The sequence below is a fragment of the Rousettus aegyptiacus genome, unplaced genomic scaffold (genome assembly GCF_014176215.1).
Source record: "Rousettus aegyptiacus isolate mRouAeg1 unplaced genomic scaffold, mRouAeg1.p scaffold_m13_p_3, whole genome shotgun sequence".
Lineage (NCBI taxonomy): Eukaryota > Metazoa > Chordata > Mammalia > Chiroptera > Pteropodidae > Rousettus > Rousettus aegyptiacus.
Window position 1 is genome coordinate 140992227 of NW_023416306.1, and position 243793 is coordinate 141236019.

General features: G+C 38.4%; 3 protein-coding genes and 4 pseudogenes across 12 annotated transcripts in view; 2 read left to right on the forward strand and 5 right to left on the reverse strand.

The window, feature by feature from the left end:
- The window catches only part of NAA30 (N-alpha-acetyltransferase 30, NatC catalytic subunit), a 16111-nt gene extending 14538 nt beyond the window's left edge, over positions 1 to 1573 (forward strand). Inside the window, exon 6 of the mRNA XM_016156133.2 lies at positions 1464 to 1573. The gene's annotated coding sequence lies outside the window, so the exon portion shown is untranslated. The remainder of the gene's footprint in view (positions 1 to 1463) is intronic.
- A 4056-nt stretch (positions 1574 to 5629) lies between these two features.
- LOC118600675 lies at positions 5630 to 5746 on the forward strand (annotated as a pseudogene).
- Positions 5747 to 13821: 8075 nt separating this feature from the next.
- On the reverse strand, positions 13822 to 13940 carry LOC118601442 (annotated as a pseudogene).
- Positions 13941 to 29869: 15929 nt separating this feature from the next.
- CCDC198 (coiled-coil domain containing 198) lies at positions 29870 to 48594 on the reverse strand. 9 transcript variants are annotated; one of them, XM_016156137.2, is made up of 8 exons: positions 48211 to 48592; positions 45830 to 45912; positions 42504 to 42536; positions 36671 to 36757; positions 35168 to 35269; positions 34227 to 34383; positions 33909 to 33965; positions 29870 to 30323 (listed from the first exon to the last, which is right to left on the reverse strand). In XM_016156137.2, the coding sequence occupies exons 1-8, from the start codon at positions 48431 to 48433 to the stop codon at positions 30088 to 30090; spliced, it is 978 nt and encodes a 325-aa protein (XP_016011623.2). In that variant the 5' UTR covers positions 48434 to 48592; the 3' UTR covers positions 29870 to 30087. The 9 variants fall into 9 exon arrangements, with proteins under 9 accessions (XP_016011623.2, XP_016011625.2, XP_016011624.2 ...); XM_016156139.2 differs by lacking the exon at positions 42504 to 42536 and having other exon boundaries at positions 35168 to 35266; positions 48211 to 48590; XM_016156138.2 differs by lacking the exon at positions 42504 to 42536 and having other exon boundaries at positions 48211 to 48590.
- Positions 48595 to 51213: 2619 nt separating this feature from the next.
- LOC107516411 lies at positions 51214 to 57805 on the reverse strand (annotated as a pseudogene).
- A 13280-nt stretch (positions 57806 to 71085) lies between these two features.
- LOC118600581 lies at positions 71086 to 71204 on the reverse strand (annotated as a pseudogene).
- A 7148-nt stretch (positions 71205 to 78352) lies between these two features.
- On the reverse strand, positions 78353 to 241601 carry SLC35F4 (solute carrier family 35 member F4). 2 transcript variants are annotated; one of them, XM_016156145.2, is made up of 8 exons: positions 241146 to 241520; positions 103073 to 103258; positions 98216 to 98513; positions 93281 to 93500; positions 84777 to 84902; positions 82644 to 82836; positions 80966 to 81055; positions 78353 to 78799 (listed from the first exon to the last, which is right to left on the reverse strand). In XM_016156145.2, exons 1-8 carry the CDS (start codon positions 241246 to 241248, stop codon positions 78558 to 78560), a joined length of 1458 nt encoding a protein of 485 aa, XP_016011631.1. In that variant the 5' UTR covers positions 241249 to 241520; the 3' UTR covers positions 78353 to 78557. The 2 variants fall into 2 exon arrangements, with proteins under 2 accessions (XP_016011631.1, XP_016011633.1); XM_016156147.2 differs by lacking the exon at positions 241146 to 241520 and adding an exon at positions 241535 to 241601 and having other exon boundaries at positions 78357 to 78799.
- Between the last annotated feature and the right edge of the window lie 2192 nt (positions 241602 to 243793).

Sequence of the window (243793 nt, forward strand, 5' to 3'; positions counted from 1 at the left end):
GTTGAATTAAAGGAACGGGATATTCCACTCAGTCTGGAAATGACAAGTCAAGGCCAAAAGCAGGGATAGGAAGAACATTCTTCAGACAAAGGAAACAGCTTATGTGAAAGGTCTAAGGTAGGAAAGATCTCGGTGAATCTAGAAACTGAAAGTTTAGTGTTGATCATGGAGAGCAAGGCAGGTGTCATAAAGCAAAGTTGACCATGTAGGCAGAGGCCATATTGTGATGGGCCTTTAATTTTCTTTAGGATTACCTTTAATGGACTTTATCTTGAGGACAAAAGGGAGTCAGATGGTTTTTAAGCAGGGAATTAACAAGAGCATCAAGCTACTGTGTAGAGAATGAGAGACCTTTTGTGTTAGGAGACTCTTGTATTTCCAGTGAAAGTTGATGGCACCTTGGACTAGAGTGTGGTATCAGTGGGGATAGAAAGAGAAGGATCAATTTGAGAGAGAGTTAAAAGAGAAGATTGAAATACTTAATGTTTGGATCTATATAGAGGGTGCAGAGGAAAGAGGTTTCAAGACGACTTTTAGTTTTCACATTTGAGGCATTAGTGGGATGGAGATCTTGTTACTGATATATGGAATTGTAGAGGAAGAGTTGATCATAAGTTCAGTTGGATATGTAAGTAGCATATGGTAATTTTTAAAAATGCAGATTCTTGGGCCCCACTCCAAACCTACTCAAAAACTGTAGTTTGAACTCAGCAATCTGTTTTAACAAGCCTTCCAGATACACTAAAGTTTGGGTACCTTTGGTCTAGGTTCAGCAAACTTTCTCTGCAAAAGGTGAAATAGTAAATATTTTAGGCTTTGTGTAGCTGCTCAACTCTGCCCCTGTAAATTGAGAAAGCAGCTGTAGACATCATGTAAACAAATAGGCTTGGCTGTGTTCCAATAAAACTTTATTTACAAAAACAAGCAGTGGGCACATTTCACCCAAGGGCCATAGTTTGCAGACTCTGGTTTAGATTCTAGACAAGTATGGTAGTTGTCACCAGAATAAATGATGACAAATTAATGAAAGTATAAGTTGGAGGTCAATCTGAATATTTTCAAATACTGGTTTGTTTTCTTAAACCATTCTTATTGATTTTTTTCTTTTCATCATCTTTTTGTCACACTACTTTTCTCCACAGGGAAATAATTACTCTTTGTTCTTAGTATAAAACATATTCTCATTAGTAAATATCCCAAACATCACAAAAATCAGAACAGAAAATGTCCCCAGTGTTCCTACCCTCCTTACCCCAAAAGACAGTTACTATTAAAATTTTGATGACTATTTTTGTTTTTTTCTGTACATTATTAATGATTGTACCATCAATTTTAAAACAAGTATGGTATGTTTTTCTTAATTATTTGCTCTAATTGTTTATAAGTGATTTGTCAAATTATAAAATTATAAATTAATATCAAATATATAAAATTATAACTTAGTTTTCTCTTATTTTTTGAAGGTTGTTTTGGAAACAGAAATAACGAATAAGTCTGCTTTGAAACTTTATGAAAATCTTGGTTTTGTTCGAGATAAGAGGCTGTTCAGATACTATTTAAATGGAGTTGATGCACTGCGACTTAAATTGTGGCTGCGTTGAGAAACTGACATCAAGGAACAACTTTCCAACCACGCAGAATCGACCTTTGCATGCAATGCAATTTGTACAGAATTGCTTTGCAGGTGGATTTAGTAATTTCCATGCAGTTCTTATCTGTCAGTGTCTCATTGAGTGTCGCACAATATTTGTTGCACTTTGGCATGGCGCATTTGTTCTGAATTAAAAGAGATTGTTTTAAACTTAAAGAGTTCTTTTGGTACCAACAAGATGTGCCAGTTGATAGCCAAGATTTGTTTGTTCATTTGCAAAGTCTGCTGACAATGTTATTTACACAGTGATCATTTTACCACAGAACCAGTAAGTGGAACATGATTTTTGTTCCTTAAAAAAAGCCAATGTAGATTGTAAAAATCTCTAAGTATACTAACATTTCACACGAAACCTGCCATAGTTTTCTGACGGGGGTGGGGGAAAAGCTTCAATTTTAGGTTTTATTTTTTCAATATAAAATTTTCCATTCTTGAATATTGGTATCTCAGTGATTAGTGAATGAAAAAAATGTAGGGTTGGTTGTGTTTTACAGTGAGTAAAGGTAACAATTAAATTGCGTCTGCCAGTACCTGTGTAGATAAGTATATTTGTCTTCATCTCTAGTTTTTGAATGCATGCTACCTTTTCCTTTTCTTTAAGGCCTTTGCAAGCAAACTTTTGTTTTTATTTAAATTCTAAATTTGATAATAAATTATTTCAGATTTTTATAATTTGGATACTTTTTCCAGGTGAGTGACAGAGTGGTTTACTTTAGAAGTCCCTTCTTTCCTTACAGTAAGAAGTTGAATCTACTTGGAAAATCTTTGAGAAATGGCTTAAAAAGAATGAGAAAAGTTGATGGAGCCGGGAATTGCTAGGTTTTGGATGCACTTTTTTTTGAGTGAGGGAATTTTTGGAAAAGAATAGAAAATTAATGTAAATTGGTATGATTTTATTTAATCAAAATTATTGCTAAGCTGTGAAGAACAGCTTTTACAATATAGTCAAACCTTTTTTTTCCCCACTTGATTTGGATTCACATTGCTTTCATTTCTTAAAACGTTTCACTTTTGGTTCTTGGTCTTCGAAATAAATGTCAAGGTGCATTGTATCCATTTTAAACTGATTTTATTTTCTTTCCACTTATTCAAGCAAATTCTTGGTGGGGGGTAGTTTTGCTTAGTTCCTATAAAAACAAAAGGGAGAAATGGAAATTTTTTTTGGAATGAGTTCTTATGGGTTTTCTTATAGCCATCACCATGTTAGTGACATTGTGTTTTGGCCAATCTGTGCAATGTAATACATTTTAAAGTTAATTGCTTTCAATTGAGTCAGGAAGCCCGTGATGGATAATTTATTTAACTTGAAAACCTAGGGTACCCATGAAAAAAAAAGATTCATTTTCTGTGAAAAATGTTTTATAGGAATCTATGTTGTTTTTTCTTTAATTTGGATATGCTTTACTTCTGCTCTAGGATTTGGTTTGAATTTTATTTTATGGCTATAATTACTGTATTTTAAAAACCCTACCTCCATTAACAGTTGGTAAAAGCCCCCTTTCAGGAAAGTTTGTGGTTCTTTATTATTTTTTTTTAAAGGAAAGCTGCTCTTTGCTCAGTGTAATGTCTTGAAAGTGAACATGATAACAAGTACTTTTAAAATAAAGATACATAGATTTGGTGAAAATAAAATCTTCCTGCTGGTGGGATCATTTATAGTTCCTTAGTTTTAAAGAAAACTTTTCTCCATTTTTATATTGCTCTTGAAAGTTTAATGGGCAGAATACTGGTTACATTAAAAATATGGTGACCACAAAAAGGCAGCTTTCCAGCTGACCATTTTGAATATGTTTTCAGTTAAACTTCATTTGGGCTCTAGCATTGAGAGAAACGCCAATCATTGTGACGCTTCTGTTATTTTTAATATGGAGGGAACTGAAATAAAACAGTTCAATACTTAATATTATCAGATTTTATCTCACTGCTTTACATTTGACTTGCCAGTTGTTAGGCGATGATCGTTGATGAACATACATTTGCTTAACTCACTGATGGGGACACGTGCTGGATACATGCTGGATTTTCAGTACAACCATTGTTTTTGGCAGGTTATCAATGAAACCAACACTATTGACCTTTTCTCCCAGAATTGGCCAAGTTTTGCTGAATTGACTGGGTGTTTGTAAATATGACCTTAACCATGTGACTAAAGTCACATGGTTGCCATGTTGTTCAACTGGTATATTTTGAATATCAGTATCTACTGTATATTTTCAATTGGGTATGCAAAAATTGTTTAAGTAGACTAAAATTTTAACCTCTAGCATGATAACCCAGCATCAGAACTGAAGTCTCTATTCTAGTTGAAGGAGCATTAAACATTAATTTACATTTTGATATTGGGCTTTCCTTTTTCTTAAATAACCAAAACAATTCTGTTTAAAATTGATAGAGGGAGTTCACTTGGCTAAAACTGAGCAAAACTGGCGCAACTTTCTTTTAAAGGGGGGCTGCCTCTTTAAGACTGACTGTACTATTCACTGACACTGGTTTGGCAGTTTGTACTGCTGAACATTTTTATACATGCTACCATGAAGCTATATATGTTAGTATTGAAGAAGCTAACGGGTATACTACCATTTTTGATATGCGGGCTGATTATAATTTCCCTTATGTTAAAATGAAACTAAGAGAAGTCCACAGATCAAAAACCAGACAGTAGTTTCTGAAGTTGAAGCCAGCAAAATAAAAAAAAAAAAAATTACTATTAAAACTGGTTTTAATATTTTCTGCCTCTTCCCCAAATTACCCTCCCCACTTGCTTGACAAATCTATGTAAAGGAGTTTGTTTGTCACATGTTTTAACTTTACCTTGCCCTGTGTTTTGGTATTGGCTGATATGTATAAGACTGGATGTGTATATTTATTATGGTGTCTAAAAATCATGAAGTTCATCACTTTCCAGGAGCATAGATAAATGCAAATTGGTAGTGCATCAGAGTTACTTTCCAGTGCACCATGACATCACTAAAATGAGTGCTATAATGTTACAGGGCTTTCAGGTTTGTAGAAACATAACCATAAATTATATTGACGTCAGATATGAGTTGAGTATCTATAAAATATCACGTGTATCTCAAAATATTGGACTGCTGTTTGATGACTGGATATTGCTGCATAATTTTCTTCTAATGTCCCATATCATTTTGGAGAGAGAGATTTAATGGGCTTTGAAATGTGCAAGCTGTCTAAATAAGATGCAGTCAAATAAAGTATGGTTAAGTTGTGTTTGCATTTTTCTTTTAGAAAGAGCTGTGTGCATTTTATAATTGAGTTGTTTTACTAAGGAAAAAAAAAACCCAATCTATCTGTTCCCCACTTCCTGCCTCCCATCCAAGAATTATTTGGAAGAAGTGATATACAATTATTATCTCTACTTTGTGTTCTGACAAAGTAAGTTAGAAAATAACAACATGAACTTGATTTTCCTGAAAGTGTTCAAAGTTAGTCAACTCATGTATCAGATATCAATACAAATGAGAGCATATTAAACCAACTTTTTTTCTGTCCTTGTTCCATAGCAATTCCAAAGACAGTTTTTATTTTAATTTACTATTTTTTCTTTGTACTTGAGTAATGTTTTTTTATTTTTTTTTACCCTTGCTGAGACACCAAAATAGAACATTATATAAAGGGCTTTTTACCCTTCTTGTGAGAAGCTTTAAGCGATATTTATGCATGCTTTCATATTTCAAGATTTATGGATATTAGTGAAAGAGATCTGTTTTAATCATGACTGCTGAATTACTTTCATCATGCATGCCAAATCTTTACTTTTTTCTTTTATAGTTATGTTGTGAAAATATCTGAGTTCATGTTTTACTTGGGCCTTATATGGAAACTTAAATACTTCATAAATTGTCTAAATAAGGACCAGAATGCGATACTGTTCTTTCACACCTATGAACAGAGATCGGCATTAACCTATACCCCAGAGATATAGTGATACTTTTAAACAGCTTTAAAAAATGAACTTGAGTCTATGGCCTTGCCACCCTGAATGTGCCCAATTTCATGTGATCTCAAGCTAAGTAGGGTCGGGCCTGGTTAGTACTTGGATGGGAGACCACCTAGGAATACCAGGTGCTGTAGGCATTAAAAAAAAAAAAAATTAATTTGAAAAGTCTCATGAGCATATGGCACACTGCACTTTCTTCAGATTGGTGCTAATAGCACTTTATGATGATAGAAATAAATGTTCCTTGTGTTCTTCAAAATGCTAGCTCCTTGTCACATGTAGCTACTGAGCCTCAAGAATGGCTAGCATGACAGAAGAACTGAATTTTTACTTTTGCTTAACTGGAATTTAGCCACGTAGTTAGTGGCTACTATATTGAGCAGTATAGCTTTAGATATTTAAGCAGTAATTGAGGAAAGCATTTTTTGAATAGGAGTTTTAAGACCATGCTATCTAATTTATTGAAATAGGAAATACAAGGATCACGGTTAAAAATCACCTCTGAGCAAAAGCATATAGCTGCACTGTCTATGTTGACAATCTGTTAATACAGTATCTGACAGCACCTCTCTCCCTGCCTGTGTTGTGATGTAGCCCTTCTGAGAAAAGTAGCCTTTTCAGTTTTTATTATGTGGAAGTTCTTTGGGTTGCAGTGATGTACAGATTTAAGTGCCAAAAATTGATTTCTAATGAAACTGTCATATCTTTTTAGTGTTAGATCATTTTACATAGTTAAGCCTAATAATTTCTTATTTTAGATGAATTTGAAATCATTTCACCTCTAAATGAGATTGAGCACTTCTCATTACCAGTGATCGGACTGCAACATGGAGGAATGTCATATTTCTATTTTACTCTTTTTTTGTTTTTAATTCTGGAAGATCACTTATGTTGATGTTAAGGCAAGTGTTTTTGAGAGAACCAGATTAATTTGGCTGTGTTCTCTGGCCACGCTGTGTCACCCTTGATTCTAACTGGTCATCTTGTAATGTATTAAAAGGGCAAGAGTGGGGATTGGAAACACCTGGCCAAAGGTACTGTCAGGCTTGGTACAGCCCATTATCGTTGCTGGAGAAAGAGCTCAAAGCACACGTTCTATTGAGAGCAATCAGTGTTTAATCTTCCTATGAAAAAGACCAAGGAATAATGAAGACCACCGAAGTGCCAAAATCTATCTTTTTAAAATATGTATAAACCATGCAGGGATTTTTATGTAAGGTTTTTAAAATGCTAAGGAATAAGCTCATTTTTAGTTATGATGGATTTTCATGACTACCTCTTTGCTGTATGAATATATCTCAATTTTCTAGTACCTCAATTTCCTGAGAATCTATGTACATTTTTGTAAATAAAATAATTTACCATATGCTAGGGGAAGGAGCTGGCTTTTAAATTGTATAAAGACATTTGTTACTGGATTTGTTACATGGTGAATCGATTTGAAATTTATTAACGTTATAGCCTCTATGGTCCCCTCGACTCGGGTTTTGTTTTTTTAGTAAAAATATTTTTATTTAGTGAGATTTATGTTCCAGGAAGTGTGTACCCTCATTTGTTCATTTACAACTGCCAAGATTTGTATGTCTCCTATGTTTTACTTTCATGCCAAAGAAACACCCTTTTCAAAAGCCAGCAGGTTGCACTAACTGGGGGGTGGGGGGAGAAGCTTGCCCCTTAAATAGGCATCTTGAATTTTATTTTCTGGGATTTAAATATTTTCCAGAGGAAAACATCTATAATTGTTTAGTGAAAGCCATTAGGAATAATCTGCAAAAATGCATGTGTCTTTAGGCATGCACTAGTTCCATTAAGGAAACAATATTGACAATTTTAAGGAATTGTGCTGTGTTGCACTTTACAATTGCATGAAACTTTTTAAAGCTAATATAGGATGCAAAATAAATGCTAAATTGTATGTATATTCATGAACTGTTCAGGATTTGATCACTATCATTTTTAGGTCCAGATTCCTATGATAGTACATGGTTATCATTTTAAGGGGGCTGAACCTGCTGCCTTAAAGCTAAACCTGCTGCCTTTAAACTTTGCTACCTCCCTCCCTCCCTCCAATTGTGGTTGTAAACAGCGACTCTGCACAGTCAGTTAGCCTTATAATTGATTTGATTGTGAATGCAAATAAAATAAAATTTGTAAGTCTGCCAAGTATTGACTTAACTAGGTAAATGTAAACTGATTTCAACCTTATTTTTGGCCAAGTCTACCTGATAGTTTATGATAATTTGGAAATGAAGTACATTGATATGGATGTGAGCATTGTGTTTGAGTTATTGTGGGAATAATTATTTTCTTCATATTTGGAACTGATAACATTCAAAGTGTCGATTTCCATCCTGATGATACTGGGCAAGTTTCTGAACCTCTCTGAGCCTTTAGTGACAACTACCTGATAAGCTTATTGTGAAGGATGAAAGATAATCTATGTAAATCACCTTAACAGTGCCTACTAGCCTAGTGCAGAGTAAATAATAAATGATAACTATTAATATATATAATGGTAGTATATAACTTTATATTTTGGCATTGGGTTTTGTAGCACCATTTAAATGGCAAAAGTCATCTAAACATTATATTAGAGCTTATGACAGTAGCCTCGACTGCAAAAGAAAAAATATTGCCATTTTATTGTGGAGAATATTAAAATAGGTAGGCAAAAGTATAATGATCTCTCCATTTACTTAACAAGACCCAACATCCACGGCCGATCTGGCCCCATCCATTCTTCATCACCCTTGTCATATTTTTTCCAAACAAATCCCAGAGATTACATTTTATCTGTAAATATTTTAGTACTTAAATGATAAGGCCTAATTTTTAACAACAAAACCACACCACTGTTACACACAATAATCCTTAATCATATATAACCAGTATTAATGCTCCAGTTTATAATAGCATTGAGATGCTTAAGTGGAGAGTAACTATAATGACTATAGAGGTAGCTACTCTTTCAAAAAGAATAAAAGATTTCTTACAAGAACAGTAGACACCTACATAGGTTAGTTGGGTCGACAGACCAGTGATTAAAGGAAAGAAATAAGTGGAAAAGTAGAAGTAAGGTTGAATGTAGGGGCTGTGTCATGCAATCTCAAGAACACAGTATTTTCCTTTGGACATAAGGCACGTATTTATTGGGGAGAAATGGAGTTGATAGAATCGGTGAAATTGCCAACAGTGACAAATGTCTTTTAGGAGAAGAGGTTGGGTTGAAATATAATCAGCGAAGCATGGCAGAAGAAGTATTGGGTGAGCAGGAGAAAAAAAATAGGTGATTATGTAAGGACACAATTTTAATAGGGATGGTTAAGCAAGTGAAACAGGATTTTCTCTTTTGAAAGAAAACTGGGGAAAGGATAAGGAATACTCTATATTGAAACACCCCAATATTGTGATTTTTTAAAAAAGGATCAATAGAGAAATCATTCAGGATAAATTCATCACAGCCAGTATCTGAATTTATATTTTAAAACAAAACAAAACAAACAAAAAACCCTAAACCACTGGACCAGAGTTGCTAGAAATGCAGAAAATTGGGAAAGGATTTTAGGAGCTTTTTGTATCGCAGCTACACTAAATGTATGTAGAATATAAGCTACAGAATTGTGGTTCTCAAACTAGTGAGTCCAATTTTCTTTTTGTTTAAAAGAGCACCTGAGTGGAGACAGAACACCTGGACATCTTTGTACAACCACTGAACATAGGATCATTGTGGTGTGCCCTGATTACAGGGATGCTTGCAGCTATTGGGATGTGATCTCCCAGCTTTGGGTGGAGAGACCTGTTATTCATATTTTCACTCCATTGCTGGCTGGGCAGGAGAATAATATTAGTAATAAACATCATGCAGTGAGATTACTTTCTTAGTTTTCAAAGCAGTTCCACCGCCTTTTACCGTCTTTAAAAAGATCCTTTGCAATGGAAAGATAAACAAGTACAAAGTGCTTAAATGACACTTCTGTCTAGGGTCAAGCAGCAGTGATGAGACCTGAACCCAGGTCTCCTGAGTCTTCGGGATCCAGTTTTCTTCTCATCATACCCAGTGCTTGATGAAACCCAAAGAGGATAGAGTTCAATATGTTTAATTCTGTTGGATAAAATTAAAACTTTAATGAATCCTACTAAATTATTTAAACAGCCATTTATTCAGCATAAAATTTAAATGCTCTCAAAATGTTTAATAGGTCTAATTTGTAAAATCCATTAAAGCACTTAGGATTAAGTGGTTTTTCTTAACATGTAATTGGTTTCTAATAATTAGGTCTGTAGTATCTTTCAAGGGGACTGAAATTGATTTCTTTAAAGCAGACTTTCCTTATGTATTGTCTCATTTAATGAAAATTGAAGCGAATACTCTTACATAATTCATTTATGTTTAATTTTAAATTTTCTAAATATTGTGGCATATTTTAGTAAACTTTTACTCTGTCAAATATCAAATAAGCCCATAGAAATACTTTAGGGGAACGAAAGTTGTTCATAGGAGAACTACCTTGATTATTAAGTTTAAAGTCTCATTAAAATATGTAAAAATACTTAAAAACACTGTGCAAAATCAGGTCATACTAATATTTTCTTTATAATGCTAAGCTTACAAAATGCAAACATTAATTTTTTGTATGTATATGTGTGTATATCTATAGGTGTGTGTATGTGTATATAAGTATGTAATGTGTGTATAAAGATGTATGTTTTTAATATACGCTTTTCCTAGTGGCAAAGACTAGCTTAAATTAGAGTCTCAGCTGCTGATAACACAATGTTAAATGATTGTGTTGTTTGTAAAGCTGGCTTCAAATAGAGTAGGATGCTAATATGCAAAGCTTGTGCCACTTAAAACACTGGACGGGCCAGGCATCAGACATACAATGAGAGAAAATTTTCGTTATTTTCCTGCTCTTAAAAATGGGATTATCAACATTTGCCCTTCGGAGTGGCAATATGGGTTCCGCTGGAGAGTAAGTCCATGGCAGCAGGGAATTTGTTCCTGGCTGTACTTGTTTACCGCCTGGACCAGTGAACAAAAATTAGGGATTTAACTGAATCAACTACCAGCTTATATATTTGGATGCCTGGGAAGTAGTCAGAATCTTTTTGGTTCCGACTCTGAGCATAACTCCTGGAAAATAGATCTGTGCATCCTCAATGAGAAACCATGCAGCATGAACACCGAGGAAATGGTGGAGTGTTGCTAGCGTCCAAAGAGATGTTTAAATTCCCAACTAGAACATACCATTTAGTCATCTGACCAACATTTATTGAGCATCTGCTAAGTGCCAGACATTGCACCTGGGACTATAGAAGAAAAATTCCACTCCTTTAGCATCATATAGTCTTTGAAATCCAAGAAGCGAAGTCTAGGGAAGGGAAGAGAAAGCACTAACTGAGGCCTATGGGCCCTGGAGTTATCTGTATTCTTAGAGCAGACAGCAGTCCCAAAATTCTAATGGGAAGCTTGGGAACACTTAAATAGCATTTAGATATATGATGAGTCAGTGCTATGGAAGGCAAGTATTGAAAGATTAATTAGGAAGCACGGGAGAAGTCCTCTTCACTGTAAGTTAAGTACTTTAAAACTGGGCAAAACCAGCTGTGGCTGGCTTTTTTTCAGTGGTCTAATTTTCTCTTTCCAGGCCATAAACAGCATTTCGTAGCATCTTTCTGTCCCTCCTCCTAAAAAGAAATTTCTAAAAGGCATTGGTGAGTGCCATAAGTGTGTGTGCATGCATGTGTGTGGGGGAAGTAGCAAAACAAAGTCCCTCTGGAATACTCCTGTCCCTTTCAGGAATGAAGGTAGCAATCTCCCCCACTGCTGGAAGTGCTGCTGGCAGACAGTCCTCAGCTGTCAGCTGCCTTCAGAAGTACCTCACCCAAAGACACTTGCTTTGCCCAAATGTCATGCCCTTCCCAGAGTAGCCCATATTGAAGGCCTGGTTGGTGTGTGGGTGTTTAAGGGTCTAGCTGCCCTTCCCCAGGTCTAAAGGGCCATCTGGTTCCAGAACTCCCTGTGGGATTGGCTGAGTCTTCACGGAGGCTGAATCTTAGCTTCCCTTTTTGCTCAAACCTGCTTCCTAAGAGTGCTTCCTAATAAACTTCCTGCATGCTGGTCTTTATCCCAGAGTCTGCTTCCACATGCAAACATATGGCATGCCTAGAAGGGGCAGAAGAGACTGAGGCCCTTTTCGTGTTTAGCTTCAATACTAGCCATTTTTGTATTTCTTCTCATCAAAGACTGATGGGATATCGGAGGGCTATGGCAAGAAAATCTATTTTTGTATCTGTTTTGCAGCCAGGGTCTAGGTTTAGGGGAAGGGCAATAAAAAGGCTCACCATAATCAAAACCGAGTCTTAGAGTTAAAAGCACTGCTTGGGAGTTAGAAAGATTTGTGTTGAAAATCATGTCTGCGTTTGCCTTTGGATGAGCTATTTAAAGAAATGTAAACCTCAATTTTCTCATCTGGAAAAATGAATAATTAAAGTTACTTCACATATTTGTGGTGGTGATGAAATAGCAGTTGCTGTGACGTGATGTACCAAAATTTATCTTCATTGTCATTACTATTATTTAAAGCATTAGAGCCTATTTCACACAGGGAACCTAAGAGCTTGAAGAGGGCACTGGTGGCACCAATTTGTCCAGCTTTCTGGGGTCTGAGAATACAAGACTAAAACCCAAATATAATAATACATGACTAGTGGCTACCATCTGGGCTAGGAACCCATCCTCTGGTCCTACTGGACCTTAAGTCCTATTACCTTTGAGTCAAATGTGGTTACCAAAGTCTGGCTACCAGGGCCTGGATGATAATATTGTACAACCGCAGGAGTCCTATATACTATGATGACATAGAAAGACAGACTGCATGACCTCATATGTGGAAACTAAACTAGACTTATAGAGGGAGTAGAATGGTGGTTGCCAGAGGCTGAGTGGGTGTGTGTGTGTGTGTGTGTGTGTGTGTGTGTGTGTGTGTAGGAAATGGAAGATGTTAGTCAAAGTACAAAGTTTCAGTTATGCAAGATGAATCATTTCTGGAGATCTAATATGTAGCAATGGGACTATAGTTAACATTTAAAAAATAAAGAAAATAGTAACTATATGAAGAGATGGATATGTTAATTGACTTGATTGCAGTGATCATTTCACTATATATACATATATATATGAAAACATCAAGTTGTACACCTTAAATATATATGATTTTTATTTGTCAACTATACCTCAATAAAACTATTTAAGAGACAGAGAGAGAAGTATTCCTGAGGCCTGCTCTCCATACTCCAGTCTTCATCATCCTTGTCTACTGGCTGATGAGAGACGGGTTCATGAATTCTCAGGCTGGAGCAATTTCTAGCAGACTTCTCTGCTTCTCTGCTTTGCTCATCCTTCTCTCACATGTGCTATGGTAGGGGTCTAGATAAAACAAAATAATTGCAAAAGAAGAGGGGAAAATGCGATAGCCCTACAAGGAAGCAACAATTAAATTTAACCTAAAATATATATAAATGATATATATCATATCCATAGCTACTTGTGACATTACTGATCATAGTGGACACAGAAAAGTTTGCTTTTCATAATTAAAGTCAGTGTCATCCCTATGTCACTTGAGCTCACTTGATTCTGATATCCTTTTACGAAAGAGAAATGAGTAGGATTCCAGCTGATCCTCCAGGAAATATGCCCGGGGATGTGTCGCATTTTAAATATTGTATATTGAAACAGAAAAGAAGTTTGAGAGCTCCTAGGACTGAACTAGAAGGTGAGGATCATGATTTTCTTCTCATTTGGTCCTGGCTCTTGGATGCTCCTACTTAATTTTAGTAGATACTCTTCAGGAATCTCTGTTTGACATATTTAAAATTTAACTGAGGAAGAAAGAATGATGATTGAGTCAAGAGTCTCTAATTAAGAATATAAAGGAAAAGTAATTAAAATTGGAGATGAGTGTTTTTTCACTGTCTTTTGTGAACAACCTCTGCCTCCTGCCCTTTAACTAAAGCAACTAAAGATATTTAAACACTTCTCAGTCTGCCACAGCAGTGAGGCAACCAAAGGCCTTAAACAGTATAATGTGGCCCTCTTTCTTGGGTTTGTATTGAGATAGTTACCTTAAATTGTTTTCCTTTGGACACCTCAGGATTTATTTTTTTTTAACTGAGATAGTATATTTGTTGCCGGATCTTTATTTTTTTACACCTACAGCACCTGGTATTCCTAGGTGGTCTCCCATCCAAGTACTAACCAGGCCCGACCCTGCTTAGCTTTTCAGATCAGCCAAGATCAGGCGTGTGCAGGGTGGCATGGCCATAGACTTTTTGCAGAACTTTGAGCCTAGGTTATTAATATTAGCTGGAGTCCAGAGAGAACCACAGAATGTGGAAGCATAGCACAGTGTCTTCTATAGTGATTAATTAATGCCGAGTTCAAACCCAAACGCAATTGCTTATCAGCTTTGTGATCCTAGAGAGTTAAATCTTTCAGAACATCTGGTTTCCTTATCTGTAAAATGAAAAGAATAATATTGGTCTTTCACAGGGAAATGGAGATGATTAAATAAAACAATGCACATAACATATTTAGGAGACGTCCAGATACAGAGTATTTAGTACATGGGAGTTGCTTGTATTACTAGTAGTAGTGGAAAGCATGACAACTTTCATTTGGCAAAATAGAAAAACGAGAACCCGTTATTTTAGTGTGAAGATCTGAACATTATTTAATTTGTAGGATAAGAATTTGGACAAGAAAATCACACTGGACACGAGATCATCTTTGCCCTGGGTCATAATCCAGAAGGCTGTCAGCAGCGAGTGGTTATCTTACACCCAGCCTGAGATCTGCCGTCTGACAGGGAAGGCTGCATTTCTTCCTGAAGAGTTCTGAGGATCCTGGACACTACCTTGTTCCACCTGGATCGAGTTACTAATGTTCCTTGCAGGACTCTCCTGCTCAAGGACAGAAGCTTACTATTCACTTATTTATGGAAATTAAAGCTTTTCTTTTACATTTAATTCACCTTTCAGAGTTGCCACTTCTTTAAGAAAGGAAATGGGTTGGTATTATTTTTTTTTTTTTAATTAAGCTTCCCATTTAGGAAGATGGGGCGACATCTTTTAAAAACTTTTATTTTGAAATAATTTCAATTTTACAGAAATTTTGCAAAAAATAGTACCGAGAATTCCTATATACATTGGCATTTCCCAACTGCTAATGTAGGAACCCACTCAGAACCCCAGAGTTGGTATAAATATTATCTTAAACTTAAGACATTTGAGAATCAACAGATGCAGAAAGAAGCCTCCTTGGCTCTTCCCTCACCTGACTAAAAGAAGTAATTTCTGGGAAATAAGGCTACCATAAATTCCTTCTTTTAGACAGATCTACTTCCACAAGGAAGAATATGAATAAAACCTACCCCAAATTCTTTCTCAAGGGAAGGTTTATGGCCCTGAAGAAGCCAGAAAGCCATTCATACCTGTGTAGACAGGCATTATCGCTTTTTCATCTCTTGATGGTTATCCTTAAAATCCATTAGAAAACTACTTATTCTTCCCAGAAAAGGTTTTTCTCTGGTCTTCTTTTCCCCTGTTAAATTAGGTATATAAGCCTTTAACTTAATGAAGAGCCAGCTACTTCTTTTGCTGGCTCATGTGTGTATATGAATTAACTGTTTTCTCCTGTTAATCTGTCTTTTGTCAGTTTAATTTGCAGGCTTTAGATAAATAACATAAGAGGATGCAGGACGAGTTTTTCTTCCCCTACGTTAGTTAACATTTTACCACTTTTGCCTTGTTATCCCCTCTCTATATATCTATATTATTTTTTTCTGAACCATTTGAAAGTTATAGACATGATGCCCCATTGCCCCTTAATACTTCAGTGTATATTTTTTTAAAATGAAGACTCTATATCTTACACATCCACTGGAAATTAACGTTGAATATTATTATCTTCTAGTTCCTAGACCTCACTAAAAATTTTCCAATTGTCCCAATAATGACCCAATAAAATCCATTAAAGTTCTGGATCCAGCCTAGGATCATGTGGTACATTTAGTTCTCACTGCTTTTAGTCTCCCTAAGTCCAAAACAGTTTCCCAGTCTCCTTATCTTTCATGATATCGACAGTTTTTAAAATTTACTCTATAAAATGTTTCTCAATGTGGGTGTATCTGACATTTCCTCATGATTAGATTCAGACTTTTTTACATTTCTGGCAGGAATACTACAGAAGTGACATTGTGTAGTGTCAGGAGGCATGTATTTATTTGTCTTGTTATTCTTGACATTCACTTTTCTCACGTGGCTTTGATGTTTTCTGCCTGGTTACTCTATTATAAAGTTAGTAACTATTAAGTACTAATCTGTTAATAAGCAATGACTAAGTATTTTTTGAGAGATGCTTTGAGATTATGTAAATATCCTGCTCCTCATCAGATTTTCATCTATTTGTTTTAAATCCATTGTAGAGTCTTGATTAAATCCATTATTACCATGACAGTTGCCAAATGGTGATTTTCTAATTTCATTATTCCCTCTGTATTTTTTTATTTGGCATGCTCTCATAAGGTAAAGCTTCTTCTTTTCCCTCGCTTCTTTATATATTCATTCATTTATTTGTTTATATACATGTAGGTTCATGGATTTCTATTTTGTTCAATGTGTTATTACCAGTTACTATTATTATTTATTAGCCCCTTCATGCTGGTTCCTATGTCTTTTTGACATGTTCCCATCATTCTTTGAGCACTTCCTTACTTTCTGGTGCAACACGATGTTCCAGGCTCATCTGTCATTTCCCTGCCACAGCCCTGGAATTAGTTATTTCTTTAGAGTCCTAGTTCCTTTTAGAAGAGAACATAATTTAGAAACCATGATCTTGGTGCTCATTGATATTGGTATGTCATTGCTTTTAGTTCTTCTCAGCAGACTAGGAAATATGTATGTACACACACACTCAATTACATATATCCACACATCCATATCAATCAGTCAATCATCTATCATCTATCTACGTTAAAAGACCATAAATTTACAATGATACCTTCAATTTCAATGTAACACCACAGGGTTTATCCTTTCCTCTTTTACTTACTCATAACGCCCTCCCTAGCACTGAAAAACTTGGCTCCCATTAGCCTTAGTATATTTACCTAGTCATTTCTTCCGCGTGTTACCAATGTGCTAACCACACAGACTGCCTCTTTGGCCCCAGCCCCATTGACCATGCTAGCTACGCCAGCCAAAATTTTTACCTTGGCTAAAGGAAATGGAAGGAGAAAATATGGTATATTTTTTCTTTAATGAAGCCTGAAGTAGAAGTTTAACTACTCAGTGTAAGGCAAAGTGTTTTTCCTATTTAAATCAATTTCTGACTTCAAAACAGGCAAGTAAAAATCCAAAGTGAAAGTTCACATTCAGTTGTTACAGCTAGTGATTCACTTAGCAAGTGATTATCTACTATGCTTATTCTTATAATCAGTGACTGATGTAACACCCTATTGAAACCATTAAAGTCAATCATTTTATTGCATAATGGAGAGATCTATCCATCTTAGTGCAGTGAATGTGCTTGATTAATGTAGGTAAAATTCCAAACATCGAATTTTGCCACCAGTTTACATTTCTAGAATTGCATTCATTTTTGATCACAACCAATATTTTGGAATTCAATATTTCAATATACTTAAATGTTGTTTGGCTTGAAGTATTATTTACTCTGTATAGTCCTTGAAGCTGTAATAGTTTGACCAATAATCTTGAGTTTGCTTAACAAGTCCTCTAACACTCATGAGCATCCAAATTCCTGTGGTGCTGGTTGACCGTGCTTACCCATGGGCCCACAGTCAGAGATTCTGATTCAGTAGCTCTGGGCAATGTCTCCATGTTTATGAGATCCACAGCAGGTTCAGAAGCAGATGGCCCAGGAACCGCACTTTGAAAAACACTGGCTTAGCATGTTTTTAGTCAAGTCTTTGAAAGTTCTAGTTTAGAAGTTGTGGTTGATTATTCCTGGTCATATGCAAGGTTGAATTGGTCATTGGGACCTGTCAAAGCTTTCATAATCAAAAAGCAAATCAGTGTGTCGAAACTTGGCTGCCAACACCTGCAATTGCAGGACAAATGTGTCAGTTGTTTATCAACATTTATGTGTCAAGGCTGTGCTAGTGTGTCTGAAAAAGGTGGCAGCAAAGCCGGAATGCTGGTCCGCCAGGCAGAGCTGCAGCAAGCTCTCCCCGAGGATGCCAACGTGACGGGCCAGATCTTCAGGCCTTGGATTTGGCTGGCCGGTATTCTTATTAATTAAGACTGAGAAGCAACTGGAGACAGACTGAGTACACGTGATCCACAATCCCTGGTGCAAGTCTGTTTCCTTTCTTTAGTTTTCCTCATGGAATAGGACAGATGACTGAAAAAATTATATTTTTTAGCAGAAAGAAACCAAACTCTCAACCAGCACTTATTTATGTTGAATTCTTACACAAAGAGTATTATATTCAATCATCATAAATCACCTGGTGGCTAGGTGGCTTTTTTATCACAGTTCCACAGATGAGGAAAGGGAGATGCAGAGAGTGTAAAGTTTGCACGTGATCACACATCTAGTAAGTGGCCATGAAGAGTTTTGACCCTTGGCCTTTTGTCTTTAAATCCAGTGCTTTGTACAATAAACACTATATTGACCAACCTTATGTATTTTGACTTTGTTTTCACTTCTCAAAGGGATGATATTCAGGAAAACTAGGACACTCTCATGAGTGAAAGTAAGCCCAACAATAGGACAAATATACTGGGAGCTTCCATACTAGCAGACCTATTCTTTGGATGTTAAAAAGCAGAATATAGAAATAGGCGTCAGTGATATATGTGAACACAATTTTTTAGACAATTAACGTCTCTGTACTTAATTTACCCTAGGAAAAAAATGAGAGTGATTAGATTGGTTTATTTTGCCTGAGGGTAGGGATCTTCCATAGGTAGGTGGTCTTTTAGAATGAGGATGTACATGGTAACTGGAATATGGTATTTTCCCTGTGTTTAGGATGTGGGAACTTGCTGCCGCCCAGTTACTGGTTTCATTGATTCTTTATATGAAATACATATTTTGTTAAATAGTTTTAGTCAGATTTTATAATCTGTCAAATGCAATGTCAAATACTATCAGGGTTTACCTGTACTGCTGCCAAATTTTGGTTATGCAAATTTAAAGCAAAGACTCTGTTACAAAATGGAAATATTTCACAGAGGTCCTTTTCTTTACATTTGTACAATAAAAAGGACCATATGGGTAATTTCACAATAAGAAAGGACCAGCCTGCCCCCAAAGGATCACTGGAGGGCTCATTCCTTCCAGATCTAAACTGTTACTTTTAATGTCTAACCCCACCATCTTTTCCCCCTTGATTTCAGCCCAGGTACCCATTACAAGAGTAGAGGGCCCCTTGGTCCCTAGACTTCAATGGCAGCACTTGAGTCTGTTGACCCAGAAACATGTATTGACCAATATCTCTCAGCTTGTAAGAGCAAGAACCAGAACTCAAACCAGATCTCCTAGCTTCAGTCCACTTCTCTTTCCTTAGAGACTGGGCAGTGGGTGTGAATGTATATGAGTATAGTGAGTATAGTGGGTAGACGTTTTGACAGGCTGGACAGCAGCTCCTGTTCTCTCCTAAAAGTCTCCCCAGGTTTACTATAAAATATTTAGATCAGTCTTCCTTTGGGACTAGTTCCTAGTCCCTTTTTTGGGCAACCTATAACTCCATCCATCCAGTGATACACTGGCACAGCGGTCCCCAAAACTCGATTCTTTAGGTGGATACTTGTTGGTTTGCAACCACGGGCACTTCCTGGATGAAATCTGGAACCATTCTTCAAACACAGAGGGCAAGAAGAGAATGAAGAAAGAGGCAGATGACTCTATATTGGTTGGTGGCAGATTTCATAAGCCAGGGAACTTATATACAGGCTTGTCTTGGGTGGCTGCAGAGTAGGCAGAATCTTAAAAATTTATACAGAAGCCTTGACTGGGTTTAGTCATGTGGTCACTGCAGATGGTCTCAACAGAACCTTACTTTCTCAAGGCTGTGTCCTTGAATTGGCTCTCACTGTGGGAATAGTGAGCAGGATGTCCCTTCCAAGGACAGGGAATCGGGGAAGGAAACTGATTGTCCGGGTCCAGCTCATGAGGCAACTGGCAGTCATATCCTCTCGTTGACCTCCTCCACAATATTGCAGAAATGATATTAAGATGATGCCTATCATCATATCTAATCCATCACCAAGTCCAGTAATTTTGCTTCTTAAATCTCTCTCACATGGGTCTAATTCTTTCTATCTCCATTGCTATCATTCTAGTGTAAGCCATCATTATCTCCAGTGCAGCCATTGAAAGAATCTCCTAGTCTCCCCTATTTGTGTGCTCTGGTGCCCCCTTTAATTCATTCTTCCCTCTGCATCCCAAAGTCAAGTCCTTCTTACTTGACTGTCCTAGAACAGCCCTCCCTAAATCCTTTTGCCTATATACCATCGACTTGCCATTCAGATCTCAGCACCAGCAAGGGTCACTTCCTTAAGAGGTTTGACTTTGCCTCCCAAGTTCTTGTGTTATTTGTTCTTACAGAAATTTTTTCTTTTACTCCATAGCGTTTATCTCCATCATTAAACACACGTCTGTGTGGCTGTTGGATTAGTGGATGTCTCCTCCACTAGACTGAAAAACCCATGAGGGAAGGGGATACATCTGCATCAGTCTCTCTCTCTCTCCCTTCCCTTCTCTATTTCTCCCTAGTTCTCTTCGGTTCCTACCTCACTTTTTTTCCTATAGGAATTTGATCTCACTGAACAAAGGGTAGAACTATTCTACATTAAAAAGGGAAAATGAAAGTTATTCTCTTGAAGGGCAGGCTTCTGAAGATCTGAGATGTTCTTCTAAAGTCCAAGTTAAAGCAACTCTGCCAGGGCCTCCTACATCCTTTCATGTCTATACTTAATTTCTCTCACTTTTGGGGGGTGGGGGTGGGGAGGATTCTGTTTTTTCATTCTTCCACTTTTATTTATTAAAACTTTTAATAGAAAGTTTTTAAATTACATATCAGAAAATAGTATTATGAACTTTCATGTACTGTCACCCAGCTCTAACAATAACATTTTGCCAAGCCTGTTCCATCTTTCTCCTTCTACTTTTGTTGTTGATCATGGTGAAATAATTTAAAGCCAATGCTGACATCATATTATTTTACTCATAAATAGTTCAGTAATTCTAAGATACAAGGATTTTTAAAAACATAACCCCAAAGCTATTATCATCTCTAATAATTCTTTCATGTAATTTTAATAATACCTAGTTACCCACGCATGTTCAAATCTTCTCCATTGTCTAAAAATTGTCCTACAATTGGTTTGTTTAGGTTATAATCAAACGAGGTCCACATGCTGCATTATTTCCAAAGTCTCTTTTCACCAGTAACTATTTCTTCTCCCATCTTTTAAAATTTCATTTATTTGTTGGAGAAACTGGGTCACTTATTGCATACAATTTCCTATCTTCTAGATTTGGCCAATGGCCTTGTCCAACTTGTTCCTTATTTGCCTTTTAATTCCCTGTATTTCTTACAAACTGGTAGTTAGAGCTCTAGACTCAATTAGATTCAGATATACCTGCTTTGGCAAGAATAAGTCCTAGGTGGTGCTGTGTACTTCTTATTGCATCACATCGGGAGACATGTGATGTCCCATTTTAGTGATGTTAAGATTGATTAGCTGATTAGACTGTTGGGAGACAATTCTCTATGGGGCTTTTGCATTCCTCCATGTTTTGCAAGAAAAGGCTTTAACTGCCCTTTGTCTGCATTATCTTTTCAAGGACGTTTGTGTAGTGAAGCAGTCTTGAAAGAAAGAGATAATGTCTCCTACTGGAGCAAAGGGCAGATAAGCTTAGTAGGCAATGTAAAATATTAGAATTCCATAAACTCGGAGTGCCTTTCCTCTAAATCAACCCACTGCATGTACAGGGTTATCCGATCCTCTTTGTGTCACTCCGTTAAAACTGAGGCTCAGGAACCAGTGTAAAAATGATATTCTAGCTACTGCTATTGCAGTCATGAATAGACTGCCCTTGGTCTCTGTATTAGTCTGGATTCTCTGGAGAAACACACACACACACATAGAGATATACAGAGAGAGAGAGAGAGAGAGAGAGAGAGAGAGAGAGAGAGAGAGAGAGAGAGAAGAGAGAGAGAGCGAGAGAGATTAATTTACCATAAGGAATTGGCTCACGTGATTACAGAGGATGAGAAGGCCAAGATCTGCAGCCAGCAAGCTGGAGACCTGGGAGAACCAATGCTATACATTCCAGTCCAAGTCCAAAGGCCTGAGAAGCAGGAGAGCTAATAGTGTAAGTTTCAGTCAGAGCCCAGGTCTGAAGGCAGAAGACTAATGTCCTAGCTCTCAGACAGGTAGAGAGGAAGAATTCTTTTTTTACTCAGCCTTTATTCTTTTCAGGCCTTTGACTGACTGGATGAGGTCCACCCACATTAGGGCAGGCAATCTGGTTTACTCAGTCTACTGATTCAAATGTTAATCTCATCCAGAAACACCCTCACAGACACACCCAGAAATGTTTAACCAAATATGTGGGCACCCCATGGCCCAGTCATGTTGACACATAAAATAATCATGACAATTCTGACCCGGAATCTGTATCTTCTATCAGCTTCCATGAATTGTGGCAGGTTAATTTGTTAGCTTACAGAATACAATGTCAGATCTTTCACAGCTCTTGGTATATACTTAAATCAAAAATAAAAAGATTGAAAAATGGTCACAGGAATGGGGAGCACGGCACAGGGAATGCAGTTAGCATTAATATACTGGCTAGGAGGAAAACCCGAGGAGAGAAGGAGCAATTAGGAAGATCATTTTATAAACTATGTAAATGTCTAACCAATGTACTGTATACTTGAAACTAATAAAAAATTCAAACAAAATAATAAAAATTAAAATTAAAAATAAAAAGATTGAGTCAGGTGGTGTCAGCCTGACTGAAACCAAAGGAGGAAAACAGGCAGAGAAAGAAATGATGGAGTGAGGTCAGAGTACTAGAAGCCGAGATAGCAGAAAAATATCTTCACTGTTCCCAACGTTTTGCGATTAAAAACAAAAACAAAAAAACCCTAAGCAGTCCATGTAACGAGAATGGCCAGCAGAGGGCCTTCAAATGAACACGAACACTGAACGCTGTTTAAAACTCATGTGGGATATTTGAGCTTTTGGTTCTCTTCTCTATAGAGTTTTTAAAATAAAATTTAAAAAATCCTTCACATTTTACTGGGAAATACTTGCATACATTTAATGTATGTTGCTGGCATCAAATTATGATTATTGGCAATATTTTGAGGAGAACAGATATTTCAGCAAAAGGTCGGTAGATGGCAAACTTCTACAACCCGTAAGCCGAAGAAGGCCTGTAAGGTAGATCCCATTCAAAGAAATACTGCGGGTTCTTGCTACTTCTGGCAGGGAATGGGTGGCGGTTGGTGTGTGTGTGTTATGTTGTAAAACACAATGAATGAAAAATAAGTTCCTTTCCAAAAAATTATGAATACATTTACTAATTAAGCTAAATCAGTATGTATCAACTTCAGTTGGATAATCAGTCTCTCCTGAAGGTCACCTGGGAGTGCCGTGGTTATCTCAACTCCTGTGGGAGGGAGAGAGGGCAAAATAGAAGGTCCCAAAATGCCCCCTTAGATTTCTATAATCTGTGGTTCAAGGTGCTCCATCTAGATCCAAAGTCCTAACTGTCCAGTAAGCCTCCCAATATCTTATTAACTGGAAGTAGATGTAAAGAGTTCCCAAATTTACATGGTAGGAGAAGGCTTGGATTATATTTTTGGAGGAAAAATGGGGGTGGGGGAGTGTTGAAGGATGACAGGAACCTTTGAGCAAGTCTGTTGGAGTCCAAAAAAAAAAAATAAATAGGACCTTGTAAAATCATCTTCTGTTTCTTTACTGAAAACTTGGATTCAATGTTAACATCTTTTTCCATTCCTGGAATTACCAAATTTAGAGTTTATGCTGATAAATTCTGGGGGGAAAATTACTTATTCCTCCATTCTCTTGGAGGGTCCTTTCATGGTAAAAGTCAAATTATTGTTTCCAGATCTAATAAGCACCCTAAGCCTCCTCTCGGTCTCCTCTGTCACTGTCATGTTGCTGTTGGATAGGACCGTGCCATTGCTACACTTTACACGTGCGATGTGTTAGGGAGGTAGCCAGGCACTAAGCATTCATTCGTAGTACACATTCACTGCTTTTAAGTGTCCTTGAATCCCTTCTTTGGGAAGCTGCCCATCTCAATTCTCTGTGATTCTACAAGGCCCTCACCTAGACCTGCCTTCCCAAAGGGTGAGGATGTGATTCAGCATGGACATCAGATCCCTTCCGGAGATTTGATTTTCATGCTGGTGGCGGGGTGCAATATGATCTTCAGTTCTATCTTTGCTAAACTTGAAGGATACATACCTTTGGCCATTAATGGTGATGAGGCCTGTTATATGCTCTGAAGTCTGCTTCGTGAAATAGTAATATGGCCATTCCGGCTTTCTTTTGATTAGTGTTGGATGGTATATCTTTGTTCATCCTATAACTTTTAACCTATTTGTGACATTATATTTAAAGTTTGTTTCTTGTAGATAGTGCAGGGCTAACTCTTGCTCTTTTATCCAGTCTGACCATCTCTGCATTTAAATTGTGGGTTAAATCTACCATCTTGGTATTTGGATCTAGTTTTGCATCTTCTTTTTTGTCCACCCTTTTCTTCTTTTTCTGATTTTTTTTTGGATTATTTTTTATGGTTTAATTTTATCTCTTTTTTGGCTTATTAGCTATTCCGTTTTTGTGTGTGTGTGTGTGTGTGTGGTTGCTCTAGAGTTTACAGTATGTTTCTTTAACATATCACAAACTACCCTTAAGTAATATTATAGTGAGCCCACTATTTATGCTTGAACGTTTGTCTTTCCACACTGGTATATTTATTCTCAGTGGATAAATTCTGAAAAATGGTTTGCAAAAGCTGTTGATTTTAAAAATGTATCTCTTTTATCTAAATATCTAATTTTATTATTAATTCTAAAACTTTTTCAGATTTTGTTGATTTTGTTGAGTGGTTTAGGCATATAATCACATCACCTGTAAATTACGATAAATTTGTTTTCACAGTTCCGTGGTTATGTACTTCTGGGTTTTATTTCATATCTTGTTGAACAAATCAGACTTCTAGACACAATTTTTTTTTAATTTCATTCCTAATTTCAATGAGAATAATACTGCTCATTAACTGATATATATTAAGCAGTTACTATGTTTTCTCAAAACACTATCTTATCTTAACAACACTGTAAGGTAGGCCTCCATTTTACAATGAGAAAACTGTGGCCAGAGAGGTAAAATAACTTACCGAAGATAGGAAGAAGCAGAGGTAGGGTGTGAATTGTGACTCCAGATTGTTGGTCGTTACCTGTAGACAGATGTGCTAGTAAATGTTTAACACCCAGCTCTCTGAAACAAAAGCCCTGATCTGTCACATTTGCCAATTTTTGTGGTGTAAATACTCCCACTGTGTCTGACATGGTATCCTGAACGTGGATTGGGAGGAGATTCTCATTATTCCTCTTGGAAGCTGGAGCTGTCCCCTCCTGCCATTTCCAGCCCACTGCAGCCTTCAGTGTTACAAGGGAGTGGTTTTGTTTAAGATGTCTACTAGTTGATATTCTTTGGTTTTAAGAAACAGAAATCAACTGGAGCTGGCCCAAACAGAAGGTGGACTTTACTATAAGGATATAGTTTCAGAACAAAGGGCAGGAGGGACTTAGGAGGGTTGGAAAGAGGAGCAGATATGCTGCAGGGCTCAGAGGCTCCCTCTTCTCCAATTCTGTTTACTGTAGCTCAGCATTCTTGCATCTCTGGCCCACAGTCAGAATGCTACTACCCAGTGCTCCGGAACATACTTGCTGAGGTTCCTGCCACCAGAAGAAGCTGAGGTCTTCTTTGACTGGTTCAGTTAGGTCAAGGGTCAGCTCCAGGTCAGTCAGCTAGGGCCATGTGAATTTAATGGATCTCTTTGCCTCTTTTTGTGATCATATTTAAGATGTCAGTCTAGACTAGGACCATCCCCTCTGTCTCTGAAATTCTGATACATTTTAAACCAACCTTTGCACTGTGGTCCTCTGGGCTCCTCACCATCTGGGTCCTGATGACCTTTGATATCATCCCTGTCAGTTTTCCCTTTACTCGATTTGCCATTCTAGCCTTCTTGTTGGTCCTTGAATGTTACAAGCGCATCTCACCTCAGGGCCTTTGTATTTGCTCTTTCAGTATCTGGGAAACTTTTTCCATAGGTATTCTCATGGCTTATACCCTCCCTTCATTCAAGTATCTTTGTCAGAGAGTCCTTCTCTGAGCATCCTGTCTAAAACAGTCCATGCCATCTATGCCCACCCTTTTATCTGCTTTTTTCTTCACAATGCTTGATATTATCTGAAATCGTATTATGTATTCAACTATCTACTAATGGCCTCCCCACTAGAATGTAAGCCGTGGGTACAAGGACTTTGTCTTGTTTATAGCTGTATTTTTAGCATCCAGAATAGTACTTGGCATGTTATAGATACTCGAAATCTATTTGTTGAATGCATGATTAAATGAATGAATGAATGAGTTACATTTAAAAAGAAACTTTTAACTATTGACTTTGTTTTCACATGTGTTTTTGTTTATTCTGTACTTGAAGAAAATAGTGTCTCTTTGAAAATGAGACATAATTCAGATTTTTAATGGTCTGACCTTCCTTAATCTACACCTTACAAATTAGTGAGGTTTTACAGTAATATGTGGAAATAGACTTTTGTTGTTCATTTGAGGTAGGAAATAATTGATATGAATTATGATTTGGTGATCAGTATGTTTTCCTGGTTAGAAAGGGAGTGTTGTGAAGAGCTGGCATTTTGTTTTCTGTCTTTAAATGCTCTGTGCAAGCAGAAAACATTATTCATTTGTTTATAAGACTGTGTCACAAATGACTCTTGCAAGAGTCATCTTTAATTAAGCCCAGGTAAAGTAACTCAGAATTATTATCAAAATAGATACATGAGGAAAAATAGCTCTCTTCCTGAAAAAAATGGAGAAAAGTACATTTCTAAAAGTATGCCCCAAAAAGAATATTTCTCTTTCTTCTGAAAAATTCAGAGCAAGAAGAAAAATATTATTTTCGTGAGAGAAAGTATGCATTTGGCCATTCACAAACCCTTTTTCTTTCCAAAGCTGAAGAGATTTTCAGTTGAAGAAAATTGACAACTTTGTCCCCAGGCTGAATTTTATAGTTTTCACCAGCAACAGCTCTTTACTGAGTGAGCCTACGTTGCTCCTGAACAAATTCAAGATTAACTAAAGGATTGGTGTTCTCAGACAATTACCAAAAAATCAAACATTCTTTTACTGTTTTCTATAACTCCAGGCCTTGTGTCCTTCCTTACCTGTGAAAAATTTCCTGAGAAGTTGTTTCTTTTAAAGATAGTAGTTGATATATCTGGTAAAACAGGATGTTCATACTGCCAAAGCAATGGTTTTCAACCTTCACTGCACATCAGATTCGCCTAGGAGCTTAAGAAGACAACATCAACCCAATGCCGGAACTCTATGCCAACCTAGATAAATCAAAAGGTGACTCAATAAATCTTAAGTGTCATTCTTTTTTTTGATCATTCACCGGCCGATTCTAACCTGCGGCCAGAGTTGAGAGCCACTACCCTCTGGCCCTGAACTCCATCCTGGATGGGGTGTCTGGTGGGCTTGCTCACTGATCCTCCTCCCAGGCCAAGTTGTGAAGACATTAAGTTTGTCTTTACTCTTTCTTCTGCCTTTATGTACCCCTCTTCCCATTCCTGGAAAATTCCCCTCCTGATGTATTTCTCAGGCACTCTTATTCTGACCTGTGCCCACAGTAAAGCTATCAGACTCCCCCAAAATTCTTTCTTGCTGAAAAGTAATCCTACAAAGTTCTTACCCTTTCCAGCATAGTATTATCACCCTCCAAAACAAACAAACAATAATGACAAACACAATTCATAATAGAAAAAAAAAATGGAATGCTGCATAATGCAGTTAGGGAATTGGAAGTAAAATAGGGAGAGGAGTAAGTACCCCTGGCTCTTCTCAATTATCTTCTGGTAAGCAGCAGTCTACTCCAAAGGGCAGTTTTGCTGGGTGACTTTGGCAAGTTACTTAATCTCTCTGTGCCTCAGTTTTCTCATCTATAAAATGGGGATGATATTAATACTGACTCATAAAGTTGTCATGAGAATTAAATATGTAAAGCATTTGAAGAGTGCCTCATGTCCAGTAAGCAGTGAATGTACTTTAGTAGTTATTACTAAAAAGTAGTTATTATTTTAAGTCCTTGAATTTCTAATTGGATGAGGGAGAGTTCCACATGGAACAGGCAAATAAACTCAGAAAAAGCATTATGATTGATTTTCTTTTGCAGCTAACACACTCTAATAGTTTCTAAAAAATATTTTGAGCTATGGTATTCTCATTGGTGTACCTACACATCTAGCTCCTATATTCCAAGGCAATGTCTAATTTATGCCATCCGTTTAGATGTATATATTCCAAGAGTGCCTGAAAAAAATTCCCTTTATTTACTGTATAATCAACCTTGTACATCTAAGACTCTTGGGAAATGATGGAAATGATGCACAGCTGGAGGGAAACAAGTGGTTCTCTAATTAACTAAATGCAATACATAAATTAATGAACTCAACAAACATTTAATAATAAACTCTGTGCCAGATGTCATGCTAAGAAATGAGGATACCACAGGGAGGTGATATGGTCCATGCCTTCGTGTCCAGTGAGCTTCTAGAAGATGGTGTTTTTCAAGTCACAGACCAGGTGATGAAGGCATGCTTAGGCTCTGCCATCTTCAGCGTTGGGGATTGACTGCCCCACTTCGTTTTAAGCCTTCCATATGAACAATAATAAATGAGGACATTATGAATATATTGGACTCATTTTTTCTCTTAAGGATATTACTTTTCCAAGAAGGCATACTGGTCAAACCATTATGTATCCCTTCATAGGAAATACGATTTTTACCTACCACAGAAAAAGTAAGACTTACTTCTCACAAGGAACTGGGAGTGATAATACCTAGGGGTGACCTAACTGCCTTCTGTCCTTGGAAGAAACATGAGTGTTTATCCTCTGACACAGCATCTTTTTATCTTCTTAGTGAGTGATATGAATGTACTGAATGTCAAATTCATGGTCCGGGGTGGTAGGGGTGGGGGGAGGGGTCTCTCTCTATTTTCTTCTTTTCGGAAGTTTTCTAAAGGCTTTAGAAGGATGTTTTTGTTTTGCTTTGTTTTAAAAGTTTCAGTAATTCTTAGAAGCTTCTGGATGGCATACAAGTTTATTTTTTTTTTAAGATTATGCTAGAAGTCGAGCCCAAGTTTGCTCTTAAAATTACCTAAAAATCTAATTTTCATAAATGGAGTAATTTTTGACTGAACATTTCTAAGTTTCCTTTTAGTTTTAAAGAGTTCTAAGATTTACATCATACCCTGAGATCATGACATTATTCCACCTCTTCCCTCTAGCCTCTTTGTTGAGATGATAAGCTGCTAACTCACGTGAAAGTGACCCAAGTGAGCTTAGTGTCTAATGTAGCATTATTGTGACTTTCCTTTAAAAACTCATTCGTATTTGTATTAAATCTCCTCTCTCATCTCTGTTTTATAAGAGCTAATTTTCTTTTCAAAGATATGGTATGGCAGCAGATCTCAAAGATAGACCTCACTGTGGAATTTGTGCCCTTTTTCAGTGATTATCATCTGACCTATGACTTGCTTTAACCAACAGAATGTGATGAGAGTGATGCAGAGCCTATTCCAAGACTAGCCTTTAAGAAGACTGGTAGCTTCTGCTTTCTCCTCTTGGAACGTTTGCTTTCAGGAGCCCTGGGCTTATATTTTAAACAATTCTCTGCTGGAGAGACCACTTAGAGAAACCCTGTGAAGGAGCGCTGAGACTGTCTTGCAAGGGTGTGAGGTCCAGCTGTCTCAGTGTCCTGCTCAAGCCTCCAGATGAATCCAGGCCTAGCCACCTTCTGACTTCAGCTACATGAAGGACTTGAAAAGAGACCAGAAGAAGAACCACCAAATGAGGCCAGCAACACACAGAAAAGCGGGACAATAAATGGCTGTTATTTAAGCCCTTATGTTTTAAGGAAGTTAGTTATGCAGCATCGTTAACAAAATATGTCACACCTGTTAAGTGTAGGACTACAAATGAAAAGGAAGTGCACCGGTGTTCTCAGAATAATTTGTATACTAACTGGAAAAATTTTTACAGGAGAGCAAACTTTTGAAACACTCAATATGTGGGTAACTGAATAGCATTCTTATTGTCGATCAAAAAACTCATCAAAAAGTGGGATTCTCTCAGTCTTGGTCCTCACCAATGCCTGTGGTTTTTTCTCAATGTCCCCCAACTCATCTGAGTCAGAGCTAGAACTGCCCCAGAGAAGCTGTCCTCGGGCCTCTTGTTCACGGAACCATGTTTCCATTTTGCCAGTTTTCCGGGGATAGTAGTCATTCATTGTTTGATGTTGCAAAAATTCTGCATTCTGAAAATTTCCTACAAAAAATGAAAAGTTTATTTATTTTTTCCCCTGATGGCGATGTATTTATTTAAGTGTATAGGTTTCTATGAACGCAGAATAATCTGCTTGGTATTAAATATGCACACATATAAAGTATTCCAACTTGGGAAACATTAAAAATATTTCTCCTACTATTTTTTTTTTAATTTAAATCTTCCGAATGTCAGAAGAATAGTACAATGCACACCTGTATACCCCAAGCCATAAATAACAATTTTTTACAATGCTGATACACACACACACACACACACACACACATATAGCTATATATATCACTATTTATGTATAAATAAATAAATAAATATACTTTTCAGCTGAACCATTTGAGAATTAGTTGTAAAGTCACTTCTCTCCAAAATACATCACCACAAATCTAAGAACAAGAGCAGTAAGGAAAAGAGAAGAGAGAAGAAAAGAATAGATTGTTCTTGAATTAAAGGAGACTAAGAAATGAGAAAATAAAATGCAATGCATGATTCTATCCTCGATCAGATTCTAGATCTAAAAAATGAAACACAAAAGCAAACAAAAAGTACCTGTAAAAAGCATTACTGGGACAGCCATGGATATTTGAATATGAACCATATATTAGAAAATAGTATATATAAATGTTAAAATTCTCAAGTGTAATAACTGTATTATACTTATTTAAGTGTAATAATTGTCTTGTGGTCATGCAGGAAAATTGTCCTTGTTCTTAAAGTACAGGTGACCAGAAAAGAGCAAAATTGTGAAAGTGACATTCGAATAATGTATTTAGGGTGACACTTCCTTGAAGTATATGGTTGTTATCACTATAATACATCAGTTCCATCTTTCTTCAATTTTGTCCATATTTCTGTGCATTTATATGGCACTTTACATATTATATGTGCTTTTATGCATATTTAGATTAATTTACATAAACCATGCATGGTATGCAATGCTTTATTCCCATTTTACAGATATGGAAACAGGTTCACAGAGGTTAAATAACTAGAATTTATCTATACTCTATATATAGAATAAACCTACATAGACAAATATATAGCTAATATTTATTGAAAGCCTACTATGTACTGTTCTAGGAACATAGAACATGGAGCTTACATTTAGTTGGGGCTAAAATGAAGAACTTTGATTTCAAGTCCATGGCTTTTTCTACCCACTATATTCAAATCATGGTATTTGGAAAGGGCAGGAGCACCATAAACATGTTAAAACTCATAAAATTGTAAGTCCAAAGAGTGATGTGGAAGTGATATGGAAGTTCTATCATCTATTTATCTATCTATCTATCTATCTATCTATCTATCATCTATCTATCTATCTATCTATCTATCTATCTATCTATCTATCATCTATCTAGTTTATTATATAAATAAATATAAAGTATGGGTGATTTTATTTTAAAGACGCAGCAGAAAACAAAGACTGATTTTTATCTCATAAGAGACCTGAAACTCTCATTCCATCTTCCAAAAGACGGAACAAGAATGGGCAAATATAGCATTAAATAGGAAGAGATGGGTACAGAGAAAGCTTAATTACTAGAACCTGAATACCAGAATGTTCTATGATCTTGGCTACACTCCACATTTAGGAGAAAGCAACGTGAACTTCATTTAGAAGACAAGGAAAGAAATCAAAGATACGATTTGGGAATAAGAAAAAAGGAATGATTGCTTCAGCAGATGTCTACTGCAGTGGTAAAGTCTGTAGGCTTTGCAGAGGGCAGCTTTCTCTTAAAAGATAAGTTGGAGGAATTACAACCTCTACATTTGCGGACTTTCTCAAGGTTGTCCAGGACAGAACTCCTAGTTCCTGGTGTCCTGATGAGGCCGTACAGGGTGTAGATGGGAGAGCACATTTGAGAGTCAGAAGGACCTGGTCTTGAATCCTGGCTTTGTCACATGGGGGCTAATCATAACTTCTACATTACAGGTTGTGTAAGGATTAAAAGCAATAATTTGTGTTAAGAGCAGACCACACGGCTTGCTTATAGTAAGCACTCCAGCTAAGAGCTGGAACAAAATGAAGCGGCTCTAAAAAAGCAGGAGAACAGAGGAAAACCCCACTTCATGGGTCACAGTCTCTCCCGGGCCCTTCCAAATCTGGGGCATCCTCCAAAGACCTCATCAATGTTGGCTTTTTTTGGCATGATCTCAAGCAATGATTGTGTCAACTGTAGCTGAGACACTTTTCTTGGTTTTGCCAATATTTTTTAAATTGTAAAAGTTGTTTCTCTATGTGACTACATAGCATATTTCATTCTGGGACTCTGGAGTACAGGTTAATTAGAGGCCCCCAGTAGATTTTCAATCGTTCCGTCTTTTCTTATTTAGTTAGCTTATTTCTCTCAGCAGGAGCAGGGTCTTTTGCAGCTGATGATTTTGCCATAGAAGCTCAAGACCTCCAGAGGCAAGGCCAGCATTTCCATAGATTTCTTGATCATCAGTCTTGCTGAGGTGGGGATTTGGCCTGCAGCAGAGCAATCAATGAGTATGGACAATACTGTACATTTGCAATGGTAGATTTGCCCTGGGGGGAATCCAAACAGGGAAAATTTAATGGGGCACTAATAGATAGGGCAACTAGCACAGAGGTTATGGACACAAATGTCTATTAGAAATCACAGAGCAATCCAAGGGCACTGAGCTATCTGGCCTGGCTGAAATGTGGGGGCTGAGTGTGAGAGTAGCAGATGAAGCCAGGAAAGTGGGCAGTGGCTAGATCCTAAAGGATCACAGTACCAGGGAAAGGAGTTTAGACTTTGTACTAATGGAGACTCACCGAACATTTTTTTATTTTTATTTTTTAACAAGAAAGCGAGAAGATCTGATCTGTATTTTATTAGTGCAATACTTCTAGTACTTTATTGTGCATGAGAATCACCTTGGGATCTTGACAAAATGCAGGGCCCGATTCGGTAGGTCTGTGGTGGAGCCTGAAATCCCACATTTCTAATAAACTCTCAGGCGATGTAGATGCTGCTGGTTTGTGGATAAATTTTGATTACCGAATAGATCAGTGGTTCTGAAACTTTAGGATCAGGATAACCAGGGTGAGGGTGGAGGAGGCTGTTAAATCCAGATTGCTGGGCTCCACTCCTACAGTTTCTGATTCGGTCACTCTGACTGTGGTCCTAACAAGTTCCCAGGTGATGCTGGTGCTGGTGGTGTGGGGGCCACACTGAGAACACTGAGGTAGAGGGTTGACAGACATGAGGAAGGACTGCAGTCAGAAGGTTGTAGCAATACCCTGGTGTGACATGAGGAATAGGAGAGAGAGGGGAGGTTTCAGTGCTAGATGACATCAACAAGACTTTGCGACTAATCAGATGCAATGAGAGGGAGCATAAGGGTTGCAAAGGCACCAGGTCTCCTGGCAGAGTCACACAGAGCATGGGGGCCGCACCCAGAGTCAGCAGATGAAGCAGGAGCAAGTTTGGAGTGGGTAGTAAAGCTGGATTCAGTTTTAGGCATTGTGAACATGCCGAAGAGAGCTGCAGGGGAAAGGGTGGGGCTTGTGTCTGCACGTGGCGCCAAACTGGCTGATGCCGACATGCCATTTAACATTATCTCCATGCACTGTATCCTCTTTTACCACAAGATGAGGCTCTTTTGCTTTTTCTCCTCCTACAGATGGAGCAAGGATTGCAATAATGCATGTAAAAAGTACAGTAAACCTCTAAAAACAAAGAAACATGACGGCGCTTCTGTCTTTTCTTCCCAGCCATCTGCAATTACATGACAACATGCCCACTATATTCCGGGAAGTAAAATATCGGCAGGAACTTGAGACTATTTGCTGTCTTCCCCCGACACCCAAAGTTTATCTGATGAAGTTTTGAAAACGCTTAAAATATTTTATTTTACTAAAAAAATCACATGACTCACCTGGACTTCGGTTCAAGGTTTCATCAGGCAACAAGGTTAGAAAGTCACCGTCATCATTTTTTGGGATGCTTTGAAGGATTTTCTTGGCTTGATGGTCCCTCAGTTTCTGCTTATTAATTCTTGCCTCCCTGTGACTTTTCTTTAACTCCATTTGGGCCTGAAAATGATCAGCTATAAACAGTTAATGTTCTTCCCCCAGAGCTACTTTCACCAGAATAGGTCAATGGATCAGCCACTTTGCAAGTTGTGCGCTAATCTGTAGACAACTGTGGTCCCCAATCAGAACGGGGCTCTCTTTTTCCTATTAGAAGGTACAGAAATTTTCTTTATGCATCAGTGAGTTAGAAGAAAGGAGAATATGCCCAGTCTCAAAAAGCTGAGGAACTTTGTAAAAACATTTCTCTGTAAGCCAGCTGATATATTTGGAATTGCAGAAGACAGTGACTTTAGGCTTATTCACTGGAGTGAGAAATTTGGAATATGAAAGTTATAGGGAACATTACTGTAAAAGGGTTTGTTACAAGAGATCTTTTTTGTAAGATAAATTCTGTGGCATATATTAGAGATGCTTAGGTATTAAAATAAATAAAGACCAATCACACACACACACACCCTTTTACCTAACCGTGAAAAATGTTCTAACCCCAATTTTCTGCTGGAGTCAGAATGTCATAGAAGCAATGGTTACGAAAAGACTTGTGACACAGGTACATCTTTGTGAGGACTGAGAACAGAGAAAAGACTCAGCAGGGTTGGTAGCAGAAGGGATCTTGCTGCTTCTTCCCAACTCCAGTAGTTTAATCTTCAGCTCCAATGACTAAATTTAAAATGCTAAGTAAAGACCGGAGATGAATCCTCAACTATATTCATGTGCCAGGGCAGTCATTATGTGAAGTGAATTTGGTAAATGTGACACTTTTCTTCTCTCTTCTCATATTTACCTCTTGTCTTTTACGGTTCATTTCCAGCATTTGCATCTTATGTAAATACTGTCTTTTCCCAGAAATGTACATTGGAGTTTGCATCTTCTTTTCCAGTTCCTGCTATGAAAGATGACATACTCGTTAGTATGTGGTAATGAGTTACTGACTCTTAAATCCACAACTTGAAACCCTTTTTAGAACAGCACAGGATCTTAATCATCAAATCGTAACCCACAGAGACTTCTTGTAATGCCAAAGGTGAATCACTTTAGTTCCCCATGAGTCTTTTGTGCAGCTTTCAGTGAATGAAGTAGCAGTTTACAATATATATAATGTAATTTTTAAGGTTCCTGCAGGGTTTTGCAAGCCTTGAATGGAAATATCTTTCCACATCTTGTTTTGACAAGATAACACTTCCCCTGTCAAGAGATGCTTATTACTATCTTCCCAGAAATGTGTTCTGGTTTGATGAGGCTGCCTCTCTTTCCCTGCCTCTTTTACCATTGACTCATTGTCTGGCTATGAAATTAGAGGGGGGCCACTGAATGGGTAAATGGAACCTATTTGTATAGTGTAGGCCCATATACCAAGATAAGCCCTGATATATTACAGCTTAGGACGGATTTGAAGTTGATTATTTGTGACTTTGGTGATCTCCCCCTGGTGCATTGTAAACTTCAGTGGGACAGTGCAGACAGTTATTGAGGGCACCCAAGGGTGAATACACCCTCATTCATCACTTGCTGTGGCCAGGAAAGGGAAGGGATATGGCAGCCAAATGTGTTCGGCGACGTCTTTTTACGCCGCCCTGTCGACAGTGACTGATGTGAGCCTCAGCAAGGGCCTGTCTCCGCAAGCGCTGTAAGCATCACGAACATGGCCTGGAGCACCCAAAAGCACCTGGACATCTTCTACCAAATGAGCCAGTGCATAACAGCATCTAGCTGGCTCCAAGATGAATCAGGAGGGGAATGTGTTAAAAATTTACTCCTATCTCACACTTTGCAGTTCTACACAAGAGGAGTCTTCTTGGCAGAGTGTGACAAGTTTATGAAAGGAAAATGCTCTATATGGAGGCCCCTTTCCAGGATTCCTTTTTGGTGAGCTTGGGGTAAATAAGTCAGGAACAACTTGTAGATATGATTTACCCTGAAAATGGAGAACAAGAGGAAGTTTTAACCCAAGGGTAAGAATGAAAGGGAGGAGTTATGCTGGATTTTTCACAAATTTGAATACTTCTAGAGTCACTAATATCCAAGTAAAATTTCTCTCTCTCATCTGCTTCTCCCTGTTTCACCAGGAAGCAAAGAAACTCTTCAGGTTCACCTGAGAGACAAGAGTAGTTTCCACCTGTATGCAACCCCAGAAGAAAATACATAGCCATGGAAAGTTCTAACTCAGAAGGACTTAATAGCTTGATTTGTCTTTGAAGTCTTCTGTGCAGGGAGTACATGAAAAGGAAGCCCGCCCCTCCCTCCCACCCCCACTTACCCACCCCGTCTGGTTATCACCAGAGTTCACCTTTGCTTTGTGAGTTGTCCTGCCTTCTTGCTGTCTCAGGATCCTTTCAGAAGTCATTACTTGTGGCAGGTCGACAGGTTCAAGCTTCTAGAAGTCCAACATTTAGAGCATTCAGCATTCCTCATGCCATGAGTTAATGAAACAAAAAGTCGGGCATTAAACTATCTTAAAACTTTGCAAAAGCAGTACTTACTCCTAAGAGAAGACAATTTCAGTATCTCTGCATAGGCTTTTCTACCTATGTGATTCTTTTTTGTACTATTGCACTGTTCCCAGTGACTTATTGATCTAAATATTGGTCAGAGTTAAAACTAAGCATCTTTTTCTATCTGCATTGAGGGACTATGTCCAAAGTTATCAATCAATGAGGATCTTAGAATATTAGAGATGAAAGAGGCACCAAGAAGTTACTTTATTTTATTCATCCTTTAACCACCCAGCTGAACTCTTCCAGTCCTTAGGGAGGTGACCTATTTTTAAGATCTCCAGAGAAGCTCCCTCAGCCTCCTTATGAAGCACATTTAAAATGAAAGTGGTGAATAGGATTTTTGCAGGTATGTTAGTTAAGATGAGGTCTGCTAGAGTAGGGGGCCCTTAACTCGATATGTCTGGTGTCCTCATAAAAAGGGGAAATTTATACACAGAGGTGCACACAGGGAGAACACAGTGTGAAGATGAAGGTGAAGATTGGGATAATGCTTCTACAAGCCAAGGAATGCCGAAGATTGCCAGCACATTACCAGAAGCTAAGAGAGAAGCATGGAACAGATTCTTCCTCACAGTCTTCGGGAGAAAGCAACCCCGTCGACACTTTGATTTCAGACTTCTAGCTTCCAAAACTGTGAGACAATATATTTCTGTTGTTTTAAGTCACACAATTTATTATACTTTGTGACTGTATCCTTAGAATACTAATACAAGGGGCCGGGGTGGGGGGAGGGCGGTAAGTAGGCAGTCCGAGAAAGTTTCCTGAGGAAGTAATTCTTCAGCAAAAGTCAGAAGGTTGGGAGTTTTAAGGCCGGTGTTCAGGCAGAGGGAGCCATACGAGCGATGGCCCTGAGGTAGAAGAGAACATGATCTGTTGAAAGACCTGCAGGAAGTCAGTTCAGCAGCTCAAATGAGGCTGGCGAGATAGGTAGGGCCAGCTCATGCTGGGCCTGATGGGGCAGTATAAGGTGTCGGTCTTCTTAAGAGCAACCAGCAGCCGTTGACATATGTTAAGCAAAGTAGTGACATAATTACATTCGCTTTCTAAAAACGATCACTCTAGCCGCAGTGTGGAAACTAAAGAAGACCAATTATGGGGAGAGCAGTTAGGAGGACAATGATGATCGGTCAGGCCACTATATTTTTATAACTGTCTCCATGATCTTACATTTTTCCAGAATGTCATGGAGTTGGAATCATATCATATGTAGTCTTTTCAGATTGGTTTCCTTCACTTAGTAACACGCAGTAAAGTTTCCTCCTGTCTTTTCATGGCTTCATAGCACATTTCCTTTTAATAGTCAATAATATTCCATTGTCTGGATGTCCCACAGTTTATTTCTCCATTTACCTACTAAAGGACTTATTGGTTGCTTCCAAGTTTTGGCAATTATGAATAAAGGTGCTATAAACATCCGTGTGTAAATTTTTGTGTGGATATGAGATTTCAATTCATTTGGGTAAGTACGGTTGCTAGATTATATTCTAAGAGTATGGTTAGTTTTATAAGAAACTACCGAATCGTCTTCTAAAGTGGCTGTACCATTTTGCATTCCCACCAGCAATGTATGAGAGTTCTTGTCTTTCTACATCCTCACCAGCATTTGGCGTCATCAGTGTTCCAGACGCTGGCCATTCTAACTTGCGTGTAGTAGTGTTTCATTGTTGTTTTAATTTGCGCTTCCCTAATGACATGTGATGTTGAACATCTTTTCATATGCTTACTTGCCATCTGTAAATCTTCTCATTCTCTTGACATTGTGTTTCTCAGAAGTTCTTAATTTTAATAAGGTCCAACTTATCAACTGTTTCTTTAGAATATATATATATTTCAAAACTCTCTAAGATATTCTGATGATTTCCTAGGGTGGGATCCACTGGCCTCAACTAAGTAAAGGAACTACATCAAAATAGACTGCCGAGAATTTGTTCATGGAGCATGATTGAAAAACTGAATCTGAAGAAGCCAGCTATTTAAATATTTTAACTAAAATAATCCATCTATAATTTCTTAGGGCTTTGTTTTTCTTTGAAAGTATGAATATATATTCTTCTATTTCAGTGCCACTTTATCTGAATCTGCAGTTCTGATAAGAGTTAAGTTCTAGGTGTCTTTAAGTACTCTACTCACTCTCTCCAGGAAATTGCTTTCTTCCTGGCCTTTGAAAAGAACCTAAGGGTTCACACTATTTCTCCACAAAGGACGCTAGATGGCAGTAACTAACCCTGAAAATAAGATTCTTCTGCTAAATCATTTGCACTTGACCGAGAAGTGCTGAAGAAAAACATTGTTGGAAAATTGGTTTCTCTAAACAAACCAGTCAGATGAAATTGCCTTGCAACCCTGGATTCATATTAATGTTCCTTTTCCTTGCCTAGGAAGTAAGATGCCACACTTCATTATCTTCAGAGAGAATACACTGGAAGGAATTACAGGAGAATTGGTAGAGTGACACCTTTTATTATTTTTTTGTTTCATAAAAAAATGATTACCTAAAGATTTCTGGATAATTTGGCTCCTCAAATAAAACAAATGGTCAGGATAACCAGGTGAAGCATCAAGGAGATTTAGGAAATGAGATTAAATCAAGTATAAGTCACTGAGCTTGATGACAAACACTAACTTGAGATGGTTGCTTCTGTTTACTAGCAAAAGGAGAAAGGGGGGCAGGAGCGAGTCGAAGAAAGTGTGAAACTTGGCACCATGACTTAAGAATGTGTCCTCTACGGTTCTGGGAGGAAAGTAAAGATGTCCAAGACAGCCTTGGAGCAAGAAATCATAAGGCCAAGGAGGAATTTCTGGTCGAGGCATTGCAGTGTGTTCACATTTCAATAACGTTCCTTGTTCCAAATATACAGCAATGAAAAGATAAAACATATAACCAAAAAGACATGCTCAGGCTTTAATGTAAGTATATATATATATCTATATCTCCATGGGCCAGAAAACAGAACAAAAAAACTTGGGGGAAGCCAATCCCTAATGAATTTAGGGCTCCTGGTGGCTGTGAGTTATTTCTGTAGGTTAAATGGGACCTAAAAATGCTCCATAGGAGATGGGAAACTAGAGCCAGGCTCACAGTTTCAACTCAAGGGCTGAGTTATTCTCCACCTCTTTCCCCAGTATAAAAGAAATGAATCAAAATATGAGTTGGAAGACTTGTTTGAGGCATGAATATGAAGAAGCTAAGACTCTATAATAACGAATTTGAAAACTTAGATAAAGTGATAATTTTTTGGAAGAATCTAAATTAGCAAGATTCAATCAGGAAGAAATCAGATACCTAAATCAACTAAGAACCATAAAACAAATTAAGGTAATAGGAAATTTTCTCATTCCCCCAGAAGTTCAGGTGGCCAAAGATGGTTTCGCTGGTTCGTTTTACCAAACTTTTAAGGAGCAGGTAACAGCTATATTATATCAAATGTCTTAGAGAATGGAAAAGGTAATAAACTCACTTTTAAAACTGTGTAATTTTGAGAACAAAACTAGAAGAAGAAGTACAGGGAAATGATAGAATAACTTCACTTATGAAAATAGATACAAAATGCCTAAGCATTTAAAATTCCCCAATGCACTTATTTATGTATCTCACGACCAAGTAGGATTTATGTCAGGAATGCGAGCATGGTTCAACATCATAAAATCTATTTGTGTAATACATCGTATCGACTAGTTAAAAATAAACTTCATAAGATTATTTTAATAGATTATTTAATAGATGGAGGGGGAAAAAATCAATAATATATAACACTCAGCCCTGGGAAAAAAAACTTTTAGCACACTAGGAATAAAGAAAATGTCAATGATTTAATAAACGGCATCGTGCCAGATGTCTCCTATTGGTTTCTCCAGATCCACTTGCCACATGTCTCTACCCTGTTCTCTGATTGTGAGGATGAAGCAGTTTCTCCTGCCTTCTGGCTTCTCACTGGGTTCAGCCACTGAGGAGCCCTGGGAGATGAAAGAGAACGAGGTCAGATATTTCTTCCTGTGGCTCCCTTCCAAGAAGATTATATTGGGTTGGCTGTGTCTCACACTGCTCCTCTCAAAGCAGCTTCCTCTACCTGACTCTCTCCTTCTGGGTTCCAGAAGTCTGTTTTTCCCCAGTCCCTTGGCCTAGAGGTAGTTAATTGCTCCTCAGTTGCCACTGGTGGTTACTGCAGTACCTTCTGTGGTTTCCCTAACCTACACCTCTGTAAAGTTACTTATCAAGAAAATTTCCTTGAATAATCCTAATTTGAGTATGCTGTCTGTTTTCTTTTGGGACTCTGACCGGCCTCTATCAAAATCCAATCACAAATGTACTTTGTTTTAGAACCAGTCTCATTTAGAACCAGTCGTAGATAAAACAAGGATGCCCATTATCACTGCTTGACTTCAACATTACAAGGGAAGTTTTATTCAGTGCAAGAGTCAAGAAAACCAGTACAAGGAATGAAAATTGGGAAGAAAGAGAAAAAATTATTCTTATTTATAGAAGATACTGTCTACATAGGAAGTCTAGAAGAACCTATAGACAGAATTACCAAGTTATTTCAGTAAAATTGTGGGACACAAAATTCAGTATAAAATAATAGTGAGCTTTCGTATTCACCAATAGTAATCATTTAGAAAACTAAATTGGAAAAAATACCTCATTCATAATAGGAGAAAAAAAACCCTATAGATATATTGATGGCCAATTGTATGTATCAACTTGGCTAGGCTACAGTCTCTAATTATTCAAACATAAAGCTAGCTGTTGCTGTGAAATTCTTTTGCAGATGTGGTTTAAGTCCATAATCCGTTGACTTAAAGTAAGGAGGATAATTTTAAACAATTTGGATGTGCCTGATTCAATCAGTTGAAAGGCCTTAAGAGCAAAGCTGAGGCTTTCTTGAAGAAGAAATTCTGCTTGGGGACGGCAGCTTCAACCTACACCCTGCAGCTCCAGCCTGCCCTTCCCCATGGCCAGTCTGTGAGTTTCGGATTTGCCAGCCTCCACAAACACGTACGCCAATTCCTTGCAATATATCTCTTAATATAGACCTCCTTCGACTAGTTCAGTTTCTCTGTTTGAACCCTGACTGATACAGGTACTCAGAAAAAAAGCTTAAAAATAAATTATTCAAGACCCCTGTGGAAATTTTATGATTATTATTAAAAGATCTAAGAGAAAATATAAGTAAATGGAGTTTTATGTCATGTTCATGGTTTAGAAGGCTCAATGTTGTAAACATGGTTAATATTTCCCAAATTAATCTGTTAATATTTTCCAATAGGAAAAAAACAGTGACAAGGTTTTTCATGGAACTTGACAACGAGGTCCAAACTGCATAAAAGTGCAAAGGACTGCAAATAGCAAAGACAATTCTGAAGAAGAATAAAGTGAGGGGTCTTGCCATATTAGATATTAAAACTCAGCCTAAAAGTACATAATTAAGATAGTGTGGAATTCCTGTGGAGACATCAAATAAACTAATGCAACAGAAGAGAGAGCCCAGAAACAGATTCACAAAGCTGGATATATGACAGAAGTAACATTTCAAATCATTGGTCAAAGAATGGATGATTCCATAAAGGGTGCTGTGGCAATAGATTAATAAAATGGAAAAAAAGTAAAATGAGACTCCGACTACATACCTGCACACAGTTGAATTTCAGATGGATTAAGACCTAAATGCAAAACTTAAATATAAATTTTAGAAATAAAGAATATCTCTATGAACTTGGGGAAGAGAAAAATTAACGAGATAAAATACAAAAAATCAAAACATAATGATTAAGAGTGAGAAATTTGACAATAAGGAAGTGGAAGTCTTTGTGTATACGTACACACACACACACACACATGCAAGTGCACGCACAAACATCCCAAATGAAAAAGCAAACCATAGATGGAGAGAAGATATTTGCAACACATATAACTAACAAAGGATTAGACCTAAGATATATAAAAAACTTTCACAAATCACACACACACACACACACAGAAGATAGAAAATGTGCAGAGTTAGAAAAGATAAGGAAAAAGAATGTTTGTGACAAACTGTTTCAAACCAAAAATGACACGATGAAACATCCAAATGGGAACCACCCTCCTTATCAATCACCAGCAGTCTTTATGCTCATCTTTGTCTCCTTTCCATCCATTCATTCAACATTTATTCAACACATACTTATTGAACACCTATTATGTGCCAGGTTCTGTTTTAGACACTTGGATATGTTAGTGAAGACAACAGACCCAAATCCCTGCCTATGTGATTATATTCTACCATTGGAGTTAGGGAGGGGGCGAGGAGGCAGTGAAGAAAATAGCAATGAATGTAGTACATAAGTAAATTGCTTGGTGTGTTAAATGAAAATAAGTGTTTTGGGGAAAAGATAGTGAAAGGTCCTGGCAATCAGGAGTGCCAGGGTGAGGGTTTCAATAGTCAATAGGTTGTCAGGATAAGCCTTATAGGGAAAGTGAGATTTGAGCAAATCTTTGGAGATGAGGGTATTATCTGAGGAGATTGCCTGAGGAAACACTATGTGGTAGGAGTGGGCTGGTAGGTGGGAGCCATCTCCACCTTAAGCTGCACCTGAGATGGTTGGATGAGGGGAACCAGGCCAGAAGGGACAGTGATAATCAACTCTTCAATAAGGGACGGGCAGAGGCTCTCAGATATTGGCAGCTCCAAGACAGAAACCTTAGTTCATGACCTGCTCTTTACTTGAGGAATAGATGTTCAGGAAGTAGAAAGTGCCAAATATGCAACTCAGATTATTTAAGGTACAATTAAATTTGGTTTAATAATTAAAAATACTTTCAGAATTTTCTCTGGCAGAGATTAGGCTATTAATTAGCATGTCATGGGAACCCAGCATTTATTATTCTCTCAAAAACCCATTTGCAGTGGAAAATGTGCTGAGCCTCATTTGTGAAGATAATTATAGTTGATATCTTTGAGAAAGTCTGCCAAGTTCCCAGTGGTTTCCCTTTTCTCTGGGAGCTGCCTTCAGAATCTATGGTAGGGGGGCTTTTCTGCCCACATTTCTACTGCATGAGCATATCCCCTGGTCACAGCTCATTGGACCAGAATTGGATCATGAGCAAAGCTGAGCCAATAAGATCTTTTTTCCCAGGAATTTGAAATTGGAGCCAAGAGGGCCAGGCCAATCTGTCCATTTGGAACTATAGGATGAAAATTCAGGGTGGTCATATTTCACCATTGGTCTTGAGGAGCTGAGAAAGGTGATCTGCAGGGGAAGAGTAAAGGAAATGCATGGAGAAGATCTTAAAGGAGACACAGAGTTATTCTGCCTTTCTGGTCCCAAGGTACAGCTCTTCCCTGAAGTTCAGGTGTCTCCCACCTCTTGGGTTCAATAAAATACTCCAATATAATTCATCATATTGGTTGCTTTGGACTTCCAATACAGTGAGGCCATTTTTTTCTCACGAGGGATAATGGGTTTCATTTTCATTGATTTATAAACTTTTGTGGAGTACATATTAAGTAAACTTTTGTGGAGTACATATAAAGACATAAGACTGAATAAGACATAGTCTTTAGACTCAAATATTTCATTTGTCTTGATTCTTTTTTTAAAAAAAAAGGTTGGTTAGAATGTGGGAGTACAGTCTTTGACTTTAAAATACTGAAGTTTTTTTTTCTGAGCTTCATTGACTTGAGAGAATCAAGGCCTAACTTTAACTTATTTAGGGTCGATAGATGTAAAAAGTACTCTGTAAACTATAGACTGCTATACACTGGTTATGGGAATATCTTCCATTTGAGTAATTCAGCTTAGAGTCTCCACAGGAATGTACATTAAACACAGTCCTTTGAAAGGATGCATTTGATTTAGGAATACAACATGAGTTTTTAAATTGTTCATTTTGGCTAGAGATGTACCCCAAATTTTAAAATTACTTTATTTTTTCATTAATTAAACAATATTTTGAGGTTTCTAATATTTGGAGAAAAGATGCTCTTTTTGTGACCAAAGGATATAATCACATCAGATAATGGTTGTGAGCTTTGGAAGAAAACAGGTCAATAAAAACCAACTGAAACAGAAATAGTACCTAACAAATGAGCTCAAATACCCCTGGGATTGGTCCAGTCATCTGGGTGAATTGTGTAGCAGGTGGGGTTTGGCTCCAATTCCCTTTTCCAAATGTCAGTGAGAGATCTCGCTCACACGAGAGCCCCTAGCCCTCCTTTTAGCTGATACTTATTTTCAAGGACCCGCTCAGATCTCTTTTTCCTTCTAGGATGAGAGTTAGAATTTATAGTTCTCTAGAGATAACTCATTAAATATTTATTAAGGTGAGTGCATTTAAAGCTCTTGCTTTGCTGCCTTGGAATCCAATGTTCTCAATTTCAACAGCTAGTTAACACTTAGAACAATGAAAGATGAAGGACAGAAGGGCCGTAGAGGCCATCTATGCTGACCATTAAGGGCACAGGCTTTGGAGACCCCGTTGATATCTAGCCTCTGCTGACATTGAGCAAGTTACTTAACTCTCTGGACCACATGCCCAAAGCAAAGATAATACTTCCTTTCTCATAGAGGGGTATGAGAATTAAATGAATGACATAGATCGAATTGCCTAGAGTATATCTAACTTGTCATGGGCTGTATTTAAATAATAGTAACTATTGTTATTATTGTTTGCTACAAGGGATTTTCCCATGTCATCCAACTAATAGGTACAAGATTCAGGTTCTTCAAGTCCCATCATAGTTACATCTTCGGTTCTATATTTCCTTCTTTGGGTGGTAGTCTTAAAAGTGACATCATTAGGAAAGAAAATCCTAAAGGAGTATGTTCTTTGCATTGAAAACATTCTCTTGAACAACACTGTCATTCTCATTAGTTTGGTCATTGTCAATATCCCTCTTTTATGATTATAGTTAAAAGGGGATGTTACCATTAAATCCAAGAATTTCTTATGAAGCCTTTTAAATTCATCTTACTTGAAGTCTTCGGGGTGGATGCCTTTTAATAATACTTGTTTCTCCCTGTTCCAGTGGGATGTCAAAATACATAGCTGTGGGCACTTGAAGGATTAGGGGAGAAACAAGAACAAACCATTAAAAACAATTTACTACGAAATCAGGCTAATCATAAGTTACCAGAGTTTGCTAACATAATTTCATATCTTCTTAGTCATATATGTCTAAGCTATGGGGCCCTACATAAATGCAAATGATAAAATATTGGCCTAGACCCAGGATTTAATTTCTGTTTCCATCATTTCCTCACAGATCCATATTTAGAGGAAGATCTGCACAATTAACACTGTATTGATGATAAATGTTATTCAAATATAGGATTTGACTTGAAAAAAATAAACTTATTGATTTGTTTTAATTTCATGAAATCTCTCCCAAATAATATAGGAAATCAGAAATATATATATATATATATATTTTTTTTTAAGAAATGAAATAGTCTCTTTTCAGATGAAATAGGTAGATGGATCGGTATTAGAGAGAGGTGATAAAGAAATGGAGCGTGAGTGTGTAATATGAATATGCAGTACTGAGCACGGTATGCTCCTAATTAAACAGTCCTCCCAACTAGGGAAAGACACTTCCACAAGTTGCCACTATAATACAGCATGGCAACATTCTTTCCCGATAAAACAGCCCAGGGCTAAGCCTTGTTAGGAAACAGAGAAACTCAAGAGATCCATTATGAATTTGATTTTTTTAGCTTGATTGTCCTGGGCCCTTGGGACTGCTACCACGACGAAAGCTGCACAAATAAAGTTCTTGTCCTTTCCTCTGAACTGATCTGCAAGCATTCTGATTTCCAGATTGTTGTGAAGACTATCCTACAGTCCCACTTTGCATTTTAAATGGAAAAATCTCCGGGTAATTATGTATTTCTATCCTTGAGACACTTGAATGACCACCTTAAGTACTTTGCTATGTCCTTACTTTTCAAGAGATGCCTGCATATTGAGCAAGACAGAAACAACATACTTGTTAGATTAAAATTCTAAATACTTTCAGTAAAATTTTCTTCAGCAGCCTGACTACTCCCTATATGTATATTATGACTTGAATGATATCACACCATCATTTTATTTGATTCTCCTGAAATGGCATAGGCTGTGTCAGGCAGTTATTTTCACCCCTAATTTATAGTTGAAGAAAATTGAGGAAGTAAATTGCCCAACATCATACTATTTGGTAGTTAGTGAAGCTGGGGTCAAAGTATGGGCCCCTTGAAAATAGTGATCAGAAGGCTCACCATCCCCTTAATATTTATTTTTATTGTGATTTTTACATCTGTAAAATAAGAACATTTCCTAAATTGGACTTTAATGCATAAGAACCAATTTTTACCATTCAGTTACCAAAATCTTTAACAAGTTTAGATTTTAAAAAAGGAATTCTTTAATGAAACCACAAGTAAAATTCCCATTCATATTCTTAGGAAGTTGAAGAACATAAAAACATAGGTCATATAGAGCCAGCCAAAGGTTGTCGATTACAGAAAGTAGCCATGAAGATCATTCTAGGTAAGATTTATTAGGTATGGAAAGAGAATATAAGGCATTCTGGCCAAGTTGACCAATAATGGAAACTTATTTGTATTATTAATATAGAATGTGAAGAAAAGAGAAAATTACATACATGTATGTGTTTGCATACATTGTATATGTATATTTCTCTTCCCAAGTTAGAATGTCTAATTATCATTGTGGTTGTCATAAACATTTTACATGTCTTGTAAAATATCCTGGAATAACCCATAGCTACTTCAGGCTCAGAGTTTCCTATTATAATGGCAAAAAAAAAATTCTCTTAGTTCTGCAGGTGCCCATGAAAAATATGAGGTTGGGGAGAGGGTGACTCATCCACTCATCCGTAATGCAATAAATCAATTCTATTTGGAATGACCTTCAAATTCACATTAGAATGGACTCCTAAAGTACTGCTTTCAAAACAACAGAGCCTGATGCATTAACCGGTGCTGGGGAGAATGATTTAAATTTAGAATCTAACTGAAACTTATGATAGTCATAATTTATCACACCATTTATATAATTTTAATGGTTTGGCAAAACTAGGTATAAACGTTGAAAGCACTATACAGATTGAAACAAAATGATTTTTTCTTCTCTCATGGAATGGCAAAAAGCCATTTATGCACAGTTTACACACCCATTCTAATGTACCCAGGATACTTAAAATAGACGTTCACCTAACTATCCCATAGAAAAATGTTCCCTTGTGTTTCAGTGATTTAGAAACTTTCTGAGATTATAGAGATAGTCAGGTAACTCTGTCAATCGCTCTCCTTGGCACAAATACACAAATCTCATGCTCAGTTTTATGTTTACCTGTAGAATATCTTCCATACCAGGTCTCCCGTAGAGGTGGCAGCTGCCCTTCCAAAGCTTTATTCAGGTCCTGTGGTCTTGCGAATGAATATGAACTCTTTTCTTCCAGGTTCTGACTGAATGCAAAGTTCACAGGGCCAGCTGAGGGAGACTCTTCCTCTTTGATTTGCAAAGGTGCTACTTTGGTCACCCTAGGGAGACCTTTAGAGTTACTCAGGCCCATTTGACATTAAAGACATTTAAAAGAAAGCCATGAGGGAAGTGGCTTTGGGCCTCTAATGTAGCTTGTTTTAATCAAGGTATTTTAGAAGTTTACCCCTGCTTTACTAAACAGTTGTTTCCTTCATGAAATCTTTGTAGCTCTATTTCACCACACACTAACCCCTCTGGCTACTTCCTGGGAGGCTGGTTTCCATGGAGACTTCCCTTCAACACCCACTTGGCCATTTCAGACTCAAAGAATGCAGTTAAACATTGACTTGGGTATACCAGTTTCTGAAAGACTTGGTGGTAGGAATAGAAACCTCTATTGATCATTAAACAAATCTCTAACACCAGGAAAGCCATTAACAGAGATGGAGAGCAGAGGTTCAGAGAAGTCTTAAACTTGTTTCTCTCATTGCACATACCTTTAAACACCATCTGGAAGAACTACCTACTAAGAATAACTAAACCATCTTTGGACATGAAGGTGATTCAGGACATGGCAAATTTCCCCAAGTGACGGGGAGACCAAGCCCTGTACTGAGAGAAGAATGTCCTTTGGCAGAGAGTGTAGAAACAAATCAACACCCAAGCCCAAGTCAGAGTCAAAAGGACAGTTTATTAGAAAAGAGGTAACACTCCACAGAGTATGGTCTCCTCTCAGGCAGAGAGTGAGGGATAGTGAGAGAGACAGAGTAAAGGCACTCAGAGGGACCCTGAGTATTCGGGGAATTCAGTTTATGTGTCATTCTTTAGTTCCCATTTCCTTTGGTATGGACATACAGTGAGGAAGGGGAAGACTAAGTATCATGAAAAGGTGAGAATGGGTAGAGTGAAAGGCCTGCTGGCAGTTCGCAGCCTTTAATCCATAGGTTGCCTGTGGTTTTAGCCATAGGGAATGACTCTTGGTTCCTAGTTCCCCTTCACAGGTGTGGGGAATGGGCTGTCAGAATCCCAGCAGAAATCTTCCTTGGTTCTGCAGGTGTCCTCCTCACCTGCCCAGCTGCAGGGCTGATCAGCATATTGTCGTCTCTGATTGGGGCTTGATTAACATTTTAATTCTCTTGCCTCCTCCCTACAAAGACCTAATAATCTAGGTCTTTGTTGATCTTTAATTTTAATTGAAGAATTTATCTTCCAAATAGGTAAGGAAACAGCAGAGTAGCTAAAATGATTTGATTTTTCTATCAATAACTTGAATTGCCTTTGAAGGGAATGAATATGTTACTGGAGGGTGGTAAGGAGACAATAGGAATTTTTTTCTGAAGACATGGGCAAAGAGTTCTTGAATAAATTGTTCAAGTAAACCTTGAGTTTTCAAAGATAGCCTATTAACTATGTTAAAAACAAAAACAAACAAAAACAAACAAAAACAAAAAAACAGGAAAAGAAAGCCTAGAAGGAAATGTGCTAAAATGTTGAGTAAGGATTATGAGTGATGATAATTTTTTTTATACTTAGAAACAGAACTAAGTTTCAGCTTCTAATTGTTTATGACCACAGATGATTTATGTTTCCATCGTATCCCGATAGAGAAATTTCAAATAAATTCATTTTTCATTTTTGCAAAATTTATTTGCTAAGAACATGGGTTTGGAAAGTCTTTATTTATTTATTTTTTTTCTTTTTTAACACCTCCAGCACCTGGTATTACTAAGTGGGCTCCCATCCAAGTACTTATCAGGACCGACCCTGCTTAGCTTCCAAGATCAGACAAGATTGGGCATGTTCAGGGTAGCATGGTTGTAGACTAGAAAGTCTTGAGAGTCAATAGAGTTCCCCTAAAAAGATGTTTGAGTTTAATTTTTCCACTTAACTCCCTTACATTTTACACACGATTTTCTCTGTGGCAGACTTGTAAGAAAGAATCATATGTTATCAGTATCGATAAACAAAATTACCTCTGGTAACCAGAGATTATTTAAATTATAAAGATTAAAATACTTGAACAATATCTGGTCAGCTTTATTTTGAAATACAATCAGTGCAAGCATTTTCAAGAGCTGGGAAGGTATTGTACTAACAAATCAACTAGAAATTATACAGGAAACTAGACTTCTTAGATCTGAATCCAGTAAGAAGAATTCAGCTCTTATTTTTGCTTCACTATTATCTGATTTTGAGGGACTTGTATGTGTGGAGAATATATGCCTTTGTAGAGAAAGTTGCTTAGTTGTTGAGGAAATTGTTAAAGAAATGAAGATTACGCTGATTATGCAGTTAGTGTCTCTTTTTATTACTAGCCACTGCCAAGTTTTCTAATTTATGCAGATTACTTAACCATTTCGTGCCTCAATTTCCTCATCTGTCAAATAGGGTTAATAATAGTAACTTATGAGGAATGAATCAATTGATCCCATTTATAGTTCTTAAAATAATACCTGACATACAATAAACTCAAAGTAAACATTGGCCAGCATTCTCCTGCAGAAGTATTGCTACATGTTTACATGTAATAGGACAGTCTTCACTACCCATTGGTGAGAATCTATTAAAATGGCCATATTCCTGTCTAAAGGAGTTTACACTGAGGTATAGAAAGATCAATGAAGAAAGTAAATTAGTTGGGCCTATTTAACAACGGTGCTCAAGGACTATCATTTAAAAAGTGTTCATATGTTGAAAGTATTTTTATTAGAATGATGATGAAAAATAATTTTGATTTCATTAAAAGAAGAAAAGGAGACTTTAACGTCACCTGTAGAATCATATATAAGATATAATTTCTTTTTTTTTTTGATGTAATAAACGTTTGTTTTTCAAAATGTACAGTTGGTAGGACCTGTTGTTCATGCATCTTCAACCAGCAGCTGGGGCATCTCTACCCTTGGTATTTCTGCTATAAATTACTTGAGCTCTGTGCTTTGAAACTAGTTTAATAAGCCCTTTACTAAGGAGCTCCTGAGGGGCTGCCCTGGCCAAGGAACCTCAGTCTCTCAGAGACAACAGCTGGGGTTATGAGCTTTAGTTGGGAACTATAACAGAGTTTGTCATATGTCTGTCAAACAAGACTAGGTTACTAAGCGTGTGCCAGACTTTGCCTTTGGACCACTTGTTCTTTTTGGCCTTGCCCCCAGATTTGTTCACCAGGTCTTTTGTCTTTCTTGGCTGACTTTCCGTCATCTTTCTTCTTCTTGTCATCTTTGGGTGCCAAATGAAGTTCTGAGAGCAGTTGCTACGAGAGCACGCTAAGATGTTGGACAAAAAGGCGAGATATAATTTCTTAATCATAATTTCTAAAAGTTGGAAAACATTAAAAAGTTCTCACCCACCAAAAGCTTGCCCACTCCTCAGACTGTGATACTTTGTAATGATCCCTTTATACATTACTGTGTGTAAAAGATGATAAAATATGATGTTATTTGTAAAAGCTAAAAAGCTGCATTTTTCAGCCAGAAATCTCTGCTTTTGTCTTGATTCACTGCTAACTTGGGCAAAACTGTTAAGGAAGCTTGTTTAGTGGATTTTAATTCTGTAGTAAACTCAATGCACATTCAAAGGAGATATTTGGATTTTCCTGCTCTCTAATAAGAGTTTATGCTTGAATGACAGGGGGCTTGAAGTATAAATTTGGTATGAGAGAGTGGTGAGGTTTCCTCTACATTTCCTTACAACGCTTTACAGACCAATTTACACTACGATATCTCACCAGACACAAAAAGACAAAGCTTCCCCCCTGCCCCCGCCCCATGTGGAAACATTACTCTGTTCATAGGACTGTGGTTTATTAACTCTTAACTTAGTTTTGATGGACTTTCCAGGGTCATCCACACTCTCTTGATAAGATAACGTCTTGGAGATAAGGAGTCTGAGGGGAAGAAAGGTAGATTTTCCTGCAGGTAGCTCACCAGGTACTACATGAATAAAGCAGGTAATGGTGACTGCAGTAGCAGTAGATCCTAAGCGGCTTCAGACCAATGTAAAACAATACAAATACTAAATGGCTGTGTACACTGAGTAGCAAATTTTAAAATTGAAACGTTAACCTAATATTAGAGAAAATTTTCTTTTTTTTTTTAATGGGCTATGAATATATATATTTGGATATTTTATATTAGGCAGATGATGAATACTAGGGTAATTTTCCTTAGAATAGGATGTTGTCGGTTTGGAGTCAGGTTACTTAATTTGCATTTTGATCCTTCAGCATGTGGTTTTCTTGGAAAGGCTTAAGATGGAATTTAAAACAACATGTATATGTTGTTTTCCTTAGGGTTGGATTTAATTTCACACATGGGTTAATTATTATGCATTGACCATTCGGTAAGTGGGGTTTAAATCCTAAGTGTTTACAGGATTTCTAAATTATACTTCTAATAAAGTTACAGCCTTTTCTGTAATTGATCTGTAATGGGTAAGCAACCACTGGAGCCTTTTCAGCAATGTGAATTATGTGTTTGGATGCCAGCTAAGCAGAGCTGATGTATGACCCAAACCTTAATTTTCCTCCCAGTGATTATTTCCCTCTGTATTTATCTATATATTGAGTGTGAAGGTGACAGTGCAACTAGACCTACTTGGTTTGGAAGTGTTGAAGCAAAACAAATGGAAACAATGTGAATTGAAGCTTCTTATAGAAACTGTTAAATAAGATCAGTTGAGTCAACTGTGTATCTTTACATTTTAATTACAATCTGCAAGTACATCATTGAATCGAATGCTAAAACCAAACCATCACATACCTGCTACTCTGAAGACAACCAGCTCGTGAGTTTCTTAAAATACATTGCTAATGGGTTTAACTTAGGCCAAAGAATTTTTATATATTTTATCTCTCATTGGGAGAACATCAACCTGTGATTCTAATGACTGAAGACTATTTCCTTCATTTCCTCTTTTATTCCATTTATTTCCCATGAAATGTAATGCCACTCTCACTGCTCTAGCCCTTTGACAGTTCCTTCCTCCTTCCCTCCCTCCCTCCCTCCCTCTCTCTCTCCTTCCTTCCTTCTTTCCATTCCTTCCTTCCTTCCTTCTTTCCATTCCTTCCTTCCTTCCTTCCTTCCTTCCTTCCTTCCTTCCTTCCTTCCTTCCCTCCCTCCCTCCCTCCCTCTCTTCTTCCTTCCTTCTTTCCATTCTTTCCTTCTTTCCTTCTTCCCTCCCTCCTTTCCTCCCTCCCTCCCTCCTTCCTTCCTTCCTTCCTTCCTTCCTTCCTTCCTTCCTTCCTTCCTTCCTTCCTTTCATCCTTCCTTCTTTCCATCCAACAAGATTACATTTTAATTGTTGTCCATAGATGTTTATCTCAAGAATTTACAATGAAATTTAACCTTTAATACATGGTCCCTGTCTCATCTAAACAGTTACTCAGGATATAGGCCTAAATCAAATAATATGCATTTTTCCCTAAAGCAAAAGACCTACTCTTACTGATGCCCACCAAAACCAAATTTTAAGTCTCCCCTTTTTTAAATTAGAAATTTAAATTGTGGACCTAGAGATGTGAGCTTCTGTATTTTAAGGCTGCATAAGAAGAGGGTAGAGAGGAATATGGTAAACCAGATGTCCCAAAGTTCAGGGTGGGCCAATGTGGCCCAAAGTGAATCTTCAGCTGTTGTCATTGAACTAAATGCTAGCCTGGTGGGTGCTAGTGGCTGAATTCAGAAATCTAGGTTGTCAGTGATATGCTATAAAGTGTATCTACTCCAAGATCTGCCTGAATCAAGATGTCTCCCTGCTTTGGGAAAGTCTGCATTTTGATTTTTTAAAAAAGTGCTTTGAGATGAAACTTAGAGGACACCAAATAAAGAAACCTCTCAAAGATTTCCCTTTCCCTTCATTCCCTCTTTTGTTCCTTTTATTTCCCACCAACTATAGTGCCAAACATCACTGAGATACTACCCTCGCTGCTCTGGCCCTCTGCCTTTGTTTGTCCAGGTGGCCCAGAAAATCCAATCTGGCTCAGGTCACTTGGCAATACAGTGAGGACAGAGGCTTCCTGTTACCTGTAACTGAGTGCCTGCCAGCACAGTCAGGTGACCACTCTGACCTTGTTTATTACTTTCCTTCTGGGTAGAAATTATATGTCCGTGATGACATCCAGTCTTAACTCTATGAGCCCTTTTGGGACTCTGCAGGACAAGTTTCTGCTTTTTACCCATTTTCTTCCTTCCCTTCCCTTCCCTTCCCTTCCCTTCCCTTCCCTTCCCTTCCCTTCCCTTCCCTTCCCTTCCCTTCCCTTCCCTTCCCTTCCCTTCCCTTCCCTTCCCTTCCCTTCCTTCTTTCCTTTCCTTCCTTTCTAATACAAACAGAAAGCAAATCATTATGATCGCTAAACAGAGGCATAGAGTCAAAGGATTTGCTCATTTTAAATTTGCTTCTTTGCTACCAATTAATAGCCTAGTAAAGGACACAGATCTAGGAATATCTTGCTTTAGAACAATAGGCTTAGTCTGTTTTTTTCATCTGCTTCTCATAATTTGGGAAAAATATTGCATAGAAGTGTCAAGGGCTCTCCCAAGGATCTCCCATCATAATACCCACTTGGACCCACACTCTCCCTGAAGCTATTCCCAGAGCAGTGCACAAAGCTTTGCCAGCGATTTGGCTAGCTGTCTAATCTTACTGTTTATCCTTGTCCTGAGTCTCATCAGCATGCTCATGGGCACTGCCACTGAAGCAAGGCAGGGGGCTAAGGATTCTCCTTATTACAGCAGTGCAGCTTTCCACGGGTCTTTTCCAGAACTTCCTCAGTTATCTTGTGGAAAGCAGCTCCCCCGGTGCTGGACTCACAGGCAGCCAGATGCTCCCTCAGTTCTTCATCCCTTCTAGACGTTTCCTGCTATAACTAGCATGATGCCCTCTCCGGGGTTTCACTCTTAGACATCAGACATCTCCAAGCAGAAAGCAGTAATTGTTATGGCATTGTTTGTAGCTACAATGTGTAGGCTCTGTGTAACCAAGGTCTCAGGGGCGGGCGGCGGGGGGACCTCCAGCTTCCTTCCTGTTGCTCCTGGTGGGAAGCAGGGCGGGTAGGCTGCTGTTAAGGAGAGCTGGACACGGCCCACTGTGTCCGGCACTACATGGAGGGTATCTGATATGAATGAGGCACAACACTTACCATTCTCACTGAATGCAAAATCTAGCACGGATGGTGGAAAGGCAAGGAGTGGGGCAGCTCGGATCTCTAGAATGACACTGATAGCTACAATTTAGCAACTATTTCTACGGCTTCCTGCTGCCTTTAGGGTAAAATCCAAACTCATTCCCTTGATGTCTTAGTTTGGGTTTCCTCAGATGAGGCCTCCAGTTTAAGTGATTTATTTGGGAGTTACTCCTAGAAAACACAGATGGCAGGTGGGAAGTAGCTCAGGGAACAGAAAAAAAAGCTAATAAGTGGAGTGTTATCTAGTTTGTTCCACCATGAGAGAGTAGAACTTGATCCTTCTTTGGATTTCTTGGAAACACACCTCAGAGATATCCCACCAGAGGGAGAGCCGGGTTATCTATACCCCATCCTGTCCTTCGCTGGTTGAGAACTGCTTTGGGGAAGGCGGGAGGTGGGCGTCACCTCTGGCCCTTCTGGCCGGCCACACTCTCGAGGGCAGAGCAGGCTGTAGCAGCGAGAGAAACCCTGAGACGGAATGATGAGTGCTGGCAGCCTGGGAGACTAGGCAGGACATCAGCAACATCTGCTAAACATGCTCTTATGGGAACATGGTTCTATAGTGTAGCGGTCAGCACATCTGCTTTACATGCAGAAGGTCCTGGGTTCACGCCCCAGTGGAGCCACAGTCCATGGTCTACGGTCATGCCACACTAAACAAGCCCGATGTCTGATCTCAGAAGCTAAGCAGGGTTAGGCCTGGTTAGTACTTGGATGGGAGACCACTAAGAAGACCAGGTGCTATAGGCATAAATAATAATAAAAAGAAAAAACCATGCTCTTACGTATTCCCATGCAGGCAGGCATCTGGTGACTTTTCCAGCCTTAACTCAGGAACACAGAGCATAGGAAGAGTATTTGTTTTGGGGAGATAATATTTCCAATAGGGTGAGATAGTCATTATTATGTAAAGAAGTCAATAAGTGGTAAGCAGAAGGGCCACATAGCCGAAGCTGTAGGTCATTCCATTGGAACAGTTTAGTTAATAGCAGATCTCTAGTATGATACTAAAAGCTGCCACTTTTGAGTACCCAGTATGCCCATGTGCTGAGCATGGATATTTTCAGTTAATCTTCACAACATCCTTGTGAAGTAGAATGCATTATTCTCTTTTTCAGGTAGGAAATAAGGATGACAGAAATTCAGTAACTGGTCCATATGCTTGTTAGTGGTAGAGACAAGACATAAGCCTCTTTATCTAACTCCAGCCTTTTTTTTTTTTCCACTTGTCATTATATCTCTAAAATGTCAAGAATTTTCATCTAAAGCAATCTCCCCACCTTTTATGTGTCACTAGCTTGTTGAAGAGACTGCAAAATCAGTTGTCTTGTGGATCTGATAGTTTCCTTCTGGTGTCATTGAACTCGTTCCTCCAGCCCCTAAAGGCTTGTTAGGTGCAGGTTGAGTCATTCAGAGACCCTGATTCTAAGCTGGTCCTGCATACGACACACTGCATCCGTGGGGAAGCTGCATGCTCACACTGATCATTGGGTTCGAGAGGTGACAGTGGGTTTCCCTGTCGCAAAACTGCTTTTTTCCCCCTGTGATCAGTAAGTAATCAGTCTATGGGGTGGTATTCTCAATGCCTGTGCTCTTACCCATAATATAATAGAACTATGTCAACCCCAAAGTTTCGAGTTAGATATGGCTGTGCCAAATCTGACCACCACCAAGGTGCTGAGCCTGAACTAACAGAGGAATCTAGACTTCAGCTGTCGCTTAAAGGGAAATGGAGAAGAGGCAGGGTGTGTGCCCCCTTCATATTTCCCTAGACCTGGCCATGGTGCAGGCTTTATGACCTTATCTTTTCAAGTCACAGTCAAACCCTGCAGGCTGCAGAGGCTGAGCACCAAGGTGCTCAGGACAGGAGATGTTAGCACAGAGCCGAGGACACCAGGAGGACTCCCATCTTCTTTCCAAGGTCAGCTAAGTGCTAGGGGTGGCCCCTCCTTTCCTGCACTTGCACAGATTCATTTCGTATGAGTTCTAGCTGCCCACAGGTCCTGCACAGGTAAAGAAACTGTCAGCTTCCACTTCCAAATAAGTCAGATGGTTCTATTATGCAATCAGATCTGGTTTGGGCCTGGAATAGACCCCAAAGCACCAAGTGATTTGATGACATTTCCACATGCTCTATTCTCATTAACACTCTACCTGGCCTGGTGAGCTGTCCTACAATATCCAGATGTGTCCTGGGGGCTGGAACTCTACAGGGGGAGCCCGGGGCTGAATCGCTGCCACTGCCTCCCTGGGGACCCAGAGGCAGACTCCCGTGATGGTGCCTGTCATTTTTGCTGTACCATCACTACATTTCGTTGACAAGCTGGGTCCAGGGAAAAAGTTTATGGGCCTCTCCATTCTGAAAAAGTGAGATACAACCAATAGTAATTGCAGTTTGCCCTAAAGAGCAAACACAGGGTCTTGGAACATGTGAATGCTGGGCTAACCTACCAAGAAGGGATGCTAATATCCTTCCCTTCCCTCTTGCCAGGTCAGCAAAGGACACATGGAAATATCCCTAAGAGGAAAAAGTAGTTGCCCAGACTTTTGGTCACATTTCTGATCTCCCTTTGTTCTTGGAGGGCAAGAAAAAAAGTCTGATTGAAAGAAGCGAGTTTTAAAGAAAGATTTTAAGGCTAAACGAGAAAGTAGAGTGAATAGTGGAAAACTGGCATAGAGACAGTCCTGTGGTCCAGGAGCAGGGAAGTTGGAGTTGGGAAGATTAAGATCCGGGAAGACTGCTTCTGAGTTTGGAGGGGCGTGGCCCAAGGCAACAATGCCAGGGAGTTATATCCAGAGCTGGGGTGTGGCCAGCTTAAAGACACAGTAGGGTTAGGACATGTGGCCATCTAGACACGGGGCTAGGTACTTTAGGCCCCTGGAAGAGAGGAGTAATCCTTATCTGGGGGAGAACTTACAGCTTTCAGTCTTGTCAAATGTTTTATGAAACTTCCATCCTCACAGGGGGCCCAAACCCCTTGAAATTATATTGCTATTCAAAACACTAAATTTTATCTCATTGAATACCATGATTAATGTGATTCTCATCTACTCTTGGTTATTTACAATAATAACAACTAACATGTTATGAGCTCTGACTACGCACTAGACACTCTACAGAACTTCTTACAACAGCACTGTGATAGCAGTTCTATCATTTCACCCCATTTTACCAATGAGGAAACGGGAACTCAGAGAGACTGTCACTTCCCCCGGGAGCCACATAGTATGTGTTCAAGCACTCTGACTAGTTTAGAATCTGTCTCTTATTATGTAGTAAATCATCAGTTTCCGAAGAGTAGTAGCTATACCCTGCCCTCATCATTGTACCATCTCTTACCACTACCCTCTACATACTTAATGCAGAACCTTCCATATATCAGGCCCCTGTAAGTGTTTATTAGAAGAATGGCTATCTCACTGGACTTCTCTTCTCTTTCCCTTTTCCGAGGAAAGAACTCCAATTTTCTAATTAGTACTAGATCTTCAGACTGACATAAAGAAAAACATGTTCTTAAATTCTCATTAAGTTCCTAATGAGTTTTATTATAGGCACAAAGAAGAGAAGCAGTGATCATTTTGGATCTTGCAGATGTTGATCTGTAATTGTCTTTATTGTCACGTACATTGTGAAGACTCAAGTGAAGAATTTTGGGCCTGTCCATTAGAAGAAAATCTTGGATGCCGAAGCTGCTTTTTAAAAGCCAAAAAAGGCATGTTGGGGGAAATGTGTTGTGAGGACTGTGGCATGCCCCTTACCCAGAAAGCTGAGGAACAACTACCCTTCCCATGGCTGGTCTGTGCTGTATCTCTCCTGACTGCTCAGTTGCAAGCTTTTTTCCCACCTCTGGCCCTTTCATCAGACTGCTAATGAGGACACCTGTTTTGGTGAGGTGGTGGCCTCCTCTCTCGGAAGAGGAAGGAGTGCTCCAATATACTTCACAGCCTTTAAATGGAGATGATCTCCAGTTGCTACTGAACTGGATGGACCAGACCATTGGGAAGCCGGCATGGTCTGGAGCTACTCTGTCGTGTGTTTAAACACCCATGATGAGGTGCCATACAGAAGATATAAAAATCAATTGTGTTGCAGCTATAATCGAACTGAGTGAAAACTTTCTACATAGCCAGAAAGACTATCAAATGATGGCTCATGATACCCCTGTGTTAAACAATACTTGGCTGCTTGACTTAGCCCAATTCCAATAGAATGAGAGTTTGGAACACTCCCTAAAAATGACGTTTGATCTCATTCGACCTCATGAGGTACATTTTGTCCTTGGCACTGTGCTGGGTATTGGGATGAAATAGAAGTTATATAGTCCCCATTTCTAAGGAGCTCCTAGATGAATAAATTGAATATCCTGGCATATTGAGAGTTATTATCATAAACACTATTTTTTTTTTCAAAGAATTGAAGCACAATAAATCTATTTAATGTTAAATTATACTAAATTTAAACTTTTCTTTGATTGAGACATCATTTTATACTCTTGAAATACCTTTGCTTTTTAAGTATGAACATCAGATATCCTTGAATAATACAGCAAAAAAATCCGTTATTTGAATTTTCAGATGTCTAGATTCCAGAGAAATAAGTCTATGTTATGCATTTAATCAGCCTCCCTGCCAACCCTCTTCTATTAAATGCCATCCTCCCCGTGGCCTCACATTGTGCCAATTCAATACCACTTCCTTGGCCTCAGGCCAGACCCCATGTAAGTTTTTTTTTTTTAAAAGGCCTAGATAATGTTGTCTAGGTTGGTGGTGTGTCTAATTCTTGGACTAATGACAAACTTTATGGTCTATTTAGCAGAGATTTTGCTTCATCACTTCACCCCTGAAAAGATAAGGTGGTAATAACTAAAAAGTAAAGCCTGTTTAGTCAAAGATAAATTGTTGGCTCAAAATGATGCTTGTTTCCTGGGTGTAGCAAGGAGAAAGTAGGGAGTTCTTGCAACTGATTTGCCTTGGGAATTGCTAAGTTTTTTCTTGTGTGTGTTGATGAAGCTCGATTAGAGACAGAGCTTGAGATACAGCTATTTTTACTGGAATCTGAAGATTGTCTCTTTGGATTTACTTGTCTTGGAGGTAACTAGCCACCTTTAAATGTGGGTACACATCCTCATTTGTAATCTTTATCTTGCATAGCTTTTCTACAGTCTTGAATTTTGTCTGATACCAGGAGAAAAATTATTAATATTAAACTGTATGAGAGAGTAAGATAATAGATTAGTCTCTAGTTCTTTACCGGTAGAATGCAATATTGCATTGTAGGTGGTAGTGGCTTATTTAAAGTCAGGGAATATATCAGATACTCCAAACAAGAGTTAAAATATGATCTCTTCATTGTGACTAATGTTCCCGCATCTGGGAGCATGTTTGCTGGCCGTAATCCAGGTCCGGAGGCTGCTGCTGAATAACTGTGATTGCAATCCACAAATGATTTGGGAAGAGGGGTGTCTGGGCATGTTGGGATTACAATGATTTGTTCTGCTTCTTTTTTGTTTTTTTTCCTGATCAACTTTATTGAAGTATAGTTTACAAACAATAAAATCCATTCTATTTTTTTCATAATATTTTAATTATATATTTTGACAAGTTTAGACAAATGTATGTGCCTTTGTAACTAGCACCTCAATCAATGCACAGAATATTTTGTCTCCTGAAATAGTTCCCTTGTGCCCCATCTTAGTTATTCCTCTCTCCATTCCCCATATCCCTAGCCTCAGGCAACTGCTGATCTGTTTTGTCTCTATAGATTAATTCTTTCTAGAGCTTCATGTAAATAGAATCATATGGTACATACTCTATTGTGTCTGTCTCATAGCTCAGCATAAGGATTTTGCAATTCATCTCTATCGTTGCCTGTCTGTTAAGTGTATTTCTTTTTGATGCTGTCATATTCTATGGTATGACTATATCGCAATTTATTTATCCATTTACCTGTTGACAGGATTGTTTTAGGGTGTTTCCAATCGTTGGCTCTTAAGACTAGGGCTGCTATGAACATTTGTGTACAAGTTTTTGTGTGGACAGCAGTTTCATTTCTCTTGGATAAATGCATAAAAATAGAGCTGCTGAGTCATATGTTGAGTGTATTTAACTTCTTAAGAAGCTGCCAATTGGTTTTCCAAAGTGGTGTACCATTTTACATCCTCACCAACAGTATATGAGAATTTTGGCTGTTCTATAACTTTGACAACATTTGGTATTTTCAATCAGTTAAATTTTAGGCACTCTAGTGGGTGTGTAGTGACACCCTATCATAATTTAAATTTGGATTTCCATTTGTTTTTATGTCTACCTATTTTCTTTGGGGAAATATCCGTTCAAATCTTTTGCTCATTTAAAATCATTACTTTTGTCTATTAAAATTTTTGGTTTCGGTCTTCTATTCTTGAGTTCTAAGCATTCTTTAAGTATTCTGGATAAAAGTCTTTTATCAGATATATGCTTTGCAAATATTTTCTACCAGACTGGGCTTACCTTTACATTTTCTTAAGAGTATCTTTTGTAAAGCAACAATTTTGAAACTTCGATATAGTTTAATCTTTTAAATTTGTTTACGGTTTTTGCTTTTGGTATTCTGAGAAATCTTTGCCTAACTGTACTGCTACCTTTTAAAAAAACAAACTTTTAAAGGGCCACTGAAGGAACCGTTTACACAGGTATGGATAAATTTAAGCACTCAAGATATAACAACACCAGGAAGCCACTACTAGCCCTAGTCCTGATAAATCAAATGAAATTTCTAGAACCTAGGGAGACTTATAGCAATTTGGAAGGTCCACCTGATGGGAGCTGTGGTTTTTGGTAGAATACAGACACTGTGAACCTGTGATCTCGCAGGGAGGGAGTCAGGTGAATAAGTACTTTGATCCTCTTTTCTCTCATCCTTTGAATCTTCTGCCAGTGCTTCCCATTGACCACTCCTGGAAGCTGAATAGTAAGGAAGACCAGCTGAAATAGTCAATAAAAATCAGCCTTTCAAAGCTGACGGTTGGTTCATTGGCACGAAGAACCCCAACTGACTAGAGGAAAATCTCAGCTTTCAATTTAATGGAGCATTGACTGTGTTTATCAGTGGAATCACTTTTCTCTCGGGCAAGATGTGTTACAGAACCATTAAAACTCAAGGTTGCAGCATTAACATAGAGAACCAAAACTCCTTAGGAGTGTTATTAAATCTAACAGAGAGAGGAGCCACTCTTATACTGCCCTCTGCTTCTCAGACATGAGCATTCTACCTATGAGGAGATGACACTGTATATTTGCTTTTGGTTGTGAGAAGGCACCCCACTTGCAGAATTAGACTTTCGCCTTGACTTTCAAAAATCCAACCCTATGGCTATGGAGATACAATTTCTTTCAGAGCAGTCATAGAAGGGTTCCGATAACTCATATTTAAGATATGTGTTAATGATAAATAAATGATGAATAAATAATAAATAATAATAATAAATAAACAATAAATAATAAATAAGATATTTAGCCAGAAATGCAAAGCCCTAAGCCCGTTGATTTTTTCCTTCAATCTCTCCAGTGCATTTAATAGCAACTAATCCCATAGTCAGACTATATATCCACTAAAATGTTCTATAGCAGCAACTGTTTGATCATCCAAAACATTTACCTTCTGCAGGGACGTCACTCCAGGGGACCACAGACAATACAATAGGTAACTTTTTCATCACTATGCCATGAACTGTCTGTGTACCTTTGACTAGTGAAAACATGGCCATTGATGCCTTTAAATTTAGCCAATTAGAGAACCAATTCCAGATTCCCGTCTTCATCCTTCTGTTCTCCTGGGACTACTTCTGATATCTATAATACTTTTGATCGATGTTTAGGCAGGAGAACAGAGTCTCTATGAGAATGAAGGATTTATTATAAGAATTAGACCTATATAATTATGGGAGGAGATATGGAAGTGAAGATCTGGAAGTGGCAGTGCCTCCTAAGATGACAGCCTTTCCAAATTTTATAGCAAGTTACATCCGTCATCCAAAAACATTCTTCATTCCAAATCCTGTCACTGAAGGAAATTGTACTATGTTACTCCTCATTTTGTGGACACAACAAAGTTAAAGACTCTATCAGTGAGATAAAAAGTCATTCCCTTCAACTTGCTACATGTTCTTTAATCTGTTCATTCATTCAACAAATATTTCTTAGGCACCTACTGATCTAGGAGCTGGAAATACATTATTGAACAAAGTAGGCAAAAAATCCATGCCTTGCATTCTAATAAGGGAAGACTATACACTAAGCAATTCAATTGTTACAGTGGGTTGAAAGATGAACGGAAGGAGCTATTGAAAGGGACAAATCTGGGACCCAAAGCCCCCAGATTGGGTGTTTCTGCACTTGGCCTTAAGAGTCTCTCACAGTCTTGCCCAACACTGCCTTGCATACTTTGTCTTTCATGTCTCCCCAACAGTAACCCCTCCTTTTTATCAAATCCTTTCTCTCTCTTCTTTCAACATGCCCTATCTCTCCTGAAAGTTGAGCATCCCCACCTCTGAAGCGGTTTCCATGGGAGCCACTGTAGTACTCCCTGAGGCCTCCCTCTTTGATTCTGAGCTGTGATGCATTCTGAAGCTAAGTATTCGGCCTCATATATTCCTGGCACATCGTCTCCTTCTGCTGCCAAACCCCTTTCACCTCTCTCACTCACATACAACATCGATGGTACAATAACTGCTTCTGATCCTGATTTGCAAATGTACTTTTTCCATGGGGTGAATCTCGAGCAGGGTGAGCAAAATGAAGCAATATCTCAGTTGACAAAAAAAAAAAAAAAAAAAAAATGTCAGGTTATTGGGGCACAGAGAATGTATACAGTTAGGAAATACAAATAAGAATGACAGTCTGAAACAGACTGAGGTGGGGAAGGGCAATGATTTGCAAGTAGAGGTCACATACTTCCCCTTGGAGAAATTAACAGGTCTCATTCCCGACCCCTAACAAGGTAGGAATATTAATCTGCCTTGGAAAGAAAGGATGATTGTCGAAGTGTGGATCAAACACTGTTTTCTGGAGATACTGACGTTTCCCAGTGCCTGGGACAAGGGCAAACTTAGTCATGGTTTCAGAACACAGGTTTTAGAAACCACATTTCCTTATATCTGGGCATCCAAAGGCATGAAAGCAAGGTGTGCTACAAGGTCTAGAGGCAGCACCTGGCCCAAATTCTTGGAAACTGTGCCTTGCAGACTACAGTTGTGCTTTGGATCTCGTCTAACTCTTTTAGTCCGGGTGATGGTGGGCCACATTGCCTAATGAGCATACCAGCATGGGGTGGGTTGTGGAGCTGGGGTGGAGCTGCCCCAGGCCTCATTTACTGTCCACCTCTTCCAGCTCAATCAGTCCTCGGCAGTCACATCACCTGCTCTGGGAGTCTATGAGAAGGCTCCTGGGCAAGGTGGATTAGCTTTCTTTTGCATAATCTCCAGTGTGATTATCATAGTGGAGGCAAATTTCAACTCCAAAGTCAACTCTCAGGAAATCCTCCTGGGAGTCTAAGGGAACAGTGGCAAGTCATAAGTACAGGTTTCTTTTCTATTAATAGTTCCTATTGATATCTGTAGAGTGCTTTCAGCAAGTTGTAAAGTACTGTCATGTTTACAGCCTTTGGAGCGCTTCATAGATGAGAAATAGGCTTAAAGAGGTTACGCAGGAAATATGGAGAGAATTTAAGACTTAGACCCTGATATTCTGACCCCGAAGCCTGTGTTTTCTATACCATTGCACACTACATTTTGCCTAATGGGGCTGAAAAGCATTTGCTACCATTCTTTTCTAAACCTATTATTTTGCCTGAGAGTTTCTTTATAATTCTAATGTTATGGAAATCTTTTTGGGGAATGGTAAGCGGTGGCAAATTTTATTGGGAAAAACACTAGATTAAAACTCATGAACCTCGAATTTAAGTCCCAGCTTGACCACTAGATGGCTGTGTGACTATGAGCCACCTTCCGAACCTCTCTGGCCTTAGATTATATTAAACAAGAAGCTCAGACTGGACAATGTTTGTGCTGTTTTACAGCTTTCAAATTTTCAAGTCAACCCAATCCTACTGGAGAAAACTATGCAGGTGCCTCTGAAGACAGACTCTGAAAAACAAGCTCTAGTTCTGATTGTTCCATTCGGGCTTGAGTCTTATAAAGCCAAAGATTTGGCCTAAGAGTCCTTATCAAGCTTGGATGGCCATAACTTTGTGCCTCTGTTTTAGTTATCTAGTGCTATGTAACCTAAGACTAGTGGCTTAAAACAATAAGGAGTTAGTATTTTTCACCACTCTGTGGGTTGGTGAGCTCAGCTGGGCAATTCTCCTGCTCCCCCTGGGGTCAGTCAAGTGACTGTATTGAGCTGGGTACTTAGTTGAGGCCAAAAAGCCCAAGATGGCCTCACTCACATTTTGGAACCTAGGTTCTGGCTCTAGGTTCTTGGCTCTCCTCAGCCTCTATCTTCAGCAAAATAGCTCTGACTTCTTTTCATGGCGGCTTGGGGCATTGAAGAAGGTGAAAATGCAAGTTACAAACCTTCTTAAGGCTTCAGCCTAAAAATCATACACCATCACTGCTCCCATGTTCTATTAATCAAAGGCAGTCAAGGCCACCTCAGATTCGAGGGAAGGGAAATGGACTCCTCCACCTCTTGATGGAGTAGTGGCAGAGCGCTTTGCAAAAGAATATACGACATGCCATCTTTAGAAACAATCTGCAAGAGGAGGGGAAAAAAACTATCTATGGAGGAACTGGTGATACAGGAAAATAGCCTAAGGCCAGAAGACTCAGGATCCCTGAGTGGGCTCTCTGTCTCAGGGATCTCCTTAGAGAATACCTCAACTCCTGAGAAAACCATGGCCTTCTGGGGGTGCGTTGGTAGAATGAATCGACTGTTACCATTTGCCTGCTTTAAGCTGTCACCGTCACCTCACAAAATCCTTCTCTTCCCTTTATTCCCTGCTCTTCCCTGAACCATTTCCCCACCCTCATCCTCCGCCCTCCTCTAACTGGCTCTTCAAACTCTTGTGCTGGAGTTACAGTAGCCCCCCTTATTCATGGTTTGTCTTTCCATGGTTTCACTTACCCATGGCCGACTGTAGTCTGAAAATATTAAATGGAAAATTACAGAAATAAACAATTCATAAATTTTAAATTGCAAGCCCTTCTGAGTAGCATGATGAAATCTTGTACCTCCCACTCTTTCCTGCCATGGACGCGAATCACCCTTTTATCCAGTGTTTCCACAATGTATATGCTGCCCACCCGCTAGCCTCTTAACAGCCATCTCGGCTATCAGATCAGACTGTCATGCTATCACAGTACTTGTGTTCAAGTAACCCTTATTTTGCTGAGCAGTGCCCCTGAAGTTCAAGAGTAGTGATGCTGGCAATCCAGAGACACCAAGGAGGAGCCATAAAGTGCTTCCTTTAAGTGAAAAGGTGAGAGTTCGCGACTTAATAAGGAAAGAAAAAAATCATATGCTGAGTTTGCTAAGGTCAAAAATAAGAATGAGTCTTCTATCCTTGAATTGTGAAGAAGGAAAAAGAAGTTCATGCTAGTTTTGCTGTCACACCTCAAACTGCAAAATGTTACTGCCACAGTGAGTGATAAGAGCTTAGTCAAGATGGAAAAGACATAAACGTGTGGGTAGAAAACGTGAACAGGGACAATCTGCAAAAGAAAACACATTCTGATTGAGACAACATGTTGTGCCAGGAAGCCTTGAGCCTATACGAAGACCTAGCAAGGGATCCCCTGAAATGAATGACACCAAGCCATTTACTGCAAGTAAAGGATGGTCACACAGATTCAGGAATAGGTCTGGACTGATGTGTTCTGTAGGTCTGTAGCATATATACACTCAAAGTTAAAAATAAATAAAATGAAAATTACCGGAGAGGCTCCATCTGCTGCTGATGAAGCTGCTGCCACATTTCCAGCAAAGCTAAAGAAGTTGATTAGGGTTTAGTACTATCTGGGATTTCAGACATTCACTGGGGGTCTTGGAAGTTATCCCCAGAGGATAAGGTGGGACTACTATACTTGATTTCTCTAGGGAGGGAGAAGTATCTGGTGGAGAGTCCTCATCATTTGCTACTTAAATACATCTGCATATACACACTTGAGGCTGTACCCTTTTATCAACAATTAGAGAGTGTGTAGTCTGGGGACCACAGTTTGGCTGTCACAGGGTTTTTGTTTGTTTGTTTGTTTTGACTTATGTTCTCAATTAGGCTTGCACTCCCCAAATGTGCCATGGGCCCCACAAACACTATTGTTTTATAAGAAGCTGCCCCCCCTTTTCACTTGTTTCTATTATTTGCCAGAACCTTGAGGGCATTTGTGTTCACATCCCTGATCTAGTACATAACCCCAATTTACTGGTAAGAGAGTCAAGTCCCAGAGCGGTGAGGTGATTGACTTCTCTAAATAAAACAAAACAGAAAAACCACTCAACTTCTGCTTTCTCATTTATTATCTTTGTTCATCCTTTCAAAACCCCAATGGGAGTGTTCATAGATGGGGAAATCAATATTTTTTTGTGCTCAAAAAGGCCTAATCCTGGGTCTCTTGGTTTCCCTTCAATACATTTTTCAAAAGAGCATGAGGGCTTGGCCTGGAGCATAAGGAACAAAAAGTATTTGCTGTTTCTCAGGTTAGGCCAGCATTTTCCTGAGATTCTATAGGTTCATCTGGACCTTCCCTGAGCTCAGCCCCTACCTACAGAGCTGATTTCATTTGGCGTTCTTAAGAAACCCTGAGTAAGTGAAGTTGTTTACAGATCCTCATGAATCACTTGTTATCTTAAAACAAATAATAAAAGCAAACATGAAACTCAAGTGAGCAATATCGCTTTGTGCAAACACTGCAGAATATGTCTTTTATTTTGCATTGTGGACTCCTACAAGTAAGGACAGGTCATTCACTTGCTCAGCATCTAGAACAATGAGCAAAAAATAGTAGGTGTTCAATAAATAGTTGAAAGCCTAAGTGGATTTTTTTTTTTTTTTTTTTGACAGTGGGTCGTTCTTTAAGTGAGACTTCTTTGCTTCCTCCATGGATTAGAAAGTATTTAGAGACTGGGTATCCAGGCTTGCCTCTTCTAACTGGCTCTGTAATCTTATGCAAACCTTCCAGAGCCTTTTCTCATCTCTACAATGAGGATAGAGAAGACAATTTCTTGTGTTTTCCCAGGTTCAAACTTCTATAATTCTTTCATATTATGTTGGTTCAGGAAATGGAAGAAAGTACTTCAGTCAAATATTTACTGTTTCCATATTAGTTTCTCAATTTTTTTTTTTTTTTTTTTTTTTTTTTGGATTTTGGAGTTTAAACCCTTCTACTAAAATAATAAGAAGTAATCAGTGATTCTTGAGAGACATGCTTGGGAAGTTACACTTGAGTTGAAGAAATACATTGCCTTATGGAAGCTATTGAGTGTGGGTCCCTGTGGCTCATTTTTATTTTACACAGCCAAATCTTGGAACAAATGAGCATTACGGGGAAAAGAGAGCCAGTATAGCCTGTGTGCTTATAAGTAGGCCAACTACTAAAAATAGTGTTCACTAAATAACTTGCAAAATAGACTGAGAGATTTGTAAACTAAGAGTTAATTATTTCTAAGCTTTTCTAAATTAGGAAGAAAAGACACTTCTTGAATATTTGCTATGAGTGTGAACAGGGACATAATATTTGGCATCTAACTGATACTCAACAAAGCACTGCTGAGTGAGCAATGAATCAATGAATGATCTATGCTGATTTATTCTTCTTTTCTACCTAAACAGAATCAATTGAATTCTCTTTATTCTTTCTCTCTTTTCCTCTCTCTTGGTTTGAAAGTTACATATACTTTTCGTATTCTTATAGTGGTCGCCCTTACTTCTGCTTTCCCCCAGATATAAGAAAATGTTAGACTCCTTAAATTTGATTCCCAGTCCCAAGTCCCCTTCCAAAGAGGCAGCCACTGTTACAATCTTAATATTTTTTTCCTGAGATATAGAGGTAGATTTTCCATGATGCTAATGAAGCTAAATTTCAGGGCCTTTCATTTGCATGCTCCAACATTTTAGTGCATATTTAACTACTGTTAAGTTAATAATGATCTTCCATGAAGAGGTGCAATACACACATAAAGGACTGCATGATTTTTTTTTCCAATTTATATAAACAGAAATCTGGAGAATATGTATGGGAATGTATATTAAGAGTGTATGATTAAGATAGAAGGAATATAAAGTTGCGAAGCCCTAAAAATGGGGCTGAGGGGTGTGTGTGTGTGTGTATGTGTGTGTGTGTGTGCATGTGTGAGAGAGAGAGAGAGAGAGAGAGAGAGAGAGAGAGAGAGAGAGGGAGAGAAGGGACGCAAAAGGAGGAGGAAGGCAGGTGAGGGAGAGATTTTTCTCATCTGTTTATCCTCAAATGGAGACTGTCACTTACAAAGGCCATGGAGATTAGGTGAAACTTTAGAATATAACACAATGCTAGGAAGGAGCTATTCTTAGCAAAATACATTGCAGAAGATGTGCTGGCTGGGGTTTAATCATTAAAACAGAAAAATGCTAGTTGTCTTTCAGACACTTTATCTGAGGGCTTGTCTCCTCTCCTTTACTACGGTGTAGATATGAATCGACCCCTCCTTATTTTACCCATTCAAGGACACCAGACAAAGACACAGAGAAACTTATAACTCACAATGAAGGTGAGACACAGGAAAGGCAGGACCTTGATGAAGGGAAGGAATGTGAAAACGACAGGGGACCTGGGGGTAGTGGGAGAGACAGAGGGTATGAGGAGCGATGCTAAGGGGAATTTTTCGGTGAGAAACCAGTTAACTGGGAGATTCTGTTCAAGAAACTGGACCAAGATCCAGTACCAAGGAGAGAACATTTGGAGACATACTGAACAGTCTAGAGATGTCACCTGTGGGCTCGGCGTGCTTAGGAATTTTTTACTGGCTCAGAAGTAAAGACTAGCAGAATATTCTCAAGATTGTGTGTGCATGCTCCACTGGCAGACAGTAAGACCATTTTGTTTTAGGTTTTAACCACCCCTCCCTTTAATAAAGAGCACAGTGGCAGGGTTATAGTAGAAAAAAGAAAGGACATGTGTCAGTTAAAACAGCCATAGATCTGGAAGATTTTCATTTAATCACACTGCTTCTGGCATTCAGTCCTCTTGATTCTCTGTAGTCCCACCATCAACCACAGCCAGTCAGATTTCATGGATATAAGCAACCAGCTTTGAGCCAATCTTATGATTTATTAACTCACCGTACCTCCTAGCAGTATCATGAAAAATTTGTGTTGCAGTTAACACACAGAGAAAACAATGCCATACCTAAGAGTGACTTTTTGGCCAGTTGGCTATTATTTGATCAATTGACCATGCACCTAGGTTAAAAGATAGTTGATGGTGAAATTAAATTGGAATGTTTCATGAATCGAGGCATTCATATTGAAGAAAAAAATTATTTCACAAACCGCAAGACTACTGTGTAAATGTGTACTTTATTATTATTATTATTATTATTATTATTATTATTATTTTTTATACCTACAGCACCTGGTCTTCCTAGGTGGTCTCCCATCTAAGTACTAAGCAGGCCCAACACTGCTTAGCTTCCAAGATCAGACGGGATCAGGCTTGTTCAGGGTAGCATGGATACAGAAAATGGGTACTTTAAAATGATGCTCTGGGTTCTAGCATAATTTTCAACTTTTCTGTATTTTAATTTTATAAGTGGTATGCCGTTTCAGGGAAATGAGCCTTTACTTCCTTTGCTGGGCACAAAACTTTCCTGGTTTATCTGTAATAGCAGAATCTTGTTCTACTTTCTCATCCAAATAAAAACAAAGACAGTAGAAGAATAATGGTTAGAGGAGAAGCAACCAAAGATATCTGCTTATCTATTAGCCACTTTTTTTTTTTTAATAGGTACTGGCCTTGAAATTCAATGGTCAATGTGATTCACTAATCTGAGAAGAGAAAACAAATGTCTTGACTTTTGTGAAAACCATGTCCTTGCCCAGGATGAAATGGAAAGTTAACTCTAGTGGAAAAACAAACAAACAAACAAATGGGAGACCAGGAGCCACCCTGGGTTCAGGCCAGTGATCTACCACAAGCTAATGTGCAATCTTAGCAGACCACTGTTATGATTTTGTTATTTTTTTCCCTGAGATAAAGAGGTAGATTTTCTATGGTGCTATTGAAGCTGAAGTTCAGGGCCCCTCACTTTCAAGCTTTGATGTTTTAGTACATATTTAACAAGTGTGCCGTTAGTTATTATCCCTGTTCATCTCCCTTGAACAGGCTCAATAGACACATAAGAAAATGCATGATTTTTTTCTAATTTATATAAACAGAAATATGGAGACCACGTTAGAACATATAGATCCATAGGATTAACATTATGAATGTGGACATTTATGTGATTATAGATGTAAAGAGAGAAGATAGGGATGAAGAAGAGATACAGATGTGCCAGGGAGGATCTTGGAAGACTAAGAACTGAGTGATAAAAGCTAACACCATTATTAAGATTATGTAATAACAATGGCATCTTAAAGATAGTGCTCTTTCAAGGTCAGGGATAGAGAGAGCTTTAGAGTCCAGCTCAAATATAATAGATGATGTTAACATTTCCAAGGGAAGAAACCTATCAACCAGAAGAATGATCAACACAAAACAGAAAACATTACACTGATTAGGGATACAGGTTCACATGTAGAGTTACTGAAGGAAAGGGGAAACATTTATATTAAATAAGGGAATTAAACTGGTGTTAGCTGATACAAATAAGGATTCTTAAAGATAAAAATGTAAGTAAAGTTTAAAAACTATAAGTCAAAGTTGGATTTTATAGAAGGTTTTATGAAAGAAGATGAAAACTGAAAATATTTTAACATTAAGATGAGTTAATGCAAATAAAAATTGTAACAAGATAGAATTTTGGTGAGTGTGCCCAGATAAATCACACAACCAATAAGATATAGAAGGTGGAAAATGCCTTATTTCTGCCTTCTTTGGATTTTAAGAGTCGGGTAAGCCATGGACACTGGTGGAGGTAGAGCAGAAGTCTTGATAAAATAAATTCCAGTGTATCACTTTCAGTTACCTAGGTAAATGGAACCCTTAATTATATGATAAGAAGAAAATCCATATGTAAGGGAAGTAATCATGAAGGATTAACTCAGAACTTGTTAGCTTTTCCCTTGAGAAAAAAGGCATTTAGAAGAGATGTGTGCAGCAAAGAATAAGTTCATAAAGAGATTTACTTGCTGGACACTTCTGGGTCCCAGGTGTACCTGTATTGACTATTTTGGTCATAACCGGTGTCTATAAATCGAGCATTGGTAAATCTGTGGTGTCTTCTTGTTAATATCATTAAGTGAGAGGAACTTCAGTTTGGGATTCAGTAGAACATATTCTGCTAGTGGATTGTGTAAATGGCTTGGGATAGGAGCAATTGTAACAGTCAGTTCTTCAGATTCCTCTCTAAACCACCTGCTATTGTCCAGCAAAAATGATCTCATCTTTACAAGGGAGGGAGACTTGAAATGGAAATTAAAAGCAGAAGAGAAGAGTTTGAATCATACATCTGACCCTCCTTGCTTTGATTTCAGGCTCACCAATCAACCTTTTCATTAATGTTCAGCTTCCTAGGTACATTTACCTCTTAAGTAAAAATTGTACTAGCCTTACTAATGTGAGAGTTTTGGTCCATATGACAGCTCAATTTATGACTATTAATGAATACATTTTCTGTTTATAGTCTAGTGGTCATTAGTGTAGTGGTTCTTAAACTTTGGCATGCATGGGAATCATCCGTATCACATGACCATGTTCTTGGTTAATTTCAGGTGGAGCTTATTGAAACTAGATTGCTGGGCAATCCATAATGTGAGCCACAGATGCAAATTTAAAATTTTTTAACTTTCCAGTAGTTTCATTGAAAAAGTAAAAAGAAACAATGTGAAATGAATTTTAGAATATATTTTCTCTAACCCAACATATCCACAGTATTCTCATTTCAATATGTCATGAATATAAAGTGATACATGAAACAGCCTACATTCTTTATTTCATCCTAAGTCTTCAAAATCTGGTGCCGTTGACAGAGCAAATCTCACTTTGGACCAGCCATATTTCAACAGCTACACGTGGCTTGTGGCTAACATATTAAGCAGTGTGGTTTTAGAGCCTCTGGATTCTCCAAATTTAGTCCTCTAGAATAAAGCAGCTAAGTTCACACTACTTTGAAAACTCTGTCAGGGGTTTTGGAAACAACACCTGAAGCCCATTCCTGGAGCCCAGGTTAGAATTCTTGCTCTTAAGATTCCTCAGGCTCACAAAAGGTCTGGTGTTCTTGTCTCCAGCGGACAATGATAAAATAGCCTTTGCTTTTGTGGTGCACATGTGGAGGAACAGCAGCTTATCAGACCTTTAAAACACAGGGCTTCTTCTCTTTCTGCCTCTGTTTTCTTGGCACTAACACCCCAGACCATCACCTCCTGTTCTTACTTCACCTCCAAATGCTACAGGTATGGGGGGAAAAGAAAAAGAAAGAAAAAGAAATAGAATTAATCAAGACTTCAGTTCCAGCCTGCCAGATAAACCAGTATCTCCTATACTAGTTGTTCTTTGTACTTGTGACAAGGGTTTATGGATAAGAAAGAGGATTTGTACTTAAATATCAGAAACATGTTAATGCTCAGCCGATTATACTGTTCACTCTTTTATCGCGTGCATTGTCCTTTCCAAATCATTTGTCCTCTGGTGCGTCTTGACAAAGTGCCTGCACAAAATTAACAGGCGTGCAAAGCCTGGATAAGCAAAATTTATTTGCCTATAATTTGTTTGTGAAGCAATCAGAATGTGGTTGAAGTGATTTTAATTTCAGAGCCCAAGTCGCCCGTCTGTCTTTTTGTCAGGCAATTAGTTCCACTGGCTGGGCAAGAATGCCAGGATACAAAGCGCTGAGGGGAACTGGACAAATGGAAACTATGTACCCTTTTTTGCTTCCTCCAAGTGTTTCTCATGCCAGGCTTTTGTGTCTCTGGTTTATTTGGGGGTAAAATTCCCTACTCGGCACCAGGCTCTGTGACTTTTCTAAGCATAGTACTGTGGATAAGTACTCTGGATAAGGACTTGGAGAAAAGTCAACAGATGAGGAAACCCTAACAGTAGTTAATACTTCCGGAGTATCTGGCCCGGTATTAAACTCCTCTACACATGATTTTATTTAATACGCTAACAACCTCAAATGATAGGTATTAATATCCTCGTTTTACTAATGAAATCAAGGGGTAGAGAGAGGTCAGTAATTAGACAAAGTGTATTTCTAAGAAGTGCAGAGTTGGGGTTGCAACACAGTGCTCATAATCCCGGAACTGTGCTACCCATTCAGTCGCCCACGGAAACCACTGCCTCCTGGACTATGAGGAGGAACCATGTCTGGATAAAGAAAACAGATACCAGAAAGTCTTGGCTTTTTGTACCAAACTTCCCAGAAAGTGCAGATTATCTTGAATTGATGCCCTAACCAGCCTCTTAGGGAAGAAGTGCCTTTTACCAATTTAGTAACCTCAACAAGGTACTTCAATCTATGAGGGCAGGGACTTTGTCAGTATCCTCCAACCCCAACCAAACTTGGCTCAGTGAAGGCGCATCACAGACACAGAGGAGGTACACTCATATATGTTCAGTGACTGACTCCCACGGTGACCATGAAAGGTGGCAAGAAAAGATATTATCTTTATTTATGAAGGAACCATTTGCTATGCATTTTGTGTGTCTTTCCTCACGGTGCAGAGAGGACATTTCCATGGTCGCAGAAAAGTCTGTCAGAGAGTGTTGCTCTAGAGGCCGGCAGAGGCCAGTTGGTGATCACCTAACACAATACCATACCCCAGAGCCAGTAGAACTTAATAATTTTTGAATGAATAAATGAATGAATATCGTAATGAAAGTGTTTTCTTGATATAGACTGAGCTAATTACAGTGATCAGTCAGTCACAGGTTGAATTAGTGCTTTCCAGGGTAGCTGACTCCATTTTTCAAAACGAAGCTTCAAAAAGAGCAAAACAACTCATTTCATAAACATATCAAAACGTGGTTTTAAATGTCATGCTAATAATGGCAAGATGCTGGAGATAGCTAGTCAGTGATTACTGCTATGTAACAGTAATTTATAAACAAGAGAACAACAATACTTGTACCAGAGTGGCATTTAAGTAGTCAAAAGCAACTTGACTTAGGTAATGAATTAATTCATATTTATTAATAACATATTTCATTTATTTTGTACCATTTTTCATGAAGCTTAAATTGTGTCATGGTGATTATTTTTGTTAATCTCATCTCATCTATCTATGCCAGGGGACTGGTATTGCTTTTTCAAAAAGTGACAGAGAAATGAAAAAATGTTAAGGTTTTAAATCACCGTAATGCCCAGCCAACGGGTGTGGTATCCTCAGTTCTCTTCGCTTGCCCTGTGGTGATCTTGCCGACACTTTTGGCAACACTTGAATGAGAAAAAGAATACTAAAACAGGTACCAGAAAAAGCTTGGCTTCTAGTACTAAATTTCTCAGAAAGTGCAGATTATCTTAAATTGATAGATGCCCTAACAAGCCTCTTAGGGAAGAAGCACCTTTTATCAATTTAGTAAGTTGGTATTTTGTGGAAACAGAACAAAGGCTGTGACACATTTAACCTCTTTTGGTCTTTAATCTCATCTGAGACTGCCAGCCCTTAATTAAGGCTGATTTAATATAGTTCGGAGAAGTTGCATATCTCCAGTGTAAAACAACCCATTCATTCATTTACGGAATGTCTATAAGTGCCAGCCACAGTGCTAGTAGAAACACAATGATGAAAGCCTCACAGTCCCTGCTCTCAAGGAGCTTATGGTCTACTGGGAACTCAGACGAGTAGCCTGACAGTTACCATGGAGGGTGACCAGTGCTATACTCAGGGTAAGCAGAGGCTTCTAAAGAAGCCAGATTGCTCAGCTTGGGGAATAAGAAAAGATTTTCTGGGAAGATAAGACAATCCTATCATGAAGCCTAGGTAAGGGTCATCCAAGTGATGAGAGAAGGAAAAAGTACAAGAAAGAGAGCCCATCTTGACCGAAGAACTGCAAGAAGTGTAGACTCACTAAAACATAGAGAAGCCACAGATGGTGGCATGGTGGAATAAAACACTGGAACTGTGCTATAATTTGGTAGTTGATAGCCACATACCACGATTTAAATTTAATTTCAAATTAATTAAAAGTAAAAGTAAGTAAAATTAGAAATGCAGTCTTCAATCGCACTAGCCATACCTAAGGAGCTCAATAGTCACTTGTGGCTACTGCATTGGACAGTGCAGATTTAAGTTATTTCTATCATCACGGAAAGTTCTATTGGACGGTACTTCTTTAGAGGCAGGCATTGAATGACATGTAAAGGTGTTTGGACCTTTTTCTGAGGACAATGAGATGCCACTGAACTGTTTCATACAGGGGAGTAGAATAATTAAATTTATATATTAGAAAAGTCACTCTGAGAGGCATGAAAGAGTTTAGAGAGAGGCAAGACTATGAGTTAGCAAGACCAGCAAAGAGCATATTTCATTAATCAGGGAAAGAGATGAAGGGCCTAGAATAGGTAACCTACCCGGGAAATAGTCAGAGAGTCAATGGGACTTTTAGTTTAGATGTGGAGGATGAGGAAGGTAGAAATTAAGAGTGGTCCCCAGCCTGGGCAGCTGGCAAATATGATGGCACCGATAACCTAGATAGGGAACAAAGGAGAGGGAGGAGTGGGTTTGGGGAGGATAAATTATAAATTCAAGTTTGTTTCTGAATCTGAAGTGAAAAAACGAGACATCCAAGTGAGCTTGCAGAAGGAATTTATTTAGATGGTCAGATCTGAAGTTCAGGCAACAAATCTGGGCTGGAGATAAAGATTTCGAAGCTATCACCACACGAATGACATTTGAAGCCATGGAAGCAAATGAGATCTCTAGGGGAGAGTGTGTGGGGTGTGATGCTAAGAAGGCTAAGGGCTGAACACTGACATGATAAGACCAGCCTAGGAAGAGGAGCCCAGAGAAGCAGCCCCTGAGGGAAAAAGAGAACCAGGAGACTATAATGGGATCTAGGTGAAGAGATTATCAGGAAAAAGGAGTGGTCATCCTGTCAAATGCTGCAGAAAGGACAATAAAGTATGGGTTGGACAGTGTCAATATGGTTTTTTAAGAGAAAGGTCATCGATGAGTTTGGCGGATGTACTTCCTGAGGAATGAAGTGGGCAGAAGGTGGATTTTAGTGGGTCGAAGAGTGACAGCAAATATAAACAACTCTTTCAAAAACTTGGTGGTAAAGGACTTAGAGATGGCTGGTAAGCTGTCCCCTCCATCATCACTGTGCCATTTTCAAATGTCTACCTCACATTAGAGATTTTTGTAAACTCATCCTCTGGGCTATTCTAAGCTCATTGGAAGTACAGATGGAGTCTTCTATATCTTTACATCTCACAGTGCCTAGTGTAGAACTTGCATATAGAAAGAAGGTGCTCTGTTGATACCTTTAATTACTTTCCAGCTTTCAAATTTAAGGTTCTGAGTGGACTTAAATATATATAAAGTGTTTATCCTTTCCATATCTTTTCTTCTTATGCAATTTTCTCTGGCGGAACACAAACGTGTCAATTCTCGGTGAGAAAAAGGTAATGACAAGCCCATAATTTAAAAGAACCTTATGTTTTCAGGAAATTTTGTGCATTAGGGGGAAACAAATCCCTCCAAAACATAAGAAATAGAACAGAGGTGAACGTTTTAATACAAAAATTTTATTATGATTATTTACACCAGTTCCTCGATAAGCATATAAATGTAAACTTTTATTGTTTGCATTATTTCACATATGACTTGTCCAAATTCAGAGTTAATACTGCCATGTGAGTGTAGAGGAAGTGAAAAATTTTATTATATTCACAGAATATACATACATGTGCGTTCAAAATGTGTCCCTCTTTAAGCCAGTGGTATAGACACTGTCCCATTGGCCCTGCTTCTGCTTCGCAGGTGTACACTGGAATCTGTGATGTCCTCCACATGCTCCTCACCCTTCTTTTCCTTCAGGCTGTTGATGAATCTCAGGGTAATCTCATCCCACTCCTCTGGCAATAGCATCAGCAGAAACCCAATGCAGATGATGATGGTAGCAGCCAGGCGGACGACATTGAATATTACCTCCTGCTTCAGGAGATCCACAGCTAGGTAAGAAATATCAGGTGAGTCAGCATCTATGACTGTTTCAAACTTTTTGGGGGGAAAAAATGAACAAAGTCAATGCTATTTCTAGATATTTCAAAAAGTCTCCCTTGTTCTTTCAAGCTCATCTTATCTTTTTCTATACCATTATCTGTGGTGTTCTCTTCACTTGCTTCTCATTCCTTAACTCTAAATCATATTTATCTTTTTCTATACCATTATCTGTGGTGTTCTCTTCACTTGCTTCTCATTCCTTAACTCTAAATCATATTTATCATTCTCATTCCTTAACTCTAAATCATATTGTCATTTGCTTTAATTACCTCTGCAGTTTTATTTCTTAAAACTTTTCCTCTGTGTCCCTTCATGCTTCTTCAGTTTCATTGGACCGTTGAAGATTTTTCAAATGAGCCAATCTTGTTAATGTCTAGGTCTCTATATATGATGTTCTTTTAAAATTTTTAATTGAGGTGGAATCACATAATATAAAATTACCATTTAAAAGTTAATTTGGTGGCATTTAGTATATTCATCATATTGTATGATCATCACCTCTTTCTGATTCCAAAACATCTCCATTACTTTAAAATAAAACCTGCACCCATTAAGCAGTCCTTATTCCCAATCTCTAGTCACTGACCCTAGCAACCACCAATATGCTGTTGTGTCTATGAATTTACCTATTTTGGATATTTCATATAAATGGAGTTACATTATATGCTACCTTCTGTTACTGGCTTCTTTCACTTAGCATAATGTTTTTGAGATTCATCTATGTCGTAGCATGTATTTGTACTTTTCTCCTTTTTATGGCTGAATAATATTTCATTGTATGCATCATAACTTGTTTATCCATTTACCTGTTGATGGACATTTGGGTGTTTCCATCTTTTGTCATTGCAAATAGTGCTGTTATAAACATTCACATACGACAATATTTTTGAGTCCCTTCTTTCAATTGTGAGGGTACGTACATGCTGTTCTTTTTGCATGGAACACCCTTCCCTCCTATTATCCACTTCATCCAGCTAAATCCTCCATTAGAACTCACCATTTAGGCAACTTGCAGGAAGCCTTCATGTTTGCCTCAGAGCATTCTCTCAGAGTATTCATTACGAGACCTTTATTAAAACAATTCTCTTTGTACATTGTATTAACTCAGTTCCTTTTGTCTCCCTCTCTATAATACATAAGTCCCAAAAGCAGGGACTGTGCCTTATCCAGGATCTATCATCAGCGTTATCACAGTTCCTGGTATACATCAAGTGCTCAGAAACTTTTTATTCCATGGACAAATGAATACATTTTCCTGACAACTACATTTCCCCCTGATGTTCCTTTCCTCTGAATATCTTTCAGTCCTTAGAGTCTGTTACACAATTTAACATTTAATGATAAATTACTCTGTAGAGTTGTAAGTTATTTTATGTTTGTTGGTCTTGTTTTCTGAATTCAGGTGTAAGCTTTCCGAAACAATACTATCACTTCTTCTCTGTCACTTCTACATAGCAAGTGTTCAATAAATATTTGCTGATTGTCCCGAGGCAAATAAAGATGGCTACCCAAGGCTTGGAATCATAGAATTTCAAAGTTAGAAGGACTATAGTCATCTAGGTAACACACTTCCATTACTTGTTCCATTGGTAGTTTTTATTAGAAAGATTATTCTGGAAAAAATAACCTCTCCTCCTGTCCCTGAAGTAAATCAAATTGCTTTTTCCTATATCTATTCTAGAGGGCCGTCTGCTCTACCCCTAGGAGAAGCTTCTGCAGCTCCCCATGGATAATCTGATGGGGAGCTAACACCCTGTACATTTCCTACACTTTCATTAGTGACGTTTTCTTGAGAGTCTTGTGCTGGGATGCCTTTTGTTTTCATAGGACTTCCTCTAAAAATACCACAAAATTAGGTTGTCAGGGAGATTACATGAAACCCAAATGATACATTTGGTATTTAATTCTAAAACACAACCAAGTAAAAACAGTGTTTGTAGTTGCAGATTTTAAATCTGTTGCATAGTTATTCTGTTGTTTGCCACCTTCATGATATTTAAAAACATCTTCCCAGGCAGGGGACATAATTCACAATTGCTCAAAGAAAACAACTCAGGACTTAAAACGAACACAGAGAGGAGACTTACTGCGCACATATCAAATTGTATCAGTACCTGCATTTCCGGGAACACTGAGCACTGTCCCAATGGAGATCAGGATTGGGTATGTCAGCACCACGCCAACGTTCACCAGGATGTTGAAGACTGTAAAATGAAGGAGGGTATATAGGATAAAGGGGAATCAATCTGCTGGGTGCTTTCCTTCTTAACATAAAAGAATCAGTGTTTCTGCTAAACATAGCTTCTAAGTTGTCTGCACCTTTGGTCAATTAATTCTCTAATTTTAGAGATGGATGCATACATATCTCATCTGAAATAGTCTTATTCTTTGTTTCTCCTCTGCCACCCTGGCTGCTTGATCTCTTGCTAAGTGGCTGGAAAAGGGTATATCGAGGAAATGCAAAGAGGAGAAATAATTGTTTCACTATGCTCTGATACTCTACCCAGTGGAGTGGCATGACATCCAGTGGAGTGTGGAGACCATGCTGTTCGGTGGAGGACCACAGTGTCAGGCTAGCTTAGGTGGCACTCAGCCTGAGCAGGCTTGCCCAGGAGCATGTATTAGACATGCCAAGGGGAATATGTTGGAGGAGGGCTAGTTCGCAGCAAGCTGGACATCATGTACACAGCTGGGGCCACGAGTCAGTGAAATCTGGGTTATGATTGTTTCCAGTTAGATCGGCTTTGGCCAGGAAATCATATAGGCACGTTTCATTAGGATGTTGGTCTTATGGAAATACTACTATCGATTTCTACTTAACTTAGCAGAAGTTAAGACGGATCATCACCACATACTTTTGGCTTTCAAAAGCAGAATTTAAAAGACCAACAATTAGTGTTTAATCCTTTTCTCGAAGTGTTTTCTGTCTCACTTAAGACCTCCCATTAGGGGCATGGGCCAGAGTAGAAAAAGATGACCCGGTGCGTAGAGAGGAAGAAACAAGAGGCATTTTTCTTTCCTAGAAATTGTAGTGCTGCTTTAGATTATGTTTCGGATTATGTCACCTTGATAAAGGCAATTTATCTGAGGGCTGGCAGACATCTTGCAAGTCAGTCTTGCAGGGAAATGCGGGGTGGACAGGGGGTGGGCTGTCCTTACGTGGTATGAAGAAAGGAGAAGCAGAATGAAAATGATTTGATTCTGAGTAGAGAGACACTGAGTCATTGGGTGGTGATAGTTGTTCAACTGCTTGGCGAGAAAAGAGCAGCCTTTTTATTTTTAGGGCTCCTCTCATATGAAATGATAACAGCAGAGCAGCTTGAAAGTAGGACCCTGGTTTTCCGGGTCCTTTATGACCTGCTTCTCTCCTGAATGTCATCTCCTTCCTTCTTCCCCATTCTTCCGGCACTCACTGCTCCAGCATTTTGTATCACTTGGAGTTCTTTGAATGAAATTTCCACTCTTTCCCTCTGACTGACACACCGTGGCATGCTTGGAACACAATAAAATCATGTAGTACATCATAAAGAATGTAAGAGGCTGCTTGAAGACCAGTGGTGATCAGAGTGGCCTGGACCTCCCTTTCACACTTTATCTCGGGGCACACCCATTGGACAGCTCTGATCGAATCAAGTAATAGCCTGCAATGAACTTTCTAAACATTCAACAACATTAGCCAACTTTAGGTTAGTTTGGGAAAGACAAAAGCACCCAAGGGAATAGTCTAATAAGATAATTTAACTATCCAGGAAAGGTAAAGTGAAATGGAAAGAAAAACTTGGGCTCACTTACCCAACCACAGCCCTGCCATCCCACAGAGACAGCCCCACGGCAGAGCTGCAAAGGAGGACCAGTGCTCCACCTTGGTGAAATACAGGATGACTGGGGTGAAGGAGATGAAGATTAAATTGAAGAAACCCAACGTGGAAACAAAGTGTGCAGCTTCACCAAAGTTGGCACTTCCGAGAAACATCTTAAACAAAACCTGAAATGGGAAAAAGAAAACTTCTCAAGCCACACAGTCGGAGACTAACTGGCTCAGAGTTTATCCTCCATTTCTTCTTACCCAGCTATCTCTATGGCACCAAATTACTTATGGTGTTGAAAACTGTTGTGGTGTTATATACTGTTAAGTGCCACCATCAGTGATGGGTATAGGGTGAATAACAAAAAAAGCAGAGAAGCTCAGAAAAATCTAGGTTAAATGCCATTAATTCTTCCCTTCAAGCATGGGATTTATTTCATTCTTATTTTTACAGATACTGAAAACCAAATTAGACAGAGAGAGCCTGTTATGTTTCTGAGAGAATTTATAAGTGCTTGTCTCTCAGAGCTTAAAATATTTTCACAAATACTGTGTTTATTCTCCAGAATAAAAATTCTTTTTCCTGGATTATAAATCTGTATACAGAGAAAGATGACAAGGAGACATGAATGGCTAACCTAAAGCCACACATCAGGCTGGGAGGAGCCAGGACTCTAGTCCATATTTCTTGGCTTTTTAATCCCTCTGCTTTCTATAAGAATTCTCAAACAATGGAGAATGGAGCAGGTCTTTTCTACAGTACACATATGATTTTGTGCATGTCAGAAAATATTACCGCTCCCAGAATGAATCCATCTGTAACATGGCCAGGGGAATCCTCTCTTATGATAGCCTTCCTGGTCAGATAGCAATTCCAGGTGTTGCTTTTAATTTCAACCAAGCTCATTATTTTTTTCTTCTTTTGAGTGACTTAATCAAGAGAACTTGATCACGTGCTAGTCTTTGGTCACATCAGACACCTCAGTGGAGTCTCAGTTGGGGGCAGGTTAGACACTAATGGCGATTGAGTGAACACTTGTCAAGCTTGTCACACAGCATCAACGGGCCAGGAAATATTAGTATGGAAATAGACTCAGTGTCCTCTGAGCCACAGTACTGGTGAATAATTGGAACAGGCATCTAGGAGAGATGCAAAGGGCATTTTCTGCCTTTCAGAGAAAATTTTCTGATTGAAACTCCAAGAGAGATGAAAGTGGAACAGTTCTTTAGCCATATCTGGAAAGTTGGTTCTGAAAAGTGGAGCTTTGGGGAATAACCTTTGAGATCTGCTCTCTTAGTCCTTGCCTCTGAAGTCAGGGACAATGACTCTGAATAGAATTTGCACTGATGACAGGCAGCTCCAGTAGAGAAAGAATGGTGAGTACGTAGTGCAGACCCAGAGTATCTGTCAGAGAGGAAAAGAGGCTCTTCGTTTTGCTAATAACATAATCTTCTGTGGCTGGGGGTTCATAGGTAGCAAAAGGTAACCTCTCAAATGACAGCTTGTTTATTATTTTAAACATCTCAATGGTAGTTAAAATAATGACTATGGATAGTTCAGTTAAAGAAACTTAAAAAGAGGAGAGTTCTTTCTCAGCCCCTGTTATAACTTGTTGATGATTGGGAGGGGCAGAGCCATGAAGCAAGGGTTTTGGAGTTGGCCAGTCCACATTTAAATCTTGGCTCTATCAATTCCTGGTTGTATGACTTTGAGCAAGTTACTTAATTTTTCAAAACCTCTGTTTCCTCATCTGTCTTTCAAACAATGTTAACACACTCATACAGTATCTGTCTAATAGAAGTTAAACCTTTTTTTTTTTAAATGTATCCTTTCATATCCCAGAGCAAGCAATTGAAGACTTCATAAAAGTTGCTAAATGCTTCCCGAAACCCAGTTACCTCTGAAATCAGGGATAAGTACCTAGGCCTCATAAAGGTGCATTAACATGGGTGAAATTCCTGGCAAGTGCCCAACATGTAATAAGTACTTAATAAATAATACTAATTATTAAATCATCTTTATTTTTTTTTAGCCAAAGTTTTCTTTGTCCTTCCCTACTTTATTACTTAAGTCTAAGCTACAAATGACAATTTACTATATAAGAGAGTGCACGGCATACCTTATATAATGCAGACGTAGAGGCTGAGCCTACTGCAAACGCCACTCCTATGATCGAGTCAGCATGGAAATTATCTGCATAAGCCATCATGACGATGCCCGTAATTGCCATTATTGCGGCAACTATCTGTCGAATAGAATGCAAAGAAATAAAAATAATGATGCCTCCATATCCCTGAATGTGCAATTGAAGACTTCCTGAAAGTTGCTAAATGCTTCCTCAAACCCAGTTACATCACTGTTCAATTGTAGGAACGGTCAGTGTTAACAAGAAATCAGAATGCTCATGGGACAGACAAATAGAGAATATAAAAACTGCTCACATTCTGATTTAATTTTTTAGCTCAACTTCCTAGGGATTTATACCTGTATTGGTGAAGTAAATTTAATAGTAAGTCACTTGTAAGCATTTTCTTCTATCATCTATATTGTATTCTTTTTTCTTCAAATAATTTAGCATATATTTTAATCAGCCCCTTGGATCAGTGCATGATGCTGAAGAACTCCACGTAGCCAAGACTTGATTGGGGAGACATAATAGTAATACAGCTAAGAGGCAAAATTTATGCCAACAGAGGGAAAAGTGAATGATCTCTCATAAAGAGCAAGCTTGTGCTATTACCTGAAATGTCAAATGGAGGCAAGTTCTTCCTTTTGTTTATATGCAAATTAAACCACAGAAAGATAATTTTATTTAATTATTATAGAGCAGTAACCGCATAAAGTGAAATGTTCATAATTCAGTTGAAATCGTAATAGTTTACTATAAATTGATATGATGCTTGGTATATTCAAAACGGGAGTTCACTCCCTTAGTGAAATGCTGGTTTGCTGGTTTCTTTAATTGTCTTGAACTGGTTTCTTTAATTGTCTTGAACTGGTTCTACTTGGAAAACATTTCAAAACTATAGGACACAGTAAAATAACAACCCTGGAATAGGAAGCAATGTGTCATTTTCTTGTGAAATAATCTCCCTGACTTTAAAATCAGGACACAACTTTATGAGAAATTTAAACATGTGGTAATTAATTTTAAGATCAGTTCTGAGTATTCCTAGGTAAATCGATTCCTCTGTAGATAGCTTTTTCACATATAATTGTGTGTGTGTGTGGGGGGGCTTTTAAACATTATTAGTGAATTATTTATTACAACAAATGTAGATCTTTAACATGTAACTGTAGACTTGCCCAAGACCAAAGCAAAGTATGATAGTGATGACATATAACTTAGATGCTGCTACAGCGGTTCTTTTGTTAATGACCACCAAAAGCAAGTGCCCAGTTGGGTTCTGAGCCAGCTCCACACTAAAGTGTCCTTTATGAAAAACAGCAGGAGTACTTGAGAACAGACGCCGACATGTCAGCAGTGAAAAACTGTCTTCATAAAATGTTATCCTGGAGGCTTCTTGATGGGAGGCGTTTCTCTTGCTGAGTGAATATCGTATTCTCTGAAACTGCCAGGAGTGTGTTTCTAGTTAGACTGTGCCTCAAACTATAGGGAATAGAATTTAATACACACACTGTGAGGTGTCAAGGAAATTTTCCAAACGAGAAGTAATAGACTCATAAATAAACATGGTGAGGGGGTTATCTAGACCTGGAAATTCTGTGAGGGCTATCATTTTCTTTGATGTGGGGATTTATAGCACAGTCGGGGGTTCACAAAAATTCTTAGAGCCGTCTGGTTTCGGAGAATGAAAAGGCACAACAGACATTGGCATTTTCTGATGCGTGTTGTGTTTAAATAATGCCCATGGGTTAAAATATTCAGGGGCACAAGAAGATCTCCCTCATAAGGCTGAATTTGTGAGATAATAAATTTGAATTAATATTTGTTTTCTTTTGGCCAAGCATCAGTTGTATTTTCCAGGTCAAATAAACAAGACAGGGTTAATAGAACACACTGCTAATCCTAATGAATTTTAACATGACATGCTGTTTCATATTTAAAATTATTAAAAGTATTTAATAATGTATAATTCTGGGTTTAGGAAATTATGAAAACAAACCAAAAATTAAAACAAGCAAAAAACAAAATCACGGTCTGAAAAGTAATGAATAATTAATACTATTATTCCCAGGATCTGATCCCAGCTGAAAACTCTTCCTTTTCTGCCGTTAGTAGAAATATATACATGTAATATTTCTATCATGTTTTCTCATGATAAGAATTAGATATGGACAAAGATTACATTATTTTATAACAATTCAAAGTTATTACCATGGTGAGCCTCTTTAAAATCTCCATTACATTTTAGAATCAAGTGCTTGTGAAAATATTAGCTTAGACCACTTAAATTGACATATCAATTACAGCAGTGTCTCTTTCAATTGCCTTCATGGAGAGAAGCATTTTTCACTTCAGGGGGTCAGACAACGTTGTTAGTTAAGTTCTCAAAGCATGAAAATGTGAGCATTTGAGATGTTGGAAAAATATTTTTCTCTATGGTATGAACAGTAATTTATAGGTTAATAATTTAGGCTATATAGGTTTCCTGTGGGGAAAGATAAGTTAAATTATTTTCTACATTTTTTATTTAAGTGTCACAAGTATCTGATAGAATAAATTCTCTATGGCTATGTTTTAAGAAATTTCAATATGTTTTTAATCTGCACAGTTGGAACTAAGGGAAGAGATCTTAGTTAACCTAGAAAATGCAGGAAAATGTTGGGCGGAAGCCCCCTTCGGAGTGGTTGTTTGGATGGTCTCAAAGTGGCACTACTCGGCACTTTTAGTTAACTGAAAAATAAATACTCTTCAAATTTCCAGGGAATGAACAACCCAAGCACAGATCTGAGTCACCTGCATTTTCAGAATTAATCAGTCATAAAGGAAGGATTAATAGCCTGTTCTTCTCAATAGTAACACAAAACAACTCTTCTCAGGCTCAGGACACAGGAAATGTGCCTGCAGGAAGCCAGTGCCTTAAATACCCTGTCGGAAGAGCTCATATGTGCACATCCACGTGATGAAACCACAAAAATGCCTCTGAGCACATTAGCCTCCCATGAGGGACTCCTGTGCTGAAAATGCACTATCTCATGGTGCCACCTACTTCGCTTTGGAAAAACATGGCTCTGCTCACAACCTATTTCAGTTCCAGTCCGTAACCAACAAGAGGTGTCTGATTAAGACAGAACACCCACCACTGCCATTACCTGAATCTGTTTTGGGTGAGAATGTAGGCAACTGCAGTGACCATAAAACTGACAATGCCTCAATTTTTAACATTCTAAATCTCTTCGTCCTCTCACATCGAGGTGAACCCATTATCCCAGCATGCCACCTGAGCGACATCACCTCCAGAGACAGCTACCTTCCTCTGCAAACTCAGCCCCCTCTGAAAGCCTCTGCATCAACTTCTTGAGACTGTTCGAGTTGGTTCCTAAAGCCGAACCAAAGAGGACCACAAACGTAAACATTTGGTAGCCTCACTATGCCATATACCTCTTGTGGCCCTGAGTGAAAGCTAGGCTTCCTTTACCTCTCAAAATCTTAGTTTATACAGATAAAGGCTAGAGAAACATCCAGCTTTTGACTATTCTTATTTTCTTGTATCTTCATTCCCTACCCTACTCTCCCAAACCAGAAGGGTCTGGCCCTTTTCTGGCTCTCCATGAGGGTTTCCCATTGACGAAGTAGCTCTTCTAGGGTTCAGGGTATTGAGACAAACCTTTAGTTGCTTCTCTTTTTATTTGTAATCCTAATATCTTTCTTTAATTTGCCTTGTGCTTAACTCTGTTCCTGAAGGTGGATGGGAAGTGGAGGAGCTACACAGCTCACAGTGGACCCTGGAATCCCAAGCCTACAGCAGCCACAGAAGTGTAGGGTCTCAAAGCTACACTGCCAGCAGAGCCGTATACATGTTCATGACTAAAAGTCAGCAGCTGAACGTGGGACACGCATTAATGGCTTAAGCCAATGAGACCTGCACTGATGATTATCCTTATTCTTTCTGAGTATATTTGCAGACAGTCTATTTTCAAGGAGCCAGGCTATACAGAATTCTTGTTTTTCCACATGTTACATGTAAGATCTCATGAAGAAGAACCACATGTTTTCCTCACATCCAATGAAATTGGGCAGGAGCGGAAATGAGAAAATGAAAGAGGTGGCTAGGCAGTCTATAGCTGTCCAGATACTGTATATATGTGAGGGGGAGGAAGGTGGGTCCTTAAGACAGGTCAAACCCAAGGGGTGCAAAGCCTCAAACCAAGATTTCTACCTCCCCATCCTCTGCCACACATACATATCTATTTTTATGAATAAAATCCAACTGAAAATGATCTCAAGGGGAGACCAAGATGGAAAAGAGGAAAAGAAACGCTAAATGAAAGACTGAAGAGTGTGTGTGTGTGTGTGTGTGTGTGTGTGTGTGTGTGTGTAAGGATAGAGTAGACCTATTGACTGAGCCTTGTTGAAGGGGTTACGGATTCCTTGTGAGCATAAAATCAGCTTTCTCCCCTAGCCCCGTATTCCTAAGTTGTCCTCCTGCCAAGAGGGGTATGAAAGGGACCAGTCCCCCTACACATCCTCTACTGCCTCTTCCAGGAACCATTAAGGTTCTGAATAGAGGATTCTGCACCCACCTGAATGAACGGTTACTGTGTAAATGTCAACCGAAGGCAAGATGGAAATAAAATATTGTCTTGACTCTTATCTAAATGTGTAATATTGGCATAAATCAGTAGCTGCTCAGCTCCAGTGTCCTGATTTATGGTGCACTGGAGCCCAATTTTAGTTCAGAGAAGCACAGTTTAAGCAATGAAACATTCACTTTAACTGGAATACTCTAGTCGGTTCTTGGTGGATGTAGGAAAATCTCCAAAAGAGCCACAGTTTGGGAAGTAAACTGCACAGGGACACAATTATAGCTGAAGTGACATCGCTTCATCTCCTAAATCTGCTGAAAGAAAAACTTCAATTAATAATATAAAAAAACAAGGGAGGGAGAAGATCTTAAAGAAAAGGTTTTAATTTTCTAGTCTGACATTTACTTTTCATTGGAGTAAAATAGATACCAGTGACAGAAAAGAAAAGCCCCAGCCAGTGGCTCATTTTCTTTGAGGAAAAACTCTTTTTTTTTTTTTTTTTATTAAGGCAGTTTCTCTGCTTTTCATGAATTTTAAGAACTCTAGCTACATGACATGAGATCATGGAGATGAGAAAATACTCATCTTCAAAGCTGCAAGAACTGGATTCTCACCAATATTTTTGCAAGTAAAAAATGATCTTTTACAGAAGTTTCCTAATTTCCATGGGATAATCATATATCGGCTGTAAACTATTCATTAAAGAGTTTTCTAACACACCAAAGTTTAGCAGCAAATTGGTTGAAATGATTTCATAATAGAAAACTAAATGCACAACAGATTATCTTTCTACCTGTAATTCGATCAACACTCCAAGGAAACAAAATAATAAGTTATTTATAATACAAAATTAGTTTTTATGTAAGCATTGCTAATTCTGGTGAACCCATGCTCCAGATTAATTCATAGTTACTGATATTATAATGTAAAGCATCCTTCCTTCTGTCCATGTGTTATTTTGACATGAAAAATAGAACTAGGAAAGGCCATATATTTATCGTAAATGTAATTATTCTTGATGTAAAGCATATGAGAATTATAATTCAAAAAAGATCTGTTTATAAACTACTGAAGCCTTAGAATGAGTCAGAAATATTAATTTTAATTCGATGACTGAAAGCACCCTTTTAGGTATTTTTTTAAAAGAGTAGTCCAAGTGGGGCAGCATTTATGGATGTATTTATGGATACATCCATAAATACTGGATGTATCCATAAATACATCCAGTATTTATGGATGTAGCCAATAAAAGCTCCATTTATGTTGTCGGTATTCTGTTTGCCTTCCTTTAATTTCTCAAATGACCTAATTATACATGTTCTCAATATGTCTCAGGAGGGAAATTGCTGATACTGTCAAAAGGCAAAATGCTGAGTACGTTTTGGGGCTTCTTATATTCCATGGCCCGATTAAGGGCATCATTAAAGTTATACCTTGACCTTCTTCTGTAACATGGCATTAAACACTACCTAATATCTTACAGGGAGAAGTGAAGCACTTTCTGTCATTTAAAAAGAAAAACATCTGACTTCTACCAGCATGTTTCACATCAATACTTACCATTTGCCATCCATAATGTCTTCCTTTATGTATATAACACTTATTGGCTACTTAACATTTTTCCTATCAGGTCTTATAGATGTATTCATTTCCTGAGGATACTATTACAATGTACCACAAACTTGGTAACTAAAAACAACAGACATTTACTGTCTCACAGTTCTGGAGGCCAGAAGTTTAAGTCCAACCGCTCTAGGAGAGAATACACTCCTTGCTTCTAACAGGTTCTGGTGACTGCCCCAGTTTTCCTGGCCACATCGCTCCTATCTCTGTCTCTGTGGTTACATTGCCTCCTCTTCTTCTGTGTGTCTCTCCTGCGTGTGCCTCTTATAAGGGTACTTGTTATTGGATTTAGAGGCCACCCAGATAATCCAGGGTGACCTTTTCTTTGCAAGATCCTTAAATTATATCTGTAAAGATCATAAGGTCACATCCACATGTTCTAGGGATTAGTTCATGGACACCTTATTGGGAGCACCATTCAATCCTCTACAGATGCCAATTTTAAAATGGCAATGGTTTGGAGCCTCTAGACAGATTTCCTAAATCTGTGATTTAAATATAAGTTACACAGTTGAGTTTTTTTTCTTAAAAGACCTAAGTAAACATTGAACCTCTTTTGGTATGACTTTTTGTGTCAGGAAGTTCCATAGTTAAATGTATTCATTCACTGTAATGCAATTAATTTTCTCACTGGTAAAACTTACAGTGAGTGTATTGATTTTTTTTTTTTTTTTTTTTGGTATTCAGATGCTACTGAAAGAGCAGAAAAGCCTTACATCTCCTCTTTCCCTCTCTTCTGACAAGGCCCTCCAAGTTCTCATGGATCATCCATGGTGGTAGTAAATTGAAAAGAGAAAGGTCTCATTAGCATGAGTTCATTCAAGATATTCTTAAATATCTATTGAGTCCCTACTTTTTTCCCTGAATTATTCTAGGTGTTAGAGATAGATGTAGAGTTGGCTTTATGGACATATGACCTGTGTAGACGCAAAGGCCCCATGATTTAAAGCGTCTCATCCCTGGTTTAATGTTCTGCTGTTACCGTCTTGAAATCATTAATAATTTTTTTGACAGAGGACCTTGTGTTTTCATTTTTCATTAGACCCCACAAATTATGTAGCCTAAATTAAGGTCCCTGCTCTCAAGGTTTTGTCAGGGTACCTGGTGATGGACAACCAGTACTCCACATGTAAAGACATGATGCTAAGCCCTTTGGGTGTCAAATCTAAGATTAGCTAGTGGAGAAAATGGTACCACATCTGAATATATTCTAATGGCATCATAAACTAATTTAGAGTTTCTCATATTATCTATTATTATAGTTTTCTACTTTATGTTCATGTCAAACTTTAGTCTTACACTCAAGCAACATCTCCCAAGATGCAACCAGAATTGCTGATTGGCTATTTAAAAAAAGTTTTCAGGGTTAATGGCTATCATAAACTCTCTATCAAATATAGACAATTATCTCAGCACTTAGGGCGGAAAGAACTCTGGACTCATTGCAACAAGAGCAGTATTTTGACAGCGAAATATGTTTCAAATCCAATCTTTGATATCTCTTTCAGAGAACAATAATTATATGATGCTTATCTTCTAAGAAAAGGTTATTCATTTAGACCTTCTTCTGAAGAATTATTTTCTCAATTTTTTCATCATGGTGACATGCTAGATTATATAAATGTGATCTGACTCCTTAAATTTGCATGGTTTTCAATCAATCAAACCTGGAACAAGCATACAATTTTTTAAAACTCCATGTTATTTCTGAAAGGAATAAACTCAGAACTGAAGTGATTAGTGGCAGTTTAATGCAGTTCAGTTAATTTGTACTCAAAAGCAGTTGTTGCTTTTAGTTCCATTTCCAGATTAGTCATATAGACATACAGCCACTTTAAACAACATTGTGCCATTAACAGTGACTTTAATTACTGTTTGGTAATCTTATCTACTTATACCAGTATTAATGAAATCATCTGTGGAGGTCATCTGTGGGGGGTGGGGAAACAGGAGGGGGTTGATTGAGAAAAAGCAAATCATCATCTTTACTGTGGCTAATTTTCTCAGGCCCTTCTTTCCTGAGGACAGAAGGAGTTGACCATTAATTCTAAATAAAAGAGCTTATTTTCCCTGCTTCTTGTTGAAATCAGTTGACTGCCCAATGGGAATCTCTTTATTCTTTAATGATGTTGTAACTGCCTAAGCATCCTAATGAATATTCAAATTCCAATCTATACTTGGAACCAATGGGAAAGTTTTACAGAAACTTCATGAAACAAAGTAGCTCTTGCGATGCCAAGGAGTTATGACTAAGGGAGGCCTCACACATTGATTCAAGTGTGCTATTACCCTCACTCCCATGAACCTGTCCTTCAGCACAATCCACGACAGCAAGAAGACAAAGGCTTTGTTACAACAGAACAGGGCAGAGACATCCGTGGCTGTCAGCTTCTTTAAAGCCAATAAATACAGGTAGTTCGTCAAAGTCCATAGAATAGAAAAGGGAGCAGTTCTTTTGAGAAAGAGTTTCAATGTCAGACCATCTTCCCCAAAAATCCGACTGCATTCCCTAGAAAAGAAAAAGAGGTTAATAGTCAGATAGTATTTGCGTCACATCTTGTGTTGCCTAACTCCTGACAGCTATTATCAGGCAAGAGCACAAACACCGAAGAGTCATCATTCGTCTGTGGAACATACTAATCCCAGTCCTGCCACCTACAGACCACAAAGGGCTCCACAGAGGTGCAACGGGTTCCATGGCAAAGAGCCTGCATCTCCCCGGGGACAGAGCGAGGCCTCTCCTATCTAGTCATGTTCTCGAGATAACTGGGGCAGCCACTCTGCTGTTGCTGAACATTCTCAGAGAAGCCCAGAGAAATACAGAATTGAGTGGTTGCTGGAATTATTAGCCATTAAAGAGAGAGAAGATTCTTTCCTAATGGGCAAACGCAGCAGGATCAAGATGGCTGCTACTGTGTGATCTGGCTGTAGACAACTTGCAGCCTCACATATCATGTGAAGCCATACACAGCTTGGGATGTTACTATTCTTGACACTATGTCTCTTTTTAATATATCTGCCCAAATGACTAATTTTTTCCCCCCTCTGGCACTTTAAGGCAGAAAAACAAAACAAAACCAAACAAAACAACAACGATGACAACAAAAGAAACCTTCTGTAATAACCCCAAAATAGTAAAAAATAAAATAAAAACAACAAAATATAAATTTGTCATTTACAAACATTGGGCTGTGTTGGAGGAATTATTTTAATTCATTGTGTAAAAATAGTCACTTCAGTTAAATCTTTGATTTGTTTGATTTCTGACTAAATTGGTTATTTAGCCCAAGGGGACATTTTAATCAAAATGTTCAAGCTAATGACACAGATAGGCAATAATAGAAGTGATAGAGTAAGGGCTTATTTGACTATAGACTGAAAATGAACTTGCCACTGAGAGAATTTAGCTTTATTTTTTTCACTCAGCTCGCAAATATCCAGTCACTTATTGGGCAACCATGATGTGCCAAGCATTGTATTTTTGAGAGTGGTATAAAAATCTTGTTCAAAGCAACAAGTTACTAATATTTACATGTTTACGATGAAATCTATTTGCATGGGTCTAGATTGTACTAGTGCTGGTTTCTCTCCCAGCTTTTTTGGAAGAGAAATAATTGTGCCTCAAAGCATTGCAAACCAAGGTAATCAATCTCTAGCCAATGTTTGCCTCACATGAGTGAACCACTTTCCCCACAGGAGGGCCACATGGAAGGAGGGGATGAGAAAGCAGGGAGGCGCCAAGCACAGGCGTATGGCCTTCAGTATCAAGTCTCACAGTCAACGTGGCACCCAAGCAGCCTGGAATGCTGGGAATTGCAGGCCAGTGATTTCGGAATGGTTAAAAATGCAGTGTTCACACATAGAAACTTATGTAGTGGTTTCCTTTTATGTAGACGGCAACCAAAGAGAAGGATTTTTCATAAAATTAAAATGCGGTTTCCCAAAGGTAAATTTTAACTTGGAAGAGACAGAACTTTAGAGAAAGGGTTAAATAACCTAAAAGCAAAGGCTTTGTAAAGGAAGCAGAAATGATGAGCGCTCACACACACAGGGAAATTGGTGGCCTCTCTCAATCCTACAGTCATAGAGATATTTGGAATCAGAGCCACACATAAAACAAACAGCCGTTTTCACATACATCCTGGGCACAAGTTTCATATCCTCTACTTACAAAGGGATCTGCTCCATGAGAGTCTGTCAGGGAGAGCCAGAGTTTAGAGTTGTGGGTTTATCCTGACATCTACAACTACTAAAGGCCTTTTAAAATACACATTTACTAAGGACCACAACAAACTCATTTCTCATTAAAGAATTTCTTTTCTTATTTTGGGTCCTAGCCAGTGATCATTCTTCCTTCCCTGAGCCCCCATCATGCTGGGTTGAGTGTTCTCACACAGAGAGTGTTCTCATGTATGCAAGCGAATGGACAGGGAGAGCCTCCCAGGCAGAGTGCTGCTGAGAGAGAGCACCCCCCACCCGCAACTTCCCCACAGAGACTGTTCTTTTCACCTGGGCCACCCTGTCCTCCAGGTACTGGCTACCTCATTGTTCCACTCTTTTTCCCTTCTCACACTGCCATTTACCACTGCTGTTACAGGAATTAAAAATGCTCTCCATTCAAACGTGAGGTCACATGAGTAGAACCCTATACTATCTAAGCATTAAAGTGCTAAGAAATGCAAATTTTCAAAAAAGAATAGATTTCTATGAAGAAGCAAATCACAGTGGCTCTCGGGAAGATGAGATCAAACTTTCTAAGTAAGAGTAATTGACAGGTGGCAAAAATTTGAAATGAAGCTTGGAAGTTGGGGGACACTGATAATTTAATTATGCTCAACATCATTGTAGCAGTTACTAGTTATTGAACTATTTCTGGATGTTAGATGGCATCTTAACCACATTTCATAGGTACCTGACATAGACCAATATATCTTTGACTCTAGTTTCATGCTTTCTCGAGATTATGTTTTCCTTAAGAAAAAAACCTTATTCAAACTAATATATATATATATATATATGTATGTATACACACATACACACACACATATAAAATATTTTTCTTCTTAAGTTTCAAATTCACCCGAGGCAATTGAATTCTCTTGATAGTATATAAATAGAATGATCAAAGTTATCAAAAACTACTTCCAAATGGACAATTGTTATCATCTAGATTTGATACTTTAATAAAAATTCTTTTGATGTTAGTGATAAGGGAAAAACTAAAAATGCTTTCATATCACTCAGGAGAAAAGAAGAAACTAGGCAGAGGGTCTGGCACTATGGGACAAATTCTGTTTCTAATCTTACACGCTAACTCCGTTTTCCCCTTGTTCTGCCCTGAGAGCTTTGGGGAGTGCCTTCTTGGCAGATGGTGCTAATGAGTCTACAGGGAGAGAAAAAGATCAAGGATCTCAGAATTTCCTGGCAGTGTTAGCTTCTCATGCGAAGGAGCGTCTGGAAAATATTCCCTTCGAAGACAATGCTTTCTGCTTAACAATAAAAGCTCTTTGATTTGGTTTTAGAAAATGGTTCTCTTCACTCTACCCAAACGAAAAGGTGGAGGTGTCATGTCAAATCACAGATTTTACTAAATTCTAAGTTAGTCCATCATGAGAGATGTGGTGAAGATGAAGCTTTTCCCCAAAATATTTCTGTCAGTAGCAGCCCCTTGTAAATGTGTTATCTTAAACAAAACTGCCTTGGCTGGCTCCGAGGTACTGCTTCCCATAGTAAACTCCTGTGTTTTGTATCAGGGTGTGTTATCTAGGCTGTAAGAGCCTTCCAGCAGAACACACCTGCCACGGGTACATGCAGACATTTCAAAGAGGGAGGATTTTAGTCTGATAATCACGTTCCCTGCAATCATTTATTAAATATTGCTATTACAAAAGATCTTATGCCCAAGATCATGTCTATTTCTATGAGAATCAAACACAAAGTATCTTTCACAATCACGAACAGGTAGAAGGCTTCTTCCTTTCCTCCAAACCAGAAAATATTTATCATTTTTAAATTGTTTTCTTTTTCTTTAATTAAAGTTGAATTTTCATGAACACACAAGGAAAATCAGCCCACAGTGTGATTTTTAATATTCCCGGGCCCTTCCAAGCTAATGATAGAAAATGGAAATTGAAGATTCATTCACCCTTCATAGTTTATTAAGTTTTTAAGAATAGTCTTATAATGCACCAATTATAATAGTCATTCCTTCTTTTCCTTAGGGACAGGAGAAAGCAAGAAAGTTTATTTTGGCTCTTGCAAGACAAATATATTGTCTTTTGGCTGAGAGGCAATAAGCGAGTGTGGACAACTATCGCTTTCCCATGCCATCCACTGATGTCCTGACTACTGTGTTTTCTTGGTGATCAGAGTGACTGAATAGGAAGCGATTCCTTAGCTCTGGGCTTTTCTTTTCCAAAAGGCGTCTTTTAGCAAAGAAACTTTGACTCAATGCTGCTTTTGCCTTCCTTGAGTGCTATGCAGGGTTGGATGACATTGGCTTTCCCAGCTTCTAGAGCTCTTGAGGATGGGGCTGCGGAAGCCAGGTTTAGCACAGAGCAACCACTAGAACCATGGTACTACTAGGTTCCTGGCTGGGAAACCAACAGGCAAATCCCCGTGTGCTCCTAGGCAACAAAGAATGGCATCTTTAAAATTATTCCAGGGACAAACTTCCCTTTGCATGAAATCAGGTCATTAAATCTGCTTAGGGACCACAGTGTCCAGAACATTGAGTAAATGTTTTTGTAACAATTAATTTTATTAATACATTTTTTCCCCTTGGCTTGAGATACTGGGTGTTCTTTTAAAACATGACTTTCAGAAATAAATAGATCTGGACTGAAATCTGGGTTCCATTATTTATAAGTGTGTGACCTTGAGTAAGTCATTTAACCTTTCTAAACTTGTTTCCACATGTGTTAAAATAGGGATAATAACACCCCTGTAGAAGGTGGATATTACCACCAACACTGAGTAAATAAGGTAAGATATACAAAAACACCAGCACAGTGCCTGGCATGTTGTAAACCCTCAGTGATATAAATATATTTTTAGGGGAAATGATTCTGTGTCCTAGTGTTCATGTGTTCATCACTGACCCTAGATCCTGTCTCTCCACACTCTCCCAGTCAACTCGGCAGGTATTCCAAAGAGATGAAATCATGCATATTTGCATGGAATTATTTTAAAACATCTCCTATTGGCCATTTACATAAAACATACCTGAATTTTTTCATTGGAGATTGCTTTTCTTGAGCTGTGGCCAGATGACCAGAATAATAGACTGGGAAAAACATAATGTTCCAGTTTGTTGAAAACCAAGTCATGAAAAATGGACAGTAGAAGTTCTTATAAGTAATTTTTACAATCTGTGTGGTTCCAACCCAAGATGATGACACTGACAAGATGATCAAGAGTCCCCAGACAGCCTTCAGAACCATAGATGTGCAGGACAGGCAGCGAGCCTTGATTCTGTTTTCCTGGCTGCTGTTCTCAGGATGCGTCTGTGTTCCATCATCCCCTGAAAACAGGAAAGAAATACAAGGAATCAGGTTATAAAACAGCAATCAAAGAGGCAGACAGCAGAATCACCGGTGGTTTTCTTTTCTATCTTCAGTTGAAGAGACTGATAACTCTGGGTCATTATCTCTTCAGAATCTCTGCTCTGTAAGGTATGGTAGTATCTGGACCTCCAACCAGGCCATGATGATGTTCATGAACTTGGTGGATGCTGTGCTGTTCTCCAGTACACCTTAGCCACTTCCTTGTAAGAACATTACACATTTCAGCCCCAAAGACTTCAGCTTTGGCCACATGACCTGCTTTGTCTAATCAAATGCGAGCAGATGTGAGTATGCCACTTTCCAGCAGAGCTTGAAGAGGCATCACAAGGTCTCACCAGCTCTCTTGCTCTTCCTCTCTGTCACTAGAATGGAAAATCTGAAATACGAGCTGCTCTTTCAGTCTATGTGGAAGAATGAGCAGAACCCAGCCTTGTATCTGCTGACATGAAAAGTGAGAAATAAATACTTGTTGTTCTTTTCCACTGATTTTTTCAACTGCAGCAAAGATGACTTTTAAATTGAAAGCAATGTGTCCCAAGAACAGAGCAGTCCTGACTACACAAAGTCATTTCCCACCTCAGGACAAATTACCATTTAATGTAGTTCTGGGAGCACAACGAGTTCTACTTTGTATTTTTACATCTACTAAAAATATTAGTAGCATTTTTTTTTCATACTAAAATAGTCAAAGCTCTCTAAAAATGACAATCATAAAGGCCTTCTCTCCTGGTAGAAAAACAAGTTCAACACACCAAATTTATGTACCTGTCAGGAAGTTAAGTGGGGGCAGAGGACACCCTGAGTCCCTGTGCTCCCCGAGATCCCAGGTGGTAGAATCTTGGGGGAAGAGAGGCAGAATTGGCTGCAAGATTCTCTTCTGTGTCTTCAGGCATATTCCTTAAGCACAGGGTTTATCTTGGGGTGCGGGGTGGGGTGGTGAAGAAAGTGGTGCCACTGGCCAATTGCAAGTGGTAGTAATGGTTTTCTTACTTTACCTCTCCAGAACCTACCGGCTCTCCCACTGAATGCGTTCCTCCTGTTTAATGAGCCAGGCGTGACTGCCCCACCGGGGTAAATACTTTCCCTCAGCTAAGATTTTCTGATAATTATTTGGGAAAGTGAATTCTTCATTGGGGAATATTAACCAAGTAAGGACGAACACAGCAATTACTTTATAACTTCCAAGGTTTACAAACAGTGCTGAATTCTCAGGGCCTAGGCCTTCAGAAGATGAAGACTGGTATTCTTCTATTCATTCATTCAACCAAATCATATGGTGACTACCAGGAGGTAGGTAGCTAGTTGGGTTCAAAGATGAAAGACTTGAGTTCATGGCCTAGTACAGTGTGATAAGAGCGGCCTATGGCAGATACAAGGCCATAGAGGCAGAAGAGAAGCACTTGTTAAGGGGTGGGATGGGAAATAATCAGGGGAAAATCCATGATGCGTGACATTGAGATGAGTCTGGAAGTATGGGTTGGCCAGCTCTCTTGAAAACAGTTCTGCAAATTCCCGCTATGATCATGTGGTTTATGCAGAGAGTAGAGGGGAAAAACCTAAAATGAAAAAGAGGGTAGAATAAGAGACTCTCACATTGGGAGCCTGGGAAAAGAACAGGAATCTACCCAATTAAATATTATTCCCATTTTATAGGTGAAAAAACTGGGACTTGCTTTAGGATTGCCTAAGGTTGAACACAAGTCAGTATGATCTCAGGGTCCAAGTCTTTTATTCTGAACACTCGTTGTGTCTAGGATTCAGGTTTGAGTGCTCTGTTCAATCACTGAAAGTTTCAGAAATGGTTTGAAGAAAAAGTTCCGTTTCCTGGTGGGAATAGTAGTCTTTCATGAGTTTAAGAGAAGTGACACTTCAGAGAAAGGTGTACTCTACTACACTTCGGATCACATTATTCTCGGGGACTATCTCATAAAGAAAAAAAAGTTCTACAAAGATTCTAAGTATCACTTTGTGCTAACATCTGCCTTCACTGTCACCTTCTTTGAAGATTGCTTCTGTGCTACCACCAAACCATGGATAGTACTTTTGAAGACATCAATAGTCATCTAAATCCTTCTATAGCATTGGCCCATTCTTCTTTTGCTAACTAGATTTAATTGTTGCCACTTCTTTAATTTTACCATCTATAGATACACAGAGAGATTAGGTCTCCAGAGCTCTTTTATTTTTCTGACTATTTTAAACATGATTTTTACAGAAACTGTATCCATTTCTATGAACTTTGGTTGGAGTCATACAAATTAGTGGGAGAGGCTACTAGAATTTGGACCCATGCCTGTTAAGTCCTAGTCCTGTTGTGGTATAGCCCTGAGTACATGTTTAAGTCCAGTCTTAGCTTTTTTATCTGTCAAACAGTGATAATAACTATCTCATAGGATTTGTTTTAAAAATCCTAGGTTAAGCACCATAACATTCATGAAAGCCGAGTGAGCCGCTTTTAAGAATATTCTCCTTTTCTCCTTTTTCTTTAGTGCCCCGGAACATCCTCAAGTGCCTGCTGAATCATCACAGAAAGAGTAAATTATGTCCCATGTGATCTTTAATGATATAGTCTTTGAAATTTGTAATCTCTATATGATAGATAGGGCAAGTCTTTATTAACCAGCTTATTTAATTAACTGAAACATTCTGTTCTGCAGATAACTGGGATAATAGGAATATTACTGTAACTTATTAAAGCCAATTAAAACTTTCTGAAGGTTTAAGATGTCATTTTCTTTAGTTTTTAAAAAGAATTTTAGCCTTGGGGTTCACATCATTTAAAAATATTGTCGCTTTTTGAAAAACATCTTTTCTGATATAAAAATACCTCTTCTCAAATTAGTAGGACCCTAGAAGAAGAGGCTTTCACACCTCCTCTCTATCTTTGTTTACCCCCATCTCTAACTGCATCCCCATCATTGCCATTTCTCTCTCTTTTTTTCTTAGTACTTGCTTTTTTGGATGGAGTATTTTGCTGTTTTTGCTGCTGTTATTGTCTTTAAGAATGCAAGAGATTTTCACATGTCTCTGGCCAAGCTGAGGAAATAAATCAGAGGAGGGATTGAAAATGCAGGTAGAAGAGATGAAAGGAGGTGATCATGGATACAGGAAAATGAGTTAACATCAGAAACGTTAGAAAACACAGGACTCAAAGGTGGTCTCGCAACGATGTCAGTTGGCAAACAAAAGAACAGAGACATTTTGAGGAAGAAAAGAAAGCATCTGATAGCATGTATTTCTTTTGTTCTTTGGGGGAAGGTGCGGTGATGAGAGGAAGGAAGTATGGACTCGGCGCTTGAGAGCATTCTCTGGGGAAGGTAATAAGATGTCCACCATCAAGAAATAACAGAATTGGGCAGCAGGTTACTGGACCCAGCTGCCTTTAACAATGATAGATTTATTGGGAAACTCATGGACATCGTTATGAAATTTATCTAGCAATTCCAGTAATCCAAGTAATGGAGTTGGTGAGCAGTCAAGCAGATAAGAGGAAAAGATAAGATCTTGACTGATCAGGAAATGCTAATTAGGGACGGGAGGAGAGTCCCGAAGGCAGTGTGAAATTGGGAAAACTAGAAGAGCTCCAAGGACTGGCAGTCCTCATAAGGACAAGAGCAGCGTCTGTGACTTTCTTGGAATTTTTATTCTTCTCAGAATAGGCACAAGTGTGTTATTTCTGAACCCCAGGGATGAGATAAAAGATGCTGGCTTTTGACACTTTAAAGATGAGAAAACCAGTTACCTTATAAATGCCATTAGATGCCATTGTTTAACCAGGTGTTAAGCCCTTCAAAAATAGGTTCTGGTATTCAGTTTCCGAGCTACACTATATACCACCGATAGATAATACAAATGTGCTTCTTGATTTATGATCGGGTTATGTCCTGATAAACTCATTGTGAGTTGAAAATAGTGTGTCTAATATACACTTAATATTACACTGTAGGCAGGGGTCCCTGATGATCTGAGGTGGAGCTGAGGTAGTGATGCCAGTGCTGGGGAGCAGCTGCAAATGCAGATGAAGCTTTGCTGGCTTGTTTGCCGTTCACCTCCTGCTGTGCGACCTGGTTCCTAACAGGCCACAAACCAGCACCAGTCAACTGCTAGGCTGCCCCAGGGATTGGGGACCCCTGCAGAGCATCTGTTGTTTATCCTTTTGATCACAGATCTGAATGGAAGCCATAGTGGCTGCCACAGTCCAGCATCATGGGAGAGTGCAATATAGCATATCACTAGCCCAGGAAAAGATCAAAATTTAAAGTATAATTTCCACTGAATATGCATTGCTTTCACACCATTGTGAATCAAAAAATCCTGTCAGACCATCGTTAGCTGGGGACCATCTGTATCTATACATTTCCCTTCTTCCTTCTGCCCCCACTTGATAAACCTTCCTCATACCACTCCTAAGAGTTCATGTACCATTTCTGTGTTCTGTATCAACGGTGAGATCTTTCATGGCCAGTTAGAAGGTTACCTGGATGCACTGTTATTTAAGAGGAGGTCACCAGCATACCTGATCTGTTCTGTCTCTCGACTCTATGTCCACAAACTCCAGAGGATCCTCGGCTCTGAAGTTCAAGAATAGGAGCAGAAGAGTCTTCGGTGACAGAAAGAGGGGACAGCTGTTTACTGATGCCACTGTGTGAACTGGGGCAGTTGGCTCCTGGTTTACATCGAGTAACTGATGACCTGGAGGTACCTGGGAAGAGAGAGTTCACACCAGTTTGAGAACTTCCTGGAGGAAAACCTGGAAACAGATTTTAAATGCTTTTGCAGTAAAATATATGGCAGCCACAATCACAGTCCATATGGAACATCTGTTGAGCTCATTTCTAATTTTGTAAAAGGGGCTCCTAAAAAGAAAATGCTATGTTGTCAACGTCTGTGTCTCTAAGATAAAGGGTCTTTTTAGATATATTCAATAACTAGAAACGAACAACAGAATACGGTGTTTGTGTCGCTACATCTGTTCTGAATTAGAACTGTTACCACTGTCTAATAGTTTGCCTCAAGGAAAGCAAAGTGTTGTGTTATGCTCTCTTCCTCCCTTTCCTTCTCAACGTTGACTGTTGAATTCCTAACTGGTAAAACTCCCAACGGTCTCCTGTCAAATCCACTCTGCACTTTCCATCAGGTTAATCCCTAAAATTCAACTTCATTGTGTCTCCTCAGGCACCTCTGGCCTCTGTCCACAGCTAAAAATGAAAACTCAGCCTTCAGGACCCTCCACAGGCTAAGCCCCTTCCTATCCCGATTACTCCTCCATGACCCCCAACCTGGGGTGGCTTCCCGGGCTGCAACCAGTGCAGTCACTCAGGATGCTGTGCTCAGAAGGATCCGCCCAACCCCCACCACTGCACACGTGTGGGGGAGTGATTCGATCTCATGGTGGGACGGCCAGTGTCTGGGGGGGGGGTGCCTGCACTCACCCAGCAAATATCCCCGTGTTCAAGGGAGCAGCAGACATTAAATAGCAAATTAAAAAACACACACACACACACACACACCATGAAATGTAGAGGCGAGGAGAGAGGGGGAGACATGCATAAGAAAGAAAAAAATTTTCTGCTCTTTCACCAAGGGGGCCTACATTTTCATTTCGTACTGGGGCCTTGGATTACCTTGCCTGCCCTGCCCCAACCTGAATAGTTCATTTCAATGAAGCTGGTTCTGTCCATGTTCTGACACCTTATTCTCAGTGCTGAAAGTTTTTAAGACTTTCATGGGCTTTTCCTCTGCCTGGAACGCTCTAAATAGATCCAAACCCTTGAACACTAAGATTGAGTCCTGATTGGTTCATGTGGTCTTTGCTATCAGATCATATGGATCTATACTTTCTTCGAACTTGTATTGTCTGAGTTTACTCTGGCAGCAGTCATACACCAATAATTAATTTTCTTATGTGTGATGACTTTGACTCTTTGTCTATATAAACTCCTTTCCCACTCCCCATATCAGAGACTGTGTTGTTTCTTCTCTTTCTCCTCCTCCTCCTCCTCTCCCTCCCCCACTCTCCCTCTCTTTCCCTCTCTCCCCATCTCCACTCCCCCACCCACTTTAAATAAACTTTCAAAATTTGGAATTTTATATTTACAGGAAAGTTAAAAAGTCACTTCAGAGAATTCCCATATACCCTTTATCCAGTTTCTTCTAACGTTAACATTTTATGTGCCCCTGGCGCATTTGTCAAAATTAGGAGATTAACATTGGCAATTACTATTCACCACACTTCAAACTTCACTTGGATTTCACTACCGTTATCACTAATGACCTTCTATTCCGGGATCCCTTCCAGGGTACCACGTTACCTTTAGTCATCACGTCTCCCTAGCCGCCTACGGTCTACGACAGTGTTTCAGTCTTTCCTTGTTCCTCATGACCTTGACAGTTTTGAGAAGTGCTGTTGAAGTATTTTGTAGAATGTCCCTCAACTGGGATTTTTCAGATGTTCTTTCTCATAGTTATATTGGGTTTATGCATTTTGGGGAAGAACACCACAGAAGTCAAGTGTCCTTATCACATGATATCAGTTGTTATATGCCACCAATATGACTTATTACTGATGTTAACCTTGCTCACCCGGCCAAAGTAGTGTTTGCCTGGTTTTCTTATTGTCTTTCTCCCCCTTCCATACACTGTTTTTTGGAAACAAGTCACTAAGTCCAGTATACACTCTGGGGTAAGGAATGCAGAAGTATTAAACGTTACCTTCTGGAAGGAGAGTGTCTACATATATTATTTGGAATTCTTCTGAAAAGAAGATTTGTCTCTTTTCTCCCTTTATTCAATCATTTATTTATATCAATGTGAACTCATACATTTATTTTATACTTTGGGTTATGATAAAAATCTTTTCTGTTTATTCCTTTGCTCAAATTATTTTGGCTTTCAACATTGGGAGATTGCCTTCTGAGTTCCTTTGACACGTTCCCATTCTTTTTTTTTTTTTTTTTTTTTTTTTTACCTCTTCCTTACTTTCTGACACTGCAGAATGCTCTGGGCTCATCTTTCATTTTCCCTAGAATCAGTTATCTCTCTGAGGTCCCTGTTTCCTTTAATTGGAGGATGGGCCTTAGAAACCCAGATCTAGTTGTGTATTTATTGTTATTGAAGTACACCTGAATGTAGGTCTTCTCAGTTATTAGAGCTAAGAAATACGTATATATATGCCAATCATGCATTTACATATACCCATAATTATTCCTGTTACCTATATATTCTACACTATTTACATTATCTCTAAGAACTAGGTAAAAGGCTTTATACACACTGTGACCTCAGAATATACCTGTTGACTTTGATGAGGAGCAACTGGAACAGTTAGATGTAGAGTATCAGAATCAATCTGGACACTGATGGACATCAGCTCCAAGACAGATATATTGTTCTGACCACTCTCTGGCATGTTTGTACTTGTTCTTTCTTGTAAATTATGAGTTCCTTTGGTTTCACTGATACAAAGTGGAGAACAGAGGCTGTCATTTCTCTGGGTCATGGAGGCTATGTCTTACTGTGGTGCTTCTGAGATGGCAAAAAGGAGCTAGGAACTGTCAAATGAAAAGTAAAATCTTGAAATAGCCATTACATCTTGGCTTTAATTTGGCTTTGCATACATCATGTTATATACTATGTGAGTTATCACTTGAAGCAATCAAATCACAACCTCAAGAAGCAGTGATGTCCAAAAAAAGAAACTTTGAGTTTCTGAACCATCACCTCCAAGAAGAACCTAGGAGAACAGCAGCATAACAGATACAAGTGTTAATTCCACAGTCTAGATCTCTTTGATAATGACAAAAATATACCATTTTTTTTCCTTTTCTTTCTTTTTCTTTTTGCTCAATCTTGGGAAAAACATAAGTAGAGATATATAAAAATGGAGTTAGCTGTACTATCTATCAGTAAGTGTCTCAAGTCGACTTAATTAAATTTATTATTTAATCTTGAATTTAAAAAAACAAAAAGTCAACAGAAGCATTACATACTGATTATTATGCATAAATTAATGCTATGTTAATGTGGTGATCAAAGTGTCAAAAATATATAAGGTTATTATTTTACATATCCAAAATATTTACTAAAACTTTCACAGCTTTCTGAAAGTCAGTGAACCCTTATTTATTCATGCTCTTCTAGAAGGATTAACACTCAGATACTCTGAGTCATTATTAACTTATCTTTCAAGTATCTTATAATTTATTTTTACATGAGATGTGCCTTCTCATGTTTTCTTAAGTGAATATCGGGTTTCATTTTATAATGATTTGGCAATTATAGGTGGAAAGGGAAAAGTTCAAAAATAAGTTGGATAGCAAGTTGAGATGGGGTCGAGATAAAATATTGGCCATAATTATTAAAACATTGATAAATCAAGTGTAGCTAGCAAGTGTTGGATTTGAAGCCAAACTAGTAATTTCTCTTGCTTCCTCATTTTTATTGAAGCATTATGCCCTGGCTTCTGTACCACCTTATGCAATATAGCTCAAAGCCCATTCAATGCCTGCTGCCAGCTGCCTCCCACCGGTTGATTTGTGGAAAAACCAAAGAGCAGTTGAGTGGAGATATTTAAATCATTGTCCTAAAAAGGTGAACTTTAAACTTTAGAGCCAGGCCCAGAGGACATTCGGGGTTTGGGCCAGGGAACAGTCATCTTCAATCCTGTAAATGAAGACATTGCCCCATGCTATATGGTCTTGTGCCATTTAATTAATAGAAAGTCAGTCCTGACGAAAATAAATACACAGAATGTCACCTGTGATGCAGTCAGGGATTATAAATAAATCATATCTATTTTCTGTGCCACAGTGACTGCCTGGGCATTGCAAATTCAGTTAGTGAGCAGTGCTCAGATTTTAATAGGTATTGAGAGTAAACTATATTAGGAGTGATGGATTAGAAGTCCCTAATTAGTCACACCAGACAGTCCCCCTCTCTCCCTTATAAAGACATTCTTGGTTAGGCGACCCTTTTACTTGTCAAACACATGTTCTGGATTTGTATTCTAAAGAAGAGGTGGGGTCAATATTCATTTATTCTGGCTCCTTTGCCCCAAATAAATTATCATCCTTAATACTTGGTCATTTAGATCATTTCTGGCCTTAAATCTCCCTCCAGTATCATCAGGCTTTATTTCTTCTTCCCTTGACTATGGCCCTAATCACACCAATATTTTATTACGTCTAAAGTCATTTTCTTAATCCAACTGCTTCTTATCTTGCCCATATCCTGTCTCTGAGTACTCAGTCTTGTTACATCTTCTGTCTTCTGTAGAATTAGATTATGGGTTCCCTTGATGATCTCTGCTGAACATTCATAGAAATTTGAAATGGATTTTTAAGTATTCTCAAAGTACCTAAGGAAGAATTTTGAATCTGTTTGGCTGATCCTATATATGAATCAGCAGAAACATTACAAAAATTGCCTTTAAAAAATCTCTGCGCCTAGTTAGCAACTCCCCGAATGTTTTTAACGTGGATACCTTGTCCCTCTGTCCTATTTTTAACTGTACAGCACCCAACTCCATTCTCATTTAGTAGGACAACACCCGTTCCCCACCCCCCCCACACACACACATTATGCATGCCTTGATGAGAAACAGTGCCCTATATCCCACAAAGGAAGCTAAAGGAAACCAAATAATTCTCCCTGCTCCTGACAATAGAGTACAGGCCTGACTTGGTTTCAGCAATAGATCCTCTTCTCCAGAACCTGGGCTCTCAAGGATGCCAAGATTATTGCTAATTCGTGATTAACAGGGTGTCACACGAATAGTGATAGCATCCTGGCAGATTGTCCCAGCTGCTCAGCTATGATGGCCTCTCAGTTTCTGCACATTTTCCAATGTTCTGTTAGTCTCTCTTCCCAAATCTACTCTGTGAGTCTCCAGTTTGTTAATCAGCAATGACCAACTTCTGAGGCTTTCCATCAAGAGTCCTGTCTGATACTGACTTTCCAGGGCCTTCACATGCATCCGACCTCTCAGCTCCCTATTCTTTCCCCTTTCTCACTGATGTCTTCACTCACCACTTTTTCTTTTTTTAGTTTAAAATTTTTTTCAAATCCAGTTGGCATACATATTATATTAGTTTCAGATATACAACATAGTGATTAGACATTTATACAACTTATGAAGTGATCCTTCCCAATAAATCTAGTACCCATCTGACACCGTATATAGTTATTACAAAATATTGACTATATTCCTTACGCCGTACTTTACATCCCCGTGACTTGATATAACTGGCAAGTTGTATTCTTAATCCCGCCACCTTTTTCACTCATATCCCCAAAGCCCTCCCACTTGGCAACCTCACCACTTCTTTTTGGATTGAAGCCACTTCTATGGGGGACAGTCTCTGTTCTCAGAGAGGGGCCCATTGAAAGCATTTAGGAAGATTTACTGCAATTCTTGCCAGCTCTCCTGTAAGAACCTAATGGCATACATTCTTAAAGGGGCATAGCTAACCCTCGCTAAACACCTTGGGGCAAGTTTTCCCCCAGAAGATTTCTGGCTGATTCCCAGGTGAAAGTTGAGAGGGAGAGTCTCTAAGATGTACCAATGTCACTTTCCCTGTGTCACTCCTGCCACTCTGATGCCAAAAGTGAGTGGCATTCATTGGCCATACAGTGGAAAGGCTTGCCCCGATGGTTTTGAAATATTTACTTTAACCCACGAAAACCAAAAGAGATTTAGGATCCACTTTAGAACATTTCCCAAACAGATTAGTTCAATAAGTTGAAGCAAAAATAGATAAGGAAATGCTGTGCTGTACAAAGAAAATAAAACTAGAAGTGCTGTCCTAGTCTGATATAAATCTGTAGTTCAGCTACTCCTAGAGGAGTAAATACACTTTTGGAAGTCATACCTTTGAACACATGCCTTCTTCCGTGAGAAAAGAGAATGGCTTTAAGATTACAGTTTTTATACTGCCATATACACTATTCCTAAAACACATACAAATAATGTAATAGTATTTTTAAATCATATTTTAGATGCAGTGGGTATGTTTATGCTTGAAAGTAGTAATTTTCTTTATTAAAGTATGCAACTGATTCTAATTTATTTTCTAATTCTGTTTTTCATATGTTGAGCTTGTTTCCTGGCATCATCCTGTTTCCTTTTCATTAAGCCTTTGCATTACTTTCTTCTAGTTAAGCCTTTGTCCCTTCTGCCCTCAAAGTCTTGATTTCCTTGAAATTTGAACCAGGGTATTACCCACATATAGGTGTATACACAGGATACTGAGATTCCTGCGTACGCTGCAGCATCTCTACCATCCTCATGCAATGTCTCTATTGCCCTGAAAATCTTAGAAAATATTCCCCACTGACTACAGAAACCCCTTACTTAGAAATTCCTTTCCTGGAATATATTCCCTTCCAAATGGCCCTGGAAAGATTCTTGATTGATGGAGTCAACAAAGCATTGATAAGGCAGATTTATAATTCATTATAGTCAAAAAACAATTCAGGATAAATCGAAAGACCTGTGGCTATTGGTGCAATTCTGTGATAACCCACTAATTAACAAGTTATTGATGCCTACTTTGTGTCTAGCCCTTGGCTAAGTGCAAAGAAGACAAGAAGGCATGATGACTGCCCTCATTTTCTGTGGTCCATTAGGGGGAAAGCCAATTACACAGTAATTTCTATAATAAGAGCTAAATGCCAAATAAGTGGACAAGTCAGCCTTTAGTCAAGGAGCCAACCGACTGCTCAGCCCCTTGCCACTGCCAATGGTATCAAATATCTTCTTGTTTGGGACCTGGCTTTCAAACCATAAGCCTATGGATCAGAATATGTATGCCTTGTTCATGAGCAGAAGAAATAAATGAGCAGTCGAGTATGCCAGGGTACAGCTAATGCTATTAGCATATACATTTGTCACTTGGGAAGCAAGTCAGGAACTGGCAGAGGCAGCTGATTGCTGACTTAAGCTACAATTTAAATAATACTATTTATAAGTTTCTGCCTAGGGGGATACAAAGAAAGTTAAACAACCAGCATCAGGTCATTTTCACAATTATTATGGGTGTCCTTACTTACTAAATCTGTGGGCTGATACATTGCATGAACAGAAACCTACAATGGTTTAAGTCCCAGCTCCATACTCATATAAGACTCTTCCTCTCTTACCTAGATCCTATTCTCCCTTCAACATCTAGCTCTAGGTGTAACACCAACTGTCTGGGCCCATGTCTACTTCCAAGCTTAACCACTGCCACTGAATGGTTTTAAGCAGGGAAATGGAATGATAAGATATGGGTTTTTAGAAGATCACTCTGAAATGTGGAGAATGGATTGACAGGGAGTAAATTAGAGGTAGAATGACTTGTGAAGAGACCGCTGGAGTGGTCTGGAGAAGAGATAAAAGCGGCTTTGAAGAGGTGGTAGCAGTGAGGTCGAAGAGAGGTAGACTTGAGAGCTATTACAGAAGCAGAATCGACATAACTTGATAAATGATTGGATGTAGAAAAATAGTGAAGGTGAAGGAGTCAAGAATAGTATCAGTTTTTGTCCAGGACAATTGAATTGATAAGACCTCATTCACTGAGCTAGAAGAAAGACCTAGTTTTGGGGGAGAGTGATGAATGCAGTCTTAGACATGTTGAGTTGAAGATGCATAAAAGTCATCCAGGGGAAGTTGGATAGAAGGCAGGTGGGCACACAGATCTAAAGTTAAGAAGATACGTGTGAGACAGAAACACAGATTTGAGAGTCATCAGTATATGGACAAGTCATTGAAGCCATAGGAGAGGTTATGGGTTGAACTGTTTTCCCCCAAATTCACGTTGAAGTCCTAACCTGCAGTATGTCAGAATATGACCTTATTTAGAGATAGGATCTTTACAAAGGGTTTTAAATTAAAATGAGGTAATTAGGGTGGACCCTAATCCCATATGACCAGTGTTTTTATAAAAAAAAAGAAAATTTGGACACACACACACACAAGGAAAATATTATGTCAAGATGAAGGCAGATACTGGAGTGATGCTTCTGCAAGCCAAAGAGTGTCAACGAATCACCAGTAACTAGGCAAGAGACAAGAGTCATGAAATAGATTCCCTCTCACAAGCCTCAGAAGGAAGCAACCTTACTGACATGTTGATCTTGGACTTAGAGCCTCCAAAACTATGAGACGATAAATTTCTGTTATTTAAGCCATCAAGTTTGTGGTACTTAGTTACAGCAGACCTAGAAAACTCATACAGGAGGGAATGAGACCATCCAGGGAGAGAACGCAGATTGAGGAATGTGGATAACTTGGGCTCACATTTAAGAAAACCAACAATTAAAGGAATATTAACCTATAAAAATAGCCAAAAAGGTGGAGGGGAAATCCAAGAGGATGTAATAATATGGAAGCCAAAGAAAGAAAGAAAAGAATACCATGGCACAAAATGTGCTTTTGTGACATGGACAGTCATTGTTAACTGTGGAAAATGTACTGTTGGTGGAGAAGTGAGGGCGAAAAGACTGGCATTTATTGAGAAAAGTGTGGGAGGTGAGAAAGCACACATTTGTGTGCTGCGGAAGCGTAGACAGCACACAAATGCAAAGAGAAGAGAATTGTTTTCTGTACAGAGATTTTGAAAACATCAAAATAATGTTACTTTAAAGAGTAGATGACCCATACCAAATCCGTTATGTGGAAAGTGGGGATGGACGCTTATGAAGATGGATGGATGGAAGGAAAAGAACAAGTCTGTCTGTCTTTGTTCACAACATATTGGGGAAAGAGGCTGCAAAACAGGTGAATTATAATTCAACATGGAAGCCCTACTATACTGGAAAATCCTGGGCTTAATGGAAATGAGGATCTGTAGGATGGATGGATGGATGCAAGAAAAGATAGCAGAGCCAGGTAATTCATGGTAGTTTTGTAAGAAGAAAGAAAATCCCTTATTCACAGTGCAAAAGGTTCATAAAAACCATGTATGACTTTGTATTTTAATAGGAGAATATGTAAAATTTTCTTTAAGCTTCCTGAAATCTTCCTACTCAGAATTCAGGGAACCTGATTTAGGATGTTAATCGCCTCTCTGCTCCCATGGTTGTTATAAATGTCCAATTGAAATTCTCTCTATCAAGGTCATTTCTTGGCCAAAGATAAAAAATATGTATTAAAGTTCTGTTCCTTTGGTAAGCAAACAAGAGTAAATATCCCCTGGGAGTACTGTATTCACCAAAGTGAGGCGAATTACAGCAGCTTTGCAAGTGATAGAATGCTTAACGCACTGGTACTGACAATTGAGCATAATATATTCTAAAATTCTTTTGTAGAGACAGCTCTTGCAGTTTGTTAGGCATGCTCTACTCTTGCAATCCTGAATTTATCTAATGAAGCAGAAGATACTTCTGATGTTCACACTGTCTGGAAAATGACTTAAATTTACTACACAGGGCCTGGAATAAGGCAAAAGGTCCTGCTGGCATTACCTTCTCAGTATTCCTTGAATCCATCTCCTCTTGCCATCTTGACCTCTCTAATTCCCTGCATTATACCCTCATTGGCTCTCTATTGCATAACTGATTGTCACATGCTCCCAGCACCCAGGGTCGCACAAGAGGAGCTGCTGTGTGAAAATAGGTTATCTGATATCAGAGAGAAAACTCTGGGTAAACCTTGACCCATACACCTATATCCCAGAGGCTAATTTTCCTGGCAACTATTTGTTTTAGCTAAAGGAGCTCTGGAAAATCTTATTCATTCATTCATCCATCCATTCATTCATAAACAATTACTGAGAGGTCTCCTGTGTGCCAGACATTGAAGTAGGTCATAGAGGCTACAAAGAGGGCAAAGACCAAGTCTGTCAGTTTTGGATGACAGTATATTGGGGCAAAGAAGCTGGCAAACAGGTGAATTACAACCTAATATGGAAAGCACTAACATACGGACAAATCTTGGGCTTAAAGGAAATGAGGATCTGCAGAAACCTGAGTCTGGAATGTATGAGAAATTGTAAGACAGCAGAAGCAGGAACAACACTTCAGGGAAGCCACTTCTTGGGAAACTAGTCAAAATCAACAAGAAAACAGCATGTTTTCTGTGGGGTCAACTGCATCATCTGGATTCAACAATAGTGAAGCTAATTGGTACAGTTTGGGCCACCAAACCAGTGGTTTTCAGCCTTAAAAACTAATCAGCTTCCTTTCTCAAGCCCTATCTCACAGAACCTAAACCTTTGGTTTCTTTCAGCTCACTTTGTCTCAGAAACCATTATTTATTTTTATTAGTATATGAACAAAAGGTTATAGGAGTATGGAAGACTATGCTTTATATGTTCATGTCTCCAACATCAATGTCTAGCACAGGAAACCTGGGCTGCAGGATCTTTCTGTAGAGAATAGATGGATAATGAGTCAGCTTATGTGCTTAATCCTGCATCCAACAAATAGTGAGTACCTACTATGTGCCAGTCACTCTGTGTTAGATGCCAAGCAGAGCTTAACTGATTGACAAAACAGAAAGGGTCTCATCCTTGTGAAGTTTAGAATAAGTGAACAAACACAAACATAAGAATACAGCCTGAGTAAGCAAATATATCAACAAATAATTACAAATGATAACTACTCTGAAGAAAGCAAGAGGGTATGGTCATAGAGAATAATAGAGTGGTGTCTAGGTATATTGTGTAGTCAAGGGCTGTCCCTCTGAAGAGATTAAAGGTAAATGGAGACCTTAGGATGAGAAGACAGACATACAAAAACAGAGGAAAGGGTGATTCAAGAAGCAGGAATAGCATGTGTGAAAATCCTGAGGTGGGAAAGGGTTTGGTGTGTTTTAGAAACTAAATACAGGTCAGAGTAGATGGAGTACAATAGATAAAGGAGAGAAGAGCATAAGATAAGGTTAAAAAGGAGACAGAAGCCAGATCAATTTTGAGGTAGAATATCCAGATACAAATACCTACTGGACAGCTGGACAAATCCGACAAGAGTTTGGATGAGGACGAATTGGTCACACAAAGTTGGAATCGTTAGCATAAATGAGACAGTGGAAGGAAGGACAAGATATTAACTACCTAAATCTATGAACACAGAGTAGATGCCCAGAGGGTGCAAGATGAGCACCTGGGGAATAGTCCTTGGGAACACTTATTAGTAGGCAGTAGAGAAATTCAGGTCAGTAAACAAAACAAAGCAGGAAGAGAGAGGCAGAAACCGAGTCATAGAGGTGAGAATCCAAGAGAAGAAAGTTTCAAAAAGGAGATACCAGTTAACCATTTCAAATACTACCTAGAGGTCGAAGAGATTGAGAGTAGAAGAAATATCCACTGGCTATGGCAATAATGATGTCACAGGTGACTTATGAAAGCAGTTTCAATAGCGAGTAGGGGAAGGAAGTGTAAAGCATAGGAGTGGAGGCAGAGGTTTGAGAAACTGGAAGTTAGACATCATCAGGGGCCAGTGAAAGGTTGTTCAAAACACATGGGATGGTTCTGGCTATGATATAGTAACTCATACTAGCTCTCCCTTCATTACAAATAAAATTGGACAACCCATGTGAGACAACTGTTTTCAGGCGTTGGCCAACAAGTAGTGCAAAATTACAATCTCTAAGAAAGGTCACAAGATCAGCTCCCTGATTTCCAGCTTCTACTTGGAGACAATGTCCTCCCTGTAGTGCAGAAAGCTGAATCTGAGCAGAGCCCAGAGTAGGGGAGGCAGAGATCAAAGTCTGGGGCAACTGAAGTCACTGGAATTCATAGGGCAGTCAGAGAGGAGGGAGCTGGGACTTCTCAGGCTGTTCCAAGCAAGTTACAAATCACTTGCCTTTTTCTCCAGCCATGCCATTGACCACTTCTCCCCATCCTACTCCTGGGCCTTAAACTCATATTTAAGTTTCAAGACTCAGTTCAAGTGTTTCCCATCCTTAAGGACACTCCTTGACCATTTGCCCTCCTCTGTGCAGGCTGCACCTACCTAATTATAGCATATTGTATTATAATTTCTGGTTCACTTAGTTTTCTCCTTGGCTGTTAGCTTCTTAATAGTATGGGCTCTGTCTTGTCCATTTGTGAGTCCCCAGCCCTGGCACTTAGTAACTTTTCATGAGGATTTGTTGAGTTGCCTGGCCTTTAAGGAGAAACTAGGTGTAGCACCTAATTATGCTCTACTATGCTCAATAAATTTAATGTGTATGTTCTATCATCCTCATACATGTTTGAGGAATATTTAATGACTAATTGAATAAATTTACAACTTTAGAAATGCCTTAATTAAGGACAAGAACCAAGTTCTACTTGTTTTGAATTTCTTGTACTTCTATGACAGGATGTTGAGTACACATTAACTATTGAATAAACACTTGCAAAACGGACTGATTAGCAGGAAAGTCGATAAATTCCAGATTAATCAAGAATTTCCTAATAGTTGCATCTTTGGAATGTGAGCATGCAATGGAAACCGCACTGGCAATTACTTTTAGATCTCTCATGAACACTAGGTGCAGTGGACTCGAAGGGACTATCACATTTAAGATCTGACATCAAGGACAGGATTGTTTTTGTGTCCCTGTTTCTGTCTTCTGGGTGGAGACATTAATAGACATGCTGAGTTGGTCTGATCAGCAGGGGCATGGGATAGAATCAGCTTTCCAGGCTTTTTGGCAAATCTTAACAGAGTAATTATATAATTTATTGTGTGTCTGGCTCCATCGGGGGTTTAGATCAAAGTGAAACATCTGAGGCTTGATATTTACAGTCTTGTTTGAGGGGCAAAAGGGGAGTCTGCTTAAGCTTCCTGAGAAAATGGCAGTTAGTGACATTCTCTATATCCTCTTCTCTCCTCATCAATGGACCATGCAGTCACAAGCTCCAAAGTCCCCCTGTCCTCCCAGAGTCTCAGTTGCTCCAGTAAGATTCTGATCTCTTACTAACTTGGAAGAGCATTCACTAAGAGGCATTTCTAATGTAGCTATTGTCTGAGAAAACTTTTTCCCCTCTGAGATTCAGCACGGATTTTTATCTTTTCCCAGAAGCTGCTGACAGCATAGCTTCCAAGGATTTTCTAAGGTCCAGATTGGCTTCCAGCACAGTCTCCTTACAGCACAATTTCTGCACTACAGCACAGTTGAAAGAGCCCAGATTTGGAAGTCAGATGACCTAGGATGGAATGTCAGCTCTGCCTCTCACCAGTGCTTCTGAACAAGTGGTCTTTCCTCTCCAAGCCTCAGTTTCCTCATTGACCAGGAGGAAAGTAATAGGGTTGTTGCAAGGACTAGACACTTTATGGGAAATTTCAATGCAAAAATTAAAGTTTTATGAAGACCTTATGATGCAATACCAACTAGCACTCTGTTTTCAGCTAAGTACAAGTTAAAATCATAGACTCTGCTTGTAAAACCCAAAATGGTTCTTAAAAAGTTATCTTCCCTAAAGATCACCATGACAATTGGGAAATAGTTTTGTTTCTTCTAAGGAAGTGATTCTCAGAATTATACCTAGATATAGGGCAATGCAATTGGAACTTTCCCTGGAGTAAAAGATATAAGTGAGAATGCCTGAAAAAACAAGAAAGAGAAACTGATGTTCTTTTTAAATATGAAAACTGCTCACATTCCGGAGTGTTAAATACTGCTTTAAAGAGTATACTTTCAAGAGAAAATTCCATAGGACTTATGTCAAATTAATAAACTTATGTATTAAGAGCTTTCCAAAACAAAACAACATCATGAAGTCTTAGAATCTCACTTATATGTAGAGGAGGCTAGGGCTGGATTTAGAATTTTGCCTGAAAAGAACATTGTACCAGAAATTAGGATTTCCAGGGCATGGTGGTTGAATACCTCCTGTTTGAGCATCTGACCTTGGATGTTTCTTCTGTCATTCGGTTTCTTGATTTTCTATATGTGAAACTGGGAAATAACTACCATTTCCTCATTTCAATCTGTAGTAATACAGTATAACATAAAATTTACCATGTTAACCATTGTTAAGTGTACAGTTCAGTGGCATTAAGTACATTATTATTGTTGTTCAACTATCGCTATATCCATCTCCATAACTTTTTCATCTTCTCAAACTGTTAACTCTATCCCCTTTCTTTTATTTTAAAAGTATTTATCTTGATCCATTTAGAGCATCAACCAGTGGAGATTTCACACCGTGTACCCCCTGGGGGTGAGACAATAATTCTACAGAATTATGAAGGGGAAATTAAAAACTGCAGATTCCTTAGTTTGATGTCAAATGTGCTACAAGGTTTACATATCAAGCGATGATGATTAAAAGCCCCTTTAAGTTGCCTGCAATGGTGTGAAAGTTTGAACTCTGTGATGCACGTATATATGCACCCTGTAAAAACAGAACAAGAGGATTCTTGCTCCTTTCAGTGGGGGGGGAGGGGAAAGCATTCCCTGAGAAGGCTGACTGAGTTAAGCATCTTGGGAAGATCAGCCTTCCAGGGACTTGGATGAATCAAGCAGACTGACAGCGTCTTCCCGAAAGAGAGCTCCCTATGTGCCATTGCATCCGGAGACTTTCCCAGGCTCCACCTTTCACCTGTCTACTCTCCATTTGCTATTCGTTTTGAAACCCATTCCCTTTACCTGCTTCTTGGACCATCCTTGCCTCCCTCCCTCCCTGCTTCCCTTTGCTGGTGTATTCCAGGTCCCCCTGCCCCTCACTGGCAGCCCCATCCCCATCTTGGATCAGGACGAGGTTCCCTTTTGCTTAATACTGCGTCATTGTAGGTCACCCTCCTCCACTCCTCTCCTGGCCATAGCTGGCTAAGCTTTAACCCCTTTTCTCTCTTCCTTCTATCCCCTCTTTAACTCTGAAACGAAGCCACAGCCATCGCAGTGCACATTATGAAAATGCGGTTTTCTATATTTGGCAAAAACAATGTCAATATTAAATCCGATAATTTGATTGAGACTCAGTTTTCTGATGCTGATTTATAGGTCAGATATCCATTCAGAGAAATCTCATCTTGGAAATATTATCTCATTCTAATTGCAGTGACTCTTAAAAAAAAAAAAAAAAGACAGAGCTACCTAATCGGAGATATCTTTTCTATACAATTGGTCATGCACTTATTCAGCCATTCATTCAACAGACATTTACTCAGTATCCTGAATGTACTAGGTACTATCTTAGGTGCTGGGAAAATAACTGAATAAGAACGTTGCTGTCCTCACAGAGTTTAAAGTCTTTAGGGACACATAGACAAGAACACTGGCAATTGCAATAGTATAGATAAGCAGTATGATAGGAGAGGTAGAGTGGGTCTGTCTGAGCCACCGCAGGGGCATCTAACTAGGCTTGGAGCTCAGACAAGCCTTCTTGGGGAAGCGAAACCTAATGAAGAGCCTAGAGAAGGAGTTAGCCAAGCAATGTGGTAGGGAACCTGAGACACACTGCATGCCATTCAGAGTGTGATAATTTTATTCGTTTTTCAAAAATGAAATGTTTCTGTTATCCAGAAAAGAAAATAAACTCTTGCCTGATGTGTAGGCAACAGAAAGGACTTTAAAGATGCCATCTAAATGCAGTAGAGTCTGCTTGTCCCTTGGAAAATGATGATGCTGTCTTACAATGAGATTTATTTCTTTTTTGCATTTCAGTAATAAAATCATGTCAAGTGAGATCCAAGAGAGGATTTAAAACTAGTCCCACATGTTTCTATCTGACATTTAGAGCTTATTATTAATACACAAGTAAAAGAGATTGATCACTTGTCCAAGATTTTAAAATAAAATGTTAAAAGACTTGGTATATTTGATTTAAAGAATGCAGTCATGTGTAAAGCATCAGTAATGCCTTTATTCTCTACAACTCGCATCTCAACTCAAACATGAAAAGATGTATGTGTTGTCAAGGGCTCTTAACTCATGCTCCAGGGACATCTGGAGACTTCATGAGGCCCCCAAATGTTGAGAAATTATATCTGAAAAGCGTGTGTATGCACAAGTTACTGGGGAGAAGTTCCATAACTTTAATTGGCTACTCAACAAAAAAAAATCTGTATCTCCTAAAGTTCAAGAAACACCACTCTGAAGTATGGCAGTAAGTGTTACAAGGACAATTAGAGCTAAACAGAACTTTAGGATCCTCAAACATGAATTATTTCATTTGTGGATTAAGAAATACGGGTACAATTTTATACTCATATTCGGTCTGAATGTGTTCTTCTGGCAAGAAAATCAGCTTAACATGTGGCAGTAAAGACTTTGGTTAACTTCAAACCACCTTAAGGAAGGAATTCCAAAAAGTAAGGCCTGATAATCAGTAGAGTTGTATTTCTAAAAAAGACTGTAGAACTTTTCTTTTTGAAAAAATTTAAAGAAAAATATGAGGTTTCTGGAAATGTAACCTCATATTCTGGAAATGTAAGATGGGAGGTTCCTGGCTAGAGGATAGGCAGCATGGCAATGCAGGCCTCAAATGCTCCCACTCTCTTTCCTCATCTGTAGTAACGTTCGAGCAGGTATCACAAGCCTAGCCAAAGGCAAATGATACATGGTTTTCAAACACTGCCTTTTATGTGTACAATCAGCAGTTTGAAAAGTAGTGTGCTTGTTTTTCCAGCTTTGCCAACTGGAATTAATGGAAGACTTTAGTCCCCATACTTTGTTTTAGGATGGACTTAAAACCCCATTACTTGGGATTCAAGTATTTTAAGTTTTGTAATCCATTGGACATAGACCAGATTGGAGTTTAGCTCTGTAGTCTCCAAAAAGGTTCTGGCAAATACATTTAGAGGAAAGAAATAAGATTGAAGAAGCATATCTAACCTGCCAGAACCCTTTGCAAGCATTCATCTGCATATCAAATATGAACAATTAATATGCTATCTAGCAGTACCATTTATTCCTTAGATCAGGTCTAAGCATAACTTTGTTAGCTAATTGTTTATTGAATTGTGTCTGCTTGAAAAAATTCAACTACTTTTTAAAAAGGAAGCATTTTTTAGTTAAACCTTTTTACATTTTCTTTACAGCTTAACTGAGCTTTTCGCCTAATTAGTTGGATGCTTATCGTTATTCATCACAGAAATGTGAATGAAATATATAGTCTCTCAGATGAACTCAAGGTGATATAACAGAAATTACCTTACTACTCATTCTCGAATACATCGTTTGTGAAGCAGTTTTTAGTAAAAGCAATTCTAAAATATTCCTTAATTAAACAAAGACTTTATCAGTTTATTGATAAAATCTGATGCCTAAACTAATACAGGTAGTGTTGATAAAGAGGATTTTAATTCTTTTTCTTAAATAAAAAACAGCCTTCAATCTGTTAGTCTATAAGATTCAATATTAGTTAACATCTATGAGTTGAAAGGACTGAGTTTTATCTTAAACAATTAATGTTGTTTTCCCCTTAATTCTTTAGAATTAGACTTAACCCAAGCTCACATGAAATTTCAGTTAGGCCGATAAGATTCTTAATTCAACTATGTAGGAAAATGTACATTTGATTCAATTTTTTTTTTTTTTAGTATACCTTTATTTCTTCAGATGTTGATCTCTAACATAGAAGTCTTACTTTATATACTTTCCTTATCTACTTTGTGCTGCTTCAAGAATAGCAACTGAGTGAATTACTGAGATATTTAGAGAAGTCAAAGACAGACACCTCTGTAATAAAAATGCAAAAATCAAAAGTTCAGTCTCCAAATAAACTGATAACTAAATAATTCAAATCTAAGCAACTTTTTAAAGTTTTCTCTTTGGGGGAATCTCACAAATTTTCCCTCAGGTAAATTTCATCTCCAAACTGCCAATTATATCAGTAAGAACCATATGCAGACAAGACATAATTTCAGCTACATTTCAAGGATTTCTCCAGAGAATAAATGCAGTGATGAGACCCGTGAACATGAGGGAAATAAACCAGCTATGCGAAGAAGGGCAAATGCCGGTTAAACAGCATTTACCATCTGAGAGAGGCACATTTTGTGTAGAGACACGGGAGGACACTAAAAGCACCACTTGTGCAGAATGTTTCCTCATATTTTGAATTGGTTTGTCTTGCTCACAGTGCTTTGTTCTTAGGGTTCAGTTTGAATCTCCTGTTCTCTAGCAAACACTCAGCTGTGGCTGGAACCTAGACGTTGTTCTGGAGATGCTGCTGAAAGCTACAAGGACTGATGTGCTGCTGTTTCCCTGGGAAACCATTTGCCACACATTCAAACAATGTTTGACCTCCACTGAAATTTTTTGCTTAATCGGTTGTTGGGCACAGTGAGAAACTATGACAAATGAAGGGGGAAATCAAGATTGCTTTCCACTTAAAGCGCAGCAGGGTTGCTGAACTGAAGCTTTACTTGTATAAATTATATTCCATATATAAATGTAAATGTAACCGAGGTACACAATATTTCCATGTGCAACTGAAAGGAAGCAAATGCAATACAATCTATGGAAAAACATTGAATCTATTGTGCAAATCGCATGGGAAGACTGTGATGCCAGGTTATGTGTTCTGACTCCACTGAAGGTGATTAATTTGTATAGCACCTACGATATTAAATTGTTTCTATAAATAGAGAAGAAATAGAATTTTCTTATTTAGTGATGACAGAAATTACCACTATATATGCAACAATTTCCTCACGACCAGCAAGTACATAGCAACCACAGAGATCTAGCTGTAGTTTTTGCATTGATGCTCTCAAGGCTCCCTCCCTCTTTCTTGGGTCCCAATCTTGGGCATCCAAGTGCATAGCAACCATAGAGATGTATCCATGGTTGGAGGAAGGAAACTGATGCATCTATAGTGGTAATTTCTGTCATCACCAAATAAGAAAAATCTATTTCTTTTCTATTTATAGAAACATTTTAATATTGAAGATGCTGTACAAATTAATCACCTCCATCAGAGTCAGAATGCATACATACCCTGGCATCAGTCTTCCCACGTGATTTGCACAATAGATTCAACATTTGCCATAGATTTTATTGCATTTGCTTCCTTTCAGTTGCACATGGAAATATCGTGTCTCGGTTACATTTACATTTACATGTATGTGTAATATAATATACATAGGTAATGCTTCAGTTCAGCAACAGTGCTGCACTTTAAAAGAAATCAGAGGGGAAGCCTGCAGAAAGTAAAGAAGAGCAGGCCTCTGGCAGAGCTCTGAAGAATACTTAAAAAAAAAAGTTTTCGTTTGAAATAATTTAAAATTCCCTTCAGAGCCACCAAGGTTGCTGTGTGCATCGATAGTTTGTTCCTTTTTATTGCCGACTAGTATTTGATGATATGAATCTACCCCAGTTGCAACACTAACTTTTAAGGGACTAATAGAAAAAAAGTAGCCCACATATGGGAGTGAGAAAATGAGGCCAGAGAAGAGAGAAGCAGGAAACTTGGGATCCGGAAGTAGAGGAAGAGAGTACTCAGCTGTGTCAATGGCCGCTGAGTGAGATAAGGACAGAAAATTCAGCAGCAACAACCACAACCATAATATGGTAGTGAGCACCCACCATGTGCTGGGAATGTGCCAGGCTCTGAAGGCAAAATGGAAAGTGAAAACGGACCCGGTCCCTGCTCTCGTGAGTCTAGTCAGAGAGATGAAATCAAACAAATAATCTCACTATCAAGATATAAATTGTGATAACTGTGGATGAAAGAAAGGAAATGATGCTGTGAGAATGTTTAGCAGAGGGACCAGGCCTTATCTAGAGTTTATTCGTTCTTTCCTTTCTTCTTTTATTTTTTCATTCATTGTTTAAGACTTATCCTTTGCCTAGTACGTGTTAGCTCTGTGCAAGTAAATGACATGGACAAAATTCCTATCTTTGTGGTGCTTCTGGAGGTGTTGTTTGAACTCAAAGATCCAAATGATTAAAAATAGCGAAGTGGGTGGAGGATGGCTGCTCTACAGAGAGAGAAGCATATGCAAAGATCCTGTGGCAGGGTGCAGCGTAGTGCATTGGAGACTTGAGGAAATTCCCATGTGGCCGAATTCCTGGCTTTTGCAACTGGCAGATAGGACTGAGCATTGAAGGGAGAACAAATAAAGGAGAGGGGAGGACACATCAGGATGTGGAGAAGAGTGGGAGGGAGACTAAGCGATCCATTCTAAGTGTGCTAACTTTGAGAAGTCTATGAGACACCCAAGTGGGGATGTCTGAAGGGCTGCTGGATTGCACAATCTGTTGCTCAGAAGATAGCAGTGAGCTAGAGAAATACATGAATCATCAGTTGAGAGATTTTTTAAATCGCTGCAAGTATGGGTGAGATAAGCTAACACACAGAGAGAGCTACAGGAGGAAACAGTACTGAGTCCCAAGACCTCCACCATTTAGAGATGAGGTTGAAATGGAGCCAGTAAAGGAGACAAATGCTTAATAAACAGGCTTCTGTGAAACTGAAATTCAAAAGGGCCTCAAGGATGGTAGCTGAATATGCTCAATTTGAAATGCCAAAGAAATTATTTTCCAGGAATTACAAATATATTCTTGGAAGCTAATGAGCTGTTTTGATTTCTGAGAACAAATTTAAATAAGTTTGAGAAATTGCGTCAAACAATTTATGCCAGTATATGTAATTACGCCAACACACATCGCACCTAAAAACCACTCACTGCTTCAACGGCATGTGAAAATATTAGCAAAACAAGGGAGAATCAAGCCTTAACTCATAGTTTCCTGGCTATACCGTAAGGTGAAGTAAGACAGCTTTTACTTGCAGCTTTCATTGTTGCTTTGTTGAAGTAGGTTTCACATGCTTTTAACAGATGCTTCAAGAAAATCATGCAGAACTTGCACAGCAAACTTTAATGACTGCTTCACAATTACCAAATTAGACAGCCTGAGACATGAAGGGAGTGGGAATGGACATTTACGGATCTAGGAGAACCAGAAGGAATTAGGCACAGTTTAATTTCCTGCAGAAACCCATCCAAACTTAAACACTTAAACACTAGGCGCAGCCTCCTGGGGGTGGCGGGTGGCGTGGGAACAGCCCGAGAGGAACTGTTTTCTGTGTACTAGATTTACTTACTAAACATGCAGATCTTACTGACGTATTTTGGAAACTTACTCTCTATTCTTTATTGCCGAGGCTCCACTGAAAATACCATTCGTTGCAGTTCTACTCCTCGTGATGTTTATAAAAGATTTGTAGATTGCTTTAATAATTTATGAAGACTGCTCATACACCTCATTTCATGTTACCCCTCTGTTTATCTGTGAGGCACTTACTGTTATTGCTGTGCCATGGCACCCTTGTCCCGTCTTCCCATGGGGGTAGAGGGGAGTGCTTCTCCCTCACTTTAGGCGGAAGGGCATCATGGGGATCACTTGGAGCACTTGGCGTGTGTCCTCTGGAAGGAGCAGGGTTCATAAGAGCTATAGCCCGCATCTTCCCAAGAGAAGTTCAAAGGTGGAATTTTGTGGCTGGAAGTGTCCCTATGTGGCAGGAGAGTATAAAGAGCTGCCCTAGTAGCAAGTAGCCCTTCTTCCAATGTCTGGGCAAAATGATATGGCCTGGTGGTCTTAAAGGGATGCTGCCCAAAATGACTGCCCACAGGGGTGACGTGACCCCAGCAGGGTAGGCACAGGGGAAACCCAGGAACTGAAGGTTCAGTGCATCATAATTGGTCAGTTTTTGTGGGAGAGGCAATTTCTTGGAACTTTTGCTAATTGTCATCACAATTCTAAGAACTGTTATTATCCTGTTTTACAGATAAGGAAACGCAAGCACATATGTAGCTGAATTACCAGCTCAAGTTCTTGAAGCTGGAATGTAAACTGAGGAAGTTTAACTCGAGGGACAGCCTAGTGATTCTATCAGGTCCTTATTTAACTCTCAAACAACCCTATTATTACTCTATAATTATAGTCAGTCAGGTTAATAAGATAGAAAGTGAAAGGTTCTCAGAAACTAATAATATTGTCATAGAGGACAAAAAAATTAACTTTTCCTTTTCTTGATTTTGCACCATCATATGCTAAGGAAAAAGATGTGACACACGTTTATTTCAAGTTATGGAACCATTCAGGCCATACTCCTATCCCCTATTCCCAAAGGCTCATTTGACAAATAGCAGAAATAATTGAAGACAAAATAATGCAAAATGTGCTGCAAAAATATTGAACCTCATGTGTAATCTCTAGCTATAAGCTTCTGATATTTGGTCATAGGTGCTAGGTGAGTAGTAAGAAATGAAGAAATTCTGATCTTACCTGCTATAATAAAAATTTTAATTTATAAAAAATCCTGCAATCTTATGCATATTATATGGAAATACATGCAAATTTATGAATATATAAAAGGAGACCCTCCTGAGGAAGGTTCCAGCCGGGTCTACTGTACTAAAAGAGGGCTCAGTCTTCCAAGCTAATTGATGGAGGTGCTAAAAGTCATCTCTAAAAGGAATTAGACTACACCATTTTACATATTCTAAATTACTATTTTAATAGAATTTAATACAAACGTTATTACAAACTTTTCCTGAGGAGACTAAGGCATGAAGCTGGCTGGTTTGGTGCTTTACAGAGTCAAGTGGGACTAAAGCAAGGGATAGCCTTTCTGGGTGAGAAAGTTTACCGCAAAGTAAGGCAGGCAGCCTGCAGGGGCACATGTTACCCTTGCCTGCCCCAAACCACTTCTTTATGATAAGTGCCTATAATCTTACCACAATGAACTACCTCTCTTCTGTTCTAAATCTATATGGTTTAAGTGAAGCTGGACACCCCTCCCATGCCTTTGAGTCAAGGATGGGCACACAACCAGTGCCGGCCAATCAGTCTATTCCATAACTCAGCCACATAAGACGCAAGACAAACTAATGAAGGCTGTCCCCAGGACTTTTGCCAGTCCTTTTGGGAAAGGTACTCTTTAATAGTCTAAAATACCTAAATTGGTAGAACACAAGCTTAGAGCTGTTGAAGTCATCTTTGCCCTCCCCTTCCCCCGCCCCCCCCCCCACACACACACACAATGAAAAGAGACTGGGGTCATCATTGTTTTGGCACATGTATCAGGCCTTGCCTAAACCCAACACAGCCCCTGGACCTTTCAGTTTCAGAAGCCAATAAATTCTGTTTCTGTTTTGTTTTTCTGAATCCAGTTAGAGTTAGGGATCTGGCACATGTAGATGAAAGGGTCGGGACCATTTCAGTGGCCTTAAGCTGATGACATTTGACCTAATAGCTACTGCCAGCACTTGGAAAACAATTTGAAAACAACTTCATTAGTTAGTTACAGAGAAGATTAAGTCAATTACAGAGTTTGACCTGACAGGGCATATTGAGAGATGCCCCTGAATCACCACACTGACTCTTCCCTACCCAAAATGTAGCCTGCCTCATTAATGACATGAGCTATTCTATCTCTTATTTTTCTCTTATGAAACCATTTTCTCATCCACTTTTATATATGTAAAAGACAGAACACTGAGAAATCCGCATCTTCCCACCTTCATGTTAATAAAGTATCTTCTGTTTGAGATTAGCTTGGATCTATAAAATTTCTTGTTGGTTCATGATTATGCTCAATTCACTATTCACAAAAACACAAGTTTATTTGTTTCATTAGTGTCAGATAAAACTTTGAAATATAATCTTATACTCAAGATCTTATAATTCCATATTTAAATAATTCCAGGAACATTTTTGCCTTCTTGGTGAGAGGCTTGATAATTTGCAAGATGTGTCAGAGGACAAGGGACTGACCTCAATTTGCTGCATAAATGACAATAGCCTAAATCTACTAGCTGATTAGGTCTACTCATTGTGAACCAATTAGTACATTCAATTACTACTAAACTCCTGCCTTATACAACTTGGCCTCCCAGGTGTTCTGGAGTAATGAAGGCAAGAGACAGGCTGATCTACTGAAAAGAACCTTAAGAATCTCTCATGGTGCCCATTGACATCATGGGTATGTGAGGCATCATCTCAAGTCCAGCCTGAAGAAGCAAACTTGTCTTTGAAGCTGTTGAAGATCAGCCCCTTCTTGTACATTAAAAATCTTTTCTCTTTCCTCTCACTACAACCCCCTCCTTTGGCCATAACAACTCATATCTCATAATAAATCATTGAGTCTCTAACTCGGAAAGGTGGGCCCAAGAGGGGAGGGAAGGTTAAAGTTTCTTTGCAAGGGTCGCTTTATCTTCTGATGAGCACTGTAAATGTTCCAGATGGGACCACGTGTTTCCAATGTCTTGACCACATGGTGTTTCCAACATCTTAGCAAATAAAATTCTATGAATCCCACTGAATAAATATGGAAAAGCTAAAGAATCCATCTCTGCTCATCTAAATCCTAATCACAAAAAGAATCAAGCAAAAAAGAAATACATTTCCTTAGAAATGGAAAAGAAATATTAGAAAGCTTCAAGCCAAGAGAACCCATGGACACATGGGGCTCGAACCAATTGCAGATTCAGGTGTTTTCTAACTTTTAAATTGCGGCTCTGAGTAACTCTTCTGTTTTATTTGGGTACTAGTTCTTCACACCCAACAAATTTCAGTAACATCTTCTTTTGACATGTGCCAAATACTGTTTAAGAGAATTAAAAGGATATTTTATTTGCCTCCTTTTTGGTGAGGCATTATTCCTACTATGTGGATGGAAAAACTGAGACCCAGAGAAATTAATCAGAATGACTAAGGTTATACAGCAAGTACAATCATACGGAGCCATGATATATCATTTTGGATAACATATTTCCCATAAATTTGGATCATACTGATTATCTCTATTAAAATAGTCCCTAGAAAAGATAAATATTTTTTTGTTCAGTCCTTAAAAAAACCTCTTGAGACTCAAAAGGTATCAGGTGAAATTTTACAAGTTAGGTTCATATAAAAGTTAGGTTTACATAGACTAGGCTGACGGCAGATAGTTGATATATTGATTCAATTTATGAAATGATGAAAAATGGAAGTTTAGGTGAGCTATGAATTAATTAGTTAATGGGAGCTGACTCTGCACACCAAAATAATGGCTTTCTGTTCTTTTAAAAAATTCATTTTTTCTTGTTAGAGGGCATAATCACAAAAGTGGAAATAAATACAGTGTTATAAAGAAACAGAGAGGAAGCAAAAGTAATTAGTTATACAATTATCTTTGTTATGCAGTTGTGTAAGCCTTTTTATGTTTAATATCAGAAATACCTGTTGCACCTTAGTTATTTACTCAAAAGAAAGATGATCATAGATATGCTAAGTTTTAAAATAGAGACTATTTTAAAAATAATGTCTTGATAAATAATACTGTCTCTCGATTTCACTGAAAATCTTACCAAAGTCAATGGAGATGACCCCAGAATAAGATGCTAGGGACCTGGGCCACCAGGAAAGCCTAATCTACTGGGCCTCAGTTTCCTCATCTTTAAGATGAGCATGTTGGCCTGGATGACCCTAGACAGCAAAAGCCAATGATAAAACAAAACACCTTTCCAAATAAATGTTGGTGAAAGGAATGAACATATTTTTATTATTGCCTTACTTAAAAGCAAATATTAAAATCCCCACACTGTTTATCAAATAGAACTGACCAATCTAAATACTTAATTTGGAGAGTTTGAGAGTCCGTGTTTACACTAAACGTACTCAAATCTGTTCTCTTCTGCGGCTCTGGTATTATGAGTATGAAAAGAAGAGGGGAAATGAGTTATGATATTGAACCAAAGCTGATAGTTCATCTTGCAAAGAATTCTAATCCAGAACAGTTTAATTAAACACTGATTTCCTTTTTTATTCAGTGCTGACACCGCCTCATGGAAGATTCTGCTTGACTGTTTTCTCCAGGCACTTTCCTCTCCACTGAGTAGGCTCTTTAGATTGCAGGCAATCCCTTCAGACTGCTGCAAGCACTGGTCTTCAATATTTTTTTAAAATCTCAAGTACATATTCCCTTGGAAGTTCAATATCACAAAAGTCACAAAGGCCATTTACAAGGATTACTTTCAAAGACCTTTTCTGGTTACTATTAAATAAATTATAGGTTTGGTGTACTAGAGCTTTAGAGAAGAGATAAAAGTAGAACCCCTGCCTTGAAGTGTTTGCAATATCCTGCCAGGTCCAATAAAATAAGGCATAAAAGGGTATTTCAATGTAATAAGAATAGTCAGGTCTCACTGGGGAAAAAATTCACAAGGGAGACTATTTCAAAGAGAGGGCCCAGCAAAACCCAGGCTATTCCCTTTGCTAAAGAACTGAGTAACTAGAGAGAAATGGAGGCCCCAGCACCACTCACTTTGGGCCTGAGGAATCACTGGTCAGCAGGAGGAGATGCCACCAGCTGCACAAGCTGTTGGCTCCATGTCCCGACTTGTCGTGAGGGCAGCTCAGCTCTGGGACTTTGATTTTTTTTTCACTACCACACATTTAGATACAAAACAGAATTGCTGGAAACACAAATTTATTTAGCTTCCTTATCAAGACTATGGCTATATTCTGAAAATGTTGCTCTGCAGTAACATAAGCCAAGAAGCAGATGGTATATGCTGCCACCATGCAAAACAGAGGCCACTCCAAGGGTGACCACCTCATAAGGGCAGGGGCCACTCGTAATTAGTGTATTTGTTTGCTGGGGATACTGTAGCAAAGCACCACAAACAGATTGGCTTAAATAACAGGAATGTATTGTTTCACAGTTTTGGAGGCCAGAAGTCTGAGATCAGGGTGTTGACAGAATCGGTTCCTTCTGAGGGCTGTGAAGAAGAAACTGTTCTATGCTTTTCTAGCCTCTGATAGGCTGCTAGCTATCTCTGATGTTCTTTTAATTGTAGAATCATCACTCGAATGTCTGCCTTCATCTCCACATAGTGTTCTCCTTGTGTGTGTGTGTCCGTGTCCATATTTCCCCTTTTATAAGGGCACCAGTCTTATTGCATTATGAGCCCACCCTACTCCAGCATGACCTCATCTTAACTTATCACATCTGCAGCAACCCAGTTTCCAGATATGGATACCTTCTGAGGTCCTGGGGGTTAGGATTTCAACATATGAGTATTTGGGGGATTAGAGTCAACCCATAACAGGAAACTGTAAAGAAGGGAAGGTTTCTGAGCCTCTAGCATTCTTGCTTATTTAAAGGTCTGCTTATTATGCTTGAATGCCTCCAAACCAGAGGATAATTTAAGTCCTTGATTCTGTACTCTACAGTGGCCCCTACTGCTAAATCAATAGTAGCTGTGATTTTTCAGAGCTTAACTTGAACCGTTCTGGAAATGTCTTTCTCTACTATCCGGAATCAACCCATCAACTCAGTGTGTTGCTATGTCAAGAGCTGTGGAGGAGAAAAAGAGAGACAAGTGTCTGTCCTCATCAAGTGTACTGTGGGGGTAGACTGCTGAAAAAATATAGCAATAAGACATGAGGAGATTTTGCGAACCCCACAACGGTGAGGAGGGTGGGCATTTAGGACTACAATGGAGTGCGAGTGGCCATTCACAAATGCCACCCTCTAAAGCTGGTGCCATGCACAACCACACACTGTGGCTTTGTGCCTACCATCCTCTCCTCTTCACTTTCTAAGTCTTTGTAATACCACTGATCCATCGCAGTTGCTATAGACCAGATGTTTTGTCCCCCCCAAATTCTTATCTTGGAAACTAATCCGCAATGTGACATTATTTGGAGGTGGGGCATTTGAGAGATGCCTAAGTCACAAGGTCGGAGCCCTCATGAATGGATTGGCGCCCTTATGAAAGAGACTCCAGAGAGCGCCTCGCCCTTCCGCCATGTGAGGACACAGCGAGAACACGGCCATCGATGAGGTAGGACGTGGGCCCTCACCAGACGTCGAGTCTGTGGGTGTCTTGATCTTGCACTTTCAGCCTCCAGAACTGTTGAGAAAGAAACTTCTGTTGTTCATAAGCCACCTAGCTTATGATATTCTGTTATAGCAGATTGAAAGGACTAGGACAGCTGTCTTCCTGCCAGTGCCTACACCACAGCTTCCATGACCCACGCTTAGTTCTCGTTGCCAACATATATAGACTTGTACTGTACACCAGCAGTTCTCACCTCAAAGTTGTGTGTCGCAGCTAGTTATCAACAGTGTCGCTTCTCATTTATCACCCATAACAAACTGCCAACTTTTCAAAATGATCATTTTCATAAATTAGTATGATTATTCCTTTAGTGTCACTCCTCTCATTCGTTTACATTCTAATACATGTGATCCCCTAGCCCCCTAATTCATGAAGAGTACCCCTGAGGAATAAAGGAAGAGGGCATTGCTCCACACTGCTGCCAGAATTATTTTCCTAAGGCACAGGGTTGATCCTGTCACTCTCTTGTTCAAGAGTCTTCCAGAATAAATGCATGATGTTTTAGCACAGATTACCCCAGGCTCTGCTCCATCATTTCCCTATCTGCATTTCCAATCTCATCTTCTACTACTCTCTCATCATACTTTGCTTCGTGGCCAAATTGGACTACTGGTGTCATTTTAACTGTTTTTTTTTTTTTTTTAATTTCCATTTCTGTGCCTTATTTTCACTGTTCTTTCTGCTTGATATTTGTCGCTAAATCCTATACAACTCCCCCAATAAGAAATTGTCCTCCTCCAGTTTGGTGCTTCTGCGACATTCCTAGCGTAAATGACAGCATAATTTCATCATGACCTCATTATTCGTGCATCTTGTCTATTAGCATGTTCTGTGAGGGATGTTACCTGCCTGTTTCCTCAAAGCATTGAACACAGAGATTTACATATGGCAGGTGCTTAGTCAAGATTTAATTTCAAAGCCATCAATGAATCAAAAGCTCAAGGTAAAGCACCATCTGAGTCTTTGACTCCAATGGCTTTCCTTTGTTCTCTTGATTTCCTCTCTGCCCAGGTCTTTCCCACAGGAACTCGTTAGCAATTGTGTATTCTTCCTTCTGTCTTTCTCCTTTTGAGTAATGAAAGGAAGAGGGCCATGAGACTCCCAGCACAGCTTTTTAGTCCTTTCCTGGGCTTTGATTTGGTTAGGATGTTGTCTTTGATAGAACGTACTGAATGCAACTCTGCAGCACTGATCCTTCTCATACAGCAATTTAAGCTTTAAGTCAGGACTAAGGGCCATCTCATGCTATGGGTCTGTTTCTTTTTCTCATGAACTTTCTCTGTTAACCCAATATATTGCCATTAGTGATTCTTGTGGGTTTTTTGGTGTGATATAATTTACCTTGCCGCCACAGGCAAAAAGATTGCTAGACTCTGATAATATCATGCATGCATCATTTCTCCCTAAATACAAGATTTTTCTTGGTCCTTTGCTGTGCCACAAATAACATTACATAGGTTCTGTGCACTGTCAAAAGCTTATACTACCAGCTTGGGCTAGATAGATCTTCGCACAGGCTACAGTCCCGACTCAGAAATCAGGGCCTTACTGTGATTTTTTAGCATAATAATATGGTGGACAATTCATTATTCTGGGGAATTTGAGATCTTTAAGTATTATAAAATAATTAGATGAAGAAATATTGGGTTAGAGAGGTATCAAAAGAGAAAGGCTTGAGTTCTGTGTTTGCCCCTAATTTACTATAGATAGCACAGTGTTATAACTTGGGTAAGTTATTGGGTCACTTTGAGGAAGTTACTTAACCTCTCTTAGTCTCAATTATTGTACTTATTGACAGAGCTTTTTTTGAGAATCCAATGAGAATGCATGTAACGCATATTAACAGTGTGCCTGACACATAGTAAGGGCTCAGTAAGAAGTATCTGCTATGATTATGAAAACTCAAGTAAGTTACTTTGTCCTTGGTGACTCCATTCTTTCCCTTCAAACTAGAGATCATAGTTGTCATTTAGTGTCATCTGATAAGAGTGTTTTATTACTTAATACCCATTAAATGCACTAAGAGTTTCAGATGAAAGCCTCTCTATGAAGGGAGAAATTTATACTATTTTTCAGAGAAGCAGATAGCTATGATTTAATATGAAACATTTGTTCTCCTAATACTTCACTAATAGAACAGCTGCCAAATATGTAAGCTTTCTAAATGCTCCAATTCATTATTTTAAGTGCCTTTTCATCAAACAGAAACATCTGTGTTGAAATAACTTTGATTCAGTGCTTGTCACAGCGACAGTAGTCTTCGTCAGGTCTATAATAAATTTCTTTGCATGTCTGCATATATTTGAGATGCTCAACAATTAATTAGAGAGGAAGAGCTTTTTTAGTAAAAATAAAATAGCAAACAGGAAAAGAGGAGCCCTTATCTGTCAGCTTCCAAGCGACTTTCTGACATTTTTGCTTTTTTTTTTTTTTTTTTAAATTTAAGGGCACAACACTGATTTTTTAATTCCAACACCTAATTCTTAAACTGAGATCCAAGTTAAAGCCAAACATATATCTCTTGTTGTCAAGGTTCTTTGGAGAAACGCTAAGGGTCACAAAGCCCGACTCAGTCAGCAATGCTCTGTCGATACGGATGTCATCTGTCTCTATCGCCCCAGCCCCAAATGCAAAGACAGGCAAATGAACCCTAGGATAGTACCTACCACGTAATAAACACTCAATATATATTTCTAGTAAATAAAGGAGCTAATTTCTATCCCTTGTTCCCCGTTTGAGCATTTTAGGACTGTAGATTTAGAAGGAGAGACTTTGAGCAGAAAATGATCAGCAAGACCCAAAGAAAAAAGATAGAGGATAAGACCACTGGACTCCTGGCTTTGATCACCTGGGAAACCAAGAACCTATCGTGCAGGATCTTAAGTCATAAAAATTCAGGGAAGTTTCTTCGGCTTTCTACTTTCTCCAAGTGTGGGCTGGTTCCCTTCAGTAATTAGCAGGGAGACCCTTAAAATTAGAAGTAACAGTATGCCTGGCTTCCAGGAAAGCAAAAGGCGTTGAGACTGGAAACCTCTCCTTTTCCAGTTGGTCATGAGTGGAAAGGAATCCCGAGGTGCAAAGAGGGTGGTGGCAATAATTAAAGGAGGGGAATCAGGCTGAGTACCTGGATCCTGTAGAAAAAAAAAAAAAAAAGGAACACATACAGATAGCCTAAACCAGGTGAGTGTCCCTGGGTCTCAGCAGTTCAGGTGTGTAATTTCCTACAATGAGCCAATCTAGGCTATCCAAGGTCCTCTAAGTGAGCAGCTGTATTAAGTAACAACAGTGGCTAATGAGTACATAGTGCTTCTTATGTGCCAGATGCTATTTATGGGATAGATACTATTAGTATTCCCATTTTACAGATGAGGAAACCAAAGCACAGAGGAGATGTTAAGTGTCCTGTCCAAGGTCTCACGGCTGGTAAACTGTACAGTCAGGATTCAATCCTAGGTGACCTTTCCCAGAGCTCAGGCAGCCACCACATGAATTCTTCCTCTACAAACTGGGGAATATATGGCTGAGGGTATGGACCTTAGCTTTAACAACATTATTTACCTAAATCTAAAAAAAACAAAAACAAAAACCAAAAAACAATTCAATGATGAATTACAATTAATGTCTTAGCTTAATAAACTTATTCCTCTCAAAATAAGAATGAAGTGTTTCGGTAATATAATTACAAAAAAAATTACTTTGAGTGAAGCAGATCTACTCTAAAAACAGAAAAGTAACTCTAAGATGCCTACTGAAGAAGCACAAAGTGGTAAGCTAGTTAGTTTTAAGCATAGCTAAGCAAAATAGTACTTGGGGATTGAATCCCACATTACGGACAGACAGGCCCACCGGAAGTGAGGGGAGCTCTGTGTCTCTGCTTAGCTATGCTAATGTGCAAATGCCCAGAAAAGACTTTTTGGTTTGGTTTGCATATCTGTTTGTAAGGGATAACCAAATATGTTTGAGCATCCTAGAAAAATAAGGCTCAATTAGAAGGAATGGGTGTGGCTAAAAAGGGTAGGTGAAGCTGGTGAATGTTTGTGGGCCACCATCTTCGGGCATGCATATGTGTGCACATATAACTGCTCCACGCTGTTACAGGGGTGTGTAAACAAAACATCTAACAGCACTTTCTGGACTAGATTCAGAAGCATCACAATTAGCAAAAAAGTTAGGCTCTTGACCAGCTCCTGCTGGGTCTACATTTACAATTCACAGCTGTCCTGACACCTGCACCAGTCATAATTTGTGAAGCAATCCATCAGCAGCTACATGGTCCATTGTGGAAGCCAGCCTCCCAGATGGTCCCCTGTCTCCTGGTGTTCACACCCTCAGTAAGCCCCCTCCCACAAAGAACTAGAGTTGGTCTGTGTGACCAATAGAATATGGTGGAAATGATGACATGTCACTTTTGAAATTAGGTGATAAATGACATTGTCCTTGTTGCTCATTCTCTTTATCAGATAATTCTCTCTGGAGAATAAGCCAGATGCCATATTGTAAGCAACTCTGAGAAGAGGCCCAAGTAGCAAGAAACTGAAACTTCCTGCCAACATTAGTAAGTTTGAAAGCAGATCCTCCAACTCAATCAAGCCATCAAATATTTCAACTGCATACTCAAGAGGGACCCAAACCAGAACCACCTAAGTAAGCCATTCCCAGTTCCCAGGTTCCTGACTCACAGAAACTGTGAAATAATAAATACTTGTTGTTGTACATTGTGGGACAACTTGTTATGCAGCAATAGAGAACTAATATATCCACTTGGCTAACAATTGCCAGTTTGAATTGTTCATTTTTTTTTGCAATGTAGACCATCTCAGGCAATGGTTTCACAGGAAATTAAACTGGGCAGACCAATCCTGTCACCATATAGAGTTACAGAACACTGGAGAATTCCTTTAAAGCGGTTCATTTTTACAGAGCCAGGTCCAGAGAAATAAAATGACTTGTCCATGACCACTCAGTCAACGTTACAATGTCATTGCCTTTTTAGGCACCTCCAAACCCAGCAAGAGCTTCTGGGGACACACGACTAATCATGGGGCTGACAGGCTAGAAGACAACAGTGAGTGGCAACTGGGAGGAGCCCTTTTTATCCATGACGCCCTTATTGCTGCCTTTGTCCCCCCCAAGACAATTAGTCTCCAGGAATCCAAGAAGAAAAATGATTTGAAGAACCATGGATTGAACCAGGGCCAGGTTTTGTTTTTCTCTTTTCTGCTTGTCCAAGTAAATACTTCTCAGGCTCAGGGTCACTAGCTAGCCAGCAGCCCTGCAGTGGGGAGAGTGATCTCCCTGGGACAGAAGAAAACAGGGCCTTCTCATCCTCAGAGGCTTACCAGGCACCACTCCTGTGTATTCCTCATGCCTACTGAGTCATGCTCTCAAGCTCTAGAGTTTCCAAGATCTATTTTATTGCCATATTTTACCAGCCCAACCAGTAAAGTTGGACATATGGCCCAATGTTATTGATTTTTTTGATTCTACTCTCCCCTTTTATGAATCTTTCAACATGGTCTTGGCAATGCAATATCTTGAGTTAGTAAATAACGGTAGCAATAGTAAATCAACAAGAATTAATCTCAGTGCTGCTAATAGAGGTCAGCTTCCCAAAGGACCTCAGTCTAGCTCGTAGCTACTGTGTGTGAAGGGATATAAAGGCAACGGATTCAGAGGTGAACGTGCCCTATGTGACAAGACATTAAGGGCCCTGAGCTCTAGAGCAGTGACCTCAAACTTCTGTGAACATCAGAATGCCCAGGAAGCCTTGTTAACACAGCTCACTTGGCCCCACTTTCAAAGCTCCTGATTCAGTATATCTGGAGTGGAGTCTGATAATCTGCATTTCTAACACGTTCCCAGGTTAATACCAGGCACATTTTGAGAATCACTCCCCAGGGATTTAGATTAAGGGTCACAAACTCCAGGGCATTCAATAGCCAGACAGAAATATAAAGAACTGAGTGTAACTATAGGGAGTGGTGAGGCCTGTGGCAAGCTGCAAACTGTATTCATGATTTAAAAGTCATTCAAATCAAAAGCATTACTTTAAGAACAGAGCAGGAAGACAGATGTCTGGGCCCCTAGCTCATGTGTTTGCTGCCACTGTTCACTTCAACAGCTCTAAATGCACCCTTTGAAAAAAGTACAGAAATTCATACTGTAATCAGAGTTCTTTAACCTGGATTGAGCCCCTTTTTGCCCTAGTCCTTTTTCAGAGAAGTCATAGACAGTAATAATTGTGGCACCATACTAGGGCCCATCAGAAATGAGCTGACATTGCCCTAGGAAAATGTGATTAGAACATCTTTTAAGAGTTGGTAAAGCGTGCTGGATTTCTGCATTTCCCCCTTTAGACTCACTCTCCATCCTTCTTTCCCACCTTGCTGTTCTCCCAGAAGTTGACTGCTGGAGACCACATGACCTCGGCTCCCTTGACTTCAGTTTCAGGCTGGACTGGCCAGTGTGAAGCACTTACTGGAGACTGGAGGCAGGAGGAGAGAGAGTTCACCACCCTGGCACTTGGCTGGCAGTGAGTGTGCTCTTCTAAGACTTCTGCTCCCTTACTTAGAATTAGAGCTACTTTTTCAGGCAGCCATTCCTTCCTGTGGTCACTTCATGTCCAAGGGTAGAAGCAGCTTCCTGCTTTGCCCCATTCCTTATTGGTTTCCTTTTGCCCTGACCAAACCTTCATAACTAGTCCCTTTATTATACTCTGTTCAATCACCCTTGTTGTACTCACAGTTTTGCTGGACAAGATGTAGAATAGTTTTCATTAGTATCAAAATTACCTAAGACGATTTAGCAGCAACAAAGCAAACAGCAGAACAGTGGTCATTTGGCCTTTGGTAAAACTAACCACTAAATGTTTCCCAACTACAGAATTCACATTTTTGTCCAAGTGCCAAGCAGCATTCCACTTCTGGAGTCCAGGTTCAGGTTTTTCCCAGGAAGACCAGACGAGTACAGGACCAGCCTGACCTAGAGGACTCTTGCTGCCAAAGACTCATACATGTTTGTTATTGTGACCAAGGGCTCTTGGCTCAGTGACCTCTGAAAGCACCGGTGGGAACCCCAGAAAAAGGGACTGTCATTATAGCGCAGGGACCGCAGAGCCATGACACTGTCGCACACACCTGACATCTCGACACAATTGTTCAGATTTCTTCAGTCTGTCGGTGACACATTTGGGACAAGCGCCAACCTTTTAATTCCATGGGGTTCTAACAATGGAAAGTACCGCAGGTGACTAAAAATAGAACTTGACAATCACCGCAAATTGGTCTGCTGGTAAAATCAGGCTGCTGGGCCCTCGTTAGGACTGACAGGTCAGTATCACTTCCTATTCCGTGACAAGAAAATACAAACCCTCCTGGGCCATGAGGCAAAGTCATAAGTGAAAGATTGAAAATTGGCAGCTCGCAGGTACTGCACAATCCACAGGCATGTTTCGGTCAGCCCAAATAGTGTTTTTGTTTTTTCGCTTGGTTGCTAAGATATAATATTTGAGAGAATTCATATAAAAATCTGGATTTTACGCTTTTATTGAAAAAAGTCTTATAGCAGTACAATGCTGTACATAGAGTAAAATACTTGATAAACCTTAATGGAAATATTAATGGCTAAATACTAATAAGAGAATGAGAATGGTTAATGTTGCCCATCACCTAGAGAGATGCTTACTAATAATCAAGTATTCGTTGATGGCGAGGCAGCTACTGGAAACAGATGTACAGAGAATACAGCAGCACCCCACGATCCACGGGGAATACTTTCCAAGACCCGCAGTGGATACTTGAAATGGTGGATAGTATCAAACCCGATGTATACAGTTGATCCTTGGGAGACTTAGGGTTGGGGGCACCACCCCCCATACAGTTGAAAATCCACTTATAATTTTAGGTTCCCCTAAAACTTAACTATCGATAGTTTACTGTTGACGAGAAGCCTTACTGATAACATAGTCGATTAACACATACTTTGTATGTTATATGAGAAAAAGAAATGTTATTAAGAAAATCATAAGAGAAAAAAAATTTACGGTATTTATTTTTTAAAAATCCATATATAAGTGAACCCACACAGTTCAAACTCGTGTTGTTCAAGGGTCAACTATACTGATTTTCTTTATTTGTACACATATACCTTTTCGCTTAAAGGAAGCATTTTTATGGCTTCTTGATGGCATATTTGAATTGCCAGCATCACTACTCTTGTACTTTGGGGCCATTAATAAGGGTTACTTGAACACAAGTACTGCAATATTGCGACAGCCCATCTGATAGCCGAGCTGACTACTAAGTGACTAATGGGTGGGTCGCATACACAGTGTGGATGCGCTGGACAAAGGAATGATTTAACGCCAAAGGGAGATTTAACAGTAGAGGGATGATTCATGTCCCCGGCAGGATAGATCAAGATGGTGTGAGATTTCAAGTCGCTTTGAATAGTGCACAATTCAAAACTTATGAGTTGTTTATTTTTGGAGTTGTTCATTTAATATTTTTGGCTGACCACAGGTAACTGAAAATGCAAAACAATGAAACCATCGATAAAGGGGGAACTACTGTGCAAATTTAGGTCAGCAAGTACATTACAGACACTCCCTGACTTATGATGAGGTTATGCCCTGATAAACCCATTGTACGTTGAAAATACCATAAGTTGAAAATGCATTTAATATATCTAACCCACAAAACAGCATAGCTTAGCCTAGCCTACCTTAAACAGGCTCAGAACACAATATCCAAAAAATAATGGCTACACAGTACACTGTGGATTATTGGTTGTTGACTGTTGTGATTGTGTGGCTGACTGGGAACTGATACCACTGCCCAGAATTGTGAGAGAGTATTATCTCACATATCCTTAGCCTGGGAAAAGACCAAAATTTAAAGTCTGAAGTATGCATATCACTTTCACACCATTGTAAAGTTGAAAATTTTAAGTTGCACTATCGTTAAGTCAAGGACCGTCTGTACTTGTGACTTTGTAATTGCTAAGAAATGACTATGTCTCAGGTGTTATCCCTCTTATGACACTGGAATGGTGGGAAACACCCATTTCACAGGTAGTATGGGGACGGGAAGCTGGACAGCCCAGCTCTGAATCGTGGATTATTCCCAACTCGGAATGAAAATCATGCTTCCCTCCATATGTGTCAATAATTTTATCAGCTACTAGGATGGTGCTTCTATAAATACCAGGCTTTCTGACCTCCAGGCCTGTTCCATTGACCTGAAGGCACTCAGGCACAGTGACAGAGGCTCTGGGTTTGAAAATAGAGCCTAACCAAGTAGGGAGAGTAAATGACACTGGCTTCCCTGGGCTTGTCAAGAAGGCAGCAGGCAGGGGCCATGTGCACCCCATTCTTTGGTGGGCTGATTTAACACCATGGTTTTGCTTCTTTTTTTCATCTTCTTTCCTCCTCTTTGTCATCCACTCCTCACGCTTTCAAAACACACGCATGCCCACACACACTCACACCCTCACACACACCACATTAAAACAAGCAGAAGTTTATAGAGAAAAAGACACTTGCCACTGTGGAAAACATTACATTCTTCGACTCAGGTCTTCTGGACAGTTTACCCAGTCTCATGTCATCACTGTAAAGTCAGATTAAGATGCACTAAAACTTCAAGTTTTAAATCATAATAACAATATTTCCTGCAACAGGCATATAATTATGGGCCAGGTATGTGTATATCACTTTATTTAGACCTCTTTGTTTAATTCTCTTGACAATCCTATGAGGCAAGCTTCATTATTATCTTAGCTTTAAGGCTGGAGAAACCAAAGCTAAATAACTTACTCAAGTGTATCTGGACAGTAAGCAAGCCAGGAGGCTGGAGAGATGAACTGTGAAATAATGGCATACTATTCAACAATAAAAACAAAAAGAGTTACTGATAAACGCAATTTCCAAACATACCGAGAGAAGGAAGCTAGAGTATACACTGTATGTTAAGAACTGCAAAGGATCAGAGATTTTACCCTATTTGGAAGGTAGCCAGTTAGCCTGCCACTTTTTCATGGATGCAGGACTCCAGGGTCAATGACAAATGACTATATTACTCACAGCTACAGCAGTTTCCTGCACAAGTCACACAGGGTCACATGAAAAGCCAAGTGACACCTGCACACGAGGGGAGACCCTGAGTCTGGCAAACCTGCATCCTTTATTGTGGGCAGTGAGCATGTCTGCTCTCTGCTTGCGAGGCAGACACTATTTCTGTTTTCAAAACCACTCACAATACAAATATCCTTGAAAAGAGAGTCCGGGGCAAAGGCCATCATCAGTACCTCTGTTAGCAAGATTGCAGAAATGTGAGCAATCCATGGAGAATTGTATTCCAACACCGTATAACTACGTAAGTGAGATTGTAGAAGAGGCAAGTCATTTACGGCATAAAAAAATTAAGACACTTTTTCTCTGGTGATGTGTCTGGGTGGGGCGGGGGTGAGGTTAGTGGCAGGGAACTCTCTGAGGTAGTGATAAATCTCTATATCCTAATACGGTTTTTGGTTATATAGATGCATGCATTTGTCAAAACTAAGTGAAAGTACATTTAGGTGTGTGTATTTCATTGTAGGTAAATTTTACATAGAAAAAAACAAAGTATAAACAAATACTGAACTCTAATTAGTGATATACATGCCAAGTACTTAGAAGGGAAGTATACTCTCTTCAATTTACTTTGAAAGCACCCCAAATAAACTAGATTAATAGACTGCTAGAGGGATGATGAATAGATGGATAACTATACATAAAGCAAGTACAGTAAAATGTTAATGGTAGAATTTAGACATGTGTATACAGATGTTTGCTATAAAATTCTTTCGACTTCCTATTTGAAAATTTTTATAATTAAAATGTTGAAGAAAAAACTAAAATCTAAAAGAATATGAAGAAAGCATGCATGAACATAATGAGGTAGACTTTCTAAATTAAACAACAAAGAAAACCATAAAAGAAGATATTGATAGATATGACTACATAATAAGTTTTATGACTTGCACACAGGCAAAACACACTTCTCTACCACATACACATACACACACAGATAGTCAGATGGTGAAAATGAAGAGTTCTCATAAATCAAAAAGAAAAAGATCAAATAGAAAAAGGAGACAAGAATCATGAACAGGCAATTCCCAAAAAAGGGATACGAAAATTAATAATCTATTACAAACAAAATTGTATCATCACTAGTAATAAAGGAGATGCAAGATAAAACATCAGTAAGATTCTATTTTTACCTACTTCATTGGCAAATAACTTTTAAATGGTCATACCCAGTGTTGGTGCAGGTAGAGGCTGGTTTAACTGGCTAGACTACATGAGCTTTACTATCGGCTCCTCCACTTAACAAGCTAAGTGACCTAAGTCAGGGTACCTAACCTCTCTGTGTCTCAATGTCCTTATCCGTCATGTTGGAAAAATAATAGTTTTTATTAAGTTAATACACTACCTTTCTGGGCACAGAGAATATGGAAATAGTCTGAAATAAAAACTAAAACAAAAAGAACCCCAGTATGTAGATGTTGGGAAAGTTTAGAGCCCGGACCCAACAGGGTTCCAGTCATGAACTCAGTCACTGAGACTAGACTCTGTTATATGGTGAAAAAAAAAAATACTTCTGGTATTTCTTCAGAAGAATATATGTTTAACTTGTTTTCTGAAGAGTATAAATGTAAAACTATTATTATTTTTCCCCAAAGTAAAATATCTACTAGAGCTAGCAGAAAGGAATACACATCTTAAAGAAATCTTCACACATTTGAATTTTCTCCTCTTAAATACAAGATAGAACAAAAGTCATTAAAATCATTTCAGCAAAAGACTTTTCTACCATTGTGGCAAGTTTTTTAAAACTACAATGAAATAGAAGACACTTTAAAATCCGGGTTTTAAAATTTTTAGCAATATCTCAGACCTAGAGCAATCCCGGGACCATTTCCAGAATCACCTTTACCTCTGCGATTATAGCAGCTCTGGGCATCCAATGCCTGGGTCTGGAAGGTACCTCTCAGGGCTGGTACAGACATGGCTGTGGAACCTGAGCTCCTGGTTAGAATCGTGAACATTGTCTCCCTTCTCTGCAAATGTCTGGGCTGTTTTTAACTACACTTTCCCAATTTTCTACAACCTAATGACTTAAGTTTCTGTCGCTTTTGATTTTTAAAATTAGTCCACTCCAGTTAAAAAATGTCGGTCTAAATCTGCTTCAGCCTTCCTCCCGCTATCAGAGACTAGACTCCCTAGACTAAGCTCCCAGGGCTTCATTCAGGGAAGTGGGACCATGACCTACCTCAGATTTCTCTTATGATACCCAGGTGAACCAGAACAGAGACTAGAGACAACTCCCAATGTCAGCCAACCCATCCTTCTATAAGGAGATTTCCTCTTCATCTGTTCACCTTTTACCCCAACCCTGAAGGAGCTGGATTTGGATGGGGGTGGTTTTCTCTGGGTGGTGTTCATTTTCCCTCCAGTTTCCTTCATCAGAAAAGAAGCCTCTCCACCTTCACAAGCACCCATGTCTCCCTACAAATCCCTCCATGATTTTCTGTACTCCTAGAGCAGCCACAAGAATCACAGCATCTCTCTTCTACAGCCTCCCGGAACCTTGGAGAATGGATGGAGTGGTGAGTGGTTGGCACCATCATTTCCCTGCTGGCACAGGGTGCTCTGATGGGCCTCTCTAGAACAGATGCAAGCACCAGTCTCTATGCTTACAACCTCCACCTCACTCCTCCCCATCCCCACCCCTTACCTCAAATCCCCAAGCAGTGCCTGAAGAGCTCTTCCCGGCCACTCCCCCAGCAGAGGCACGAAGACAAGTCTGCAGTCTGGGTAAAAAACCGTATGCCAGTTTTCTCTTCTGGAAAGTACCCTCAGTCTCTAAAAATGAATTCTCCTCCAGGTGCCCACTCACCTTACTGGCTCTGAGGAAGAGAACATGCCTTCTGTCCTCTCCCTCAGGGGTCTCTTTAGGACTAGAGGGTTTGTGGGCAGATTCAGTAGCTCCTCCGTCAGCTGCTTAGGCAGGGGAGGGGTGAGAATGTCCAGAGCTCATGGGAGATATAGCATCTTTTGTTTTGAGCTTTGGGACTGAACTGCAAATCAGAACAATGTAAAATTTCCACTTGTCTTACCTATGACATGTATATTTCTTCTAGCAATTTAGAAAAATGAGTATAAATGAATCAGTATAGACAACCTATGGGAAAGAACCAGATTTTTAAAATGCTATATAAAATGCTATTTTAATTGCAACTAAGGGTAAGCAGTATTATTATTAACTCTGAACAAAGATAAACACATAGAATTAGACCCTTAGGCCTTCCACCAGTGGGTCTCTGGTGGCATCTATTGTTAGATTTGCCCTGCCCACCTGATTGTCACATGGGAAATCAAGGAGAGGCAGGCCCTCGAGAAAGATTAGGGCCTTCCTTTGACCTGACTACCAGAGATTAAACCCAAATCGATTCTGGTAACTTTGAGGAGATTTGAAGATGAAAGCAAAGAATGCCCTTTGGTTAGAAATGAACAATCCCAGTAAATCTTTGGCTTCAGACTTCATTAGCAAATGCTGACTTTCTTCAAGGAGCACAAGAATTACTTTTTTCAGTATTCACAGTAGCTCCTTTTATCTTATTCTATTTGAACAGAATTGTTCTAAAGCATTCATATGCTGCTTTACCTTCGTAACCAGAGTATCCTGATCATATCACACTATCCTTAATTATCCAAGGTCACCATTAGAAATCCCAGATGGTATTCTAGGATATAATATAATAATACACTCAAAAGCCATTTGATGTGAGGAGACTCTTTGCCTTATACACTAAACAACCCTCAAAGTCACAGCTTTTTAAATTGTTTACTTATTAGAGGCTTTTCTGAAATGTTTCCTATGATCAGTCCAATGATCCTTCTTGCTGGTGCATACTATCCGTTAGAAGTTCTTATAATCTGGGCTTGGAAAACATGCTCATTTGAACTACATGAAAACCAAGACTAAACAAATTATGAGAGTGGGTCTGAGCAGATCTCCAAGAAACAAAATGCATTATCTTCACTGCATGTGACATCATGGGTTGCTGTTCAGGGACCATTTGTGGTTATTTCTTGGTTCTTGGCTGTGTTCAGGATGGATGAGGTTAATAGATACTTGAGTTTCAAATAAGTAATGTTGAACCATAGTTTCTAGATAGAAATTAGGCATCGTGAGGAAGCTTTAATTCTTATAACATTGGATCATTATTTCAATTAAAAATCTATCAAGAGATGAAAATAGTCAGTACATCTTTGATGTTACCAAGGAGTCAGTTACTTACTTACCTGGCCCATATCTTGAAATTAATTCCTACAGCTATTTATACTATGCAGGCTCTCCCTGGAGCCACACTTTAAAGGATGCTATTTCCAGCATGAGTTTAGTCGTTCAGGGCAGCATCCTGGGGTTTTCAGTTCAAAAAATCAAATTAGTACAGCTGGGCTGATTACCAAAAGCCATTAGAAGACTCTGGTTGCCTTTTTAACAGCTCCCTACTCTCCTGCACTCTTCTTCCTGCCTTGGAACCATGATGTTCGGTGTAAGAGCCTTTTTTCTGAATTGCTTTTGACACAGGCTGCAGGCAGGCAAGCATGCAGTTAGAAGCTCGTCCAGAATCAAAGTGATATGACAATGCTGATCTTGGCTCCAAAAGTCAAAAGGAAAGTTTCATTTTGGCACAAGACCCATTCTGCTCTGACCCACATCAAGGATATTCACTTATTTTTCAGGGCTTTCGATAACCTCATATTGATGTTAAAATGTGGGTCCCTAAATAATAAAAAATAATCACTAAAGTGATTATATTTTCAATTATATTTTCAGATTTTTAAGGAATATTTTATGTCTAGGTTTGCTATGGACTGAATTGCATCCTCCCTCAAAAAAATTTATGTTAAAGTCCTAACCCCCAGTATCTCAGAATGTGACTGTTTGGAGATACAGTTTTCAAAAGAGTAAATAAGTTAAAATGAGATCGTTAGGGTAGACTCTAATCCAATATAACTGGCATTCTTTTAAGAAGAGATTAGGATAGACAGACATAGAGGGAGGACTATGGGAAGACAGAGGGAGAAGACTACCATCAAGTCAAGGAGAGAAACCTTGGAAGGAACCAACTCTGCTGACACCTTGGACTTCCAGTATTCAGAACTGCGAGAAAATAAATTTCCGTTGTTTAAGGCACTCAGTCTTTGCTATAGAAGCCCTAGCAAACTAATTCAAGGTTTCACTGGTTAAAACTCCACATCATAAACCAAAAAGATACAAGAACACTCACACCTACATATGGCAGTAGTGGTACCAAGGAAAACATTTGAATTACAATCTGAGCACCTTTTTGCTCTAACTGGCCCTGTTTAGATGATCAGTTTTACGGAGAATTGGTGCTACCCATTGGCGGTCCTCACAAAAGAGTTACTTTTTGAATAAAGGTGTTCTTTGTCCTATTCCAAACATGAAATATCTTCCACACTCCAAACACTTTTCTCTTCTGGAGCCCAATGAGCTCTTCCGAATTCCAGGCTCTGTGGCTTTCATTCCTCCTCTAGGTTCTGTGTGTCAGCTGAGCTAAATTCACCTCCCCCCCACCCCAGTATTAGCTAATTAGCTTCTCTTCCAGATAGCATGCCTATCATTATATGTGCATTATATAAGGGATCTTTCTTCTCCAGTCAGAAGGGGAGACCCTCCTGTGAGACACACACATAGGTAGGTGCTGACTTTCAATACCTTGTGGCCATTTCCTTTACTGGCCTTAACTTAGTCACCAAGAATTAATCAGCTATTAGTGATAGAGCCCATCTCTACTTGCCAAAAAATAAAAATAAAATTCACCAATGTACTAAAATGTAATTTCTGAAGAAGTTAAACAAGAGAACCCTAATTTGAGACAGAAGAATATTTTTTAACAGTATACGAAGGTTGAAATAAAGCAGCTGTGCATTTAGATTGAAATTAAAGAGATGAAAGATGAATTGCCACCTTGTGAGTCTGTGGAATCTTCCATGTGGATTTGCTCCACGAGTGGTGGCTCTCAATTCCAGATGAGTCTCTGGAGGAGTATTTAGAAACTTCTGATAGATCTCATTCACAGAGATCCTAAATTAGCTTGTCTAGGGTCGGGCCCATCCATCAGTATTCTAAAACTATATCAGGATTTTGAAGAAGGATCATTAATAAGGGAAAGAGAGAGGCAGAGAGAGAAAAGGTAGTAAAACAGAGGCAGAGATTATGAGATAGTGAGATAGTGGTGAGAGAGAGAGAGAGACAGAGAGAGAGAGAGAGAGACAGATGGAAGGAAAAAAAGAGAGACTGGTTTGTTTTTTGTTCCTAACTACCATAAAAGACTCAATGTTTCCATTGCAAGCAAAATTTGGGATAAATTATGTTTGATTGCAGCTAAGAGTATCATGTTAAGACCTTGGAAAAACAACTCAAATGTTGTATTGCAGAATGGATGTTATCTTTAACTGTGGCATCACTATGAGACAGTTTTATAAATTACAGGGTATGGTGAGTTATTCTGATGAGATTATGGGTTCTTTGTATTGCTTACCCAGACAGGAAAAATAACAAAATACAACCATGTTTATAGTTTCTAAGGAAAAAGCCCTTAACGACGACCAGAATGAAATTAATGATGATTGCATCTCCTAAGTGTGCTTTCTTTATAATGAAGTTGGTACCACCTCTTAATCTGAGCAACCATATTAGACATCAGGGTGGGCAATAGTCCATCTAGATGTAACCAATGGTCTGCCTGTCTAATTGCAACACTGCTCTCCTGCTATTCTTCCTACTTGGTAATATTCATTGATCTCGTTGAGGTCCTCAAATGACAAATATTTGGAAATTAAAGCAGAATTGTGAGTTATTACAAAGGACTTCTCATTATTTACCAATGTACATTAATTTTTTTCATTCTCCAATCAAGTAGACAACAAGAAAAGCCTGGTTAAAATAGTGCTGCAGTAACACGATGTTTTGTACCAGGGAGAAACCATACACAGGAAAGTTGGCTGAGATGTGTACATGTTATTTGTTAGTCGCAATAATGAATATAATTATAAATATATTAAATAAAAATATCCTCTGTCTCCATCTAAATATGTTGTTTCAAATTCAGCATTCTTCAAAATGAACTAATTTCCTCTCATTCTAATTTTCTCTCACTTCCTAAATTCTTGACCTCAGTTGAAAACATCATCTTTCGATCAAATTAGAAGCCTCCAACCAGATCAACACTTCTCTCCCTCCCACCTTGTCTACTCCCCCTATGTGGCCAATTCTACATTCTAATTTTTTCTGGAGTCTATCCCACCAGTCTTTAGCCCAGTGCCACTAGCTTACTTTAGGTCTGCATTATTACTTACTTGGAGCATTACAAGTGTCATTTCAAATGCTCAAATACTTTTAGGAATGAAGCAGTTGTTAACACAACAAAATACTCCTTGTGCTTGGTCTCACTTCCCCACTCCTGCCCCCTAAGCCATTTTCCATAATGTTCCTAGAGGTATCTTTTGAAAATAAAAAATGAGTATATTATTCCTTGGTTTAAGATCTTTCAATGCTTTAAAAATTAGCTCAAATTTCTTAGCATTCTAACTACTTCATCCTTATTCACAATGGATGGTTTCATTTACTCCTCAAATAAGCCATGCTCTCCCCCACCTCTACATCTTTGCACACTGCATTCCCTCTTTTTAGAATATCCACTCCTTCTCTCTAATCCTAAACTCCTTCTCTCACTCAGCTTTTAAGCCTAAAATGAAATGTTACACCTGGCCAAGCCAGCATCTCTTGGAATGAGTTAGTTGATCCTTCCTATCATTGGCCCAAATACCCTGTACAAATAAATCCTCAGGGTAAGTTATTCATTAGAAAACAACTATTGTGCACTTACCCTGTGCTAGATGCTAGGCACATGGTAGCAGATAAAAAAGGCAAGGTCCATGCTCTGATGTGACTAATATTCAGGTGGGGAGAGACAGTTGTTAAACAAAAAAAGCAATATCTACAGTGATATAGAGACAAAAATCTAACTAGGATAGCTTGAGGACTGGATAGAAGATGAAAAAGTGAAGAAAACTGAATACGCTTTGGGATTTTTTTTTTTTAAGTTCATGTCTTCCTTGTCCTCTAGACTGTGACCCACAGAAGAGCAATGACATTTTATTTATTTATGTAAATGTGGGCACAGCAGAGTGTCTAGCTTGTACTAAGCAATAAATAAATGTCGGACAAAATAAATAATGAATGAGGGAAGGAAGGAAGGAAAAAAGAAAGGGAATGAAAAGGTGAAATCTTGTACTCAGTTTCTGCCACACTAGCTCTTGGGTAGCTTTCTGAAAGCAGAAAGACTAAACGCTAAAGTTTGTAGAGCATATACTCAGGGGCAGTAAAGAATTTTATAGATGTTATGGAGTCAGATACGGAAGTGGAATCGGGGCACATATAATGATGGGCATGCCATCTGGGAAAATTTAAAAAATGTGCTAATTATAATTCTAGAGTGTGAATAATCAATAGAAAAACAGAAGCTTATGTTTGCTATGTAAGAGTAATAGTAATTGCAGTCATTCATGTGATCTACTGACCATTTATGTTTACCTTGCAGCACAATAATAATTTTTACTCACATAACATTACACTTTAAGATTATCTTTGTTTATTATTTTATTAAAATAATGTTGGCCTAGTGCTAGGTTAAAACATTTACTTGGGCTCTGGTAGGGGATATGTTAAAGTTTAGAAAACAGGCCCCTTCCCTTAAGGAATTACAATCAAATAGGGGAGGAAAAAAAATACCTACAATATGATGTCAAATGTGAGAGATTCTTTATAAGAGGTGCTAATGGGCCATACCAAAAAGGCCCCATGGGAGATTAGTCTTGAAGGAGGTGGTAGGATTTGGTCAGATGAAGATGGTGGGAGAAGTAAAAATTGTCTTTGTAGATGACATGATTTTATAATAGAATATCTTAAAGACTATGAGAAAAAAAGTTGAACTAATCAACAAATTCAGTGAAGTTCACAGGATACAAAATCAACACATGCAAATCAGTTGCGTTTCTATACACTAGCAATGAACTATCTCAAAAAGAAATAAAATCTCATTACATTAGCATCAACAGCAATAAAATACTTAGGAATAAATTTAACTAGGAGGTGAAAAAATCTCTATACCAAAAACTATGACATTGATGAAAGAAACTGAAGAAGACACAAGTAAACTGAAAGATATTCCATGTTCATGGGTCAAAAAAATTAATGGTCTTAAAATGTCCATACTACCCAAAGCCACGTATAGATTCAATGTAATCCTTACCAAAATTCCAATGTCATATTTCACAGAATTAGAAAACATAATCCTAACATTTCTATGAAACCACAAAAGACCCTGAATACCCAAAGCAATCTTCAGCAAGAATAAATCTAGAGGCATTACACTTCCTGATTTCACATGGTAGAATGGTGTACAGAGTAGAATGGTGGTTGCCAGGAATTGAGAGAGGTGAGAAAAATGGGCAGATGTTGGTCAAAGCGTACGAAATTTCAGTTATGCAAGACGATTAAGTTCTGGAGAACTGATGTACAGCATGGTGGCTATAGTTGACAACACTGTATTGCATACTTGAAAGCCACCAAGGGTTCATGTTAAACCATCTCACCACACACATTCAAAAAAGTTAAGTATGTGAGGTAATGGATGTGTTAACTCATCTTCGTGTAGCAATCATTTTGCAATATATATGTATATCAAACCATCATGGGTATATCTGAAATTTATAAAATGTTATATATTAATTATATATCAATAAGGCTGGAAAAAAATTTATACAGTAAAAAATAGAAAGAAAGTGATTGAAATAAAGGGTATTCTAAAGTGAACAAAGTTCAGAAGTGGGACATTATGGTGTATGTCCAGGAAATTATGAAGAGTACAGTCTGATAGAAAAGTAAAACATGTAAAGGTGAGAAATAGGAGGGAAGAGTGGAAAAGTGAATTAAGATGAGATCATAATGGCCAAACAGAAGTTTACATTCTGTTCACTTCTTTATCAATTTCCAGAGAAGCCTCATCTGGAATTTTTTTATACTACGTCCACTAGATTTTCTCAATCCTAATCAAAGCTCTTAATACACGAAAGTTTCAACATGGAAAGATTCTTAAGATGAAGCTCAGACATGATAAATGTATTTAATTTTCACTAAGTAACTGCTACCCAGCCCTTTAGTCTTAATATCAAATTATCACCAATTGTGCTATATATGGATGATAGAACCACTTAAAAATCTCATACACTTTACTGCCTGTACCTAGTTGTTTGTCAGTTTTTAATCTATAATAATCTTACTTTCTAAAAAAGGACTTTTAGAAAGCTTCTCACTTATTGTTTGGAAAATATGGCTTGTTTGTTAATAATCCATTTTGGTTCACCACTTACTCTGACAAATGTCTTTGCTCACAGATATTAAAATACACTTATTTCCTATTCAAGAAATTCCACTGCCCCATCTTGGGGAGAGGGGTTGGGGTTTCTCTTTTCACATACCTGAACACCAATAAAGAGACATAATCTAACTGTAAAACCTTCACTTGAAACCTGAATGGCTGAGTATCTGGTCTGCAGTAGACTGCAGTTACTCATTTTTCATATTATTTATGTGCAAATCTCTACCTCCAGGTGGAGCCAGTGTCCTAGGAAGTCACAGGAAATGCAGATAAGTCTCTGTTGAGATAAATACTTCCACATTATCTACACAACTGTATCACATGGCTTTTGGAAACTACCTATTAGAGTACTCCAAACATGACAAAAATATGAAAATCCTATATATATTTTATTATTCCAAAGCCTAGTTTATGGATTTAAAATTTTTTCAGCAGCGAGTATGAGAGCTAATTTTGATTCTGAAAGAGCAGACCATTTAGGGGAATAGTAAATGCAGGCAGTTAGTTACACAGTGCTTTCTTTTTTACTCAACTTTATTTAAAAATATGTATACTTCTCTGGAAAGAGCTGGACTTACCAAATGAGTTGGGCATTAAGAACAGGTTTATGTAAGAGAAGTGTTTTCCAACAATATGATATTGTTTGTCCCTCAACATTTTTTTTTAATCTGTGAAGATTCTATGCCCACTCAATAGGGCTCATTAAAATCTCTGTCAGGATCTGAGCATGAACCATAAATGTATCTTTTCCCAAGAACTTTAAATCTGATGTATTTACGATGCTTGGACCCAGAGTCAAACTTCAGAAATAAAAAAAAAAACTTCACCCAGTTCAACTTTCATTTTTAAAAAATTCTTTTTAAAAAATTGTGGAGTAAAATACAGATTTAGAAAAGTATACAAACTCAAGATGTAAAATTTAATAATTTATAACAAAGTAAATATCATATAATCATTTCCCAGGTCAAGAAATAGAACAGTGGGAACACCTGAAAAGCCCATTCATATCCTCTCCCAAACATTTTCTCCCTCCAAATAGAACCATATCCTTGGTTTTCTTCATAGTTTGGTTGGCTATCTTTAACTCTAAATTTACCGTTTAGTTTTACCTCATCGTTTTTTGAACTTTATATAAATGTGATCAAGCAGTGTTTTTTATGTGCTCTGCTTCTTTCATTCTATGTAATGTTTGTGAGATTCATAGAAACATTTGTGAACCAGTAGTATATTCATTTTCATCACAGAATAGCATTCTATTGTATGAATATATCACAGTTAGTTATTCATTCCAATGTTAATAGACATTTAATATTTTCCCATTTGGAACTATTACAAATAATGGTATAAATTTGATAGGAGTTTTACAGAATCTATCCATCAGTTTGGAAAGAATTGACATTTTTACATTATCGAGTTTTAAAAATTCATTTGGAAGTATTTCTTCTTATTCGATTGTTATAAAGAGTTTAAGAAGAATTGGCACTAATTCTTCTTTAAATGTTTGGTAAAATTCATCCATAAAGCCATCCGCTCCTGGGCTTTTTTTTCTTGACAGGTTTTTGATTATTGGTTCAATCTCCTTATTTATTATTGGTCTAAGGCTTTCTATTTCATCTTGATTGAATTTTGGTAGATTATGTGTTTCTAGGAATTTGTCTATTTCTTCTAGGTTATCCAATTTTTTTGGCATATAGTTCTTCATTATAGTCCCTTATGATTCTTTTAATTTTAAGGTATTCATTTTAATGTCTACTCTTTCATTTCTGTTTCTATTTGAGTCTTCTCTTTTTTTTTCATAGTCTAGTGATGAATTTGTTGATTTTGTTTATTTTGCACAAAAACACAAAAAAGTCTTATTTTTGTTGATTTTTTCTAGTTTTTTATTCTCTAATTTATTTCCTCTCTAATCTTTTTTACTTCCTTCTTTCTGCTAAATTTGGGCTTCATTTTTTCTTTTTTTTCTCATTCACTGAGGTATAAATTAGATTGTTTATTTAAGGCCTTTCCTCTTTTCTAATGTAGGCATTTATTGCTAAATGCCCTTCTTATACCGTTTTTGCTCCATCCCATGGTTTTGGATGTTATACTTTTACTTTTATTTGTCTCAAAGCATGTTTTAAAATTTCCTTTTGATTTCCTCTTCCATCCAATGGTTGTTTAAGAGTGTATTGTTTAGCTTCCATGTATTTGTGAATTTTCTCATTTTTTTTACTACTTCTAGCTTGATTGGTTTTTTGTCAGAAAAATACTTGGAATGATTTTGATCTTCTTAAATTTGTTGATTTGCTTTGTGACCTAATACGTGGTCTATCCTAGAGAATGTTCCATGTGCACCTAAAAAGAATGTGTATTCTGCTATTGAGTAGAAAGTTCTGTTTATGTCTATTAGGTCCATTTGTATACGGGGTTGATCAGTCTGCCTTTTTCTTGATTTTCTGTGTATGGTCTATTCGTTATTGAAAGTGGGGTATTGAAGTCTACAACTATTATTGTATTGCTGTATATTTCTTCTTCTAGGTCTCTCAATATTTGCTTTATATATTTAGGTATTCTGATATTTGGTTTGTATCTACTTATAATTGATGTGTCTTCCTATTGAAGTGACTCTTTTCTCATTATATAAAAACCTTTTAGTCTCTAGATACAGGTTTTTACTTAAAGTCTATTTTGTCTAAGAATAGCCACCACTGCCTCCTTTGATTACTATTTGCATGGAATATCTTTTTCTATCCCTTCACTTTCAGCCTATGTGTGTCCTTAAATTTAAAGTGAGTCTTGAATAGAAAGCATATCAGTGGATCTTGTTTATTTATCGATTCAGCTGCCTTTTGATTGAGAAGTTTAATCCATATATACTTAAACTATTGCTACCCTGTGCATTATTTTTGTTTTTTTAAAACTATTTTACAGTTGTTTTGTTTCTCTCTTGCTATATTTTTTGTCATTCAATGATTTCTTGTAATTGTTTTGTTTCATTTTTTGTTATCTCTCCCAATATCACTTTTAAACATGTATGTAAAAGTTTTAAATATAATCTAGATAATTTAAATAAGTTAGTATATACTTAATATATATAATAACAGTGATCTCAGTAGACACAGAAAAATTATTCATTAAAATTAATTTTTCATTTGTAATAATTAAAAAAAAAATTCTTAACCAATAAGGAACAAAAGAAATTTCCTTAACTCCATAAGAGTATGTATTAAAAACTAACAATGATTATAAGCTTAATGGTGAAACTTTAGAAATATTACCATTAAAGTCAGAAATGAAAGATGGTGTCTATTACTCTTATTCTTTATCATTATGTTGTTGGTTCTATATATGAAATATGAAAAATAAATGAGAAGAATAAGAATTGGGAAGAAAGAAACAAAATGTCCCTACTTATGAGTGCCATAGAAAATCCCAAAGAATCTATAAACGATTGAAATTAATGAGAATTCAGTAAAGTTTCTGGTTACAAGATTAAAGTATAAAAAGCAATACCATTCTGCCATAACAAAAATATAGAACAATTTTATGACCCTCCAAAATTGTCTTGTGCCCATTTGTAAAAAACACTGATTTGCTTTCTGTTCCTATAATTTTTGGTTTTTCAAAAAAAGTCATACAAACAAACTCACATAGTATTTAGCCTTTTGAATCTGGCTTCTTTCACTTAGCATAATACATTTAAAACTTGTTCATGTTGTTGTATGAGTTTGTATTTCACTTATTTTTATTGCTAAGTAGTATTCCACTGTATGATGTACTACAGTTTGTTTTTCTATTTACCAGTTAAAGGATATTGGGATGTTTCCAGTTTTTTTTTTTTCAATTAGAATAAAGCTGTTCTAAACGTTCACATGCAAGTTTTTGACTAAATGTAAGTTTTCATATCTCTCGTGGGTAAATTTAGAGGTGTGATAGCTGACAAACTATTTTCGAAGGTGACTGCATCATTTGTATTCCTATAAATATAACATGAGAATTCCAGTTGTTCCACATCTTCTTTAGTACTTGGTATTGTCAGCTTTTTTGGTTCTGTTTTGTTTTGTTTTTAGCCATTGTAATATGTATGTAGTGGTACCTCATCGTTGTTTTAATTTATATTTCCCTAATGATTAATGATATTGGTTTATAGTTCTCTCTCTCTTTCTCTCTCTCTCTTTTTATTTTTCAACCTGAGTCAACACTCAGCACTGTCCTACACCAATTTCAGGTGTACAGCACAGTGGCCAAGCATCCATATAATCTACTAAGTGACCCACCCTCACCCCGAGTAGGTTCTAGTTTTCTTTGAATGTCTTTGATTTTTGGTGTTAGGATGATACTGGCCTTATAGGAAAAATTGGGAAGTGTCCCTATTTTCTGGAACAGACTGTGTAAGATTAGTATTTTTTTATGTCTTAGATGATTGATAGACTTCACCAGTGAAGCCATCTGGGCCTAGAAGTGTTTTAATTATAAATTCAATTTCTTTAATATATATGACAATTCACTTATATTTTTCTTATATCTTCTGTTTTTGCTTCTTTGAGCTTCAATAGTTTATGTCCCTTTAGGAATTTGTCCATTTCATCTAATCAAATTTATGGGTATAAACCTGTTTGTAATATTTCCTTATTTGTTTAATGTCTCCTGATGTCTCCTTTCCCACTCCTGATATTGACAGTTTGTGTCTTCCTTCTATTTTCCTGGTTAGTCTGGCTATAGGTTTATCGGTTTATTGCTCTTTCCAGAGAATCAACTTTTGGTTTCATTGATTTCCTCTATTATTTTGTTGTTTTCACTTTCTTTTCTTATTTTTATTATTACATGTTAATGCTTGTTGTAGGTTTAATTTGCTCTCCCTCTTTTTAAGTTTGTTAAGGTGGAAACTTAGATCATTGATTTGAGACTTTTATCATTTTCTAGTACAAGTATTTAATAATATAAATTACCCTCTAGGCATGATTATAGATGTATCCCACAATTTTGATATGTTGTGTTTTTATTTTCATTCAGTTCAAAATATTTTTAATTTTCCTTGTGAATTGCTGTTTCATCTATTGATCATTTAGAAGTGTGTTAATTCCAAATATATAGGGTTTTTTTTTTCAGATATATTTCTGTTATTAATTTCAAGTTTAATTAATTTATGTTTAAAGAACATACTTAGCATGACTTCAGTTTTTTCACAAAGTTGCTAAGGTTGTTTAATGGCCCAGAATATGGTCATTAAAGAACATTTAGAAAATTTGTGTGAACAAAAACAACATTTAAAAACTCCATTACCCAGAGACAGCTAACAGTTTTATATGTATTTTTTAATTTCTTTTATTATACCCCTATCTATACACATCATATCTGTGTGTGTGTGCGTGTGTGTGTGTGTGTGTATGGACACACATATTTACAAATGTCGAATCATGCCATACAATACTTTGTAATCTACTTTATCTATATGAAGCAGCATAAATTAGTGGTTATGACATGAGCTCTTAAGCCACACTGCTTGGGTCCAAAACCAGGTTTCACAATTTACTGGTTATATGACCTTTGATGGGTCCTTAATTCTCTGTGCTTCAGTTCTTCATATGCAAAATGAGGATGATACGATAATAATAGCATCTGCCTCATTAGAATTACTTAAGAGAATTACTTAAGAGAATTACTTAATATAAGTAAACTACATAGAATAGCACTTGGCATCTCGTTAGCATTATATAAGTGCTTGCTATTTTCTTATCATTGCTTTCCCCTGTCATGGTACCAGTGTGAGGATGCACCATGGTTTATTTAGCTCATACCTTAACAGGAATTTAGATATTTTCAATATTCACTAGTACAAACTTACTGCGATAAAGATCATAGGTAGGGCACATTTATGATTATTTTGTTCTTTAGGATGAATTCATATAAGCCTAATTGCTATTTTGAAGGATGGACATCTTTTTAAAGGGTTTTCATGCTTTTGCCTAAGTCCCTGAGAAGGTTTTTGTTTTTGTTATTTTAATTTATTTACCAACCCATCATTATGTAGTAAAGTGTGCAAATGTGTCATTATAGGAAGTATTTTCCAAAATCTTCTAAAATAACTCTTGTTGAGGTTCAAGTAGATAATAGTATTAGAACACAACTTACTTAGTTAAGTTTCAAAGAGCTCTCCAAAGAAAGGATTTCATTCTGTGACTTCAGAGAATAAACATGTTACTTTTATAAAAGAATCCCTGAAGAACGACAGTAGATGTCAATCAAAAATACAAAGGAGAATGTACTGCTTCACTGAATAAGTTTTAAAACTGTATTAATTAAATCTGGGAAATCAATAAACTGATTAAGGAAAAATTTCCTCTTAGGCATTTATAGATTTTTAAGTTAGATATAAATCCACCTTCTGTTGGTATTGATCATATAGACCTTTTATGAAAGGAAAATGTTTAATAGCATGCAGAGGGCCTAGAAATAGAAATTTCTCCATATAAATATATGTGTGTGCATAAAATATATATACACTATAACATATATAAATATACAGTATATACGATGAATTGGGAGGTGTTCTCTCCATATATAAAATATACATACATACAGATATATAAATGTATATAAAGAAGGATGTTTCCGTCCATGAATATTTAACTTCCTGATTTGATGAAAAGTGCATTTGAGTCATAAGAACAAAAAATAGATGATCTGGGGACAATTTCTTCCATGTTCTCACACTGAAATCCTAAATGGTGTTTAGAGAGGTAAAGAATAGGGCATAAAGAGCCTTTCAAAGTTTTATCTTAGCAGTCTTCCACGTTTGATTCTATTTCCCAATGTGAATGGCAAATGTTTGAGAAAATTCTGGTCAGCAAGTAATACAACCTAACCCAGAAATCTCAACCTCAGCTAGAAAAGCGTGGCTCCTGAAATCAGGGGAGACATTCTTACATATTTAACCAAGCCTCAAAGGTAAATAGCTTGCCATTCTTCTCACAAGTCAAGATTTGCCAGAAGCTGAATTTAATTATACTAAAAGAGAGATCATTCCAAGGAAGCCATCTTACCTCAAGAAACTATAGCAGAACAAAAAGGAAGCGTTATTTAGGTAGGGGATGAGGAGGGATTGAAGCAATCCTATTTTCTTAAAGTAAACAAACCAACTGATAGAGAACAAACTCATCTACTTTAAGGACACACACCCAGGGAATGAAAAACATGAGATATGCAGTTTTGTTTTGTTTTGTTTTGTTTCATTAAAAAAAAAAAAAAAAGCCTATTTAAAAAGGATCCAAATTCTTTTTGAATTTATACTCCAGGGTTAACTTTTCTTTAGGTCCAGAGTATGTGGGATTTTTCTGTAAAATTAAGGTTTGATTGCACAGAATAACTCATTTAGTACCTCTTCAATATTCCAGGAATGTGAAGGAGATCAAATATGCGACGGTTGCCATAAAAGACAATACTGTGTTTAGGGGCTTGATTAGAGGGCGGTCTGTTTGGAAAACTCGATTGTTAACAGAAAACTGGTACCAGACCTGTATGTACTATTCATTTTACTTCATTCTATTTCAAATAATATTCTCCTACCAGTCTTGACTGTTTACGTCTTCCCATGTTGATGCAGGACAGAAAAAATTCCCCTGAATGGGGAGGGTGGGAGGAGCCCAAGCCCTGAGCAGGAAGAGGTAGAGGGAAAAAGAGGGGGAGCGGGAGAGGAAGAGGGATCTTGGCTGAGTGCAAGAAAGAATTCAAATGTACACTTGAGTTAGAGTCAAAAAGAAAGTTTATTAGAAAAGGAGTAATGCTCCATAAACAGAAAAAGCAAAGACAAAAAGCCAAGGCATGACAAAAAAAGCCCACTTGAAGAATCCAGTTTATGTATTATTCTTAGTTTCTGTGAATTATAGTTTGAAGACTTCGTTTACCCATTTTCCTTTGATGATATGGGCATAACATTGAGAAAGGATAAGAGTATGTAGCATGAAAAGGGAAGAATACATAGTGTAAAAGACCTGCTGGCAATTCCCAGCCTTTAATTCATAGGTTCCTCATGATTATAGCCTTAAGGAATGAATGATTCTATTTGTGTAGGGCATGAGTTACAGACGCTGTTTTCCTGTTTTCCCTTCACAGTGTGGGAAATGGATTGTTAGCAATCCCAGCAGAAATCTCGCTTTGTTCTGCAGGTTTCCTCATGGTCTGGCTGCAGGGCTGATCAGCATATTGCAGTCTCCAAATATAGCTTGATTCAACTTTTAATTCTCAAGCATCCTCCTTATATTAATATGACAGATCTTCATGTGAAGAATTCATATAACTTTTGGAACCCTCCATTTAATTGAATAAAAGATCTCATTAATACAAGTTGGTAATGATAGTTTACCAAAATGTTTGCTCAGTGCCTCTTTCATAAGATTGCATGTTAACAGAAACAGTGACAAATGTCAACTTTCCATCTAAACTAAACATCTGAAGACTAAGAGAAACTTTAAACCTAATTTGTCTCAGACCAGCAAAGAACAGTACCAGAAGAACACTCTTTTCAAAGTGCTTTTCTATTATTAATCACCTTATCTGCACAATGTTCCATGAGCTGGTTCAGTCTAATCCCCATTTTATGAATGAGCACATCTGGGCACATGAGATGACAGTAATCTGCTGTTAGCTATAAAACGAAGACGATGGACAGTAACTACAACCAATGAGGATAATGATTTTCTGAGTCCTGATCCTGCCTTTTCTGTTGATGCTTGGGATACATTGTCTTTACTTTTTAAACACACACATACACATTCTTTATATCAAGCTACAGTTTATATTGACTTTGCATACATAAGTATAAAATGAACCACCAGCTGTTCTGCTGAGGCAGATGGCACACCAGAGTAAAAGGAAACTAGAACTTTGAAGTCAAGTAGACACATTCAAATCTTGGTTTTGCCACCTACAAGCTATATAATCCTCTCTGAGTGCTATTTTCCTCATCTGTTAAGTGGGACTAATAGCATTATCTTTACAGAGAGGTAATGAGATTACAGCAAATAGGAATGTAGTAATTGGCAGCAGATGCTTGACTATCTGTTCCCTTCTTTCTCTCCATCTCATTAGAGAATACGGTAGGTGACAAATTAAGTTAAATTACTGTCCTATACTACGTACCCTGAACAAGTAACAATGTGCAAGTTTGCAAGAGCTAACAGCAAATAGCATAGGACAGGGCTAAGTTGGATGTGCACAGTCCTCAGATAAGCAGCTCACAAGTGGCCAGACAGGTCAAGGTCACACTACCTACCTACTCTGTCCAAAGGGTTAATAGTGGCTGCAATTGCCAACAGGTAGACATTGGGAGAAGTTGTTGCAGGAAGCTTAACAGCTTGCAGCAGGACAGAGGAAATTGGATGCCCAGACAACTTTGTTAGAGGAAGGAAAATTTATTGCTGCTGGAGAGTGTGGGGCTTTCAACAGCACCAAAGCACAAGCTCCCTTTTGTTAGATTTCTTACAGCTTATATACCCTTGCAGCATCCATGCAAGAGGCATGTGATTTCTTTGTCTGAGGTTTCATGTGTGCTTCATGACTCAGGATAGGGAGGATGAGCTTGGGCGGGGGGCTGCAAGGGGGGAGGAATTTCCAGACTACTGGTCTTATCTATTTACAGGTTGTTTGACTTGTAGAACCTGTGACCTTGGCGTTATCAGTACTGTTATAGGATTCTCAAATGGAGGGATGGGACACGGAGGTTATAAGCAGAAAGTAGCACTTATTGATGCCGGAACGAGCTCAGTGGATTTCTATCCAAAGGCTGAGCCCCAGTTGTAACATAACAGGCAGTTTTACACAGTCTTGTTATTCCTACAGAGCTACAGAGATAAGGAAGAACATTAGTTGGACAGGAAGCTATGAATCAACAGATGTGAGCCGGAGAGTCCTGGAGGTAGGGAGAGGGCAATCAGGAATGGACTTTAACTGGCTGAGTTGGTCATTTCTGCAAGCCCTTTCCTTTGTATTTTTCAGATGCCTCCTCTCCTCTCTTAAAGTGAGGTGTTATGGACAATACTAATCCAACACCAGAAAATTATTCTCCATATACTTAGGCATTGAATTTGTGTACAACTTCCTCCTTAAACACTTCGTGTTCCCATGATATTAAACTTAGCATAGGCAAGCTACTTTTTATGTATTGGCATTAGCCTCCAAAACTTCTCAGGAAATTCTTTGCCATTCATTCTAAAGAGAATTGCTCTAAGAAGCTAAAATTATAAAGATATCTTTTCACATCACTTTCATGCTGTTGCAATAGTCTTTATTGAAATTCTTGGCCAGTTTGAAAATAAATGGCTCAAATGGATCTTTTCCTTCTTCAAAGGAAAGGCTGTATTATTGTTCTCTGTAAAAGGGAGCCCGGGCATGATGCAGTGAGCCACAGTTTTCCAAATTCCTTGGGGTTTCCATCTGAAACTTTTCATTGCTACCATCCAAGGTCCAAACAATGAGATCCTGATCCCAAATATTTCTTAGAACTAGAGTTGAAAACTATTTTGCATGATGTGTAGAAATGTAGGGATCCAAAATTTCCTCACATGACCTTGAACAAGCATTCTAACTTCCGAGGACTAGGAAGAGGTTGGTAGCAAATTTGGGATCTTGACCACCACTCCATGGTCTCTCACGTGGAAAGACAGTCTGGTGTATGGCAACCTCTGAACTAGGAGTTGAAGGGCCTGGTTCTAGTCCCAGTTCTGATAACATTTGTGTGAAACCTTGACATCTATGGCTTCAGCCTCTCCCATTTATATAATAAAAGTCGATGGCAAGATCAGTGATTCTGACAAAAGCTGAACTGTTGCCCCAGAAAAATGGTCCAAATCAGAAAGATCGGCACAAAGCACCAGGAGGTGCCCTGGCCCACAAGCTGGATGGGCTTCCCTCCTCCAGGACACCATGGCTACCGTTTTCATATATTCTGACAAGGAGTGTTTCGTCACTCACAGACTCCTGTTGCTATTGTTGTAGGAGACAAGGAAGAATGGATTAAAGAGAAAGAAGCATGAGAAGGCCAAGGTGACAACTGATGACTAGACTATTAGCTAGATATATTCTCTCTAACCGTAAACATAAGCCCCTGTGCATCAAGAGAGCTCACTTTTATGATCTTTTGTGCATTTACATAGGAAGTCAGCCAAAATGTCTCATTTATTGTTGATGTTACATATAAGATAGAGAAAGAGAGTTTGTCCTATAGTCCTGTTCTACCTAGGAATATATGGCAGAAGCTCAGTCTGCATACAGATTGCCCAGCGGGGCTTCTTGCAGCAGAGTGAAAGCGAGAAGTGCTCCTGGGCCAGTGCCTTATCTCAGTGAGGAGGACCAGGCAGCAGCAGCCTCTGCGGTAGCAATAGAAGGTCAGCAGCAGTACTCCAGCAGCACAAAGAATAGAGGTAAAGAATAAGGTACTGCTTTGCATTCCTTACTAATTAAGCAATATTATACCTAGCTCATAAAATTGTTCTGAGAATTAAATGAATTAATATATGTAAAGGGAAGTGTCTGGCACTAAGATAGTACTAATAAAGGTTAGCTATTATTGCCAAAGAAATAATTTACAAAGAAAAAAAAATGACTGGTATTCAATCCAATAGTATATACAAAATACATATGCAATAAAAAAAATTTTTTTTTTTTTTTTTTACTCAATAAGTGGATAAGAAGGCCAGGAACTAGAAGATATAGTAAGTGCTAATTAATTGATTTAGCACTATTAAGAAGTGCTAATTTAATGCATTTATAGTTATTATCATAAAATCCAACAGCAGTTATATATATGCTGGTTCTCTGTTTGACCCCACCCTGCCAGATCCATTCTCTGCCTTTCTCTACTCTCCTCAGTTCCCCAGAAAGCTGACCTCTCCCATGTGGGCTCCTTACTGGGTGTGGACAGTAGGAGGCTCCAGCAAGATACAGAGCAGCTGCCCTCGCCCCTGGCTACAGCTCCTGCTGAGTGGCCCACAACCCCAGCTCTCTCAGGGTTTGGGTAACTCCATGCCCTCCCTGTGCCCCCTCAGGCCAAGGAACAACAGTTTTCCACCAGACTTTGGATATTTCACCAGCCCTTGCTGGTCCCCTAAAGCTGTCCAACCTCTGAAAATAGTCTATTACACGTTTTTTAGTTAAATTCTTTTGACTCTGGCATCTGTTTCCTACTGGGACACTAACTGAAACACTGCTATTTTCTCATCTAGATGTTTCCTTGAAATCAGTCTTCTCTCCCCGACTGCAAGTTAGGGTGATTTGCAATGAGTCTGTGCTTCATGGCTGAGCTGTGCTACATGGATTAGACCAATTGTTCTCAATGGCGATGTGTCAGCCTCAACATAGCACTGAATCAACCGTGAATTCTGCCACAATAATTGGTTACTAATAATAACTATATATGCATGTTATAGATATATCTTTCTATAAAAAGTTTAGAAAAGACTCAAGTTTTGTCAAAAATATCACTGTCCTACCTTAAATTCTAGTCTTTTCTTTAAAGGGAGAGAAAAAGAATGAATTGTAAATAGGATGGTGGGAATTTTACAAGAACAAGCGAGCAACCTTATGTCAAAAGCTGGAAGTGTTCATGAGAGTGTCATTTTTTCATTTAATACATATTTGTTGAAGTCTGCCATGTGCCAGGCCTTGTGCTAAGCACAGAGGTTATAGAAGTAAATAAGACATAAATGGTCTCTACCTTCAGAGAGTTTATAGTGTGATGGCGAGGACAATTTTGACTGTTCACCAGAATGATGAGTGTCATTAAGAAGAGATACTATTTAAACATATGATAGGGGACCCAACGTACCCTGGGTAGTCAAGGAAGGCTTCTCTGAAGAATATGCCACTAGTAAAAGGGAAAAGGACACATTTAAAAGGCTCAAATTGAATACGTTGGCTACTAGCTGAAGTTAATACTAGCCAAGAGTTTTGCAAGGTATTGATATTAACAAGTCGATTTCTCATAAACAATATTTTCCATGTAAAGTCTCATTACCAGGTTGTACCAGTACCTGCCTGTTTTCTTCATTTCCCCTAAACCCCAGGGCAGGGGGGAAGGGAAATTTATACCCCATATTTAACTACCTTCTTTGCTTATTTTATTTTTAAGCTGCCTTAATAAATAGATGGATTTTCTTAAGTAAAAAGGAATATTTTGATTTTCTATGACATTTGTGAGTTTCTCTCAAAAAATAATTTCATAATTATAAAGATCTTCTAAATGCCTGTCAAAAGAGATGTTATTTATAATCTACTTATTAGGTGATTTAAAATTTTTTATAGAAATATCTATGCAGTTGGTTAAAGCAGCAATTCCCCATTTCTGTAGATTTTCAAAACTTTGTTGTTTTGGGTTTGATTTTATGTTTCCTACCACCTCTACTTTCTCAGGAATGGCTTCTACATGTCTTTATATAAATGACCAAGGCCAGAAAACCCCCAGTTTCAATCAAGTAACCAAATTCTGCTCATTCTCCCTCTTAAGTATCTTTATAATCTCTCTTTGCCCCAACTTCAAAGGCACAACCTTGGTTTAAGCCTTATGACCTATCGCCTGGACAACTGCCAGAGCCTCCCTGCTTTTAATTATTCCCACCATTCGAGCAATCCACAGTACATCAAGCATGACACACATATATGTATATGGTCACTGCTTTCCCCTTACAAACCTTTAATGCAGAAGATCATCCACTTCACGGCTCTTTCCTCGCTTTCCTGCCTTATTTCCCCTTGCCCATCCTACATCCCCTCTCGGCACCAACCGTGACCAATTATTTGTAGGTTCCCGAATGCGCTCTATGCTGGTTCACACCTTTATACTAGCCCACATTTTATGTTCTCTACATAGGAATCTCTCCTGCCAAGCTAAGTTTTTCCCCTTTGTGTCAGCACCATACTGCGCAGCTATCTCTACTTGTGCATTTCTCACACTATACAATAATTCTGTTTCCATGGCTGCCTTCCTTTGTAGAATACAAGAAGGGCAGAGAGTTTTCTTATTTATTCTACCTTTGATGATGCTTAGCATGGTGTCTAACCCACAATATGGGTTCAGTGAATGGCTGGATAAGATATTAAGTGGCATTTGCTTAATCATCTTTTAAAAACTGAACGAATGGACATTATTTTGCTATAAGAATACAGGAATTCCTTCAAATGTGTAAGTCGTAAAATGTTGTTCAATATTCTTTAAATTATTGCTGTAGTCCCATTTCCCCTGCCCCCACCAGATCTGCGTCTCTCTGCTCAAAAGCCATAGACACTGTTTGATTCACAATAATACAAATATTTCTACAAATGATAACTGGGCCCAAATGCATCACCCAGAGGGAAAAAAATTAGCATAATACACCTAAGAGAGGAAGAGTATCCATCTCTGTATGTTTAAGACATGGTATTTATAGCTATAAACAACATTTAAGAGGAGAAATGCCTACTCAGTCAAGAAGGAAATTTATACCAAAATTAGAACATCTTTTAAAATTTTATTATTCTTCCACATCCCAAAAGAAGAGCATCCCACAAAATTGCTCAGCTCATACACCTGACATTGATGCATCCACAAATTAAACCAGAAATTAAAACAGTTTTGCATCAAAAACATAGCAAACAAAAAATCCCAAGGTCTGAGCACTGTTTTAATTTATCATTCATTCTTTTAAGATGTTCATCCAGACCACCTAAAATGTGTTCCCTTACTGAGAGTCTTAAAAATAAGCTTTAAACATAGTAACTCTGTGAATCTAGTCCTTTTACAGAATGAAACCATTTTATTTGTTGACTTTGCCTACAAATGAAAGCATACAGCCTCTGTTTAGCTTAATTAACTATGGATGTAGATTGCCCTGAAGAGTTCATTTTTCTTGCTCTTTAAAAATATAATCACCCAGAAAGAATACAAAAAATCTAGCTTACTTGTGTGCATTTATTCAGTAAACAGCTATGAAAGCCCTTGCTAGGCCTTGAGGCTACTGAGATGAATGATTCACAGTCGTCTCTTTCAAGAAGTTCTCAGCTCAGTGAAGGTATGACACCTAGTCAGGTCATTATAAACCATGTGGGAAGTAAGTGATAGAGACATACACAGAGTTTGGTGTAGGCCCAGAAGAAGAGTACCTAACAGGTAATTGAGCAGAAGAACAGAAACACACTTTTGAGAGTTAAGGGACCAAGAATAGGCATGCTAGGAGAAAATCTGTAGTGAGAAATGGGAAGATGAGGCAGTTTACAGCTACGAAGCTCAGTACTCTCAACAGTGGAGGATTCCAGCTCATTTGCTGGGAGAGAGGAGTCAAGGATTGATAGGGGGATCTCTTCTAAGACAGTGAAAAGTGCAGAATCATTTTGGGGAGGAATAGGAAAGGGAGGTGACAAAAGATAAAATGGTTGAAGAATGGCTCTTAGAGCTCAGTGAGAAGACTGAGTCTGAAGGTAAGCCAGATTGCAGGTTTGTAGGAGAGAAACAGGCAAACAGGAACACTTAGGTATAGTAGACACCCATGGCAGAAGAATACAAGAGGAAGTAAGGGGGCTGGCAAGAAATCAATTCAGATGGCTCACCACAGGTTGGACAGGAGGGGACGGTTACTCAGACTAGTGTGACCAAGCATCCCTGTCTGCCCAGGAATTGTAGTGCCCACTTTCACTTGCAAAAGATCCCCATTGGATAATAAATTATATGACCTCTTAATGATGGCCTAGAAGAAATAATAAGTAAATGGGTCTCTATGAGGTTAAAGGAATAGGGTGTTGTGGCCAAAGAGTGGAATCAGGGAGTTATGCATGATTTAAGAATGGAGGGGTTCTTGATAATGAGAAGAAAAAGAGGGTGAGCCTAGGAGTGAGTGGCTGAGATGGCACAGAAATGACAGTCTAGAGCTAAGGTAGCCCAGGATATATGACGCTAATTGGTTGGATGAGTCATTCTCATGGCCGTTGAGGTCAGCATTTGGTATTGAGTAGATGTGTAATAAATGTCTGAGAATATGGCAGGAGATGGAGTGGGAAGGAAGACTATGAATCAGGTCCCAAAGTTATAGAAAATAGGGGGTTCGCTAGAAGAGGAGACACAGAAATGAAGAGGGGTTTTGAGATGCGACATAAAAATGTAATTTTAAAAAATGGAAGAAGAGTAACTGTCAGGCAGAAGTCAGGAGCAATCCAGTTGTTTGTAGGGGAGAATATGAGTACTTTGCCGTGTGAGCTGCAGAAAAAGCGCTGTTCCCAGGAGAGTGGAATGGGGAGCACCATCGTGTGAGGGGTTCCACGCCCGCTGCTGAGGGTGGCAAAGGTCCCATTAGGCGAGAGCCCACGGACTCTGGCTCAAGGTAAGTGAATCCTACTGGGGTCAACAAATGTGCAGAAACCAAACATAAACCTTAATAGGAAGTTTGAGGGTAGCAGGCAATCTCATATACCATTTTTTCTTCCTGTATAAAAAAACAAAACCAGTTCACTGCTAAAGTGTCAATTATGTTATTTTAAGTTATTACTTAACAATTATTAGAAAAAAGACTCGTGACTATAAATAAGTCATTTCCACTTCCCACTTATATATCTTGAACAAAAATTTTTCTTAGTGGTTTGAGGAGACAACTTGTCTCTTCCCATTAAGACACATGTCCTTGAGCACGTGGCAAAAGTCTCTTGACTAAAAATGTCCTGTCCATTTAGTATTGACTTAAAATTTTCCATCTTTTCAAGTGCTGAATAAGATGGTGATCCTCAGGCCCAGGACTCCAGAGGCTCTGAAATTTCATTAGCTATCTAGTGTGTTCTCATTATTTTTCTTTGGGTCAACCTCAGTCTAAATATCAAACAAGATAATGGAAAATTTGTAACTGAGGTCACCAGTTGTATAGAAATATGAGCAGTGACTTTTAGTTTGGTTTGTTCTTATGAGGAACTCTTCTATGTGAATAATCTAAATTTAATCAAAATATCACTATCCGAGCTAGGGGGCATCTCTGAAAATGATAGCAATATGGGTGTGCATTATTATATTTCTCCCTGTTTCATTATTTAGATCTACACACTTCTGCAGCAGTAGGTATCTATATTTATATCATAAATCTGTCAAAAATCACTGCAGCAGCAACTATGAGTTTAGCTAAGAGATACAAATAAGCCACTAGTATACTTTCAAAAGGATTTTAAGTTTCGGGTCAAAATGTCATATGGCACAGTAAAAGATAGAAAGCTTCTCAGAATGCAGCCTGTGTTAGGGGTGGTGGTGGTGGTGAAAAATTAGCAGTGTTCTTGCTAAGGGAAAATATGATATCTAAATTAAAGTAGCAGTGGGAGATGCCTCTTGGGAAGGGGACATTGTCTCTCTTAGATTCATAGAAGGAGAGACCTTAACAAGACAGAAAGGACTGTTTAGTGAAATCTCTTCATTTTACTGAGGGACAGAAGACAACCCAGAATTTTGGGTCTGTTCAAAGACCCACAGCAAAGCCCAGGTGAGAACCAGGAAACCAGAATCTTCAGGACAGAGGTCCAAGCTCTACCTTACATAGTTTCTTCTTTGATAAATGGGTGCCAAGTCATGCCTTTATGTTTGGAGATAACACAACAGGAGTTTCCACTAAACACTCCATGACCATCAGGAATATCTATCATTTTCTGACCACCAAGCATTATTTCCTAAAGTTCTCCGATTCCTTTATGGAACCACCTCTCTCCTGCTAGGATAAGTCTTGGTGGGAGGGAGGGTCAATCCAGGTACCTGCCTCTCCACTGCTGAAGCTAAAGCCAAATCTGGAGTTCTCTCCACTCTACAACAACCAGGGGCAGATATAATTGGGTCCAGTGATTCCAGCAGCCGACCCAGCCAACCCTGTCAGGAAGTCAGGCTCTGCCCCTAAGACTAAATACCTGTCTTTTCTAAGTCTGTGTTTTGAGTGCTGCCTTCCACCCAAGAATTTTCCTATATCTTTGTTAGGTATAAGAACTAGTCCCACATGCGGTAAAGGCAGAGAAAACCTACAAGTCTGTTGATGAAGTTTGGATGTCATGCTGGTATCACCTTGGGGTTAAGATCATTAAACCTAGAGCCTTTTAGAAGAATAAAGTTTCAATCGCAAGTTAAAATTTAAGGTGAGTTATAAAAGAGCAACACACACAGGTATGAGGCTAAAACCAGGATTAAAATTGAAGAGTCAACAACAAGATAAGTGTGAAAGGCATTATCTATACCTAGATGTTTATTCTCAAACCTTTCTCTATATTTGCTTGAATCTAGTCTTTAGTAGTTTCATAATATTAAATTTTCCTATTTGAATTTTATTTTTTGAAAAATAACAGGGGGTAGACCAAGTGGTAAAACAAAACAAAACACTATCTCAGGCAAAAAAAAAAAAAAAAGAAAAAGAAAAATCACCTCAATCTATGACCATGATTGAAGCTTGGTGCATGGTGGTAGACTTTAATTGCAGATTCCATTTCTATGATAAACGCTTTGCCAGGTTGCTCTTAAACCTAAAGTATAATAAACAAGGCCAGTAAAGTCATATTCCATATGTGAATTAGAAAATAATTATTCCTTTGATAGGAAGCTTTTTAGTTCCAAAACACTGTAGGAGTGAAAAATTCTGGTTGGTGGTAATTAAGACACGCTAAATGTTCACACATATTGCTCATGTGTCATGTTCTTCATCCTTAGATTTATAAATCAATATGCTGAGCCAACCACTCTGGGAGCCAGAAGCTGAACCCTCCAATTGTATTAACCAGGCAGATGGCATTACGAATAGAGTTCAAGAAATTTCAGTCAGAGCAACAGGTTTTACAAGTTGGGATGAAGAAAACCCAGCCTGAACTGGCCTGGGTTATGGGACTGCACTCAGGAATCCTCTTATTTCAGTTGGAAGGAGAATGTATCTCCAAAAAGAGTCACCCAGAATATCCGACATCAAAACTTTCATGCAAGCAGAATTTCTAACACATATAAATCATTTTCATGGACAGCATTTTAAAATTTGTGTCAAACTTCTCATTGCATTTTGAAAACAAGCCACCCATTGTTTATAGAAAAGGTGCTAAAGGTTTTAAAGAAAAAAATATTAAGTGAGCTTCAGAACCAAAGGTGACAGGAAGGGCAATGATTCATGTATAAATATGTAAATATGAAAAAAGAAAAACCCAGCCTGCAGATTTCTAGAACATTGATAACTTATCTCCAGAAATTGCTAACATCAGGACCTGAGCTGCTTTGGCTTTGCAACTGTTCAACTTGAACCTCAGAAACCCCGGCTTAATTAAAAAATACTTACTGTTAAAAAATTCTAACCATCATTTGAGTCTTCAATAAGTCATAAACACAACAGTAATGTCAAAGATCACTGATCACAAATCACTTTAACAAGTATAATAATAACAAAAAAGTTTAAACTATCATGAGAATAACCAAAATACAAATAGAGAAATGAAGTGAGCAAATGTTCTTGAAAAAATTGCACCAATAGATTTGCTCAACCCAGGGTTGCCAAGAAACTTCAATTTTTTGAAAAACGCAATATCTTTGAAGAGCAAGAAAGCAGAACGCAATAAAATGAGGCATGCCTGTATCATGGGGCTAGTGGAAGGAAAGTGTGCTGGGGACACAGACACCTGAGTTGGAAGCCTGGCTTTGCCTCTTGCACTTGCGCCTCCTCTCTGAGTCTCAGCCCTTCCATCACAGGATTGCTGTTAGGATCCTATGAGGTACCATAACAAGCCTAGCACATAGAAGATACTCAACAGACATCTTGCTTTCATCTCCCTTTATTCCCCCAATAAGTTGCACATAATGACAGAGAAAACACACACAGAAAGATGTAAAAGTATTTTACTAAATGAAGTTATATACATATATAATTTTTCAACTACTGTCTTATCGTGGGATAATGTTTACTAAAATATTAAACTGGTAGAGTTTTTCTCATGGCTTTCCCCTAGACAAGGCACATGTAAAAAGGATTGGAGAATACGGTGCTTTCATATCAGAATATTAAGCTGGGACAACACAGGGATAATAATCCTAGAGATTTATAGCCATAAGAATGAAATCAGTTTTCTTTCTTCTGTTACATTCGTTTGCTATAGAGAAATGTCAGATTTTTAAAATGTTTTTGATAGAAAGGAAGAGGGAAAAACAAAATGGAGGGGGAACCCTAATGTAGATAAATCCTTAATTATCTTTTCTCTCACTAGCTTAATAACCAGCTCCAATGGTATAATATTTCAAATCGATGACTCCCAGGTGATTTCACCACCCAGAAACTTTCAGGATAAAATAAGTTCTTGTGTAGCCTTGTGCCTGTAATCAGCATCTCTCTGAGGAATGACTGGCTTTCTCCGCCTTCCAACACTCATTCTCAATGTGGAAAATTTCGAACAGCTACACAAGACATCATTATTATTCTATATGGAACCATTGTATTTTGTTGTGTGTGTTTTTACAGACTCTTTCCTGGAAGTACCTGCCGTATGACAAGTACTGACATCTGTGACATATACAATACAACATGCTAGAGAATTTGAGAATCTCTGGATTGGATTTCACATCTATGATGAATTTAGGGCTTTGGTGACTTGGTTGCAGACTCTTTTCTTTTTGAATATTGTTCTCTGCTTTCCCTCTTTTCACAGATGTCCTATAGCCATCAAAGTAAAAAAAAAAAAAAAGGTTCTATTTTTAAAGCCTAAAATTATTTATTGAGAATGTTTCAATTAGCTTATGCTGGATAACAAACCAGCCCAAAACTTGTTGGCTTAAAACAGCAATGCCTTCTTTTGGTCTCATGATGCGGTGAGGTAGCCAGGCATTTCCCCTGCTGGTTTCACTTGAGCTCATTTATGCAGCTACGTTCAGCTGAATCATTGGTGGGGCCAGAAGGTTCAAGGTGTCTACCAGTTGAGGCTGGCTTTGGCCAAGATGCCTCAGTTCCCCTCCACTTGGCCTTGTATCCTCCAATAGACCAGACTGGCTTTCCTATATATCTGTCTCAGGGCAGTTTCCTTGTCCTAAGTGGTCTAAAACAGAAAGTGCAAGGCTTCTTAAGGCCTCGGAAGCTGCATAACATTATTGCCATTGCATTCTGTTGATCAATACAAGTCAAAAGGCAAGCCCACGTTCAAGGAATTGGGGAAATAGGCTCTATCTCTTAACCAGAGAAGAAGCACAGTCATGTTGCAAGTAAGTTGGAGAGGAAACCATTACAGCTATCTTGAAAAACCACCAGCCACAGAGGGTATCAAATTAAGTATCTTTCCTTTCTCAGAACTAAGCTTGCTTCTCTAAGCCCAAGCACAGCACAATGACTCTGGCTAGGATCTCCTCGGAGTCAAAATGGAAGCCTTTGCTTAGAACTGCAACACATCTCTCAGTGTTCTGGCTTCATTAATAATCCATAACAGGATAAAACCTCTCCTGCAAGCAAAAGTTTGAGGAAGAGAAAACATTTTATTTTTTCACTGCAACACCTCGTATTTTTTTCCAAATGAGAAGAATAACGTAGGGGAAAAAGTTCAATAGAGTACAATACCCCCAACCGCTATGCTCAGAGGGTCCATGCAGGAAAATCTTTGAGATCCGAAGGTAGAGAACATAACTGGGATAGCAGAGTGATCAGTGCGCCCCCACGATGTTGCCGTGAGCACAGAGCAGCCTCTCCCACATTGAGCGCCTCTAGTTAACGAAAGCCAAGAAGCAAGTGAACAGCAAGTGGGCTGGTACTCAGAAACGGGAGCCTGACTGTGGTGTCTCTCTCTGTTTTTGTTTCGGCTTTTTTTTTTTTTGGTTTTGGTTTTTTAGGCGAGGCAACCCTTGGTTGACCTCACAGGTTGCAAGAACCATGTCAGCTTACAATCCCTTATTTTTTTGTGCCTATAGCAACTGATCTTCCTAGGTGGTCTCCCATCCAAGTACCAACCAGGCTTGACCCTGCTTAGTTTCCAAGATCAGATGCGATCGGGCTTGTTCAGGGTCTGGTGTCTCTCTCTGAATGGCAGTGTTGCAATTGCCCACAGGATATGCAGAAATAATTTTGGATGTCTCTGATAAGATAAAACAATAAACTACCAGAGTATGATTTCCTCCAAAATTTTGGCTACTGCTTATCAATGGGGCATTTTAAGAGACTGGGGTGCAAATAGGAACTTCCCTACATTTAAAAATATTTGATTCAGAAAAAATAAAATCATGAAGTTACTTCAGAGCTTTGAGAGCCAAAATTTGGTTCCATAGACATCATACCTAATTAGAGCAAGAAACACTATACAGATTATTTTCTATAAGTCCATAATTCTTATCTTCCATCTTAAAAGATTTTATGGCAGATATTTTGAGGTGTTTGTGAATTAGATTCACATTTTGCTCTAGTAAAAGATACAAGAAGATGACATCTGTGTGTGTGTGTGTGTGTGTGTGTGTGTGTGTGAGGGACAGAGACAGAGACAGAGAGAGACAGAGAGACAGAGAGAGATAGAGACACACACACACACAGAGAAGGGAGATCTCATTCATCTATGCTATGTAAGGCACCCCTAATGGAACAATTCCACCTAATGTCCTAAACAATATGTGCTCCTATTGACAGCCTGGCTGTTGATCTTCCAAGTTGTTTACATTCAGTGATTAGAAATATCTGCGATGATATATCGTAACTGTACCTGCTCAGATTCCTCAGTTTATTTTCTTCCTCCCTTTCTGGGGTTAATTGATAATAGATATTTTATTACTTTGAAAAGATATAAGCTCTGTTATCATCTCTTGACTAGACTGTGAATTATGGCACCTAAGGAATGTACAATGTCCAGAACTATGAACATTTAACTGGAAAGGAGTTGATAGCAAGGTTGCAACAATGGTAAAATGACCCAATTAGCTGTCAGAGGTTAAATGCATGTGGTGTAGACAGCAGTATGTGCCAAAGGTTTTAGAATACTCAAGTTCAGACCTCAGCTTCTGCCATATTACCTTTTCTCTAAACTCTCCTCTAGTATCATAATGCACATTTATTACTGTAAGCCATGCTATACTGGGCTTTCTCAGAGTGATGAAATGCTAACGGCTCCCACAGAATGTAGAAGAACAATGGGAACAAAACCACAGATGAACAGAAGCTTGGTGTTCACTGCCTCCAAGGGCAGAGTGGTTAAATTACTTTTTTCCATATGCAACTAATTGAATATTCAACTCCAAAGTAAATAGAGATAAAGATTATTAGATTACAATATTCATAAGTAGGAAAGGATTAGCAGTACTAGGGGTGGCTGGAAAAAAGAAATTCTCCTAGTTAAAGATTTGAACACACTGAAACTTTAGGCAAAAAAATATATAACTAATTTCCATATAAAAAATTCTGAGAGATATTCTAATTATGTCTTCAAATGAGGGTTCAGTAATCTATGAAGTTCATTTCCCACTCCAGAAGTGCTGGCCCACCCATTTCAGAGGACATTAGGATCTCATTTGATTCCCGAGGGATAAGTACCACCTTACCTGGTGCACACACTTATTAAGGCCACACACTTCTGTCGATCTCTTATTTATATGGGCCACATCAATCTCAATATCACAGGTAATGTAAACCCAGACAGAAAGTAAAATAACCTCTGTCCTAGGTAAAGAAATCTCCAACACTGAGACTGCTAAGACAGCCTTTCCTCCAAGCAAGTCTACCTGGTGCTTACCCCGCTCTACCCTCATGGACTTCCGTGACCCTGACAACCTGGACCTAGGCCTCCATCCGATTCTTCCTCCGTTGGATTCCACTTCGCTCTTGGATGAAGATTCCTGTCAGCCCCAGGACTTGACTCAGCCTCCCTAGCTGTATCCTGCCACACACTGTTCTGGCGACCTCATGCTGTGCGTGCTCCAGTATAGATTATTAAGATGTTTAAGGAAAAAAATGAACAGGCAGAATTAATTAACTTGCTTTTCAGCCAAATTAACTGTTTATTTCTCAAAATCATTTGGAAGTCTGCCTAATTCCACCAGATCGATCATGCCAAATTCATTAGTATACCAAGAAAGGCTTTGTTTCAGAAATGTTTGACTTTTCGATTTTTTTTTTTTTTTAAAGCTCCTGTCAGTGTGTAATTCAGAAGAATTCTCAGCTGTATTCTGGACAGGAATACAGACAGGACAAAAAGAAACAACTTTCACTTTGCAACTTATCGGAATAATACAATCAAAGTTTCTTTGTGACCAGTTCACTGCCAGAGACCAGGCTTTGTGTGTGGGACATTGTGTCTCTTCTTATATAAAGGCTGTTCTGGAAACAGGTGGTTTATGCACCCTGCTGGGAGGTGAGGCTTCTGGCTTCTGAGAACAGTCACTCTTGTGACAGGGAGTTCTTAGGGTGTCTCCAGGCCTCAGTGCAATCATTTAGATTCTAAGTGTCACAAAATCTCCATAAGCCACTCCACCACCATCCACTAGAGAAAGGGTCCTGCATTTGAGAAGCTCCATTCTAGCTAGGTTCTTAGGGACTCAAGCAACAGAAGCACCCCCAGCATATCAAGGTTATTAGCACTTTGTAATTACTTTTGTCTCTCTCTTCCTTTGACTATTGAAAGGTTTCTTTGTGTGGAAAGAGTGAAACAATGCAGCCCTGGTTTAAAGGGTTATTTGTTCTTAACCATATAATCGCTAGGTCTAATTGGGAAAGGCATGGTCTCACAAGCAACTTTGGGCTCTGCACCCCAGAAGGGGTAACATCAAATGCCGTAACAAGCAAAAGGCCAGAATTCAAAGATTCCGCCTTCCTGGATCACAGCACCCCCTGAGGGTCGTGTCACAGACTGGGCAGCAAGGATGCTTGAGGAGTGAGACTCGGCAGGCGCAGTGTGGAACCTCAGCCCAGGCCTGGGCTTGAAGCGTGACTACACCATGTATTACCTTCCTCAACCTCATCTACAAATCAGAACTAATAATTCCTACCTGGCAATGTGACAGAAAAAAAATCGTCGACATGGGATACCTAGCATAGAGCAGGTGCTCAACAGAAGGTAGCTTTGTTATTTTTCATTTACACAAGAGACAATGATAACCTGGCACCTGAGAGACTTTTGTACCTTTTGGAGATGATTTATAAAAAGCCAAAAAACTCTATTTTTAAGAGATTTAGAAAAAAAATACTATTATTACTAGTCATATATTGCATTTTCCAAGTATTACTGACATAATTTGGGCCATTTATTTCAAGACTGTGGAGAAGTTAATAGTTATTTTTTCTATTATTTTTTCCAGTAGCATGCATATTTCTTCTCCAAATATGCTGAACCACTTAAGCTACCTAAACTCTATCCACAGGCGGCCCACAAGGAATGTTTGCCAGAAAAATGATAAGGTTTGGTGATTCTCGTGTTTTGTTTGTTTGTTTGTTTGGAAGTTGTGGGGGTGGGGCTGCTTGTTTTTGTCTTCCAAAGCTTTGTGTAATTCCAAAATGACTCAAGAGAAAGATATTATGCAAGCACCATTCATTATCCAGAAATCGAGGATAGAGAAAATGTGCTTTAAAAATACAGGAAGGTCATTATGAAGGGGCAAAAGGGAGAGTCTGGAGTGTGTGAGCCATGTTTGAATTCAAGGCTGTTTCTAAGGGCTTTGCAGCAGCTCAGGACGGGGCAGTCTGGCTACCCACGTGCCATCTTCTGTCCCACACAGGAAAGGAAACTGGAAGAAATCCTCAGTGCAGAGGCTTTTGGGATAATCTACTTTACTAAATAACCAAGACTTTTAAAAAAAGATATTACCCATTCTACTAAGATATTCAGAGTCTTGGGGAATAAAATAAAACAAAAAGAAAATAAATATGTGACAAATAATGCCCCCTAAAATATTTGTCTTCCTCTCTAGAAGGTTATCTCAGAACAAAGCCTGCTGTTATGATATAATTAAATAGAAAAATTTAAGACTTAAGCCAAAAACTTCAGAGGGCAAATGCTTCCTGCACTGGGAAGTAATGGGCATCTTGCCATCAGGGACCTGCCAAAGTCAGTGCATTCTTCCTCACTGAGAAATTCAGGAGTGTTTTATGACCATGGATGAAAATGTGAAGTTCCTACAGATTAAGCCTGTATCTCCAATTAGCATACCAAAAGGTTGGACTTTGTCTTACGTTCATCACTAAAGCTGCATCTAATTTTGACTACCTTTTTCTTTAACACTTTCATATGAAATATTTCAAATTAATACAAAAGTAAAGAAAATGGTATGATGGACCTCAGGTACCCATCACCTAACTTCAACTCTTAGCAACTTATGGCCAATCTTGCTCCATTTAGACCCCTGTTTACTCCCCCTGTCCCTGGATTATTCTGAAGCAATCCTCACTTCATTATATCACTTCATCCATAAATATTTCAGCATGAGCTTTTAAAAAATTAGAATTGTATTTTTATACCTAACCATAATACTGTTAGGCCATAGAAAAACATTGATAGCAATTCCTTGATGTCAGTAAATATCCAACTCTGAATACTTCTTGCATAATTATACACAAGTTAATTACACACAAGTCGAAGCATTCACATGAAAATGACAGGTGCCATAGAGACCCAAAATCTCTGAATAATATTCATTAGAATTAAATTATTGATAGTGAACAGTGTCTAGCATAAGCTTCAAGAAAAAAAAAAGTCTATTTCAGTGAAGAAAATGATCCACTTTTAGGAGCATTTTCTTTCCCCAGTGAACTTAAACAGTACATTTAATCCATCCACTTAACTCAAAGTGATGGAGTGTCTGCACATGGAAAATTGAAAGGATGATATTTTTAGGCTCAAGTTGTAGAACCCTATATCTGACCAAGAAAACATCATAGAACTTTAACAAAGCCAGCGTGACCAAGCTGGTAGTTGGCTAACTTGTTGGTTTATTAAAGAAGAACTGAGATTTTTTTTTACTGGTAGGAGAGAAAAATGAGAAATATAAACTATTGAAGCCCCAAGTCCTAAATACATCTGAATGCTAAGGTTGATTCTACAGTACATTTAACAGTCTAGATCTTGCGTGTGTCTGTGTGTGCATATGTGCGTGCAATTGTATCACATGTGTTGATTTATATGACCACCACCACGGTCAAGATACAGGATTATTCCATTAAAAAGATTCCTCATGCTTTTATAGACATAGGAGTGTGTGTGTGTGTGTGTGTGTGTGTGTGTGTGTGTGTGTGTGTATTAAGGTATGATTCATGAACTACCTGCATCAAAATCATCTGGGGGCGGGGGCCTGATGTTGCTTATAAATCCCAGAGCTGAGTCAGAGGTCTTGTGGGCTGGGTCTGGGAATCTGCCCAAGGAATTTTTATTTATATTGTTTTGAGAACCTTTCCAATATTTCAGTGTTCTGGCTATAGTACACATTTTACTTAAAACTAGACCTGAAGGGATCTAGAACTTTTAAAATCAGGTGCAATCAGAATCGTTTCATCTAAATATAATAAATCTAGTCCTCAATACTATGCTAGGACAATATGTCTACCTAATTTAATGTAAGCCATTGTCATGTTCAATTTTCGAGGGGACATTTTAGGCGTATTTTGGGGCCAGTCTCAGGTGATTTTGCCAAAAATATTAAGCTCCTAAATCATAGGAAAATTTTCTTATATCAGTAAATTCTTCTCCATACCAGCTATATTTTCTGTCTCCTAGTCTAAAACATCAAATACCCATTCTTGTATATTCTCCTTTCTACAAGTTCCTGCTTATACACATTGGCAGGTCCTATGAGCATGTATCATTCTTACTGGATCATGGACCCCAAGCTGACATGAAAAGGCTACTTTGGATTTTGGGGAGAAATGCAATATGTGTAGTTTACATGGCTGCATCTAGAGTCAACTAAAATGACAAATTTAGACTGTAAATTTCCCATATGTGCAGTACAAAATATACCTCTTTGCCAGCTTTTACCTGGGCACTGTGCTAGAGCCTTTACCAATATAAGGCATTGAGTCTTCACCCTAATCTATGTTGTGGATCTGAAGTTCCACATTTCTCAGATGCAGAAACAAAGTTTCAGAGAACTAACTTGTCTACCAGATACACAACTAGTATTCAGCTGAGCTGGGATTAAAATACAGGTGAGTCTGACATCAGTATTCACACTCTTTCCACAATGCCAAGAAGATTGTAATAAAACAGAGAGCAATTGAGTTAGATTGATATAAACAGGCTCTAAATATCCTATTTTGTGATTGAAATTTTACCTTTATTAAGTTTTGATACTGTTGTTATCATTTTTTGTTTGGAAGTAGGATTATGAGAGAATAGGGCAACGCCTCTCAAAATATTTGTTACTAGACCGCAACAAAGTAAGTACGGTATAGAAATTAAGAGTAAGCATTTAGAAACCTTCATAGCAATTTGACATTGCTGTGACATCCAAGGAAATGATCAACAGATTTGCATCCTTGAAGATAATACAGGCTAGTTCAGAACACCAAATTCACATAACGAGTCCCATGTGGCTCAAGTCATTTGCTGGTCCTATTCAGCAGGACTACACACTAGTTTGTGATAGATTGAGAACAAAAAGAAACTGGTCCTTCCCTACAGATAGTTTGAAAAGTACTGGATTTTGCAGTTATGAGTATGCTAGATGCACTTTGCTTCCCATTTTCCCATAGTGCAGGGTAGATATAAGCTGACCAGTCTCTTAGAAGCTGCCCAGCTGTCTCCTTTGGTGACTCACCAAGGCTTCCCTAGGCCATGATGACCACAACACCAAGTATAGTCCACAAAACATTCTATCACAAAATGTCAATGCTTAATGTTTACTTGGAGAACCTGGAAGAGGAAGAATCAGAACACAAAATTCACTCGCAGGTCCCTCACATGCGACTTGCAGCGACATCTGCATTGGAGCTCTGACGTTAATCTATGGGCGGTTTCTGTTGTTTTTGCCAGTCCCTGCTTTGGCCGACTTTCATTAGTGTCTAGAAGCCTTTTGATTTGGAATCTGACACCCCCTGTCTCACCTGTCCAGCTCTTCTCCCTCTCCTTTTGCCTAACACACAATTTAGAAAACCAGCATCACCATTACAGTAGCTATAATATACTAAAAACTTATGTGTCAAACATGGTGCGAGGAGCTTTATGTAAATTATTTTATTTAACTCATCAAAACTAAACAAAGCCCATGTAATTCTCCTCATTTTTTATCAGAAGGAACTATAAAGGCTAAGAAGGTTATTTTCCTCTGGGTAACATGGCTAAGGGAAGGGGCAGAGATTTTATTTCAAATCCTAAGTTCCTAACCACGTTAGATAAACATTCAATATATTAAAATCTTTATGTAGTTAGTAGTAAGTGTCTCCATTTTACAGATGAGAAAACTGAGGTTCAGAGGGTCATATACCCAGTGACAGGGAAGTAAGTTCTCTGACTCAGAGCGATGACCTTGAAACTAGTGCTCAGTATGTTTTTCTTTCTGTGTCTACTGTTTATAAATGTCCCACTCTGCTGTTTGAAAGTAATTACTCGTATTCTTTAAATGGAAATTTCTTTGAGATTAATATCTTAGAAAGGCAACAGTGAAACAAATTTTTTCACTTAAAGTTATGAATGCCCAGAACTTGTGGACTGTTTTTTTATTTTGGTTAATATTTAATTTAGGCTCCTTGCAGGTGAATGCAGAATGAGGCTATATACAAAGAGAGAAAACTGAACTACTTTACAAAGAATAGGATAAAAATAGAAGAATGTTGGTTTTCAAAAATAACAATAGATATATTAAAAATTCTATGCTCACGATGAAAATATATAGCATTTATGTGGGTATTGGCAGTTTTTTGAGGCATAGAATTTGGCCTTCGTTGAATTTTTAATAAGTCAATGAATCCAAACACGGATTCTAAAAATAAGCCCTTAAAGAAACATTGTTCTGCGTGTGTTTGTGTGCCTGCACATCTTTGTTTTTCCTTCACCACCAGGCAATCCATTACTTTCTCTGGATATTTGGATAAGGACGTGAGATTGCTAATGGGCCCTTCCTGCTCCAGGCTCCCAGGACAGGCCATCATCACTTTCACTTTTCCGATGGAGCCAAGACGCACAATGCAATTCTTAGAAAGCAGCTCTAGAAAAAGCGATGAAGCTTGTTGTGAGGGGAAGCAGGGCGGGGAGAGTTCCCGAGAGAATTTCTTACATTTTAATGGTTTGGGTTTTATTGGCCTGATTCCTATCTAATCATTTTTCATTACAATTTGCTGGCTTAAGAGTTCACCTAAAAGTGTAAGTCATCCTTGCTCTCTGGAAAGAGAAATCCCCAACCTTATTAACCTCCCACTGCCCCTCCTCTACCCCACCCCACCAACTTGAGCTCCAGCTCCAGCTGGTTGGAGGAAGGCGTAGGTAGGTGGAGTCCAGCCATCATCTCCTGCCAGGCGGACACTCTCACGGAAAGTCCTGTGACTTATAGGGAGACAATGGCCTTTAGCTGTCAGAATCTGAAACAGCCATTTCCTATTTTAAGAAACACTGATACCTCAGGAGAGCACATGTGATCCTGCTATGGCTACAGCAGAAGCAGGAGAGCAGGGGTGCATGACCTGGAGAAGCAGGTAGAAGCCCCATGGTCACATAACCCAGGGCTCTTTCCATCTGAGCACTGAATGCCTCGCTGTGCTCTCTTTGCTCCTCCCTTCAGAGTAGGACCTGAGGGGCTTTGTTTTTATCACTGAAGACAGCAGGGAAAGAAAAGAGGTTTTGTTTACATGACAGAGCCACATGTTCATGGTGGGGCCTTGTGCCTGTGGACTTGTTATGATTTGGACTATTTCTGATGAATACTGGCATTCTCTGATGAAGAGATGGTGTCTGCAAGGTGGTATGCAACCTTCTTGGGACAGTATTCAGCTACACCCAAGACCTCCACCCCCCACCCAGCTATCACTGAGGACTCCCCTACAGGAGCAATCCCAGCTTCCTCCTCAACACTTGGCCCAGCGGCACCTGGGCAGCCCAAAGTTTCCGAACTGTCTATTATGAGCCTTTACAAGGAAGCATAGGTGCCTCAGGAGTAATGTTCTACGTCCTCTGAGAGCAGAAGAGATGGATATGGTATAGGAGTTTCTCCCTTTTTTTTCCAAGTCACCTCATACCATGGTCTTTTCAAACCCCATTGGCATGGCTGCTCCATTGGGCCTGAAGATGTCTCTAGATCCATTGTTCTTCCCCATATGCCCTCAAACTTTAGGGAAACCATGTTGAACTTCCCCCAAAACATGCTCTCACACACACCACCCTGAGGGCAACACCACAAAGGACTGCGACATTCAGCTCAGTGAACACCCAGCCAGCCACCCTTCTTCCAGGCGCCCCAAGCGCTAATGGTTCTCGTGCTGCCCCTTGTTCTTAGGTGGAGGGGAAAGGCTGGCTCCCATTTTCCAGGAACACGGACCTGCGCCCAGGTCGGGCTCCCTCCATTCAGCTCTCCTCTTACGTTGTCTGGGGTGGGAAATACCTGCGCCAGTTTCACTGTACTTGGTGTCTCTGAGTGGTCTGAGCAGGAAGCTGTCTGTCCCCAAATGGACCACTCTGTGGACTTAGAACACATGCATAAAGATTTTCCTTCTCTCTCAAGTTTGGTGCAATGACCAGGACAGTGAGAAAAGTCCCCTCTAAACATCTTTTACACTGAGACAAGATCCTTTAACTGCCCCTAACTTAGATTCAGGCATCCTTCTTCCCATGTGATTTATCACCCCAGGGGAGAAGAGAGCTCATGGTGAGGACTTCATTAACGAGATTCCAAGCATCTGCTGAGGAACTAAATGCCTCCATCTCCCCTTCAGCGCCAGCTTCCCGGGCGTAGCAGCTGCGTGGTCGCACAGAGCCGTGTTCGTTCCTGTTCTCCTGTTGTTGAGGTCCTGAAATTCTTAATACGTTTTGGTCAAGGGGCCCTACGTTTTCATCTGATACTGGGCCATGCAAATTAGGTAGCCATCCTGCTGGCATTAGCAAACCCCACTTACCACAAGCCTCAAGGGCCTCTGAATAAAATGAAGATAAGAAGCAGTGGAAGAAAAAGGAAGGAAAAGTCAACGTTGTCTGGTCAGAAGAATCGGGGGAAGGAAAAAGCAAGAGGCAGGGACATAGAGAAGCAAAATGGTCAGCACCGTGTTCTGATTTCCCCTCGACTCTCATTCTCTGGATAGAAGCCCAGAGAAGAGAAGGAGAGATAAGCAGTGTAGGGGAGCCAGATGGAATAGGGACTTCAACTCCCAGTGCTAATCAGAAATCTGGCAAGAGACTCAGCCTGTTCCTTACCAAATAGGGCTGCGCTGGAAAGTAAACTTGGTGCCGTGGTGTAGGTAGGCAGGGGGGCCCTCAACACTTAGCTCTCCTGGCCAGTCTGGCTCCTGTGCCTTGAGGATTAAAACCAGATGTTCCTTCGGCCCCCAAAGGCAAACTGGAAAGCCTCCAGTGAACCCCAATTCAGCAACCCTCCAGGCCACCCTGGACCTGCCACAGGGCTCGCTGTGTTGGCAGGGTTCTAGGCAGTGGCTGATATGGCAGGGGCCCTCACAATAGCCCTCATCAGTGAGGCTGAGCTAGCCAGGCTCTGAACCAGGGGCCCCAGGCACCAAAACCTAACTAACAGTACAGGGTGGATCTGAGGACCCCAACACTCTGCCATGATGAAGTCCTATAAGTTACCTCTCTCACCACAACCTAGAGACTATGTCTGAGAGAGGGGACAGAAATAGAAGAGGCAAGCATAATCTAGAGGGCCTATTTTGAATGTTAGTTAAAAGTCTCTTTAACGTGGGATTGATGACCATTTCTTTCCCACTCCCTTGCAGGTGAGAGTTTCTATGGAAGACCAGATTGATTATAAACAAAAATAATGGAATTACATTTCCTCTGCACATGTAAGCTCATAACCCCATTACATTTTATGCTGTATCATGTGCTGCATTATGAATTTAATTATCCATTATAAAAGAACACAAAGATGACACGTGTAAATAAAATCCACACATATAATTCTCAAGCTTCAGTTTATCTAGCAATTCCTAATTTTTCCTTATCAAACCTATACTTCACATTTTCCAGAGGTTTTATGTAAAGTATTTTCACATGCACTGTCTTATTTGACCTTCCAATATCCTACAAGGCAGGTAGGAAAGATACCATTGTCCATATTTTATAGGGGACTCAGAGATGCTAAGTGACTTGTTCAAAGTCATAGGGTCATTAGAGGCAGGACTAGGGCCAGAAATCAGGCTAGACTCCAAGTCCAGTGCTCTTTCTACCATGCCATTCATGCCAGACTGCTAAAAAGTGGTAAATGTAGTAGACGCCTACCTCTTTCTCCCTTACCAATCCACCTCCCTTAACCATGATGGACAGCTGCTTTGTTTCCTACGTCTCTGAATTCTGCTGACTTTTATATTTTCCTTCTATCTGCTTACTTTGATTTTATTTTCTCTTTGTTAGTCACTTAAGATGGAAGCTGAGGTCTTTGATTTAGACCTTTTTTTAAAAAAAATAATAATAATAAGCATTTTAATGCTTTAAATTTCCCTCCAAGTATTGCTCTCGCCACATCCCACACATTCTAATATAGGGTGTCTTCATTTCATTCACTCAAAATTTCTAAGAAGAAATCTTGGACCCATTTTTTTAGAAGTGTGTTATTTAGTTTCCAAATATTCGAGGATTTTCCAGGTACTTTTCTGTTACTGATTTCCAAATTAATTCCATTAGGAACAGAAAACATCTTCTGTGTGACTTGTCATCCTTTGTGAAGCCTCTTTCTCTGGGCCTGGGTAGTTTCCTCACGTGTATGGACTGATTAGTACTTTGTTGAAAACTCAAGGAGAGAAGCTTTTACCATCTCTTGAGTTCTCTCTCAGTCTAGGTCTCTCCTCTCTGGTACTGTGTCCTTTGAAATCTAGCCAATTTAGCTTCTCCCAATTCTCTGGATTCTTAACTCCATCTCCTCAACTCAGGGAATCTGTCAAACTCTGTGTGTGTTCCCTCTTCTTAAACTGCAGACAAGAAATTCTCTCTAGACAATAATCGGCCTGGGAGAGTAGTAATCATGGGACTTGACCCGTTTGTTTCAAAGTGTCAGTACCCAGTCGTGTGAATCTAATCACGTGCCTGCATCCTTGATGTTGGGATTCAGAGAGAACATGAAATCCTGACTCTGTCCTAGACTCACCCAGTGGTGGCTTCCCTAAACAATAGGTTCATATGCTACACAGGAAATAAAACAGCAAAGATACACTATACCTATCTTTTGGGAACTTTTATTTTTACTTGTTTAGGAAAACCTGTCCAAGATTTGGGCATGGCCAAAAGGATTACTGAGAACACTCTCTGTGTAGTGCTAGGCATTATTTAGCAGGCCTGCCCCAGGGTTATCTGCTTTTTTTAAGGATCCACTTCTTTGTTCATCTTTCGATTGATAAGGATATTTTAAATTCTGTAAAAGTAAATAGTAATTGCAGAAACACTGAAGTAACATGTCCCATAGAAATGCAAATAAATAAGCCCAGTGATACAAAGAATTTCTATCTAAAAGAGAACCTCAAAGTTGCAGTTTTACTGTCTTGTAGAACATTAAGCACTTTTTAAATTTAAATTAACAATCTTATTCAAACATTCATTCTTTCAGTTAATACAAGCACTTCAGTTTCTCCAGTACTGTTTGAACTGGCTTTTCCATCTTGTTAGTTCCATCATTAATAAGTTAAATGTATTTTGAAATGTGTTCATTTTATAAATCATGTTTTTAACTTTTTGGAATTTATACTTCAATAATGCTTTCTGCCAATTTCAAAATACTCAGCTTCGAGAGATACCCTGCCCCTCCCACTTTCAATAGCTCATTTGCAAACAAAAAGTATGTAGAGAAAGAAATCTGTTCTCCTAATACAATTAAGGGCATACTATTTTTTAACTTTTATAAAATCTAAGATAAAAAGAATACAAAATATTCAGAAGCAGGGTGGTGTCGTGATTAAGAATACAAACTCTAGAGCCAGAATAGCTGCTACTCACTGGCTTTGTCACCCTGAGCATGCAGTTCAACATTTTTGTGTATCGGTTTCATTTTCTATAAATTTGTGATAACAATATCTACTGGGTTGTTATGAGAATTAAATGACTTGGTACCTGCAAGAAACTTAGCTTAGTACCTGCAACACAGAAAGTGCCACACAAGTGTAGTTAACATTAACTATATTTTATATTAAATTATATTATATTAAGCAAGTATAATTAGCAAGAATAGTTAATATTATTAATGTTTGTGCTTTGGGTTTACAAAGTACAGATTTATTATCTTTTAGTAGTCAATAATACCATTTTCCAAACATACATCTTACCTGACATTCCATATGATGGTAGCTTGTACTTTCTGAAGGGAACAACCTAATAGACACAATGCTACTTCCTATCTCATTAAGTAGTTTAGAGTGTAAACAGCATGCTCTTATCAAGAGGTACCATCTAGTTACCCTACTATTGAACTTAGGCTGGCCTTAGTGACTGGTTTGACCAATAGTATATGGCAGAATTGACAATGTGATTTCTGGGGTTAGGTCATAAGAAGCTTTAAAACACCTGCTGTTGAAATGCTTCTTTGGAATGCAGCCAGTTTGCAAAGCCCAAGGTGTGCAGAGAGGCTCCATGTAGACACTCTAGTCAATTACTCTAGTTGAGTTCCCAGCCTATAGCCAACACCAACTACTAGCCATGTAATGCAGTCATCATGAATGTTTAGTCTTCAAATGACTCCAGCCGTACCCAATTCCTATCTGACTGAAACTACATAAAAGATCCCAAGTATGAATCTCCCAGTTGAATGCGTCCAACCCACAGAACCATAAGAGATAATAATAAATTGCTATTTTGAGGCACTAGGCTTTGAGGTGTTTTGTTATACATCAATGGACAACCAAAACACACATGCTTTTGGCCTCCCTGCCATGTGGTTCTAAGAAGAAGAGCAATCCTGGTTTATCTCACTGTGAGTTGATCTACCTTAAGCATTACACTGCAAGCAAAAGCCAACTAAAATTCTAGCTGTTACAAACTATTGATCCTCTTGGACATGATCTGGGTTGGCTAGACGTCACAGTCCATTTACAGAACAGTCATTTTCAGCATAAATATTTAAAGTTAATGAAAAATATTTTAGGCTCTTCCTAACTTAAGTTCTCCTCTCCCTTCAAGAATTCTGAATTGGCTTTTTATCACAGTGACCCTGGCTGCTACCAAGTTCCAGGATTTTTAAAACTCTACATGGGTAAAAACTTGGAAATATACCATTTAAAAGTGATGGGTACTTTTATGCCATTTCAGGAAAGTGTAAACACTTCATTTTCCTTTGTGGCAGATGAACCTTGGGTTTAGAGCAAGGAAAGCCAATGGACCTTTGAATATGCAAAAGTATTGCAAAGACCCCTTTTAAAAACTGGGAGAGCAGAGGACCTGAATAGACACTTCTCCCTAGAGGACATACAAATGACCAACAAATATACAAAAAGATGCTCAACATCGCTAGCTATTAGGAAAATGCAAATCAAAACCACAATGAGATACCATCTCACATCTGTTAGAATAGCTATAATCAACAGAACAAGTAATAACAAATGTTGGAGAGGATACAGAGAAAAAGGAACCCTCATACACTGCTGGTAGGAATGCAGATTGGTACAGCTACTGTGGAAAACTGTATGGAGGTTCCTCAAAAAACTGAAAATTGATCTACCATATGATCCAGCAATCCCTTTACTGGGTATTTACCCCAAAGACTTGAAAACTCATATCCAAAAAGACATTTGCACACCAATGTTCATAGCAGCATTATTCACAGTGAGCAGGACATGGAAGCAACCGAAGTGTCCTACGATAGATGATTGGATAAAGAAGCCGTGGTATGCATATACAATGAAATATTACTCAACCATAAGAAGAGATGAAATAAGCCATTTGAGACAACATGGTTGGACCTCAAAATAATCATGCTAAGTGAAATAAGCTGGACAGAAAAAGTTGAAAATCATATGATATCACTTATATGTGGGATATAAACCTAAAAGCAACAAATGAACAGGACAAACAGAGACTCATGGACATGGACTATAGGGTAGTAGTTACTAGTGGAGTAGGGAAGGAGTAGGGAGGTAGACGGGATAAAAGGGGTCAAATATAGGGTTTAGGGAGAGAGTGATGTGGGTAAAGGGGATCAAATATATGGTAGCTGAAGGAAATTGGACTTTGGGTGGTAAACACACAATAGAATATACTGATGTCAAATGATAATGTACACCTGAAAATTATATAATTGTATTAATCAATATTACCCCAATAAACTTAATTAAAAGTTAAAAAAAAACCTGGGAGGTTTGAGGCTGCCAGTTCAAGAATTAGAGTGTTGTATACAACTATGTAAAGACATGTCTCATGGACGAGCAGAGTTATAGCTTTGTATATCTTTAAAGCAGCAGTTCTCAAACTTGAAAACATTTTTAAAAGAAAAAATTATTAAAAATCCTCAGAACTCTTTTAAATTTTTTATTAGAAAATTATTTAAATATGTAAAAATATAAAACAAATATGTATTGAGTGCCTCCTATGTGCCAAGCACACTTCTAGGCACCAGTGACAGGCCATATCCCTGACCTCGGGGAGTTTGTAACGTGGTAGAACATGATTGTAGGTGGACCAGGCCACCTATTTTCTAAACACGATCTTTCTCAAGACAACAAAAATCAAGATTTGAGAGAATGTCCTAATGTCATCTGATGTCTTTAGAAAGCTAAAAGGCAAGACACATGTGTGCAGAAAGGTGGAGATGCCCTGAAAAGGAAATGATGTTCATGCTATCGAGTGTCCTGGAAAAGAGTTAAACTAGGGGCAGGAAATGAGGATCCAGAAAGCAGGCCTTACATGTGTGGGGGGTGGGAGGGGTAGAGCTAGCCCTCTGCAGGGTCCTGTCAGTCAGATCTGGCTTGGGAAGCTGTTGTTGCCCAAAAAGCCCATGTTGGACTGGGAACCACAGACACAAGCATTTTAAGAGCCTATAAGAATGTTTAAAATTGGGGGAAAAATTTATTGGCTCCAAAATAATAACATTGCTAAATAAATATTAATAGATATTTAATTAAATGCCTACAAAATGTAACATTGTGTCAACAGCACCAATTGTTAAAATTAGTATTCGTTAAAATGTCGTTATGTTCAGAAATAATTAGTTGGTCAGATTATCTTATCTTGTAAGAATTCTGGAATATGTACAATTGCCAAGAAATCATTCTCAATAATGAACTGAATTGCCAAATAATTTCCAAAGGAAACTTATAAAAATCCTTTCATTCAGTTAATATTAAATTAATGCAGGATATGGGTATGTACCAATGTGTTTGATAGTTTCTAAAAGTTTCTAAAAGTTTGAGAATTTAGAGACAACCAAGTTATTAAATGCTGAACAGGGATTTGATTGCCCAAAGTTCTCTGGACAATGATGAGTAAGTGCTTCCTTAGTCATACTGAAGCAAGCCACTTGTTAACTAGGGAGGGGTATTAGCAAAGGGCCACCAGAGCAAATCTCAACCCATACAGTGTTTTTGTGTGGTTCAGAAAAAGGTGACCCTTCCAAACAAATGTAAGTCCAGCCAAGGCACAGAACAGCACATGCCAGAATGTGAGACATTCTTTCTCAGAAATACAAGACGGTGTTCTGAATCTGGGCAGATACAATCGGCCCAAACTTTATAAAATAATTCCATAATTTCAGCATCTCACATCCATCATGTTACCTATTTCTTTTAACATTTAGTGAATGCCAACCTGCCTTTCTCCTTTTAAAAGGTGATTTTGTGAATTCTGATGAGAAATATCATCTCTGAACAAAGGCTACATAGAACCACAAAGGCGGGCATTCAACCAGAGAAACCAAGCCACACCAGAAGAGCCTGAGTCCCTATGAAAATGATGGAAAAGTGGACAAAGGACATGAAAGACATGAAAATGAATTTTCTGTTCATTTCTTTATAAGACAAGTTTTAAATGGATTTGACCACAATTTCCCATAGTCTGAGAGCGAGCCATTTTTGAAAAAGAGCAGCCATATTTCAATATTTTACTGATGCTTTGCATTAATCACTTAAAAACACCATCTGCCTCCTTTGTCAAGGGTCCCAGTTTTGAATTTGTAAGAGAAAGTACCAAACACACACACACACACACACACACACACACAGAAACAAAAATTAAACTGTGAAAACAAACACACTACCCCAGCAAGACGTGTTGTAGACAATAGAGCAGGATCCCAGGTGATCCATTTAGAACAATGAAATGGAAGCCCGCACTACTGAGTGAACAGCCTATTAAAATTCCTGTCATCAGTGGCACAGAAGTACACTTCAGGGGACAATTCAAAAGGAAGAGCACAGGGGTCAGGTGGCTCTTCCTGTCTTACAAGTGGTGTCAGTACAGGGCTAAATGACAGGACATCTGTCTGTTAGACTATTGTTCAGCGTGCTTGTTGGTAATTTGCAGCATGTAGGGATTGTTCTGGGGTGGTGGGGTGAGGGTAAAGGGATGTTGGGCATGGCTTGTTTTGCTTTTACAATTAAGAAGCCAGAAATATTGTATATCCTATTAGTAATCATTGAGATAAGGGCCTTTCTTATAACCCATGATCAAGATGCCCAGAAAAAGAAACAAATCAAGCATTCTGAAGGGGTGAGAAAAAAGGCAAGGGTAGAACTTAACCTCTTGGGTTATTTTTCTTTTCAACTTTATGGCTCTCTTATCCTTGGGAACTCTCCAAGCACCCCAAGCTATGCAGTGAACAAATCTCTTGTGCTGGATAGGGCCAGTGGGAAGGGGGTTTGCAGATACATGACTTGTAAGGACTGTCAAGTGAAATCTCATATGGGGCCTTTCTCCCTGACTAGCAAATGAACATGGGTCCTGGTACATTTTGCAACTCAGTAAATGCTTGGAACTTTCAAAGCAGACTATTATTCCATAAGTCATAGAATAGATTAATAAAATATGGTTATTTTGTCTTTCTTGGTGCATTTAAAAACATGGAAAGTCCTGATACTCAAAACTCTCTATTTCATCCTGCACAATCAGAGGATAGGATTTCTTCACTTCAAATTTCTTAATGTGAAAAACAGAGGCACTAATATTTTACATGCTCAAAACTTTACTGGCCAATTTTTAAATTTCAAATCAGGCTTTCCCGTATGGATAATTCCATGTCTTCACAGGTTATTTCATGTCTCATAATTAATTCCAGTGTTATTTCATGGCCCCTGATTGTTTTTATAGCATAGAGAGTCTTTAGGAGAATACAGGTTTACCTCATATTCTTCTAATGACTTTTCTCCTAGCTTTAATACCTCCAAGTCTATTAAGTCAGATTTTTTTCCTGGTTTGCACTTATTAATTGTAAATTTACCTGACTGGAAATCTCATCTCACCAGCTTCACCTCCATTTATGTTCATACCCCATCGTTTCATTTAATAACTCTAGAAACTAATTTATAATGTGCAGTCCAAAATTCCTCTGCTTTCCATAAGTAGGGCTGAAAATATGCCTCCTAGCTGACAAGCCACTTCAGACCAAAGGTACTATGAAGCTGTAATGGAATTGCACAAATACTGCAGTAATCTGCATGAAGAAACTAGGGTGATATTTCCTATCAACATGGAAAATAAAGCTAACGTTTAGCTCCACATACATAAAATCTGCTACCCACTGTTTTCCTCAAGTTATAGGTTGTCACTTTATAAAGTTGTACAATATATTTAAAGTCATATAATTATGTTTTCCAAGATATATCTGTGCTTCACAGTATCTTCTCATAATTAACTTCACTTTGCATAGCATGTGTTATCTTTGGCTTTATAATCCTTTTTTGAATCCCTGGCTATCCCTGTGTGCCTCCATGTATAATTACATAGAGAAATAGAAAAACCTATCTGTGAAGCAACACCAAAGAAATACACCCAAAGCTTATACAATATGCTGTACTGCATGTGCTTTTAGCCACTCTTTTTACTGTCAGGAAGTAAAATGCCATGAACAGCGACTTGGCAAGAAGGGACACATTTTCCTCAAATTTTCTTTTTCAAATAATGGAAGTAAATCTGTACCTTCCAGAACTCATCTTCCTTGAGAACTGAGGGAGAAAAATTATAAAAAGTACAACATCGTTCAAGGTCAAATTCAGGGAATAAAAAATATAGTGAAATCAGACTCTTCGCTATGTCCCTAAAGAAAATTGTCTTCCTTGATGACAATTATGCATGTTAAACATTGTACATAACTCACCAACTCTACCAGGAAATTATCACTGGAGCCATCTTATGGATGAGGCAACAAGCATCATCCTGTTAAGTTCTTACGGATAGTATAGGACCAAGCCAGTAAAGTATGAGATGAAGCCGGAATTCATGCCCAGATCTGTCTGCCATTAAGGGACATCTTTTATTCGGAAAGCCAGCCAGCATATTTGGCTATAACTTTTTCACCATAGATGCTGGTTACTCAACTTTAAACAACAGCCCATGTAAAGAATAGCCTTTTAAAAAAAAAAAATAGAAATTATGACAAAATAGAGTCTAGAGAAGCAAACTAAAATCAATCTAAAATCTAACAACCTAACATGACCTCAAATGTGAAACTAATTAATAGTCCCTTAACAGTTTGTCGCGATTGCCAGTTAGTTTAGGATAGTGTGAAAGCCGACTGAATAGTCACTTCCAGGCTTTCCCCAGGATCTCTAATAGCGTTTCTCAGAAGCCAGTACCAACTGTAGACCCTGAAAATTGGCATGCATTAGTCACATAGGCCGTGTGTTAAATTCATGCCACCAGTAAAAATATTTTCCATGACTCATCTTCCATGAGGGTTAAAGAAGGAAAATCATAAAAAGTACAACAGAGTTCAGAAGTCAGAGTAATCCAGTACATCATGAGAATCTCTGAGAGGCCATCCGTGTATTGAAGAGTAATACGAGCAACAGATGCTTGTCATCACTACCCTCAGTTATCAAGGACAATTTAACCATACCCATCATCAGCGGAGTAACCAGTAAAACATTTTTTTTAAATGTAATCAAAATGATTAATTTATGTAAATCCATTTACCCAGATAATCACAAGTAGTTTAAATGTTTTCGTGGTGGAAAAATTAGGCCTCAGTTACTTGGAGTATTATCTTACATGAAATATCTCTGTGATGATGCTAAACATCACAATTTAACGTAGATGGCAGCTATGGTATTACACTGACTCCTGACCAAGGCAACATTTTCCTCTCCTTGAGGCAAAATGCTCTGGCCAATTGGCTGTGCAGCTCTCTTGCCTGCTTTCCCTGACAATAAAATGAGGCAATAGATGAGAAATTGCTTTTTTTTTTTAAAGCACTCAACAAAATCAAAGTATATGACTTACAAAAAAAAAAAAAAATAGGTACTAGCATTTGAAAAGCAGGAAAGGAGATTCTCCAGAGGACTGACCTCATCTTACTATATAACTTCTCAAATTCTAACAGAACACAAATAATTAATAGTGAAAAGAGTATACCTTAGCATATCTATTCTTTCTATTTGATGCTTGTTTTTTAAACTTCCTTTTTTACTGTAGCCATGACCGTATCATCAGATCTGTGGGTCCATTTGATTCATTTTAATTCACCTTTGTGCTTGAATTTCATTTAGATTTTTCATTTCATCATCATTCTGGACTTGAAACAAAAAGGCTTCTTTGGGTATCTTTTAAAAGTGTTATGACTGTAGTACCCTTTAAATAATATATAAATAAAACTACTCAAAAATGCATACTTCAGGTGTCCAGATAAAACATGCTTCTGAAAAAAATGACCTCTTAAGGATTCAACTATCATACATATTGGCATTGGAGATTAACGAAAAGACCAGAAATCTTGAAGATGTTAGTGGAATTCAGAGGATTGGGTTTTGAATTTCTGTTCCATCACTTACTAGCTATATATTATTAAACGATTTACATTATTTTTGGAAATCAAACTTTCTTTATCTATTAATTAGAGATAACATGGGCTACTTGACTCAAAGGGTTGTTTTGAGGATTTAAATAAGTTGATGTATGTTTATCACTGATCTTAGCACTATGTTATTGTTCCATGTTAATTGCTAATATTAAATACAATCATAGCCATCCCTAGTCAGTTTGTTTGTATAGATACAACTTAAAATATTTACCATGTGTGGATCAATGGAAAAATAGAAAAATTTTAGCAAACTTTCATGTTTTATCTATGGCTATCATGTGTGTGCTCAGTTCTCAAGTTTCTCTTAGGTCTAAATCTAAAAAAGCTTAAAAGACTTCATCCATTTAGAAAGCATTCACTGAGGCCCCAGTGTGTGTAAAGAAAAAAAAAATGATTCAAGAGCTTATTCTCACTGTGCTCATTCCCAACGACCCAAATGATCACAGTGAAATCATCGGAATTGCTGGCCAACACTACACATTCAAATCGTTTAACCAATCTGGCCATATGGTGACCTGATAAAAAAAAAAAAAAAAAATCCCAAATCAGCCATGACTCAGCATTATAAATTCAGTCAGAAATATCAGCTACAGGAAAGTCACCCAGAAATACAATGGACTAGAAGCCGCTAGATGGAAAAGACCAAATTCTACTTCTTTGATTAAAAAAAAAAAAAAAAAAAACACAGGAAATATGAGGTGATTTCTAAATAGAATTAAATAAATAAAAGTGATATATAAATTATAGTATAGAATATTTCTGCAATAAACTTAATAATATAAAATTAAGCATCTTTAATTTAAAAATCAAAATTTTTATCTTTCAATTCTACAGAGTAAGAGCGCTCTACCCTTGGATTGTAGGTTGTCATTTCTGATAAGTTATTTGTTATTATTTGTTAATAATTGTCATTATTTGTTATTTTCATCAGGTTCATGAACTTTTGTTTGATCATCTCAGCTGCAGAATAAATTGCTACTAATTTTGATCTTTGATCTATAAATTTTAATTTTTATACAGCTTTTTTACAGTTAAAGTTAGAAAGGATTAGACGTATTATCAGGTAGGATGAAGATAATGCATTTCTATCTATGCAACTTGTTTCAAATTGACAACAATAGTGCATGGGAAAACTGATATAAACAAAAGCATTAGGAATAGAGTAAGTAATGGAAGGAACTTCTCAGGTAGCAACAAAACACAACAAAACTGAATTTCGATTCTTGCTCCAAATTTTTCTCTTTCAAATTTTTATGTAGTGTTATTCTAAAGCTTTATGTGTGCAGAATAAAACAACCAGACACAGCTGGCTCCTGGCCATAGTAAGCATCAGACTGAGGGGGCGCTCTCTCTCTCTCCTCTCCTCTCGCTCCTCTCTCTCTCTCTCTCTCTCTCTCTCTCTCTCTCTCTCTCTCTCTCTCTCTCTCTCTCTCTCTCTCTCTCTCTCTCACACACACACACACACACACACACACGACTCAATAAATATTTTCTGATGTTGATGAAGTACTCAGTTCCACAGGAATCTCAGATGATAGGTGACACAAATTATATTCTTTACAGCTTCATAAACACTGACCAAGTGACTGTGCTCTTGCTGCTTGCTCAGTTAAAATACAGAAGCACATTCATTTGCACTTGCACACGCATGGATCACCTCAAACCTCCGAATTTCTTGACTCTTTTCTGCATAGAAAGTCTTCAGAACCATGCCCGAATTTTCACACAAAATACCTTGATATAACCTCCCGGAGACTGTGAGGAATCAGGAAACTGCTTTTAAAAGGCCCTCTCAGCAAGAGATTGTCAGCCTGACATTTACAGGATCTGTGACCCTTAGACAGAGCCCAGCAGTCCGGTGCTCTGTCACGTGTGCTAGGGGAGGACAGACACTCGCTGCCTGCCGAGCAACTTGTAGGTGGAACTCATTCATGCTCCCTCTGCCCCAGGTAATCTATTTTTCTGTTTTTAGTATTTAATGTAGGCAAGCCAGCAGGACTCCTTCTGGGAAGGGACATAGAATAAGATAGGACATATGGGTCAAAAAGGAAAAAGAATTTTAGAATGTCTTGCTCCCCACCTTGCACATTAGAATATCTTATTACTGACTAGCTGCATGTTCTTTTGCTAGTCACCTAACTCCTTTAGACTTGTTTTCTTATCTACAAAATGATAGAACTGAAACTCTAAGGTACCTTTCAACTCAAACATTCTATGAGGAGTAGCTATGAAGTATTCCATGCCTGTAAAACTTGAGTAAAACTATTTTTAAGAAGAGTGTACAATGAAAAACACAGTAAAAATGCACAGAAAAGATGAAGTGCTTTATTAAAATAAAAGCAAAGAGAGGGAAAAAATACCTAAGGCCCAAACTTAGCATGTTAAACAGAAGTACTGGTCTCATTTTGGATTCCTCCATAGTAGTATCATATGTCCTTGCTGTATCCTGTTAATGTGTTTAATGTACTGCCCCACACGTTAACCTTGTGACTTGCCCACGTGACTCGCAATGGTCAGTGGGATATTAGCGAAAGTCATAGAAGCAGAGACTTAGATGTGTTTCTAGATCTGGGTTGTCCTCCTGAGCTTCTGCCATTGCTATAGAGAAAATATACCACAGGTGGTCACTGCCCATTCAGCCTGAACCCCAGAAGAGACCCAGGGAACTGTCACAAATTACATCTACAGTCTGAAGGCCAGCCGAGCCCTAGTGGACACCACAGACTCATGAACAAGAAAAAAAGTATTTTTCTTGTAGCTACTGAGATTCTGAGGTTGTTACAGAGCATCATCACAAGAAGAGCTACTTACAAACTCTCCAAGGAAGTAACATGGAGAATAAAGAAAACGCCTAGAGAATCTGAGAAGATAAACATCTATATAGATATCAAAGAACTGGAATGAAGTATACTCGACAAGGTCACAAGTGTGTGCCAAAATGACAGTGATGTTGATATGAAAACTGAACACAAATTACAACAGATGCTTCTACATTGAATTTAAAATTAACACAATTAATGACCACAAATGGTTTGTTTGTTAACAAAATTAGACCTTCATTACCATTATTGAGAAAGAGGTAAAATTCTGGAATATTTTAAAGTTCTGGAAACTTCATTTAGAACATTGGTTTTCACAAACTACTACATATAGTCTTTTCATGTTGTACTCAGGCTGGGGATGCTGCAAATGTTTACCACTAATAAGCCATGGGCTATCACCCATACATCTGTTTTTTGGGGTTGCTTTTATTTTTTGCAGATAGACTTTTATAATTTAATTTTTAAAAATTAAGATGTAATCAACATATAACATTATGTAAGTTTAAGGTAAACAATATTTTGCTTTTATACATTTTGATACAATGTGATTGCCACTAAAGCTTAGCTAATACCTCTATCACACCACATAATTATCCTTTCTTTCCATGGTGAGAACAATTACGATCTAGTCTCTCAGCAACTTTGAAGTTTACAATATGGTATCATTGACTATATTCACTATGTTGTACATTAGATCTCCAGAACTTATTTACCTACTTGTTGCAAGCAACATCTCCCCAATTCCCTCATCCCCCAGACCCTGGTAATCACCATTCTATTCTCTGTTATGAGTCCAGTGTTTTTAGAGTCCACATTTGTGATATCATACAGTATTTGTCTTTCTCTGTGACATCTTACTTAGCTTAGTGCCCTCAGGGTCTATCCATTCTGTCACAAAGGACAGGATTTCCTTCTTTCTCATGGCTAAATAATATTCCATTGCATAAGTATATTAGCTTCTTTATTTATTCGTCTGTTGACAGATACTTAGATTGTTCCCATATCTTGGCTATGTGATTAATGTTGCAATAACATAGGAGTGCAGATATCTCTTTGAGATACTGATTTCAGTTCCTTCAGATATGTAACCAGGAGTGGGATTGCTGAATTATTTGTTAATTCTAGTTTTAATTTCTTGAGAAACTGCCATTCTGATCTCCACAATAGCTGTACCATTTTATATTCCCATCGACAGTATATAAGTTCCCCTTTCTCTACATCCTTGTCAGTATTTGTTAACTCTTGTCTTTTTGATAATAGCCATCCTGACAGATGTGAGGTAATATTTTGTTGGGGCTTTGATTTGTATTTCTCTGATAATTAGTGAAATTCAGCATCTTTTCATGTACCTGTTGGCCATTTGTATGTCTTCTTTGGAAAAATGTCTGTTCATGTCCTCTGCTTATTTTTTAATTAGGTTGCTCATTTTTGTTTTGGAGGTTTGTTTTTGGTTTTTGCTGTTGAGTTGTATGAGTTCTTTATACAAATATGGTATATTATATATAAAACATGTTTTTATAGATTTCGTATATTTGTATGAAATACATATATACATATATATGGTATATTAAGCCTTAATTAGATATACGGTTTGTGAATATTTTCTCCCATTCTGTAGGTTATCTTTTCAATTGACAGCTGCATTTTTTTAAGCCTAATATTAACTAGAATGATGGAATGACATAATCTCTACAAAAAAGTTGACAGTGCCTTATAGCTTGGTCATTAAAAATGAAGATGCCATCTTATTATTGCAAAATCAGGGAAATTTTGACTTTACAAAGGACATGAAAATATTGTGTCCCAAAGACACACCAATTATATCTCCTAATTCGTAATTATTTCAACACAATAGACTAGCCTAATGTAAAAGTTATATTTAATAAATTATAACTATTACAATCTCAAAAGAGGAAAGTAGCACACTCTTCATTCCAGAGAGCTTCAAAGACTTTATTTAATAGAGTATCATGATCTCCCTTTCTTCAAAGACAGGTAGAAAATAGAAATGTGAAATGATTTTCTTAAAGCCACACAGAGTAATATATTATTATGCTAGAGACTTAATGATTTATGAATGTTTCCTGAGTGTGTCATTAGAATCTTGAAAATATATGGTACTACCAGGCTATATAGGGAAAATGTTTCTTTCTTAAAAATCAAAATTCCCATCTTGCAAAAAATAATTTTGTATACAGCAATATTCAGTGTTTTCACTTCCAAAGCAAACATTTGAAAAAATAAAACTACACTTGGCTTCGTGGAGAATTTCTACTAATAACTATTGTTCAACAATTTGCAAAAATATGACATTATTTCATTGCCTGATAATAATAAGCTTAGCAGAACTAAGCATAAATAACTCTATGGAATTGTTTTTCAGCTTCAGAAAATTATACATGCTTTTACTAGTTGATAATTTTATACACTTAAAATCTAGAAACATTCATAAAAAATGAATAGTCTTATAAATAATATAAGCATATCTTTAAAAGACATGGAAGATAGATTATTGGCACTTTATAAAATTAACCATGAAAGACTACTATGTCCCACTTCAAAGATTTACCTACATTTCTAGGGAGGCTGAGGAACAATTCTGGGAATGTGCTTATGTATAAATTCTCTTAAGATTTGTAAGGGCCAAAAAACAGCAAAACTCATATTCTCTCTCTCTCTCTCTCTCTCTCTCTCTCTCTCTCTCTCTCTCTCTCACACACACACACACACACACACACACACTCACACTCACACACACATATACACACATCACAGCAACTAAGATCACCCATGAATTGATTTTTTTAAAGAAAGGGCTCCACTACGTTTTTTTTCTTCTTCATATAGAGGAAATACCTTACCTTTCCCCTGGTTTTCTGTGGGTGGAGAAGCAGAAACCTCACCAGGATTCATGGAAGAATGACAAATGTTGGAGGAGATTCCAGTGAGTAGAGTCATATATAGTTAACTAATACTAGAAAGAAAGTGCAGACACTCTAAGTTATAAGATGACAATGGAGACCAAACAATAGAGCACTCCAATGGTTTGGGGCTTTATTAGAAACAGCTTTCCTGCCTCTACAAAAAGGATTTTCTTATGCACATTCTCTGTCCCTGAAGAAGAGGAGTGACAAATGGGAATGGTAAATTTGGGGTGAAAAGAAAGGGCATGATCCGCTCAGCTCACTCTTCTTCCTCTGGAGAGAGTGCTTGTTCATAAGTTCTCCCCACTTCTCCAGCCTAGAGCCTCCTTTGGGGGAATTCTGCTCCAGCCAGGTGCCATCTGGGCCGTAGGGCAGTTCTGCTTAACTCAGGGGTTCAGCTGTTAGCAACCCACATGGTCAGCAGAGCCAAAGCCATCACCTTCCTCCTGGCTTCTGGCAGTAAACAGGTGATATCTGGTTCCTGTCTGTATGCTTTTATAACTCAACTTGTTCAGAAACCAAGCTTCTTTGAGCACCAGTTTTAGGATGGTTTTGTTTCGATGGTGCAGAAGCAAAGTTCTATCTATACTGCTCCCAGGAAAAGACTCATCCATTGCTGATTGATTTGCAAAAAGAGCCACTGTTTTTAATTTAAAGTATTATGCCAAAAGGAAACTACATAACCACTGTGGAAGGAAAATGAATATCACTTGTCAAAGATTAACACCAAAAACATACACAGCACTTAGTATATGCCAGGCACCACTATAAGTGTTTTAGAAATTTCAACTCATTGAATTCTCACAACAATACTGTGAGGTAGGTATTATTATTGCTGTCATTTTTTTTGATAAGGAAACTGAGGCAAGGAAAGATGAGGAAATTTGCTCTGAGTCAGACAACCAGTGAGAGACAAATTGGGATCTGTCCCAGGTGTCCTGGCTCCTCTGACCTGCCCCAAACGTAGAAAGTGACCATAACAACAACAGCAGTAAAAAAGAAATCACTGCTTTCACAGTATGAATATAAAAATGAAATGCAAAGCACAATGACCAATTGATTAACAAAAATCCACACCTAAAAATTCTATCTTGTTGCCCAAAAAATAACTGTTAAAAATCAGTCAATAATAACATTTCAAATTTAGAAATGAAAATGAAATACAAAAAATAATGACCAATTGATTTATGAAAATCCACTCTGGAAAATCCTATTTCTTCATGCAGGAAATAACTGTTGATAATAAGTCAATAATAAAAGCTTCATTTTAAGATTAATTACAATGAAAAACCCTGAAGGGAAAGAGTGTATTAATTCGATTTTGCTAGCTATGTCCTAGGCAGAAATCTACAGAGATTGAAAAGACCTAAATCACTCTGAGTTTACATAATAGCATTTTCCCCCACTACGTTCTTCAATGCCCTAATCGGTAGTGATTTTTACTCTTCATCGTCTCTTTCCCCACAGGAACCTACTTTCAGTGATTCATGTGGTCAGCAGGAAGTAAATCAAAGTTCTTGCTTTTCTACTTTGGCTTCACTTTAGCACTAACATTGTTATCTGTGAGGTCAAGGATTCAATGAGCTATTCTTTTCATAAATTATGCATGAGGATAGACAGTATTAAGCCTTCCTCACCCCATTTCCTTTACCTCCTGGTCATACAGTTACTATACATTTCCCAGGCTCTCTTGCAGTTAGGTGGGGGTCACATGACTGACTCTGACCAATAGAATGTGAGTAGAAGTGATTCGCGGCGCCTTCAGTGATCCTGACTGTCTTCTCTTTGTCTGTGGCCAACTTACAGACCTAAAGAAAACTAAAGCCCCAGAATAGAAAGTATCTGAGTCTTTGAATGACTGTGAGAAGAGGACTCACCCCACCAAAGCCCACATTGGACTATGATGTATAGTGTGAAATAACCTTTTACTGTCTTAATTCACTTTTGAGATAGTTTATAACAGCAGTTAGTTTATGCCGATTAATAAAATACATTAAAACAAATAATTAACTCTTACTGGTATTTGAAAATTGTTCTTCTGTGTATTCCTTAAAATGATCACTCCTGGGAAAACACTGATGTAGGTGACATTGCCCCTACCTACATAGCTTAGTCATGCTCCAGAAAATATGCTTCCAGATGCTGACAAAAATAATCAAAGGCTGCATCATACCAAGTCGTCTTCTAGTTAACTCTGCTCTGGGACTTACTGGTTTTTCTCTTTCTGCTAGTCCTTCATTGTAACTGGCACATAGAATAAGTCATACTCTAGGGATTTGATCACAAAAACTTGCTTCTCCATCATCTCTTTAACTCAGTCAGGTTCTTCTCTTAATCCTGACTTTTATAGTTATGCTTAGATTTTTAAAAATCTGCTGTCATTTTAAATCATAATTGCAATCCCAACTCACTATTTAAAAGTGTTAAATTGGTATAGTAATTAACATATCAATCATCATTCAAAGTCCAGACTTCTCCCTAATACAGGCCCCTCCCTGATCCTGGGACAGCAGCCAGCCACTCAAGGGCCTGGTTAATATCTTTTGTATTAAATTCTTCCTCCCCCACTTACCCACAGCAGCTTCTGACCCAGCATTGTAGCTGCGAGGGAGAAAAAGTAAAAGGACAGGAAATTTTCTACTTGACAAATACTATAATAAGGTAGCGCTATTCTTTCTGATTTTGATGTACCTTTATAGCAGACATTTTCTATTGTGAGTACCTTTATGAGTCCTCTGGAGACTCCCTTCCGGGTCCCTCTGACTGCAACTCATTAATGTATGTCATGTGGCTGTCCACTCCCAAACTCCATCAGTCACGTCTCCTATGCTTACCTCCCACTGTACCCTCTACCCCCGCCACCAATGTACACATCACAGGCTTTTACTGCCATGGTCTCCTCATACTGGCTGAATCCCATTAGAATTATTCCAGGCCATTGGTTCCACATCTGGTCCATAGGATCCACATTCCATCATAGGGCAGTGATTATTCAGAGGTAGCTGCAGTCTACCACCCCATCCCTTTGGCTCCTTTGATATCCCAGAGCAGGTAGGGGATTGGGTAATAGACACCAGTCTACCAAGCCTCTCTACATGCAGGAGTCACATTTAAGCTTTTTGGTTAGTGTGGTGGAAGTCCTCTCCTCAGGTTTGAGATGAGGGGGTGAGCACCTCCATACTTCTGCCCTTTGCTTAGCTTCCCTTCTTTTTTCTTTTCCTTTTTTTTTTTTTTTTTTTTTTTTTTTTTTTTTTTTTTGAAATCCTCCTCACTAAATTGTTTTAATTTGGAGTCTCGATTCATCTCTCCTTGACATTGGTAAGGGGCTTAATGAGTCATGTAAATGGTTTTTAGACTTCCTTTTTTAATTTTGCATAGGTTTAACATTCCTTTTAGAGTAGACCTTCTATTTATCTTGATACTTCAGCTGAAATGTCACAATTCTGTTTCCCCAGTTAAATCAAGGTCTTCCTTGTGAGCCAGCATTCTACTCAACACATGTTTTAGGCTCCTGGCACCTGATCTAACATGTCTGTACTGTAATGTACTGTATTATTTCTCATATGCAGTGATTACTCTATTTAGTGGGTCAACAGCCATTCCACTTCTATTTCCTTTAGGTATGCCGTTTAATTTTCTTTCAACCACCTGTACTGGGGGCTTTGTCAGTCTTTATTTCCATTCTTCAATATTCATAAGTAGCAATCTGGTTGGAAATAAAGGCTAGGGGACTATTCCTAAAGTTGCGATTGCTCAGTTTTCACTCAGATTATAGACTGTAGATCAATTTTAAAAACCCCAAAGTGCTCTAAAATGCTTTTCTTCACATTTGACACAAGATGAGAAAGTTTCACTTGTCCATATTTAAGTTATATATTTGTTTACTTGCTTATTGTAGGTTACTCTCCACATCCTACCCTCACTCCACTAGCATCTCTTTTCCATGACAGTAGAAAGCTTACTCACTAGGTTGATCACTGTTAACTATTGCCAGTGTCTATGACTGTGACAGAAAAGATGATCTAAATCAGTGTTTCCCAAATTTCAGGGTGCATAAAAATTACCTAGGCATGATTCTAACTCAGTAGGCCTGCCTGAGGTTAGGCCAGAGAGGCTGCTTTCCAACAAGTACCTTGGTGATGCTGATGGTCTGTAGACAATTACACTTTGAAAAATATTTATTGAATGAATTTTACTATTTGCTTATTTATTTGTTTACATAGTTTAGGGATGGCGATGGAGATTATAGGGCAGGGAGCTTCTCAAAAGTGTGCCTTACCACCATCGCTGTCCACCCCTAATTTTAGTCTGTGCTCTCACCTTTCCTAACATCATCACCTGATTTCTCTCATTGGGGTTCATGTGAGCTCATCCTTCCTGCAGCAGACTCTGAGTGCCCAACAGTTCTAAGATTGTTTGTAGTAAGCAGTTTTTCCAATTGAAAAACAACAGCTGTCTTTGACCTTTGTTGGTGACTATTTATGGTCTAGATAGTATTTCAGGGAACACCACATAAAAACGCTAGACATCAGCCTGGAGTTAAGGGCTTTGAATTGTACAAATGTTCGCAGGGCTCAAAGAAAAGGGCTCATTCCACTCAATATAGAAGAGAAAGTGATCATTCAAACTACGCTGGAAGGTTTGGCCTCATCTTACTCTTTCACTCCTCTAAGGCAGATGGATGCTTTGCATAAGTGTGCATAGTATTAGGCAATTTTAATACTGTAAAGTGATAAACTGACTTATTAAGAGATACTTCTGTCCCAAATCCCAGTTTTGGAGACAATAAGCAAAACAGATCTATCCCAGAAAACTCTTGACTTCAAAGTAGATGGCAGTGTGGGTAGCAGAGGCCTCCAGAAGAGCTAAGCTGAAGAAGGAACTCAATGAAGTTTGATTTGGGATCTGAAATTACAACTGAAGCAGCAGCTTCTCTGAATTCAGGTTTGTATTACTTATCACTTAAATTGGGTAATTTTTCCTTATTTTCCATTAGAACTGAACACTGTAGCTTAGAAAGGTAGGGGAAGGTGGAGTAGAAAGATCAAAGATTTCAGCGTGTGGTTCACTTTCAGATTCTCTACTTACTAGTTGTGTGACTTGGGGAAAGTTACATTACCTTTCTGAGCCTGAAATGCTTCATCTTTAGAATAAGGGTAAGGATAGTAACATTGCAAGGTCACTATGAGAATTGAATAAAATATATACCAAGAGACCTAATGTAATGGCATTGAAGAGGTACTAAGCAAATATCCCTCCCTTCAAAGACCACCACAGATACGGAAGGCACCTTAGGCTGTAATTTTTTTTAGTTTTTAAAGTGCTTTCACAGCTATTTTCTTACTTTGCTTTTCTAGAGAAAACGTGGTAGGGGGAGGAAGATGCAAAGAAATGAAAAGCCAAAAAAAAAGGGAACTATGGAAGAAGCATACGGCATTGCAAAACAAAGCTTACAGTTTCATCAAACGTAAAGATGTGGTATGTGACCTGTCAGAGGCTTTCACAAGATAGGTGGAGGGCAATTGACAGCAAGTTAAGTCTGCTGTAAATGTTCTCCAGTTAAAATAATAGTAAGGCAAGCATTTGAGAGTATTGTGAATTTGACCCAGAAATTAATCTTTAAGAAGTAAGTTTTGCTATTCCATTCATCTGCGAGTGGAATGACAGTGGCATGTGACCTTGAGAAGCACTGATGCTATCCTATTGAAACTTCTTAAATATAGCCTCAGTGATCAAATGTTTTCAGGACCCTTTTACATGTCAAGATGCAAAACAAGCACAAATCTGCAGTACAGGTAGAATTGGTGTCTTGCTGGAGCCCAAACTGTACCCTTCTCCCCGACTCCACCTTTTCAGGGTCCACTTATATGGAGGCACTAGGCATCTTCCGAAATATAAGTTAGACTAAGGGAAGAATCAGCACCCTTTCTCTCTCTAGAGAACAGTCTCTTCACATCTGCAGATCTGCAAAGACCTCACCTGAGGCACATAATAAGGTTCATCCATCTTAAGAGCTTTCTCATTTCCCCTTACGGCCTCCATGCTAGGTTGCATTACAGACCCAGGAAAGAAATAGAGTCGCTGATCTAATAAGAATGATACATGCTCATAGGACCTGTCAATGTGTATAAGTAGAAACCTGGAGAAAGGAGAATATATGAGAATGAGTATTTGATATTTTGGACTAGGAGACAGAAAATATAGCTGGAATGGAGAAGAATTTACTGATGTAAGAAACTTTTCCTATGATTTAGGAGCTTAATATTTTGGTAAAATCACCTGAGACTGGCCCCAAAATATGCCTGAAATGTCCCCTTGAAAACTGAACATGACAATGGCCTATAGTAAATGAGGTAGACATATTGTCCTAGAAGAAGATAAATTAAGGTAGGATTCAGAAGGCCCTGAGAGGTAAGACTATTAGAATAAATTTAAGTGAGGTTGGAGAACTCACCACCTGAATGTATTCTCCAGAAATGCCCAAAGACTTACTAAGAAACAATGTCTCTGTAGGTTAAAATCGACAGTAAGAAATATCGCATGGAACTGGGCTCTTGACTTTAACATCATTATATCTATGGTGGTGACGTGATTTGGGGATAGCAGAGGCCAAATGGTGGCACTTAGTCATCAGAGATGAAGTGAAAATAATTACTCTCATGGCATCGGGGCTGGAGTGGCAATCAGGGGGCTGTCTCCAATAACTAGAACATGGGTGTGGAACCAACAGGTGGAAGTAGAATTGGGCTCTGTTACCATTCCTGTCAGTAACCTACTTGCTGAATGTGTGCTTCTTCCCTCCACAACTTTATCATCTGCTTGTGAACCTCATGGTTCTACCAGAGGATGCAGTGTGGACCTGAAGCTATGACAACCAGTTGGTTACATGGGCTCCTCATTCCAGTACACTAGTAGCCAAAGAAAGGATCACTGTGAAGGTGGGAGTTATTGACCCTGATTATGGTAATTAATGATCTAGGATTGATGCTATACAATAGGGGTGAGAGCAGAGTGTCTGGAAACCAGGGAATTCCCTGGCGTATTTCTGTGTCCTATGATTACCTTAGATGGAAAATCTCAGAAACTATGGTCCACAGGTGGTAAAAATAAAACCAAAAATAGACAAAGGCCAAGATCTCTAAAAGATAAAGATCTGGGTCATTGACCAGGCAAGCAACTTAAACCTGCTTAAACACTGTTTAAGCATGAATGAACTCTGGAATGGGTTAGAGAGTGGTACCATGATAAATATCTATCACAGCCTCAGAACCAACTGCGAAGTGAGGACTGGAGTTTGTTGAAATAACCCTGACTATTTTTATACCTTTCATAGGTTTGCAGCAATTTTGCTGATAACTTCATAAGATTTTTACCAAAAACCTATGGCAAGCATCACGTTTAATGGTAAAACTTTAGAAAATTCCCTTTAAATTCAGTTTCAAAAGAATGATCCTTGCTATTAAGACAGCTAATTAATATTCTGAAGACATCCAGCCAATTCATTGTCAAGAAAAATATTGAAAGAAGTAAGAATTGGAAAGGAAGAAATAAAATTGCCCTTTATTGTACAGGATATGATTGTCAATATAGGAAATCCAAGAAAATTTGTGAATAAATTATTAGAACTGAAAAAAGATTGGCCAAGTTGTGAAATACAAGATCCACATTCTAAAATCAATAATATTCCTTTATACACATAATATTGGATTAGAAAATAAAATTTAAAAAAGATTTTACTCATAATGAATTATGTAAAGATATGTTATATGGAGAAAATTATAAAAACATTATGGGGAAATTTAAAATACATGAATACAAAAAAATTTTTTTAATAAAAGACATGAATAGATAAAGATAATGCTCAAGGATGGGGAGAATCCTCTAATTAGTCCATGAATCGAATACAATTTCAATGAAAATGTCAACAAAGTTGTTCATGAATTTTGATAAGTTGATTCTATAGTTTATATGGAAGAGCAAAAAGCCAAGAATAGCATAGACGATTTTGAACAACAAGATAGGAGAACTAACTCTACCGACTATCAAGGCTTCTTATAAACCTATAATAATTAAGATTGTGTGGTGTTGGTAAGGAGATTAGCAAATTGTCCAACAGAATAGAAGCCTCAGAAATAGACCCCTGCCTATATGAAAACCTGATACCAGGAAAGGCAGAAATGCTAATAACTTACAGAATATATAGATGAATAATTCAATAAATATACTGGGATAACTTATTGTCCATGTAGGCAAAATAGTAAACCTGGAGGCCTACATCACATCATAAACATAATTAATTCCAGGTATATTAAAGACCTATATATGAAAAACAAACCTTGAAATATTTAAAAGAAAATTTGTAATCTTTGACCTTTCTCTAGGAAAAGATTTCTATAACCCCTCCCCCTACCACACACAGAGAAATCATAAAAAAAGATTAACACAGTGTTCAGCCTATTTTGTAGACTTCTGTCAATATATGCTTATTATTATTAATGATTACATGCATCTTCACACCGTTGGTGCTACTTCGTTCTAAATAAATTAAGATAATCAAGGGTAGGTTTTAAGGCAACACCTGAAGGCAAAATGTGATAGTGGGTAAGTAAAAGAAAAATGATAAACTTCATTTAAGGTTGGGATTCTTCATAGCACAGAAAGCAAGCCATGAGGGACAGAATGCAAGGTATGTTTCTCACCAATGATCTGAGGTGACTCAATAGCTATAGACATTTCAGTAATTAATGTTTTATTCTGAACTTAAATTAATGGTTCTCTTCAGAGTACCTATAACATAGTAGCCTAAATTACTTCATATTTTTTTCCCTTTTAAAAGTATTTACCAAGTGAGTGAATAGAAAGGAGAGGAAACTTCCTTTTTGGCAACATATAAAACTTCTTGAGCTTTAGAATAAAAAGAGAGTAAGCCCCTGAGGATGGTATTTTTAGTGTCAGATCTTATGACAAGATACTGACTTCCATAAGGAATACCAGCCACACAAATTTAAGTAGATTAAATTAATTAAATACTTGGCAAAGATATAAATCTAAAGTAGAGAAAGGACTAAGATTTCTTATATAGCTAACGCCTTGGAAATGTGTGTTAACAAAAAGAGAAAGCTTGCTATCCTATAAAGCTTATAAAACACCTTATTCTTCAATGTGACCTAATTTTTTTCAGCTTGATTTACAGTATCAGTTATTAGTCTTATTTCATTTTTCATACATTTCTTATTCCATATTTTTAGGACTTACTTTGTATTTTTAGGACTTTTTTCACTCATAATTGCCATTGTTGCTTGATATGTCAAATATCTTGTTTCTCTTTATAAAAACAAATCAAAGGCTAAAGCATTGCTATTTCAGTCACACTTTCAGTCACACATCCAATTTCTTCCCAGGCTCTCAGATTTTTGTACTAGGATATCAAATTATACTAAAATCCAGACTCTAAAGTTGGCTCTTTTAGCAAATAATGGTTATAACAGTGTAGAAATTCATTTTACAGCTCGGTCCTCTACTGGGCAGAAGCAAATTTTAAGTAACCAATAGGTTTCTAGTGGTAAGGAAAAGGGCATGCTCATGAACCATATTAACTGCAACACTAGGTAACAAGGGCATTATGTAAAACTTAAGCAAGACCTTAAAAGGCTTGGAGCAACAAACTCAGCAGGGAAGTTCACTTAATAACTTGTCTATTCAAGTAAAGTTTATCTGTGGACAGCCATCAATGGATCAATAAGTAAAGATGAGGTGTATATATAATGGAATGCTACTTGGCCAGAAAAAAATAAAAAAAGAAGGCAAGAGATGTAAAAACAAAAATAAAGGAATGGGAATATATCAAACTAAAAAGCTTCTGCACAGCAAAAGAAACCATAAACAAAACAAAAAGGCAACCAACTGAATGAGAGAAGATATTTGCAAACAACATCTTTCATAAGGAGCTAATATCCAAAATATATAACAAATTCATACAAATTAACAACAACAACAACAAAAAGAACAATTCAATTAAAAAATTGGCAGAAGACATAAAAAAATGTTCATCTTCACTAGCTACTAGTGAAATGCAAATCAAAACTATAATGAGAAATCATCTCACACCTGTAAGAACGGCTATTTTATCAACAAGACAAGTAATAACAAGCGTTGGAGAGATTGTGGGGAAAAAGAAACCATCATACACTGCTGGTGGGAATGTAAATTGGTACAACCACTATGGAAAATAGTATGGAGTTTCCTCAAAAAATTAAGAATAGAATTACTATATGACACAACAATCCCTCTTCTGAGTATCTACCCCCAAAATTTGAAACATTTATCCATAAAGATATATGCACCCTGACATTCATTGCAGTATTGTTTACAGTGGCCAAGACATGGAAACACCAAAGTGCCCTACAATAGATAATTGGATGAAGAAGCTGTGGTACATATATACAGTGGAATATTACTCAGCCATAAGAAAGGATGAAATATTGCCATTTGCAACAACGTGAATGGATCTTAAGATTATCACGCTAAGCAAAATAAGTCAGGAAAAGTTGAGAACCATGATTTCATTCATATGTAGAATATAAAACTGAAAGCAACAAAAAACCAGACAAATAAATAAAAACTCATAGACTCAGACAACAGTTAATGGTTACTAAAGGGAATGAGGAATGGAGGAGAGATAGAGAAGGGTAAAAAGGGTCAAATATATATACAATTTTATTAACCAATGTCACCCCCAATAAATTTAATTTAAAAAAAGAAAAACTCTCGTAATTTGCAATAACATGACTGATCTTGGGATATTATGCTAAGTGAAATAAGTCAGACCAAGAAAGACAAATATATGATTTTGCTTACACATAGACTCTCAAAACAAACAAACAAACAAACAAACAAAACAAAACTAAAACAAACTCATCATACAGAGAACAGATGGTAGTTACCTGAGGGGAAGTGGGCTGGGGGAGGGCAAAAATGGGTGAAAGGGATCAACTGTATGATGATGAATGATAACTAAACTTACAGTGGTGATCACTATGTAATGTATATACATATCAAACTACAGTGTTCTACGCCTGAAATATATGTAACCTTGTATACCAATTCTACCAAAATTTAAAAAAATGTATAAGAAATAATTGTTTAGCCACATTAAAAGAGGGAAAGCAGGAAGCAGAGGAAGCAGTGAATAAGAAATAAAGATAAGTGGGAGTTTCAAGTGCTAATATAATTAATAAATAGGATAAACTGGGTCTATTTCATTACTGGATCTGTTCCTTTTGAAGGAGTCTCTAAGCAGCTATCAGAAAAATTTGACACTCCCTACATACCCTTATAGAATAGCTTCTAATATAGGATCAATTCATCAAAAATACAATTCTATAAGCTTTAGAGCATATTCAGTAACAAGAAAGTACTAATTTTTCTCTTGAGGAAGTTATTTTTTATCTTCCTCAAATATTTCTCCAGATGTCTATAAAAATGAAAGGCAAAACACTACAGAATTTTGCAGCAAGTAGCATCCAGTTGTCCACTGAAAATTATTGAGAGTCCTATGTGAGATCCCCAAATTGGGGCTCACTAGAAACTCATATGTTTTGTTAGCTGCCTTGCCTAATATATAATTATAAGGCGGTCCCTCCCTCTACTCCTTACATTTTTGAGAAAACAGCAGATAAACAACTTGTTTAACAGGCGCTTGGACATACTATCTTTTTAAAGGCATAGACAACTTTTGCAAAGCATTAACCTCAGCATAAGACATTATTAGGCTTTCAACTAATAACCTGCATCTCCATTTGTTTTGGTCAGGAAGGAGCTCTATGATGAATACCAAACCCCTCTAATTATCTCTTCTACCCAGTTTCTTCTTATGTAATTTCTGTAAAAAAGAAAATACAGAGGTAATTACCAAGTCAGACAAAAATTAATATAGCTGCTTATCACCAAGCAGACACTTTCCAACAAGCTCCAGCTGGGATTACAGGGAGCCCACCGCATCAGTGATTCTCAGCTTATACTCATGTACAGACATACATTTGAATCTTGTGAGAGCTTTTTATTTATTTATTTTAAATTAAACTTAATTTTTTTAATTTTCATTTTTCAATTAGAGTTGATGTTCAGTATTATTTTTATATTATTGTCAGGTGTACAGCATAGTGGTTAGACACTTGTATAATTCATGAAGTGATCTCCCTGACTAATCTAGTACTCATCTGGCACTATATATAGTTATTATAATATTATCGACTATATTCCTTATGCCATACTTCACATCCCCATGACTATTTTGGAACTGCCAATTTGTACTTCTTAATTCCCTCATCTTTTTCACCCAGACCTTCAACCCCACCTCCCTTCTGGCAATCATCAGTTTGTTTTCTGTATCTATGAGTCTGTTTTTGTTTGTTTGTTCTTTTGTTTTGCTTTGTGGGAAGTGTTTTTTAAAAAATACCCATGCCCCAGACCCAAGACCAGAGATTTTGATTTTATTGTTCTGGGAAATGTGGAAAATTTTTTAAACTCCTTACATATTATAATGTATAGCGAGGATGGAAACCACCACAGTAGAAAAAGCTATGAGCATAGCCTGTTTTGCAAGGAATTTTAACATTGACAGAAAGAGTGTGTGATAAATAATAATAATACTTGGAAATGCAACAGACACACTGGGCCAAATTCTCATGTGATAGGAAAATCAAGGGGAAATTAGAAAATGCAGGCAATGAGCATATTTAAATTTTAAAAAGATTGCCTATGACAATAGTAGACCTAGCCTTCCCACACATCTCCCCCACCCCCAACCCCCGAAGCCTTTCAAAGTAATTTTCTTTTAAATCCCATATAAGCAGTCTGTGCTCCCTGCCAAATTCTTAAGTATTCACAAGGAATCCATTATATCATGATGTTGCCCAGAACCAACTCCTTCCACTCATTGCTGGTTGCCGGTAATCCAGAGAACTGGGAAGGAGTTGGAGGATTGTTCTTCCAGAAAACAGCACAAGTTCTCTGGGGCACCAAGAGGTGTGCCATGCGGTGAAATTCAGCAAACACAGGTGAACAGAGCTCCACTAAAGAACCTTGAAAAGGGAACAGTATTATGCAACAATATCAACAATTTCCCCATAGCCCAAGCTCACCCACAGGACACTTTTTAGCTGTATTACACACTGGATGTTTTCAAAGTCTTTTTGGTAATGCCTTCTATGGGGAAACATCTCTATACAATCTTAAATAGATTAAAAATGACCTCAGACTTAGAATTCTGGGCATCTATTATGCACAAAAGCAGTAATGGCAGGTTCTGTGATGGATAGAAAATATAATACATGAGCCTGGCCCTCAAGGCAATGGCAATTTTGTTGAAGCAGGAAAGTACACACATAGGCTGTGCCATGCAGGCATCAAATGAGATGTACAGAGAGAAGATGGTAGAAGAGTTTAGAACAGGAGGCCACTGGGGACAGGAGTCATTAGGAAAGCTTCTGGACAGAAGTGAAAATTAGACCAGATCCTGAAATGTAGTTAGTAGTTCAGGAGGAGGAGATAACCAGGTAGAGAGTACACTCAGCAAAAGCTCTCTGGAAGGAAGAGAGTGCCTGTAAGTGGTGAAGAGGTGAGGCATGCACAGTAAAAGTGACTTTCGACAGATATGCCGCAGTCACCAGCTTGCAGTGCCGCTAACTTTTATTAATGCGAAAAACATAGTTGTGCAACCACTGCGGAAAGCTACAGTTAAAGGAACATCTCTTCGTGGCAGAATGCAAGCTGAGAGAATTGTACAAAGTGGCATAAAGCAGGTCTAAAGCATGCTGCAATGAAGAGGGCAGGCCAAGTCAGCAAGCAAGGAAGATGCCCTGACTCTGGAACCCGAGAGGAGTTTCCTCTAAAGTACATAGGGAAGTGTGGCCCCGGCACTGTGCTCAGCCTCAGCACAGCACCAAAGAATGGCCAAGAGAATGAAGATGCTACGCTTCCAGTGACTGCCTTCATGAGTGCCACGAGACCACTTGCTGCTGCAATGAAGCTTGTGATGTAGTGACTGCTGGCTGGCTAGCTTTGTGTGATTCTGAGTCTTTTCATCCTTTCAGGTATGCATCAAATCATTCTAGTATTTCAAAGAATGTGGTGAATATAGAAAAGAAAAAAGCTGAGAATCTTTACACTAAGCCAGTTGGATCATAGCCTGTGTAATGGGGAAATCACTGGTTTTTAACAGGAGAGTGACTTTATGAAAAGAACATGGCAGGAGGAATAATCTTGCCATGAAATGAAAATTGGAATGAAATGAGGAGAGAGTAGACAGCGAAGACAAATTTATTTCAATTCTCCTAAAGCATTAATTTAAAAAAATAGGAAAAAGGTATGTAATTTTCCACTGTTCAACAAAAATTTAAATACACTGTCTCCTACCTAGAAAAGAAGCAATGGAAGTAGAACCTAGAAAAGATTGCCCCAAAAGAAAGTGTTTACATAGTAGTATTTCCCTTTTACATATTGTCCCTTTATTCCAACTTTATAACATTTCAGCTGTATGGTTTTGGTCAAATTGTTCAATATCTGTAACACTCAGTTTCATATTCTATCTATATATGTATATATATGTGTGTATATATGTGTGTGTATATACGTATGTGTGTATATGTTTGTATGTATATGTATATACATATTTATATATGTTTATATATATATGTTTGTTTGTTTGTTAAGGCCTCCTTAGCTTTGGGCAAAAAAAAAAAAAAATACTTCTTACAGGCCAAGGATGATTTCCAAAAAGCCCCACATATGAAGGTTACAACCCAATTTCATGTTATATCATGGAAATCCTAAAAGATATCTATATAGTTCTAGGAAAACTTACAGCCTATCATAAAAAAAATTAAAAATATACTTAAGAAGTTAAGTGACTGGAAACTCAGTTAAAAAGCCAACAAATTAATATAATTTTATAGGTCTAATGATAAAATAAGTTTATAGAACAGGTATGTTTGGTATTGTTAAGAATTGCTATGAGGACAAAATTAGAGGATTTGTTAGAAAGCACTTTTCCAACTCTAATGCACCTAAGATAATGTAAATTATGTAGAAGTTATAAATTCTAATACAAGAAGCTTATAATTAAAGATGTTCATACTTACAAAATGTCACCTTCTGGCTATCAGAGCTAGAGCTCAAACCCTGAGTTCTACCTACTAAGGACGCTATTTTCATAGCCCGCAGAAGAAACACTCTGAGTTCAAAACTCAGTTCAGCCTCTTATTAATCATGTGGCTTGGATAAGTTTATTTCTCTGAGCCTCAGTTTTCTCACTCTTGAGTAGGAATGATAAAATCTACTTCACAGCGCTGTCGAGAGGATTAAAAGATGTAATGTATGCAAATGCTCAGCACAATGCCTGGCACATAGCGAATGCTCAATAAATAGAAGTGATTGTGATGATTGTTACCATTTTGTATCATTTTCACTTAACTAGACATTACCCGATTTTAGTGGTTCATGGGTCATGATTTCTAGTGCCACATATAGCTTAGGTAGTTCAAAAATAGGCAGGACTTGTCTTGTACATCTTACCACTCCATCTTTCCAACTGCGTCTTCCCCGGGTTTTACCTCCTGGGCTGGAAGCCCATGTTCATGTAAGGCTCGAGGGAGCACCGCAAGCATCCTGTCCTTCTCCCTCCTTTTCCATCTAAATATCAACTGTCTTATTCCTTCTGGACACTGCACTCTGTTTTCCAAAGTAATAGCTAATTACTTGACAAGCTAATCTACTAAAGTATTCACTACTAAAATTGGATAGTGTGTGACTTTCCCTTCCACTCAAGATATCTTCTTAACAGGAGACCCATAGGCACACAAGCTGTGTGCTAAACCATACAAGGATGGCTCTGTCTTCTGTAAATCCAACTCTTTAACTCCACGTCTGAAAATCTACAGGGCCCAGAAAACTAGAAGGTTGGATCAGGGTTTGCATAATTTTGAGGAAAAATTAGCAGTAAAATCAATTTCTCATAACCTAATCTGAAAGAATATTTTAAAAACCCATGCCTGGCAAGAAAATAAAGATTGTAGCATGAGAAAAAAAAGTATTCCCAAAAGAGAAGCAGAAATAAAACCAACATATTAAGTAGATGTGAGAGCAGACCAAATTTGCCTCTTTAAAAAGAAGTAGGAAAAAAAGTAAGTAGGAAAATGCAATATACAACCAGGTCCATCTGCAAGGAAAGAAAGGCTAGAAAAGGCAGCCAGCCAAAATGTACCCCTCCGGGTGTGAACTGCAACATCAGCTGGGTCGGAGCCCCACCCCAGCCCTGAAGGCCTGGGCATGGTCTCTCGGCTCCTTAATTTTGCTGCCAAAGAAGAGCATCCCCAATAGCATGGTACTTATGCTATAGTCTCTAAAATATCTTTTGTTTTTCTCAAGATATCAGGTTAAAAAAACAATATTTTCTCATTTTTGGTAATGTATGTGCTTAAATACAGGAAAGAGAATACTTAAAGGAATGTATATTTGTAGAATATAGAAAATAACTAGAATAAAAATCAAAGTCATCCATAATCTTTCCCAAGGGATAATTGCTAAAGAATTTTTGATGTGTAGTTTTTCTTTCTGACCTCTTCTCTGTAGATAAATGGATAGATGGATAGATAGATGGTTGGTTAGATAGATAGATAGATAGATAGATAGATAGATAGATAGACAGACAGACAGACAGACATGCTTGTATATATATACACACATATTCTCTCTTTCTCTATGTAAGTTCATTTTGTGTTAAAATTTTATACTGTGATATTCTACCATGTTATATAACATTCTTTATAAATTTACTTTTAATGACTACAAGGTATACTATATAGAGTACTTTCATTTATGAAATCACTTTTACCTTTCTGAACACTTAGCTATTTATATTATTAATTATTATAAATAACAATATTGTGTGATTATTTGTGCATGTATCATTGTAATTCCAATTACTTCCTTTAAATGGATTGCTAGATGTAAGACTACTGGGTCAACAAGTTAAATATTTCGAAGACCCTTACTATAAACTCCATCAAGTCTATAACAATTTATCATCCCACCATAAAATACAAAATGTTCATCTTCTCACACCCCTACCATGCAATAACTATTATTTTTAAAATAAGAAAATAGAAGATAGATCTTTGAATCCAGGAAGTTTGTGGCTTTGCAGCCAAATCACTTCAGTAGCCATTTCCCCCAAGAAAATCAGAAAGTAAATATTATGATAACATCAAGTGTAATGAACAGAATACTGATGTTGTAAGGAGGTTTTTATGTGATCTTTTGAAATCAACTCTTCAGACCATGAACCAGGCAGGATCCCAGCAGGAACTGGACTGTGTTCTAGAACAGAAAGCCGAGGAGTGTATAATAACTGAGTATTTACAAAAGAGTGAGGCAGAGTCAAGATTTGCAGGAGGACAGCAGGATAGTACAAAGGAACTATACCCTAGACCTAAGGGGAGGAGAAGGAAGCAGGATCAACCATTGGAGAGGGTAAAGGATACCTAACAGTAGATGTGGCCCAACAGGTGGAAACCAGAAAGACACCTTGACTTTATTCTCCTCCACCCCTTCCTACCAGTGTCTTTCACAAAATAAGCACAGCTCTATTCCAGAAAGCAGGGCAAGGGAGCCTTGCTACTATGCAATAAATGCTATGTCCCCCAAAATCGATATGTTGAAACCTTAATCTCCACTATGATGGTCTTAGGACGTGAGATTTTTGGGAAGCACTTAGGTTTAGATAAGGTCATGAGGCATGAGACCCCATGATGAGATTAGCACCCTTATAAGAAGAGGAAGAAACCAGAGCTCTCTTTCACAGCAAGAAGGCAGTGCCTGCAAAGCAAGAAAATCCCTTACCAGAAACAGAAATGGCTGGCACCTTGATCTTGGACCTGTCTGTGGTGTTTTGTTATAGTATCCCAAGCAGACTGAGACACTGATAGATACAGTCTTAGAGCTCAGCCTCTTAGGTCAAGGAGGAGAGTAGAGAAGGGCAGAGAGTCTGGAGGAGCAAGCCGAAACCATCACACAGACAGCTAGTAAGAGACAAGCAGGTTTGCAGTACGGCAGCAGACCATGCTTCACAAACCACCACGGTAAATAATCCATCTAATGTTACTGTTTTCTGTGGAATCCTCAAGTAGCAAGTGGGAATATTAGTATGTAATCATTTCCCTTTACTTTCATAATTTAAAGAGTGAATATCTTGACGTTTTTTCCTTCTCAAGAGAACAGAAGATATTTGTGGGTCCAATAACATCTTTGCAAAATAGAAGAACCATTAACTGTATCTTTAAATTATCTAGGCAGAGGAATGCATTCTAATAAGCAATTGAGTGAAAAATCCTACTGTGATTAAATTTATTTTTCCAGAGAAATGCAGGAAATAATCATGAATGTTTCATTAAAACACTCCTAATCATAAATGTATATCCATGTCTTAACAAGTGTATGGTTTTAGCACTGCAACTCTCCAAGCCAGCAAACAATTTTGTAAAATTGTCTTTAATCCCTTACAAATGACTCGAGAGTCCCACTGAGGCTTTATCTCACATTATTTAGTAAATTTAGGAATCTATAAACCAGGAGACATAGAAAACCACTTCAATGAGGGACAAGATTGGAGAGGCAACCAGGGTTTGAAGGACAGCACCAAGAGAGACATACAGTCTTCCTGAATTCTGAAGCCCACTGCCTCCTAGTCCACCCTACCTGACTTGGCCTTGATGTGGCCATTCCTCTTTCTCTGCAGACTCATTACAGGAACTTGCAGCTAGAATGGTCTTCAGGAGTTCAACTGGTCTAGTCTCCTACTTGCAGACAAATTATTATTATTTTGTACATGAAGAAAGTGAGACCCAGAGACTTCAAGTGGCTTGTCCAATGCCACAGAACTAATAGATGGAAAGAAAAAAAAACTAGAGCTCAAGTCTTAATCTTCCTAGCCCACTGCTTTTACCAACTCCATTTTTTGCCTAATATGGTTTTATAAATGAATGGGATGAGTAAAAAGGGAACTCAAATTCTCCATACGTCTCTGATAGCGATAAACATGCTATTATAGCCATTGAAAATAGCACACTAAAACTGAAATTAATCTATAAAATTGCACTCACCAATAGAAAAATTTTACATTTCATAGCAAATTTATCCTTGAGAAAATATGAAATATATCAGATGTTGGTTTCTGTCAGCATAGCCAACACAGACTCAGTGTATTTTTATTCTTCCCAAGTCCTCATAATTGTTGGAGAGTTTGTTCATTTAGTTAAGATAAATATTTAAGAACATGAGAGCAAGTATCTATTGAATAATGTTAATTAAGCAGACAAAATCACAAGAGGATAAAGAAGTACTAGCACAATAGTCCTCTACTTAGAGCATACAGAAGCAAGACTGATATAAAGCTTACAGATGCTTTGTTATCATCATCATCATCATCATCATCATCATCATCATCATCATCGACCAATCTCAGGCAATCTCACTGGCAACAAACAGAATTCTCATCTTTCATGGTCTCTCACAAGTACCTCAACTCTCTCTAAATGATGTTTGTCAAGGACCATCCCTGCTAAATCAATCATATTTTATTCATTTGTTTGTGAAGATCAAAACATATTTCCCAGGCCTTGTACCACCAGAGGATCTGAGTCAGTGTTCGGGGATGGATCCCAGGCACCAGGGTGTTGTGGAAGCTCTCAAGTGGTTCTGATGAATCAAAACAAAAATGCCTGGGCTCAGTCTCAGAACAACTGATTCGAAATATCTAGAGTCCAAGACCTGGGAGATCTATATTGTGAAAAGGCTCCCCTAAGTTGATTCTGATGCATACCAAAAAATGAGAAGTGTTCTCTTCAGCTGACGGCCGTAAATCTACCCACTCCACCAGGGGGATACACTGGAGCAACAACCTATGCTAAATGAAAATTCAGCTGCAGACAGACTCCAGCCATTCCCAGAGCTAACCTCTCGTTGGCTTTCCAATTTAGATAAATGCTAAATTTGCTCCTTAGGGCAGCTGTTGAGTGTATTTAAATATGCCATGGAGACAGAACGTACAACTCTGATGCATCTCTTATTAATTTTTTATATATTCACAAATCACCTTTATGAGCACTAGCTTCACACCAAATAATAAAAATGCACATTAAACAGAAGCACAAACCAAGCAAAAGCCTCAATTTGAAAAAGTGTTTAATTTTACCATAAGCATCTTTTTGTTCTCTCTCTTTTCATATGTTAAAATAAATCTAAATCTATTTATAAAATCTTATGCTGATTTAAGTAAAACATAAAAGAAATAACACGCATCATTAAAAGTTTATAAGTTAAAATAACATCAGAGGCAGACTCCAAAATCCATCTAAGACAAGAGCAACCTGGCATCTTAAGAAACAATTTACCAGAGAACAAGTCATCAACCATGTCACCTTACAATTTCAGAGTACAAAATGTTAACACCAAAGGGCTGAGTTGGTAAAAATTGAGAGCAAATGGGTCCTGAGAAATAAAATCTGCTTCCAACAAAACAAACTACTAGAAGATTTTGTACTTCACCAAATAACTGCAGCACATTGATATATTCACTTTTTTTCTTTTTCCTCTACATTCTCTCTGCTTTGTGCAAGCCCTAACAGAGAGCTATAAAAATGCCATAAATTATAGAGTGTAAATAGTGTTGAATCCTGTCCTCACAAGAAAGGCTGACATGGTAATCATGTATTCCTCAATTTTAAATACACAAAAACACATGATTCTGGCCTACAAAGTAAAATGATGACAACTGCAAAAACATCACAGTAGAGCTGGTCCCTGATCTCTGCCACCAATGAAGGGAGGGGAGATGAGAAGACGAGTCTTAGAAAGGACAGTGGCATAACTAAACTATCATTCTATTAACGGAAAGTCCAAACAGAATGGAAGAACAACATTGTATTTACTCCAACTAAAATTAGATCACATCCTTCTTGTCCAGCATGTCAGTACAGCGAGCTGCCTCTCAAAGAACCAAAATAGAATGGTGAAAGTGTTAACAGACCAATACAACAGCTGTTCTTTGCTGCAGAAACTTGAAAACAGAACCATTTTATTTCTCAGGACCCATTTGTTATTCACTATCCTCATGGGGCGACCAGTGCTTGGAGTAAAAGCACATTTCATTCCCTACCCCTTGTTGTAATCATATTGTCGTTCCTCATTTAAACGAATTATTTGAAAGGTCATAAAGTCCAGCTAGATAGTGTAGGATGTCTCCATTGGCCCCCACAGTTCACAAGCAATGGTGAAGCCACATTAACTACAGCTACCTCTCAACAATCTGAAGTTAGACCACATAATAGATGAGGAATATAATTATAATTTAGTAATAATAGAAAAATTTACATAAACCGATAGTTTCTAACTTTCCCATCCCCCAAGCCTCTCAATCCCCTAAAAAGCAACAAATGACCAATTTGCATTTCACATCCTCTCCCTTCTTTCTCTCTGCCTCATTGTCTATCAGCAGAATAATACTCAAGATATGACTGACAGAAAAGAGAGAGGGGAGAACAAAGATTCTTTGTATTTCTGCCATGTAATTACCTACTGAATACTCAAAAGTTGGTTGGAGAGAAATGTACCCTGCCCGAGTTCTGCAGCTATCAAAATCCTGGAGTCCTGGAGGACACTCCAAGTTCAACATGCCTGAAACCTCATATGCCAGTGATAATCCAGAAACACCTCCCCTTTGCTACCTCCCTTATCAGACAAAATTGCCATTATTCCACCATTAAAACCTTGGGTTTACTCTTGGCTCCTTCGTATGCTGATATCAAGCTACGACTAGTCCCAAGGAACTTTAACTCTGCCTTCAGAGCCTCATGGAATATTTCTTTCTTTATATTTCCATTATTTGGGTCGAGAGTTAGAGAATGAGCAGGAATTATCCAAGCAAGCATGTTGTGAAGACAATCCCTGAAGGAGAACAGTCTGCATCAAGACGTAAGATGTGTGAGAGCACAGCACACTAGCACACTCCCGGTGACCTGATATTGTTGCACTGGAGTAGCAAGAAAGGTGGTGAGGAAGGGTTCTAACAAGAATGACCTTGGATTTTCCAATGAGAAGTTTGAACTTTTTCCAGTAGACCAGTATTTGTAGACTCCAGTAGTTTGGCCAATGGCTTATCTTCATACCACCTATATTACTATTATTTGCTTTAGTTTTTCTGTAAATGGACTTTTTTTCTATATTAATTAATTTATTTGGCATTGCCATTTTCTTCAGTTTTTAAATATTTTATTGTGAAAATTTTTGAATATACAAAAAAGTATAGACAAATAGTAAAATAAACCTCCATGTACCCAGAACGACAAATATCAACCCATGTCTAATCTTGTTTCCTCTATACGCCCCTTAGCACATCACCTCCTCCCAGCACACACACAGCTGAATTACCTCATCTGTGATAAGCAGATTACAGATGCTATATTATTTTTATATGTATATAAGGACTTTTTTTTAAACAAAACTTCAATACCATTGTCATACTCAAGAAAGTTAATAATAACTCCTAAATATCATCTGATATCTAGGACATTCAAATTTTACAACACTGTCATATGTGAAAAACTGAAATTATTTGCCATAAATTTTTAAAAGAAAATAATGTTATTAACATTATGACATATACATTTGTTTGAGGAGCACTTAGCTTGAGGCCTGTTCTCCTCGTTAAAAATGGAGATTAGAAAGTGTTAGGTATACCAATGTTACCCTTCCTTATTATCAAAAACAGAAGTACTGAAAAATAATTTTTAAAGGAAAAGATTTCTCATGCCATGCCTATGTCCCACCTAAATCATCCTGCATTTCACCAGGAATACCTATCCCACACTTTGGAAGACACCGCCTTGGGGAATAGGGAGCCATTTAAGAATTCTGGGCTTGACAGAATTCATGATCTGGGGAAACTGTTCTGACAGCAGCAAGAAGAGAAGGAAGCTACAAAACCGGAAAGGACAGCCTCTGGCTGGGTCCCATTGCTTATTCAGTCACCCCATTACCTCCTGAGAGCCTGTTTGGTTCCAGTAGAGCAATTCTCCTAGTGCTGCAGAAGAGGAACACATATACTCACATGCTCTTGAGTAAAGAATAGACCTCCTCTATTGGGGAAGGTTTTCTTTGACTGATCTCACAGCTTCAAGGTGGGGGGTAGGGGGGGCAGGTGACTGTGGAAGGAGGAAGGGGACACCATCTAGCCAACCAGATAAGCTGAACCAAATCTGGCAATCAGTGGGATTACTGAATCACAGCTAGATGACACTGACATCCCACCCCATCATTGCTTGAACCTTCGCTGTCACCCAAGCTAACCTCCACCTCTCCAAAACCAACCTTCTCCAGGAGGGGCTTTAGTGTCAAGTCCCAGATCCTCCTTCCACATGAGTGCTCTCTCTCCTGTGACTAAATCACCAAGCCTTCAAAAATGCCTAAATATGATCTTTTCCAGAATATTTCTCACTCCCCACCCTACACATATACACTCAAATATCTTCTTTGGCGCCCCCTTCACACAGAGGAAAGTTCACACCTTTGCTGTACTATTGAAGGAGTTCCCAGATGGGACTCTTACTGAACTTCCCAACTTTATTTCCTAATATTTTCCCAGAGTCTTCTGCTTTGGATCACCTGATCTAGTCGTTGTCAGCCAAACATATCCAGACACACAATCATTTATATCTGCCTAACATAGTTTCATACTATTCTACATCCTGATTATTTCACTCATTATTTTTTTTAACTTCCCAAGGTAAAAGCCAAAAAAGTCATATCTCCAGACTTTTTAATGTTAAGGTATGAGAGTGCAACTTAGCATCTAAGTATGACTATTACAGAGATTGTGTGAGCTCTCTAAATCCTTTAATAAATTCCTTTTTGATTTAAACTAGCTAGAGTTGATTCTGTCGTATGCAACCCCAAACTCTGACTGATGCTCTGTGTCTGTTCCTTAACTTAGCTCATTACCTCTGCTGGGAATAACCTTCCCAGTCTACACAAGGCCAAATCTCATCCCTCCACCAAGTTCTACCTTATTCAAGGTTTCCTCAAGTTTTCTCAAGCCCTCTTTCCAAATCCGTGCAGTTCATTGTTTTTATTACTCATTGGAAACTTAATACATGCTTTTATTGTATAACTATTGTCTTTTGCCAAATCCAGTTTCTACAACTTGAGTATGAGTCCCTGTGTTTTTACACTGATTCTGTAGTTAATGAGTTTTTCCTATGGGTAAAGTATTGTGCTTAGTGCCAGTGGTACCAAGGTGACTAAGCCAAAATCTATGTCTTCAGCAACCCTCAGGCCAGTGGGAGATATAAATGAATAAACAAAGCAATGCTCCATAATAGAGGTTCTGAGTTCAGGTGTAGGAAGAGCTTGCTTTCATTGGGTAGGTTCTGGGAAGATAGAGAGACTAAAACTGAGGCTTCATTAGCAAGTGGGAATCCACCAGGCAGGCAAACAAAGAAGAAGGACAATGTCTCCTTCTTATACCCCAAGGATCCCCAAAACTTAGCTTGTTCCTTAAACATTCTCTGTGCTTAAATTATCTTCTAGTCAGGGGCCAGCAATACATTATGTCTAAGAATTTAAAAAACAAACAAATAAAACAAAACAAAAAAATACTTGATCAAAAACACATAAAAAAATAAAAGAATCAGAAAAAATGAGTCAATTTTTTTCCAAACCAATGCATCTTCAGTGAATTCTTGTTATATGGAAATATAATTAAATACTGTTCCTGCCTTCAAGGTCCAATGCTTGTTTAAAATGCAGTCTAGCTGAATAGCTATACCTATAAAAGCAAGAAGAGTTAAAAAACAATACACGACTTGACAGTTCAGTCTAATAATAGAAAGAAAAGATCCCAGTAGCACATAATCAGGTGCCAAAATTAATGCAACCATGAGAATTTTTTTTAAAGAGTGATCACTTCACATTGTGTGGATCAGGAGAAATTTATGGAGATATTGGTGTATATAGAGAAGTGCTATGTGAAAGGCAGAAAAATATACAAGTTCAGGGATTAGTAAATAAATTTGATTTGGCTAGAATGGAGAATTTGAGCAGGAGAACAGCATGAATAAAAGAACTGGGGAAAATGAGCATGGGTGTTGGTTCACAAATCAGGAGCTTCCTGGGTGAAATTGGAAACTGGTTCCCTCTGCCTCCTGCCTCCCTTCCCTGTTCCCCCCAGGAACATGGAAGCAAGAAGAGACTGAAGAGGCATAAGACTCCAGATTGTCAGATAGCAGGTTTAATAAACAAGAATTTACTTAGAAGGTCTGCCTTATGTGGCCTCAAGACGAGTAGATCTCCACATCTGCCCGTCAGAATCCTAAAAGTTTACACAGAGGTCTTAACTGGGTTTAGTAGCATATTCAGTCAGGATGGTCTCAATAACACTTAACTCTCCCAAAACTGCATTTTTGAAAATGGCTCTGGCTGTGAGAACAGTGGTCAAAACGTACATTTCAAGGACAAGAGAGGGGTAAGGAGCCTCCAATATCCCAGAGTTTAGCTTCCAGGTCAACCAGCAGTCACTTCCTCTACATGAATTCCTCCAACGAGATGTCACTTTTGAGAATACGGAATACTCACGCGCGTGCACACGCGCACGCACACACACACACACACACACACACACAGAGAACAGTAAATACTTGTTGAGCACCTATTACCCATCAATTATATAGGCACTCATAAACTCTACAGGTACCCATAAGTTATCTATATTAATTATCAGATAAGAACACAGGGGCTTATAAAGGTTAAATAGTTTGTTCAAGATCAGTCTAGGAATATCCTGATACAAAAGACAAATGTGGCTTCTAACCTCCAGGGCTGGCAGGGTAGCATCTTCAGAGCACTTAAGTAGATAGGCTGAATTCATACCCTGAACTCCCAAGCCCCAGGCTCATGACTCTCCAGTATTTCTCTGCTCCTATGTAGCACCCAATTAGGTCAAATATTAGAAAAACCTCACCCTCTCTTCACCTCACACCTTTCAGTCACTGTAGATATAATATCTTTGGCAATGATTCTTGACCCAGCCTGCACATCACACTCACCTATCGAACTTTTTTTAAATGCACATGCCCTGGATCCAGTCCCAAAGATCTGAATTGGAGCCAGGAATATTTTTTTAAATATTCCACAGGAGATCCTGATGCACAACCAGAGTTAGGATGCTGACAGATACACAATAATCTAAAACATGTCCCAGAACTTTATTACCTAAGATCTAAATGAAATTTACACATACACATAATTTATTCCAGTCTCTTATAAGCAATCCAGATGAGTGATCTAATAACGATGCTAATGACAAGAACAATATTAATTGCTATCTTTATGGACTGCCTACTCTGTTCTCAGGCACTATGCTAAATTTTTTTACATATATTATCTGATTTAATTCTCACAAAATCCAAAAAGGAAAGAACTTTTAATATTCCTACTTCCAAATTCATAAAGCTAGACGGAAGACCTGGAACTCACATCCAAGAGTGCATCGATCCCAAATAAATTCTCTTTTTAGCCACTTCACTACACTCCCTCCTAAAACTAATGATATTCATTTATTCACTGAATATCTATCTGATCCAGTGTCATTTATATGCCAAGTACTATGTCCTCAGTCACATAACATACAGCATAAATCAATACTCAAGCACTCCAAAGTAACAGTATATTTACTCAAGCTCCAATGGATAAAGTTTGTCTCAGAGACTATACCAAATGAGCTGAAAATAGAATGAACAACAAGCTTTGTTACCCAGCAACTTAATGAGGTAAAGATTTTTCTATCAGAAAATAATTTTTTTTCTGAAGGGAGGAAAATAGTATAAGCTATAGTTATGAAGACACATAAATGAGGCTTTCAGGAAATGGACTTTGACTCTGATTCCCAAGGGTCTAGGCTCTCAGTATCTGAGTCCCACTCATCCTCTTTCATTTCCAGGAGCTGAAGGTGAACCACAGGATCACGTTATTATTAATCCCCAAAGAGAAACCCTATATACATTATTTAAGACCACCCGAGCAGCATTTGGTATTGGCATTTTTCAATTGGCTGCTACAGACTATCCAAACGACATGAAAGAATGAATGTTTTTGAAAAACTAAGTCATGTATTCCTTTCTTTCCTGTACATTTTAAGCCTGTGATTATTTCAATCTTTTGAGGGTCATGAGTGTCACTGAGAATCTAAAGAACCTTATGAAGACTTTCAGAAAATCACACATATGTCCATGCACATTATCTTTAGATTAAGACTCTTAGCTAAGCAACTATTTCATTTGTTCTTTACCTATTAATTTTTTTTTTAATTAAGTGCCTCTCCAGCCTGCTCTGTGGCCAGGAGGCTGAGCTCTGTGCTCTTCAACCCCTTATTCCTTGGCTTCCATAGGTTGTTCAGCCCATGGAGAATACCCACCTGCAGGAGATGTGAGGAAGAAGGGAGAACGATATCAAGATATTTGTATCTTGGCTTCCTCTCTGAGAGGTCATCACAGGTTACAGGGTCACTCCATTCAAAACAGGTCCTGTCGGGCAGTCCTCTCCACACAGCCCTCCCTCTTTCCCGCGTTTCAGGAATTACTCCCTCCTCTTTGCACTCTCGCAGCCCACTCTACCAGCCCCAAGGCTCCTAATTCTTTCCGTTTCCCTGCACCCTGCTCATTCTCCTTCTAACTGTCCAGTATGAGTGTGTACCTATTTCCTGACAGTACCTGGACTGAATATCATCACTCCACAGTCACCCCTCCAGTGGATGGGAGGGTTGTGACCTCCACTGACAATGCTGTTAGAGCTAGTGTCAAAAGTTTCAGTGCTTGCAAGGGAAGGGGGTCTGTTATTTCTACCTGGCCAACCATCCTGAGGACACAGCCAAATCTCACCTTCCCCTAAATCAGCTCAACAAGGTGAGAGATTTCTGTTTCTGGGTATTGTGAGGAACAAAAAATTGTCTTACCTAAGCTGTCAGCAACTCCCCAAAACAGAGCAACCAAGAGAAAGATCTAAAAGCTGGAAGTAGAATAGGTTAGAAGCTCCTTTCTTCCGTCTTTGGACTTTTTTTTTAAAATGTACTTGGAATATTTCTCCCAATTACATAATGAAAAAATTAAAAACTGAATTTGCCCTCCTGTCAGATTCTCAAAAGAATTCAAATATGATATTCCTGTAATAGACTCAAAACTCCAAAACTATTTTAATAGCTCTGCAAGATGTTATAACCTCCTGGAGACCTCTTAAATTCAGTTTTTGGTTTTGGTTTCTATTAAGTAGTCAGAGATTTTATATTCAACTCTTACTGAAGATAGGAATAAGTAGTAATAATTCATCGTAAAAGGTAAATGGTTACCCATTAAGTATAAATACAATTGATTTAACATTTAAAAAAATTTTAAATCCACTGATATTAATGCCACCGCTAAGAAATTCGGAAAAGTCCATCTAAAGACATTCATTCAGGAATGTTAGAAACAAGCATGGTTTACCTATAACAGGGTGAAGCAAATGATGCTCAGATCTCAGCTGGAATGATGCATCACTACAACTACACTTGCATTTCCAAGGCCATTGGTAGAATTCTGCATCCAGTCTTGCAGAAGATTCAGTAATATGAATAACAGAGGGTAAGACTATAAGACCCACAGAGTCAATATTAGAACAATACTGGACTCTTTTTTCTGAAAAGGGCAACAGCAACACCAGTATCAACATGCCAGTGTTTTCAGTTATAACTAGAGAAATATTATTAGATATTAAAGCAAGCATTGACAGCTAAGACTAATGTATGATGAGAATTCCACAAATACTGTTAGCAGGTACTGTGCAGGCAGAAATTACTCAAAACTATGGCCATCTATTCTTCACCACAAGAAGACAAATTCTACTCCTTCTGTCCCCTTATTAGGGTTACTTCTTTTTAACTTATAGGTGCAGGAAATAGAGAATCCTTCTCAAGAGGAAAAGCTGCCTTCTGGAAGCAAGTCTTCCTCAATGTGACCAGAAAGTTAGACCTTCATACATCCAGGTATAATCTTAAGGGAGTCAGGTGGAACTTAAAAGGGGGCAGTCTCTTCCTGCCTCTCCACTGGCCGTCCACCCTTACTTCCTTATAAAAGGGTGAGATTCCAGGTACCAACTGGATTTTAGTAGAGGTCTCTAACCCTCTCTTAATCTCAATCTTTGTCTTTGTCTCTCTCTCTCTCTCTCTCTCTCTCTCTCTCACACACACACACACACACACACACACACACACACACACACGCAGAGACACACACAGACATAGCCTGATTCTCAAGGTCACCTTATTCAATCTTTTCTTTTGTTTCCAAAGAGAGCCTTGGCCAGAGCCTCCTTTTGAGGTAAAACTCAGACCTGGGGGAATGGGAGAACCCCCATTGAGTTCCTGAGGCTAAGCCTCTACCAGAGCTGTACATTGCAAGTTAAGGGCACTGCTAAAAATGAAGTAGAAGTTTATTTTCTCCCACAATTCAGGAGGAGGCGAGGGGCTGCACCACAGGAGGATCTGAATTTTATAATTTCCTCATCTTTAACATAGCGATAATAATAACCCCTTCACAGAGAGGCTGTGAGTTTTCATGAAATCATATATGCAATTGCCTTGTTAAGTATAAAAATGTTATACTATATGCTATATAAGTGGTACACGAGTGGTAGTAAAATGTTAAAAAACAGAAATGCTAAAAATCGTTCTAGAACAGTCCTTAAGATACTATGTAATTACTATGTTAAGTCATAGGTCACTTCTAACACTAATTTAATCCAATGTCACCTAAAACTAGCAGTTAAATTTTCAAATATGACCTGATCCAAGCCCTAAAAATTTCGCCAGGAAGTTCCTATAAAATGTAAATAATCTTTTCAGGTTCAATGCATTAAAAGCTTATTTGACATGACAACTTAGTGCAATGCAGTTTCCTGGAGTGGATCCTGGAAGAGAAAGAGAACCTTAATGGAAAAACTGGCGGAATCCAAATAAAGCCTAGATTTTAATTAATAGTAATGTACCAATATTGGTTCCTTAGTTCTGACAAACGTACATTAGTAACAAAAAGTGGTAATAATGGGGAAAGCAGGGTGAGAGGTACCTAGGAACTCTCTATTATCTTTGCAGCTTCTCTGAAAGTCTAAAAATATTCCAAATAAAATATTGATTTAAAAAAGTCTACTCAATTTTTAACAAGGTTTAATCACACAACGAATGTTTATGGAATGCACAGGCACTGTTCTGTGTACTGGGTGCACAGGACTGAGCAAAACAGGCCCATCCCTTCCTTTAGGGAGCTAAGAGACCAACGAGCAGGAAAGAGCAACGCAAATTGTAATTGCAGTTTATAGTGAGTGCTATAAAAAAAAAAGGCACAACATGAGAGATTATAAAGCTGGAAAAGGGGCCTGAAGCATGTGCCAGTATGACCGAAGCATAGTGAGAGCATGGAAGAGCGGTGCCATCTGAAGAGCTCGACCGTGTGGAACCTTGTAGGCTGGATTTAGGGTTTTGGAGTTTCCCAAACAGATACAGAAAGTCAGTAAGAACTTTAGCCAGAAGAATGGCATGATCCAATGAATGCTTTTAAAAGATCACAAAGGCTGCTACATGGATGTGCACTAGAAAGATGCAAGACAAGAAGTTCCTGCTTCAGGTGCTCGCATTTAAAAAAAAAAAAAAGAAACAATTAAGGAGAAATGAAAAGTTCTCAACTTCTAATGTATTTGTTCTAAAAGGTCCCTGGGAAATAGATGCGCATATGGCTGCTTTAGAATCTGCCACCATAACTCGGCAGGGAAGATGGTACTCCAAACGGCTCCCAACTCATTCGACCTGAGTATTTCTTCTAGAATGCCCATGATTAAACATGGGAATGAACAAAAACACATGATAGTTCCAAAGTCACATGACCTAGGGCTTAGCAAGATATCAACAGCAAAAACCTGCAGGCTCTAATACCCTGAGGAATCTTAGCTTCCACAAGAGATAAAGAATTCTTAGCCTGTCTGGTTCAGGACCATGAAATCATCATTGACACCTCATTGGTGCCATCTTGGTGTTGGCTCAGGAAAAAATATAGAAAATCCTAGACTGAAGAATAGTGGAATAGCAACCCTTGTTTGAAATATACAATGTTAAATGTCATCTTCAGTTATTAAATCTTGAGTCTGAAGAAACTGATGTGTTGCCCTATCTGACCTAAGAAAAGAAATGCTTTCCAAACTTGTAACCAGTAGTACTTCAGCAGAATATAATAAGCAGTCTGTAGCACTAGCATAATTTTTAAACAGAACTCCCTAGGGACTTATACTCTAAACAGATTCTTAGATTTCCTCAGTTTATAGGAATGCAGTGTCTATATAACTTCACTATTACACTCTAAGAGCTATTAGGACTGGAAAAAAGAAAAATCAGCTCTTGAATGAAGCCTGTGAGTTGATATGAAAAACTTTTTATGCAAAGCTCTGTGAACCAAATAGGTATTAAGTTGACTATTCAACCAATTTCTGCTTTTCTCTGTAAACTACTTCTTCCCTCATAGTCAATAGGGTTATCTAGAAAGCCTCTGGCCACAGTGATTTCATAACTTGACCCTGCCCCCAAACCACCACAGTCAATATGATCTAGAGTGTGCACTTGACACAAATTGAGCCAAAGAATCCCTTTGCCCAGGAATCTGGACTTAGAAGCAAGAGATTCTTGCTCAATCTGTCTGGTTTCTTGAATAAAGGACATATAAACACTGGAACTGCTGGCAGAGGCTATTTTCAACAATTTGAACAAGAATATAGAGAAAGCCAGCCTGCAGCAAGAGACAAGAATGGAGAATATGTGCCAGAAAAAAAGAGATGAAAGTCAGAGGAGGGCTTCCTGTTTCCCCCACAGCTCTACAGTACCTTATGCTAGCTTATCCCACTTTAACCCTAACCTTAAAATCAGTGAGAAACTCCTCTATCTTTTCAATCACTTTCATTTTTGCTTAAGCTAGTTCAAGTACAATCCTGTGACTAGAAACTAAACAAGCCCTCACTAACTCCAGGTCTCACCATTTTATTTGGTCTCAAATAACTGAGAACCAGCTTGCCCAAATTTTTTAAGCCAAGATCTCTTAAAGGAGAATCTAATTCCATCCTCTCAAAGAAGATAACTGCAACAATATAAAAAACGCTTATCCTAAAATGTTAAGTGGAAAAGAAGCAGGGCACAAAATGTATATGTATCAGAATTATGACTACACTATAGTTTCTATTTGTCAATAAATCAGGAAGTGAACCCCTATATGGATTAGAAAGATTGGAAGGAAATTAACCAAGATAACAGTAGTTATGTTAGGGTCGCAAGGTTATTTTTCTTTTTCTCTATATTCCTCTGTGTCTGTTAAATACTTTATAACTTAAAAAATTATAACTATTATAATTAAGACTGTGAAGAAATATATAAATATGTTTATAAATGATGATGTATTTTTTAAAGTAGAATGTAAAATACACTATTATATTTATGACTATATAAATAGCCACAAAAGGAACTGTCCTTTCAAGACCCCACATATAAAAGGAAGAATACAATTTCCAATAGACCATCCCAAACTGATCCTCAGCCTTTACTTCCTCTCCACTTGTTTGCCCTTCCAATCCTATCTAACCCTACCCACCCTGTCCCATGTTACCCATCTTCAGCTGGAAGTTCACTCTTTCCCTCCCTACTCACACTGCTGCATTCCCTCCCACCTCCCTCACCCCTGCAATCTCCTCTACTTTGATGTCTGGGTATCTGCAGATCCATCCTACCACGCATAGGCCCTAGATTAGTCTCCTCTCTTTTGGACTTGGATAATTTTTAAATTATCTTGAACATTGTTATAACAATTTTCAGTAACAATTCAAAGTACAACATTGGATATGGGGGGAAAAAGTGGAAAACCATTTATTTACAAGGAAAAGTGAACAAGCTTCTTGGAAATCACGAAACTGATTCTATTAGTTTCCTCCATAATCATAACAGTTCCATACATTAAACTTGCCATTGTGCCAAGCATTATATATACGATATCTTACATAGTCTTCCCGATGATCAGTGAAGTAACTATTATTATTTCCATTTCTCGGGAACAAATTCGTTTATCTGAGAGGTCAAGTTAAGCAAATTTAAAAGGCTAGCAAGTAGCAGAGCAGGGTCTTGTGGTCTTTGCATTAGACCTCATGGCTTCAAACAGGTCTTGGATAGCCTTGATAAAGAAAATATATCAAACTTAATGTTAAACTCATTTGTTAGCTAGTAGTAAAAGTAGTATTTTGCAATACAAATATTCACTTTATATGTAAATTTATATTTTAAGTGAAAATACATATTAGAATTAACATTGTAGAAACTACCTCATTACCCACATCAGTAACATATGCAGTGATATTCAGGATCAACACAGCTCTTTTATGTCCTAGTTAAAACTGTTACAAAGGCTTCTCAATATTACTATCATGGTAATTATAACTTTACAAAGCACTACCTCTCACATACAAAGAATCATAAAGCTTATTATCAGGGTATAAACAGAATATGAACTGAGAGAAATGTTTGGTGTATTCATTTCACCAGTAAGAGATAATTTTATAACTTACTCCAGTTAGAGTGCTTAAGTGTTTATATTAATATTGTACCATGAAGACCAGTAGTAACCATTTCAAAAAGGGAGTGGACACATTTTATTTCTTATAATTCTAGTAACTTTACACTACTCTGTATTTTTAAAATTGCCTCCCCCTCTCCTTCCGCAATTCAAATACAGAAAGCATGAAGGAAATAGGAAGACACAAATGCAGAAGTTACAACCGCAAAGATAAAGTGATCATACAATACCATTTGGTATATTCTCATTTTTGAATAGGCATATCTGTTGATTCATTCATGGCTGACATTTTTTTTTATTATTTCTTTTCAATGACTACGATTATGTACTCTTTTTCTGTGTAAAAATAATTAACTCTTCAATTTCTTCAAAGGAATCTGTAATCATTCATTCACTAGCACACTAAACTTTATTGAGCACCCAGAATATACTAGATACTTTGCCTAAGAGGAAAATAAATAAAGATAAGTCCCTGCCCTCCCCAAGCTCTGTGGGTGTGATAGCCTGGTGTAAAGTATTAACAGCCCCAAATAGTGTGCTAAATGCTGGAGCAGAGGTGAGTACACAATATTATAGAAGCACAGAGGGAGGGTTAACCCAGCCCGGGGCATTCAGGAAGCTTTACAGAGGAGAGTGCGTTTAAATTCAGCCTTTAAATATGAATAGGAACTTTCCAGCCTATGATGAGGGAAATTTAGGGAGAGTAAGCCATTCAGGCCATAGTGTGAAAAGGCTCGGGAGGAGCAGAAGAGCATGAAGACAATAATGTTATCAAAACAATGAGCTGCTTGACGAGATTGTGACCAGTATTTGTGGAGGCCATGTGGGATGTGAAATTAAACAGAAAAATTGGACTAAAAAGCCAACAACTTAAGTCGATTAGGTTGCTTAAATATATGGAAGACTATGCATACCTTAAATTTAAGTTATTACGAATCTATAGACCAATGAGAGAAATGTTCAGAATGAAATAAAAAGCATTTGCTTGTGTCTATGGATAAAAAAAAAAAAAAAAAGGCCAAAAGGATAGTGTTAACCAAAATGTTAATACTAATCACCTCTGGGTGGTGGAATTACGAGTAATTTTGTTTTTAATCTCTCTTTGCTTCTCTGCCTTCCAGATTTTCTGCATTAAGCATGCATTAGTTTGGCAATTAGGGAGGAAATGTGTACTAAAATAGAACAATATAAGCTGGGCTCAGATTGTGGCAAGCTAAGGAGTTTGAACTTTATTCCACAGAAAATGAAGATTTATTTCAAGTAATTGATCAAGGAAATGAGGTAAGCATATTTGCATTTTAGGGAATTAAATACTGTTAAGGTGAGGCCAAGAGAAAGATGTGATGGATAAAACTAAGGCCACGACAGCAGAGATGGAAAGCACATATTTGGGGTAGGATAGATAGGACTTGTTGACTGATTATGGGGTACAGGGAAAGGGCAGTTTGAGGATGACTCCAGGTTTCTGGGAAATAAGTTATAGCAGCAGTTGGAAAAGTCAGAGAGCCAAAGCAGCCATAGTTGGTAGAGTTCTTTTTGCAGACAGGATGGTCAGAGATAGGATCACAACAAGGGGAAAAATTTTATCTAAATATGTGACTACCAATGCAAAATAACTACAGAACCTGGTCACTTACAGGTTATGGGAAAAAAAAAAGAAAAACAAAAGGCCAACAGAAAACAGAGAGGCAACTGGCCACTATCCGAGATAGAAGGTGGGGTGAGGAGAGGCAGAGTAAACATTCTACTAGAATTTACTGAAGGAAATTCTTCCTTAGAGGGTGGAACTTTTCAAAAGCTGTCAAAGCTGACTTACTGCATGGCCGTCCTGAGACAGTGACTTCTTCCCTCTTTTTTTACAAGCAAAGAAACCAATGTCTACACAGAGAAGAGTCCCAGGTCTCAGAGCCAGTTGCTAGCATGTTTAATACTAGAAACAACTTCCAAACCACTGTAGTTTAATTCACTACACATTAGCATACTACCTTCTTATACAAACACAAAAAGGCTCCCCCCAAAAATATCAATAACAGAATACAATAAAACACAAGTGGATTTATCCTTTGATTTGAGTTATGGAACTGAATGACTCCTAATAGTATACAGCCCTCTTGTTTCTCTGACCACCACCTCTTATCTTTCTGCCAACTACCACTAGCCTTTGATCCCACTGAGATTTCCCATTCATTGGTCCAGCACTTTTCACTCTCCCCAATCATCTTGATTTCTTCTCTTCTCTACTTACCAGCTTTAAATTATATGGTTAATCATTATAACTACACTTTCCTTGCAGAAAGTCATAACTCTCTTGCCCTTGTTATTTTATTATACCCATTGGATAATCTGCAACTGTAGTTAAACACTTTCTTCGCTTGCTCCATGTCTCCGCTGTGTCAATGAATACAAAAACCTACCAACTGGTTTCACTTTAAATTTGTGACCAGACACTTTAAATGGGCCCTTTAAGGCAGCCAGACAACCTTACTGTACTTCCCCAGTTTTTTCCACTCTCCCTATTTATGTATTCACACCTTCTCTCTCCCCCAACCTCTACCACCTCCTCTCAAATCCTCCCTCTCAGTGAGGATTGCTTCCTATTTGGAGAAAACTAAAGCAACCAGAAGAAAATCTCAACAGACGCCCACCATCTCAGTTATCCACCTTCCAGAACCTGCACCCACACACTCTGCCCTATATCCATGTTTCTATCTAAAAGTAATGTCCCTTCCTTATGTACTAGATTTGACACTCTAGCTCTCCAAAATTACTAATTTTATTTAATCATTCTCATGTGCATGTAAGCGTACTGTTATTTTTCCCATGAAAAAATAAAAACTTCCTTAACCTTATAACCCCCAATTCCTCTCTTCCCTTTTTCACAAAAAAAATCTTGAAGAGTTTTCTACACTCACGTTTTTAATTCCTTCCTCTAACTCTCTCTAAACACATTCTAATCTATTTTATGTTACTTTACCTACTCTTGTCAAAGTCGCCAATGATGCCCAGTTGCCAAATTTGTGGTCAGTTATCAGTCTTCACTTAACCATTCAGCAGCACAGAACTCAGCTAATCCCTTCCCTCTGAAACTCTTCACTGGCTTCCAGGGCATCGCGTGCTCCTGGTTTTTCTCCTACTTCCCCAGAAGTTCCTTTTGGTCTCTTTTAATGGTTTCTCCTTTTCCCTCCAACGTCTTAATATGTCTAAGTGTCCCAGAGTTCAGTTCTTATTCCTCTCCTCTATATACATTCACTCCTTGGAGATCTCATCAGAGTTATGCTTTGATAACATCTAAATACTGGAAAATCCCTAATTTATATCTCCAGTCAGACATCTCCATGTTGCTTATTCAACATCTCCAATTACATTTAATCTTTCCAAAATGTTATCCTTATCCCTCCCCTATCCCCCTAAACTTCTTTACCTTGAAACCTTCCACGCTTTAGCCATTGGCAACTCAAACTTGGTCAAGACAAAAAAGATAGGATCACTTTTTACCCTTTCCTTTCTTCCAGATATTATAACCAATCCATCAGGAAACCTTATTGTCTGTATTTTCAAATATATGCAGAATCTGACCACCTCCCATTACCTCTACAGCCACCACCATCATTTTTCAAATCACCATCATTTCTCACCCAGGTTATTACAATAGCATACTAACTAGTCTCTCTGCTTGTAGCCCTACCCCAATAGAGCAGTCAAATTGATCCTTTTGAAAGATAAATCAAGTTATATCACTCCTGCAAAACCATGTAAAGACTTCCCTTTCCATTTAGAGTACAAGCCAAATGACTTCATCTGAGCCCCTGTATCCACAGTGACCTCATCTCCAACCAATTGGAATTGTTCATCCCAATTCAGCCATGCAGGCCTCTTTGCTCTTTCTCTAGCATGCCAGGCACGCTTCACCTTAGAGCTTTGCACTGGCTCTTCTCTCTGCCTGGAACATCTTCTCCTAGATGTCCACATAGCTAACTCCCTCACATTCTTCAGATTTTTGTTCAATTGAGGCCTCAATTGACCACCTTATTTAAAATTGTCACAATAGCTAGGCCCATCAGAATTTTTTTATCCTTTTTACTCTGCTGTAATTTTTTAAAGTAGCTATCATGTTGAAATATGTTACATAATTTGTTTGTTTGTTTATAGTCTGTTTCCTCTCACTAGAACTTAAGCTCTAAAACGGAAAATACTTTTGTCTGTTTTGTTCACGGATATATTCCTGGCGCACAGGAGGTACTCAGTTAATACCTGTTGAATAAATAGATCTATTTCCCCTACCAGACCATAAGTAACTTGAAGTTAGAAAAATGCTTTAGTTATCTCTACACTGTGTGTGCGTGTGTGTGTGCACGTGTATCAGAATAAAATATACAGATTTCATATCAGCCTGGCTACTAGAATTTGTTCTGGACAAGGTACTCATTTTCTTGATTGGCAGGAGTGGCAGCAGGATGCATTAACAGGGCACTCATTGACGCACATCAGAGGTGAGTCCCTACCACCCCTAAAAAAGTAAACAGCATAGATGAAGAGAAGATCTCATCTTTAAGCCTCATACATGACCAGTCAGAAAACAAGAAAGTCACCTTGCCTTCACATGTTATATATTCCTCACCAGGGCCTTTTCATAAATATATCCCTCTAGAATTCCCCCAAGCTGTTGCTCATTCCTGGTAACAGCTAAATCAATTGACCATATTGTACTGGTTTGCTGCAATGTGTTTGTTTACTAGTTGAAGCCTGCATTAAGGGCAGGATTATTTCATGGTGCTCAGCTGCCTGGCCCTCTTCCAGCTCTCTTCTCTCCTAGTCTCTCAGTGCGCAAAATGGCAATTTCTTTCTACCTCTGAAAGCACAAGCATGTGAAAGTTATCTGACTATCATGTAATTCTCTGTCCTTGTGAGTTTCTCCGCCTTCGCTGTTTGAATTCTGTGGCCTGAAGTTAGGTAAGTGCTCAATACAAATAACTAATTCATCTTTATTCCTTTTAGCTTCAGTTGCTGTCTTGGTCAATGCTAGTCACCCTTTTTGTCCTGTTATTGTATGGCAAATGAAACGTGCAGCTATTTCAACAAGTATAAAAAGATAATATGAATATACCTTTATTTTAAAATGTCACTTTTTTAATATTCTTTTTGGTTTGTTCTTTATTAACAAAAGTTCCATCATTATAAAAATTGTAACAATATACCACCCTAAGTCTTGTAGTTTCACAGACAGCTTCTACATTCTTCAAGCAACCAAAATCCATGGTTCCTAATTAAAATATTCAAAGTTGAAATCTAAGGAATTTCCGAAGGGTATGCTAGCACCTTCATTTAAGTTTCTAGGGTTAAAAAAGAAACCCTTTGCCAATAGGAAAAAAAAAGAAGTTTTTGAGTCTATAGTACAAAGACTTCAAACCACATTCCACAGCATGTTATTTTCTTTCTAGAAAATTCTAACACTATATAATTACTTATGTATGGAAAATGAATAATGTAACCCTCTAATGCTAAAAACAGCTAGACAGAAATCATCCTAATCAGATAGGTCTTTTTTGAAGCCAAATGAAATATTAAACTAGAAAATATCTGTGTGAGGACAGTCTATGGAAGAAAGCTCTTAAATTATCATTCAATAGAGAAGTCGCACAGTTGGGGAGAAAGTTGCATGGGGAAAAAAAAAAGTGTATCCTGGTCAATGTGTCAGGATTTGTCTACTTCAGAGAACTGTAATTTGACTGCGCCCCAAAATGTCACAGGAAAATATCAATCAGAAATGCTTCTAGGAGCTTCCAAGGCTTCTGGTAAAAAAAAAAAAAAAAAAGCGAAAACATTAATTAACCTCCATCTATGCGACATAAGTGTCTTGATACAGAAAAAGCAAAACCTCACCTGCATGGGAACTACTCAGCTACTCCCCCATTTGAGAGAGAGAGAGAGAGAGAGAGAAATGAGCTTCACTTTGGTTGCTGGCAGAACTAATCCCAGCAAATACAAGTCGTGGGTTTGTGTTTTGGGGGAGCAGGGTGCACCTCCTCGCTCACCCAAAAAACACTGCTCGGTAAACGTGAGAGCCTCTGCGCCGCAGGACCCAGCTTAGCCAGAAGAGAGCTGGTACGGAACATAACGGCCGGCTGGGGCTCAGACGAAGCCGCGACGTGCCGCGGGCAGCGCGGGCAGGTGGCCTTGCCGCGTCTCCCCCTCCCACCCACTCCACCCCCAGTTGTGTGCGCAGGTCTCTGGCTCCAAGCTCGGGAACTCGGAGCCCTGAGCAGGTTCTTTCCCTACCCAGGATGGAGACCCTTTCAAAGACGTTTTAACAAGAGTGATTCCCGCGCTTGCAACGTCTCAGCAGCCCAGAGCCAGCAAGCCGACCCAGCGGGCCCCGGGACCCAAGACTGGGTCCGCAGCTCTCGCTGGCCCCACCCCCAATCTGTCCAGCCTGCGTCCCCAAACGCCCCGCCCGCAGCCTGGCACCCAGAAGGGGCTTTCTGGAGTGCAGCTCCAAAGGCTGACTTTCCGCTAAGTAAACAGCCATATTAGCCTCCTCCGGTCGTAAATAACCCAGGGGTGAGCGGGCCGACGGCCGTCTGGAGCGCTCACCGGGTCCTCTCTGCGCCTCCGCCACCAAGGCTGCGACTGTTTCCAAACTCCTAAGCGCAAGGGACCCGGGCTCCATTTCCCTCCCATGGTTCAGCACCGAGGACAGCGTACACACTTTTCTCCCAGTGGCCCCACCGCCAGCAGGGTGGCGTTTGCGGCGCAGGCAAGGCTGCAGGTGTCCGGACGGCGCTGCCTCCCCCATCCCACCCCTATCCGGCGCCTCGAGCAGGGCAGACCCGCGGCGTCTTACTTTTCTGGCTGGAGTAACCCGGGTAATAGCCATAGTAGCCGGTGATTCGCAAGATCCGGTCCTCGATGGTGGCCACCCCGTTGGGGGCCGCCTTGACATCCATAGAGAGCGCGGGGCGGCGGCCCCGGAGACGGCGGAGAGGAGAGCGCCGCGCGGGGCCCGAGAGCTGGTGCAGGTGCCGCCGCTGCCGCCGCCGGTGCCGATGTTGCAGCTCGTGCTCCCGCGCCCGGGCTCTGACTCCACCGCCCGGCGCAGCACGGGCTCCGCATCACAGCGGCGGCGGCGGCAGCGGCGGCGGAGCGGCCCCCACTCGGGCCGGCCTCTCAGTCAGCCTGGCAGCTCTCCCGCCCGCCACCCCGCACACTGCTGCCCCAACAGCGCCCCCTCACCTCCGACGCCCTCTGCGGCCGGGGCGGGTGTGGGCGCCCCACCTGGCCGCCAGCTCTCATCATTAACCCTTTTGCGCTCCTTCTTCGAAGAGTAGACATGCCCGAACCCACCCGCCCGCGACAGAAGGGATGCTTGGTCCAGGGGCGTGGGAGAATAGAAGGTGAGAAGATGGCAGGGGCTCGGGGAGGAGAGGTGTGGGTGAGAGAGACCCAGATCGAACCAAATGTTGTTAATGCGAGAGTGGACACTGTCGCTCGGGGAGATGACACCTCGGGGCGCCCCGGGGACTTGGTCCATGTTTGGCGGCTACGCCACCTGGGGTCTGCTGATATGCAAGCGTTTCTAGGCGTTAATTAGTTCTCGCAACTTGCCTAGACGACTGAGAGTCTTTTTTAAGAAATGAAAAGAAAAATGAGGCCCCAGCAGGTGGTACGCGGAGTGATTATCCGGGTATTGTGGACACAAAGACTTTAAGAGATTAAGCCACGAAGTCTGACAGTCCAGGTCCGGGCCCTGCATCCTCTCGATGAAAACATCAAAAGCTTGGGAGACTCAGCTGCGCGCAGCATGTTTATTTTGCCAATTCCAAATGCCCTGAGGAGAAATGATTTTCTCCTTTATTGCTAAAAACATCAGGGGAGAGCCCTTCAAACTGTGAATATCTGGACCCGTGAAAGTTTTAGCTGCAGTCTAGAGACCGTATGTCTGAGTCTAGAACGTCCTTGAAGCTGTGTGTTCAGAGTGGACACCCTCGTCTTGCGTGTGACTCTGCTTTGGCGAGAGACCCGCAGGGTTACTCAGAGAGCAGTGGGGATGATTCCTCTATTCATAGTTTGCAGTCACAGCCTCCTGAAAAACGATCTTCAAAGATTCATCTCAGAAAGTACAGGGTGTGTGAGGGTGGGGATGGGGTGTCAGCTCATCACCTTAGAGGTCATTGTATCCACCTTCCATCCAGAGCCAGTTTAAGACATCCCTGCCAGATTTCACATTTCTAAAGTTTGGGGGAGGGGCGGGGAGACAAAAACATGTCAATTTCAGTGCCTGGCTCAGAAACTTCCAATTAATCTCTCACACCATTCTGCCTTGAAGCACTGTGTGTAGGTCCTTAAGAGGGAAGAAATATGCAAACTTTTAAAAAGATGAATAGTTTTAAGTGCATTAAAATGCAGTATTAAATTTCACAATGTGTTAAGGGTTTTTATCCAGACACAAAGCCTAGCATAGGATCTTGGGAGTGGAGTGAATCTGAGATGATTTTGTCTGGGAGGAGAGTTCATAAAGAAACCAATTTCCTCCTACACCTGCCTTCTGGGCTAGGAAAGATGGAAGGGTGGAAGGAAGTAAAAGGTCAAAATGAACTTAAAGGAAAAAGCAACTCTGGTACAATAGTGGGAAGCTGAACATCTAAAGCAAAAGTGAAAGGATAATGCCTCTTCATTCTACTGCCCCCCACCCTGAAGCAATTTTCAGCAAACATTTATTACGTTTATTGTTTCTATTTCTGTGACAAACCTTGTATAAAATATATGCATTGCATGCGGTAAAATACGTTGGCCCCATTAATTTAAGATGTCCCTTTTATTTAATTTCTATAAAAATTTGACTATAGTACATACGATGTGTGTTTAATAACATCATAATCCATAGCATATTAACATACAAATTCAGTAATAGAGAAATTAAGCAAAAACCTTATAATGTAACAGGAATATGAATATGTACAGAATTTAAAAACAAGTGGTTTTCTCTTATTGTTTATAACTTATCTTACCATAATTCATTTATTTAAATTCTAAATTACACTTATTGTGTAAGTCATTACCTTCTTCTTAGTTTTGCTTTGTTTTCAGAAATTTCCAGAGAAGTAGGTAGAAATGTGTTTTAACTGGATCTCATCATTCAATCAAATAGCAAATTCAGCATAAATATAAACATTGTAACTATTTTCCCCACAAGAGTCTGTTTCTAAAAGGAAGAAATTCTCAGACTGACTTGGAAATTAAGTTTTTAAAAGCAGAGCATTTGCAAATGTCTCTGTAATCATCTGCAATAAGGTGACTAAAAGAGTAAGTTCAAACAGATGCTGTAATGTAGGACACATTTTTTTTTAATGAAACAAATTTTGTAATTATAAATTGATGAACAATGAAAAGTAAATTTCTGCTAGTGATAAGCTCTCTGGTGCATTTAAAAGTTTTTTTAACCTTTCAAATGTCATTTTAAGCATTATTAAAAATTTGTAGAAATTAGTTTGA

What these genes read in the sequence shown, in the direction of transcription:
- SLC35F4 (XM_016156145.2), bottom strand. Translation starts at nt 241,248, where the DNA reads ATGGATGTCAAGGCGGCCCCCAACGGGGTGGCCACCATCGAGGACCGG. An exon ending in ACAGGTTCATGGGAGTGAGG is followed by an intron (nt 84,903 to 93,280) that starts GTAATAGCACAC and finishes TCTATTCGACAG; the next exon opens with ATAGTTGCCGCAATAATGGC. An exon ending in GATGGCAGGGCTGTGGTTGG is followed by an intron (nt 81,056 to 82,643) that starts GTAAGTGAGCCC and finishes TTCATTTTACAG; the next exon opens with TCTTCAACATCCTGGTGAAC.
- CCDC198 (XM_016156137.2), bottom strand. Translation starts at nt 48,433, where the DNA reads ATGGGCCTGAGTAACTCTAAAGGTCTCCCTAGGGTGACCAAAGTAGCA. An exon ending in TGAAATTCAACTGTGTGCAG is followed by an intron (nt 36,758 to 42,503) that starts GTATGTAGTCGG and finishes TTGGACTTCTAG; the next exon opens with AAGCTTGAACCTGTCGACCT. An exon ending in GGACAACTCACAAAGCAAAG is followed by an intron (nt 35,270 to 36,670) that starts GTGAACTCTGGT and finishes CATCTTTCATAG; the next exon opens with CAGGAACTGGAAAAGAAGAT.